Source organism: Podarcis vaucheri, assembly GCF_965113315.1.
Source record: "Podarcis vaucheri genome assembly, chromosome: 4".
Taxonomy (NCBI): domain Eukaryota; kingdom Metazoa; phylum Chordata; class Lepidosauria; order Squamata; family Lacertidae; genus Podarcis; species Podarcis vaucheri.
Window position 1 is genome coordinate 60,989,425 of NC_138762.1, and position 288,358 is coordinate 61,277,782.

At 46.9% G+C, this 288,358-nt stretch overlaps 1 protein-coding gene and 4 long non-coding RNA genes across 16 annotated transcripts; 3 read left to right on the plus strand and 2 right to left on the minus strand.

The window, feature by feature from the left end:
- Window positions 1-42,301: 42,301 nt before the first annotated feature.
- LOC309531520 lies at window positions 42,302-47,911 on the minus strand. The gene is made up of 3 exons (XR_014219350.1): window positions 45,936-47,911; window positions 43,291-43,428; window positions 42,302-42,943 (listed from the first exon to the last, which is right to left on the minus strand). It is a non-coding gene; the product is annotated as an uncharacterized lncRNA (long non-coding RNA).
- Window positions 47,912-75,376: 27,465 nt separating this feature from the next.
- On the plus strand, window positions 75,377-148,821 carry LOC309530831. 3 transcript variants are annotated; one of them, XR_014218923.1, is made up of 3 exons: window positions 75,377-76,506; window positions 145,697-146,175; window positions 148,607-148,821. It is a non-coding gene; the product is annotated as an uncharacterized lncRNA (long non-coding RNA). The 3 variants fall into 3 exon arrangements; XR_014218924.1 differs by lacking the exon at window positions 75,377-76,506 and adding an exon at window positions 98,133-98,423; XR_014218925.1 differs by lacking the exon at window positions 75,377-76,506 and adding an exon at window positions 139,009-144,088.
- Window positions 78,781-136,250, minus strand: LOC309530833. 3 transcript variants are annotated; one of them, XR_014218928.1, is made up of 5 exons: window positions 136,090-136,250; window positions 103,620-103,929; window positions 88,779-88,865; window positions 84,851-84,921; window positions 78,781-79,199 (listed from the first exon to the last, which is right to left on the minus strand). It is a non-coding gene; the product is annotated as an uncharacterized lncRNA (long non-coding RNA). The 3 variants fall into 3 exon arrangements; XR_014218927.1 differs by lacking the exon at window positions 88,779-88,865; XR_014218929.1 differs by lacking the exon at window positions 78,781-79,199 and having other exon boundaries at window positions 81,798-84,921.
- On the plus strand, window positions 106,182-110,473 carry LOC309530846. Its single transcript, XR_014218945.1, has 2 exons — window positions 106,182-108,748; window positions 108,841-110,473. It is a non-coding gene; the product is annotated as an uncharacterized lncRNA (long non-coding RNA).
- A 498-nt stretch (window positions 148,822-149,319) lies between the features above and the next one.
- On the plus strand, window positions 149,320-237,243 carry BCOR (BCL6 corepressor). 8 transcript variants are annotated; one of them, XM_082219935.1, is made up of 15 exons: window positions 149,320-149,393; window positions 189,648-189,778; window positions 191,409-191,487; window positions 193,072-195,876; window positions 196,513-196,566; window positions 196,993-197,176; window positions 210,304-210,582; window positions 210,915-211,268; window positions 213,979-214,307; window positions 214,790-214,927; window positions 225,516-225,682; window positions 233,203-233,348; window positions 235,226-235,303; window positions 235,454-235,604; window positions 236,118-237,243. In XM_082219935.1, exons 2-15 carry the CDS (start codon window positions 189,693-189,695, stop codon window positions 236,401-236,403), a joined length of 5,136 nt encoding a protein of 1,711 aa, XP_082076061.1. In that variant the 5' UTR covers window positions 149,320-149,393; window positions 189,648-189,692; the 3' UTR covers window positions 236,404-237,243. The 8 variants fall into 8 exon arrangements, with proteins under 8 accessions (XP_082076061.1, XP_082076058.1, XP_082076064.1 ...); XM_082219932.1 differs by lacking the exon at window positions 149,320-149,393 and adding an exon at window positions 151,106-151,644; XM_082219938.1 differs by lacking the exon at window positions 149,320-149,393 and adding an exon at window positions 151,106-151,644 and having other exon boundaries at window positions 211,017-211,268.
- The last annotated feature ends 51,115 nt before the right edge of the window (window positions 237,244-288,358 follow it).

A 288,358-nucleotide genomic window follows, 5' to 3' on the forward strand; every position in this document is an offset into this window, starting at 1 on the left:
CCAGCTTGTCCTGCCAACTACACTGTACTTGACAAGATTTATTTCCAGGTTCTATCTATGAATAATGGCTGGCAGCAAATAGTGGGGCATATGGCAAAACACAGCCATTAATAGCAGAAAACAACATTTTCAAGTAATAATTACAAAGCTCTGCCTGAAACAAACTATCACTTGAGTTAGAAACTGCATCTGAACTGCTGCAGTTTAGGTCAGCCACTAGCTAACACTTTATGCTAGCCAAAAGTTCCTCACAAGAACAGTTTTAGAAAAATTAAGAAATTTCACAAGTTTGTAAACTGTTTTCAGTTAGCAACATGAGCCAGCGCAATTGAGTGCGATCTCAAGATGATCCCACAATTTTCCTTTTTAAGTCGTTCACAGCTCATGAGGTTCAGGACAGAGCGGATTAGCAATATATCTTCAGAAGGACTGCTGCCATATCCAAAGTGCAAGAAGCTCACATGAAATCAGCTGCAAAATTGGGATAAAGCAAATTTTACCATCCTATTGTCGGCATCATTCTGTATAATGGGAGTGGCTCAGGGCCCAACTACTGTGGGGTACTGGATTTTTAGAAGTATATTGCATCAACATTGGGTGGCTGATAATTCATGGGATCAGAGCAGGTGTGGAGGGGGGATTCAACCGGCTGGAGTCCTGAGGGAAATTAGACTTCTAAATCTGGTATTTGCTTTGGGGGAAATTCCCCACTGGCACCTGTGTATATTTGGATATGCAAGAGTTGGGTAAATCTGAGCACCTGTAATAGCTTACAAAAAAAGTCAAAACACACAGGCCACACAAATCCAGCACAGAGTTACTCATATTTACAGTTTTTCACGGTGCCTCTGAAGTAAGTCCTATTGTGTTCAGTGAATTTTTCTTGCCAGTAAGGGTCCTTGGGGCTGCAACTTTAACTCCACCAATTTCAGTGAGTCTAAGTATTCTTAACCAAAAAATGGACTGTGGCCACAGTGTATAAACAACTGTATCAGTGGCTTCTCTGAGTAGTTTTTCTTACCCTGTTGTTTAGACTAACATTGAAAATATTGCCATTTGCACAGCAAAGATGCTCAACAAAATATTTGTTAGGACTGCCATTCCCCTATTCTCAGTTATTTTAGGAATATTAACGACATGTGGTTTGGACTTAAGTTCCTAAGACCTGCATCTAATAATGCAATTAAAATGTCATTTGTGAAGGGGAATTTTACAAATGAAGTTAAAAGCACCTTGAAGATATATTATTATTTGACCTGTTACATAAGAGGATTATATCTCTGGCTGTTGCAGATAGGGACTCTTTGCCAATACAAAAATGATTGTTTTCCAATTAGCTTGTCTTGACAGAAGGGAAAAAGGCACATACTGCAGTCCCCCTGTTACCACTGAGACTCCCTGCTTCCTGAGTTAAGCTGAAGGCCCCGTTTTTACACTCCAAGTTCATTATCTTTTTCAATAGCTAAGAAATTGCTAAGTGTTGTTAGCCCACAGTCAATATGTGTGACTAAAAAGCAGAGGAGGCAACAATTATAGGGCTATCTTCTGAAGGTCATTTTACAAAACGGCTCTTATTTGTGGCTAAGAGATACAAAACTATGGGAGATTAAAAACAATTTCTTTCAAGGCTAGGGCCTAGTCTTGAAACATGTGAATCAAAGCTGGCCCTATCATGAGACAAAGTGAGGCAATAGCCTCAGGCAACAAATGTTGAGGTTCAGGGAGGGGACAGATCTGTGAGTGCCATATGGCTTGCCCTGACACCCCTAAGTCTGCCTGCTCCCCTCAAGTGCAGTGTATATATTGTTCTTTCACCAGCATTATTACTATTACTATTATTTATTCTGGAACAATATACAAACCAAAACATAACATCTTTTGAAATTTGCGCTTATCCAAATTTTGCAATCCAGTTCGCCAGTGAAGTAATATGTACCAAAAAAATACACTATGGTAAAGTGTGCATATATTAGTGAAGATAATATCAAAATGTAGAAAATATAGAAATATAGATACTATAGAAAATGAATTATAATAGGGAAATGTGCAAAAATGTGTATACAGTATTAGGCAAAATTGCATATAAACCTGTGTACCATAGAAGAAATCCATACAAAAATGCTGATGAATTTCCACGAGCACTTTAAAAATAAATAAATATATATAGCAATGCTGAGAACTGATTTTATCATTGGAAAAATGAGAAGCTGGGAGAAACAGATGCATTTGCCCATTCTCCCTCCTTGTCAGTCAGTGTTGCATACTCACGAAGCATGCTCAGGCCTCATTGGCCTGCGTGGGGTAGTTTTCCTCTCCATTTCAATTAGTTTGATGAAGTGTAAAGAAAACTCTCACAGAGAACACTCACATCAGCAACTTTTCCAAACAAGAATTCTTAGGGTTCTTTAGGGGAACAGTGACAAAGCAAGCTGATCAAAAATCAGTATACAAGTTTGTAAATAGGGATTTTCTGTGTCACGGACACAAAGTCTGTATGGAGTGGTTGTGCATGAATGGTGGATGATCTGGTTGCTGTGCGTGTGTGTGTGTGCGCGCGCTTGCATGCGCAAGACTTTTCTATTTTTTAAGCAATGGGATAGGCATCTGGATTGATTTGGACATCATGCAGGTTTAGTGTAAAGAAGCACTGGAGGGGGACAGTGTTCTCCAGCAACCAGATATCACACTGTCAGCATATTCCAATGGGCTTATTAGCAATTTTATTGTATTTAATTTGCAGCAAGGTAATTTAGTGTCAGGCAAAAGAGCCATCAGGATGAAAAACTGCATCAGAATTAAAAACCAATAATCAAACTTCCCATCTCAGTGAGCTCTTGCAGTGTAATGATGACGCGCAATTAACAGGAGCCAGTCCTCCTGGCCATCCTACAAGAAAGAGCGCTTTATGGAATTGCATGTGTGTGGGAGCCTGTTGGTAGGCTTCTCCTCTGCTTCGAAGCCTAGGGAAATATGTAATGCTTGCCTTGTTTGTTTTCATTGTCAATCTCTCACCCTTCCTCCCCCATACACTTTGGTTGGAATAACACTGAAATAGTCCCTGCTCAGGGCTTTTCCATGCTATAAAACTCTCTTCTTGCTTTCTAGCCACTGCTTTAATTTTCTTCAGCAGTTTGAGAAAGTAATTGGGGTCTAAAAAAGAGAGGGAGGGAGTTTCTTCTACTTTTGTTTTTATTCCAAGCCCAGGAAAAGCATCAGAGGGCCAGTGAGCCTGACATGATTGGGAGGGTCTGTGCTGGAATAGGACAGCCAGGCTGCCACAATGGGACTCTGAGGGGCTAGCAGGAGACTTTTAAATCCAAAGAATACCTTGTCCTACCTGCAGCCTGTGCTGTGGCTTAAATTTGCACCCTGGCATATTTTCAAGATATGAAAGTCAGGTTGTTTGTAACTTTGCATAGCACAGACTCAAGATGGGAAGAAACTCGGTTCAGTTCTCATTTAAAGGCAGATGTATCAAATTTTCGCTTTCCAAAACAAGATGAGAATGGAAACACAACCATCATTTGAAATTCACAACTATCTGAATGTTGGGATGTGCTTGGGATGCCAACCAAACAAGGCTTGCAAAAATGCATGTATTAGGTAAACGTGTGCATCAGAATGAATGTATTCATGAAAATATACAAAAAGCACTATATTAGGGTAAATTGCTTGCAAAAAGGTGTACATTGGTCAAAATAGCATGCAAAAATGTGTTTATTATTCACACTAAAACGATAAAAGAATTTTCATGCATTTTCATGAGGGTTTAATCCCCCCCAATAAATTGCTGCAGAAGTGTGGAGAGCTGAATTTAATATTAGAAAAATGATAAACTCGGAGAGCAAAAATTGGCAGCTGTATCCATTCCTAAAATGGGATGGGAAATAAGAAAGATGCTGGAACTCAGGTCAGATCTAGGGAGTTTTCTTTCTGACCAAGACTTGTTGCTAATCCCAGAAATCTGGGGAGGGGCTGCAGTTTTGTAGGGTTGAGGGAAGTGCACCCCAAACAGTCACAAAGCCAGTCTTTTTATAATAACTTCATATCTTCAATAATAATAATAATAATAATAATAATAATAATAATAATAATAATTTATTTCTACCGACCCATCTGGCTGGGTTTCCCTTCTTCTAGAAGGTGAACCCTCTCAAATTAAGCTTGGATGTGGCTTTCAACAATAAAAGCAAAAGGCTTTGAGCAGGGGCGGAGGAAGGGGGGCAGGCCACCCCGGGTGTCACCACTGAGGGGGTGACAAAATGCCAGGTGGCACTCACAGCAGGGCCTGCAGTGTGCCTGAGCCACGCATCTCTCCTGGAGAGACGCAGTGGCTCAAATGCACGCAGACTCCCCGCTGCCCAAACGGTCAGCCTGCTCCTCCCCCTCAGCTGTAGGGCGGTTGAGTGGGAGGAGGCAGGCAGACTCCTCGGAAACCCTGCGGAGCATCCTGTCCCGGCTTGCCCCGCCCCTCCAGGCCCCCAATCGGCTTGCTCTGCCGCTGCCTCTCTCTGCCCCATTCAGGTATCCAAAAAGCATTATCAGAGTTCATGGATACATTTAGGTCAGACAAAAACACCCCAAGGAGGATGCAGAGCAAGACTGGTGTGGCCTGAGGTGTGTGTGCATAGCTGGGGAGAGTCCTGAGGGCCTAACAGAAAGGCATAAAGGGCCACAATGGGTCCCCAGACCTGAAGTTTGCCATCCCTGACCAATATGGTTGCCATTCCTTCCTTGAAGTCTGTAGTTGCTTAGTCTCTGTCTTGTACTTAAAATGCACAGGAGCTGTTCATATGGTTCATTTTACCATTGAGATCCTTTGCTGCCTTTTCACTCTTGTGAGTTTATGATCAGGGTGTAGATCCTACAGCCCTTCAGATGTTGTTGGCCTGCAACTCCCCATCATGCCTGACTGCTGGTTGGGAGTTGGAGTCCTCATCCTTGCTCTCTGACAAGCCAATGTGCCTCTTCATGAATCTATTCTAAACAGGCTATATAAAGGGCGATTCAAGACATCTTTGCTCACCCAGGACAAATTCCAACTGCTATTGTTGTTGTTGGGGATTTAGTAATAGCTTCATTGATGCACACTCCCAACTTGTGTCACTACTTCCTTGTTGCTGCAGATTTCTCAATTTCTGCAAATTGAGAAACAATTTGGTGGTGGAAAGGAAAACAATAAAAAGGACATGAACAATATGATTAGTTGGGGAAAAGAAGAAATCACACTTCTCAAGTGTTTTTAGTTTTCTCTCTCGGTACTTTGTATAAATTCTGTCAGTGGTGAACCCAGTGCTTTTTTTTCCTTAAGAAAATGTTTAGGGGTACTTTCATTTTCCTACTCATATTGAAATACTGCCCCTCAATGAGGTCAAACTTAGATTCACAAAATGTTTAGGGGTATGTGTACCTCTGTGTCCCTCCAGGAAAAAAGCACTGGGTGAACCTATAAGATTTACCGCTAACTTTTTTGCTTAGCCATGGAGTCCATTAGATGTCCTCAGTCAAGTCTTCATCCTAAGCTTCCTCATGGTGGCATGGTAAGAAAAAAAGAGCTAAGAATGTTGAAGTCCTTTCAGTAGTCTAAAGTGGTATAAACGCTTAATGGAAATATTTAATTCAGTGGCTTAGCCCAGAATGTGAATATATGTTTTCCAACTTTTCTAATTTGCAAGGGAGCTTTGGCTAGTAAAATTTCATATATGATATACGACTGAAATTCTAAATATGATTGAATTAATTGCAACAATATTATTTTTTATTATTAATTTCATTTGCTAACCACTTTATTCCAAAGGAATGCCAAGGCAACTTACAGCTGAAAAACCACGGTGCATTGCAATATAAAAATTATATAAAATATTAAAACAGAAGAAAACACTAAAAGTGATCATGCACTAATTCCTAAACAATTATTTGAAAAAACTCCTTCCCCACAACATTCGGATGATGACCATTAAAATTAGCCAACTATAAAACAACCATCAAGCAGAAGCAGGAAAAATACAAAGTTAATAGAAAGTATAAAACCGAAAGTTAATAAAAGCAATTTTCTTTGAACAATCATATTGTAAATCAATATGTATTGTACTCGCTCACTGATAACATCATTCCTTTTATAAAAAAAACCCCACTCTGAAATATTTCATGCATGGCTATTGCCATGGAATAATTTTCCTTGAAAAATGAAAATAAAAGTCCCTTCTATTTTTGCATTGCATTAACGAAATTACAGTGGAAAGCTACGTTACTCTGGAAAGCGCAAGTTAACAGACCAAGAAACAGCTTTTTAAAACTAAAAATGATCGGTGTGCACTGAAATAATGTTACCTTGTTATGGCGCAACTACATAGAAATGTCTGGATGTAATTGGCTACTTCAGACATTCATGTCATCGAGGCATGTCTTTAGGTAGTATGTTATGACTTTAAAGACTTAATCCATTTGTCAAATGCTTGTACAAACTGTGGTGGTTAAAAGCACTTACATTCATAGGAACCTTCCTGTTTTTCTCTGTTCTTAAGGCAATAATCCCTGTGTGTTCCAAGGCATGGTCTGAGGGCAGATGATGCAGCCACCTCTCCAAATTTAAAGTCCAAAGCCAGCACTCTGAATTGGAATGGACCTTGAGAAAAACAGGAAGCCCATGTAACTATCACAGAAGAGGCGCAATATGACCTGAATGCCTATCTTTCACTGGCATTCTCACTACGAAATCCTGTACCAATGGCCAAATGAGCACATGGCAAAGAATGAATATTGGGGTTGCTTTGCTATCCGACAAGCCCTACACAGATCCACCTAACCCACATTGTCCGGCATGCCAAATTTGATCATATGACTGGATCGTTGGTAGGCAGAATTTAAAAACACCAGCAGGGCATGGTCTCCAACAGAAAAGCTGTACAGTAGTACCTTGGTTTACAAACTTAATCCTTTCTGGAAGCCTGTTCTTAAACCAAAGTGTTCTTAAACCAAGGTGTGCTTTCCCATAGCAGCGGGGAACTCAATTTACACTCAACAGGAAGCGGAACATGTTCTGCTTCCAAGGCAAAGTTCACAAACCAAAACACCTACTTCTGGGTTTGCAGCGTTCTTAATCCAAGTTGTTTATAAACTAAGCTGTTCTTAAACCAGGGTACCACTGTAATGCCTCAGAGGGCAACACTCTCTCTTTCTGGTGCCTGTGGCAGCTGCTTCCTGGTGAAATAGATACCATGAGCAGCACCTGCTACTTTGCACACCTCTGTTCAGAGCTCTTTGAGAGGGTTGCCATATAAAACGAGCCATTCTTCACCCCAGTGGGAACCAAAGAACAGGCCGTCAACCAACAGGCAACTCCCTGCACTACCCTTTAGCTTCTAAGGTGGCCTAAGTACAAGCCAACTGGCTACCGACTAAACCCACAGCAACTATCTTGAAATGTTCACTCTCTTCTCAGAAACTGTTGTAAACAAACACGCTTGTCCAACATTCCAGGCACCCTCTTCCTCTGATCCTTAGGAAGACAGATTCATACAAGGAGCTGTCGTCGCAAGTTAACGAAATGCTGATCTAGTTTAGAGTCCACAGCGGGCTGCTAAACCCAATTACAATTCGCTTTTTGTTGGGCCAAAGTGAACCGGGGCTCTGGGGAGCATTATGGGGGAGAAACATTTCCTTTGTTGATGAATCTAGCCCTTTGTTCCACTGGAATCTAGACGCTGACAACTCGGCTGCTTCCTGAGATACATCTTTGTTCCAAGCCCAGGTGCAGAAGATAAACAGTGACAGCCAGCTCTTCAAAAGATAACCCTCCACAAGAAGAGATGCTTTATTTCTTACTTGACCAGTTGTTTCTGACTGACCAGAATAGGATGTTTTGCTGATATCAAGCATGCTCCTTTGGTGCATGTATATAAAAATATTATGGCAATTATATTTACATTGCATGGCATAATGAGTTGCGAACAAACCAGATTGGTGTTGGGATTAAACATAAATCTGTTACAGATTATGAAGGTGAAAATAAATAAATAAATCTCAACAGGCTTCATGTTAAAATGATGGTTGATATCACCCCCCTACTGCATCAGACCCCTGTTACATAAATTTTGAGATTAGAGATCTGACTGTCCCTTGAATTGTACACAGGGTCCTGTGTGGGCCTCAGGCAGTGGCGTAGCGTGGGGGGTGCCAGGGGTGCCGGCCGCACCGGGCGCAACATTGGGGGGGGGGCGCGCGTTTGGCCGGCCCTTCGCAAGACGAAAGTCCATAGGGAAATCTCCGGGACAGCGGGGAAGCGCAGCGCGTCTTCCCCACTGTCCTCGGACCTCCTCCGAAGCCTGGCGGTGGGGCGGAGAGACCTTCTCCCCGCGCCAGCCTTCAGATGGCTGTCCTGAAGACTTGTGGTGGGAGCAGTGGCGTAGCGTGGGGGTGCACCTGGCGCAACATCTGGGGGGGCGTGGAAGAGACTCGAGTGCTAAAATCCACGGGTTAGGGGGCGCAAATTACTTGCCTTGCCCCGGGTGCTGAGAACCCACGCTACGCCACTGGCCTCAGGAGTTTAGTACATGTGACTTCCAGGATGGCTGAGCCTTGACCAACCTGAGATGCATTTAAAATTTAATTCTCAAGTGTTTTTTCTTTCCGTACTTGGCAGCAGGAACAATAAATTTGGACGTGGATTTTTTCATCCTGCAGCCTGTCCTGAATAATTGCAGAGCATTCTGGTTATTCTTTTGTTTTTATTTTTGCAGAGAAGAAATGTAGGTATAGTCAGGGTCACACATACAGGGGCGTATTGTAGAGTTGGAGAAGGTGCAGAAAAAGGGTGGCCAAAATGTTTGGGGAGCTAAAGAAAATCCCCTTTAGGGAAAGATTACAATATTTTGGGGGCATTTTAGTGTTTAAAAATATTCAAGAAAGGGGTGGACAGGCTAGCATTTATAATTACCTACAGTGTGGCTAGAGAGCGGCATTTCTCCCGCTGCATTACAAAGGTACCTGCAAAGGTGACGTGAAGGCTGGCAATATTAACCCCGCTGTGTGGAGTCGGTCAGTCAGGTCATGTATGCACAGCAGGGACCAGAGGAAGAATGACCAGTGGGAGGAGCACAGAGAGAAGGAACACCATGGTGCACCTGTAGCAGCAAAACCGGATACCTTCCTCTTCCACAGCTGCAATAAAAGATGTCTCTTCCCAGTCAGCCTCTGCAGCCACAGCAGTCACTGTAAGTCTCCAATGGTTTAACTTCACCCACAAAGGCACACTTTTCCACTGCCTCCCGAGACAGACAGATGCCAACCAAGTATAAGAAGAACCCAATGAACAGTGGGAGATTCAGGACAGACGGAAGGAAGTATATCACACAGCACATAGTTTAAGTATGGAATTGGCTTCCACAAGATGTGCTCACAGTCTGTAACGTACAGGGGTGCTGACTTGGGCCCCAGGTTATGGGTGCCCAGTAGCAGGTGTGATGCAATGTGATGTCATGATGTTATGTTGCAGCAGAGGCACTTCTGAGGCCTCGTGGGGTCTTGGAAATTATGTCCAAGGCCTCACAAAACCTCCGACGCAACTTCCAGTTTCTACCAGAAGTTGTGTTCTGAGACCTGGCAGGGCCTCGGACGTCGCTTCTGAGACCACACAGGGTCTCGGAGGTCACGTCTAAGGCCTCGCGAGACCTCCGACGTGACTTCTGGTTTCTACTGGGAGTTGTGTTTGGAGGCCTGGCAGGGCCTCCGATGTTGTCTGGGAGGTTGCGTCAAGGCTCCAATGCGACTTCCAGTAAAAACCGGAAGTCGCGTCAGAGCCCCGCATTGTAGGTGCCCTGGCACCCAGGGGCCCCTAGACATGGCACCTATAGTAACATAGGTAAAGGTAAAGGTACCCCTGACCATTAGGTCCAATCGCGGACGACTCTGGGGTTGCACGCTCATCTCGCTCTATAGGTCTAAACCACAGAGCCTAGGGCTTGCTGATCAGAAGGTCGGCGGTTCGAATCCCCGTGACAGGGTGAGCTCCCATTGCTCGGTCTCTGCTCCTGCCCACCTAGCTGTTCCAAAGCACATCAAAGTGCAAGTAGATAAGTAGGTACCGCTCCAGCGGGAAGGTAAACAGCGTTTCTGTGCACTGCTCTGGCTTCACCAGAAGAAGTTTAGTCACGCTGGCCACATGACCTGGAAGATGTTTGTGGACAAATGCTGGCTCCATAGATGACTTTAACAGGGGAATAGACAAACTGATGGAGGATAAGACTATCCCAACATTGACTATCCCAAGTCATGACAGATGCAGGCTACCTCCAGGATCAGAGACAGCATGCCTCTGAATACCAATTGCTGAGGAAAGGGCTATTGTATTGAAATCCTGTTTGGTGTACTGGTTAGAATGTTGGACTAGAACCTAGGAGAGCAGAGTTCAAGCCCCCCCCTCAGCCAGAAACCTCACTAGGTGACCTTGGGCTTGTTGTCTCTCAAATTAACCTATTTCACAGGGTCTTGTGATGATAAAACAGAGAGGGGGAGAATAATAGAATTCTAGCTTTTTCAAGATGCACATTGGTGGGTTATGAAAACTAGCCAAACTGTTTTGACTAGTGACCATCATAGGATGCAAACTATGAATATGAGCACCTTTGGCAATGCCCACCATACGGTACAACTGCCAAGACTCTGAAAAGCTGTCATCTACACACAGCCCAAGGCAACCTCCTAGGGAAGAATCCTTCACTGGAATCTCTTTGACTCATAAGTACCAGAGCCTGAGGCGCGTTGGAAGGTGGCAAACTTCACAAAACTTCCGTGCGGCTCTAGTCCTTGGTGCTCTGCTTAGTGGTGAGGGGTTTTCCCCCACCATTCGTGTGTTTAAGAGCTCATTACTCATATGGTGTATTCTGCTTTGACTGATGCATTTCTGTCTAGCTGCAAATTGATTCATTTCCCCCTGAGTCAACTAGGCCTATGTGGTGGTTGTCTCTGGCCTCTCTAATTAAATTTCCTATTAGCATGGCAGGCCCAAGACATTTCTATGCTTAAGGTGAAGGATGAGATAGCACCTCTCCCGAAAGCCTGCTAAACTGCCCATTTTACTTTGATGCTAGCAAGAGGATAGTGGTCTCCACTGCACCTGAGGGGAGCAGTCTGACTTAGGGGGTGCAAGCCAGGGCACATGGCACCCACAGGTCTCTGTCTACTCCCTCTCCCTCAGCATCTGCTGCCTGAGGCAGCTGCCTCACTCTGCTTCATGGTAGGGTCAAGAGGAAACCAATTCCTTTCTTTGCTGATACAGAAGTGGGACACAATCAATGTTTGTGTGTAAGGAGGGAGCATCTGGATTATTTCAAAATTTCCAGAATTCTTCAGTGGAGAGCAAGAGGTTGCATGGGTGTTATCAGCCCATTAATGCCATTCTTGTGGTTTTAAAAATTATTTCTATCCCACCGTCTCACAACCTAGGACAATTTATATCGGCTACAACTCTGTGTATGTTTACATGGGAGTAACCCATAACAATGGATCTTGCTCCTAAGTATACAGAAAGTATATAGAATTCGGCAGATGCATTTAAATTTTGGGGTTTCACTCTAAAATGGACCAAACTGAACCAAACTGTACTTCTATTAATGATCAGCATATGATTCTTCCCTGTTTGAAGTTCATAAAATTACCAGCCTTCCTTCTCATATGATTTTTGGCACATATATTATAAAGGGTCTTCAATTCTATGTTTCCCATGTGCTTTGGCACGGCTTCTGGCAGGGACTTGGCAGAGGATGAATGGTGGAGACCGCCTCCCCATCCTGACCCTTCCAGGGAGGAGGAAGAGGAAGAGAAAGAGAAAGAGAATATAGATTTACAACAGGGGTTTGAGGGAGGTAGCAGTTCAGAGGCAGATGAGGCAGAAAGCTGGGAAATCATGGGAGAGCCAGAACAACACCCAGCTGACATGTTATTATTCCAGACCCTTCATCTCCCAGAACCCGGCGAGCCTTAAAAGTAGAAGAGCAAAGAGCTCAAAGACAGAGGGCACATAGCAGCACCCGTAGAGGAGATGATGAGAATGAGGAAGTGGGAGAGACAGCGGGTGGACAACACCATTATACAAGAGGCTGGGTTCTATAGCCTCTCTGTGTAAAGACTGAAATAAAAAAGCATGGTAAGAAACTTTTCCTTGTCTTTATACTCTCCTGGGCAACTAGCCGGGAGCTTCTGACAGCATCCTGACAGCTTCCTATGTTGTATGCACACTGGTCCCTGCTGCTTTCTCCTCCTACCTGGAGCTATGCTTGATGAAGGAAAGGAGATAGTAGTAAAAGTGAGAAGGAAAGCACAGTCTGCAGTTTCCTTCTCTTGGCCCCCACCCTGATCCTCAGCCCTGGGGATTGAATGTGGCCCTCTGAACCTCTCTATTTATCCTAAAATGTCTCCACAATAGTTGCCTCCTTCTCCTACTTGGGGCACACCCTCTGTCCCAGGCCAAAACCCTCCCAGGCCCTGGTTAGCACCCTCCTCAAGTGCTTTTGCAACTGTGACAATGCCTCTTGCTTTCCTTGTTGAAGGCTGGAGAGGTGTGTGTATGGGGGTTCTGGAATAGAATCAATGGACTGAAATTTGTTTGTTTAGTCATTTGTTACTGCATTTCTATCCCATATAATCCAACTTTTTCCAACCCAAAACCGTGACATGTGCCTTCTGGGGTGCACTCCCAGGTTAGTCATGTGATCCATGTCTTGCTCTCACCCCCAAAAGCACTTTTCTCAGGCAAGAGCCCAGCCCAAGAGCATGAGATCGTGGCACCAAAATGGTCAGCAAGATCCCCCATTTTTCCAGGGCACTTGGAAGGTACGCTATCCTGCCTTTTTCTCCAAGGAGTTCAAGGTGGCATACATAGTTCTACCACTCCTCATTTAGTTAGGCTGAGAGGCAGTGACAGGCCAAAGGTCACCCAGTGAGCTTCATGGCCAAGAAGGGATTTGAACTCTGGTTTTAGTGCAGCACTATAGCCACTACACCACACTGTCTCTACTACTATGCAAAGGTAAAATCCCCATCCTTTGTTTCAGCCTTCACTTATCACTGGTATGTGGCCTCTGGGAGGCTGCCCATGTACTGGAAAAGACTCCCTGCACCTGGTTTAGGGGGGTGGGCCCACCTAGAGGCAGGGCGCTTGACATGGCAGTGACACAGAGAGCACAGAGATGTCCTGATGGGAGGAGAAGAAGCAACCAGTGGCGTAGTGTGGGTTGTCAGCACCCGGGGCAAGGCAAGTAATTTGCGCCCCCTAACCCTAACCCCCAGATGTTGCGCCCAGTGCGGCCGGCCCCCCCCTGCACCCCCCACGCTACGCCACTGGAAGCAACGCTTGCTTCTTATGCGAGGCAGCTCTGCGCTCTGTTCTGCTCACACAGGGAGCAGGGCTGCAACCACATCTCCCTGGTTTTCCTGAACAGAGATCCTATAGAGGCTTCAGTCAGTCCTCAGAATGTGTCACCCATGCTCAGTCTCTTCATATTGTGCGGCTTGAGGAGGCACTAGAATTTTGAGAACCAGCTTGAAAACTGCTATTATTCTCAGCTCATTGGGTGAGCAAATCCTCAGGGGCTCTGTCAGGACAGTAAACACAGCGGTAGCACCGGTTTTTGTAGCAAGTTTGATCCAGCTCGCTCAATATGGCCTGTGGAGACGAAACCTCTCTCTCACTGCATGCCACAGGCTTCAGTAGCTCATTGTCTATGAGTAGAGTGGGTTGTCTTCAACTAAGTCATTGTCCATTAGCTTCAATGGGCCTACTCTGAGCCTGATTTAGTCGGCTACAGCCCAGTCTGTGCAGATGTGTTCCTTACTTGACTTCAGTAATGAAGTTTACAGAACTGTGAAAACAGAAAATGGGACATTTGTGTTTGTATATGACTATGGGTTGTATCCAGGAAGCGGGTGATGCTGTGGGTTAAACCACAGAGCCTAGGACTTGCCGATCAGAAGGTTGGCGGTTCGAATCCCCGTGATGGGGTGAGCTCCCGTTGCTTGGTCGCTGCTCCTGCCAACCTAGCAGTTCGAAAGCACATCAAAGTGCAAGTAGATAAATAGGTACCACTCCCGTGTGAAGGTAAACGGCATTTCCGTGCACTGCTCTGGTTTGCCAGAAGCGGCTTAGTCATGCTGGCCACATGACCCGGAAGCTGTACGCCGGCTCCCTCGGCCAATAAAGCGAGATGAGCACCGCAACCCCAGAGCCGGTCACTACTGGACCTAATGGTCAGGGGTCCCTTAAAAAAAATAATGGGTTGTATCCACCTAAGTTAGACTAAATTAGCCATGTCCATTTCAAGAGGACTTATCTGAATAGGACCAGCGTTGGATTCAACCCATAATTTTTCTTTGATATCCTCATCCCCCGCCCCCCGTTCTCAGGTAGCAGACATGGTTTTATTTCTATGTTGACATTTATACAGCTTGAGAGTAACTCTAATTGCTGCTTGTCAACCGTTAAGAATGCAGCTTTGACACCAATGTAACCCCAAGACTTAAAATGAGAGTACTCTGAGGGACTTTGTATGAGAACAGGAATCTCCTGCTGGCTTTCACTCTCCTCCTGAATTTCTTATATCTGCATGTATAGGGGCAAAAGAGTGAAATGTGGGGTATGTGCCCTGAATTAGGTAATTAATATGTGGTCTGTAGCACAATTTACAAAACAGGTTGCTTTCAATGGAAAACAATGATTCCAGATGCAGCCACAGCCATAGATTATTCCTGACTCACATGCTGGGGGGTTGGAGGTCCTGAGGGGGCGCTTTTCATAAGTGACACTAAAAACACTTCTGAATCTGGAATACATTGTTTGCAAATATTGCTGCTTCTAAATAATAGTAATAGTAATAATAAATATACATTTTATAGCACTTTTAGAGTGTTCAGGGAGCTACTTCAAATATATTATCTTACTGTAATCTTTATAGCAACCCTATAAAAAGAAGCCAGTGCTTTTATTCCCATATTACTGGGGGAAGGGTGAGGTGCAGAGAATCGTGGCTTCCCTAAGGCCACCTAGTTTGCTCATGGCAAAGGCAAGATCTTAACTGGGGGTTCCTCATTTGTAGTTCAGTCTCTTAGCAACCACGCTATGCCGCTGCACAATATTGTTAGCGAATAATAGAAAGCAGATGAATGCCATATTTAAATGCAGTGTACATTGCAGTCAACATAGGTTTGCTTTCACTTTAGAGATGCAGGAAACGCAAACTCTGCTTTTAGTGTCTTTTGCAACAACAAAAAAAGCTCTAAAAGGCGCAATATTGGAACCAATGTTTCATACAGAACACTGGTGCTTCATTGGAAACATACAGCTTGCAATGCCCAACTTTTCCATTAGATGTCCCTAGTCTCCTGGAGTTGGAGAAGGAAGGCAGCAACCATGACAGCTGATGGAATAGTGAATAAAAGTGGAATTGGAAAGTGTTCATTCAGCCTTCTCTCAGGACAAAGTTCCAAAACAATTGGGGGTTTTTTCCTGAATGCGACAAACTGTTCAGAAGTAAACACTTTTAACATTAGAATGTGTTGTCTTTTAAAAAAGAAACACATCTTTTCTACATTACATTCACAATCCATTCCTCGTTTAGGACTTGGAATTTCCATGATTTGAAATGGCATGAAATCAGTGGGACTTGCTAGATCATTGCCCTATATATTGATACACGCCATCCCAATCTCTAAGCTAGAATTGCCATATTTCAAAAAGTAAAAACCCGGGCATCCCGAAAGTTGTTGAGCTTTACTTTTAAGGAAATGACTGAAATTGTTGTTTTTACAAAAACACCCAAAACATGTGATTTTTCAACTGACTTGCCAGGATCCAGGACAAGGTACCACCTTTTGGAAATTCATCGGGAAAATCCAGACGTATGGCAGTCCTTTCTAAGCAGTGAGAGATTCCAGGGGTTCCAGGCATTTATCCCGGGTCTCTGTCTCTTTTTGGACAATGAAGCACAGCAGAGACTGTGGTGTCTTTATGATCTATGGTTTCTTTACACACATATGCAACCTGAGCCTACAATTCAGGGGCTTACAGCATTACACTCCAAGAGATTCATGCTTCTTCCATGGCCACACTCTTGGATGCCAGCAAAAATCAGTCATGGCCCTCTGACAGCAGCTATTTTTCATCCAGCCCACATAATCCCCAAATTGCAATACTAAAAACAACTGTTCTTCTTCCAGCTCTAAAACTCCACTTCAAGGGCTTTTGTCTTTCTAACAAATTTCTAAATTGACTAAATTAATAAAATTATAAATTTCCAGCCAATTCTAAATTGAGGGAAGGGCCCCTCTCATTTGCCCTCTGGCAAAACGCTCTTTGTCACCTAATGATTCATCTTTAGAGGGCCATCACCAGGCTAGCTCCTGGCTTGTATTTTAACATGCTAAATCCAGAGTGTAGAACCCATAAATTAGAAAAGGGGGGCACAGGAATTTCGAAGGGGAGTCCAGGCACCCCACAAACTCATTACAGTATTTTGTTTTGTTTGCAGCTTGACAAAAGATTCTTTTTTAAAAAAAAGATGGCTTAAGTTGTTGAAGAAACTAGTTACCTACTTTGCTTTGAAGTGCTGAGGCACAAGAGATTCAATCACAGCCTTCTAAGTCACAATGGTTCTTACACTACTGAAGGACTTTTCAGATGTTAAGAACAGGTGGAAATAGCGTGGATATTCTGAGAAAGAACCTCCTTAGAAAACTGTCATTCTCCTAGTCCTTCAAAAGATAATCAAGGGCATCTTGTGCCCAAAGTCACATGATGAATTAGCTGCAATACTGGGATGAGACAAAAATAATAATAATCCTGCAATCTTCATACAACATCATGTTCTTATGGCCAGCTATTGGTATTGGTATTCTATGACTCTATTTTCCTGTAGAGCAGGGATAGGGAACCACCAGCCCAGGACCAGGAGAGTGTGAAGAGTAGCAAAGAGTAGCATCTACTATTTGCAGCTGGCTTACTAAAAGTAATTAAGAATGCACGTAAATGTTTCAGTGAATGAAGGTCTCTAAGGCAAAAAGACAAGGCTAGGAAAAACTGTAAAGCACTAATTGCATTAATTGCAATCAATTTGGGAGAGTTTTCTTCCTCCTCTTATATCAATAAGCATCTGAAAGCCATGTGCCAAGAAACATGCCAGCTTTCAGGGCCAATGCTGTGGCTTTTACTGATTTTGTTTCATTGAAGTGAATGGACCAAGAGCAGCAGAAATATGCCACTATTGATCTTTCTTCCCCCATCCTTTAGTATTGCTGTCGGCTAGATTAACTATAACTCAAGGACAGGGAAGCTGAGGCCCTCCAGATATTGTTGGGTGACAGCTCCCATCTTCCTAACCCTATTGCCATGTTGGTTGGTGGGAACTGAAGTCCAACACGCAGGTCAACTCAAAAGGTAGGGGTGTGGAACTGGATCCAGCTGTAGGCCAGACACTTATCTCTGTGAGCCAAATTTGAGAGCCATCTGGGGCTACCCACATGCCAATCACCTGCCATCACAATGACGTCAGGTGGCGTGGTCCTTTGAAGTCTTAACAATCAGCTGGTTGTCTCTGAGGGTCCCTGCAGAAACCCTTTGAAGCCCTGGCAACCAGCTAATTCTGTGCTGATCAGTTTCAGAAGCCTGCACATAATACATATATATGGCACCTGGTGATAGACAGGTGACTGTGGCTTGGCCAAAATGACTTGGTGGACCAAATGGGGAGACCTGGTGGACCTAATTAGGCCCATGAGTTGGCATTTCCTCTCCCCTGCTGTATAGGATTGCAGCTGCATGTACCTCCATGGCCTCTTATATCATATATTTGTAAAATGCCCAGCATCATGATGGATAGGGTGTGTGGAAGGAGGGTTTCTATATTACACTGGTGCTGGTGGGTGGGTGGGTGTACACCCACACCCACCCACACCCACACACCCACACCACACTGTGGAATCGCTGTCAATGAGGGTCTGGTCCCTCGCTGCCAGCGTCAGAGAGTAGGTTTGGCTGCAGCTGCAACAATGTGCTCAAAGTTGATTGCTTGACTTTCCCCCACATTGGGCTGAATGACAATCATTGCTTTATACTGAAGGAAATAAAAGGGTTTACTGAGGGACACAACTGACAAAGAAGTGAAATCTGCTTCCTGCCCTTGGTGACTTCAGCAGTGAAGAAGAAAGGCAGCTGCTCTCTGCCCTGTTATATTCTGAGTTCTGTTTCTTGGTCATACTTGCTGGGAGAGTGGAATAATGTGTTTTGAACTAGCTTATAGATAGATATGATCTTAGGGGTGCCGTGTGATCATTCATTGTTAGGCTGATTGCTCGCTAATAATCGGAGACAAGCTGATTATTAAAAATAATAATAATAATCAAAGACAATCAGTTGATGGTCTCTGAAGGCAAGTTAATGAGTAGAAATCACTTTCCCTAACCCTTTGGAAAATAACATCCTTCAACTAGTGGGAGGAGCAGAGAAATAATTGTGGTTTTGCAGACTGAATTGGAAGGCAAGAGAGAGAACTGTGAGGTTAGTTGGCCTGGGAGTAGCAGGGGGTCCTCACTACTGCACTCTGGGAGTGTGAGGCTAGGTCAGCAGTTTTGGACACTCCTGTAAAAATCTAGAAGAAGAAGAAGAAGAGTTTGGATTTGATATCCCGCCTTTCACTCCCCTTCAGGAGTCTCAAAGCGGCTAACATTCTCCTTTCCCTTCCTCCCCCACAACAAACACTCTGTGAGGTGAGTGGGGCTGAGAGACTTCAGAGAAGTGTGATTGGCCCAAGGTCACCCAGCAGCTGCATGTGGAGGAGCGGAGACGCGAACCCGGTTCCCCAGATTACGAGACTACCGCTCTTAACCACTACACCACACTGGCTCTCAAAATAAAATAAAAATAAAATCTACCTTCACTATGCTCTTCTTATGTGGTGTGTGTGTGTGTGTGTGTGTGTACGTGAGGGGGCAGGGAAAGATCATTTATTAGCAGTATTTCATTCACAGATGGATCTCTGAGCCATTTATATAATTTGCAGATCTTACCCTAGGTCTGCATAGCTCTCCCACCTTAAGAATCTAAGTTCTTTGGGTAGGATTGGTAGGTTGTTGTCTGAGATTTTCAGTCAAACCAAACAACGTAAATCTGTATATCTATGCCAGTTAGTAAATGAAGGGGTTAAGCTGTTAGGGACTACAGAGCTGTAAATTGTTAGAGAAGGCAAGGCTAGGTCACGCCCCTCACCTTCAGGGAGGGAGGGTGTACATGTCCATATCTCCTCTTCGAACCATGTAACTGAGCAGATGTCTGAAGCTGGGGCTGCAGACTCAGACTGTGTGTGTGAAACTGCATTTTTTAACCAAGAATACCTTGCCTGTGTTCAGTGGCGTAGCGTGGGCTGTCAGCACCCGGGGCAAGGCGAGTAATTTGTGCCCCCTAACCCGTGGATTTGCGCCCCCTAACCCCCAGATGTTGTGCCCGGTGCAGCCGGCCCCCCCTGCACCCCCCACGCTACGCCACTGCCTGTGTTGTGTCTGCTGTAGCATTGAACGATGCATGAGTGAAACCTCTGTAAGTAAAGCATTTAAGCTTACTTAAGGTTGTACTCTATTCATTCCAAGAGAAATGGAGGCAGAGGAGCACATTGTAAGCACTTAAGACCTATCTTTCCCATGCTTTGCAAACACTGCATGTATATCTGTTCGAAACTGCTGGGGCTCTTTTGACTAGAGAGTGAATCAAGCCCCACGCTTTTTTGAAATCAGGCAGTCAGCCATTTTTTTCTTTCTTAGTTTCCTGCACAAGTGGGCCTTCAGGATTAATTGGTATTCAGCAGTTATTTCCCAACAGTAACAACCTGGAGGTTCATGCTGTAGTTTTAAAGTGGAAGACAAGGCAGCTATAGCTTCTGCTCCCGTCCATTTCCCCCTCTCAGTCCATTTCTCTGTCTGATTCCTCCCTTGCCTGCTGTAACAAGCAGGAATCCAGGTGTGCTGCACAGCTGACAAAGAAGGGAGGCAACAGGACTAGATGAGAAATGGATGGGGGAAGACACAGCTCTCACTGCATGGGGAGATTTAAAGGCACATCATGGATCTTCAGGTTGCAACCTGCCATCCCTACCCATGAAATATTCGCTAACACTGATAAGCAACTCAGGCAGGACTTGTGTGCCTTCAACAGCTGTGTGGCAAGCAGAAAACCAATCCATGGTGCTTTCCTCAGTAGGTATACTCTCATGCCTGGAGAAACCGCCTTGGGTGAACTTCTGTCTGCCCCAGCAGCCCCAGAGCCCTGCCAAGAAAGAGGTGGTGACCTTGTTCATTTGTTCTGTCCTAAACTGATCTCCCACTCTGGGTCACTGTAGGAAGGCCTGGTCAGCTGCCTAAAACCTTTCTAAAATAGATGTGTACTTGGATTAACACATGAACTATGCACAATGGAAGGGCTATGCAGAGAAAGATTCATTAATGTTTATCTGACTGCTGCCAAACCTCCCATTTAAAAAAGTTAACTGAAGGGCATGAAGAAAACCCTAAGTGTGGGAAATTTATGGCATGCACTGTGACCTTGCTCTGAACTGAAGTCACTGCCACTTCCCTCCTGGGCTGAAAAAACACTGCTGTAGCTCTCCCCAGACTATTTACTTACTATCTGGTTTATAAGATGTGTCTTATCTAAGTTGCTCAGTGTGTATGTAGATTTCCAGTGAAATACAGTACTGCCCATTTCACAGAGGGGCAAAAGGAAGAACATTCTCCCTAAAACAAACAACCCCACACAGCCACCCTAAAGCAGGCTTTGCATTGTGACCCGAAAGATAGCACTGTAACATCCACTAAATTTAGTATAATTATAAATAAGTTAACTGATAAAATTCACCTGACACATCTTTTCGTTTTACCAACTTTGTTATGTGAAATAAATATTTCTTATATGTTCAGCTTCTGCCTGTGTCTCCAAGTATCAAGGTTTTACCTCACACACCCACACACCCCAAAAAGTTTTAGCTCACACAAAAACCATAAGATAACCCATGGTGGTTATACAGTATACAGAAGTGGGATCCGCTTGAATTGATGGCAGTGGTGAGTTCCAGTTCAATTGGTGGGAGAGGTGGGAATCTGCTTCAGACCCCAAAGATGGAAAACAAACAAATATGTATTTATGCCTAGTAAAACTTTATGCAGAAGTAAAACTATGTCTGTTAGTGTCTGAGAGAAGGGAACTCTGTCGCTGAATCAAATGTTCAATGTTCACCTCAAAATATTGGTTTCCTCCCTCCTTCTTATTTTCCTGCAGAGGTAAGAAACCTATTCTGGAGCTGAAAATCACATTATTTGGGTGGAAAGCTGTTGAGAGCTGCAATCCAATAGTGAGCAAGGACCCAAAGTGGGTGAGAATGGCTAGGTCAGACCCTGCCAAAGGACAAAGGCCCAGAGTGGGTGGGAGCAAAAATATAACCTCTCCGTTCTTGCTCAACATGGCTAGGAGCTCACCCACCCACCTGCATGCTCCCCTGGCCCCTCTCCACTGCTCTGGGCAACTAGGCAAGATGGGGAGGTACCAGTGCAGCTCTTTGCCAAGGGTGCAAAGGAGCCCAGATATGCGAGACTGGGCAAGACACAATCATGTACACTTGGCGCGTGCGCGCGCGTGCACACACACACACACACACAGTCTGTCACACAGTGAAGACAGACAGGCTTCTCTCTCACACACATAATCTCTCTCCACTCCCTCCCTCCCTCTCCCCTCCCCACTCCCTTCTCTTTGTGTGTGGTTGTGGCATCAGCGAGGAGAACTAGCAGACCAAGTGGGGTGTTTGAGCCCCTAATCCTCCCCACCGCCTCGGCCCCCTGCTCTTTAGCTTTATAAAGTATCTGAGTGTAGTCTGAGCCATTCTTAAAAGTATCTCTCCCTCCATTGTTCTCTGTTAAGTGCTGGAAAGGCCAAGAACTAATTATCGAGATCATGCTCTTGAAAAAGTGTGTTGCAGACAGCGTTTAATAAATTCAGGTACCTGATGAAGTGGGCCTAGGTCCATGAAAGCTTCTGACTGCCATAATAAAACTTGTTCAGCTTTTTAAGATGCACAGGATTCTTTGTTATGATATCATCATAAACTTTTGAAAAGCTTAAGAGGAGCATTTTAGCTCTGTCCCCTGACCTAATATCCCCCATCCCCTGGGCCAATAAAACTAGGTCAGCCACTCTTAAATTTGGATTCATTCAAATCACATTCCTCAAGGTATGTTAAAAGCAAAAAATGCTTGTCAAAAACACCTACAAAAGCGAGACACTTCATGTTATCACGCTCAAGGCAAGAGAGACGGGATTAAAGCCTGTTTTCCGTCTATTCTGTATGTTAGTTTTGATAGGATCGCAAAGATCTGCTACTTTTGTCACTCAGGCTAATGCTAACTATGGAGCAAATAAGGTAAGTGTGGATTTCAGAGGCCAAAAGGGCAACTATGGGACTGAAAATCCAAAGTGCTCTGGGACAATTTAGCAGCTCAACTCTTGTTGGCTTACTGTAACTGCCTGTCACATTATTTGGAAACTCCCTGGATGGATGGATGGATGGATGGATGGATGGATGGATGGATAAATAAATAAATAAATAAATAAATAAATAAATAAATGCTCTGCTAACACTTTAGAGCAGGGGCAAGTGAACGTTTTTCCAGCCTGAGAGCTGAATTCCCTCAGGAACAGCCTTCTGAGGGTCTGCATGCCAGAGGTGGGTGGGGTCCAGCGGTGGCCCATCCCATTTCATCACCTGAGGCGAAATAAGAAAGTGTTGCCCTGTGCCTCCATAAAGCATCCACCCCTCTTTTCTCATCAGGATTACTAGTTACAAAAGGAAACAGGGCTCCTGCACGTTTAGTAAATCTATACACAAAGGAACGTGAGCAGACACATAGCTTTCTTCCTCTGCCAAAACGCCCACTTCTGCAAAGTGTTTGAAGATACCAAAGCCCTTTCTTCCTTTGCACCTTGCCATCCTACCTCGCAAGCAAGTGAAGCTGACAGAAACCGAAGATTTGTGTCGGAGCCAGGAACTTATAGTCTTCTAAACATTCTTGTTGTTTCTGTTAAAGGAGAAGGTCCCTGTAATATCAGAGGTACGTGGGGGAAAGTGACAGAGATTTGCTAGTGCTTGCAATTGTTTCCTTTAAAACTTTGCTGCGAGTAAGCGCTATGAACACAGTGAGACTTGCTTCTGAGTAAGCAGGCAAAGAGTCAGGCAGCCCTGCAAGTGGGGTGAAGATGAGCACACACCCCCCCCGGCTTGGCTGGTCTGGCAGGGAAGGTTGCCATCTTTTTAATGACCTTGCTCCCCTGCCTTTAGCAGCAGCCTGACACACTGACATTTGGGAGTCAAAGCTTCTCCTGGCAAGGAGATAAGCAACAGAAAAACTTCGGCTGCTAAAATATCTGTGTTGCCAGCTATGGTTAAGGGCACAGAAGTGGGACTGTTAACAAATACAAAAAGGTGGCTAGACTAACGAGGTTTGGCTTTTATCTCTTGGGCCTTATCCAGGCTCCATTGCTATACTAAATGACAAAGAAGCTGGGATGTAATGGTTGCAGGAGTTACCAGTACCCACTGGTCTGGTAGCTCAGTCCCATAGTTGCCCTTTTGGCCTCTGAAATCCCCACTTACCTTGTTTGCCTCCTACTGTTTGGACTGGCAGGAATCAGCAGGGGGATGTGCTGGGGGCAGAGTGCTGAATCAGTGCACCCAGCTCCCCAGAAAATCTCTGTTTGGCACTGGAAGCAGTCATGGTGTGAATGTTCCTTGCTCAACAGTCTCTTTTTTCTTTTTCTTTTCTTTTTAAAGGTAACATTTGCATCCAGCGTTATTGTTGGGCTAAAGATAAATCACTTTTATGTCGGTGCTAAAATGCTCTTTGAAACACCATCCTTAAACAGGTTTCGTTCTCCTTCATTTGTAATTTTTTTTTTTGCTGTTTGTTCCCTTTGTCCCACCAGAGATGTAACAACTTAGCCCAGGTTTAAAATAGCTTTCAAGGACACGAGCTCTGTGCTGTCCTCTTCCGAGCAGCAAATACCTTTTGCTCCACGGAATGCCTTTTATATTTCCCACCCCTGCTTCTATATGTCATAAATACTATCTTCTAAAGGCAATGAGTATTGCCGTCTATTGCCAAGGTAATTCAGACCTTAACTGGGGCTCAAGGGGGCTTGGTCCTAAAACTTGTTTCAACATGATTTTGTTGTTTAGTCGCTTAGTCGTGTCTGACTCTTCGTGACCCCATGGACCAGAGCACGCCAGGCACTCCTGTCTTCCACTGCCTCCCACAGTTTGGTCAGAGTCATGTTGGTAGCTTCGAGAACACTGTCCAACCATCTCGTCCTCTGTCGTCCCCTTCTCCTTGTGCCCTCCTTCTTTCCCAACATCAGGGTCTTTTTCAGGGAGTCTTCTCTTCTCATGAGGTGCCAAAGTATTGGAGCCTCAGCTTCACGACCTGTCCTTCCAGGGCTGATTTCCTTCAGAATGGATAGGTTTGATCTTCTTGCAGTCCATGGGACTCTCAACATGATACCTAAACGCTGTCAGGAGTGGGGAACTTCAGCCCAGGAGCTGAATGCAGCCCTCCAACCCTCTCCATAGGCCCACTGGGACTCTCTCTGCAGGCCACACCTCCTCCCTATCCACAGCCCTCACTCAGCCTCAGCCTCACCCTTCACTGGTCCTGTTTCACTCTTTCCTTGAGTGTTTATGCCAGGCTTGAATCTGTCCTTGAAGTCTGCTGGGGTGGAGGATAAAAGAGGGATATGTGAGCATGTGAGGGAATGAGCCCACTGTGCAAAAGTAAATTTTACGTTTGTTGTTCTGCCCACTTTGACTCTTTCCCAGATGGCTTCCCAGAAGGGAATGCAGCTTTCCTCTACATCGTGTGAAGAACAGAGTTCCTGTGAGCATCTGCAGAGTGCCTGAAATGCTCCTCTGAGTAGCGTCCATAGTATCCTCGTAGAGGACTTCCATATATCAGAGGGTGTAAGATTCAGGCTGCCTTGAGGTGCAGCAGCTCTCCTTTCAGAAACGAAACACTATATTTTTTGTTAGAACATGGGAAATCTTTGATGTTTCCCACTGTGAAGATTAAAAGGAATATTACAGACTGTTTAAACATTAAATCAAAGATTGTCAAACATTGTCACCATGACCCTTCAAGATTTAAGGCTGAAATCTTATGCACACACTTACTCTGGCTGGAGTAAGTGCCACGGAAATTGGCAGACTTACTTCTGCTGTTTTTGCTTTGTATATTATGAGTCCCCTTCAACACAATGCCTGGATCCTAGATGAGTTAAGGAGGTTTACCATGCTGGGATGTTGTTAGATGCGTAGGTCCATAGATACACATTTGTATAAAATTGGTGTGTGTGAATTGCACAAAACTGGGAACTTTTCTCCCTTCCCTAACAGCTCCTTGTGCCCCAGCCCACATTGTTCTGGAGGACAGCTACCCAGAGAGGGAGTTGCATTTGAGGAAAGAGACAAGAAACTTCCCTTCTGTAAACTTCCCTTAATATAAACTTCTGTAAACTTCCCTTAATATAAACCTATTTTAGGATCCAAGCAAATTTATTATGTGGAAACCCATCAACTAGCATAGAAAGCTGCCTTACCAAGTCCTTTCTCAATATTCTGGCAGTGGCTCTTTATCAGTCCTACTTAGAGATGCTGAGGACTGAACCTAGGACTTTCTGCATGCAGAACATCATTTCTACCCTTGATCTACAGCCCTTTAAGCCAAATTTAAAAACTTAATCTAATTCGGAAGACTGGACTGTTTTTTGGGCACTTCCTTGTCATAGGGTTTGATGCTTTGTTTCTCCCAGAGGAAAACAACAGCAGGATGTCTCCTCAGAGAGACAGAACACAGCTTTGATTCCTTGTTCCTGTGAGAAAAAACAAAATGGCACTGGCCTTTGTGCTCAGTAATCACGGCCTTGGAGTGAAAATGAAGTGCATTCAGCCTTGGAGTGAAAATGAAGAATGCTATAGCTGCCGGGGAAGAGGGCTGGCTCTCATCTACTGGTCAATCTTACCCAAAGGCTGGATTGCTGGATACGGCAGATCAGATCCAAAGCTCATTGTAGCCTCAGATTTACAGGATGCTGCTATTTAATATCTGTCTTTGTTCTCTCTTTTATGTGTGACCTAAAATGCAATTTTGCACCAATATGAAATTTGGTGATACTCCAGAATTTGAAGCTTTTCATTTTGAACATTCACTACGTTCTCAGTTCTTTTCTATCTTTCCCAAAACTCACATCTTAAGCCATCAAATTTGAACAATATCCTTAGTTGGGAATGTTGATAAGAGGGGATTTACAAAAATATAAATTCTAGGGTAGAATGTAAGCAAACTCAATAATTTGCTTGAAGATCATTTCCCCCAAACCTTTTAATTCCAAGCAGATGCCTTCTTGCCGCAGAATAAGCAGAATGCGAGCAAAGATTAGGTGAACATTCCTCAGCTAATGTATCGCTCCTAAATTTTCTTCAGCCAGGAGGGAGCAATTCAAAGTCCATCCTAGAGCAGCCTTAGCCTCACACACTGCTCAGGGAAGCGTGGGCTCCACATGCACAGGACCGATGGACTGTTATACATTCACAGAGAACCTCTGAATGGGCCTTTCATCTGATGAACAACATAAGCATAATAATAAAAATAAAAATAAAGCACAGATATATTATTTATGTCAAAGACAGCAATAGTTTCAGTTATGGACACATAGGAGCGAACTCCTAGGGGTCAAGGTCACTTCGCCCCTCCCCAATAAATTATTTGAGGGGGCCAGACCCCCCAAAGTTGTTGGGCTTTGCTATTCAAATGGGGGGGGGGTGCACCGTGTCATGTGATCAATTATGTGGGGTGGGGCTAAACTGCCCCCACCCCGGTATTTTATCCAGTTTGGCACCCCTGTATGAACATCATGAAACTGCACAGAAAATTTCACATTCTGATTCCTATGCGGTGCATGAACACACATTCTAAGTTTCTCAACAAAGTTTTCCCTGATCACTGCAAATGTAGGGCAAGACAGAGAGCTACCAGGAAGTTACTGAGCTGCTATCCTGTTTCATATGCAACTAGACAAAGTGGCTGTATCTTGCAGATCGCAGAGGTCTGGAATTGCAGGATTTCTTCCATGATACTTGAATGAATTTCCTACTTCCTTCTCCTTCCTTCTCACTTTGGGAAAGGAGACGTCTATTTTGGATCTCTCTCCATCCAAGAGGCAAGAGCAAGGTTGTTGCACCTCCTCCTTAGTTACGGTATTTAGAGATAGGACTTTTCTTATCAAGCATGTGTTCCCTGCAATAAAAGAAGCTTTCTTGTTTTCCTAAATTTAGAGTTTCATTGTAATCCAGGGTAAAGTGTGCTTCCTCCACAGTGATTCAGTGTTAGATTCATCTTTTGCTGATACATGTAAACTACAAATGTCATCAGCCTGGGGGGAAGGCATGTGCTGGGAAGAGTCCAGAGGACCAGAGAGAGAGGAATGGAAGGCTGCATTTGACCCCCAAATCTCCATCCCTACCATAAAGAAAAACAATTGAGGTTATCTGTAAGCACACTTAGGCTTATACCCTCATAAATTATAATGTCAATAAATCCAAAGACTAAACATGACTATCTGATACAGAAGCATAGATTAACCACAGCCTTGGATTCCAGAAGAAATCAAACATTGCTGTCAAACATTGCTCTGACTCTCCAGCTAGCTGCTTTGTTTCTAGGTCACATCACTGCTGCTTTGCTCCAAACTCTGCCTTCATCCTCTGAACTAAACATGAGCTGGGGAGAGTCCCCACCCATTTGCCATCTCACACAGAGACCCTTTCCTTTGTTTCCCTTAATGGCCCATCACCCAGGCGATCGCCTCACCACGGAAGCAAACCTGGCTTATATTTTAACACTTGCTGAATGCAGAGGTTAGAAGGCTGTTGCATGCAGCCTAATTCCTCCCCCCTCAAAACTCATAACAGTATTATTTTGGAAGGAGAGTAGCTGTGTGAAGACAAAGGTGGTTTGTTTAAGTTAACCCTTCCAGCCACTGGGTGCCACTATTACCGGTAGTTTGCTAGCTTTCTTGAAGTCTTGCAACTTGACCATCACAGAATATGCAAAGAAGTGATTTGTATGAGTAGACCAACACACGTTCACTCAAGTGTAAGTCTCTTTGCTTTTAGTGGGACTCCAAAATCAGAGTGTTCATAGAAATGCAGGTTTATTTATCTGACAATAACTTCCATAGGGGTAGCACTGTTAATCTGTATCGCAGCAAAAAAAAATGACCAAGACTCTTGTGGCCCCTTAAAAACTGAGGCATTTGTTATTCTGTAAGCTTTTGTGGACTGAAGATTGGAGATCGGGCAGTGAGGTGGGAGCAAGGAGCACTTAGATCAGGTAGTGAAATGTTGGAGGTGACCCTGCTTTGCCCTCCAACATCTATGTAAGATTTTGAGAGAACAAGTTGTGAAGAAGATGTGGCAGAAATATAAGATGCTGTTCACAGAGAGGCCCATTGGATGTCACTGTTATCAGCAATATGTTAGCTTGGCCAACATCCTTGGTTTCTCCAGTTTGGGCTGCAAACCCAAAATCACTAAATTAGACACAGGAACAAGCCCATGCAGAGGTGAGGACCCTTGCCTCTGACCTCAGAGGGCTAAGCTGGCCAGGGGGTCCTGCCAGAGAGCAGCTGCTTTTTTGTTTGTGTTTATCACTTTATTCTAACAAGACTCCCATCCCGGGCCTCAGACAACTCTGAATAGGCTTGCACTGCAGCATTCCCTGAACTGCAGGTCCTCTGCTATCATCATCCCTAACCATTGGTCATGCTGTCTGGGACTGATGGGAATTACAGTACACAACATGTGGAGAACAGCACATTGGCTGCCCCTTGTTCATACTAACTGGCAGTAATTCTCCAGGGGCTGTAGCCCATGTTGGTCCTACTGCAGACCCACTGAAGCCAATTAATATTACTGACTTGAGTTCATTCATTTCATTGGTTCTACTCTGATTTCAAGCAGGGATCCATCCCAGTCCTACCTGCATACATCAGCAACTGAACCTGGAACATTTTGCATGCAAAGCTCTAACTTCTATGGCCCTTCCCCAAGGGTTCTTAAGGATTCCTTATATATGTATCATCTTTGAATTCAAAGATGTTGCCATTGTTCGGCTGGAATATGATAATTGGGACAGTGAAATGAAAACACAGGAAAAGACACAGAGATAGCATTTAAAAATGACCTCTGGATGTTCATTTGGAAGCGCAAATCATACCATGAAAAACAGGAAAACCATGTATACAGAATTACACTGGAAATGGTCTCCATGTGCCAGAACTTGGTCATCGTGAAGGAATATATAACTCTTGAGCCTTGGAATGCATTTCTAGGGATAAGGTTCTGCCTGCTTCCTGCTTTTTTCATAATATGCCAGAAACTGAACCTAAGATCCATTTGTTTCTTTGACAGTATGGAGTGGAACACATTTGTAGGGATGGAATCCTGATAGAACTATGTATAAGTCTGACACTGTCTACTATCATCCAGAACTGCATATGGCGCTGTTGCTCTCTGCATGTATGCTGGTGAACACAGTATGTCTTTGGCTCACTATTCTATGCCCCTTGTAGAACTCTGAAGCAAAGCATCTGTCTCTGTTTACTATCAGAAGATCCATCAGCACCCTCAGCTTCCCTTCATCTTTTCCATCTGGTTTTTAATGGTACTAAATGCTGTACGTTGTCATGAACCTGGAGATGAACACAGCCCCTCCAAGTGTCCCCATTTTTCAGGGATGTCCCTGGTTTAGATAAGCCGTCCCAGTTTCTGACTTGATCCCAGAAGGTCCCACTTTTCCTTAGGCTGTCCCTGTTTTCATTGGAGAAATGTTGGAGGGTATCCAATGTGTGAAGCAGTCTGAAGGTAATCCTGTGTAGGGAAGGTTTTTTTAATGTTTAATGTTTATTATGTTTTTATATATGTTGAGAGCTGCCCAGAGTGGCTAGGGCAACCTAGTAAGATGCGTGAGGTATAAGTACAGTGATACCTCGGGTTACATACGCTTCAGGTTACATACACTTCAGGTTACAGACTCCGCTAACCCAGAAATAGTACCTCAGGTTAAGAACTTTGCTTCAGGATGAGAACAGAAATCGTGCTCTGGTGGTGCGGCAGCAGCAGGAGGCCCCATTAGCTAAAGTGGTGCTTCAGGTTAAGAACAGTTTCAGCTTAAGAACGGACCTCCGGAACGAATTAAGTACTTAACCCGAGGTACCACTGTAGTAAAATTATCATTACGGAATGGGACGTCCCTATTTTCATTGGAGAAATGTTTGACAGTATGTGAACAGTGACCCAGGCCCAGACCTGGAGACTGAGGTGCTGCTTTGTCCTGCTGTGCCCAAAGGCCTCGTCATCAGAACCAGACCAGGGCATGTGTGGATGGATGAGGACAATTGTTCATTTTAAAAGCATGCTAACAGGATGCTGCATAATTTACTGTGGAGATGCAACACACTGTTTATTGATATAAGTGTTTTGATAGATGGTATCTATCAGCAAGGTCTAAGAAATACCTGACAGGTGCCAACCCTCATCTAAGGCGCTAGACAGGTAAGGATAATAAAGAGCTCGCACGATGGGGTTGTTGGTAGCGCATCTTCCACTAAATTTGTACAACAGCACTGAAATGCACTTGGGCAAATGTAATAAAGAAATAAGGGCAGTTTTCAATATGTGAGACTTAAAATTGGTTTGCTTAGATCAGTCTCGGATGCAAATATAAAAGCTACCAAGGGTGGAATGTACCTTTTGGTTCATCTTCTACGTTAACAACATTTAAAGACGATTGCACAAATAGTGTCGGGGACCAGGACCAGCCATATCATTAGGTGGAATGATATGACTGCCTCCTGTGGCAGATTTTGAGCATCATTCCAGAGCAGGCAATTGTCACTTATTATATCCCATTAAATTGTTCTGTTTTTACTTGAAGGGGGAGGGGAGTCATTCGTAGTGTTTGCCTTAAATCTCAAAACTTATTGGGTCAGCACTGAGAGAGGCTATTATATACTGTTACTAATTGTATTTTTTATTGCGATTTGTCTTTTTTTAAACCATTTGTTATTTGTCTTCATTTATTTCAACATCCATTCGCCACTTTCAACAAGAAGGCTCCCCAAAGAGTGGCTGACACCTTGGGAGACCTTGTGGTTGAGAGATGGGGGAAACCAACATAGAAATAAACGTACCTTATAGTGAAAATGAGATTTAGCACCCTGTGTGTGTGTGTTTAGCCAACATTGTCTAAGCTTCATGCTCCTAACTGCTTTGCTGGGCTTTTCATATTAGAGAGGAATCGCTTTGCAAGAAATCACCATTTCATTAAGAAAACATACCTTGGGCTGATAATCCATTCTCAGAAGCTGGACAATCGTTTGGTCTCATTAGACCTCTTATAAGCTGAAGCCGTTAGCAATGTATTTCCAGATTACAGCGTTGTAGGCAAGAAAAACTGTACCAGATATCATTTAATACCCCTGGGGAGATGACAGTAAGGAATTAATCTTCCAGTGCTAATTCACCCAGTGCTGTTGGATCAAAAATGACCATCCACGGGGGGTCTTTTACGGTGGAGCTTGCCATACTGTTCCTAATGTGCACAGCCCTTTCTTCCCATTTGGGAAATGGAGGTTTAGGACAAAATCCTAAAGCAGGCAGGGAGGAACCAAAGGCAATTCATCCACTTTACCCAACACACTGCCAGGCTCTTCAGTGGGGCAGAAGTGAGAGTGGAGCTCTTGCATTCCTCCATCCTTTTCTGGTTGGTTTGTAATGTATTTTGTTTTCCTCCCATTGGGTATAATAACAGTAAGAAATGTGAGAGGATGGCTTCCTGTGTGATCTGATCTGATCTATTCACTTCTACCCCACCTTTCTTCTAAGGAGCTCAAGGTGGCATGCACAGTTTTCCTCCTCCTCATTTTATCCTCACAATAATAACCCTGTGACGTAGGTTAGGCTGAGAGTGAGAGACTGGCCCAAGGTCACCCAACTGAGCTCTGTGGCTGAGCGGGGACCGGAATCCTGGTCTCCCAGATCCTAGTACACGCCACTGACTCCCCATCTCCTGAAAAGTGTGCACAGCATGTACAGTGAAATTTCCTCTTCATTCCCCTAGAACAGAAAGCACTCTAAGGCAATAACAGACAATAGGTGTGGATGTGGGATGTGATACATACCGTAAGTAGCAGTCAAGTACAACATTCCTTGTTTTCCTAGAGTGGACATGTGGGGGAATGTTTGGTCCAGCCAGTCGAAAACTTTCTGTTTCCTCCTGGCTGGTGCATACTTCCTTTTGCATGTGACTAGAGGCGGACATGACCTTACCTGTCCAGGTAACAAAAAGGACAAGGCACGCAGCACACTCTCTCTCTTTGACTTCCTCGTCTCTGGAGCAGCAGCTCTAAGCTAGAACTGCTCTTTTGGCTCTCAGCCAATAGAAGACACTGGAAATATCTCCATATGGGATAGTTCCACATGTATATACTGTACTTTGTAACTAAGTCTGCCTTCAGGGATCCAGCTGTGAACTGATGATGTGAGTAAACTTATTTTATATACTTTACACAAGATTGTGACGTGTTTATTCTTTTAAGAGGGATATAAGGGAACTTACCAGGAATCTAATATAGTGGTACCTTGGGTTACAGACGCTTCAGGTTACAAACTCCGCTAACCCAGAAATAGTACCTCGGGTTAAGAGCTTTGCTTCAGGATGAGAACATTAGCTAAAGTGGTGCTTCAGGTTAAGAGCAGTTTCATGTTAAGAACAGACCTCCAGAACAAATTAAGTTATTGACCCGAGGTACCACTGTATTGAGAGGCTTAAACCAGCCTGCAACCAGCTATCTACTGTCCGTTTAAAAGGAGAATGTAAACTCTACTAAGTTATAGAACTTGATAACGCAAGTTAGGAAGGATATTAATAAACAATATATCCTCTCCTGCCTCCCTGAACATTCCCTGAGTGGGGATTTCCCTACCTCTGATAGATTTCTCCTCCTCTGAATTCTGCTAAAGCATCCCTGATGGGAACAGATATTCTCCCTGGCTTATAACAGGCACACACTTTGGCTTTGCAATGCACTCCATTGCACCAAAAGGTGAAGCTGCCTCTCCCTGCCCCAATCCCCTTAATATGTGTGAATAATCCCAGATCTACAGTCTTCACACTTCCTGCTCTCTCCCTCCTTTCAAATTATTCTGCTTTAGCACCTACTAAAGAATAGCATGTAGTTGCCAATGAAACCTTGGGAACTATGCATAAGTGAATGTTTTGTCTTTAAAGGGGAGAAGGAAAGGATGCGAAGGGACCCAAGGTTAAACCACAGAAAGTGTGGCATTTTATCTTCTATAGTCATTGGTTGACGACTAATGGAAAGGAAAAATAAAGCCAGGTATTATTGGCCTGGGACAGTATGGAAATACATAGCAACATTATCTCTTCTCATTACTAAACTAAACTAAATATCTAAGGAAAACCACTAGTTTTTGAAATGTTAACAATACAGTTATTCTGGCTTGTTGCCATCAAATTCTCAAAAAATAAAAACCAGCACTCTGGCCAAGATCTATGCTTCTAGCAATCCCTGAATTCTACTCCCAAAATTATGTTGGTACTGAAAAATGGCAGCACTTTTCATGAATCTGTCACATGTGTACCGTGGACCAGTTTTTATTGTCTCCCCCATTGGTACTTTCCTCAAGAAGCATGTTGCTCTCTCATAGTATCTACATTCTCACTTTCAGTTCTTCTCAATTTCTCATTTCCCCGATCTTCAGGTCTCCACATTTCCACATCAGTGTGCAATTTTAAAAATAAAAGTCATCATAAAAATACATTGGCTTTTAGTGCAAATTTATCCTACTTTGTACATTTCTGATGCAACTTTCCCTAATATAATGAAATTTTGTATGTTATTTTTACTAATATGTACATTTTAATGCATGCTATACCCTAGTATATGCTCTCCTTTTTTTACATATTACTTGGCTTGAGATATGCATTCAAAATTCAGAAAAGTGTAATTTTTGAAGGATGGCTTTGTTTCAATTCATATATTGTTAGGAATGTTCAGCTTTAACTGCAAAGTGAATCAAATTTCTCCATCAGCTCTAGTCTTAATTAAGACTACAAGCTTTAGGCTGCAAATCTATTTGATCTGAACAGGACTTATTTCTGAGTAGGACTACAATGTTTAGGACTGCATTGTAGCTGTCAGTTTATTTCGTTTTATCTGGTGGTGCAAATTTTAATAAGAATGTTAGGGGCACGCTTCTTTATTTTTTGAGGCTGCATTGAAGTGCTTTGTAATAGGGATTGGGAAAGAAAATATTAACTTTCTAACAATTAGTGTTAGCTTTTGTTTATGAGGCTGTTCATTATCTACAGTACCGTCAATAATTCAAAATAGGTACTTATAATGAGGATTTAATAATATGCAAATATATTACAATTTAATTGATTGATCAGTTGCTTAAAAGGCAGATAGATGATTAATCAACTGAAATTATTGAGCCAGTCGACAGCCCTAATTTTCACCCATATGCACCGCACAACCTGACTTCTCTTTCTCATGAAATCACCTTTCTTTCTGACTTTCAATATAAAATCTGAAGACGGCTTATAGCAGAAGATTGCAGATGATCAAAGCCACATGGACAGAATGCAGGGGCAAATCAAAGCATGAGCAAAACACCACTTTCTACAGAGAACAGCTACACCAAAATAAACATATTAACTTTCTCATGAGCAGCTGAACATGTGTAAGAAACTTGTACACAGGTATGAACACCCCCAATGTCACCTAAAACAACTGGCACTGTTTGGAATCACGAGGACTAGAGTCTTACTTCCTTTTTAGGGGAAAGGCCGTGGCCTGCTTTGCACACAGAATCTCCTAGGTCAGTGTTTCCCAACCTTTTTTGGGCAAAGGCACACTTGTTTCATGAAAAAAATCTCAAGGCACACCACCATTACAGCCCCGTGACGTCAGCGCGCAGCGTCACGCCGGGAGGGACGCACGAAAGTGTAAGTTTCAATTTTTCCCCTCCCCCTTGCCTTCCTTCTGTGCCAACCACCAAAAAGCCAAGAAAAAAGCCAAGACTTTAGGGCAGCAGGTCGACACGGAAGAAGCTCCTACCTAAGGACAGGTGCGACGGCCGTGTCCTCTTCTGCCACACTTGGCAGCCCTGCCTCACGGTCGTGACTCCCACCCTGATTTCTCCCCGCAGGTCGAGCGGCACAGGCAGCCCAATGTGTCCAGCCCAGACACAAGCCCCGCTTCCCCACTCTAGATCCTGAATGCGACCAAGTGCTCTGGACTCCCGAGCAGGGTGGGAAAGAGGACTCGCATCTGGTAGCCTCCGGGCTCCTCGCCTGCTCGAGGGATGGCATTGCAGGCAAGCTGCCGGCCGTCGCCATCGCCGCCCCCTCATGCGAGTGGACCTGCCCAGAGTGGTGGGCCGGGGGAGGCTCGCTCTCTGTGGGGATGTGGCCCGCACGCGCGGCCCCGCTTCCTCCTGCCCAGGGCTGAGCTCCTTACCCGCGATCTCGGTCTCGCGCACGCGGATCCCACTTATTCCGAAGCTTGCGCCACTAGCCGGGGCTCTCACACCGTGCCAGGGCGAGGCGGCGCGGCCCACTGATGTCATCGTGGCTCGCCGCCACCCTCGACTTCCCTGTTCCCTCCCCTCCCTCGGGTCGCTGTGGTTACCGAGGACTGCAAGCTGTGGTTACCGAGGACTGCAAGGACTGCAAACTTCGCGCATGCGCAGGCCCAGTAGCGAGCGGCGATGGGATGGAGCGAGCGGCGATGGGGCTAGCCGGAGAAGAGAGGGCGAGCCCCCTCCGCTCCGGCCCTAAATAGGGCAAGCCATGCCCCCTCCAGCCAGCCGATTGGCTGGCCAGGAGGCGTGGCCGGATGGGATTCCCCTGCTCTCGCGGGGGCTGAGACCAGCCCCTGCTCACGTGGGGAAGGGCGTGATGCCCGCAACCCCACCTCCTGGGGCAGGCCCGGAAGTGGCTATGCGCGAAAACTTCGCGCATGCGCAGGCCCAGTAGCGAGCGGCGATGGAATGTGGGAGGGAGCTCGCTCGCCGCCCCTCGTGTGCTCGCCGCCGCCGCCCCGCCTCTCACCGCCCGACTCGCCCGCCTCCCTCCCACGGAACACAAGGCAACGTTCCACGGCACACTAGTGTGCCGCGGAACACCGGTTGGGAAACACTGGCCTAGGTTCCATCTATTGTGGCCTCCCCAGGTGGGATTGGGAGTTACTGCTTGACTGAAACCCTGGAGAGCGCTGTTCCTGGTCCCCTCTTTTTTGCATATACGGTATTTAGGTTTTGATCTAGCTGTTGATTTTTGCAGTGAAAAAAAACAACAACAATAGCAATTTCTCTGTGGAAGCAGTGGCGGAGCTTCATGCTCCGGCACTGGGGGGGGGGGTTGAGAGCAGGCGGGGGTGGGGCTGGCGCGCATCCTGGGGGTGGCAGCCATGATGGCTCCCCACCGGGATCGCGCTGCCAGGGACGGTGCACTCCCCCCGCACTCCTCTTCCTCCGCCAGTGTGTGCAAGATGGTTTTGGAGGGAAAGGTTTCAGTTTCACCAAGGTGGGAAAACAGACTGTCCCTCTTATCTACATTGTAATACTGGAATATTTATATACCACATGCCCTCTGTGTGAAATCCTGGAGAGCTGCTGAAAGCCAGTGTAAACACTACTGAGCAAGATGGAGCCAATGGCCTGACTTTGTAGAAGGCAGCTTCCTGTGCTGCTCCTGTGCACTTTCACTCCACAGACACACAGGACACACACTCTCTGCTCACAGCAAACTCCCTGTACTTGGTGCCAGCAACTTGATTCTAAAGATCTGTCACATGGAAGATGGAGCAGGCTTGGTATGAGTCCTACTCTGGCAGGTAGGACTCAAACCAATGGATTCAAGTTACAAAAGAAGAGATTTCGACTAAACATCAGGAAGAACTTTCTGACTGCAAAAGCTCTTTGAAAATGGAACAGACTCCCTTGGAAAGTGGTGGAATATTCTTTATTTGAGTTTCTAAAGCAGAGGTTGAATGGCCATCTGTCATGGATGCTCAGTTGAGATTCCTGCATTGCAACGGCATGGACTAGATGACCCTTGGTGTCCCTTCAAATTCTACAATTCTACGATTCTATGAACTAAAATACAGCCACAGTAAAATGACAGTACACAGCCACAACTAAAAGCAGGAGCAAAACCAAAGGAATTATTATTTTCACCATTAAAAGCTGGGGGAAATAAAAATACGTTCACCTATCATCTGAAAGCCATTCAAATTCAATGCGAGGCAAGCAAGCTACAGGGGTAGGAATTCCACAACTGAGGTCTCACTGCTGAAAAAGCCCAGTCCCTCAAGGTGGTTATGCTGGTGTGGCCCAAAAGCCAAATAACATGGCAAAGTGGTCTAAAATTGTTTAGGGCTTTAAAAAACAGTCTGGTAGGCTATAAGGTTCTTTAAGAACATGATTAATGGTCTCCCCTTGGACACATGCTATTTAGGGTCAAGAAAACTGAATGTGGATTTTGCCCATGATGCATACATAATTAAAAATAAATTAATGGAGATTGACTCTATTGAAATCTCTTGAGCATCTTGGGTGTCCTTAACCACACAAAATTACTGCCACTGTTTCCCCGGGACATTTGAAAGCTTTTGTAGGCTCTTAGTTCATCCTCAGCTTTCTAAAGCTGGTCTCCTCCTGTCTCTCTGAAGAGGCCACTGACGGTCTCATTGAAGCTGGTTCTGAGGATTCTAGTTTTTTTCTCTGAACATTCTAGACTTTGATGTTGGATGAAACCATGAATAAACTCTTTTGTCTTCTGTGTTCCAACCACAGGAAGTTACAGTTAAAAGTCATTATATCAAGAAATGCTCTTTTATATCGATACTTCAGGCTTTGATACACTTTATTTTGGGGTTGCAGTCAGGGGTATTGAATTATTAAATCAAAGATTGATTATGCTTCTGTGGAGTATGTCAGTATAATCCACTCTTAATCTGACCAGTATGTTTCCTTTTCTTCAGTATTTCAGCTTCCTGCAACCTCTCTGATCCTTTTCCCCCAGCACCTTGCCAGAGTTCTTGGTCTTTTCAGTGTTGGTCTAAACATCCCCTTTGTTTCATTTCCTGCCATTCCTTGAGTAACGGGAAAATCAGGATAAAAAAATTCCTTCCAGTAGCACCTTAAAGACCAACTGTGTATCTGAAGAAGTGTGCATGCACACGAAAGCTCATATCAAGAACTAACTTAGTTGGTCTTTAAGGTGCTACTGGAAGGAATTTTTTTATTTTGACTATGGCAGACCAACACGGCTACCTATCTGTAACGGGAAAATCAGGGTTACCTTTGCAAGATCAATATTTTGGAAGGAGAACACTGGGCGTTTATGGTGTCTTTGTTTTTGAAAACATATTTCTTTATACATTTATAGGGACGAGGAGTAGGAAGGGTGTAGCTGGGAACCAAAGCAAAACCAGCAACCTAAAATTCCCTTGCCAGCTGACTCTGTGTACACAAAGGCCAAACTGGTCCTCAGTCTCCTTTCTAGCAGGAGATCTGCCAGGTTAAGAGCTGAGATGAGAGTCTAGATGCACTGGACCTTGGGCTTTCCCACCTGAGCCAGGACCTCCCTGGTATAAGTCCTGAACCTGGGCTGAGCCACCTGCTGGTATAAGTTCCTCACTGTAGCTCAGACAGCAGAATTTAAGCCAGCGGAATTTATACTGGCAGAACTCCTGCAAAAGGGGTGTTCCAGGGGTGTGGCTGGGGCAGGGCAAGGAGGTCTACATCTGTTTCAAACCCTTTTCAACTCAGTCACATGACCTCTCAACCTAGTCAAACGTAGCTGGCAAAAAAGGGTGGTGTAAGCCAAATTACTCCTGACTGGGATTTGGAAAAGGGTTAATTTGAAATGGCATAAATTACACTGGCTTTCTATAGTTAAGATTGCTAGGACCGATGATGTTACCCACAATCCACAGGTAGCATGTCATTTTTTTTACTGATGCAGTTTTCCCCAAGCCAGCTGCACTCTGACTTAAGAACCATAGGCTTACTCAATGCTTCATAGATCTCTGTTGGGCATAACTGAAACATCTGCCTGTCTGCTGGGGGTGGTCCTGCATGTCAGCAGAGAGGGATCACAGAGGGACATCCCACTTCCCACCTGCTGCCTTGTCCTAATCCTGTTCTCAGAACTAAGGCTGCAATCCTAACTGTGTTTAATCAGAACTAAGTCCCATTGATTTTGATGGAACTTATTTCCCGCTAAATGGGTTAGGAATGTAATCTTTACTCCCAAATAAATTTGCCTTAAAGCAAGAAGGGGGAGATCTCTGCCCACCCAGAGCATCTGCAAACAGGAAGGGGAAGATCTGTCTCCTCTCACTCACTTTGATTTTCAAAAGTGCCAATACTGGGAAAACTCTCTATAATCAGGAGCCATGGAGGGTAAAGGGAGCAGAGAGTGTGCTGCAAAAAGGCAGAGAATCAAGCAGCACAAAGACAGTCTGAACAATTCAAGCCTAGAATGCACAAGCAGCCCCTTCCCTCCCCCTTCCTCCCCCTTGCCAACAATACCCCGTCCATCTCTGCACAAGAGAGCATCAATTGTGCCACTCGCCATAATAAATGATTGCTGGCTTTTTTAAAAAAGGTGACATGAGGGGAAGCTCTGTGTGTGAGAGAGGGAAGGAGGGGGGAGGGGCTATTAATGCTAGGGAGTTTAAACATTGAATCTGTGATGTGTCCATTTAGATGTTTCCTCTCTTACTTAAGAGTAAATCCCATTGTATCTGGCAATGTATAGCACCATGGCTGCTGATGATTTCCAGGGGGATGAAAGCTTCACCAATAGGAACTGGGAGTGGAAGGAGGGGTAGCGAAATCAACCAAGCAATTTGCATCTGGTGAAGACACCATGCCCCCCTCATTTGGAGGGACAGCAGGACCTGGTGTAGAAACACATCAAAGCATAGTGGTGTGTACAACACTGCACAAATTATAATTTAAATACAGCGGGGGGGGGGGAAACCTCACTGTGTTTTAAGCCAGCAGTGTGTACCCAGCCTAAGACTTAGGTTAGGCAACTCACAAATGTCATTCTTTCCTCAGCCACTTCAATTTCTACATGATAATAGAAGAATTCCATCCCATTGTCTTCTCCTTTCCCCATAATAAAACCCAAATGGATGATCCTTCAGTTTGCAGGATCAACTTCCATGATGACTACCAGACAAGACTGCTGCTTATGTACTGGCAAATGTTGTCCATCCCCTTCCTTACAGTGAAAAACAATTATCCTAAAACACAGTGAGGGAAACAGTGGGTTTCTGGGGGTTTTCCTGTTCTTATTCTGTTTCTCACAGCTACAATAAACCTACCATTAAAATTTTGCACTGGTCATTTCTTTGTCAGAGGGCAAACGGGCAAATTTAGCAGGGGGTCAAATACTTCCCCCCCTCACTGTACATATATTTAAACAAAAAATACTATCAGGGATTGTGACTCTCACAAATCTCAATTTGAAGAAAGCACTTTCTGCTGTTGTGGGTCCCCCCCCCCCGCCCAATGCTTTGTGGTTTCTCATTGCCAGCACAAAATGGAAGGGGCTGCTTACATTTCTTTTTGCTCTCATGACCTAGACTTATATTTGCTGAAATCTATAACAGATACCCAACACACTTCCTCTATACTACCCCTGTTCTTTATGCTACCCCATCAGTGGCGTAGCGTGGGGGGTGCAGGGGGGGCCGGCCGCACCGGGCGCAACATCTGGGGGTTAGGGTTAGGGGGCACAAATCCACGGGTTAGGGGGCGCAAATCCACGGGTTAGGGGGCGCAAATTACTTGCCTTGCCCCGGGTGCTGACAACCCACGCTACGCCACTGTACCCCATTAACTGATCCCACAATTTCCAAGCCAAAAGGCCAGTTTTTCATAACTGTACTTTTGTCCAGAAATCAAAAAAATATAACCCGGGAGTGACAATGAGCATGGGTAGAGTGTATACACACCAGAGCAGAGAACTTTTTCCTTACATTATTCTGCATTTGCAAGGTGCACTGACAATACCATACATAAAGTAAAAGAAGTCATTATGTAAGAAGAAAGTTTAGTGATGTTGGTACAGTACATTAGAAGAGGGCTGGATAGCCATTTTCATTTCCTTTTTAGTAGTCATAATGGTGTTATATATCCTCTGGGGGGAAATACAGTGGTACCTCGGGTTACAGACGCTTCAGGTTACAGACTCCACTAACCCAGAAATAGTACCTCGGGTTAAGAACTTTGCTTCAGGATGAGAACAGAAATCGTGCAGCGGTGGCACAACGGCAGCGGGAGGCCCCATTAGCTAAAGTGGTACCTCAGGTTAAGAACAGTTTCAGGTTAAGGACGGACCTCCAGAACGAATTAAGTTCTTAACCCAAGGTACCACTGTACTGAATTTTAGGCTAAAATCTCCAGTGTGCTTTCTTAGAAACATCATGTATTTATTACATTTTCATCCTACCCTTCCTCCAAGGGGCACAGAGTGATGGATATGGGATTTCCTTCCACTGCACCCTTATGATTATCCTCTGAGGTAGACAGGATGCTGAAGGATAGTGACTTGTACAAGGCAACTGCAGGGATTTCGTGACCAAGCAAGGACATAACCTGAGGTCTCTGGTCCAAATCCAGCACTCTGTTCAGTACATCACACTGACTCTTAATCAAGTAGGATGTGAAGAGTCATGAAGCAAACATAGAGCTGAATCCACAGCCCTGCATATGCTTAACTCTTGAAGTGAAACAACTTAACTTTGCCTGGATCATGTTCATAGTTAGGATGGGATACTAATAATATATACACAGACACCTTTTTTATATATTGTATGTAAGAATTCATACTGAGAGGAATTCATCCTTTAAAGTGAATCTTGGATAAATGTGAAGGAAAAATAATGGGGAGAAACCCATTTGAAAGCCATTGCTTGAGTATAAAGGTAAAGGGACCCCTGACCGACTCTGGGGTTGCGGCGCTCATCTCGCTTTACTGGCCAAGGGAGCTGGCGTACAGCTTCCGGGTCATGTGGCCAGCATGACTAAGCCGGTTCTGGCGAACCAGAGCAATGCACGGAAACGCCATTTACCTTCCTGCCGGAGCGGTACCTATTTATCTACTTGTACTTTGACGTGCTTTCGAACTGCTAGGTTGGCAGGAGCAGGGACCGAGCAATGGGAGCTCACCCTGTCACAAGGATTCGAACCGCCGACCTTCTGATCGGCAAGTCCTAGGCTCTGTGGTTTAACCCACAGAGTTGTTCCAAATGTTTGCTTCCATGAAAGGTTTTCCCTCTTCCTAACTCAGCTGCATGAAATCATCATACGGTATTTATGCCATCACACTGTTGCCTTGGAAATGGATGTGATATAATATGCAACGTTTTGCCATTGAAGGATTGAATGGGAACAGCAGATGGCTGAGTAGATGGAGGGAAAACATTGTTTAAACAACAGAGATATTTTATACATAGCAAAACTAGCAAAGGAAATTGCTACAACTCATCAGTGCAAGTCTTCGCTTGTAAAACTTTCCTTAGGCTCATAGGGCAAGGGTGAGATGTGGAATAATACTTCCAAGGTAGGACCTTAGCATTAAATATTAGATTTTGCCTGCAAACAATAGAAGTGTGAATTTCCCAGAGGAGAGCCTACTGTTTCTTCTCAGTATTAGTTAGACAGTCACAACTTGTCCATCTTAGCTGACTCAGCAGACACTTCTGCAAAACAAACAAGCAGAAAGGCTTGTTGTGTAAAATAACATAAATGCAATCCATCTGAAATCTTTCAGATACAAAAAACATTTTGATACTAGACCACTACCAAATGAAGATAAATTATGAATGTCTGGAGCATCAGACAAAACTTTGGCTTCTGTTATTATTATCTTCTGAACTCCACATTCAACATCAGAAAGTTTCCATGTCTTCTTGAACTAGACTGCACATGTACCCACACATCTCTTTAATATTTAACACTAAACATTAAAAATAGTGAAGGCCTTGAAGTCAGCGAGAAAGGGATCTAGCCAGCAGCGATAAAGGAAATGAAATATCCCTCCTATTACCTGGTAATGAGTCTTCCATTCAGTATTGAGTGAGCATGTGGTAGGTGTTTGGCTGAGCCCACGACATACAATAACAGAGATTATTCTTGCACCTTGCCTGGGCAGATCTCTCTTCATGGGATCAGGACTATAGAAAGACTGGTGGAGACAATCTTAATTATTATGGTTTTTAATAGAAACAATGCTGATGGTTTGTTAATCTTGGAGCTCTTCAGTGGCGTTGCCAGTTTTCCTCTAATCTTTCAGCCAGAGATCTAGTCAAGCAATCTTATTATAAAGCATATTTTAAGTCCTATCTATCAAATACAGGAGCAGCTGGCCCAGGAACAACCAATATCTACATTTTTTTTTAAGGGAGCTTAGACAACAAATGCAGCAAGGGTTCTAAAGCAGTGATTCCCAAACTTTTCCCCAATGGGCCAGTGAAAAATTGCTGACCACTTTTGCTGCAATTGTAGTTCCATACAATTCAAATTGCAATACAATAAAATACAATGTAAGAAATAAAAGAAGCAATAAAATACAATTAAAGTGCAATGCAAATATTCAATGCCATGGATGTGCTGAATCCCATCTTCAACCACAAATCCACAGATATGCTGGGGATCATGCTTAACTTTGGCAGGATCATGACCAGTGTTGTTGAGGATTGGCATTAAAGATACACTAACTGGCAGGCGGTGGCAGAGAGCAGTGCATGGCGAGGTGTGGCCGTGTGCAGTGGCAGCAGTGAGTCGCAGTGGCAGGGGTGGAGGCCAGGCGCCCATAGGAAAAAAAATGTGTGTGCCTGGGCCCCCAGGAGTTAGTGCCAGAGGCAATGCACATCAACTTTGGGGGAGCCCAGTCCCCTCACATATTTCCTAGGAGTTGACTCCTATGCTCCAAGGATACACGGCCTGCTGCTGCCTAAGTGGGGTCCTTGGAGATCAGACTGATCTCTCAGCAAATATGAAGCACAGATTATCTCTCCCCCCCAATGGTGGGTGCTGCCCTTTGGGGGGGGGGTCTCCTGAGCTCTGCTTCCATCTGGAGTGATTCAGACCAGGAGTCGTTCTCTCCACCGTGGACCTTTGGTTCCCACTTCAACCATCTGGTAAGATTGATTTGATTCCTCCCCTTGTTCCCGATGTAGATCTCCACTGTCCACTCTGTCCCCCCCCCCCCTATTTTTTATTGATTTTCACAAAATTATAAACACACTGACAAATAAACCAACAAACAGAAATCAAACCTTATTGAAACTAATCTTATTAACATTCAAAAGTGACTTCCTCGTATCCCCCTGGTTGAATTTCAGTGCACATCATTTTAACGGTTTTCCAAATCAAAATTCTTATAAACTTAACTTAATCACTTAACATCATTCTTTCTTCCCAATTCAGCATTAAACGTGTTAATTCATCACATTACTTATTTAAACCCTAAGCCTAACTGGTAATTGCAAGCTTTTTTCCGATTCCATTGTCCGCTCTAGGGGAGGGGGGGCTCCCTTTTGTGGTTCGCCTCAGATGCCAAAATGTCTTGTGCCCGCCCTGCTCACAAGTAAGCGTGTATCATAGGAGCCAACTCCTGGGGGCCGAGGTGTTTCAAATAAAATATTTGAAGCAGCCAGCCCCCTAAAGTGGATGGGCATTGCCGTTCAAAAGGTGTGCGTGCACCGTGTCACGTGATTGATTATGTGGGGCAGAGCTTACCTGCCCTCCCCCAATATTTTACTTAAGTTGGCACCCCTGGCAGCTGTATACTAATAGGACGGTGGCCTTGAGAGACAGATGAGAAGCCTCCCGGAGACATTTAACTCCCGCTTTCATTATCGACCCTATGCTCTGGTGGTGGTCTCTATTCTTTTCTGCTGCCTATTTAGAGAAGAACAGAGTGGCCCGGCGGACGTTGCGCCCTCCCCCATCTCATCCCATTATAAACCAGTATGGCCGTGTGGTAGATCTCTGCATGTTTCAGCCGAATGTCGGTTGGGAGAAGCGAGCAAGCGAAGGAGAGAATACACAGAAAAGGAGAAGCGCGCTCCTATTCGAGGTTCTCGGGAAGCAAGGAAGGCGCGGAGCCAAAGCCTTTCTCTCCGGAGGACGAGCTTTCACTCTGCCTTCCCCTTCCTCCTTCCCCAGTAATAAGCAGACTCTGATCTGCAGGGCTGAGCGTGCGTTTGGCGGCCGCAGCAGAAGCAGAAGCAGGCAGGCAAGCAAGCAGGGAGGCAGGCCGGGGCCGCCCTCGGGATGGCTTGTTTGCGCTCAGAACCCTGCAGCTGCTTTTGCTGGAGATCCGGGGGCGGGTCACGTGCTCAACAGCCCCGAAGAAGGAGGTTTCAGCTCTCGGCAGCGGTGGCAACTGAGAACGGAGCCGCTGAAGCCCCAGAAAAGAGGCTACGAGGGCGTCGCTCCCCCCAAGTTACATAGAGGCTGGTGGGCAACTAGACCGGTTTAGCAGGATGCAGAGCCTGGGCTGGGTCACCCGCAGTAAGCCTAGGGCTACAGCCCAAGGCGGAGCCAAGAGGGGCAGGAAGGGGCAGCTGCCACCCCTAAATCAATAAAAAAATACATAGCTAGCTGAGGTTCTGTCCCCCCAACACAAAAAACCCGCCCCACAAAAACCCTGGCTACGCCCATGGCTGCAGCTGCATGCACACTTACCTGGAAGTAAATGGCAAGGCACGTATAGGCTTGCGCTGGAACTGGAAGGCATTCCTTCCGACTGCACCATTGGGTGCATCTATCCTGCTTGCTTCAAGCAACAGCAAATTGCACTCATTCTGTGATCAGCTGCATCATATTCCCCCTACAGCCACCCCGAAAAACTGGAAAGAGAGGGGGACAGCTTATCTATTTTTACGACAGCACCATGTACTTCAAGTTCACTAATTCGGAACAGCCACCACGCTCTAGCTCCGTGTTCACAATTTCAGGCTTTAGGCTTGCAAGAATGTGCCCTTCGGAAGTCGCGAAGGAAGTCGCGACTGGCAATTCCAGTACAGTGGTCAGTAAAGGAGGACTTATTCAGTGCGGCTCTTGCATCCCAAGCTTGAATGTGCCACAGAGTTTTCTCAGCTGCCACTCGGAAACATGCAAAAAGAGGGATTCTGCTGAGCTTTGTTAGTCTGCAGCACCAGAAACCCAAAGGCTGGTGGGTTTTAAGATGCCCCTCGTAAATCCAAAGCAGCTTCTCTAATTCTCGCTAGTCTGTAAATCCGGAATCCTAAAAATTGTTTCCCAAGAGCATTTGCTGGTACTAGGGTAATCCCCTCTAAAACGCTCTAGTCCGCCAGGAAAGCGATTCAAGGCCTCTGTCAACCACATTCTGTTCCTCCATATTGCTCGGGAGCAAACTGTAACTGAAATAAGGGAAACTTTTTAGGTTCTACTCTCGGAACTGCGCTCTTTCTTATTCAATAGAACATGCTTTTAACGATGTTGCTTAAGAACAGAGAGTTAAAGGTTATCTTCATCTTTCGGTCCCCAACTTCCGCCAGCTGTAGGGCAACTTCAAACCCCAGACGGATTTGTTCTTCCAACAGAGGTATCACTGAGGTGCCGTCCTACCCTAGGGCTGCGATTCCATGCACATTTACAGTACTTGAAATAAAGTCGCAAGTAAAGATGCATAAAATCGCACCCTTCCCTGACTTTAATCTACAAGCGATTAATTTAGCATCCGGATCCTTAAATATGATAGGTAGAAGTTATAATGAAATTGTTCCTCTGCTGCACCCAGGAATCTGTTTTTAGGATTTTCTGGAATTTATGAACCGACAGAGAATGGAATGTGTTTGAGCAGGTGCAGAGTGCAGAGTGCTTTTTTTCTTCGCCACTGAACAATAATTACAGTGATGCGCCTGACATTCTGGCTAAGAGAGCTTTGTGGAAGCAAGTCCCCGTCAGCCCGGAAAATCTGTTTTCAATGAACGTCTGAAGAAACAATATAACCATGCAGAAATGCTTTTTTCCCCGGTAGTAACCGCAACCTGCCAAACATCTGCGATTAGAAACCAGGATAAACACAAACTTGAGCTCCAGCATCTCTATTTACATAAGAGGATGCCAGGAAATTAATGTGTTTACCACTGGAGCGTAAGGTTGCGAACCTAAGCACATTGGAAAAGAGGCTCCACTGAAACTACCCGAGGTTTTCCTTTCAAGGCGAAGCTGTGCAAGAGGAAGTGCCAGAGTTTTTTGACCCAGTTCGCAGCTGAGAGACTCGGTTACGGTCTGAGGACGAAGCAGCGAGCCGAACCTGCACAGCAGGAGAAGAATTTACAGCTGGAGGCGGGGGGGGGGGGAGGGAGAGAAGCAACGTGAGTGGCAGGAGGAGGAGGGGGGTCACACCGCAGCATCCCTTCCCTTCCACCTCCATGGAAACCCGCCGCGCGATTTGCTTGCTAAAGGGACAGCTCCGTGGAGACGAGCGGGCTGCGCTTGCAAAGCGAGCGCGTAAGCGGGGCTGTCCTCCCTTGACAAGGACAGTTGGCATGTGTGACAGCTGCACAGTGGCGGGGGATTATCTCTCTGGCGCACACACCCGCCTCGGCGTGGCAGGCAGCGGGCGAGCCAAGCGGCGCAGTTCCGGGCGCGGCCAGCAGAGGCCGCCAGAGGGAGCCCGAGCGCCGCCTCGCACAAAGGCTCCTTTCCTCAGCTCCTCACCGACCCCGCCCCCAGTCTCGCAGCCAGGCTCCTCGGAACCACCCCGCTCTCGGGCGGCCTCCGCGAAGGCCTCAGGAGGTGAGCGCGGCGCGCTGCGGCCTCCCCTTCAACCCGCTCCAGGGCCGGCTTGCCCGGGGCCTCCGCCAGCAGCAGGCTCGGCCTGGGCAGCGCGGCAGGCAAGCTTCGGGCGCCCGCCAGACTTTCCCGGCCGGCGCTCTCCCCTTTCAAGCGAGCGAGCGCCTGGGCCCTCGGGGCTTCCGAGCGAAGCCGCCATTTGCATCCCTGGCGGGTGAAGCCGAAGGGAGCCGCCTCCAGGGGGCAGCGGCGGCCGCTGCCAGGCAAGCGAAGGGGCGGGGCTTGGCTGCCGGCGGGGCTCTCTAGGCGCAGACTCGGTTGCCTGCTCCAGGGAGCCGCTGGTAGTTCCCGTCTGGCCCCTTAAGAAGCAGCAGCCTCGTGGCGGGAAGCCTTCCTCCTCCCCCTCCCAGCCGCAAAGGGCTATCTCTCGCGCTCCCTGCGACTGAGGTCCACTTAAAGCTGAGAAGGGGGGGGGGGGTTTGCAGCCCCCTCCGGAAAAAGCGTGGCTTTGGCGGGAGCATAGGGACCAACTCTTAGGAGCCGAGGTCTCTTCTCCGCCCCCAATAACATATTTGAGGGGCCCGCCCCGAAGCTGATGAACATTGACATTCAAATGGTGCACATGCGAGCGTCTTGTGATCGATTATGCCGGACGGGGCTTACCTGTCCCCGTCCCCCCCCCCCCAGTATTTTATTCAAGTTGGCACCCCGGGTGAGAGGGAGGGACGTCCCCGTTGCTCGCGGGACTCGGGATGCGCCGATGTAAGAAGGCACCCGGCCGTGTCCCTGCCACAGCCTCTCGCAGCCGTTTAAGTAAAATGCAGAAATGGATCCGATCTTTCCCGGCAGCCTGTGAGGCCTTAGTTCAAACTCCCAAATGCGATTTCTCCATGCGTGGCTTTTCCTCTCAAGTGAGATGGTCTGATCTCTGTCCTGCGCGTTAAACAAGAGCAGCTCAGTTGGTATGAATTCTCTTGATCTGGTGGAATGGGCACTTGGTGAGTCTCCCGTACGTTCATTGATCTTATGAATGAATGACTCCATTCTCGCCATTAATGCGCTTAGGCATATTTCTGGGAGGGGAACTGCCAGCACGCAAGGTGCGTTATGCAAGGAGGCTTTTCTGAAGAGGCAGCTGAGGCGGGAAAACCCTGGGAGGCGTGTGTGGCCTACGAGGCGTCCTGGCTGGATAAGTGGGGAAGGCGGATCGCTGCTTGAGGCTCTCCCCTTCCCGTGGATTGTTCTGAAGCATCTTGTCTTTCAGTCGGTGCAGATCAGGATACAAGATTGCTTTGTCAAGGAATGCCCTTCACTCGACATATCAGTGGTGAACCGGCAAAAGTTGAGAGTCTTCCCTCTGCAAACCTAATTAGGAATGCCATGTTACTATGCAATACTGCTTTAGAAAGAGCAAAAAAAGTAGTTAAAAGCGGGAACCATCAATCCAGCATTTCCCGGCCTTTTTACGAAACAGTTAGGCTGAATTTTTCTCACACTGGTGGTTTCCATTAAAAAGAAAAAAGAAAACTACCATCCGTGGGCCATTCTTTCCTTTGACAAGAATACGTAGGTGTGCAGGCATTGTATACCATTTGCAGACAGACACCCGAGGTGATAGCCTCCGACTAGACAGTATTTAAGTGACAGGCGAGAGTGCCTTGGGCATTCTTAAACGCAGCCGCGCATTAACATGCAAGAGCGCCAGGCGAGGTGTTTGCTCGCTCTCCAGTGCAGAAATGAATTCAGTCTGCGGATTCCACGGTAGGGCTCTTACTGGTTGTACTCGTGCACGGAATAGCATCTCCGCCGTTGTTTCGACATGCTGGCCTTTTGGGCAGTTCAGAAGATTTGGTTGATTTATTCTGTTGGGCTTTCCAGTAGTTCTCGTGGAGCTCAGTGACCCGGAAGGAGGATTGTGGAGCTTATAGTTTGCTTTCCAGGAGCTCATCGATTTGATTAAAATTCTGGTAAGGAAACTGGAAATGCCACTGACGGTGGCCTCCATGGAAGTGGGATTGCTTCTAAACAAAATTTTAAAGGATTACTGTTAGGAATTGGAGGAAAACATCAGGAACATTTGTTTAGGAGAAAGTAGGTACCACCATTGTTTACCTCCTTCCAGAAAGGCATTGTGGTTGGCTTGGGGTGGTGGTGGTATGAATTCAAAGGATAGGAATGACTTGATCCTACGTTCAAATGCCTTTCCCTTTCAATCACTGTCTCTCACTTTCCCTACCAGTGAAGTACAGTGGTACCTCAGTTTACGAACTTAATCTGTTCTGGAAGTCCGTTCTTAAACCAAAACCGTTCTTAAACCAAGGCACACTTTCCCTTATGAGGCCTCCCGCCACCAGTGCCCTTCCACCGTTTGGATTCCATTCTTAGACCGAGGTAAAGTTTGCAAACCGGGACACTACTTCCGGTTTTGCGGAGTTCGTAAACTGAATCGTTTGTAAACAGGACTGTTCTTAAACCAAGGTACCACTGTATCTTAAAGAGTAGATTTAGGGGCAGCAAACCTTACGTGCTCTTTACTTGCTCTTAGCTTAGTGGTGAAGCAGAACATTTAAAATACCTAAAATACAATAACCATGACTCATTCAGGATTAACTAGCAGGTGTCCGCAAGAAGTAAACAACAAATACTGGTACTTGTTTTCGTTTTTGAGTAATTGTTACTTTTGGCGGAATTATAATTATCTAGAATTCTGGGTTATCCCACTTCACCGTGTACTATTTATTTTTTAACCCTTTCAAATCACATTTTGAGTGTTTTTGTTTTTAAAGAAGAACCATATAAGGCTATTCTCTCACACAAACTCATTTGGGTAAAAGATATTCATAATTAAGGATTAATGTAATCATTTCCCATCTTTTTTTTAAATTTAAAGATATAAGACTATGTAGTATTCACTTTTCTGCTGCCAAACACTAAGGGAAGTGAATGGGGAGTCCATATAAACTAGTAATCCAGAATTTCAGACAAGCCCTTAGGGATCTTTAGATTTGGCCTGTAACAAAATTTGCTTTTGTTAGCCCTTACCTACTTGGTATAGCTGAACCACGGTGACATTAGAGCAAGCATCTGTTCAGCCTATGGAGCTGGTTGCGGAGATGTTTCAGGGCTTACGTAAAAATCTGTCCAAGGGCCCATGGTGCTTTTCAAAAGCCTTATTTGATGGGATCCTATCAAAGACAAGGGAACTAGGTAGCTTGCATGTGGGATCTTCATGTAAACAGATATTTGCTAGCTACTATAGGGGTATGGCAAGCTTTCCAGTTAAGGGCAAAAGGAAAGGCAGCCCTGATCTTAAACCACATTAGGCAAATCTAAAACCTACTGAATTAGTTTTAGGATCTGAGCATACACTGATTATAAAGAGAATACAGTGGTACCTCTGGTTAAGAACTTAATTCGTTCTGGAGGTCCGTTCTTAACCTGAAGACCACTTTAGCTAATGGGGCCTCCCGCTGCTGCTGCGCCGCTGTTGCACGATTTGTCTTCTCATCCTGAAGCAAAGTTCTTAACCCGAGGTACTATTTCTGGGTTAGAGGAGTCTGTAACCTGAAGCATCTGTAACCCGAGGTACCACTGTATAGCTCAGACTTACAGCCTGCTTTTTCTAAGTAGTAGAAGTACTTTTTTCTAAGTACTGGACTAAGGCTGCAAAGCCTAACCTTGCTTACATGGGTGTAAGCCCTCCTGAATTCCATAACTTACTTCTGAGTAGGCATGCTTAAAATTGCACTGCTACAGAAGTTTACTTACTAAATCTTACTTGCAAACTGAGCCATTTTTTTTCTGATGGAGAACTCTGTGCAACTGGAAAGCTTGCACACTCCTTTACCAACTGTAGTCTAATTAAATATTTCCGTCAGCCTGTTTTATACATTTATTGATTTATTAGTTACATTTGTATACCGCCTTTTCCTCCACTGAGCTCAAGGTTCTCTGCATTTCCTCCTCACAACCACCCTGTTAGGCTAAGAAATGGGGACTGGCCCAAGGTCACCCAGTTTGCTTCCTGGCTGAGTGGGGATGCAAACCCTGCACTCCCAGGTCCTAGTTTGACACCATTACGCACAAGAAGTCTAAGGGCTGTCTATGCTGAGCGGTCAGGGTGCTGGACCTAGATTTTCCCATCTGTAAAATGAGGCTAAAAGAAAGAGCGCTGGCGTGGAGGCAGAGTTGTTCTCGCATGGGATAGCAAACACAGTCGCGGAACATTAATAACGGCGGCCTGGGCTCTCTTTTAACAGCTGCTAACGTCAACGCTGAGCGCGAATCAAGGTGTTGAAAAGAGGCGAAGCGTTTGCCAACAACCCCCTCCCCTCCCCCCCCAAAAAAAAGAAAGGGAAAAGGAGGGGGTGGTTTCTCTTTTTCACGTAGGTTTCTCCCCCCCGCCCCCGCCTTCCACCAGGCAAGGCGGAAAGTAACATCTGCTGTTCATTGCATAACGATCTCTCGGCTTGTCGTTTCAATGCAACCTTATTTGCATGGAGGAAGAAAGGAGGATGTTTTTCGGCTCTCCTGCGAGCCCTCCCCCACCCTGCCTCCGGGCCCTGATATGCAGCCTCCTCCGGCGGGAGAGCTCTCCCTAATTACAAGATCTTTTCCAACAGGGGGCGTGTAAACCCAGCAGCAGTTTGACTTCAATTCTGCCTTGGCGACATTTAATAGATTCTGGCAGCGTTTTCACTTACAGCCCTTCGTTAGGAGGGGGAACCGGGAATAATTACCCGGCAATAAAATATCTCTCCAGCACAAAACCTCGCCGCGCGAGGTCTTCGCCAGGAGGCTATTACTCTTGTCAATATTTTTTAGAGAAATACATTCGTATGTGATTTCCACCCCCACCTCCTCCTCCAACTCCGGCACAAACCCAACAATTATAAGATCGGCACCCTCCTCCCCGTTTTCTAAACTCCCGTTGATTTCTGCGGGATGTGCTTCCTTCCCTACGCTTGACAGCGGACGACAAACTCGACGTCGCCTCGAAAACGGATTTTAAGTGGGGTGAGGGGGGGTGGTCCTGAATGTTTTGATGCCTAGAAAACAGCTTCATACTATAGGGAATCGCAACGCTCGAACAGGGCGATTCTGACGAGCGAGAGGTCGGCTTCCGTGTGGCCTGCGGGCTGGCGTGCAAACAATGGTGTGGATGTTCGTTTGGAACAGGCCTATAAAGCGGAGGTTTTCTCAAAGCGTGGATCCAGGTCCCGTCAGAATCAAGGAACGCGAGGGTTGAATTACATTAGGAAGTGTTGCATACCCGGTGTTCAGGTTGGAGAGAAGCTGCGACCGGGTGGTGTTGGTACAGAAGGAGTTGGTCAAGCTGGCCAGGTGGAAATATATTTGTAGGACTGCAGCCAAAGTAGCTACACCCAGCGCAATTTCTAGGAGGTTAAATTAAAAACTGAAGTGGTAGAGGGGCCATTTTCCCGCTGCCATTGGAGTCTGAGAGTTACTGTGTGCCACCTGATCTTTTACGTGTTTACTCGGAAGTAAGAAAGTGTGCCCATGATTTCAGGACATAAGAATCTGAGGAATTGGTCTGTCTAGTTCCACATCCTGTTTCCAGATTTCTGTGGGAATCTTGGAACAAGTAGGACTTTAGCGGGCCGCGTTGTGAACTATTTGAACTGTTGTTTTAGAGGTTCACACCTTAATCCTAAATATACCTAATAGAAAAGGAGATTAACTGAAGTCAGCAACCCTTACTTTCAAATAAAGCTCCATACTATAAGAAGAGGGTATTAGTTGACATCAGTTGTACCCTTCGCTGTGCTAGATCTCGACGGCATTTGCTTCCCAGGAAGGTGTGTTTAGGAAAGCAGAAATGCTAAGGATCTGGTATTAACACTGAAGTGGGAAAGAAGTGTCCGTAAAGCGGCGTTCAGGAAAGGAAACTTCAGCCGCTGGCTCCACTGAAGCCTGAGTCTACCCACCGGCAGATCTCTTGTGTTTCACATTCCACACAAGACCCCAACACACACACCCTCTTGTTTCCAGTCAAGCGGGTAGACTGAACATCACCCTCCTCTGAACTATGAATTTCAGTCAAACGCGGGTGTTGTTGTTGTTTAGTCGTTTAGTCGTGTCCCCCTCTTCGTGACCCCATGGACCAGAGCACGCCAGGCACTCCTGTCTTCCACTGCCTCCCGCAGTTTGGTCAAACTCATGCTGGTAGCTTCGAGAACACTGTCCAACCATCTCGCCCTCTGTCGTCCCCTTCTCCTTGTGCCCTCCATCTTTCTCAACATCATGGTCTTTTCCAGGGAGTCTTCTCATGAGGTGGCCAAAGTATTGGAGCCTCAGCTTCAGGATCTATCCTTCCAATGAGCACGCAGGGCTGATTTCCTTAAGAATGGATAAGTTTGATCTTCTTGCAGTCCACGGGACTCTCAAGAGTCTCCTCCAGCACCATAATTCAAAAGCATCAATTCTTCGGCGATCAGCCTTCTTTATGGTCCAGCTCTCACTTCCATACATCACTACTGGGAAAACCATGGCTTTTACTATACGGACCTTTGTTGGCAAGGTGATGTCTCTACTTTTTAAGATGCTGTCTAGGTTTGTCATTGCGGGTAGGACAGGACTAAATGTGAGGCTGGGGTCGACAGGGAACTTCTTTTCAGTGTCACAAGCCTGTGGAATGTGGGGAGCCATAAGGGCAGGTTCTTGCTTTCGGGCATGTGCAATGCGCTCGCCTCCGCCGCCGCCACCACGGCACTACACGAGGAGCCTCCCTATCCCCGCTCCTAAGGTGCCTTCAGTCAGAAAGTGTAACTTGTCGGTCGGCTCGAGGCCTGGCACTCCTTAAGCCCCGTGGGTGGGAAATGGCTTGGATGCTTCTGGGAGGAGAGAGTCTCAACCGTTTTCCCGATCCTCGTGGGCGACGAGAAGCGCTTTCGGCTCGGTTCCCGGGACCAAGAGGCCCCGTCGCCTGCTTCCGCCTCTCCTCCTCCTCCTCCCTCGCCTGGGGCGACGTCGCTGGCCTTTCGGTGGCGGGATGCAAAGCCGAGCCCAGCCAGGCTTCCCAGGCGGCGAGCACGCCCGAGTCCGAGGCCGGAGAGGGAAAACTCCGTGCGCGGCTTGGCAGGCGGCGCGTGTGAATTGCTCAAGCTTCCCAAAGAGGGGAACCCAGACTCCTTGGTCCGCTGGCTAGTTCGGGCACCCTCTAACTTCGTTAGCCGGTCTCCTCCTGCTCCTCCCCTCTCCCCCGGACTGGGAATCTGATTACCTCACCGCCGCCCCATTGACATGCTGGTAGCGGCTCCACGCCACTGGCAGACCTTGTTCTGTCAGCAGCGGGATCTCGAAGGGCGATATGCAGATTTTGAAGCCTGACACTCTCCCGCTCCCGCTCCCCTCCCCTCTCCTCCCCACCCGCCCGCAAGTCGATCGATCAAACAAATTATATTCAATAAGAGCTGGCAGGAGGCGAAGAGCTGGAGCTGGCAGAGCAGCAGCAGCAGCAGAGGCAGACTGAACGTTTCGGAGAGAGCCTGCCAGACTCGTAAATAAGGGAGGGAGGGAGGGTCGCGAGAGAGAAGGGCTTCCCACAGAGGAACGGATTTGATCCGACGTGGTTTGGACTCCGAAACCTGGCGGAGGGAATGGCGCGGCACCTCTAGAGTCACAACAAGGAGAGTTGCTATACTCGCTCTTCGACCGTGCAGAGGTTCCTTCCGCTCCTCGGCTACTGGCCCCCACGTATCTGGGGTTAGGGGGTCGAGGCTTCCAGCCCGGAGCGTGCGATCTCTATGCAGGGCAAGCTTGAAAGCTCTTCTGGCACGTCTCCTTGGGGTGGGGAATTGTACTTATGCCTAATGAGGCTGTGCGCCCCCCGGACCATTTCTCTGCAAAAGTCGACTTAGCAGTCCTGTTGGAGCGAAGAGGCGGCTCGCTAGTCTTCTGGAGGGCAGTTTGCATACACGCCGCTTGCTTCCTCAGCGCCGGATGTCTGACAGCTTAACGTGTGAACTGACTGCATTAGGAAGCATTGCGTTTGGGGTGGTGTACAAGTGGCTTCTGCGACGGCTGATGTATCACAAGCCCCCAGGAGACGACGCCGTCGTCCAGTGAGGGGCATAACTGTGCGAAGCAGCGCAAAAGTATCAGGGTTTCCCTTAAGACGGACATCGGCTCTTAACACAATTATTTGGGAACAAGTAACATTGCGGGGGCGGAAATGACCATCCATGTAAATGTGTTTGGTTTGGAAGTGGGGCAATTTCCCCAAGATCATAATGCTCCCACTTGAATTAATTGCGGGTTGGGCAGATGCCCAAAGATAGCAATCTGTCGAAAGTGGGGTGTGGAAGAGAGAGAGACCCTTTGATGTGCTGCTGTATCACTTAGATGCACGCACTACAATGTATACTCTGCGCGCCCGGTACGATGAGAGTGACTTGTATTCACTGTAGGTTCTTCTGAGACTGGAAGAATGAGAGTCAGGATTGTAAATTTTAATAGATAACGTAAGGCAGACAGATCTGCTCCTTGAGCTGGAATGTGCCCGGTCCCAGGGAACGGCGTTCCTTCACGATCCTTCTCCTAGAAAGACGATGGCAAAGGCTGACCCTTCTTTGGATCCCTAACTGCTTTGCATTTGCTGTCCGCTGCAGAGGGAGGCTGTAGCCTTAGCCCCTCCTCCTCCTCGTCGTCTTTCCTCCTTGGGAACGCCCTTGATTGGCCCCCAAGGGGAGAAGGTAAGAGGCAGACAGCTGCAGTTCTAGATGACCTGTAAGGGATTTAAGCGGGCTTTTGCTGTGCCCTGGGCCCCAGTGCGCAGCTGCAAAGAGGCGAGGAGGGCAAGGTCACAGTGCTTTTCTGCGCGTGACTGTGTAAGGGAGGGTTGAGTTTGGCCTCTGATTTCCCGTCAATCTCTTTGCCCAGCTCGCCTGGTACTCTACAGCTGACCAGTCATGTGCCTGCTCAATTTCTGTCCTACATAATGTAAAATCGAAGTGGTCTCACACCACAAGGATTGTTTCAAATGAATTAAATGATGAAAAGTTAAAGGATCACCGGACTGGGAAGAGGTTGAGTGTTTTTTCCTCTGTAAAAGTACTGCTGGTTTCCTCTGCTCTAGGGTAACACTATTTTCCAAATATTTAAGAGTAAATATAATAGTGTAGCCCTATGCATGCCTAACTACATGCATACAGTACTGCACTGCAGATCACTTAGACAGCAGTCCTATACCAACTTACCTGGGACTATGCCCCACTGAACTCAATGAGACTTGAGTCATGGTGGAGGAAGCCTACTTCAGTAAGCAGCCATTGTCAAAGCAGTGGTGTGAAGAAATGCCTTTCTGAGTTCACACTGGGTTTATGTTCTTCCAGTCTGGATCCTATAGATTTTATTTAGTATATCCTTTTTATATACCATTTTTCAGACAGTATGTTTAAGTCAACATATAAAATATTTCAGAACAAATTTAAGTGACACAATTAAAACAACCTCACACAATCAATAACATAGCATACAAATTTCAAGCAAGAACATTCAGTCAAAGGCCAGATCTTTAATTGGAGAGTTTTTAATTGGGGTCAAACACTCATGCTACATATATTATGGTGTGGAGGGGAGTTCCATAATGAGAGAGGGGGGCACTGTACCAAAAATGCCTTGTCTTGAGTCATTGCATATTGAATTCCTGGCAAATGCAGCACCAGCAAGTGTCTTTCCCCACCAGATTTGCAGTGCCTGATTTCCTGGGGGGGGGGGGATATTTTGGGTGGGATAGAATTCCCAGAAGAAGGGATTCTCTAGTGTAAATGTCTCCAAACTCCAAACCTTTCTTTTCTGCAGTAACCTGTCTCCATTCATTAACAATAATGATGTAATCCTGAGTCCACTAAAATTAACAATGAACAATGGTATCTGAAGAAGTGTGCATGCACATGAAAGCTTATACCAATAACAAACTTAGTTGGTCTCTCAGGTGCTGCTGGACAATTTTTTAATATATTTTGACTGCATCAGACCAACACGGCTACCTACCCGAATCTATTAACAATGAAGATTCTGTTGACTGTTTCTATTCTAAGGCTGCAAACCTATGCAGTTTCCTAGGAGTAAGGCCCACTGAACTCAGTGAGACTTATCACTTAGTAGGCTGGGATATTATTCCACCATGTAGGGTTTTCTCTCCCTAGAGAGAGAAAAGGAAAACCATCATCTTGTAAGCTAAGCGTTAATGAACAACTGTCCATGAAATGGTTAAATATTAACCTTGTTTTATTGAGCAGAGCTTTGCTTAACATCTTACTTGCAGATTAAGCCCAACTCCTTAAGGCAGTTCTATAAAATTCATGTGCATATGCATATCTCACTCACATTAATGTGACTTAAGATGGAGGTGTACAGAGTTGGGGCCATAATCTATACACTCGCATAACAAAGTCCTCTTATTTCTGCTTCTTCCTTCTGCCCAGATTTTCACAGGCAAGAAACAAAAGACAGAACTTCCAAAACAGAGCTGAATGCCAAATGGGCCCATATGTTAAGACCACTTAATGCATGATTCTTTCCCTTTTAACACACAAAGGGAGGTGTTAAATACAACCCTCTTGCTTAAGGAGTTGTTAAATGGGTGGTTCCCCCCCACTCTTTCAAAACATGCTAACGGGTGATTTAGGGAGTCTTGATATCCCTTTGTGATGCTGTGTGGTGTGATCGTGGTGTGGTGCCAGATATGTCCTTACATCAGGAAATCTTTCTGCCAGAGGTGGGGAGCCTGTGGTCCTCCAGATGTTGTAGCACTACAACTAACCATTGGCCATACTGGTTGGGACCGGATGGGAGACAGAGGCCAACAACTTCTAGAGGTCCACAGGTTTCCCACCTTGCTTTCCTGTTTCTCAGGCTGAGACTTCCATATGGCATGCCCCCATGTGTATTAAGGATGCATTGGAAAACAACATGCAAAGCATAGGAGTATGTATAGAAAGAGCCATACGTGCCGACAGGCTGTATTTAAAGCATCTCTGCTTGCCTGGTGAGAAGGGATATGGAATGTGATCAATATGCTGCGGTCGAGTGTTTAGCATCGATGCCAAGCGCTGAAAGTCTAATTAATAGGAGGGTCCAGAGCATCATATGTTTTGCCTTGGGGACACAGCAGAATGCAGACAGGACGCAGGGTGGTGATGGAATTGGCCTATTCTTAAATAAAGAATTCCTCCTCCCTTCTCGGATTAATCACCGAGCAGCAAGAGTGCTGATTTGCAGGTAGAGGCGAAACGTGCTCGGGGGAAACCTCGTGACATCTTCCTCCGAAGGATTTCAGATAATGCACCAGGACCCCGCGAGGAGACGATCTCCCGGGCAGCTCCTAGGATGCGTGGCGTTGTTGTTAACACGTGTTTCAATTTGGGCTGGAGACTTGTCAATTACCCGCTGAGCTGCGAGTCAGCCCTCGGGCGGACGTGAAAGAGAACGGTGTGCTTATTAACCTCCCAGGCCTGGCAGAGGCTCTTTCGCTCTCTTTTCCTCATCTTCCCAACTATGTACTACCCATCCCCTCCGCCTCTTTCTTCGCATACACCTTCCCCCACCTCCACATCGCAGCTTCCTGCAAACCGCGCCGGCCTCGCCTCTCGCCGACCCAGATGGCTGTCTTTTGCCTCCTCCAGCCACACGTTGCCGCAAGGCTGTCCATGGTCGACCACAGCGGAGGAGCCTTCATCCGTCATGTCACAGGACCTTGATTCATTTAACAGCTGGAAGGCCATTTACCCTTAAGGAGCCAGGCTGGAGTGTGTTGGCAGAGCCGGCTGCGTTTTGGTGCCAGCCAGTCCCGAAAAGCAGAACAAGCGCACGCGTGCAACGCCGCGCTGTGTTTTATTTCATTCAGTAAAAACAAAAGCCACGCGCCCCCCTCCAGGAAGAGAACACCTTTCGCAGGAGTAAGATATGTGGGGCTAGCCTTCCAAGTGTGTCTAGAATCGGGGACGGGGAGCAGGGCTACTTTGAGAGTGCATTGCATGCACGATACGTTTATCAATTGATGTTACTATTCTTATCGTTGCCACATTTTTAAAACGGTGAAAAATCACTCGGCCCTTCCTAGTAGCTGCACTTCCCTTCGCTTGAGGGAAGTGCAGATATGTCATTTTCAAGGATTTGCAGGACTTAAAAGGTTTTCTAGTCCTTCTCTGTCTCTTCTTCTTCCTCCGTCCCACGGGAGTGTACTGTACATTACTTCGAAATGTGGTAGTGAGCTGAGAGCCCCTCTGACCTTGGCTGGGTGGGTGGACTGGATCCTACTTGTACCCCACAAAGCCATGGCAAGAGATTATTCTCCACAAGGACGTGAAACCACACGGGCCTTCATCTCTAGCCGTCAGGGCGAATAATCTGCTGATCTGCAAACATTCAGGGCCACAACGCAGAAAAGCGAATCTCGTGGCCAGTGTCTGGATCGCTACAAAACAACGTAGCGCCATTTTAACGTCTCACTCATTTTTAACACAAGGTCCCAAGCCAGTCTCATAATGAACTGCAGAGACGCCTTGATACCAACTGAACCCACTTCCTCGGAAATCAAAGTGTGAAAAGAATATATAGATGTATAAAGCCTGCAAATTCCACTGACTTCAGTGGGACCCCTAACATTCCGATTCAAATATGTTTTGCATTTGTCAGTAAGCGGGCTTTAAATCAGGAACACTGTCTCGGAAGTGTCACTGTGGATCCGAGTCACAGCCACCTACAACCTGGATCCTAACCGTGTTCCTTGTTTCCCCTTTTTATATTTTAATTTGCACTGTGACGGGGTTTTAAAAGCGGCCTTGGGACGGACTGGATTCTGGGTGGCAAAAACTGGTGCCTTCTCCGACGTTTCCTTATCCCTGTTTGCATTCCGAGGAAAACATTTGCTTTTCGGCTCATAGACGAAGATCGCGATCCCTCGACCTTTATTGCCGGCCTTGCGGCGTTTAGGCGCTGAACTGCGAGTCGCCCGCTCCGCTGCTCGGACGAAGCTTCTGCCTCTTCCTCGCTCTCGGCGGGGCCGCCTCGGGCCTGTCTCCTCGCGAAGAAGGACGCCGCCGCCGCCTCTTTGCCCCCTGGGCTCTTAGACTTGGCGCGGATCCCCTGGGCGGCTCCATCCCTTCTTCACCCGCCCGCCTCGCGCGGCCCTCTCCCTCTAGCTCCTCCTCGGCCGACCACCCCGAGCCTCTCTGACGAGAAACGCGACGTAGGCGGCGGCCTATAAATAATTTCCATTATGTTCAGCTGACAGCGTGAGGCGATTAATTTTAATAGCTGTATATTTGCCTGGCTCTCCTAATGCCCTGTAATGAGATGAGAAGCCACCCAACCCCAGATGGCTCCCTCTCTCTCCACCCAGCCCTTGCGAAGGAAGGAAGGAGAGAGAAAGAAAGGAGTGTGCGCGGGAGGGGGCGGCCTGTTCCGGCTCCCCTCCTGCTCCTGCGTTCTTGCCAGGCTCTCCTGTTGAGTCCTGTGAAAGATCTTCTCCGACGCCGGCCCCGAGTAGCTGACCCCCTGGCCGCCCCTCCACAGCCACCCGCCCACTTCGCCCCCTCGGGTCGTTCCGCGCGTCCCTCCCGCCCTGCGAAGAGGGGCAGGCAGGCCGCGCTTCCTTTCCCCTCCCCTCCTCCTCGGCTCTGCAGTGAATGGGAGAGAGAGGGAGAGAGCCGAGGGAGCCATTATTATGACAGAGCACATTTTCTCTCTCGCGGTCTGTAGGCCTGAACGGAGCCTGGGCTCTTTCTCTTGCTCCTCCAGAAGAAGGCGGCGGCTTCCTCGCGGCTTATGTGAGGCGGGAGCGTGGCCTGCTGCGCTTCTTCTCTGAGGCGACCCGGGCGCGCCGGTGGCTGTCGCTAGGGGCGAGAGGGGACCGCGGATCGAAGGCCGCCCTATTAACCTAAATCTCCCGAGCTCCGGGTCGGGCGAGGAGCCTTCGCCTCCCGCCCTCCGCTCCCCCCGCGCTTCTCCTCAGGAGAGTGTGTGTGTGTGTGAGAGAGAGAGAGAAAGAGAGATGTGATAGGGGGAGGGAGAGCCGTGGGGGAAGAAGGCGAGGGGCCTCCGGCGGAGCCGTGTGTGTGTGTGTTTGGTGAGGGAGTTGGGAGTAAACACGCTGCTGCGGCGGCGGCGGCGCCTACTCCTCGGCAGCAGCCAGATCTAGCGAGTTCCGCCGCGCGCTCTCGCTCTTTCTCTCGCTCCATGGACAAAAGCCGAGCGGGACTGTGCTCGCTTTCCTTCTCAGGCCCGGCGGGCGGGAAAGAGAGCGGTGGAGGGGAGGGAAGCGCGCGGGAACGAGCAGGGCCCCCCCAGGGGTAAGTAGTAGGTCCCGGCGATGGCTGGCTGTGGTAGGTCAGGAAGAGAGCGAAGGCGGGGGGGGGGGGGGGCAGAATAGATCTCCCTCCCTCCCTGGCCTTGAGGCCCAGGCTAGGCTGCGTCTGCCATTCGCCTCTCTCTGCCAGGTGGGACTGCGCGGAGGAGCAGGCACCTGTCTTTCCCCTCCTCATCCCCCCACCCTCCTTTGTGGGGGGGGGTTGCTTTTTTTTTTAATGAAAGAACTGCACACTGCTAATTACCACAGGTAATTGCGTTTCTTTTTGAAGGTCATTTGAAGTCACAGGCTCTGTGTGCGCCAGCGTTTTTTTGTTTTGTTTTGTTTTTAATTCCCTTTTATCCTCGCAGAGGACGTGTGCTGGCGCTTTCTCCCATCCACCCACCCCTCTCTCTCTCTCTGCGCGTTTTAAATGTAAATAGGCGGGGGTGGGGGTGATTTCCGTATAAGCCTATTATCGGCGCAGAAGGGCTACAGTCAGTCAGTCTCCTCTCTCCCTCCTTCCCCCCCTCTCACCCTCCTCCCCTCCCCTGGGTTCACAACAAGCTGTAGGGTCGGGGGGGGGGACCAAAAATAAGCAGCGCCACTCTTCATTCTCGGAAGCTGAAGCTGCTTTTACAGAAGGCGAGGAGGAGATCGGAATCGTGAAGTGGGAGGCGGAACGGGCAGCTAGAGAGAAGAGGGAGTGCTATTTATCAGGAGGGGGGGCGGACAGTTTTTTTTCCTTTTTTTAAAAAAGCCCACCCTGGAGGTTGGCTCCTCTCAGGCCAACCTCTCCGACTCCTCCCGAAGCATTCATAAAGGAGAACGGAACGCCGGGGAGGAGAAGGAAAAGGAAAGCGCTGCATCAGACAGCGATTGAACACACGCGCACGCAAGCACGCCAAGGTTAAAACCGAGAAGCGCCGTACTTGTACCCAGCCAACGTACTGGAAGCAGCTAAGCATTTTTCAACAAAGGGGGTGCGGGTGGGAGCAACGGAGGAAACGGGAGAGAATGGTGCTTCCTTCTCAGCTGTCAGGGTGAATGGGGTCGAGGACATTGCAGGTTCGCCCTCCGCACCCCCCTTGTGTGATCCCTATCGAAACACTGCATCTTTCTGGGTGCCTCGGTGGTGGTGGTGGTGGTGGTGGTACAACTGAGAAACCAGATAGATGAGTCTACATCTCACCAGGAAAGATTTGCAACTTCCTTCTTTGAAAATTAACAAGTGTGACACAAGAAGAAAGCTCACGTGAGAAGAAGCTCATCCTCTTGACTTTTATTCACTATTGGCAACACCACCCCACATCCAGTCTTGTGGGTCCAGTACAGTACATGTAAAATGGCAAAATACACACATGTGATTCACACACTCCACATATCATGCCGGCTTCCATCTGTGCACACATGAAAACAAGAATGATTTCCATTTAGTGGAAGTACAATGTGCTTAGTGGTGCATAAAGGGGGAGGGGAACACCCTCTTGAAGAAGAGTTTGGCTCCAAATATATTTAGCTTTTTTGGTGGGTGTTTTTATGATAGTGGCATGTATAATAGTGGGGGGAAATGGACAGTTGCAGGGTGCTGACATCCATATGCCCCACCCCCACTTACCAGGCCTCTTACCAGATCATCAGAGTGGTGTCAGGAGGGCAAGGAGACACTGAACCAGACCATGCGTGAGATTCCAGTGAGGTTTTGCCAACCAAGCAAAAGAATTGGCCAAACTTCCCTTTGCGAGGCAGGACCTCTTCAGTCACAGAAGACTTTATGAGCTAGCCTGCTCCGGTGCCTTTGAAACATAGCACCCTATTAAAGAGGAACTGGAAACTAGGCCACAGGCTTTTGAAGCCTCCACATGTAATAACATTTGAAACATCTCTCTTTTTCTCTCTGGGCAAGTGTGGACAAGACTGATCTAGCCACCTGCCCACAGCTGGTTAGAAAAAGGAGGAGGGGGATGGTATTTAGTCATCTGATGCTATCATCCAAAACACCCTTATGCTTGCAGATCTCCCTCCAAGTCAAAAGACTTCTACTGTATAACATATAATCAATAGCTCCAAGTGTTCAGAAGTCTCTCTCTGTTTCTCCAAACACCATCAAGCCCTTAAAGATGGCTAAACTATCAGTACCATAGGATGACATAGCCTTTCAATTTTATTGGCTGGATCTTCTAGATCAGTGTTTTTCAACCTTTTTTGGGCAAAGGCACACTTGTTTCATGAAAAAAATCACGAGGCACACCACCACTGTGTGCGGAGAGGGAGATGTCAGAGCCCCACTGCTCTCTATGGGGAATCGGATGAGAGCGGACCGCCTGTCCGCTCTCATCCGATCCCATCCGATCTGATCCCCACCCAGGATGGATGGAAAATAGGGCGGACACAGTCCGGCACCCACCTAGTGGGTGAATTTTTTTTTTAAAAAAAAAATCTTTAGAATTTTTCCCACGGCACACCAGGCAACATCTCGCGGCACACTAGTGTGCCGCGGAACAGTGGTTGAAAAACACTGTTCTAGATATTTACTCCATTGAGAGAAAGGCAGTCACTTTTCTCACAAAGACACATCACATATATGGAAAAGTAGCAACACAGACTATAGCCAGTGCTAGCTCCACTCTTCCTAATAATCCCTCCGCAACAAAGTGGACTTTTATTTAATTGTTTGTTTAAAGCTCTTTTTACCCAAAAAACCTCCCAGAGTAGTTTACCCAAAGCAGACGTAAGACGGTCCCTGCACAATCTAAAATATACTAACATGCTAGGGGAGGAAAGCATGAAGTGTGTGCAGGGGAGCAAGCTTAGTTCTTAAAGTCAGAATTCTTATAAGGACCAGCTCAAATAGAAACTGTTGCAAAACCACCTTGGAAATGTGCTAAAAAGGTCCATCCAATACCATAAATTAGAGAAATTGCAGTATTCCTTAGCTTTCCCCAAGAATATTCTGATTAGGGGTGGGGGGAAGTCTATTTATTTTAGCATAAATTACTGTTTCCTGTCTGAGTTGTTTATGTTGTATTTTGCTTGCAGCAACCTCCCTCCTCCCCTTCAAACAGGCTCCTCTAACTTGTTCAAGGTTTGAAGCCAAAAAAAAGGTTTCCTTCCTCTAACTGGAAATTAGAACTAGATCTTAAGAGGAGTGGAATAAATTTTTACATTCTAGCATTTCAAAAAAGATTGATGGCATGTGTGCAATAAACTCCAAATGTTGTATTTCAACAGGAGAGCAAAGCACATGCTTAACTTCCACTGAAATCCAAGTAATTTTAAAAATTCTTCATTTTGCATGCTTTGCACTTCATTTTTGTACAGGTAGCAGTAACTAAAAATGCATATCTAGCTCAATCTGACGGTGCTTGATGCAAAAATGACATAATATGTGCCTAACTACTTATGTGGTTATTATGCAACCTTATGATACCTCAATTGCCAGTGCACTGGTTAACATGTCAGACTAGGACCTGAGAGAACTGAGTTCAGATCCCCACTTCACCATGAAGCTCACTGGGTGATATTGGACTGGTCACTGCCTCTCAGCCTGACCTACCATATGGGACAGCTGCATATTCTGGCATTGCAGGGGGTTGGACTAGATGACTTACGGGGTCCCTTCCAATTCTAAAATTATATGAATATTTGATGAGTCTAGAGTTCACATGGGGATTAAAAGAGTGAGGTGGGGAAGAGTCACGTAAGCTACCAGGAGCTTCTTGGAGGAAAAGGTGGGATATAAATGCAATAACTAAATAATCCAGGGTGGGGAGCCTCAGGCCCAGGAGCCAAATGCAGCCCCCAAGGCCTCTCTGTTCACTCTCTGTTCACTATAGGAGCCAACTCCTAGGGGGTGAGGTCTTTTCAGCCCTCCCCTCCCTCAATAAAATATTTGAGGGGGCTGCCTCCCCCCCCGTTAATTGGCATTGCCATTAAAATGGTGTGGGTGCACCACACCTTGTGATTGATTATGTGGGGCAGGGCTTACCTGGGCCCCCAATATTTTATTCAAGTTGGCACCCCTGCTCATAACTCTCCTTAGGCCACATCCCTCACTTTGCACCCTGCCTTTTGGCATAGCTAGAATGTGACCTTGAACTGTAATGTCTTTTGCTTGTCTGGATGGAGGTTAGAAAGGACTGGTTGGGTGTAGAAATTAGCCTATAGTACAGTTGGGTGGCGCTGTGGGTTAAACCACAGAGCCTAGGACTTGCCGATCAGAAGGTTGGCAGTTTGAATCCCCTCAACGGGGTGAGCTCCCGTTGCTCAGTCCCTGCTCCTGCCGACCTAGCAGTTTGAAAGCACGTCAAAGGGCAAGTAGATAAATAGGTACGGCTCTGGTGGGAAGGTAAACGGCGTTTCTGTGCGCTGCTCTGGTTCGCCAGAAGCGGCTTAGTCATGCTGGCCACATGACCCGGAAGCTGTACACCGGCTCCCTCGGCCGATAAAGCGAGATGAGCGCCGCAACCCCAGAGTCGGCCACGACTGGACCTAACGGTCAGGGGCCCCTTTACCTTTACCTTACAGTTGCTTCTAAGTAAACACTCACAGAACTTTAAAGGATTTCTATCACACTCCTCTGTTCTCTGGGATGCAGGAGAGTGTTTACCTCTCTTAAAGGTGCATTTAAAAACAATTTGAAAAAGACCATCGACTCTATAGTGTCACACGTCTCCAAAGTCAGCTGCTTCACAAGTCCCGGCTAATGGCTTCAGAAGTGTTTTGTTTAGCTAGAAAGAGTAAATTGCATAAATTGAGGGCAGCACTAATAAGAACTGGATAGGAAAAGGTGGTGGTGAGGAGCTGGAGCAGCAGTTCTAAGCTGTGGTTTGAAGGCCCTTAAGGTCACCACCATGCTGAAGCTAAGCAGGTCTGGGTCTGGTTGTCCCCTGGATTGGGAAGGGTTGGGGAGCTCCTTGAAACCACCTGTATCAAACCTGCATGCCATTAAATTAAGAAGATTCATAAATGCAGTTCTAGACAGTGCTTGATAGACTAAAAATATAGTAGTTACTTTTGAGCATCTGGCAAATATGGGGGCTGAATGTGCGAGCTAGAGTGCTGTTTTCATGAAACAATGCCTGTTACAGGAAAAACAAAATAAAGGAGGTTTCTGTAGAACTTCCACATTTCTCTTTCTCTCTCCTTCACAAGCCCTCTGCTCTGGAGTTCTCAAAGTGAGTATTTCCTTTTTCTCTTGCAAATTCCTCCTGAGAAATCCCCTTGTTGGACCCCCTCCTAAGCTAGTTCATTCCAGCTCCTTTTCTGCCAAGGCCAACTAGCCATCTGGGCCCATTCAGGGTGTGGGTTTAAACAATGGCTTTTCATATGCAGGCTATCTTGCTTAACTGGACAATCAGGAGAGTTTATCAGATAAGAAAGACTTTATTATTCAAGCTGCTATAGAGCTCAGGACAATACAGCCCGAGCCAATGTTAAGCCCATTTAAGTCTCATTGATTTCAATGGGAGAGAGCTGTGCACACTTTTCCACTGAAATAATTTGAACTTTAAATGCCTAACTTTGTCTGGATTCTGCCCAGTATGTTTTGTAAGTATGTGGGGATGAATGGGAACCCCAGGGGACATCAATGGCTGTTACAGTTATGTCATTTGTAATGTTCCCTGGTCACTTATAGCCAGGGGTGCAGAGGTAAAATTTGAAGTGTGGGTACTTTCCATTACAACCCTCATAACCTTGCTCTGCAGCCACCATGTTCCATGCAACAAATATTAAGTTTTGACCAATACAGACATTACTAGTTCAACACCAAACCATTTTTTTTCTTACTCTGCCTCCTGCATTGCTTGACATCCAGTCTGAAGAAGCTTTATTGATAGCAAAATAGTGAAACATTTTGGTTGATCACAATAGTAATACACACACACACACACGTACGTTTCCCCAGCCACTCTATAAAGGGACTCTGGTCCGTCCCCCCAACATAAAAGTGGCAGTCAACCCTTAGCAATGCATGTTAATATAACATTTCCTCTGATGGGTTACTTTCTGAAATAAAGCTTATTCATTTGGCAAGCAGAAGATTTGGCAAATAGTGCTTGGGAGATGATAGCATTGTCCTTGCTGTGAAATAAGTGGTTCCATTTCCTTCCTGCCCATCCCTGCTCCACTATGTTGTTGTTGTTGTTGTTTAGACGTTTAGTCGTGCCCAACTCTTCGTGACCCCGTGGACCAGAGCACGCCAGGCGCTCCTGTCTTCCACTGCCTCCCGCAGTTTGGTGAGGCTCATGTTTGTAGCTTCGCAAACACTATCCAGCCATCTCATCCTCTGTCGTCCCCTTCTCCTATATATACCACCGCTTATTGTCCACTATACCACTGCTTATTGTCCTAGTTGTTTTGTGCTGCAATTATATCTTAAGGGCCAACATTACAAATAAATGCATATCAATATGTGGGTGAGGGTCTTGCTTTTCTATACATTGCTAATCTGCCCAAGATTCCACTTGACATTCAGGGCTTATTTTTCACCCTAGTAATAGCTGATAGTTCAAAGCATATCTAAGATAGCCTAGTACAGTGCTGAATCATTTCAGACCCTCCAATTGTCTTATAACTATGGAACCTTTTTGAGCCATAGCCAAAACTATTAGAAGCTCAAAGATGTCACTAGCTGAAAATGGAAGACAAATTTTGAAAATAGTGGACTCAGAAATCAATATCTTATCAAGAGCTTCACTGTGTCTTGCAAAGTGTATGAGAACCTATGAACTGCATCTCGAGTTTTTGTGGATGCTAATTATTTTCTGCATAAACTGACATGGATAGAAATTTGCCTTTCTGGAAATATCTAAAGACGAAATAAGTACTTCCCAATAAAATCATTCCCACATGGAACCATCTCAATTTACTCTCTGCCAGATGACAACTATTAAAAAAAAAACTTGGACATGACATGAAACAGCTAAGTGGGAAAGAAATGACACGGAGAGCACAATAGCAAACTATACTGGGGAGGGGAGGGATTTGAAGAATCACAGACAATTGATGTGCCCAGAAACTTCAAATGATCCAAAGTAAACTGCACAGTGAATGAAAGGAAAGACAGGTTCTAAAAGAGGAATAGATGGGTTCAGGCAGCAATGGATGCCAAAGCAGCAGCAGCAGAGCATGTCTTCATGGTGCCTGGGGCAGGCATGCAAGTGCACATCAGTCCAGCCCCTGCTGCTGACGTGACGTCAGCCCCGATCCGCTTTGCGAGGCTGGGATCAAAGGGCACATGGCTGTTGCGTCCTCCTCATACCACTCTGCCAATGCCCCCTAGAAAAATGTGTCTGCCCCAACAGCACCCCACATGCCAAGCCCCTGTATTCAAGTAAAATCAGAAAAGCAAAGGCACAAAGTCAGTTGCAACACAAAACATGGGGTAGTTTAATAAGCATGTTATGAGTTAGGGGTAAAAAGGACATGAAATTATAATCTAGGGCAGGGTGGTCAATGGCTTTTTCGGTGGCCCTTGGTAACATTTGATGCCCCCCCAGCCCTTTTGCTGCCTTCCCAAAGCCAGATAAGTGAGGTGCTGGGCTTTAAGAAGGACGTATGAGAGCCCTGACAGTGTCCTATACTCAGAGTCCTCCTGCCTCCTTCACAAAGCCTAGTTCCCAGCTTTGGTAAGAAGGTGTGAGGGCTCTAGGACCCTGTCAGAGCTTCACACTCCTTCCTAAAGCCTGGTGCCTCACTCATCTGGCTTTGGGCAGGCAGCATGAGGGCTGAGGGGGCAGCCGATTTTAGCCTTGCTTCCCACGCCCTGAACAACATGTCAGGTTGCAGCCTGCAGGTTCTGTGTTGTGTCTGCGGACAGCGCTGGCTTTCGGCCTATAGAGTGAGATGAGCGCACAACCCTAGAGTCTGTCAAGACTGGCCCGTACGGGCAGGGATACCTTTACCTTTACTCTGTGGTACATGTATTGCCATTAGCAGGAACACAGAGTTTACCGTTTGCTGGCAAGGTTTTTTCTTGACCAAGACACTGTAGTAGCAGAGATCCAAAGATAAGAAGTGATTCAGTTCTGTGTTGGCTCCAAACACTAGGCCACTTCCTTGCTCATGTGATCCCGTTTCAGCAGTGTCTTTTGTATGGTTGTATTGTGTGTTGCTGATGGGAAGCATACTGTATGTGAGCCCTCATGCTGCCTTAGAGACGTGATCCATGGAGGGAAAAAAGCAAAATTGGACAGCATCACAAAGCAAACAGAGGGGAACCAAGCCCAGTGCATGAGACAAAACAGATAAGGGGAGAGAGAGTGGTAGAGACAGGCCAGACATTGTGCCTTTGGTCATTTCTAAACAGGAAGTGCCGCTTCCTAACCAGTTTAGGCATCTGGAAATAGTAGGTGCAATAGAAAGATCCATCTGGTTTTGACTATATTTATTTCTGCCAACTGTTACTTTTATTTCTAATTTATAGTTTGCTTGTGGATATACCGTAGGAACAAAATACATGGTAGTCTTTGCCAACATGTCTGAGCCCGAGCCACAACTAAGTTAAAGCAAAGTTGTAGGAACCATGGAACACATTGCTTGTGAGCAGGACTGCAGCTGCCAGAACGATGCCAGGTTAAACTCAGTACTTTGGTTCTCAACCCAATGGAAGGATGTCACTGTCTGTTACATTCCAGAATTTGATCATTAATCATGCAAATTCCCTGATCTCTGTGTGTGCCAAGGGCAGAGCCAATACTTGCACTAACGCCTCTGAGTGATTTCTTGAAGAAGCTTGTGAGCACCTTGTGAACTTCCATCTTCAGCATGTTTTCTAATATAACTTTGGTCCTCCTTAAGCCAGGAACATCATCAACCATGCTAAGATGCTGATGTGTGCACTTTCTCTCAAATCTCTGTCATAAAATGAAGAATGCCAAGGATATCACACACACACACACACACACACACACACACACACACGACCTTTGATCCTGGAGTGGTTTTGGTTAAATGCATTCTGCACAAGTTTAGAGGTGAAGTCTGCAGAGGCTGGCTGGTGGGAACTTGTGTGTATGTAAGTTACTGTGAACCTTGGTGCTTGAAAGCATTCCCAGGTTGAGCCCTGATTCAAAATTAAGTCTAATTTTCACTTAAATTATACAACAGCCATTATCCAAATAGGTTTGGGGAAAGAAATCGTGCTGTTAATTAGGAATATTGGCTCTCTGATTCTAATCATGTTACATGAAAGTAAGAATAAGTTCACACAAGCATGTTCATTGCTTGATGACAGTAAGGCAAAATGAGGATTTGCCTCTGTGGAATGAACCATAGTCATTCAAATACTAGAGACCACTTTCGTATCATGTGAGCCACTCAGAGGAAAAAGCTACAGGGTGGCTTATATAAATATGGTAAATTGAACAAAAAACCAAATCGCAATACCTTTCAGCATGTAGGCTAGATTAACCGTGGAGTGATGTACAAACTGGTTTATTTGAACCAGACCCTAGTCTCTTAAAAATGAATACAATTTTTGTTTCCCAGGTGTGCTCCAATCCATAGAGGACTTAAACGTTCTTAGTTTTTGCCCCCCACCACACCCCACCCAGTGGACATTCCGTAGTCATCATTGGGGAGAAGATCCTGGCTCTGAACGCGATGCACGTGGGATTAGCAGCCTGCCCCATCGACAGCCCAATTACTCGGACAAGCTGGGATTTAAGGCTTTCAGTTACGTGACGCATCGCGTGAAGAGCAGTGCGAAGAGCGCGCTTCCGGGGAGAGGGACAGCGTGAGTTATGCTGCGATTTTATGCATTTAGTTCCTTCCACCTCTCTCTCTCTCTCTCTCTCTCTCTCTCTCTCTCTCTCTCTCTCCACCCACCCCAGCCCCAGTCAGATTGAAATATACGAGGGGCTACCCACCACACTAATCTGCTCTTTAGCAAGAGGCAAAGTGGGCGTCGCCTCCTTTGCTCCGTCGCCACCTTTCCCTGCGCTCACTAGTAAGAAGTATTATCCCTGTCGAGGCCCCTTTTATCTCGCATCATAAAATATGTACAGCGATTACCCTAGACATCCTCTGCAAACGGTCCTGGAGTGGGGTTATCTTGGGTCGTGCGGCTTTAGCCGGCAACAACAGGATCCGAAGGTAACTTAGGACTCCCTGGGAGACGGAAGAATGAGTGGGGGACGGGGACCAATTGTTAGTCTGCAGTTCACTCCCTCCTCCCTTATCAAAAGTAAATAAAATGGGGAGGGAAGGAGTCGCAGGAGCGGGGAGAGAAACGACAGGCTGTTTCTTAAGTACGGGAGGCATTAACTGGATTGAGAATAAAATAGAAGGATCTGTTTTCAATGTCCCGGACTGGAACAGTCTCTAAATCAAGAATATTGAATCGGAAAACGTGCAAGATAAGGAGCAAATGAGAAAGGGCACTGAGACAAAGCCTGAGCGCATTTTCGCAGACAGTTCTGTCGGAAGGGCAAGATAGGGCAGTGACTGTGTGGATGCGGGGTGGGAGTGGAGATTTAATGCAGCCAAGATCTCACCAGTCCTGCCTTCCTTTCTTCTTCACCCTCTTTTTCCCCACCTCAAGAGGGGAATGGGAGACGTGGCTGCGTGAAACAAGACTCGTAATAGGTCAAATAAAAAACAACAACAACCGATGATAAAGAGTGCCTCTGAGGGTGTGTAGAGTTGTCACCCTCTAAGTCTCTTGTCGCGGATTCCAGGAAGGGCCCAAACTCAGATGCGTGCACCCGGCGATCCTTCGCCTCTCCGGCCCTGATCCCTCTGTCTCGCCTGCTCAGGGAGCCCCCCGCCCGGGGGAGTCGGAAGAGCCAGCCCGCGGCCCCCAGAGCAGGCAGGGAGGGGAGAAGGCCGAGCTCTTGCAGAGGAAGGAAGCCGGAGGAGCTCGCCCTAGAGGCGGGCTGGCGGCTGAGACTGGTGGAAGGGAAAGAAGGAAGGAAGGAAGGGGTGTGAGGAGGTGTAACAACAGCAGGGGAGCCGAAGCGAGAGAGCCGTGTGGCTTTGCCTCGCTCTTATCTGGGTCAAGAGGGTGACAGCGCCAAGGAGCGCCCGATCCGGAGCGAGAGACAAGGCGAGCGAGCTCTGCGCTCCTCCTGCCACCGCAGCCAGAGGTACTACGGCGCCTCCGAGGAGGAGGAGGAGGAGCCGGCAGTGGTGGAGGCGGTGGCGGCGGCGACGGCTTCGCGATGTGCCTCCTCCTCCTCCAGAGCCGAGCCAAGTCCAGGTGCGCTGTGGTTTCGCTCCCGCTCCGGCAGCCCGCCTCCTCCCACCCCCGAGGCACACAAGCGCCAAGGTGGAGCAGCCGAGCCTGCCCTCGCCTCCCCTAAGCGGACCCCGATCTCCGCGGAGAAGGAAACGCCGGCTGCGGAGAGCAGCCCGGGCGAAGCCGGGCCCGGAGACGCGCAGCGGGTGGCGCTTGGCCGGGTTCCCAGCCGCTTCCTTACTTCCCCACCCCCACCTCCTCCTTTTCTCCGCACCCCCACCTCCTCCAGCCTCGCGGCGCTGCTCTAGCAGACAACAGCCGCGACACTCCCGAGGTTTCAGAGCGCGCCGAAGGTGGCAGCCTCGATCCATCCGTCCTAGCTTCGCAGGGGGATTAGCCGGCGTTTGTAGAGCGCATCGCGCAAAAGCACTTGAGGCGCTTGTTAGCGGGTGGAGGGAGCAGTCACCTCGGAGCAGGGAGCTCGAGGAGGCTTTTAGGGCTTGTGGATTTCACAAGTAGCGGCGGGGAAACTGTGGAGGAGCCGCTTCGCCCCTTTAGCGCAGCGCCAGCCTCGCTACCTTTTTATTTTTTAACCAGAAAGTGCCGCCGTGTCACTCCGGGCTTTAGCACCGGGGCAGCCCCAATCCTTGCAGGGATAAAGATGCTGCCGCCGTGTGCGCGCTTACCTGGGAGCAATCCCCTTTCTACACAGCGGGACTGACTTCCGAATTAACCTATCTGGCGGCTGGGGGAGGGTGTCTTTCTTGAGCCAGCGCGGGCGCATCCTGGCTTCTTAGTCAATGTCCTCTTTATTCCTAACGAGGCGGGGCGGGGGAGGTTGGGGACTCTCCCTGGGGAGACCGCAGCAGAAGGCGGGACGGCCGGAGCGTTGGCTGCGGCCCCAGGAGCACATCGCAGCTCGGTATCTCAGCCAAGGCAGGCAGCCGATGAGCCCGGCTGCAACCACCCTGCCGGTGCTCGTCGTTGCTGCTGCAGCCTTCCGCTCCTCCTTCCTTACCTCCTCCCCCCCCCGCGCCACCCCTCCCCCCAATCTGTGCAGACGCCTCCGCTTCGAGCCCCCCTCGCATTGCAGGGGATGATGGATCGTGCCTGGCGGGGGTGATTTGGTGTTGATCGCACATTATCACTGGCAGGTTGGACTGGTTGCTGATGGACGGCTTCTACTAGCGGCGCCTGCCCGTGCACACCCAAGGAGGGAGGGAGGGAGAGAGGGAAGGAGCGGCTCGCTCGCTAATCTGCCCTTAGCTTTCTCCTTCCTGCCTGCCTTCCTTCCCTCCCCAGCCAGCCAGCCAGCCAGCGCGCGGAGGGCATAGCACTGAGCATCTGTCAGAACATCTCGACGGGTGACACTTGCCTTCCGCCCACCAGCAGCCCCCCACGTTTTCGCCCCTGGCAGCTCCCGCGAAGGCGCCGCCGGAGGCTCGCGTCGCGATGCGCCCCACAAGGCGGGGGGGGAAAGGCTTTAAAAGCGCCGTGGGGCGAAGAGAGAGGCTTTCATCGCGCTTAATCCGTCCGCTGCCCGCCGCGTGCTCCGCAGCTCCGAAAGGGAACACGCGGAATGTTGACTCAGCTCAAATCGGGGAGTCTTCGTGGGGGAGCGGGGAGGAGAAAGGGCTCCACACGCACATCACACGATCTTGGCCCTGGCCTGAAGCCCGCACGCTGCCCGGCTGTCTGACTCGCCCCCTGCAGCGCTGGGTTTCGTAATGCCGAAGCACGAACGCCTTGGCTAACCTTGGCTTCCGCCAGCCGCGGCCCGGGAAGAGGCGCAGTTGAGTGCCTCACCCACGGAACAGGGCCCTAGCCACTGGAAAGGGAAGCCCGTGCCGCTTTCCCAAGGCCGCCCTTCCCCAAACCGGTTCGTCCGGGTCCCGTGTCTGGAAGGAAGCCTGTCTGTCAGGCCTGCTGGCATCGCTGAAATGGGGCAACGTGCTCGTCGAGCGTCAGCCCACAAACCGCAACCACCTCACGGGCAGCCCCACTGAACAATGGGACCGGCTTGGAATACTCCCCCCCCCCCGCACGAAAAAAGGTTGTGGATGATTGAAGCTTGGCGCTCAAGGGCTTAGCGCGTTTAAATGACACATTTCTAATTACAAGGGCGTAGCAAAAGAGCAAAAAATAGAAATCCTCTGGCACATAAGCAAACAAACAAAGGGAGGGAATGTTTACTGTGACCTGAGCTTTTACGGGCAAGGTCCCCCCCCCCTCCATGCTCCTCACGAGGACGCCCAGTTTCCTAGCAGGCGGCAGCGCCTTGTGCTTCGACCGGACCTCAAACACCCAGCTCAGGCAGCCTACGAAAGTCGCTTAGTTAAGTGGAGGCAGAGAAAGACGGGTTCTTGTGCCAGCGGCCGGTGGCCTTAGGCAACCCCCTCCCCATCCGTCCTCAGTACTTTCTGTGCAGTTTGGGGGTGATCACAACAGTGGCCTGTCTTGCAGGGTTGTTGTAAGGTCATGTGAATGGTGGGGGACCTGCGGCCCTCCAGACCTTGATGGGACTCCGGCTCACATCAGTCCCAAACAATGGTCAGGGGTCCTGGGAGCTGTAGCTCAGCAGCCCCCGAAGGGTGGCGGGTTCCTTATCCCTGAGGCATGAGAATCGCTCTGAACCCTAAGGCGCATGGTATGCGCTAAATGTGAGCATTTCGGCCACCAGCGGGACTCGTTTCTCCAACTTCGCGCGGAACTCAGAAAGGCGCAATCGGGGGCACTGTTTCTGGTCCCGACCTGGTGCTATTGGAATACAGTCCTATCAAAACCAGCGGCGCTGAACTTGCAAGTACACGTTCCCTGGACTTCAACTGTGTGTGTGTGTGTGTGTGTGTGTGTGTGTGAGAGAGAGAGAGAGAGAGAGATCGACCCTACTGCGCAAGCGCCATTCATTTCCATGGGAGTTCGCCCTGCAAAGCCCCCTGAAATGAATGGCGGTGGCAAGAGTCGTGCCTGGTGGATCGTTCCCTGAGCCATTGAGCAAGGTTAGTGGCCGCTGGAGACGCAGGGAGGGAGGGAGGCTGTCAGAAGCAGCCGGAGCCCACCCGGGCAGATTAACCCTTGGGCTGCTGAGTACCACCAGCCCATTCACCCGCTGCCTTTCTTCGGCTGCTTTGGAGAGAAGTCAGGCTAGGCGGCGAGGCTGGAGTTGCGGGCTGATGCAAAGGAAGGGGCTTGAGGAGCTGGGGAGGGGGAAGAGATCTCTTAGAGATCTCTGCTGGCTCCAGAGAGGGATGGCTGGTCGGGCAGGCGGCCTCCCCAGCTTTCTGGGGTTAACTCCTCCCCGCAGGTTCAGCTCGCCGAGGATTGTTTTCTGTTTGGAAATCGGAGAAGCGGGGAGGCTATTGACAGGGAAGCGAGCGCTCGCTTTCCCTCTGGAGAGCTCAACAGCTGCTCTCGGGCGGGCAGCGCCTTGAAATCTATTTAAAGAGAGGGAAAGGGGAGGAGAACAAAGCGGGGATGGATGGAGGGAAGGCGGGAGGGAGGGAGGGCGAGGAGGGAGGGAAGGAGGGAGGGAGGGAGGGGAGGAGGACAAGCCGAAGCCTCTGAGGGGGAGAGCGAGAGAGCGAGGAGACAACGGCGGAGCAGCCGCTTTGCAGCCGGCCTCAAGATCTCACATCTGTACACTCTCCGATCGATGGCAAGGAGGGATAATATTTGTCAGCTGCAGACCTCCCCCACCTTTTCCATCTAACCCAAGAAGGAAGGGAGCCGGAGGAGGCCGTCTGTCTAAGAGGCATTTCCTCTCGGTTCCAAAAACAAAACAAGAATTAGCCCGTGATAAAAGAGGAGAAAGGAACCCCGCAAGCGAGTAAAATCCGAGCACTGGGCTGTAAAATGGTCACCTCCTGCCTGATCCATGGTGTAGCTAAATGCAAAACCTTGGATTTAATCAGTATTGTCTGCCATTTTTTAGAGTGCTCCGATCGTCAACACTTGTAAATCCTATTGAGTTCAATGGAGAAGAACGTCCAAGCAGCAAGGGGCCTAAAGATCGTAGTAAGAATTGGGCTTTTACATAGCATATCCTTGACTTTGATCTCTTTCTGTGGGACTTGCTTCCAAGTCAGAGTGCTCAGGATAGAGTCTGAACATATCCCAATCCTAAACACAGTATTTGAGAGTTCGTTCTGTGAGAAACATCATGGAGCTTCTCCAAATATACGTTTAAGTGTGAAAGGCAAATCAGAACATGTCTGTTATTTCGACCTAAGTGATTTGTGGATCGCAAATCATAGTATGCACAATACTACATAAATTGATTAACGGTCTAATAGACCCCCTGCAAAAAACAACAACCAAAAACCTTCAGAGTCCTTTTGGCGAGGAACCTTAATCTGGGGCTGTCAAATGAGACGTGTAGTCTGATCTTGACTAGCACTGCAACCTTACCCTTGAGGCCCAGGGTTTTCCCATTTATTCATTTTTTCCAAGAGGGCACTAAATGCCGATTTAATGTTCTTACGGAGGAAATCTTTGCCAATGTGGGCTCTTTTGCAGAGGGTTTCTAACTGTGGGTTTGTCCTGAGTGTGGAAGCTTCACGGTGGTTTCAATAGGGCTAAGAAAAGCCGTGGCCTCCTAATTTAGGACACACACACACACACACACACACACACACACACACACACACACACACACTGCCCTACCCGCCTCGCTTGATGTCCTTGGACCGAAGCCGAACCGGCTGGATGCTGCGCCCAGAGACACAAACGAGGCGAGGAAATGCGTCTGATTCCAACGGGAATCTAAGTGTGGTTCCCTACTCTACATACGACGGGGCACCAGTAAAAGTCCCTCCAGTTTCCCAGGGACCTCGGCTTCACTGGGCTGTGTGGGTCGGAGCTGTCTTCCTCCCCACCCCCACCCCACCCTTGGCCTCCCAGCCAACGGTTCGCTCACACATGGTCCGCATTTTGCACAGAGGGAGCAGCGTGTTTCCTTTCCCTGCGCCACGATCTGCCGGAGGAAGGGAAGGAAGGAGGCTGCAGATCAGAAGAGGCCGAGGCCGAACTGCAGCCTCGGGGGCGTCGCGCACATGCAGAGCCACTCGACCGCGAGCAGAGGCCGGGGTCTCCCCTCCTCGAGCGCGGCCTTCCCCGGAGGCGCGACGCGCCAATGGGGCCTTGACGTGGCTGCCCCCAGAGCTAATCGGCTCTGGATCCTGCCTTCAAGCGGCCCTTTGTGCGTCGGCCCCTCCGAGGGAGAGGGTGGGAGGAGACCGGAGGCTCTTAGTGCTTCCCCGCCGCCTGCGCTGGGGGAGGGGAAAGCTCGCCCAGGGTCTTGTTTGGCCAAAAGAGAGATTTCCCGGCGGGATGGAAGGGGGAGGGGGCGCGGAGATCTCCAGGGGCTGTGAATGCCTTCCCCAAATCCCGCAGGACCCGGACCCGCAGCAAAGGCTGACATGCCATCTCCCGCAACCTCCAAATAAAAGTCTAACTTATTTGGAATTTACTTTGACATAAAAGAGCCCATACCTGAAGCACCACGATTTGGAAGTCAGTCCTACTGAAATGAACCCGACTCTTATTTTCAAGTCACCGCGCCGAGAAACTCAGTTTCAGGACAGAATATGGATTTAAGGTGTTTATGAGCTGCTGTACAAACAAGTTTCCTGACAGTGTCGATATATAGTCGTTGGCACCGCCTGTATCTTTCCCCATTTAATCCGGATTTACCCTGTCCAAGAAAAAAACCTAGTGAGGTCACATCCAGCACATGGCTTTCCCCAAACAGCCCTGGAAACTGTGATTTATCTCTCACACCATTATACTTGCCAGCACCCTTAAACTACAATTCCCAGGAGTCTTTGCAGAAAACCAGGGTGCTTTAAATGTCCTTTGAATGTATGACGTGGATGAGACTGGAGTTAAAATAACAGGAGAAGTGGCTGGTGTGGGTGGCGGCGGCGCCATGCTTATATACCAAGAGGGTTAGGCAAGGCTGCAGCTGTGGCTGCACAAGAGAAACTGGCACAGCCAACCTGGCACGGCCAACCTGGTGCGCTCACATAACCACAGCCTCACTATTGCTCAGCTCTGCTCCATCCCTGTAGGCAGCAGCAACACTCATTGAGGAGGATGGCAGGGCATTGCCACACCACACTGACCATTCCTGTGGGAATATAGGAAGCTACAAGACCATTGTTCCATGAACTGTCTACACTGGCTGGCAGTGGCTCTCTATGGCTTCAGGCAGGAGACATTCCTAGCCCTACCTGGATATGCCAAAGATTGAACCTAGGACCTTCAATTTGCAAAGCAGATGCTCCACCACTCTGCTGCCCCCCCTTCCCCTCTTGTTAAGGACCTATTTGCTACATCTGAATGGCCTGTTCACAACATTAAGCCCTCATCTGAAATCACCTTTCCCTCCATAGGGCCCCTGGAGCAAGATGGCATTGCTTCACATCAGAAACACTTTTTTTTATATATAAAAAAAGAATTTCTGAGGAAATGAGTGTAGGGATCTAAGCCCACAACAGAGAGTATAAAAGAGAAAAATCTTTGATGCAGATCCACCAACAAATTGCATAGAACGCTTAGTCTGAAAACTAATGAAGGTAACAAATCTAAGGCCTGTGGAAGTTATGGAGACTGGAGGTCTAGTTCACAAAGTAGCAGGTGAGGTTAGGTGATTACACTCTTCCTACAGTCTGTATTAATGCAGTGGGGGAATCCCCTCACTAAATGATCATCACTATCAAAAGCTCCTGGAGACAGAAAAGTAGACATTAGAGAAATGAGTTGTAGCCTAACTTCCATCATAAACTAGTTTCATTTCTACAGAATTGGGGTGGGGGAGAGTCATTCAGCCATGAGATCTTTCACATGCAGGCTGAAGTGCTACAGACCAGGAACCTCATATGCTCTTTGTGGGAATTCTTCCTTACAACAGCAATGCTGTTGCCATATTTTGAAGAGCAAAAAAGAGGGCACATTTGCCAACTTCTACTTTTAATTATAGATCGCCATGATGGCTCTCATTCGGCATACCCATGAAAAAAGAGGATGTGTCCTGGAAAAAGAGATGACAACCCTATAAGGTTCAGAGGGTAAGACTGTGACTGGAAGCATGTCTGCTGCTCCATCCCCAAACTGCTAATTCAGTCTCCACTCAGAACCGAGTCACAATTCCTTTAGAGCAGTGGTTTTCAACCAGTGTGCCATGGCAATCTGGGGTGCCTTGAATGATGGTCAGGCATGCTGTGGGCAACACTGGTCTCTGTCTCTCTTTCCTTCCTCCCTCCTCTGATGCCCTCTTGCATCTCTTGCATAGCTGTTTGTTGCAGCAGCCCTGGCTGCAAACTGCAGGCAAATTGTGCCTCTGGGGCTGGCCAGGGGGTGCTGGTTGCCAGGAGTTGATGCAGCCTCATAGTAAGCAAGCAAGCAAGAGGGTGAGGGAGCCCAGCCAGCCAGTCCACCAGCCCTTGCTGTTGAGAATGGACAGACAAGTCCCAGGCCCCTTTGGGGCAGTGTGAGGAGACACCTCTCTTTGGGCAGGGAGGGCAGCTCAGAGACCAGAGGACTCCCAAGGAGAGGGGAGAGGAGGCTGAGGGAACGAACACTGCACAAGAGAGGGTGTTTGAAAAAGGGTGAGAGGCTGCCAGCTCTGCAGGCAAGGGGTGACATAACTGGGCTCCTGAGCCCCACAGGGGTGCCACAGAAAGAACATACGGTAGTTGGTTAAGGGAGCCACGGGCTCAAAAAGGTTGAAAACATCTACTTTAGAGGATCTCTTAAGTGATGTCCATTAAAATAGCAGCATTTGCTTGAAACCACAGCTGGGTTGAAACACTCCAGGCAGGCTTAATTGGATAGGGCTTAAAACCAGGCATGACCAAACTTGGCACTCCAGCTGTTTTGGGACTACAATTCCCATCATCCTTACTATTGGTCCTCTTAGCTAGGGATGATGGGAGCTGCAGTCCCAAAACAGCTGGAGGGCCAAGTTTGGCCATGCCTGGCTTAAAACAAAGACAAAACTCAGAAGGAAATTCCAAATAAACACAGTCAGCGTTGCAACCTGAGCAAGAGAGGAAGAGGAAGAAATTGAGTGATTTGGTGTGAAAAGGTTAAATATTGCAAGAAAGTAGAGAGTTAAAGTTCGGAATGTCAGTTGGCTCAGTAATTTTATATGCCTTTTCATCGAGTAATTAATTAAAAGGTAATATATTTTCATAATATGAAAATCTCAAGATAAGTACCTCTTTTGAGATACTGAAATAGATACATAAATAAGTTATGGTGATGAAGAGGATAATAATAAAAAGCAAGTGCTTGACGTGTTTGACTTCATATGACGTTAGAAAGTCCCTGATACAGAGCTGGGAGGGCAGGAAGACAGTACACAAGTGGTCTTCCTCCTTCTTTCCCCCGCGTGTGTAGATCATATATTGTGAGCACAGGATACCCTGGGTCCACAGCCTCCCGTGTGTCTGTATTTGTTCTGGGAGCTGGTGCTGCTAGATGACAGTCCCAGCTTCATTTATGCTGCGTCTCCTTAACTAAAGCTTTCAGGGTCTCTTTGCCTGCATTCTCCCAACCCCTCCTTGCATTCCCGACTGGCCTTTTGCTGCGGGCAGGAAGCCTGCTATTTTGTGACCGCTGATTAGGCGGAGAGCAGCCCCGCCCCCACGCCATCCCTGTCCCCCCCTCTCTGCTCCTAGAGCTACGCTTCGAAGAAGAAGCCCCCTTGCACCAGCCGTTTCTCCCCTCTTGGCTCTTTAAAATAGAGAGGTTGTTGTATTCTCCCACACAGAAGCGTCACGAACAATGCTTACATTCAGCCCATACAGCTCCCTTCTGTGGGACCCTGGCAAGAGAAGAGCCATTCTTTAGAGTGCACGACAAAGAAACTGCAGCCCAACGGGGCTAAGGGAAGGCTTTGCAGAACCAGAGGCCGAGTTCTTCAAGCCACTGTCTCGGAAATAGGCCTCGCTGTGCAGACAATGGGCTCTGCCGGGGGAAAGAGGGCTCTTGAAATCACTTAAACCGGCCTGTCTGATGGGAATGTGTCTAACAGTGCGAGCGACGCTGACGACCACCGTTACAGCCCTATATGAAGCACATCCCTTTGGAGTGGCTGCGGTGATTGAGCCCTTGAAGCTCCGTGGGCCTTATTCCCAAGGAAGGTCTGGAGTGGCCAGACCTTCAAAATCTGCTTGTCGCCCATGTCATTGTGCAGTTAGTAAATAAGACTTGGGAGAAGTGGCCCCAAGTCACTTGTAGATCGTTAACATCACTTGGTTTAGTGGTTTGTTGATGGCAACGTCAGCCACTTGGGGCTTACCACGGATCACTCAGGCAGGGAGAAGGGAAGAGCAGAAGCGGGTTGAGATGGAGGGATTTTTCACAGCTGTTAAAGGCACATACACAGCCCACTTACTTCGGACTAGTTGAATCTGTTGCTTTAACACCATTCAGGTTAACAGAACTACGAATTTGGACAGATTCATGGAGGAGAAGGCTATCCATAGCTACTAGCTATCATGGCTGTGCTTCAGGCTCCCTGTCAGGCAGTAACGCTTCTGAATACCAGTTGCTGGAAACCACAGGAAGAGAGAGTGCCTTTGTGTTCTTGTCCTGTTCGCACACGCACTAGGAGAACAGGATGATGAGCTAGATGGACCATTGGCCTGATCCTGAAGACTCTTATTATGTTCTTAAATACTGAACACACTCTGTATATGACTGGGTCCTCAACAAATAGCCGCCTTCTTTCAGCAGACTTTATTAACTTTTTACTGAATGTTAACTCACAATTTAAAACTCAAACGGATATAAATGCGAAAAGAAACAGTTGCGCATCAGTCACGTGAGGTGGAGTGTGTGCCTGTTGGTAGTGGGACTGTACGTTCCAAAATCACCAGGAAATTTCTGTGTGGGCCAATCTTTTCTAGGTATTTCAGGAAACTTTCCACTGAGCTTTAGGTCTCCTGCACCAAATCAGTTTGCAACCAGCTTTTTTCATTTGGCTAGCTGGTCTGCTGTCCAGTATGGGCTGGGTGGAAGAAGAGAGTCTTGCATTTCCTAAGCAGCTGGTTTAGTTAGTAGTTTAAGTATCTTCATCTCAAAAGCAAGGAGCTCATCCATGGTCTCAAGTTGGGGAGGTCACTTGGCCCATCTCACTGTCCCATGTTCTTCGACCAAGGGCTCAGGGCCAAGGAACTGAGGGTCCCAGGGCAGGTCAAAGGTCTGGGCCTTTGGCTCTCTCCATTGAGGCAAAGGTCTGAAGACTTAACTCTTGTGCCACTGAATTGCAGCAGCAGTGCATTCCCTGGGGATGGCTTAAGAAATAAATAAATGGAAATGTCTGCAGGCTAGCAATGAAGCCAAGTTGTCTCTCCTCCACTCCTTGCGGCTATACTTTCCTTTTTTAAGGCTCTTCACTGGCTTGTGGACTTCTGGCCAAATTTACAAGCCAACTGACTCTTTCAGCACTGCCTGCCCCCTCCAGCAAATGTACTTCAGATGTCACTATAAGGGTGTCGTGTTTATAGTTCCAGCTAAACAGCCTGGGACTACCAACCTTGGTTTCCTGCTCCCCGTCATCAATGATGTATATAGGCAAACCACTGGAGGGGGATTACTTACTCCTTATCTCCTTTTAACAACCAGAGGGGTTAAAACAGTCATTTCCTTCCCCCACCCTCCGCCCCACGGAAAGCCTACGAATAAAGTGGAGATTCTCATCTGGGTTTACTGACTACGATTGAGCAACGGGGGCAGGGGGGGGGGTTTGAACGGGAGGGAGGAAGCGCCGTTGTAGATTAGCGCGAAGCATGTAGCTTAATTGGGTTTAAAAACCTCACTTCAATACTAAGTATTCACCTAAGGGTGGGTGTGCATGTGTGCGCGCGCGTGCAGGGCAGTGCAGGATCCACTCTTTGGCCGTCCTGTTTCAGCAAAACAGGGTGTTTAAAAGGTAGCTAATCCGCATGAAGTGGCCTTGAGCATGCGCCCCAAATTGCACGGGCGAGCAGAGCGCACGAAAGATTTCCAGCCAAAGAGGCAGCAGCTGTTAAATTTGTTGCGAGAAAAAACCTTTCGCCAGGCAGAGGTTGTTCTGTTTTGCTCTCCGCCTAAACAGAACCATGCACCGTTGAAGAAGCAATGCCTTCCTCTCCAGCGAGCGAGCGAGTGAGAGAGCCAGCTTTGCATCTCTCCCGCCCCTCCCCCCTTCTTAACCGGCTGGATTTGACCTTGGCGGCCTTGGTTGAGGCTGTTGTTTAGCTGAGGCTGCCGCTCAGGGAATATTTCACAGGGTGAGTCTCTCTCCTCCGCCGCCGCTCCTTTCAGCAACTGGTTTGCTCTTTGTATTGCTTTTACCTTTCGCAAGGAAGAACACCTCCCAGGATCTCCTTTCATCCTTGTTGCTGACATACGCTTCCTCTTCTTATCTGAAAGACCACCAAACCGAATCAACCCTATTGTAGGGGAACCGAAGAGGAAGATTTTGTTTGTTTGTGGACTTGGCACCGTTTATTTCCCTACTCATCCTCCTGATCCCAGGGCCACCTTTTCTCGCAAGGAAACCCCACCGGCCATACGGAAATCGTGGTTTGCATTGGCTTAGACATGCAAGCGTGCTCCACCGAGCCGGGTCGTCGATCGGGCTGCAGGACGGAAGGCGACAGCGCTGTGTGGCAGGAAATCATTTGATAGGCCAGGCCAGGGGAAACAGCAGCAGCTACGAGCCAGTTAAAAAACACAACCACGGGAAAAGCCCCGAACAAAACACAGCCTAGCGTTCTAAATCCAAGAGGCATCAGAAAGAGACCTTTATGAAACAATAGATGGGGGGAGGTGTGGTGTGTGTGTGTGTCCATGACGTGAGCCCTCTCTGCAATAACAGCAGATCGATGCCTGCTTTTTCACAAATGCACCCACGGACAGCATGTTCGATGGTTTTTATATACACAGGCGTCGGTAAAGCCGAGAATGTAAATAGTTGCCTACACGCTGAAATTTTAATGTAAAAGCAGAGCGCCGTATGTTTGGCAGCCTTTGGCTGCCGAGCCAAGAAAACAGACCGCAAAACTCGGGAGCGCGAGCGGATTTGCAGCGAAAGTTGACTCGCTACCAATCGCGATGCAAATCGGGGCTTTCGAGCAAGCAGAGGGGAGGATTTATTTATTTACATGTCCATACAGGCGCATGCATCCGTGCGCGCTGGGGCGCCCGACTGCACCGGGAAGACCACGGGGAATGGGTGGATTTACTGCAGCCCAGTGATCTAAGGTGAATGGCTGCGCACGGGAAGGGGAAAGAGGCTCCCGGGGCTGCGGCCCCAGCCTCGCGGGTGGCAGCTGCCGAGCTGCTGCAGAATTCCCCTCTTGCTTGCCTTGCCTGCTTCCTCCGCGTCGCGCCTGCGCGATGAGCTCCGGAGGAACGCCTGCTCAGGAAGCGTGCCCGGAGCCTTACCCGCCGCTGGAGCGGCCTCTCCGGCCTCTTGCTCCAGCAAGGCATAATGCCACATTAATATGAAACGGCTTGCTACACAGAAAGGCGTCGCTAATTAGGAAATTGATGGGAAGGGGGGCAGGGCGACAGGCTTTGTGAGCTGCCTGTCGGAAAAGCAGAACAGACCGGTCCCTTGTCCCGACGCTTCCCCAGCCCTGGAAACTTCTCCAGGCATCTTGGAGTAGCGGCCATCCGGACGTGCGGGAGAGAGACCAGTGGGCCAGTGTGGGTAGCCGCGCTCTGCCATTTGCCAGCCACACCCTCGATGCGTGGAAGGATTTGAAGCTCTGTAGGGAATGTTGCGCTTAGGTGAAATCCAAGGCCTACTTTTCTCTCTCGTGGTAAACCAGGAGTGGGAAACCTGTGGTCTTCTCAGAAGTTGCTGGACTACAACACCTATTGACTACTGACCTTGCTGGCTGGGGTGGATGGGCGTTGGAGTCCTTTCCATTAACATCTGGAGGGCCACAGGCCTGGGCCCTGCAGAATCCTGGTAGGGCTTAAGAGATTGAATGCTCCCGACATTTTAGGGTGAGCGGAGAGTTCCCAGCTCCTGCATGTAAAGGAAAATGGCTAGGTGAGAACCCTGATCTCTGACTCCGTTTTTCTATGTGGAGTGGACTCTGCAGGGATGTATCAATGGTGGCTGGTGCCCACCGGTAGGGTGGAAGGCAAGGAGGCCATCAGTAGGTGGAGCCAGAGCCAATAATTCTCAAAAGCAAAGATGGATGCATGGATGGGGCCAACTATTTCTTGGCTTGCCCCCATCCTCTTTCTGAGATCTACAAGGGTAAAACTGAGACTAAGGAGGAGGAAGCTGACAGCCAGAGTCAGCCCCTGGGCTAGTTATACACCAGAAGGCTGGCAGGTAGGAACTGGCTGAGAGCAGACTGAGGTTGGTGGGCACTGCCCTCTTCATAACTGGCCAAGCCAGCCTCCACTTAGTATTCTTGTTGCATGATATCTGCTTTGAGTAGGGGTTGGGTCAGATGACCTCCTGTTATTTTATGTGAGCCCCCACCAGACCTCAAGAGATGCAGCTCCGACACAGGTTCAGCACCTCAATGAGAACTGGGCCTAAGCCATTCCTCTTTAATAGGGTTCTGAGACCCTCTGCTCACTTTGATGGAATGTAGACATCTCCTTTGCTGAGTTTGCATCTCACTTCTTAGACCTCTTCAGATTCTTTGAAGCCCTCATTTTCTTGTCTACAGTTGACTCCTCCCTACAACCTCTACTTGAAAAACAAATATAGAAAAAGCGTTGGCATTTGAGAGATGATTTACTATGCAGTTCTCAAACTGTTGGACCAACTGTGCTCCCACTTTTGCTGACTTAATTGGACTGATTTCTGCAACTGTGGACTGGCCTAAGCAAAAATGTATCACATTTATATATTTGTAGATCTGTCGAAAATGAATGTCTACATTATGAATACATTTTGTTTTAATTATCAGAAGCTCCATGTCAATGAGAATGCATTTAGACAGGCAGTTCACTAACTACTTAGGGTGCTTGTGGGTTAGAAGGAAACTTTGAAACACTTCAGAACTAAACTTAAGGCAGCAATATGACCTTTCATAGATCCTTTACTCTGTCTTCATCATTATGAAACAATGGTGTTACCAGTGTGAGCATCTAAGAACTCCAGTTATGTATACTGGCAGCTGCCAGAATGCCTTTGGCTAAACTCTTGAGAAGGAAAGAACAAGAACAACAAAAGCAACTGGCTTAAAAATGTTTAGAAAACGATGACCTATCAAAAAATCTTCAATACAATATCCATCTGTATTAAATGTCCAGTCGTCAGTGGTTCACAGTGTGTCTAGTGAGATCACCTTTCCACATAGTATATTTAAATTTCTTTTCTGTAAAGGTTATATTTTTATTGATGTATGCAAAAATCAATAAATGTTATTTTAAAAAATAAAGATGATCCTGCATCTGTTATAATCTGAAAAAGGTACTCTGCAGCTTCCTGCTTTATTGGCACTAGTATTTCCCATTTGCCAAGTTGTTGTTTTATTCCTGCTGAACATTTGTTTCTGAAACTCAATAGATTCCTACCACATACAAGCCAAGTCCCTAAATGAGTACCAATGAACTTTTGTGGCTGGGCAGACATTTCCATAACTGTGACAACTAGAAGGGGAAATTGTAATCTACTTTGAAACTAATTTGTTCTAAATCTAGCATAGGATATGGGCCTCTACTAATGCTGATCTGGTGCCACTGAACTTCAGGGATGCTGGTCTGTTGATGTGTAAATAAGGGCTTGCATCCCATACATCAGGGGTGGAAAGCCCTTTTCTGTTGAAGACCACATTGGCTTGGGGGCAATCTGTTGAAGTCCACTTGCTTGAGGTGGGCGAGGCTGCAGCCAGTGATGGGCAGGCCCAAAATCAGAACCAAAGTGGAAGAGGCACCCCCTTCTCACCTTTTTTACCACCAACCTCGCTCTGTGCCACCCTCTCTCTGCCTTCCATTTCCCCTTCCTTGGCACCCTCATGAAATTAGTTGGCACTTGGGCTATAGGCTGTCCTCTTCTGCCATGGGTGAAAGTGCTACATGTAGGGGGTCCAACTGAAATGGGTAAAATCCATAAACCAGTGTTGTTGAAATTATCAAAGCACAAGGGTTTAACAATGAACTTAATTTGCATTATTTCAAAGGTCTTAAAAACAAGCTGAACTTTCTCTGAACTGTGGCTCTTTCAGTGGAAGTAAGTTCCATTCATCTATTTCTAAATTAATGTATTTATGATGGGACACCAGATTGTAAAGAAACTACTTACTTCAAAGCAGTTCTGTAGGTTTAAAAATTTAAGAGTAGTCTTGATTATGGATTGCAGACACAGCTATGCTTCCCCTGCTGCAGTGTTCTATTGCAGATGTCCAGAGAGGAGACAGATGCCCAGAAGGATATACATGGACAAGACAAAGATGGGAGAGAAGACAGGTTTTGAATACATGAGTAGTGGAATATTGTCATTTGAATGACAAAAGGAAGTACAGGAAATATGAGACTCTTGTAGCTCAAGAAGGCCTTGTGCAATTGAGTATCAAAGGAGGATATGGCTTCAGATAGTCATGCAGGGTATCAAATGAGATGAAGAGCCAAATTCTTTACCCATAATATTGCACAAAAATGACAAGGTTACCTGAATTTTAAGCCATACCAGCCAACCAGCCAGCCAGCCAGCCAGCCAGCCAGCCAGCCAGCCAACCATAATTACTGCTAGATGGTCCTGTTAGCATCACTGAGAAAAAACAGTAGGCATTATATACTGCCCCCCCCCCCCGGGGAGTGGTATTAATGGTACTTGGTGAGGATGCAGTTTAGATCAGGAAAACAGTGTAGGGGGGCAAAAGAACGTTCGTGCAGTGCTGCTGCTCTGGTCAAAACAGAAGCCCCTGTCAGTTAGGTTGCGATTCACTATCAGTTGAAATCTAAGGCCCCAAACTGAAGGGATCTAAAACATCCAATAATCAAGCCAGATTAAGATTGGTTGGTGCCAATTTTTTTTGGGGGGGTGCACAAGAAAACATGACTGTTTATAGAATAGAGATGCATAAGTCCGGTTGAAGGAACCAACACCTGGTGTCTATGATGCCAGCACTAACGTCCATTTTTCAGCCATTTTATTCATCCTTCTATATCGCCACAATGGCCATGTGAGGTCGGTTAGGCTACCCAAGGCAGGAAGTGTGCAAAAACAGTGATACTGTGTTAAGTGAACATGATTAGAGTACTTTCTTTTTGTATTTTATCCTAATGGTGGCGGCAGCTTGTGAAAGGGCATTCTCTGTGGCAGCCCCTAAATTGTGGAACTCCCTTTCCACCTTCATCATGCAGCTTTCAGCAAATGCCGAAGATGCAGGTTTTTTTTTTACCATGGCTTCTGACATTTGATATGTATGTTTTCCAGACCCACCTTCTTTTTGTAAGTTGCTTTAAAAAAACATAAGTTGTTTAAGTTGTTGTAACCTGTCCTGAGAGCTTTGGGTAACATTGTAATGATATCTAATTATTATTATTGTCATCAAGGTTGGGGGGGGGACCTGTTTTCACCTGGCTGCATTGTTAAATGGCATGTGCTGAGGTGTTGTAATTTTGTTGTTGTTGTAAAACTTACGACATTATAAGCATGTTAGTGTTTAGGATACCACATAGCAGTCCCTATTTTTGGGATTGTATCACCTTAATCCAGCCATGCCTACAAAGGACAGGGAATGAAACCCTGGAAAGCTGTTGCCAGTGAGTGTAGAACAATTCAGTATAAGGAAGCTTCCTACAAATACCATCTTATTTATTTATACAGTCAAGTCAGTCAGTCTGCTGTCCTTCATCCGAATATCTCAGGGTGGTTCACAGCATAAAGATACAAGATAAAAACACAAAATACATAATGAAAACAAGAACAAAGCAAACCAGTAACTCCCCCATCCCACAAACACATTTAAAAAAATATAGGATTTTAATCAGCAAAAGGCCTGGTTGAAGAAGAATGTTTATGCCTGGTGCCTAAAGGTGTACAGTTGTACCTCGGGTTAAGAACTTAATTTGTTCTGGAGGTCCATTCTTAACCTGAAACTGTTCTTAACCTGATCTGTTCTTAAGCTGTTCTTAACACTTTAGCTAATGGGGCCTCCCACTGCCACTGCACCGCCACTGCCCAATTTCTGTTCTCATCCTGAAGCAAAGTTCCTAACCCGAGGTACTATTTCTGAGTTAGCGGAGTCTATAACCTGAAGCGTCTGTAACCTGAGGTACCACTGTATAATGATGGAATAAAAAGGCCCATTCTAGTGCTGCCACTCTCCAAACCTCTCATGGAGGAGACACACAAAGAAGGGCCTCAGATGATCATTGCAGGCCGGGTCTGGGTTGGTTCATATGGGGAGAGGTGGTCCTTGAGGTTTTGTGATCATGAACTGATAGAAGGCACACTCATAATAATTATACTACTGTACACAGCTTTTGTAAGGTGTATCTTTCAGACTGTAGGAGAGAGATACAGGTTTGTGGTAGGGGTTGATCCTTTACACCTGGGTCAAAACTCTAGCCTTCAGCCTACACCCATCAAAGCTCTCCAGCCAGCTGAAACACCTCACCATGCAGCACCTCTTTCAGCACTCTTTTTCTATCTCACATGCCCTTTCTCAGTTTTCTCTCCCTGGTCTCTTCACCGTCTATTCCTGCAGCTCCCAGCTCCCTATCACTAAATCCCTTCCCATGTGCCTTTTCATGCTCTGCAACATCCTCCCACCTAATCATCCCAGACAATTAGCCCTGCCATCTTTCCTTTCTGATTCCAGGCCACAACCATGTCATATCCCGGCAGTAAATGCTGGCAATTTGCAGGCTCTGCAAGGCCACTCTGCTCTTCTTCACTTGACACAGTCCTTGACACTTGGGATGCATAGAGGGAAATGAGAGAGGATGATGGAAGAAGCATTTGCCCAGGCCATGCAGAAGCAGCCTTGGTGAATCAGCTCAGTCTTTTTTATTGACTCATATCAGTTTTGAACAAACTATATTTTGAGGGAATTTCACAGGATACTGTAAAATTGGGTGCAGCAATCTCCCACCAAATTTACTTATTTAATAAAGCATATTTATTTTCTGTCTCTCACTGAAGTCCTGATGAATATTTTTCCCCACTGATGACAATGCAGCCTCACCAGGAAGAATTAAAACTGACCCATAGGCAGCTAATCTTACGGTCATGGGTTCAAGTCCCACACTGGGCAAAAGATTCCCGCATTGCAGGGGGGGTTAGACTTGCTGATCCCTGTGGTCCCTTCCTACGCCACAATGCTATGATCTCATGTGTCAAATGGGATCCAATATGATCCAATGAATGTGCTTAGGATAAGGAAGCAGTCGAACAGATGGTACATTCCAGTGCAGGCAAGTTGCTTGACAATCAAGGCTTCTAAAACCAGTGGACTCCAGTGGTCTATTAGAGAAGCTAACAATCTCATCCACAACTAAGAAAGAACTCCAACAGCCGCAATTCTAAACATATGGAAGGCAACAAGATTTGCAAGAACAAGAGGTTCAAGCCCTATCTGTGTGTTTTACTTTGCAGGTACAACATATGCTAGGATTTGTTTCCTTGTTTATTTGAGCAAGTATTTTTACATTGCCCTTCATTAAAAAATCCGAGGGAGGTTTGCAGTACATAACAATAAAATGGCACATTAAAAGCCAACACATATAGTAAAAGCAGTAACAACTACAGAAGACGGACAAATCTCAATAGTACTGGAATCAGTGACCAGCAAAGGTCTGAGTGAACCAGTAGGTTTTCAGAAGCAGGACTGGGACTGGCCCTGGGATAAATAGCAGCCTGGGTGCGGAGTGCCTTCAATGTCCAACCGCCCCCCCCCCACAGCCATGGTCAGCTTTACAAGGCCACCCAGAGGGTTTATGGGGCCCGGTACTGGTGTGATGTTGGGATCCCTGCTGATGCCCACTGCAAGGCCCATGCATGTGTGCATGAATGTGGGAATCTACATACAAGAATTACTGCACGCACAAGCTGCAAATTCTCACCTGCAGATCTTTCTTGCCCTGGGATCAAGCAGAATGACAGATGTGCTTCATTTTTATTTTTTTATTACATGGGATTAAGGGAATAGGGATTAGGTTATACTTCTCCTGCCTGAGTATCTCCTCCAAATTCTAATCTTGTGGCAGAGATTTTTTCTGCTTCCTGGGGCTCAGTCTCACATGTCTTCTGGTTGTGGGCTGCTGTTTGCCTTCTCCACTACTCACTCAGGAAGGAAGGATTATTCCCTTAAGGCCTGGCCTCACAACACTCCTACAACTTTACTGTGGTAACTGCCGCAGGAGATTACTCTCTGGTAGCACCTTGCCTTGAAATATTAAGTGCATTGACTTACCATTGACGGCCAATGTTATGCACAGGACCTGATGCAGGGGCCCCCTAGCTTTCTGCATGCATGGGGCAATTGCCCCATCCTCTGAGCAATCCTGTGGCTTTGTAGTGCTACCAAGTTGTATGGCTTGTGCAGAATTGCAAAATATACCAGTGTAGCAGGCCTCCTTCCTATTTGCTGTTCTGCTTTCAATGCACTCTTGCTCCAGTTCTAGAAGCCAGGGCTGACCCAAGGCATTTTGCCCATGCCCTGATGTCAGTGTCACCCACCCCAGAGATCTAGGTTCTCACCCAGTCCCCTCCCTGCCCCCACACTGCTGCCACCCTGTCAACACAACTGTATCTTCACCTGCGACTGCCCCCATGACACAGCGGCAGTGGTGATGATGCAGTGGATGTCGGGTCAAGGACAATGATGCCTTGTCGGTGCAGGAAGCCCCAGCAGGGCTGGCAGTGATGCAACAGCAGGGGTTGGATTCCCTGCCTGAAATGGCTTCACCTGACCTCATGTATGAGCTGCCCCTGCTAGGATCCCAATGAAGTCTCTGCCATGTGGTATGGTAGCTCTCAAATATTGAATCTCATGGGTTTTTATGGCAACATCCTTCATTTTGTTCAGCAGGCACACAAAGTAGGGGCTGCTATAAGTTTCCTGCCAGCTCTAAACATTCCCTCCTCAGCTACAAGAAGCAGGCCCTCTTTTGGAATAGTATAACAAGCCTTAAAGCAACAATTTATCATATACTACAGCCTCCTATGCTGTACTTTCTTCTTCAGTCTTCTTCCCTTTTTGTTTTTCAACCTTGGACCTTACCATTGCCCCAAAATATAGAACTGTAGCAACCATGTGGCCAAGCCAGCCTTGTTTTACTGTTAATTTTGTTTGTTTTGTAGCCATTCCTATCTTTTGGTAAGCTTCATTTGTTTTAGAGTATCTGTTTTGACATCTGTAAAAATAATGAAGAAAAGCTATAAACAAAAAAGGTATCCAGCTGAACTCTTACAGTTTATGTCTTGATTTTATTGTCACTTATATAGTGCTTATAGCATTTATAGTATTTGAAGTGCTAAGTGCTTGGTAAGCTTGCCTCAAAGTAAAGCTGTGCTCCACGTCTTTTTGCCTAGCACAAATAACATCAAAGTGGAAATTGAAAAAGAAAAACACATTAAAGCTAACTGAAGGAAGATCATTTTTGTAGTCGGTAGCCAAACAACTTTGAGAAAAAGGCCACTTGCATTTTGCCACCCTGGCTCCAAAAGCTCAAAGGAGTTGGCCCCTGCTTTATTTCAGGGGGGAGAAGGTTCCACGAACTAGGTGCCCTAATAGAAAGGGCGTTTCGGGGACCCATTGCTCCTCTCATGAAACACCCACTTAAAACATGAGGCCCATTAAAAGCCTTGAGCAGCATTGAGCTGAACTGAAGCACTTAGCATGAGAGCATAAACATTTCGTTTGTTTGAAAATGCTACAGTCTTCTTGCAGAACTGCCTGCGTAGGATCAGGACATTTCCTTTTATTTCAGTGGAACTTCATTCCAATTCTGGATTAGCAGTCTCTGCTGGATTTGCCTTCTCTGGAGCAACATGCAGGGATCGGGGCCTACTTGATTCTCTCTTCGTTCGAACATGGAAAAAGGAAACACGGGCCAATTCTTTACCCGCTCAGGCCAAGAGCCCTTTCGACAAAAATCAAAAGCTCTAACGAGGAAACACGCAGCTAGTTCTATGCATTATTCCGAAGAGGACCATCTCTTGGTTCCCCCGCCTTCCATATTGGCCGCCCCTGTCTCCCCCTGCAGTTCCTGTGCCCTTTCTGGTTGCCTGCCTCTCTCTCTCTGTCTCGTGAAACTGACTAAGCTTGGCGCTGCCAGGCTTTGCATGTTCGTCAGTTTCACTTGGTGGCCACCAGCACAGGCGGTGCGGCAGGGAAACACAAAGCGGGGAAGGGAGGAGGGGGAGAGCGAGCGAGCGAGAGAGAGAGGCGGGGAGCGAGCGAGCGAGAGGAAACAACAGCCGGGGGGAGGAGGAGGAGGAGGAAGAAGAAGAAGAAGGGGGGGAGGGAGGAAGTAGGAAGGAAGGAAGGAAGGGGGGGTCATCTGGCATCGCTGAGCAAAGGGGAAGGGCTGGCTGCGAGCCGGGAGGTTTATCACCTCGCCCTTGGTTGCGCTGGAGAGGAGGCTGAGAAAAGTTGAGCCTTCCTGCCCGCCCTTCTCCTTCCCCTAAGCCTCGAGACGCGAGCGAAGGCAGCCTCCTCCAGCTAGCCGCATGTCGGCGGCAACTCTCCGCCACGAAACGACTGGCTGATCCCCCCTCTGCTGAGAATAGCGTTTAACCGTTCATGCATCATGTGTGTCAAATAAATGCCTGATTGAGGCCCTCAGCGGAGGAATTAGCCTGCCTTGCGCTGCAAATGCACAAGAGGAAGGAAAGTGCTGAGGCATCCTCGCCTCGCCGTTTAGCCACGTTCACGCCAGGCTTTCTGATTGCTCCGGTGCTGTCGCGGATTTGCTTTTTCTCACTCCCGCAGACGCATTTTTTTCTCCCCCCACCTCCCCCGCAGAGGAGGGTGGGAGAGGAGAGAGAGAGAGAAAGGGAGGGAGGGAGGGAGGCAGCTGGGTCACAGGAGCGTCAAACGAGGCTGAGAGACAAGCTCCGACGGAGCGCTCAGTTTAATTAAACCAAACAGCATTCGCGAACGCTGCTCTCGGAGTCGGAACATTCAGCGCTCAACCAGCCCCCGGGTTTTTGTTTGCTTGTTTTACCTCCTCATCCTAGGTCCCGTTGATCTGAATGAGAGCGGTTTCCGACTGCATCTGTTTCGGGTTTGGATGCAATCCTTGGCCAAATGCCCCTGGCTGGACCCTATAGGTTTCAGACTCATGACGCAGGCAATCCCTCGCGTTTTAGGTTACGTCTGGTTCAGGTCACGGAGAAGTCGCTGGGACGCAAAGCAGCTTTAATTCTGGACAGGGTTGTGGGTCTCTAGCCGATGGGAAGACACCAAGAAAAAGGAAGAAAGAGGTGGACGTGGACACTTCCTTTCCCCATCTCGACCTGAGCTGTTCCCGAGGGGAACCCGAGGACCAGGACTCGCTGGGGCTCCTCTTGGCTTTCTAGGCCACCGCTATCTGATGCAACAGACTTCAGGCCTCCATCTCTGAAGCCCCAATAAAGGTCAAGGAGGGTGGAGCCACTGAGTTGAAAGAGGCGTTTGTGTAGCCCCCAGCCCCAACAACAGGGACACAGGAAACGGTCTTACACCGAGTGAGACCATTGGCCCGCCTAGATTGTGTACACACTGTGTACCTTTACAGTCGAAGCATATCCTTTCTCTCAAATGATTAGGGGCACTGAAGTGTTTTAAAGGTTGCTGGGAATCGTAAAGCTGTACATGGCAGTGCCCAGAATTCATTGAGGAAAAGGATGTATTTGGGGTGTGCTGCAAAGGAAGAGAGTTTACGCATCCTCAGGATTGTCATCCACCCTCATTGACAGAGCCGCCTTGCCGCGCCACACACCCACCCGGATTTCAGGCAGGTGATTGAACCTGAAACCTTTTGCATGCACACGAGATGCTCCACCATTGAATTAGGGGCGGCGCTTCTCCTAACATAATAACAATAGCAGTGATTATGATGATACCAGGTCACAGACCTTTGAGATGCCGAACACTGAAATTAATGCAAGCGGATGGCGCCCAAAGCCAGAGCTCCTCACCTAGCGAGGTAATTAAGCAAGAAACCTTCCGGCAATGACTGCGCTGTTATCCTCTTTCATCTCTTACGCGAACCTACACATTTTGAGTGGGAGTAGTTTATGGCAGCGGGGCATATTTCCAAGCAATGTGCTTAGAATTGGGGTTTGGGGTCTTTATACAGATTGATTCCCCCTACACACCCCTACACACACACACGCTTAGCATCCTTTCCATCATGTCCCTGTCCCCTGTGGTAAAGGGATGGATTTTCATTTTTGCTTCCCTTCCTATAGCGTTTAGTAGGAGTCTGGACTTGGCGAGTCTCTGAATGGATTAACAGGAGACACAAGGAAGCTCAGTCTGGTGCGGACCTCCTTCAGTCACACGTCTTTGCGATTTGATGGACAAGTGAAAGGCTCAGGAGTAGAAGGAAGCGGTGGAAATTGGAAGGAAGCAGAGTTTGGCCAAACATTAGGAGAACCTATCAACCAATGCTTGTCTGTCTGCCTGCCTGCCCCAGGAGGTGGTGGTTTCTCTCCTTTGCTGGAGAGGCTGGAAAGGACAATGCAATCGCAAGATTTCTGTATTGAGCAGTGTGAGTGGAAATGACTGAAGCTCCAAGGTCCCTTAGGGAAGGACTGCAGCTTAGTGGCTGAACATCTGCTTTGCATGCATCTCCAGGCAGAGGAAGAAAAGACTCCTTGTCTGAAACCCTGGAGAGCCACTACAGTCCCGAAATTGACAATACTAAGCTAGATGGACCAATGGTCAGAGCAGGGCAGATTCCTATGAAAGGGCCCTTTCAGAATCTCTCCTCCTCTACTACCTTTGGCACCCAGGGTTTAACTGGCGCTCGGGTTCCTCCGAGCCCTGAGCTTCCTTCCCCATCTTTTCTTTCTTTCAATGCCAGAGTACAGTCAGGGAATTTGAGACGAATTAGATCAGCCCAACAGTGCTCCCAGGTCAGAGCGGTGGCGGTGCTAGGCTCCCACTTCTCTGCTTCAGAGACTTAAGTGCCTTCATGGGCCGAGGCCCTCTCCTCTGTTTTGGTTCGTTACCTATAAGCAGCAGGTGAGCCCCCTCCCTAACGGCTGCTCCGGCTTCGAGGAGCAGCTCCTGGCCAGCGCACCGAAGGCCCTTCCTTCCCTGGGAGAATTTCCAGTGACAAAATTCACCCGGCTGCAAAATACATCTATTTGATTGTACAAGCATTTTAAGAGGAGAGAGAAGAAAATAAGATAGCGCCAAACTATTTCAAAGTGAACTTAGAAGACAAGATGGAGACATGTGGGGTGCGTGTGCTGGACCAGAAAGAGAGAGCCAGGGGAGGAGAGGAGGAGGAGGAGGCAGGAAATTGCTTCGGGCTCCTATTTGTGTGTCAAGTTTCAGTCCTCGCTGACATTTCTGGCTGAACGCCACAGTCCTGCAAATGGAAAATCAGGTGGTGCTGAGGGAGGCAAGGAAGGCGAAGTGGAGCGGGGTGTGCGTCTGTGTGTGTGTGGGGGGGTGTGGGTGGGGGGTGCGCGTTCCGCTGGCAAATGGGGCAGACCACCGCCTCTCCCCTCCCCTCCCGCGCGCGTCCCTCGGGCAGAGCGGCCGTGGCGATCGTCACTGCGCAGCGGAGGGGATGAATCAAGCAGGCATCTGAGCGGAGCGCGGGCACCTTCCGCAATCCATTCAGGCACTGAAGCGCGTGAAAGGCTGCTGATCGCTGCCATTGTTACACGCGGCCGATGTGGGAACCGGAGCCTCAGCTCTGGCAAGAGATAAATAGCCTCTGACAGCGCCTCCTCGCCAGGGGATCGCCTCCAATTGCACGCGGCGGATGCTCCCAGGTCGGTGTTGCTCTCTTTAATGCACTCAGCAGTCGCTCGTTCCCTTGGCCCCGTCCCTCCCCGCTTACATTTCCCTCCCTCCCCACTCCCCTCTCCTCCTCCTCCTCCCGCACCTCCCCCCGCCCTTCAGTGTTTGGAGTCCGGGATCGCCCTGCTGCTGCATTCGCTTCACCACAGCGAGGTTTTCGGAGCCGCCGCGATTGATGTTGGCCACCTCCGCGTTCAAAGCCTTACTAGTCATGGAGCCCCCGAAAACCCCAAACAGCTCAAATCCACAAACCCCAATAAGCCGAAAGCCTACTTATTCCCAGGAAGGCCCCGTCCGCAAATCCGTTCAGCTAATCCATCAGGTTTGGTGTATATATATACCAAACACAAGCCCCTTATAAGTCGACGTCTTTCCTAACAATCCTGAACTGCGACCCCTGAAGCCATTCACTTCACACACCTCATTTCGTCTTAATGGTGCTGTGGATCGGAGCTGTTCATTTCCTCTCTCGGAATCCTTTTCCTGGGTAGCCTCGGGGGAGCGGGGTAAGGAAAGATCCGAACAGCGCAACCCATTGTTTACATGGAAGTAACTCCCATAGAGTTGAATGGGTCTCACTCGCTGGGCGGTGTGCATAGAATTGCAGGCTCCTGGTGCCCGTTAAAAATGACCCTGGCAGGCGAGGGTTATAACGATTAGGAGTGACCGCAGCCCTCCGTTCGCTCCCTGCTGGAATTAGTGCTGTCCGAGATCGCAGATCCCTATGGATTGGCAACGGAAATCGATCGCCTTCCTGACGGTGCGAGGGGAGGGTAAGCAGGGCTTGTAGAAAGGATAAGAGGTTTCCCAGAGGCATCCTGGACACACAAACTTCTTCTATTTTGCCTGAGCTGACATCTCGATCCGCCTCCCAGTTGAGCTGGAGCCCAACAAGTCAGCCCACCTTTACAATGAATGGAAGGGGCCCCCGAGTTTTTAGACTGAGTCCCTTGGAAGGCAGGAAGCGAGCAGAACTCCAGCCCAGCTCCAGGCTGAAATAGCTGGGGCTTCCTTCCAAACAAGCGCGTTCGGGATGACGTGTTGCCTTAAACCTGCTCGCTTGTGGAAAGAGACGAGCCCTCCCATCAGCGTCCTGTCCAGCCATCTTGGCTATATATAGCAGCTTCCTTCCAAAGCCAGGAGACTGAATGCAACTTTATCGGAGTATCGTGCCCGGCCTCACGTGGAGCAATGCTTTGGGAGTGCGCACAGAACACCCACCCACACGCTCCATATTTTGCCTTCCAATGGGTGCAGCCTTGCAGCCTTTCCTGAGACTTGGGCATTGGCCCACACTGATATTCTGCTAAGTAGTTTGGCCCACAGGAAGCAACAGCTCCTTCTGCATGCAGCAGCCCTTGGACCTAAAGTGGCAAAAGACCCGCAGTCTTACTTGCGAGGTAAGCCTCTTTGAACTCTGTAAGCCTTACTCCCAAGTACTGGAATTGCAGTGCGCAATGAAACCGACTTCCCAGGGTGTTTAATGATCGGCCAGGCAGCCCCCTTGAGCCGGAAGTGAAAAGTCCCATTTAAACTGGAGCAAAACCCACTATAGAGGCTCGAACTGGGAGTAAGGCACAGTAGACGCTCTACTCTCTCTCTCTCTCTCTCTCTCTCTCTCTCTCTGTGGGTGGGTGTGCTCATCCATACTGTCTTTTAGCAAGCTTCCGGTATCTCCATTAATTCTCCGTTGTCCATATCATGCTCCCCTCCAGACCACTCCCTCCCCACACTTTCCCCTCCCTCAATCCGGATTTTCTCATACCAAGAATGCTCCGAACAGAAGGCTATGAGAAAATCCGGACTGAGGGACGGGAAAGTGTGGGAAGGCAGGCTGCTGGGGGGGGGGCATGATACGGACTACGGGAAATTAATGGAGCTACAGGGAGCTTGCTATCCACGTTAAAGGGCATTGTGGACGAGCCCTAGGCTTGCATCTGAGTAAACATCCCTAGGGTTAAGGCGGTTGATAGGAAGAGTTCCAAGTAACTCGTCACGTGTCAGCGGCTCTGTAAGCCTAGGAGAAGGACTCGCCTTTAGGGCAAGAACTCCGGCTGAACTCATTTGCGGATGGCACTCCGGCGCCGTCCTGGTCTCGCTTTCTTCCTGGCTGCAGCGCGCTCGCAGGCAGCCGTTTCATGTCTGGCCACAGACGAGTCAAGCGGGAGGCTCCCGGAGAAAATCCTATCCTCAGGCTTTTCCTGTTGAGGGAACTTGGAGGGGCGCAGCAGAGGCGAGTCTTGCAGCGGACCTGAAGCAGAGCGGTGGGAAGAAGGCTCGGAAGAAAACCGGTTCCCCTTCCCAGCCTGTAGTCCCCGACTCCTCGGCAGGGGAGGAGGAGGGAGGAGGGAGGAGGGATGTAATGACAGGCAGGCCGCCAGCCTCTCCTCCCCCTCCTGTGCATAATCAGGCTGCTAAATGTCACCGTCAGGACTGGCGGTGGGTGCTGGGTCTCGTGCTCGAGGGACCGCCGTCTCTGACCTGGTTCCTTTTTATTACCGCCACCCTTTCCAAACAACAACAACAATAATAATCCTCACAAGACACGGTAGTTTCAGAAGAAATTTATTTCAAGAGAACGAAGCCATATCTTAATACAGGGTTACTTCGAAGTACATACAATACGCGAAGCTCCTTGTCCAGAGCATTCGTTAGTTTAGAATTAACCCTGCCTACTCCGCGGTGACCCTCCAGTCGCTGCTACAGCTCCCATCATCTCTGACCTTTGGTTATGCTGGCTACGGCTGGAGCCCAAAAGCAACTGGAGGGTCACCGGTCCACCATCCTTCCTCTTCTTCGGGAATTAAAGGCAGTCTGGAGGACCTCAAGCAGAGAGGGGTCTTTCCACGGCCCGGAACCAGAGTTCCAGTTAAATGGCAATGTCAGGGATCGAACACGCAAAGAACCCGTAAGCCGCCTTGAGTCCCATCCAGGAAAGAAGTGGGGTATCAGCAACAAGTGTTTTACCGCTTATTATGCCGTCTCCCTTTAGGAAGTCTCCCTGGGCGCAATGGGACTTGCTATTCCTGCTAACTAAGCTTGGGAGATCCTAATACAGTATTCAGAAATGAGGGGTCTGGCTGCTCAGCGCTGAGACGAAAACACTCTGCGCTTGCTCAGAAGCATGGTTTCAAATACAGTATCCTAGGGTTGAGTCCTGGCACCGGAAGCACGTTGTGGGACTTTGACCTTGCCAGACCAGGCTCCCTGTGTGGCCCCTGTGCAAGCCCCACCCCCACCCCTCCTTTCCTCAATATGCTTTGTTCTGTGGCGTCAGGGAGCAGGCTGAGCTACCGGTCTTTATTTTTTAAGCAGGCTAGTAAAAATGTTTATCTTGTTTCAATGTGATCCAAGGCTGTCTGGTGGTTTCTTCCACGATTGTTTCCCGTGTAGAGTCAGGGTAAGAGGATTGCCTTCCCGCTCTTGACTGCAACCCAGTCCTACCGGTGTCTTGTGTCTCCCGGTCTTTGGGGGTGTGTGTGTGTGTGGCTGCGGGGAGAGCTTGGCCCAGGAATGGGCGAGCTGCCCTTGGAAAGGAGACGGAGACTCGCAGCCAGAAAGAAAAAGGGAAGGGAAGGGAGAGCGCCCGCGCCTTGCTTGTTCCCAGTGAGTCATCTTTTGCAGCGGAGCCGCGTTTGCAGGTGCAGCCAAGCTGGGCGCTACCTGCTCAGAGGAGGCAGGAGGCTTTGGCGGGGTGCGGGGAAGCTGTCTCCAGCCAGACCTCCAGCTTCTTCCGCTTGCCGCGGAGGGTTTTTTTTAGGCCAAGTCCCCACCTCCCACCCCTGAACTCGAGAAAGCGGTTTTTGGCAAGGCGTCATCCTCGACACTACGTGCTTCGGGCGCTCTGCGCCCCAGAGAATCCAGGCAGCGTTTTGCCAAGCGCTGCTTTCCAGGCGCGGCTGCTGCGCTTTTAGGGGGATCTGTTCCCCCACCCCCAACTTCCCTTCACTGGTGTGTCTCAGCCTCGTCTCGTAAACTGCTAATGATTTATTACCTAGGCTAAGTGCTTAATTTGTGAATATGAAACAGATTAAAAGGAGATCGGCATATTTTAGCAGGCAGACCACGGCAAGGCCAGCAGCTGTTTCGAATTTGGAGGTATTTCCAGCCTCCTGGAGAACGCGAGCCAACCCCCAGCAGGAAGGGGGCGGCGGCTGTCGCTCCTTCCTGGGATAGGAAAGGCCACCTTCGCCTCCCCCCACTTGGCTGGCTCCATCAGGGCATCCCTAAGTTCCCTAAGCACACACAGAGTTCCTTCTGTTGATTTCTGTAGGGCTGACGACCCCATCTCATCATGTGTGCTTACTTGGAAATAAGTCTACCGGAATTCATTGGATATATTCTACCAAAGGATAGCTGCTTACCCCTTCAGTTGATGTGTCACGGGCTCCCCGCCGCCCACAACAGGCCTATTTTAAGCAGGTTTGTTCCTGCTTCTGTTTTATAGGTTTAACTGAGAGTTACTTTCAGGTAAGCATATACCTAGAACTGCAGCGTAATGGAGTTTTTTAGGTCCAATGTCAATATCATGGCAAATTCTGAATAAGAGTCACCTACAGATCCTACTAGCCGTCGAATGATTCAAGATTGGTGAGAGTGTTTTCTGTCCATTCATGCTTCTACGCGAGGAATTATAACCCCAGATTAGAATCGTGAGCAGAAATGTGGTTAACCCGGATTAGTCAATAACCAGTACAAGGTGGTTCCATCTTTGGGGTTTGGCTCCTGGTTTTGATAACAAGAAGCAGGTGTAACAGAGTTGGAAGTCAATGAATGAGGCTTCCTTGACACTTGATGATCCGGGTTTGTTCCAGGGAGGTAAAGAGAACAATTTCAAATGGAAAGTCAAACCCACCATTAGAGAAGTTTCAATAAGCTGTTAGAAGAAGCTGGCGGCGCAAAAAAACTAGCTGACACCTAAACAGTTAATAAAAGCAGGGTTACCCGCCGCCGCCCCCACCTCCCCCTTCCAGGATTAACTCCAAATCAAGCCAGTGCAACCGCGGGCTGGTGGTCCCAGCAAAAGGCACGTGATGCTAAGAGCAACGTAAACATCCAGTGGAGAACAAAGACGAATCATTACAGTCACTTCTGCCGGCAAAACTTAAGCAGCGAGAGAGGAGGAAAGTTCTTGCCAAAAATAGCCAGGAGATAATCAAAATAAATACCTTTGATGTAGCCGTGCTCCGGCTGGCCGCCACTTTGTGCGGAGTTCCCTGCCGCTCCCTCCCCAAACAAGGAGCCCGCACAATTAAGCGCCTTCCTTTGAAAGGAGGCCGGGCGGAGAGGAGAGCTCGGCTTTTGTCGCTTCCAGGCGGCGTCGCACATCAAAGGGGTGGCGGCTCGGTCCTTGAAGGTTCCTCCGGCTGCGCAGACTTAGTGGAGCAGAGCCAGCGTGCGAACTGCCTCTCCCGCCCCGCTTGGATACTTTTGTTAAGGGGCAATCTCGACCACATGGAAGCCTCTGGGAATCGGGGGCTGGGAAAGGAGGGAGGGAGAGGCAGGCAGAGAAAATTAAACGGTATAGGGCTAGGAAAGCATGTCAATATAGGCCTCAGAGATGGAGTATGGGCTGTGGGCGAAAGGGCCGTCTTCGGTCTTCAGCGCTTTTGGTTGTCCTACGCTATGCAAGCTGGTTTCGGAGGGGGCCACGGAACTCAGAGGCACTTCCGAGTCATCACGTTGTGACAAGGACCAGTAGCCGGGCTAGCAAAGACTAGCAGCGAGTCCGGTTTCACTTGGCTTCAGGCATTGCCTTACAAGTTTTAAGGACTTCGCAGCAAGCTGTGGCTTCGATCCACAAAGAGCGTGCTAAAACCTAAAGCCAGTCAATATGTTTAGGACTGCCGCCTTCTCTTATCGGAGAACGGAACTGAGGTAAGCAGGGTTTGCCAAACAGAAGTCCAGGACTACGACTCTTAAGACCACCGTTCTTCGTAAATACGACCTACTGAAACGAGTTAGCTTCCTTGTAAGAATGGCTGGGATCCTGCTTTCAGGACCCTTTGCGGCAGAGGCGGGGAACCTGTGGGTCTCCATTGCTAAACTACAACTCCTATCAGCCCCAACAAGCATGTCCAGTGGCCAAAGAGGATGGGAGTTGTACTCCAACAGCAGCTGGAGGGCCAAAGGTTTCCCACCATTGCTCCACAGAAGCAAACGATGCAAAGGTGGCCCAACATCTCGTTGTTTAAAGCGAGCCCTCGGGAGCTAGTTTGCGAGCAGAGCGCGCGGTTGATGGGCTCCTTGACGTCTTGTCCAAGGAAACGGGGGGAGGATTCTGCCCGCAGTCTGTAATCTGGGTTGTTGTTATCTGGGTGATGAGGATGACAGCCATTTGTTTGCCTCCCTCCTTTTTGCGTTGGAGAACGAGAGCAGGATTCCGCCCGGAGCCTGAATAACCTTCAGGAATTCCTCTTGGCCCGCTTCCAAGCGACGCCTCGCACTCACCTCCCTCCCGGAGCCCATCCCATCTTGATAAGGGCGTTCGTCGTCTCCCTCTCTTTTCCCTTCAGAATCTGAAGGTGAAAGCTCATGGAAAGAGGAAGAAAGCGCAGCTCGGGCTAATTATATATCGCTTGCAAAAGTGGCTTCCCTTGGCTGCCTCGCGCGTTTGGCTGCCATAGCCAGCGAGCCCGGCCGCTCCTGCCCCTCCCGCCTTCGTCGCCACCGAAAGGCAGCTCGCTGTCCTGTATTTCAAATGACTATGCTCAGGGGGACGGGCGAATAAACGCGCAGAGAACACAGACATAACACCAGGCTTTCCTCTCGCTTATACAAGCATAGGATCGACCTACACCTACAACCTCTAAATGCCCTAGGACGTGCTTCTCTCAGTAAACGTGCTTAGGATCGGATCACACAAACCTGGACTGAGGCGTGTTGACTCGGAAGTAAGCGCACGACCCACTAATTTCTATCACTTTTATAGTAACAGTGCTTGGCATTGACTTCTAGAGTGTTCAGAGAGCTTCCTATGCAACCATAGAACCCAACTCTTAGGGACCGATGTAAAATATTTGAGCCCCTCTCCAAGTTGATGGGCATTGCCATTCAAATGGTGTGCGTGCGCGGTGTCTTGTGATGTGGGGCGGGCATTGCCTCCTCCCCCTAATGTTTTATTCAAGTTGACACCCCTGGATGCAGACTTATGCGGTCGGTCGGTATTCTGAACCTCCCGGCCGCCGGCCTAGTAGACAGTGGGCTTGATGCTAAAAGATGGTGGGCTTAGTAGCCAAGGCGACACTTGAACCCGGGACTCCTCGGTCGGTGCGCTGCCCTCTCAGCCTCTCCATTGCACTAGCGCTTGTTTTCCTTGGCCGTAGGGGTCAAGCAGCTTTCCGGCCCGATCCCACGGTGCTCATTGTACTTCCTCCTAGGGAGGCTCAGGCCTCAGCAGCCTTGGCTGAAAATGGAAGCAGCGAAGGCTCCGGACTTGGATCGGATTTCACAGCGGGAGAAGGCGCCGGGCGGGGCGTGAGTGCAGCTTTCGCGCATTTTCCAGCCCAAGTGCCGGCGGGGATCATTATCTGCGAATGGACAAGCGCTGCCTGCCTCCTGGCGCCCTATCAGTCAGCCCCGCGTGCTGCGCGAGAGAGAGAGCTGAGGGCTGTTGCCTGCCGGCGCGAGACCTTAGGGGAAAAGAGCAGAGACAGCTCGGCTGGCTGTGCACGAGGCGAGGGCGGCGGGTGGGAAGGGGCGAGATGGGTGGGGAGAACCCTTGCGTTGTATGGAGCAAGAGGGGATGTATGGAGGTGTACTGCGGAAGAGGCAGCTGCCGCCGCCGCCGCCGCCTTTCCATACTCCTTTCTGCGCAAAGGGAGAGCGGGTCTCTTACAGCCGCCGCGTTTCTTTGGGCATTGCTTACGAGCGCCGAGAAAGAGCCCTGTGTCATCCTCAGCAGAGCAGAACAGACAGTGCTGGCTAAGAGAAAAATGACTCGCGGTGCCCTTGTTGCGCCCAAAGTTATTGCTCTTGTGAGCCACGGACGCGTCTGGTGCCGGAGCGGTATAAATAGCTGGAGTGGGAGAGGGAGAGGATGCGAAGACCAGGTGTGCAATGTCACTGAACAGATTGCAAGCAACGGTTGATCCCTTGTCAGATGTTGCTGCCAATTACCAGGAGAGAGATGACAGAGAGCCGAGCAGCCTTTGGATAAAGGAGCGAAAGGAAAGGAGGAGAAGGAGAAGGAGAAGGGCGGGAGGGGGACACCCACCAACTTTGGGGTGGGGAGGCTTAAGTCGAAGACTAGATCATCACGGATGACGATGCGTTTGTGAGCAAAGATATCGGAAGGCAAGACTTGCGGGGATGGCTGGTGTTAACACCAAGGCCAAGCAGGCGCAGATGGAAATAAGATTCAATTTAAAATCAATGGGGCTTATTTCCATATATGCTACTTTAGTGCCTGCCTCCTGCGAGATGGAAAAAAGTGGCTTCTTGGCTTCAGTGGGGCTTCACTGGGGGATATTCCGGTCCCATCCAAGTTCAAACACTAAGCCCAGGTTTTCAGCTAGACTTTATCTTTTATCCCAACTTACTTCCCAAGGCTGTTATGAGGCTAAAGTGCTGCTCAGAATTTCCTGGAGGAAGAGCCAGAAGCCTGAGGATGCAGTTGCCAGTATGCTCAGTGGGTTTTTACTTCTGAGTAAGCATGCATAAGATAAGATGGGACCAGAATATCTTATTTGGAATTTTGGGGGAGTACGCCTCATTAAACTAGGTGGGATTTTCTTCTTAGTAAATATACATAGGACCTGGCTATAAATTGAAGTTTAGCTAGTTTAAATGCTGCATACTGCTGCAAAAAGCAGTGATTTTAAAGCACAGTGCAGGAACACTGTTCCAACATGGCAGTAACATTTTGGCAATACAGTACAAACCAGGTTGTTTAGGAAAATGACTAGGGTCTCTTCCTTTGGAATTTTTCATGGCCTCCTAACGAAGAGGAGGGGAGTCCACTTAATCTTTCTGTTGGTAGTAGAAAGATAAATCATCCAGTAGCACCTTACAGATGAGCTGGTTTATCTGGAGGCCTGATTTTGTTAGGCTCAATTCTATCTCTTCAGGCGGCTGGTGGTAAACTGAGAAAAGAGTGTGTTCGTTACATACATAGACTGAAAAATTAAGGTGTGCATGTGTGCTGCTGCTGCTATACCTTTGATTATTCTGGCAAGATGCTGAAACTTTCCACAATACTGAAAAGGAGTTACAATTGCAGATTCTGATGTGTTAAAATGCATACCCAGTAGTAGCCTGTCTCAAGGCTGAATTGCAGATGTATGAATGTAGGTCATATGACACCATATTGTTCAATAAGAATGAACTGTCTCATTGCAATTATTTGGTTTTAAATTCTGTTACGAGTAGTATGAAACCCCTTTCTTGTAGATGTTTGATAATTTGTGCCTATTTCAAATATACAAATTATCACCTGATGTTTTCAGCCATCAAAAGTGATGACCATGTATCTGTGAATTTCCTTTTTCTTGAGGAGGTGAGAAATCCAAGACAACTCATTGATTAGACAATTGCCAAATCTCTCATGCACACAAGACAAGATACTTTTTGAAGTGAGAGAACCACCTGTAATGTTTATTCAGTGCCTAAATAATTTAAGCAAAGTCATACAATTAACTCCAATCTTGAAGTTTCCCATTCTCTTTGTCCTTCAGAATCCTTTGGTTTAATAGGAGAACTCAAAGATTTATTGACCATCCACAGCAGGCTCTGGTATTTTTAACTGAGCAGAGAGGGGCTGGGAAAGCCTTTGTTTGGTATTCAGCAAAAATGCACTCCACAAGGCCTAAGCACATTGTGCTTATCCTAAGCTCACAGGGATGGACCAGAAAGCCTTGATTGTTCAGGCTGAAGTGAAAGCATTCCTGCTTAGGACCCGTCTCCTTTCTCTAATATGGAATCAGAGTAAAACATATAGGAAAAGTAATATCATTCTCATGCCATGTAAGGTTGAAGTATTGCATTGTAATATGTAGTGTGAAAGAGCATACAAAAGGACATACATTTTAACTACATCCATTTCTAGTGATGGCTTTTGAGGTCTTCAGGGCTCTTTGTCTGGTTTATTTGGGGATGAGAGGAGATTCTCAGTTGTATCCAGATTAAGGATGCTTACTAATAAACATACCGTGTTTTTCGCTCTATAACACGCACCCGACCATAACATGCACATAGTTTTTAGAGGAGGAAAACAAGAAAAAAAATATTCTAAACGAAACAGTGGATGTATGATTTTTGTGGTTCATGCTGTGGCCACAGACATGTGATCTGACGGTGAGTTTGGGGTAGCCCAATGCAAAAATCCTGAGGATCCATGTGGATCCATGCTTTGTAACTACGTTTTTGCACCACTGCGGCCCCAGGCAACAGTGGGTGTGTGATTTTTTTGGTGCAAGCTGTAGCCATGGACATGCTATGTGGTCTGATGGTGAATTTGGGGTGACCCAGTGCAAAAATCCTGAGGATCCATGTGGATCCGTGCTTTGTAACCACATTTTAAGTGGGAAGGGAAGGAAAAGCACTCAAGGGACAAGGAGCACATGTGGGGTGTGTGGAGAAGGATGCTGCTAATAATGCAGAAGAGGGGTTTAAGGGGAGAAGGAACACGCGTGGGGTGGGTGGAGAAGGATGCTGCTAATAATGCAGGTGAGGGGTATAAGAGGAGAAGGCTCCTCTCCTCTCCCACTTTGCTCCTTTAAAGCAAGCAGGCTCTCTGTCCCTCTCTCCTCCCCAGTCAGCGGCTCTTCTCCCGCTTCGCTGTTTCAAAGCGAGCAAAGCGAGCCACGGAGGAGGGAAGGAAGGGGAACCATGGATCCTCTGCTCACGACTGCAGCAGATCCCCCCGCCATCCGTAGGCATTCGTTCCATAACACGCGCAGACATTTCCCCTTACTTTCTAGGAGGAAAAAAGAGAGTGTTATGGAGCAAAAAATACAGTATTTAGTATACGATCCTAATTTATATGCCGATTTGGCAGAAAGTGAGCCTTATTTTCAAGGACACTTGCTTTGCATTCACAAAACATTCTCCATATGAAATACAATGTAATAGATTAGCAGAAGGTTAAAAACTATGGCAACAATTTGGGAAATCAAATTTTACTTGAGAGTACTTTTCCGCCAGTAGAAAGTAAACCACCTTGCATGATTCCCTGACCAGGGCAACTGCCTGTATTTACCAGCAATACAGCTACTAATAATATTTACATAAGAAAATGTGACATTTGTAACTATTGTTCTGCATTACTACACTGTTCACCACACAAAGAAAACTCCTTGGTTTCCTGAGCTGTAGCACAGTTGTGGCACACCCTCCATCGCAAAGTACTAGAAAACCAAAGTTGCAGTTCACACGCTCCCTAACCCATGATCCTGTAGTATTGCTGACCATATTAAATCCTCAGTGACCAATGAAACAAATAAACCATACATAAGAGATATACAAGTGGATCATTCACAACTGCAGGAGCTTTCTGCAGATAACTGGGAAATCAACCATGAAGTCATCCTCAAACACCAGCCCCCACCCTGGCGTGTCTCTTTTGAAAATGACTGACTTTTCAAATGCAATCACTAACACAGAATGGGTGGGTCTGGCATTAGGAGTGGTGGTGGTGGTGGGAGTCTTAAATCCTATTGCGTATGTACAAGCCCTTGGGCATACCTAAAGTAGCACTTTGGATCCCAGCCAGAGTGAAAGCATCAAACTCTCTCTAAATACAAAGATGAATATTACATGGTTAGAATCAGAGGAAGAGTTTTCAGGTTTCAAGGGTACAAGGGCTACTTGTTTTGGACCATGTTAGTGGGGAAATCGACAGGCATCTTGTGCAGTGCCAAGGCCCGTCCCTTCAACCATAGCTATATGATCAGTATAATGACATTTGAACTTGTATCCAGTATGCTGAGATGTTTTGCTAGATATGGGGACATTTTTTATAGATGTGAAAAGGAATGAGGGGAGGCCTGATCCTCAGAGAGAGAAATAAATAGCAGATCTGGCATCATGTTGAAGTGTTTTTTATCTCTGAAATATAAATGAGCCATATGTGAATTTGGGTGACCTTACACCAAATGCAAACATTCCAGAGGGTGGTGAGAATATCACCATTATTTTCTACTGGTAAAATGTAAGGCAGGGCAACAGGGATGTGGTCCTCACAGATGCTATAGCCTCTCAGATGCTACAGTCCAGCAGATTACCGTAAATACAACTGCTGGAGCCTTCCCACCAACTCTACATTGTTCCTTCCTTGCCCCTCACCTGCTGAATCAGAGTTGGGGGGCAAATGCTTTCTCTTGTAGCCAACCAGCCAGTTCTTCATATGTAAAACAGACAGTTCACCACATGCTTATCTGCAAACCGTGCTATGTTCCCACCTATACAGTGGTACCTCGGGTTAAGAACTTAATTCATTCTGGAGGTCCATTCTTAACCTGAAACTGTTCTTAACCTGAAGCACCACTTTAGCTAATGGGGCCTCCTGCTGCTGCCACGCCACCAGAGCACAATTTCTGTTCTCATCCTGAAGCAAAGTTCTTAACCCAAGGTATTATTTCTGGGTTAGCAGAGTCTGTAACCTGAAGCGTCTGTAACCTGAAGCGTATGTAACCCGAGGTACCACTGTACTCATTCAGTGGGTGTAAAAAATTGCAATGCCATCATGAAGTCATGGCTTCTGAATATGATGAAAAGAGTGATACATAAACCCCATTCATGCATTACATGGATGTAGGGTGTGAATCTACTGGAGAAGCAGTAGGGCTCTGCTTCTGGCCCCACCCACATGTCACATTCCTGGGCTAGCCCTGGCTTCAATGTCCACATACTGTGTGGAGATGCATGTTGAACACATGAGCACGGCTAGGTCAGGCCCTCAACAGGTTTTGAATATGCACAAATAATAAGCGGGTAGCAACAATCAGAAAATGGCATTGGCCAAATTAAGTTATTTGAAATGAAAAAAACATATTAACGCTACAGTTATGCAAGCCGCTGTCTCTGTACTGTTTGACAGACCTGCTTTCAGCTGTTATGGTCCCATGCATGGAAGACTAGCCCTTCATTTAATGTTTAAAGCAGGACTGCCATGTCCTGTATACTATTTGTACATGGTGTCAACCCAGTACTCAATTTACTGAGGGCAGGGATGATGCCCACCAGAGTTTCTGCCCCCTTTATCTTTTATGATGGCCACTTTAACTACTGTTTTTGGAAGGCTTTGGGGACATTTTTTTTTTTTTTTGCTAAAACTCAGTGGAACCAGGAAGTGGACCTTATTTGTTTCATTAAGGTCTCCTATGTTTCCCCCTGTAATTCAAGCTCCAGGTCCGCCTGCTTATTAGACAGCACTGCACTGGCACTTCTGTTCCGGAGTAAATAATCACCATGAAAAAGGGTCAGAGGCTGATAAATAACACAGAGACATATAATTATTGGGGACAGAAGTTAACCCTTATCTGTTTATGGGTCTGGGAAGTATATCAGTGGGAAGGGTGTTAGTTTTCAGAATACAATACAGTATTGAAATATTTTCTAGCCACCATGAGTGGTGGAAACACTTGCACTCTTTGGGCCACATTGCTCAGAATGCTTCACTTGGATAAAGAACCCCTTTCTCCAGAGCAAGAATGGGGTTTGTGAGAACAAATGGCACTTCTTCTCCTAGGATGCAAAATAGTGTTAATTCTTGGAGCCCCAGTTCCTTCCTCTGTTCTCTTGGGATTGGTGTTCAGATTATTTAGTTTGTCAGGTATGTGTACAAAGTTGCAGAATCCCCAGCCCAGTTTCACTCCTTCTTCCGAGATGAAGGATAAAGATGGCATCCCTCCCAATCCACATGCAGAAGTCAACTAGATTGGCTGTTGAATATTACTACAATGCTGGCAGTGTTGCACCTTACATAGCAGGGTGGCCAGAACAGGCTATTTAACATACACAGCTCTGACCTCCAATAGACTGAACTGCCCAGAGGGCTCTTATGAACAGACAGGGGGCTGCCACTGCTGCCCCAACATCTGCCACCTAAAGCAGTTGCCTCATTTTGGTAGGGCTGCCCCTGCTTACACACCCAATGTTGCCTATCCTCCTGAAAATTACAGTGCACAACATAAAGTATTATTTATCACTTTTTTGTTTTCTAAAAATTATTAAAGCGATAGCTCGGGAATAGTATAGTAGATGGTCACAACCCTGAGTGTTGTTCATGCATGCTGCTGGAACAGGAGTGAAATTTAAGTGAATTGTTGTTGTTTTCTCTCAGCTGAAGAATTACCAGTGTGTCATGCTGCAGGATTTCACTGCTACTGGCACCAATCTCCTGCATTTAAATGTCATGGCTGCTGGATAAATGCTGTGTTTGCCTTTTGTGAACTGTGAATTTCTTTTTAAACATGCCTGAATTTATTTGGCACTTAGTCTGTATTCTAAAGAGGCAATTTGCTTGACTTCAGAAGTCATATATTGGCCTTCATTGCTTATTTCGGGGGTAAGCAAATTAAGGCCTGGTGGCCGGATCCGGCCCAATCGCCTTCTAAATCTGGCCAGCAGATGGTCCGGGAATCAGCGTTTTTTTACATGAGTAGAATGTGTCCTTTTATTTAAAATGCATCTCTGGGTTATTTGTGGGGCATAGGAATTCGTTCACCCCCCCAAAAAAAATATAGTCTGGCCCACCACATGGTCTGAGGGATGGTGGACCAGCCCACGGCTGAAGAAGGTTGCTGACCCTTGGCTTATTTCATTGGATGTTACAGAATTTATCATATTAATGTTCCTAAAATTGGCTGCTTTTCAACTTTTAATTTTAAGGAACACAAGGACTGGTCCTTGCGCCTTAAATTCCCTATGTCCCCCCACTCTGGGCTGAAGTGCAAAACGAATCTCTTTTCCTTCCATAGTGCACTGCAACAAGGAAAATGCCTTGTGCAAAATCCATTCTTCACAACAGCAGGGTCCACCACATGTCATGAGAAATCCTGCGGAGCTTGATAAACCAGCTTTGCAGCAACTAGTGATGAAGGTTTCAGCCCTACCAAACCACGTAACCCAGGCAGTGTCTTGTTTGTTCCATGATCTCATTATGCATACATTTATGATTCATCTGGTTTGAATGTGTACATTAGTGGCCTATAATAATAGATGAGCCATAAAAAAGCAGTATTGAATTGATAACACACCTGCATTTCTAGAATGAATCTTTTTCTAAAGAAGTATCATAGGATGAAAACTGTGAAGTCAAACTATTGATATGACAGAGTCTGGGAATTCTGACAATATAAATGTCAAAAATGTTGAGAAAATAGTTTTCTGTAGATTTAGAAAACCAACAGGTTATTTTGCTGTTAATTCGCTACTGTTCCTGAGCATATGCATCAGATGTTGGCTAAAACCTACTATACTGCTAGAGAAGCTCTATGATCTTGATTACAGGATTTGACCTGGACTTGGGAGAGCCAGGCTCAAACCCTTGCTCAACCATGGATGACATTGGGAGCCAGCTACTATCTCGCTTCCTAACCTAATTTACAGGATAAAATGGGACTTGGAAGACTATGTACGCAGATGAAAACATAATAATAAGTACAGTGGTACCTTGGGTTACATACGCTTCAGGTTACACACTCTGCTAACCCAGAAATAGTGCTTCAGGTTAAGAACTTTGCTTCAGGATGAGAACAGAAATCGTGCTCCGGCGGCGCGGCAGCAGCGGAAGGCCCCATTAGCTAAAGTGGTGCTTCAGGTTAAGAACAGTTTCAGGTTAAGAACGGACCTCCGGAACGAATGAAATACTTAACCCGAGGTACCACTGTACATGCATCTTTCATTTTGCATAATACAGCTCATTTCTGATACGCAGTTAATTACTGATAATGCCCTGTGATCCAGGAATGGAGATTTGCTTACAGAACCAGGTTTCTGCATGCACAGCCAGTACAGATGGAGATGTGAATCTGGATGTGTATCTGCACATGCCATGGTAGAGACACATCTCTATGTGCTGAGGGACAAATGGGGTCAGAACAAACGGGCAGTTGGAGGTGATAAGATGTATCCACAGTTTATTGTTATAGCTGTTTCTTGTTAGTTTCTAGCTCTAAAAAAAGAAAAGCCTGTTTGGTCTCCAGATAAACGACCAGGAGAGCTACACGCAACACATAAGGGCCCTGTTAAAATGGCTGAAAGGATATTTTAATGCAGATAAGGACGCACATCCCTATCCGGACTCATTAGTTGTTGCAAGTGACTGACTGTACATGACTAGAGCTGGATCTCGGTCATTCACAGATGAGCAGAAAGGGAACAGAAATACAAGGCTATGTTCAGGGCAGTTAATATTTTGAGGTAAGAAATATATATCATAAAAAGAATTGAGCATGATTTTAGGGGGAAATATAAACGTATTCAGTTTACATATTATGGTCTGAAATCCGAATCTGCAGATTTATGACAGGCGGAACTTTTGAGAAGGGGGAATAAAGGAGGGAGCAGTTTGTGTTTACCAAATACCATCATATAGAATTGCATGCCAATGGCAGGGAGATGGCGGCAATCTTCCTTCTTCCAGTTAGAGCTCAAAGCCAGAGGAAGTGCCTGCCTATTATAAGAACATGATGTGGCTAGATGACAGAACAGTGGATTATGACTTCCCAGAGACCCACATTTTTTCTTATATGAAGGGAGTGGGGCCTGGGAACAGATGGCCACACAGGCAGACAAGCACCACCCTCCAATACTAGATTGTGGCAATTTTCTGCACTGCACTTCTTCAAGCTATGGGAGTGGAGATTCTTATTTCTAATTTTGAAGCTATTAGCTTCAATACGGAGTTCTACCTAATAGATGCCCAGACAATGGAAAGTCCCGAATAAAGATCTCTAGAAAGTCTGACTGCATCATGAGGAACAAATAACACAAAAATTCCATCAGAAGTTGACCAATTTTATCCTCAAAATGTATAGCCAGTTGGGAAAAGAATGCCCTTGAATGTCCCAAAGATCTCACACCCACGGTGGGAGTCATCCAAAATAACTCCATGGATTGGCTGCTAGAGGATGCAATGGAAGCTGCAAAATGAGCTGCACAATGAGGCTTCTTGCATTGTCCACACTGTCATATGGTAGGCATGATTATATGCCCAAACCAGTGTTTGTTGGGTTTCAGAGTGAGACTTGTGCCAGTTGTACTCTAGACTTTGACCAACTTGCTTCATAGCCTGAAGCTCTCCAGAGCACCAAGGAGCCAATCTGGCTCTACAAGATGGGAGAGTGAGTGATTGTGTCAACCGCCCATTACATCCTTCTATCCCATGGCGGAACCAGAGCTCTAACAGGATCATCAGCTTTATCAGCTGGAAGATCCGTCAAAGGATCTGGGAACCCTTCAGGTTCCATCAGCCTCTGAGGGTGGGCAATGTGAATGGGTCCACTACCCTTAGAGAGGGAGATTGCTGCTACTAGTTCAAACTTCATCAGGTAATGACCCAAAAATGACAAGAGAGTGCAAGAGAGTGCAAGAGAGTAGCATGTACTGCTTTATATTTCTTTTTAATAATACAACTCTCATAATTCTGGGCTTTGCTATCTGTGTCATAAGATGTGTACATTGCATAATTTCTTACATTAATGTTTTAACTCAGTTGATAACCTCCCAATGATCTGATTAGGCACTGGATCTTAATATCTTATAAGCATGCAAGACTAAAGCCATGTCTCTTCCTTCCCTCCCTGGCATGACACCTCTTTAAGCAAGAAAAAATGTGGTGTGCAATAAGCCAATCATAACACAGCTCTAAAGAAAGTACAGTATAAGCTGTAGCCAATCAATGGTCTGCCCATTTAGATTCCACACATTGATGTGCACCAGGAAGCAGCCAACACACAACATTGGGGATTCATGCTGGTGCAAACATTTCTCCAAAAGTACTTTCCCCGTTTCAGGAAACTGGCACAAGATCAACCCAGCACAGGGTATCCCCAAGGCCAATTTCAGATTGTGTAAATTTGGAGGACAAGGTGCCAGATGGCAATTGACTGGTGGCTAATAGTCTGAATCACAAAGGAATGAGTATTTGGATGCATGCCATTTTAATCTTCCACTGTAAGTGGATGGTGAATCATATCCCCAGCTCACCTCAGATTTTTAAGAGGCAAATTTGTTACCCATCTACCACTTGATAGGTCACTGGATTCACAGATCATGCAATAGGTCTCCTAAATCACACTATTGGGACCATCTATTGTCAGTTGCAATAAACAGTTAACTTTTCTATCAGCTGCTCTGTGCTGAGTCTTGCAACATCATGAAAACATTAGTTCTCTAGACATACTGTAGTTTATCAGATCAGATGAGATTTGATATTTGGAAGTGAACCCCCCCCCCCAAATCTTCTTTTTTGCTCTCCACAATCCTTTGTTCAAAAATGTATGTGGGGGAATTTAATATATGAATCTCTGTGGACCCACATGTGTAGGTGAACAACCAAAGAAAATAGCTGGGTTCCTGGATTCAAAACATGGGGCTTTGCACACTCTCCTGCAGGGAGAGAGCCCCGGTAGCAGAGTTTAACTCACAAAGTTTAATGCACAAAAGTTAAGTAGCAGTATAGCATCAGGAATACGGGTTGTTAAACCTTTTTATCCTACTCAGCTGCACATAGCGCCTGACCTCTTTCCACGCCTCTTGCAATGAGCAGACCACACATTGTTAAGTACGTTTAAAAAGCTTTACTTACAGATTCACAGTCCCAGTCTTGCATGATTCCATGCAGCAGCAAAACACTCTTGGGTAGAAAATAACAGAATATAGTTCCAAACATGTGCTGTAAGCTCAGGAGAAAGCTTACACATGTCCTCTTTCACTGGTTAGAATCATAGAATCATAGTTGGAAGAGACCACAAGGGCCATCGAGTCCAACCCCCTGCCAAGCAGGAAACACCATCAGAGCACTCCTGACATATGGTTGTCAAGCCTCTGCTTAAAGACCTCCAAAGTAGGAGACTCCACCACACTCCTTGGCAGCAAATTCCACTGTCGAATAGCTCTTACTGTCAGGAAGTTCTTCCTAATGTTTAGACGGAATCTTCTTTCTTGTAGTTTGAATCCATTGCTCCGTGTCCGCTTCTCTGGAGCAGCAAAAAACAACCTTTCTCCCTCCTCTATGTGACATCCTTTTATATATTTGAACATGGCTATCATATCACCCCTTAACCTCCTCTTCTCCAGGCTAAACATGCCCAGCTCCCGTAGCCGTTCCTCATAAGGCATCGTTTCCAGGCCTTTGACCATTGTGGTTGCCCTCCTCTGGACATGTTCCAGTTTGTCAGTGTCCTTCAGTGTTACATGATGCACAGAGAGAGAGACAGAGAGGAAGTAGAAATGCTTCACTTCCTTCCTTTCCAGAAGAGAGGGGGCATGACCTGAGTCTATCTAGCAATACAATTCTGTGGTCCTTTACCCCTTCATGCACTATGCTTGCTAGCTGTATTTGACTGCGGTCTCCCACAATGTATTCCCACATAGACACAAACAAGCAGTCACATGGTGTCAAGTGTAATGTTCTAGGCAGGCCACCTTAACAATGAGAATCAATCCTACACAGAGTTTAAACAATCTGAAGCTTTTGGGGCAAACAAAGTTCAGGTATTTAAGCTCAGGTACTCATTGCTAAAGCACACCGCTTCTGTCATGACTGGGTAAAAGGGGGAAGTTTTCAATGCATTACAGATGTTTAAGGCAAATTAAATGGGCAAAAAACCCAGCTAGTTCTCAGAACCTTGTAAATCATTCCTACTGCTTCTGATAAATACTCTTAAATGTTTCCAGTCATACCTCTCACTGTAGGAGATATGCAGCAGACAGTAAACTCATGCCAGAGGTGCTAGATTCCTTCTTGTACTACCTTCTTTGCAGCTACTGACCATGTATGTTGTATAAACCTGGAATATACATTTTCCAGGTTCACACAACATATGTGTGGCATAGAAATCATTGATATTTATTTATTTATTTGTTAGTCAATCTGGGTAGTTTTTTGGGGGTTTTTAAAGTGTAAGGATAATATATATGCCTCATACAGATCTATTCTATACCTAAATTATGCAGGACTGGGAAATATAACCACCCACATACAAAGACAACCAATGAACTCATGAAGATGGGAAATGCCTGCAGTACACATACCACACTACAGTGGAACCTTGGGTTACATACCGTCCTCCTTATGAACACTTCGGGTAACGAGCTCCACTAACCCGGACGTAGATACTTCTTGTTGTGAACTTTGCCCCAGGATATGAGCGGAAGTCTTGTGCCGGCAGCACAGCGACAGCGGGAAGCCCCATTAGCGAAAGCACGCCTCATGTTAAGAACGGTTTCAGGTTAAGAACAGACCTCCGGAATGAGTTATGTTCGTAACCGGAGGTACCACTTTATACACAGATGATGCCACAGCACCCTCACTTGATCAGCCCCCACGACACAGCTAGCAATGGGCTTTCTACTGCCAGTCCCCAGGCATTCCCCCAAGTCGGGGGCTTCAGAACCCCTTATGTTCTTTGTTACTACAGTGGAGCATGGCATATCCTAAGAGAAGTCACAAAACACAGCACTCACACAGCTCCCTGGGCAAGGGGCTTGAATGGCACTCACACAGAGAGAGACACATGCAACCCTTGGCATAAGGGTTCAAGATCCACCTGGGAAGGGAAATGTCTTTTTTAACAAACAGGTGAAAGCAGAGACCAGGACATGCAACAAGGGTAGATACACACTGACAGCAACAGCCTGCTGTGGTTCACTGGATGGTACACCAGTTGGGAAGCAGGAGATAGGAGTTCAATACTCCCAATCATATTTCCCATGCTGAGGAGGGGAGAATTGTGTTATGGGCAAAAAAGAGGGAACGCCTCAGACTCAAATTCATGCTGGAAATACCACAGAGCAGCTCCTCACTTTTTTACTTAATGGGGTTTGTATACCAGTTAATCATCTAAGCCTGGAGTGGAGAGCTTTTGGCTCTCCAGATGTTACTGAACTACAACTTCCATCAGCCTCAGCAAGCATGGACAATGGTCAAGATTTATGGGAGCTGTAGTTCAGCCACACCTGGATCCACTAAGATCCCCATACCTGCTCAAATTGGTTTATATAAAATATACATTAAATATACTGATAAAAACCAAAGATTAAGAACAAGCTGAGCATAAAATATATATACCGGTAATATAAATACGATCAGCAGTGTTAAAAATATCTGTGATAAAATACAAATACATATTAAAATGCTTGTCAAGTGTACATGTCTGGGTAGGCTCACCTTAAAAAATTGTTTTTCTGCAGGTGCCAAAAATACACAACAAAGACACTCACCTAATATCAAATGGTCCTTGAGTCCCAGAGTCTAGGTCCTACCACACTGAAAGATTGGCTCCTTGCATGTGTAGAATAAAAATTATGAGGCATTTATAAAAAGATCTGCACTTGTTCTGCAGATCAAGGAAATCAAATGCCCACATATGGAGTACAATAATCTTACCACTCAGTCACAGCAGCAGAAAGCAATCAGGTGCACCATGGGGTATGAGAAAATAAGAAGAGGCCTGCTGGATCAGGCCAAAGGCCCATCTAGTCTAGCATCCTGTTCTCACAAGAATCTGGACAACCAGATTCCTTCCATCAGCTCCCCCCCATCAGCATGTATGGCATAAGGCCAGAGAGGTATATTCCCATGTCACATGCCTAATAGTTGAGTTATGGTCTCACTGTGTGGGGCTTATATACCAATTGTGGTGTCCTGTGATGGGGTGTTGAGTTATACCATATCCTGTGTTCTGTCACTGAGATGTGGGCAGTGTGGTTATCAGTGCAAGGGAAGGTATTTTTACATGCACCGCTCCCATTGAGATCAATGGAAGAGTGAAGTTTTGTCACCAATGGGGGCATGGCCATGGATTGAGAGAATAGGTTCTGGTGCAAGTGTGTTCCTTTCTTGTGCATCTCAGCCAAAGACTGCCCCCGTTTCAGTTATTCTGTTGTTGTATTGCGGAAGCTTCACAAATCCGAAAGCCTCTCAGCCAGTATAACACCACTATAATATTGCACCCCAAATGAATAAAAATAAATAAATAATAAATGTATGAAGATGTCTAGTAAGGTAGTTGTGTTTGTTGCAGCAAAAACATCAAGAGAGACTTGTGGCACCTTAAAGACAAATAGATCATGCCACAATAAGACTAACAATAATAAAACTAACAGCTTAAGCCACAATAAATCTGTTAATCTTTAACATGTCACAAGATTCTTTGTTGAATGAAAAGGGTCTCCGTATGGGTGCTTTCTCAATAATAGTGAGATACTACCATTCTTCATCAGCTTGTTTTTAATATTTCCTTTCCTTAGTTTTCCCCAGAAGTGGTGTCATCCCTGGGAGTGTTTCAGTTTTGTCTCCCACCCAGTAAACGCCAGATTGCTCTGCCTTCCTCTCCCTGGGAAGTAACAGAAACAGCAAGCATGCTCTCTATCTGCAATTCAATATTTATTTAAATTTGTATCTCACCTAGAAGGCTCAAGTAGAAAATGATTTGTCTGAAAACAAACGAAATGTACAATTGCTGTTGGCATCCATAACTTTTACCAACTTTGATTGAGCGTACACCTTTTGGAGACAAGATGATTGGACCGTAGTTAGTTAACTCTAGTAATATACAGGCTAGATTATTGTAATGCTGCCTCTGAAACACATGTAGAAAGTTCTACTGTCACAGCCAACTGCACAGTGCACATGGTATGTTAAAATATATTCACTGTCTCCCAGTTAATTTCCAAGTTCAGTTCAAAGTTCTAGTTTTGGCTCTCAAAGTCCTCAATGGTGTGGGGATGGGGTATAAAAATGGTTTTTCTTCTCACATTTGAACCTGCCAGCCAGCAAAATAATGTGTAGAAATCATTTCCCCACCTTCTGAAGTTGAATAGGAGAATAACAGAGAAGATTTTTATTGGGTGACACTCAAATTATGGAGCCCACATTCAGTGAGCATCAACTCTTACCTTTTAGGCACGAAGTAAAGTCCAGCCCGTTATCTGGGGTGTTTAGTGCTATATGTGATCGCTTAATGACCCTTTATCTACTGGATTTCTGTGTTTGGTTGGTGTAATTGTATTTATGATACTGCATTAGCTTTATTGTACTTTGTTATTATAAGTCACCTTGAGGCCATTTTACAAAAACAGGTAGGGCAGAAATATTATTAAATCCATGCATCCACCCATACAAACATACCCATGCCGAGTTAAAAGAAAACTTTAATGGGCAACAACTGTGGCCAGCAATTGTCAGTTAAAAACAAAAAGTAACACAGTGCTAGCGAGAGGTGGCTTTAAAGCTTTCCAATTGTCATTTAGCCAAAAGGCAAGTCTATATAATGTGCTTTGTGGTTAAAGTATGACGCACATATAGCATTGTTAGGCAGAACAGAAGATGTGTTAGTCCATTGTTACAAAAACAAAGAGCTCTGTGGCACCTTGAAGGCCTACATAGCATTCTGGCATGTTTTCATATCCATGAGCCTATATTTCATAAGATCCTTTCCCTGGTGCCTTCCTCCACCCCCATATCATCTTTACTTCTTTCCTTCCACCTTCCCTGATGCACACACTCCAATTTGGGCTGCTCTTTGAAAAAGCCACATTTTCGCCCTAGCTATTTGCTGGATCCTAGAATAAATATGTGCACTGTGATTTCTAGACAACTTCTGGATAGGCTCCACAGGCATTTCCAAGTTGGCTTGTGGGGGCTTTTGGCACTGTGTCCTATCATCACCTGCTAAATGCAACACAGCAGCCTCCTTTCCTGGATCTAGTAAAATCATCCCAGTAGGCTGAGGCTTGGTTGCAGCAAGCAGTACCACAACTGCAAATGGCACCTAGCAACTGCCTCAACACTCCTTGTAAGTCTAAAGACTAGATAAAGAGGTTGGCTGTATGCCTGAGAAGAAAGTTGGAAGTAAATTTTCTCTACCTGCTTCCTACCTTGTCAATCAGAGAAGGAATAAGAGAATATCAGCAAACCAGTTGAATCAGCATTCAATACATTTTAAAGCTACTGCAGAAACTTGTTAAGATGGCATGCTGGACTTAAGGTGGTCTGGTTCTGTCACATAACTCTTCAGCACATTTAGACAATAGCCCTGCTAAATTTAGTTAAATCATCAGTAGCTTTATTGGATTGGATTACATCTATCAGTGATGCACTTGGAGGGATATGTTGTTGGCATCTGTCTGTCTCAAGAGACAATGGGCTGCACTTCCAAGGGGGAAGTCAAACTACTGCATTAGTAGCACCGAAATGACCTCCCCAGAGTGCAAGTTTAGGCAGTGTGTATGAAGGTCCTATGGGACATGGGTGGCACTGTGGGTTAAACCACAGAGCCTAGGACTTGCCGATCAGAAGGTTGGTGGTTCAAATCCCCGCAATGGAGTGAACTCCCGTTGCTCGTTGCTCGGTCCCTGCTCCTGCCAACATAGCAGTTCAAAAGCATGTCAAAGTGCAAGTAGATAAATAGGTACCGCTTTGGCGGGAAGGTAAACGGCATTTCCGTGTGCTGCTCTGGTTCGTCAGAAGCAGCTTAGTCATGCTGGCCACATGACCCAGAAGCCGTACGCCGGCTCCCTCGGCCAATAAAGCGAGATGAGTGCCGCAACCCCAGAGTCGGTCATGGCTGGACCTAATGGTCAGGGGTCCCTTTACCTTTATGAAGGTCCTGGGCTGCCCAGACAACAAGACCCCACTCTCAGTCTCACTTATGTAGTCCAAAGGAAAGGAGAGCAATACATTTGACACCAGCTTGGCTACAGCAGTTGCCAGAAGGAGGCATACAAGCTTGCGGTAGGCATGGCTGGATGCGTCATGAAAACGTAGCTGACATTTCCTTCAGAGTTATCATGTTCAGGACCAGCACTACCATTAGGAAGAATGGGGCAGTGGCCTCAGGCAGCAGATGCTAGAGGGTGGGCAGGGAGTGGGTGGGAGGTGTTGGGGAATAGATGCAAGTGTTGGTGTTGGGGATTTCCAGGTTGGTTTTCTTCTTTCTATATGTGGAATGGGGAGGGGTGCCATATTGGCCTTTCCTCAGGCACTGGTGGAGGAAGGCAGGTGCAGGGTGTGTGTGTCAGTTGTGAGGGCGGGTTACATGGCTATGCCATCCCTCGCAGTGTGGGTGGCAGGCAGCTAGGGATGCTTGCCACACGGGCAGCTAGCAGCACCCCCCCTACGCTCGCCGTGCGTGCGGCTAGCCCTGCCCCCAAGCCACTCCAGGTGCCAGGGCAGGTAGCTCTGCCCCTGTCCTCAGGCAGCAGAATGCCCTTCTGAGCATGTTAATGAACACATATTTATCTAGAACTATTTTGCCTAGTGTTTAGTCTCAGTGACATCAGTGGAAGGAGGCATACAAGGCACCATCCAACCATTTTAGGGACTCCACTCTAGATTTGTGTAGGGTTTTCTCCTTAGCCTGTTCTTCTCTGAGGATATCCCACAAGACAGCAGAGGTTTAGGATCAGAGTTTTTCTTCTCCTGGATGAGCTACTTTCCCAGGTTGATGAGCCCCATCTGCTCCTCACTTCCCTCTACAGCATGTGCAGAAACCACCTTCTTGACCTTTGGACCCACTATTGTTCTCCTCCTCTCAATCCGTCAGAGCCTGTCTTTCCATGCAGGGAAAGTCCCTAACTTGCCAAGGATTTGACACCCATCGGCTACCTTCACCTGGTTTAGCCAGTCGAAGCCATGTCCCCGGGTGTAGCTGCTGTCACATGCTTACAGCTTCTAGGAGCCACAGGTGAGAGCTGAGTGCTGGGTGGGGACCAAAGGTACTACCCCTCCCTAACACCCTTGGAGGGGTATATCAACTAGATGACCTCACCTGAAAACAAAAGCAGACTGTAAACCTCCTGTACTTTTTGCATATTAGTTGTGACAAAACTGAGGCCTGAAGAAGAGTGGGGAGAAGGACACCTTTTGTAGAAATCCTTTTTATCATTCAACTTTGGGGAACGTGGGAATGCATGGCATGAGAAACTAGTGTGATTCTGTTTTTTTGTGTTTTTTTTTTAAAAAAAGGTTCAAGGGCTCTGCACCTCACTTTACATGGCCAAAATACATTTTCCTGCACCATAATGGAAAGGGATCATTTTGAGAAAGTTTTGATCAAAGGGGACAGCATCACAAATATTTGCATAATTGCAGCATTTCAAAGCTTAAGAAGCCAAGGCTGCTTAAGAAGCTGGGCATAAATCTAGGACTTCTGCCCATCTTAATATCTAGGGTAAGGATGTATATTTACTGACATGCTCCAAGACCTTCTTGGAGGCCAGAGAGGGGGGATTTGGAGATGTGGTAGTTACAAAAATAACCCAGGCCTCCTGTGACAAAAAGAATTAAAAATAGACTCGCTTAGCTAGCGGTTTCCAACTCGGGAGCACACACAGCCTTATGGTAAAAACTCTGGTCATTAGGCAGTGAATGGCCTTGCCTGTAAGTAGAGAATTTTCAAGAAGGGAAAGGGAGGACTTTGCTGTCCTTAGGAACATTGCCTTTCCTGAAAAAGCAGCTCTTTTCCTTGTTAATGAACTGGATGGAAAGTTAAACTATAAACACTGCTGCAGGAGAAGAAAAGCCTCCAGGTCAAATATACAAGCTTTTCTGATGTCAGAAGGTATGGTAGGGGGGAAACCTGCAAGTTGCTGACTCGGGGTCTTCTCTTTTCAACAATACTATATTCCAAAGTAACAGATTTGAGGACTAAGGTGGTGATTTAGGGACAGCACAACTGGTTATCCTCCAGTAGCTGTCTCATACCACACTCACATTACATTGAATGATTAAATTCTTGCAAGTTCAGCTGATAGTTTTATGTTGTAGTTCACCTGGTTTGCAACAGTAATGCTATTTTTTGTAGTTCAAATGGTTTGAGATAAAAGGCCATATTGCATGCTTCTTTTGTTTCCTTTGTTTATAAGCCCCACTATGGTTAAATTCAGTGGCAATTCCTTCGGTTTGGTTACAGTCTTTCCCTATGGAGTAAAGGACATGATGGGACCGCTAATGTTTATTTTATTTAAGGATTCAATCCTAAACACACATATTAGGGGTTTCCCTTGGGGCTTACTCCTTCCTAGTAAGTGTGCTTCAGATTAAATAAGACAAAAAGCAGAATTCCAGCATGCCCTCTACTCTATGGGTAAAATTGTGGTGAAACTGGTGTCGTTAACTGACAATGAACTGAACACAGGCAAGATTTAATCCATGATATTTTAGCACGCATGCACACTGTATTTCCCATCATCCCCTCAACCGAATTATGTAGGATAACAGTCACAAAACCAGCATGCTTAAGTCTAATTAATGCATGAAAGGGTTAAAAGCATAGAGTCCAGGCTCAGCTCACCTTTGGAGGGAGAAGGTATTCAAGTTTTTGTTCCCCTCAGTCTACCTAACAAGCTCAATGTGTGAGGAAGTCTGAGCTAGTTGTCCAAGCTCATATTGGATGGCTTTCACAAGTCACTCTTGAGTTTGTATATAAATCATTTCAGCACTTGGGAATTAAACTAAGTTTTACTGTCTGTGCAACTGTGCATACTGATGTATGGAAAAACACATGAACCTGACCTTTAGAGAGTTTGTAAGGAAACCATTTTTAACTTACTAAACATATGGTATTTTCCTATACTGGCAGAAGAGGAGACTATTTCGGAACTCACTTGGAAAGGCATTTTTAACTGCCTAAATTTCCATGCTTTGCTTTGCTACATATTTTGTGATTTTAAATATCTGCTGGGGTGCTCTCACCAAAGAGTGCATTCCCCAAACTTGGATCTTGGCATCCAATGAATGCTTTTATACACACACACTTTCTTCTGAATCAAAAGGTTGCATATGGAAAGGTGCCATGCAGGATTTAGCCAAAAGCTAAGTAAAGACCATTTTGGTATGTCATATGGCTAGCCTAGACAGAGAACATGCCAGAGGTGCTAGTGGACAGGCAAAATTGGTTCCTTTTCTCCCTCTGTATAGTCCATTAGGGAAGACCTCCGGGGTGGCGCCATCAACAATGGCGGACTCCCTTTGAACTGGAGGGACTAGCTCTGCGTGAAACGGGTCTTTTCCGCTACGGCGAAGCGGGGACCCTGCTAAAAATCACAGGCGGATGAAGCCTGTGACCATGGGACTCAGGGGGCACCCTTAGCGCCCCCCCAACCCGCAAAGGAACCCACTAACGGGCTCCATAGTGAAGAGGGGGAAGTGGCGTGGTGCTGTGAGTCAACTGCTATTTCCGTGGAGCGAAGCCGCATAGCCGTTGCCGGAGAGCACTGCCTTTTTCCTGGGACAATTTGGCTTCTAAAATAAGCACCCGTGAGTACTTAAACTTTGAACAATCGGACTTTAAATAAGGACTTGCGAGCAAAAAGGAATTGGACTTAAAAATTTACTTCAATTTGGTGCTGAAACGGGAAGGTCTAAACAGGAAGTCAGCCATCCGTTTCTTTGTAGACAGAATAAAGCAAAGACAACATAAACTAGAGCTCAGAAAATCGCTTCTAAAGGATTGGCTTTCATCATTTAAAATTGTTGAACCCCCCTTCGGCAGCAGGAGAAGAAGGGGGATCTTTTTTGGACTGTTTAAACCTGCAGAAGTAAGTTTAAAGTAAAGTAACTTTCCACCGTCCTGATCCTGGAGCGGGGTGTCAGGACTGACGTTTGAAGCTCATTGACCAGAGACAAACGTTTTTGACAGATAGTTAAAGGAAGAGAAACATAGTGATTCCACTGTTTCCTTTTGCACTTTAAAGGAACAAATATTGACAAAATATCTCAAAAAGGATACTTTGTTGCAAGAACAAATAGAAGTTCTCCCCCTAGAGGGAGACTGTGAAACTGTAACTAATTCCAGGATTAGTTACAGCTGTCTCAGATTACAATCGTGGGAATGGACTTGTGACCTTGTAGGACAATGTATTCAGAGGTTCTGTTGTGTGCTCTCTGTAAAACAAGTGCCCTATTGGAACAGTTAAGTGAGAAGATGGATTTGATGACCAATGCGGCCAGAATTTTTGAACAGGCAGTGGGAAACTATGTGGAGCCCACCCAGGAATTAGATCAGGAGTGTGTCCTGACAGAGCAGATGAGAGAAGAGGATGTTGCTGAATCTTGGGCGCCAGAGATGGAGGGAGCTGCGGCCTTGCAGGAACATGAGCTTTTGGATTTGACGAATGAACTTGGAAAAAGCCAGATTTGGAAAGATAAAGTTTGGATTTGTTTGGAAATGGGGGGTTGGATAGACCCCCCTATGCAGGGATGTTTGGACTTTCCGAGTCTGGCAATGGGCCGTGAGATGTTTGGAGCTGTGGGGGCTCTCAATTTTGGAGGGATTCTGAAACATGTTTTTAAATACCACATGGAGTTGAGTCTGGACTATGGAAAAGGGGCTGATTTGTTGAAAAGGGTCAAAAACATCACCAAGCTGGAGTTCCCATTAGTGAAAGGAGAATATGAAGAAGAGCTGCGGAAGGGACATGGAAGAGATTTAAGGGCCTCGGATATAAGGTTACCAGGTTAATGCGCTAGATCGATGGGATAAAAAGGACTGACAAACCCCGGGACCAGGAGGAAGGGACGCTGGTTGAAGATTGGATTGTTTTTATTTCTCTTTTTATTACCAGGATTGTTTTATAAAATTGATGAATGTTAGAAAAATGTTGGAACGAAATTACTTGGTTCTAGTAAAAATGTTTAAAGAATTAGGTAAGAATATTATGGTTGTGAGAAGTCGGTAAAAATAAGATTTAAGTTTTAAGTTTTTAAGGTTTTCTATAAGATAAGATGAAAATAGATTAAGGTAATGTAATGACAGAATACTATGAAATATGGAAAGGATTTGCTGCGATAATTATTAACCAGGATACAAAAAAAGGGAGGAGGAGGAGGTCAAAGAAAGAAGGTAATGAGAGTTGAGGATTTGAGAATGATGGATTTATTTTTGTCTGTTTGCGGTGTATTTTTGTTTTTTGAATTTGTATTGTTTGATGTGGTTTCTTTTTTCTTTTTTCTTTTTCTGCTTTGTTTTTTCTCTGTAATTTAAAAATTTTCAATAAATATCATATAAAAAAAATGTATAGTCCATTAGGTACTATTGTACATTGCACATTGCTCTTATTATGTGACATGTGCATACACCATGTTTAGCACACCTATGACTTGCACAGCTTCCTCCCAAGATATTGCAAATAATTTAAAACTTCCTAAACTGGGATATGTGGCATATTCACATATTTGTATGAATCTGTATTATAGATCGTCACTAGGCAGTGTGTGTTCCTTTAAATTAAAGAAACCAACTATGTGGCCAGTCTCTAAACACAGTGTCATTTTAAAAAGAAAAAGAAAAGGGGGAAATAATGCCCTGTCTAGGCACATTGTTTTAATGATGGCAGAATAAACTTTTCAAGACTTGAGGATAAACTGTTAGCTTATTGAGTGTTATGTAGAGTTAAAACTCTCTCTGTTAACATGGCTCTTGCTTAGAAGACCCCATTGCTTTAGCAGTTGTTGTAGAAGGAAAATTAGAAGGTGATTTCACACAGCCTGCTTTTCCTCTATGGTACAAAGTATTCATAACTATGTGGCAGGATTCCCAATGGAAATGGGTTTTTTGAGCAAGACCCAAAATTACTAACATGGCCCTGAGCACAATTGTAGGCTAAAAATAAAAAATATGCAAAGAAATTAATATACATCCATAGGCGCCGACTCCATGGGGCTTGAGGGGGCTCGAGCCCCCTCAAAAAATTTTTTTGGGGGGCTCAGCCCCCCCAATAATCTCGGGCGGGCGCCCTTCCAGCAGAGCGCCGCCACCGTCCCCCGCCTCCTCCTCACCTGCTCCTTCGCCAGCCAGCCAGCCGCGCGCCCTAATCGGAGGCACTGCCGGAAATCCCGCGAGAACAGGGGAATCCCGACTGGCCACACCTCCCAGCCAGCCAATCGGCTGGCTGGGGGGCGTGGCTTGCCCTATTTAGGGCCGGAGCCACTTTATTTGCATATTCATGAGCTTATTTATTATTCATGAGCTTTCCCGGGCCCCCCCAATATTTTTTCTAAGTCCGCGTCCCTGATTGAGTTTGTGAGTTTTATTCCCAACTTGCTTTTTGAAATGATAGGTCTCCTCACCCAAAGCATGTGACAGAGAAAAAGACAATGGGAGCCTATGAATGAAAATGAATTACTGGGGGCCATTCAAAAGGGGCAAGTGATCAGTCAGGGTTTCAAAACTCAAGCCACTCTCTTTTTAAAGGAAAAGCCATAGCCATTACAATGGTACCTCAGGTTAAGTACTTGATTCGTTTTGGAGGTCCATTCTTAACCTGAAACTGTTCTTAACCTGAAGCACCACTTTAGCTAATGGGGCCTCCTGCGCCGCGCCGCCGGAGCACGATTTTTGTTCTCACCCTGAAGCAAAATTCTTAACCCGAGGTACTATTTCTGGGTTAGCGGAGTCTGTAACCTGAAGCATATGTAACCCGAGGCACCACTGTATTGAGTAACTACCACTACCTAGCAGTTTCATACTCCAAGAACACTAAAAAAAAACCTGCAGTCACCACCTAATAAGCACCAGGTACAACCCTGCTCTCCTACCAACCTAGCAGTTCGAAAGCACCTCAGAGTGCAAGTAGATAAATAGGTACTGCTCCGGCGGGAAGGTAAACTGTGTTTCCATGCACTGCTCTGCTTCGCCAGAAGCGGCTTAGTCATGCTGGCCACATGACCTGGAAGCCAGTAAAGCGAGATGAGCGCCGCAACCCCAGAGTCAGCCACAACTGGACCTAATGGTCAGGGGTCCCTTTACCTTCACCTTACAACCCTGCTAGAGGGCTTTTTGAAACTTCCTTTTGGAGGGGGGCAGGACTGGAGGATCTCAGAACTCCAAATATGGAAGCCAAGGCAAAACATACCCTCATATCCTAATCTCTGATAGAGAGTTCATTCTCCAGTTCTCTTTTTGTGTGTTATCCATTTGTGTTTAGTGATAAACACCGGCAGTGAAGGCGTACTGGCTTTCCACGGGGCATGACATCAAGGCTCCTCCCCTAAGGCGAGGACTGAAAACATGTTTCATTTATCTCAGCCTTCCCGCTCCTGTTTTTAAGATCAATACCTTATCCTTCTGTTTGAGTGCAGGCCCTAATTACAAGTTTTTGACACGACTCTGCAGTCCTTTGAGTGAAAACCACAATAATGCCAAGCCTCCATTTTCTATTCCCATCAACCCAACAGCCAGATTGCGGGGCTCGAAAAGTGTTCATTTAGCGCGCCAAGTTCTCGGGTCTGCACAAGGCCAGCCAGGCTCTCTTGGTCAGACGCACGTCCTCCTGCTCATTCCTCACCTTCCTCTAAGCCCACCAAGTGGCGGGGAGATCCTTGGCTCTCATCTTCTGCTGCCTTTACAGGCTCGTAGGGCAGCCTGATCACAGCCTCTGCTGTGTTTGTCTGGCCTTGGAGAATCTAGTCTACGCGTGGAGCCGGAGCTCGCTTTCCTATTTACATTCCGCCTGCCCTGGGCCTAAACGAGAGGCCAAGCAGAGCTCGCTCGCTCGCTCGCTCCTGTAGCATTTGCGCTGCGGTTCCCCACCGGCTCCCTCCCTCCCCCCTCCGTGCGAGACGTGGGAAGAAGGAGCGAGTGGAGAAGATAAAAGGGAGCTGCGTGCGGAACAAATGTGCTCGAGGGTGGCTTTCGGTGGCGGAGCAGAACCTTGTAAATGAGAGATTTCCGTTCACAAGACTCCGCTTCCACGATTCCTGTCCTGCCCTTGAACTGCCAGGCGAAATCTCTGCGTCGTAACCAGAAAGTAAATCAAATCGAGCCTGCCTGCCTGCCTGGCTCCGGGAAAGAGCGGGCGAGCAACGCTTGGCTCGGTTGCTAAGTGCTGAGAAGTGGAAGGTTTCTGCTTCAGCCCCAGCCAAGCCGGTGGTCTGTTTGCCAGGCACTGTTTACTCGGCGCGCCTGCACAAACGCGCTCGCTGTTTACTAGGCAGAGCTGGCCCGGGGGCTCTTATTTTCACCAGCCTGCCCGGGAGCTGGGGGCTCCCCTGCACTTGGCAACCATGCCGACTCGGCGAGGGCGCAGAGGGGATCACGCCCTTTTCGCCCCGGATTAATTAATTCAGAATACTTGCTTCTCTCACCACCCCTCCCCTCCCTTCCTCAAATCGCACAGGCCGTTTGGAGTCACACGCCGCTGCTAAACATATGTTGAAGGGGGAAAATGAGCAGGGAAGCCTCCGTTTGACGTCCTGATCGTGGGGATAACTAGTCCACTAGAACTGCCCTTCTTGTTTACCACGAAGTAAGGTGTTGGGGTTCCGTACTTCTTGAGAGCCGCACCCTCTGTGCCTTTGTGCCCAGTCCCGGGTGTGCTTTGCATAGGGAGTAGGGAGAAGATTTGTGGTTAAAGCAGGACGGAATAAAAGCAGCTTTCTCCATTAGCCTGGAGCTAGGCTATGGTTTTATTTAAAGGAGCCCAAGGTAGCACCAAAGAGCCCACCCCCATCCTTCCCTGGCGAACGCACCATCGTCACCGGTCAAACAGGCTTTGCAGGTTTTTTGACAAAGCCCAGCTAAAACCTGAAAAACCTGTCTGCACTGGCACAACTCTCAGACGGGGTGGGAGAGAAACCAGTGCGCACCCGCGAAGAAAGAAGATTCTATCGCCCTGCTTCCAGACCTCAGAAGACTAAAAGGAAGAAAACATCTGTCTCCAGCTCATACGCACCAGATCTGAGCCCAAATATTGAAAACACGTGCTGGCGTTTTTAAGCACTGCTTCAAATTCAGTCCTGAAGGGATCTCGGGTACGTGCTCTCTACCCCCCCCCCCATCAGTAAGATTAATTGGCCCTGGGAAGGCGCTTCCAAACTTCTACTTTACAGCTCCACTTGGTATTTATTTGACATTGCTCATCTGTTACTGCCTACCAATGATCCACAAGCAATTTAAGTCCGAGAACTTCGACAGATCGCTGCTGGAGTGCAGGAAGAGCCTATGCCGCATTTATTTGGAAGTGTCATTCATTTCAATAAAAAAAAAGTATTTCCCCCTAATCCTTACATTCCACTGAAATGAATAAGAGTTACTTCCACACAAAAGGGTTTGCCACCCGAGGCTTCTGGCGTCTTAGGTTTCAGGACTTTCATCTAGCAGAGTGGTGGATCGGGATTCCCAGTGAATGCGTTTCGGCTGCAAGGGTGCCAGCAAGAACTTGCAATTTAATTAGCACGTGGTGGAAGTCCTTTAACCCTCCTGGGTTAGGAAGTCAAATCAAACGCCGCTGGAGAAAGAAATCAACACCTTCGGACAAACCACGGGCCCGCGTAGGTAGGTGCTGTGGCCTTGGGGACCCCTGCACCCGCTTTCTAAAGAGTCAGAATTGGCTCTCCCGCTCCTCCTCCTCCTCCCCATCGGCCCCACTGTAATCCGATTAGCCCCAGTGCATTTAAAGAGGAAAGTGCCTGGTGCCTGCTTGCCTTTAGAAAAGCAGACAAAGGTCTAGAAGGCAAGGCCTCGGGACCGACCGCAGGAGGCTGATGTCTGTTAATATTCAATCCGGAGCGAGATAACAGGTACAAGAAAGACGCTTCTCCGCATTCCCACTATCAAATCACCATGCAAACCTGAATTCGCTCCTCAAATTTGACCACGATCAAGCAAACATAAAGAGAAAACAAAGAACAAATGAGAATATGAAGGACAAACGTTATTCCTCTCGAGACAAGACGGAATTCCCGCGTCATCCCAAGAGTTTAATGCACAGAACCCCCTTTGCAAACTGCTAGGAATCAGATAACTACTTCAAAACAACAATAGGAAATACGATATTTCCTGGTCCGCCTTTCTTCTTGCCAAACAACGTACTTGAGGACCGCAGCCCCTGAGGCTTCTCGAGATAATTTCTGTTTGGAAATCAGGCTAAAATTACATTTGCATTCTGAGCGGGTGGCGGGATTCGACTAACACGGTTCTCATTACGTGTGTCTGGAGGTGAAAGAGCAACGGCGTTTGCGACCCGGGTGCCTTGGCAGCAAAAATCAATCGTCTCGAAATGAAGAAGCATAGAGCTCCTGAAAGCCCCCTGCCCCATTTCTTCAGCACAAATGGAAGACTTGCTCCACTCACTGCTAAATGTTAACATGCTGGCGGACGTCACTCATGCGCCTCTCGAGCGCATCTGATCAGAGGTCAGAATTTTCCTGACCTTGTCAGTCGCAAACAACCAAATCTGGCCCCTTCCACTTTTGTACGCACAATCACAACGATGGATACTCCATTTAACTGGCAATCAGACCAAGCAGCAAAAACAATTAAGAAATCAGTTTGCCTTTAGAGACGATGGGCACTTGCCTGGAACAAAACTGCACCACCGGCTTGGATCCAAAACACACTACCTAGAAGTACGTAAATCTCACTGAAATCAGTGTATACAAACCGCGCGCCCCACCCCCCAGTTACTATAGACATTCTTGCTACGATTTATCGATTTCTAATTAACTGGGATGTGGTTCTGGGTGGCAGTCTTTTCCTAATTTTGCATTTTCTATCCCAAAAGGAAAATATTTGCTCTTCTTTAAAACAGACTGCTACGAAGCGCTGGCAGACAAGGCAAAGCTCTGGCAACGTTTAATTTACACACACACACCCTCTGTAAACCAGCAGATTTACAATCTCATGTATTATGTTTATTCGACAATTTGGAGGGGGTGGGGAGCGAGTCGGATCTCACCGCTGACTTGTCCGCATATTTTGGGCTGGTAAAGAGAGAGCACGCGAGGCCTTTTCGCCTCTCCAAGCAGCATCCCAGTACCACGACGTGCAGTTATCAGGCCCTTAAAATAGGCGACCGCCACGCTGAATTTCATTTGCAGTCTTCACAAAAACAAAACAAAAAATTTTGTTAGCACTTTAGGGCAAATCTGACTGCCTTGCGAGTACACGGGGGCGGGGGATTTCTGGGGTTTGAGCAGCAGAGCGAGGGGGGAGGTAGTTTGGAACCGATTCAAAGGGCTGCTGGTTCGTTCTCCCTTTTGTGACCGAATTTCCAGGCAGTTAAACTTCTCCGACGGCTGTGACATCTATAGTGCGCCGTTGGCGCATCAACTCTTTTCTTTTCCCTTCCAGCAGCCCAACCCCCTTCCATCCATCAGCAAAGGTGATGGGTGGGGAGGAAGTGAACAACAACATCAAACAACCGAAAGGGGGAAGAGGGGGAGAGAGGAGCACGATAAAGAGAGGGGTGGGGGGGGCGGGAGGCACATACGCATAAAAGCTGGCAGGCAGGGAGAACCAGAGCCACTTGGGCCCACGGCAGCCTCTAGTCCACAACTCCGCTAAGCAGGGAAGAACCCCTGGATTGAAGCCCACACCAAGATCCGCGGGGGGGGGGGGTAGGCTTCGATGCGAAGCTAAAATGCTGCCATGGCCGGAAGAGTGTGTGGTGGCTTTTGCCTCCCCCGTCCCCAGTTAATGGGAAGCGGTAGGGGTGGACCTGATGGAGAGGGCACTTTATCGACGGCCTGTTCCCAGATCCAATCTGACGCATTATTCCCTGCGCTCGCAGCAGCTTGAAGCCCAAATCCGCAAGGCTTTGATTCCTGCTCGGGTCTCTCTCTCTCTCTCTCTCTGTTTGTGTGTGTCTCTGAAACTCAGCCAAAACTCTCTGGCGAGGTTTCCTTCCTGCTCCCGGGGAGTCTCGAGCAGCCCCCACCCCACCCGCTCCGAGCTCTTTGGCCTCCCCGCCCTGGTGGCTGGGGGGGGGGCGCGGAGGGGGAGAGGAAACGGAGGAGGGTGGAGAGCGGAGACGGAGGGAGAGAGGCCGCGGCGGAACTTTTCCTTTCTCGCTTCTCGGGCTTTGTCCACCGGCTCCCCCTGCTCCCCTCCCCCACGCGGCAAGCTGCTTGACATTAAAAGCGGGCTGGGGGAGGGGGAAGAGAAGGAAAGTTAACAAGCCAAATGGAGCGGGGAACAAGGACACTGAGCGAGGGAGAAAAGGCAGAAGAGAGACCCACTAGTGTCCGGGTGCAAAAAATAAAATGAAAAAAATGAGGGAAAGCCTTTTAAAACGGCCCGGCGAGGCGGCTGGGAAGGAAGTGGCAGCCGAAAGGGAAGGAGGCTGCTGGAGGGGGAGGGAAGACGAGGCAGCGCCATCTTTTCGTGTCACGCAGCAGGACCAGAGACTGACTGCCTCACTCGGCGGCGGCGGCTGTGTCTGCCTCGCTCGCTCTGCAAAGCGCGCCCTTAGGCAGGCAGGCCGAGAGGTGGAAGCTCAGGGCCGCGCAAGGCACAGAGCAGGCGGCAGCAGCCACCGCCGCCGCTCCGCCAGCTTCCCGCGCCGGCCTCCCGCTCCCAGCCGTGGCTGGTGCGGAGCTGCGCAGCGAGCCCGCTTCTTCTTCAGCGCAGCTCTCTTCGCCCTCGTCGGCGGGGCCTAGAGGCAGCGCTGTCTCCAGGCGCCGTGGCTGGGTTTCCCCTCTCCCACCCCCGCGCTGCCGAGACTGCCGGCTGGCCCCCTTTCGGTTCTCACCGTGGGCGGCGGAGGCCCCTGGCCTCGGGAGAGGAGCGAGGCGACGCGCCAGGGAGGGCAGCCAAGCGGCAACTTCCCGCTTTGGAGAGGCCTGTCTTCGCGCCCCCCCCCCCCGGCTTAGCCTGGCCGTCCGCAAGGGGTCTCCTCGCTCCCCGCGGCGAAGGCCTCGGAAGCCCTGCCAGGCCCGCGCCCGCCCGGGTGGCGTTTCCCAAGTGCTCCTCCCTAGCCCTCCCCTGCCTCCCTGCCTGCCAGCCAGCCCTGGGGCGGCTGAGGTGGCTGCCGCCGGGCTTTGTTCCTCGCGCCTCTTCCCGCCCTCGGGGCAGGCTTCGCTGTACCGCGAGCTCTGGGGCCTGCGCCAAGGAGGACTCGGCGAGAGCCGCCGCGCTCCCCGCAGGAAAACACCAGTTCGCTCGTCCCGCCGCCCCGGGACGTGGCCAAGCCGCTTCGCGGAGGGTATCGCCACCGCAGCTGGCCTCCCAGCGCTTTCGCTTCGCTCTCTTCCCCGCCCCCAGCCAGCCAGCCAGCCGCTTCAGCTCAGCGCCGTTTAAACCGGGGGAAAGGGTCTCTTTCATTGTGCTCGGCAGAATCACCTGCCTGCTTTGCGAGCGGAGCTTGCCGAATGGCGTTTCGCACAACAGCGGCCGTGTAGCCGCGGCTCGGGCTCTGCCCTCGCTTTGGCACCGACAAGCTCCCCAGGGCCTCCAGCGCGCTGCAGAGCGCGAGGGATAGGCAAGGAGCCCGTTGGCATCCAGAGCAAGCGTAGCTCTCCCGGCGGCGCCCGGGAAAACCTCGCAGCCTCGCTCGCTCAATCTGGCCGCGCTGGCGAACGAGGACAAGCAAATACGTCGCTGCTGCCTCTCAGACCTGCTGATGCGGGGGGAGGGGAGGGGAGGGAGGGAGGAAGGGAGCGGGAGCAGCGCCTGGCGAAGGGGGATTTGATGGGTGGTTGGCTGCGCTTCGGGAGGGGAGGGAGGTTGGCTGCGCCTGGTAATGAGGGATTTGAGGGAGAGAGGGAAGGGCGTGTTAGCTTCGCCTGAGAAGGGGAGGGCCCCCTGCTATTAGGGGTGGGAAAGCGGGGGCGGCTGCGCCCGAGGTTTGGTGTTTTTTGTGGCTTTTTTAATTGGAGGGGGTAAGGCGTGCCTTCTGTTTCTAATAAAGGAAGCGACTTTTCTCGAAGGAAGAACGAAGGTGCTCCGGAGGGGGGGGGCTGGTTAGGATGATGGAGGTGTCGGATGCCGTGCTAGGGAACGGTGTGTGTCTGTATGGTCTTAGAAATGAATAGATTGGTTATACCTATGGGGAGAGAATGGGGGAAGGGAAGAGGATTTGAGTGTGGGGGTTTTGTTTTTGGTTTTTTTGCGGGGGGGGTGGGGAGCGACGGATTTCAAACCTTTGCCCCAGGGAAGCGGGGGATTTGCTACTGGTAGTTTGGCTGCCCCTGGTGAGAAAGGGATTAATAGTTTGCAGATTCGGGCGGGCTGCCTCCCCGGAGGGGAGATTTCAAGGGAGACGTTGGCTGCTCCCCCTCCCTCGCGATCGAGGGTGTGCTGTGGGTTTCTAACTCCCCGCACCAGGGAGGAGAGGCTGGCAGGGGCTCCGTGTGCCTTGCTGCCCGGCCCCGGTGTGGAAGCAGCGTCGGGAGGTGGCTTTGCCAGAGGGGAATCGATGGGGCGAGGAGGGCGGGTAGAGAGGTGTTGGGCTGCGCCTCGCCAGTTGGGATTTGAGCGGGGCGGTAGGAGACGCGCCTCCTGTTTCTAATAAAGGAATCGGCTTTTATTGAAGGATAAACGCAGGCAACTAAAGTCGTGTGGGCTGCAGCCGCCGAACTTCGTTAGTTGCTAATCTGGCTGCCAAGATGAAAACCTTTCGCCGAACGTTTGAAAGACTGCAGGAGCTTTGACACACGCGGCGGCGGCGGCAGAAACGCACACTGCCCCCCCCAGCTCCCCAGCCCCTACCGTGCCCTTCCTAGCAGGGGGGGGGGGTGATGGTGGTGATGATGGGGAAACAGGAGGCGTAGCCCCTCCTAACGGTTCCGGCTTTGGGGGATTGCCAAGTTTTCTTTGACTTAGGGGAACTCTGGGGATGACTAATCGCACGCCAAGCTGGGGTTTACAAGGGTTTTCTTTTCTCGTCACCCGCAGTTGCTGACCCCGCTCGCTCCAAGAAAGGAGCTGCGACAGGCGGCTTCTGAGAAGGCCGAACAGCCAGGAGCCCGAGTCTGGGCCGCGGGGAATTTCCCTCGCCAACCTCGGAGAGAAAGGTGCAGCTCAAGGCCAGAGCCTGGAGATCGGGGGAGGGGAGTGAGCGGCTCTCTTCCGGCGCGGAGCTGCTCAGGCGAAAGCTGCCAGCCTGTTCGGACGCCCTTTGCCCGGGCGCAAAATCTTGCTCGTTGCTCTGCAGTACCCTCTCTCCTGCACACTTTCACTTCGGAAGTTTTTAAGGGCTGCAGCCTAGAGAGGGAGGCTCTGGAATTGCTGCCTCCTCGCAAACTCCTGCTCATTTTAATAGGGTTTACTTTCACCGCCTGCCAGCGGCTTGGCTGTGCCGCAGCAAAAGCCCTCAGGCAGCAGGGCTAACACATGCGGTGCCATCCTACGCCTCTTTACAGGGAAGTCGATTCCCGCTGTACTCCGGGGGGGGGCGGGGCGGGGGAAGGCTTATTCAGGAGCGCGCTTAGGGTTGCAATCCTCGATGCGGGAACACGGTCAAAGAAGATAGCTGAATCGATGTGCGTCCATACTACCTTGCAATCCCTAATCACACTTACTTGGAAGGAAGCCTCGCTGGTCTACCTGCCCATCAGAGGTCTCTGAAACACCAGAGTTATACACTAAGGCTTAGATCTCATGTACACTGATGCGGACTTCATCCTCATTTAGTTTCACAGAGTAGGCATGGCTGGATGTCTCATGAATTACAGTTATGATTTTAGGTTCTGAATGTCAGAGTTTGACACTTCAGGGCCCCTTCACTCCACATTGGAGCTAACGACAAATATTCAATTGACTTTAATGTCTTCAGAGACTACCTGGCCTGCTTTATTAATTGTTATAACTGTAATCCTCCAGATTCTGATCTGGAGTAAGCACTTTGTACCTGATTCCTGCTACCTCAACATTAAGGAATACTGTGGAAATCAGCTTAATTATATGGAATTTATAAAATCTGCTATTATTTTTGCACATGGGGCAGTGCTTTCAAAATAATATTTTTATCACAGCCCTGTCCTTGAGAGGAAGTTTAGTTGCAGTAAAAATGTGTTGCTAAAAACAACTGGAGTGGTGGTTGTGTGAGGTCTGAAGGCTCATTCCATTCACTTAAGGTGTACCTCACTGCCTCCCTTGAAAAGCATTGTTTTTGAGGGGGTGTCGGGAAACCATTTGGAACATAGGAAGTTGCCTTCTGCTGAGCCAGACCTTTGGTCTATCTAGCTCAGTACTGCCTACACTGACTGGCAATTTCATAGCAGGGTCTCCTCCAGTCTTACCTGGAGATCAAGTGATGGATGGAACCAGGGATCTTCTGCATGGAAAAAATATGCTCTACAACTAAGCTATGGCTCTTCCTGTATGCTTGATCTGTGTCTTTGGTTTCACATTGGAAAGTATTGGAATTATGACTCCACAGTCAACAGTGACACCCTCACGTATGACAGTGAGGTCAATGTGAATATTGGTTTCCACCCACCTCATTTCACTTGCAAGTTTGCTTAGGCTACATTTTTTAATGTGTGGAACACGGTGGCCTTTACATCCACTTTTTAAAGCAAGTGACACATACCTGTGCTTTTTTCCTGGTTGCCCATTTGAGTACTATCACTGGAGTTTGAAACAAATGGGCTTTACTTCAAGGTATTGCATCTAGGTTCAGCTTGGTAAGAGGTCTGCGGACAACCTCCAAGCTTGGCTTTTCATGGTCCTGCTTCCTTAGTCCTTTATCCTTCTGAGGAGGGTTTTAGGTAACCACAATGGCAGAGGAATTCTGATTTGCGCTTCTGGCTCTTTGTTGGTACTGGGAAGGAAGCTGCCTTTGCCTTACCTCACAACTCTAGTTCAGATGAAGAGAGCAGAGGGAAAGCTGGATCAGCCAGCCCAATGTTTTGCTACAGAAAATGTGCCCCTAACCTCCTCCTCTGCCACCTCTGCTGCCTCTACCTGAGGTGACCGGAGGCAGCCTGCAGAAGCCCAGTGTGCTGAAGAAGGTGGGGGAGGAAGAAAAAAAAGAGGCCAGAGAAGGGGTGGGGAGAAGGTAGGTGACAATGCACAGGAAGCAGGAAGCAGTACGTTCCTTGGGGGGCTGAATCTGCCACCCCTACCAGCTTTTCCCAGCCTGCTGTCTGCAGTGACTGCCCTGCCAAGCCTCCTGAGTTGGGCTGGCCCTGAGGGAAGAAGCTACTGGGCCTCAGCCTACCTAAGGTCCCAGGTGCCTGAGGAAAGGTGTTTCCTTTATAATGGCTTCTGAGACCTCAGTTCTGCTGTAAGCAGTCCCCACATGCTGACACTCCCACAAGACCCTTGCGGACAAAGAATTACCTACACAGTTTCTACAAAGTGATCAAGCCACCAGCCCCTTCCCCTACTTTCTGCACAGCTGTTCTGGAAATTGGCTATTGTGTCTCTGTGTTTCAGAGATCCAGAGGCTAGATTAACAAATCCTTGTAATTTCATTACTCCCTAATGTGGCCAGTTATGGTCTGGAATAGAGGAAATGGGTACGTTTTGGCTTGGCCAGGATTAATCAGGCAGAAGGAGTTTGAAATTTTAGATCGTGTTTCTTGTGGTTTTAAGGAGTGTGCTTGTAAGCAGATGTTTTTCCATGGCTAGCCAGTGTGCTTGATTCATAGCCAAACTCACAACCTAGTTAAGAAGGGTGCAGCTGAGGTTGTGTCCATGTGGCTCTGTTGAATTTCCATGGGAAATTTGTTAACCTGTCTGTGTATTGGGCTGTTTTTATACTGGGGAAGGAAGCAAAAAAATTTCTCCCTGAAACAAAATATATTTTGGTTTCAGTCCTATGTTGATTTTTCTTTAAGTCCTTCCCTTTGTAGGGAGTTGGACTAGATGACTCTCAGGGTCCCTTCTATCATTGTAGGCCAGATTGTAGCCACTGACTACCTAAACTGTTTCATCTGCATCCCTAGACCTGTAAGGTTCTGAAAAGAATGTCCATGTTTTGAATCTAGAAATAATGGCATTCACACATGACACATTCCTTACTTTAGAAAGTTCCCAAGGACATTTTGCTAATAGGCTATTACACTGGTGTTGCCTCTCTAACTTAAAAACACACACAAAGAAGCCAGGAAGTGTCTTTGTTAGAAGCCTTCAAAATAATCAGTGGTTTTATTTTAACTAGCACACTATTTAAAACACTTTTTTTGTTTTTTTAAAGAAATGAAGGCTTTATCCACTTCACACAATTTCTCCGGCCCCGCTCTAACAATCCGCATTGTCATTTCCTTCGTGCTCAGGCAGGCCAGAAAATTTGCTGTTGCTGCGTGAGCTCCTCAGCATGAACGGAAAATCCAGCTTGGCCACAAGGACTGTTCAGCACTGCGCTCTCTCTCTCTCTCTCTCTCTCTCTCTCTCTCTCTGGTGTTCCGGCCTGCTTGCTGCTGCGGCTGTGGCTGCTGCTGCCGCCACCTTTAGTTCTCAATAAAAAGGAGCCCAGATACAACCACCATGGTGGCTCCAGAGAACCAGCTGCACGCAAGGGCAGCCCAGGAAAAGAAATGGCTTCCTCCTCCCCTCCTTTTCAATCAGAAGGTGGCAGAGAATGATTCATCGCCTGCATCCAATAATTAAAACAAAAGCCAGTGTCGGCAGAAAGAAACCCTCTCTGGAAACTAACAGCATTTCCCTTTCCCGGGAGTTGAGAACGCAATTTGGTAGAGGGATCACGATGGCTGGTTTCCGGGCCTAATTTTCACAGTGAGGTGATAAACCTGTGCCTGGCTGTGTCACCTCAGAAAGCAGATAGCGGTCGAATGCTCCTTCACAGAACACACACGCATGCACACAAATCCTGCACCCAGAAGACTAGCATGCCATAGAGAAGGATTCTAGCCTATGTTTCTACGTAGCGTGCTAGTTTTCTAGGTGCACAGATACGCTTCCATGGCGGAGCATTTTGTATTTTCCAGAGTGAAGTGGCACAGCCCAGAAAGACATTTTACCATCACAGTGAGAACTAGGCTCTGGTCTTGAGGGGGCGAGGGATGTCTCTCTCTCTCCACCCCCCCTCCCAGCCGACTGCACATTTATGAGTTTGGCTGTAGCCTCTTCCCAATTTCTATGGGTATTTATGATTGAAGGTTTTTGTACTCCAGCCTGTGCTTAAAGTAGTGCTAACTTCGGTCACTCTTGGATAATGCTAAAAATACACTTGGCACAGGTTCAGGGTCACCCCATAAGTTATTGTGGTGAAGGGCTGCAGCAGACATTGAGAGCAGGGTAAAAGTGACCACTAGTTCAAAATTAGTCCCGTCCATTGTGCTGGCAAATGCTCCTACTTCCTTGAGATCCCTCGCATGTCAGTGAAGGTTCAGATACTAAATATGTGATTCAAATAAATTTCCTATACTTTCCATAGCCCCGCTTCATAAAGTTCACACAATAAGGCATTTAGAAAGTAATCACTTTGAAGTTGGAAGCATTGTAAAAACCAACCAACCAAATAAATAAATAAATAAAGCAAGCTAATGGATCATGGGCTGCCTTGCACATGTGGAAATATATTTCTCGAAGGAGCCCTGTCTGTGCACAAGTTGAGGGATATGTATAGAATCGTAGAGTTGGAAGGGACCACAGACTCATCTGGTCCAGCCCCCTGCAATGCAGGAATCTTTTGCCCAACATGGAGCTTAACCCATGACCCTGAGATTAAGAGTCTTCTGCTCTACGGACTGAGATGTAAATCTCATGGAACTCCCCAGGGCTTATTTTCCAACTCAACATGCACAGAATTGATTGGGCTGGTCTGAGTAGGAGTTGCTTCCAAGTAATGACTGTTAGGATGGTTCGGCAGTCTAACGCTGGAGGGGAAGCCGAAAGTGATTTCAGCTGGACGTTGTGAGTCAGAGGTTACTTGATGTGGAGATAAAGGCTGCAGTCCTACTCATTAGGGCTGAAGAACTTCCCATCCTCCAGATCTAGTGACACTCCCAGCTCCCATCAAACCTAGCCAGCATGGCCAGTGGTCAGGGAGGATGGAAGCTGTAGTCCAACAACAAGTGGAAGAGGAGGTTCCTCAGCCCTGCCATACACACTTCCCTGAGAGCAGGACCCATCCAGCTTAACAGGACTTCTACTTAATACTTATGAACCCAAGGAAAGCTAATCTAGTCAACTATCCTGTTCTCACAGTGACAGTGGTGGTTGTGGGACCTATGACGTTTCACGTGTTTTGCACTATAGCTTCCATCATCCCTGACTATTGGCTGTGCTGGTTGGAACTGGTGAAGTCCAGTAGTAATAGCTGGGGGGCACAGATCAGCCATCCTACATGTTCAGCATCTTGGCCTCTTGCTTTTGTTTTAAGGGGGGGAGATGTTTTTGTTGTTTGTTTCTGCAGGAACTGAGCCTTTTGCTGAGAGGCAAAGGTCGAGATGTGTGAGGAGGTGATCCTTTTGCGCTCTCCTTGTTTATCTTCTCTGCCTCCTCCACTCCACCCCACCCCACCCCACGGCACAGCAGGGCCCTGCGTCGCAGCTGCATCTGACTGCGAGGAGAACTGGACAGGGTTGAAGACAGTAGCCCTTTCACAGACTGTCACCAGCACTCCGTGATTGGCTGTCAGAGCAGCGCGAGGCTTGTCCTACACTCGCCCCCCTGCAAGGCATGTCACTGCCTTCCCTTTCCCGGCTGCACCCCAGAAGTGACAGACAGGCGGAGGCCGAGGTGTGCGCTCTGCTGGGAAGAGCTGCTCTTGGCGAGTCCCCTTGGAAACACTCCCAGGATTTCCAGCCCCAGCATGCAAGACAATCAAAATGGCCGAGGTAGTAAACAGCCACAAGTGGCTGCCGTTCAGCCCTCGATCAACGGTGTGCTGTTGTTGCTGTTGTTGTTATGGTGGTGCTGCTGTTGGTGTTTCAAAAGCGGGCTTAAATCGAGCCTCCTTCCTACAGGACGGCCATCTAAAGCCTTCCCAGTTAACAAAAGTGTTTCCTGTGTCGCTACCTCAAGAGTAGGAAACCTAAGATCCCCGATAGTTCTTCTGGCACACCGGGCAGGATGGGCTGCACTGCCTGAGGCGGAGAACCAGTTTCTGCAATGCAAGGAAATCTTCCTCAGGTAGATCTGCCTGAAGAAAAATCCCGTGTAGTTGAAAGGCCCTGCTCTTTCAATAAAATATATGCCTCGAAGCATCCGATACTGTATCTTTGTGGGAGAGCCACCTTATCGGAGGGAAGGATGAGGGTGAGCTGTTTGGAAATGGCTCTTTCCTTTGCTTTGGCCTCCTGGCACGACCAATTTCTGTCTCCAATAGGGCTAAAGGGGCGGTTTCACTCCACTGTTTCCAATGCAGGTTTATGGCCATGTCCATAGAAACCCCTATATTCCGATTTCAACAACAAAAATACCCAATTGATAATATGCTTTAAGACATTTTCTTACAAATGGCAGATGAGGTGCTAAACCGACACCTGAATTGCCCTACCAAGCACTGCAGGTCTGGTACCCAGCTTGACTGAATGCCCTCTCCTTGAAAATAAAAACAATCCGATACAGCGCAACCAGATGTCAGGGAGAGCGGTTCTGTGTAGCCTTCTCCTTAAGTGCTACCCTGCAGCGGCTCTGTACACAATACATTTAAAGCACATTTAAAGTGCATGATTATCCACAGAGATTCCTGGGAACTGCAGTCTGTCGGGGTAAACTACAGTTCCCAAGACTATGTGGGGGAAGCTATGTACTTTAAATACATGGTATAGAAATAGGTGGGCTTTAAAAAAATTATTATTAGCAGGGTGATGGTGTCTCGAAGCATTCCATCAAACGAGCCCTCAGGTACTGTCTGAAATCAAGACAAATGATTGCCAGCGACACAATCTGCTGTTTGTGAGAAGTAGGCCTGGGGGAGACTGGAAAATGTAGGTGAGACAGGAATACTCCCCTCCCACACACTCCGGAACCCTTTGTTCATTGACACTTTTACCCATTATGAGGTTGCTTCTGTCTCCTGCAGACAGAATGGCTGCTTTCTCCCTAGGAAGCACGAGTGGATTGTGGGACAGCCTCACAACAACCTGCGGAACAGGATCCGTCCACCACAGGCGCAAAAAGCAAGCAACAGACCCGTAGATCTGTAACGCGCTGGCTTAGGTGGAACAACAGTTGTTCCTCAGCTATCCAAGGTTGGAGCCTTGGTTCGCTCCAGTCTATCTGGTTGTGGTGCTGAACCAGAGAGAAGACGTTAGCTTGAATGAATGGATCTGGCTCTTTTTTAGGCCTCATAAAAGAAGAAGACTAAAAAGAATACTGGCAATTGTATAGGTATACTTTTAGGGTTGAGAGAGTTTTACATGCATACTAAGCTAGAGGAGGCAGAACTTTATCTGTGACTCGTCTGCCTTTCATAGCTGCTTCTTTTTTTAACGTTTCAGGGTTAGAAGTCGAGGCCTTGTGGCTTCTCTCTCAGTTGCCGGTGCGCTGCATCTGTGTCACATGCCTCACAAAATCTGAAACATGTTCTTTCCTGTCTGCCGAGCGCGCACCGGCGCTCTGTGTACGCCAGGGCCAACGCCGGCCGACGTTTCCACTCGAACTGCAACCACTGAGAGTTGAAAACATGGTCGTCCCTCCACGCCTACTTATGTTTACGCAGAAGTAAGCCCCATTGATTTCAGTGGAACTTGCTCCCCAGTCCGTTTGTTTAGGATTGCAGCCCAAGTGTGTGACTTTCCAGGACGGAACACAATCCCTGTTAGAAACTTGGCAGCGGCAGCCGGAGAGGTTTTTCGCCTGCGAGCACACATTTCGATCACTTTGGGGCCAGCAGAAAGCCACGCATTGCTCCGCCACCCATTGGCCCAGAAAAACAGCACGGACTTCCAGCCCCGGCCCCCCTCTGCTGCGGCGCCAGGTGTGTGTGTGTGTGTGTGTTTTAAGTGGGGGGAGGGAAAAAAATCTTAATTTCAATGTCTTTTGTTTTCCTGATGGTGAAATCAGGCGTGCAAGAGTGGTCAGAGCCTCTGTCTCAGGCCAAGCCAAGGTGGCCTTGTTTTGTTATTCAGATTTCTACACTCCCATTAAAGCAGGCTCCCAGGAAGCGGCGGCAACGGCTTGATTTAACGCACACTCAAGCAGGGCCATTCAGAGCTCGGGAGAGCGCCGGGTTATTTATAGGCTTTTTCCTCGGCGCTGTGCGCCGCCGTAGCCGAGCAGACCGCTAATGAATTTAATCCTGGCGACACCCTTAGGAAGGAGAAAAGGACTGAGTCACGGGCCGAGGTTGATCAGGCCCGGGGCCTCCAGCGCGGCGCGGCTCCGGTGATTGATTACGTGCCTTGCCAAGAGACCGGCCTGCTGCTTCGGGATGCAGCGCTGCCTGGAAAAGGGGCCAGCGGGGAGCCACGTGGAGTTCAGAAAAGAAGGGCCGGTGCCGTGTGAATCCATTGTCGCGCCAAACAGCCAGAGCGAGGCGAAAGGCTGCAGCTACGCGGTTCCCCTCGCCTCCCAGCTCCGCAGAGAGGCGCTTCTGGCCCGTCCTCCACAGCAGCGCTGCCTTCAGGAGGTCTTTAAGCGCTCGGCGTGCCCGCAGCGGCTGTTTTTTTGGCGTGGATTTCCCTCTCCGATGCTTTCGGTCCCGAGGAGCGCCAGCGTCTACGGCTCGCTGACTCCGCTCGCTCTCCAGTGCTCCTCTTCTCTCCCCCCACCCCAGCGCAACGCACAACGGCCTGACCCGAGGGTCAGCTCTCCGAGGAGGCGAGGGAGGAAGGGAGGGAGGGAGGGAAAGAGGCCTGGCGATTTGCGGCCTCAGTTCCTTCGGCGAAGGCTCCCTCGGCGATTCTGCTTAGCAAAACACAGGCGGGGCGAACGCGGGGCGGGGGGTAGACTTAGCGACCGAGACGACCCCCCCCCTCACACACACACAATGCCTCGGGAGGCGTTGCGTTTGCAACCTCTGGGAATCCTCACCGGGTGGGGGTGGGGAAGACAGGCACTCAAGGAGCATAAAATAAAATCTGAAAACAAAAACAACCCGTGTGATCGCTAAGAACTTGCTTGGAAAGACCCTGCGCGAGCAAATGTTCCGGGTCCTTGAGACGCGGAACGTCTGGGCAGCTCAGTCCATCATAAACTGGTTAAACAATGGCGTTAATGAAACCAGTCTTACAATCCGAGGACTTCGACTCAGTTGTGTTGCTCGGCAAGCAGGTTCAGGACTTCCACTGTATTTTTTATTTTATTTTTAAAGAATTTGTCCTTTCTTTTTCTGAAGGCTCGACCATACACACTCAGAGACTCAGAATGGTTTTTTTGGGCTAGAGTCGCCGCACATACTGTCGTGACCATATTCAAAGGTTCCTCAGAAAATTAAACGGATATGATTTTAAAACCGTTTTAAATACAGTATCAACCCACTTTGCAAGCATACATCTACACTTGCTTGACCAGAAAAAGAAGTGAAAGTAAAAGCAGGACATTTCGACAAGGACTTCCTTCTCCCAGTTTTCCCCTTTTTATCTCTGGATACGAGGGAAATGCATATGTATCTAACAGAGGCCTTCCACCCCCACCGCCATCCAGCTGCATGTCTGTACCTCACGTGTGCTCCGTCTAATAACTTTTAATGTCTAGCCCTAAAACGTCTTTATAAAAAATAGCTTTACAATGTAATGGGCCAGGTGTCCTTGCACTCGTTGCCGGAGATTGAAAAAACGTGTAGGATGGTTTTCAGATGCAAAGCTCATAAACTGGGAACAATATGCAACCCACCCCCTCCATTTCGGATTTTAAACTCCACTTCCAGGCACCTCTGGAGGAAAACCTTCCCGACGCATTTGCAGTGCACACACTTCATTGGCAACTTGTTTCTTTACTCTCCCCTCCCCTCCCCCTTAAGAGTATTTACCCTCCAGCTTGGGAAAGCGATGCCTTTTTGCCATTTCTATCAGCTGGTTTTAAGAAGCTGAAAAGCTTGTGTGCCCAGCGTTTCGGGTTACAAACGGTAGATATCTTTCACTTCTGCTTTGAAAGCGAAGAGGAGGCTTTCCACCCCTCCCTCCCTCTTGTATAGATGCAAGCTAAAAATAAAATCCAACAGAATATTAGCTTTCTGGCTAGAAATAGGTATCAAAACAATCAAGCGATTATTCATGAGATAAGAACTTGGGATTTAGGTTTCCAAATCCTTCTAGCAGACTCTACTTTTAAGAATCTCCTGCTTTCCATTAAAACGTAAGAGATTCGCATAATTAAAGAAGGAAACTGCATACTGAGTAAGCAACTTTTTTAATCAAGGCAAATGTTGCTAGGGACCGGGTTTAAACATTTCCCCTTCTTTCCCACAGATTCCTGGACTTCGGGATGAACAGGCTGGAGCGCTCGTCGGCGTTGAAATAGCTAATCGCTCGGGATGCCGCAGCTCCTAGCATACTTACCTAGGTATAAACAGCTTATGCAGGCAACATAAGAGTGTTTTAAGGACGCTGGAGCGAAAATTAAGAGCGAGGGCTTGGTATAATCACCTCTGTAGTCAGTGACAATAAAATTCCATTCAATTCCACCCGGCTGGTTTGTGCTCCCCTCACCCACGCCCTTCTCTTATAGCTAAAAACCTAGACACGTCTAATCCGTATCAGATAAATCCCGGACCCCAAACTTTCCTGACAAGCATGTTTAGGGTTGCAGCCCTGTCGGATTACCAGTGGAAGCTGCTCTCTCGCGAGTAGGGACCCGATACCTCTACAGCGCAATCCTGTGGCACGTTTCCTCAGAAGCAAGTTCCACTGTGTACAGTGAGGCTTACTACAAAGTAAACGTGCAGAGAGGAGGACTGCAGTGGGAGCCAGTGATTCCCCCCCCCCCATGCTGCACACACCATCCTGGTTAAAGAAGTGTCCCTGAATGAGCGGGGGCGCGCGCAAGCGCGCGCGCCCCCAACACACACCACCACTTCCCGAAGTCTATAGGGTTAAATCTTGTAGCCGGCGCCTTGCTGTTAATTCCAGCAATCGCTAGGAAAGCCATAAAGAATCACGCGCTGTGCGAGGGAGAACCGAACAAGCGAGGATCAGTCAAGATGGGCGTCCTGAACCCGACATTTACTAGCTGACCTGCCGAGTCAGCGCTACCAAAGTAAGTAGATACGCAAGATAACGACCATCCCGGCGAGCGAGAGATCAAAAGGCCGGCAGAGAAATCTCCAGCCGGTACTAGAATTACAGGGAAGGAGCGGGGGGGGGACCCCTCTCGCTCCACCTTCCCAAGCGATTCACACGCCGTGACAAAAAAACGTGTTTGGGAGTTTCAGAGGTGGGAACCACGCGGTACCTTGTTTAGACACCAAGGGGAGGGAATCGGTTTTGGGGGCACTCCGGAAAGCTGCTTGAGAACTGAATGGTTCTCCTCACCCAGAAAGGCTCGAGGGCAAAGGGGCAAGAAAGAAAGCCCACGTCGGAGTATGAAAACAGCGACTAGTGGTAAAATGAAGGATGTTGAAGAGTCGTGGGTGCAGGGGGTACACTGGAGGGGAACGGTGGCTTGCGTGCTTCTGGAAAGGAGAGATAAAGGGAAATTGCTCGTTTGGAGGGAGTCTTTAAATACAGGTTGGGATGAAAGCGGGACACCACACAGTTATCTAAAAAAAGGAAAGAAAAGAGAGGGCTGGAGAGGCATTTTCCCTCCGGGGGAAGAGTGGTGGCCAGATAAGACGGGGAGAGAGAGAGAGAGAGAAGGCGAAGAAGACGTTCCACTTTGGGCAGGCTGTGCGCGACAATGGAACGCGCGCGGGTGGGGGGAAGGGGAGGGAGGGGGAGGGGAACAAAGAAACAGCCCATTTGGGGTTCTCAGGGAAATGCAAAGAGAGGCAGATGAACGTGGGGGGAAGGAGGAAGAGCTCGGTTTTCCACACCTGAGGATATATATATATATTAGGCGCGTGAGGGGAGGGGGAATGAATAGGCAGCGCCGTCCTCCTTCCGCCTCATACAAGGTTATGAGGATGCCGTTTACGAGGTGGAGGGCTTCTCCTTCTCTCTCACCCCCCTGTTTGAAAAGACTCTTAATGAAGGGCTGAGGAAAAGGGAGAAAAGGGGTCGCGAACAACACACACGCGACACGCGGGAAGGTGCTCTTGGGAGAAGCAGATATTGAGGCGGAGAGGAGCCCGCGCTCGCTCGGCTTGGCGAGGAGGTCGCGGAAGGGGGAGAGCGAAGCCTTCTGCCTCGGGCGAAAAAAGGAGAGGAAGCCGGGCGGGCGGGCTGGCGGGGGTCTGGCTGCGCCTGCTACTGCCGTTGCCGCTGCTGCCGGGGCTTTGACAGCTTGGCGAAGCGGAGGGAGAGGAGCTTTATGGTAATTGCGGCTCTCTCTCCACTGGCCTTCTGGGTAGCGAGCCGAGCCGAGCAGGGAGTCTGGCGAGGGGGCGGGAAGAGACTTTCCCCCTTTTTTTCCACCTCGCCTGGTCAAAAAGGAGAGCGGAGTCTCCTCAGGGCGCCCTCAGGCAGGGCAGGGCAAGGCAAGCAGAGCGAGGAGGAGAGAGAGGGGAAGGGGGGGGGAGCAGCCAGGAAACGCCGCGGAGTGGCGGGGAATCAATTAAGGAGAGAAAGCGAAAAGCCTTGGAGAAAGGGGGAAAAAGGAAAGAAAAGAGGCAGCTCCGGGAGAGCGCGGGGGGAAGAGAAGCCTCGCTGCTGCTGCTGTTTGGGAGAGCGGAGTGGAGGTGGCTTTGCTGCCGCTGCCTCTACTGGCGGCGGCTCCCTGAGTGCTGAGCCCGCCGGGGGGAGGGGAGGGGAAAGAGGAGAGGGCGGGGAAGGGAAGGAGGAGGCGGTGGAGGAGGAGGAGGCGAAGGGGGGCAGCGTGCAGCAGACGGAGCCTGCTCTCCCAGCGGCAAGGTGAGGAAGAGCGGCTTTCCCGGTGGATTAAATCCCCAGAGCCAGCCCAGCCACACACACGCACACGCCGCCGCCGCCGCCGCCAGGACGCGGGGCTCTAGCCAGGGAAGAAAGAGCATGTAGGCGCCGTCGCCAGGAGCCGTCGAGCCCAGCCCGGAGCAGCCACACCAGCAACATGGCGCTGCCAGAGCCGAGCCGTCGGGCAGCCGGAGGGAGCCTGCTGCTGGCGGGGTGCTGAGCCCGAGCGATAGTCAAGCGGGGTGACCGTAGGTCTCGCTCCCCCCCCCTTCCAACCCGCGCAGCCCCAGCTGCCCTGCCGAGGTCCGCCGGTGGCCGGATTGTCCGACGTGGGGGCAGCCCGGGTCTCTCCCCCCCCTTGGGCTCGGAGGTTGGCAAACTTTTCTCGCCCACCCAGACTGAGAGTGGCTCGCTTTGGAGAGGACACGCTAGAAGCGACGCCGGAGCGACACCACGGCGGCATCTCCGGAGCCGAGGCTAAGGTCAGCGCTCTCCCCTTTGAACTCCTCTCTCTCTCTCTCTCGTCTCTCTTTCTCTCTCTGCGGAAACGCCGCGACGGCCAAGTACCAAAAAGGGCGACGATCGCATGCGGTACGCTTGAGTCTTGGTACACTTCTCCCGTGTGTGGGGAGGGGGGACCTCGACGCGGCGACCTTTTTCCTCAACACCCCCCCCCGCCCCCAGACCTGGCTGGGGTGCGCCTCTGTGTGTGTGTGTGTGTGTGTGTGTGTGTGTGTCTGTGTGTGCGCGCGCGTAGGAGAGAGAGAGAGCGCGCGCGTTGGTCCCAGCCTGCCTCTCCTCGGTTGGGATCGCTGCCAGAATGTCTCTCAACCTGAAACGATCCGGGCTCCGAGGAGGAGGGCGGCGTGGAGGCGAGGGAGATGTTCGCGAGCACAGCGGTCACCGCCTGAATGCGCCTTGGCCGGGGAGAGGCGGGACGCGGAGGCGTCGGGTGGGGGGAGTGCTCCGAGGGGCGGGTGTGTTGCGCGGGTTTGTTGAAGTTTGCAGGGTTGTGAAGAGAGGCGCGAGGTGGGGGGGGGGGAGCGAGCGAGCGAGCGACGAGGAAAGGGGAAGCTGCCGGTCGCGCTCTGTCTGCTCCAGCAGGAAGGAGGTGGCGGCGGGCGGAGGAGGATCGAGAGAAGAGGCTTCGCGGCGTCTCGCTCCTCTTTTATCTTTCGGATTTGGAAAGGGCTATAAAAGCCCCACCTCTGGCAGCCGCCACTTCTGGGCTCCCAGGGGGAAAGGGGAGAGTGGGTGGAGGGGAAAGGAGCGTTTTCGGAGAGCTGCTTGGCTCTCCTTTTGGCCCACCGGCAGCGAAGTTCAAAGATGAGTACCGGGAAGAGACAGCCAACGTGATTGAGGTAAAAAGAGGCTCTCGCTTTCGGTGCGTGCGTGGGGCGTATTTGTTGCTTTTCTGAACGCTCTTGGAAAGAGACTGCGGAGGCTGTGGGAGGTTTTCTTCCCGGTTGTTTTCGAGGCCACTTTTTGAGGGGGGTGTCGGAGTCGGTTGGGCGGGTTGTGGGGGGGGGATAAACGAGAAGGTTCGGGGGCGGCGGAGAGGCGATGTTCTAGAGCTGGTGGTTCCAGTTCAAAGACTTTGTGTTGCTAGTCTGGGGTGGGGGTGGGAAGAGGTCCAGCGCCGCCGTTAGGAATTTCGGGCGTCCTTTGCACCTTTCATTTCTGGCTCCGGGGAGGTTGAGAACTTGCCTCCCAGGAGCGGATGGCGGAGGCTGTTGGCTGGAAAACCCTAGCCAACTCCGGGGTTGCTTGTGCTCGGCATCTGAGGCACGTAGCTTGTTTGTTGCGAAGCCAGTCCGGGGGCGATCTCTAGCTTTGCGAAGCCTTCGCCTTTCGTTTCTGCCTCGCCGGCTGCGTCTCAGATTCAGAAAAGCGAGGTATGTGGGTGGAAGGAAGCGGTGGGGGGGGGAGGAGGAGAGAGAGTGGAGGGAAGCGTAGATCGGAAAACCCCAAAACCCCTTGAATCAGAAGCTGCGAGGGAAATACGTGCTGGTGTTTTAATGGCAATCGCCTCGGAGCTTGTTTCCGTATTTAATTCTCCCGAGCAATTCCCTTCTCGGCTCTCCATCTGCTCGGTGGAAGCCCCGCAGCTTCGCGTTCGCCTCCCTTGGCAAAAGGGCGGTCTGCGCTCGTTCTGGTCGCGCGGGCTGGATCTGTCAAGCTTTTGTAAACTTTTCCATGAGGCCTAGGCCAAAGGGCTCCTTAGACGGGCCCCACGAAGACTATCTGCCAGCAGAGATAAGGAGAGCGAGACTTCTCCCCTCCCGCATTGTAAGGGGAGTAAAGCGAAGCGCCCTTGCAAGATCGCCCTGGGACCTTGGAGACAGATCCCCGAGGCCAAACTAAGTTGTCCCCGGGGAGTGGGGGTGTTGTGTACATTCAGCATTGCCGAAGTGGATCGGCTCCCACTCCCCCCCCACGCCATATTTGCATGCTGTTAATCTTGGGAGTCCCGCTCCTGGAGGCGGCTGCTTCCAGCTTTGCGCTCTCTTTCTCTCTTACACACACACACAGTTCCGTCTGGGCAATGTTGGCGCTGGCAGAGATGCCTGCGGGATGCGGTGCCCTCGCGATAGGGCCTGGTGGTTATAAAAGCTCCCGTCCCTTGCCTTGTGCTCCCTTAGTTGAGGCCAGTGGGACTGCTCTGGAGTAAAGCAGGCCAGGAGGACTGGGCTCAATTAAGGTTTTGTCTTTTTGTTTGTTTCCTCTTTACCAGCCTTGTGGGGATGTTATGTAGGTATTTTAAGTGGCAGCTGGTGGGTTTTGTCTTTTTGCGAACAAGACAACCTTAATGGCTTTTCGGCGGACCGTAAAAAGCAGGACTTGGAATTTCCTCCCCGGCCTCCATCCCGCAAGGTTTGACACAGGAGACGAGATCTCTGAATTGGTGACTGGGAGTTAATTAGGAAGTATCCTCTGGATCAATGAGTCGCACATCCCATTAGCTATTTCCCAGCTCTTTGCGGAATCGGCCTTTCCATCTACTAAGCCGGAAACTGCTTCGTTTTCGAGCTGGGGTCAGATAGAGTCAAGGAGTTTTTGGACAAGCAAAGAAGAGTGAAATCTGGGAACCAGCCCTTCCGTCGCAATGATTAAGTTCTCCACTCTCTGGAAGGCCTGGAATCTCGCCTCTCCCCCTCTTTCCCCACACTTTCTCCGAGGGGAGCCCAGGCCCTTCGCCCAGGGCAACTGCGGGACACGAAACGTGCCGCGCGCATTTAGCGTGCGCTAAACAGGGACAGACAAAACCCCGTTTGTCAGCCATGAGGGTGGGCTGTTTCAGGGGTCTCTGCATACCCACCAGCTGTTGGTACTGCGGGTGATGGTTCTTTATTACCCCATTTCATCTCGAAGGTGAGGTGCGGTGCTGGAGGAGGAGGAGAGAAAAGGGAAGGCGGCTTTTCTCTCCCCCCCCCCACCGGTATTGTTTCGCTCGCCTGTGATAGATCGGTCTAGACAGCCGTCCAAGCTCCCTGCGAGCGGAAGAACCGGAGCCTGAAAGGGAGAGTGGGGGAGTCGCAAAGGAAAAGGTCACCGCGAGATTCGGTGCGTGTGGATGTGTGTGTTAACCCTTCAGGAGTCAGAAATCGAGGTAGATTTTTTCTGCGTGAAGGGTTGAGGCTGGCAGTTGCAGAAATCTTCTGTCTCCAGGGGGAGGGGAAGTTGGGAGAGACCGAGGCGCGATCCCTCGGGCTGCTCTCGATGCTCCGTGAAGATCAGTTTCCCACCACCAGGAACCTCCTTTTCTAGCCGAGTGCCAGATTCTTCCGTTCCCAGAAGTTTCGTCGTTTGGGAACTCCGCTGAGCGCGCTTAACCCCGTGTCCTGTTGGGGCAGAGCCAGGCAAGCACAGAGAAGCACAAGGCGAGCCAGGCGTGGTGGAGGAGGAGGAGGAGGAAGAAGGGGTGGGGGTCGAGCTGGAGCAGGAGATCCACTCAGCGCTCTCTTCTCCATTCTGGGGAAGGGGGGGAGGAGGAGGAGGGAGGCATAGCTCACAAGGACAAAGCCAGAGCGGAGAATTCGGAGCCACTCCGGCCAAAGACCTCCAGGCGAACAACCTTAGGAGCAGAATCCAGCTCTCCCTTTCTTAGAAATGGGGAGTGGGCGGTGTGGGTACTTTGATTTTTGAGTGCCCAGTAGGGACTGACTTTGTTCCATACGACGGGGCTAGGCGAGCCTCACCTGTGTTTGGTCAATACATAAGCGGAGAGAGCCGGGGCAAAACTTACCTGCGGCTGCCTTGAGACACATTAGACTTGACAGAAGCAAACGGGGGCTCTGGCTCTCTGTGCGCGCTTCTGTTTGGGGTCTCCTTTCTGTGAGAAGGGCTGATGGGTGGGAGGGGAAGAGCAAAGCCCTTCTCTGCGGAATATAAGCGCGCCTGCCTTCGGAGCTCCCCTCCCCCCCTTCCCACAGACACCGGCTGCCCCCGAATGAGGTTCTCTGGCCCTTTATCACCCCGGAGGAAAGCTGCTTTGCGTTGGATTTGCCCGCGACGCGGCTCAGTTCTTTCCCTCTTTGTCTGGAGCCCTGGCTCGCAGCGCTCCAGCCCTCGCTGGAAAGCTTCCCGACGAGGAGTCCGCGCAGAGCCAAGCAGGCAGCTCGACAGTTCTTTGCACGTCACATCTAAATACATCGGTAATTAGATGGAAGCACCGCCGGAAATGATAGATTGGCTGCATAGCTAATAGGGACGAGGACAAATAAAGCCTACAGCGTCTCTCCCCCCCCTCTCCCCTCTTCTCACTTGCTCCCTCCCTCCCTCGGATAAGTGGGCCCCTGGAAATCAAGCCCACGATCTGGAGCGAGAACTGAAATTACACGTCGTCCGTTTTAGGGCTGTAATCAACCACGCAGATGAGAGTCTCGGTTGCTCCCCTGCTGCCTGCAAGCAGTTCTTCTTGAACGTGTTTGCTGCATGATTGTGGGAGGAGGGAACTCGGAGTCTTTTTAAACCCCTCTGGGTGTCTGCTAGCTAAATATATACACCTAGGAGAGCGAGCGAGCGAGGGATGGGAAGGAGCGGGTGTGTGTGTGAGGGGGGTGAGAATCCGATCATCTAATCAAGCCTCAGTCCCTGCGGCTGCATTTCCCACACCCTTGCGCTTAAGCCGGTTAAGCTCCCTTTGCGACGTTAATGGGCCTCGCTGCACAGACGTAATTTAAGCGCCTCCTGGATCGCAGGCACAGGAAGCCCTTCCAGGGAGTCGTAAACGGCGGAGCAGCTAGCGCCTGGATTCTAAAGATAGTAGATGGAAGCAAACCCCGTCCATTTCAGGGCCTCGGGTTCTGCCTGTGGAAGTTTTCTCTCCTGGAAATCTGATGGCTTCCTCACTTCTCTTTCTGTTTGGGATCTAAGGGCTAACCTGCTGTGGGCAGTCCAACGTGGCGCTGCTTCGAAGTACTTGCTGTGGGAGCCTCTCGCTCCCCCTTTCCCAGCATAGCCTTTTCCCTCTAATGGGATTTCCCGCCCCCCCCCTTTATTTCAGTGTTTTCCACAGCGCTTCGCATGCCCTTGGCTCTAAATAACTGTAGCAGCTGCAGAAATACTGAAGGAGCAGCGAGCAATCTCTGGCTTTACTGTAGGTGTTTAGGGGCTCAGGGCATGGGGCTTAGAGTCCCGCTACATCTCTCTCCTCCCCCCACCTTCATCCGGCCAGTTTGCACTTCTAATTTAAAAGTCCCTGTTGCAATCGCCACAGGCTTCCTACAGCGTTCTGTAAGCAGGAGGGTTGAAAAGGGAGCTCCCCACAGACGCTATGATGTAGGGCGTATTTTTTTGGGTGGCTTGCCAAACTTCAGGCAGAAGAGAGCAAGGCCCATTTTCAAGGCCAGCCAACGCCTGTTTTCTGTTGTGGCTAGTCAAAAGACCCCCGGCTTCAAAACACATTTGGTTTAGCGGCTGGAGTGTCCCGTGTAAATTTGGAAAATTCATTTCTCCAGTTTAGTCTTGACGGGGCGGCCTCCGCCTCTGTATACGGTTATTTGCCTGAGGAGAAGGTGATATCAGCATACAGTGGTACCTCGGGTTACATGCGCTTCAGGTTACAGACTCCGCTAACCCAGAAATATTACCCCAGATTAAGAACTTTGCTTCAGGATGAGAACAGAAATCGAGCAGCAGCGGCGGCAGGAGGTCCCATTAGTTAAACTTGTGCTTCAGGTTAAGAACAGTTTCAGGTTAGGAAAAGACCTCCAGAACGAATTAAGTTCTTAACCTGAGGTACCACTGTAGTAGTTTAGGTATTCGCTCCCTGGAGGGAGGATGAGGAACCCAAAAGACCTTATATCGCAAGACCTCGTTCCTAAAGCATTTTATCAGAGGCAACTTACGCAGCCATTTTGAACCATCAGGAGTGCTTTAAGCACATCCTCAGTATTCCTTAATAACACCTCTGTAATGTAGGCTAGTGTTGTGTTTGGCTTGCCCAAGGTCATCTAGGCTGCCTACACAACATACATTTAAGGCACGCACCTCCCAGAACCCTGGGAACTGTGGTTTGTTAAAACTGCTGAGAATTGTAGCTCTGAGAGGGTAAACTACAGTTCCCAGGATACCTGGGAGTGGGTGCTTCATATGTGCTTTTAAGGCATGATTTGTGTAGTAGTGAGTTCCTACTAGATGAGCTGAGATTTGAGCAGAAGATTTCCAATCTGACACTCCTTTCTACACAACACCAGCTCTCCACCAGAAGTTACGTCTGGGATAAAGGCTTTAATGGTCAGCTGGGGCAAAGGCATTTAGTTATAGCTGAGTTGGGGACTAGGCTGGAGACAACCCTCCTTCTTAAAATAAGCCCTCTGATTTATTTATTTTTAATTGTCCGGCTTTTGCTGTGGGTTGGAAGGTGTTAACCGAATGTAGAAATGAACTGAAGCATTTTAGAAGCCCCCTTGGATCAGGCCCCTATCTATCTATCTATCTATCTATCTATCTATCTATCCATTCATCCTGCACAGCAGGCTTGTCCCGGCTTCTGTTCAGCGGCTGCTTGCTTGGTTTACATACCAGGCGTCGCGGCGCAACGCACCATCTCGCGTTTAGCCCTCCATTTCCAGGGAGGCCTCACAAACAGCCATGCAACACGATCGGCACCGCAGCCTCCGGTGCTTTCGCCTGCTGGGCTTGCTTGTTAAAAATAAATGCTAGTGGTAGCGAGGGTGGGAGAGAGAAGGTGGGGAGGAGGGGAGGCGGTGGGTGGGTGCGTATGTTCCTCCTCTTCCTTCCTCTCCGCGCAATGTTGCACTAGCCAGTTAAATAGATCAAGCAGATTCTTTCCAGAGAGCCAGACTAACGTCGTTCTCGTGTGTGTGTGTGTGTGTGTGTGTGTGTGTGTGTGTGTGTGTGTACTACATCCGAAGGAGGTGGGGTGGGAGGGAGGAAGAACGCTAGAGCCCTCCCTGACTCGAGCGTGGAGCGGAGGCCTCGTTTGCAGACAGGGGGAGTTCCCATTTCCGCGAGCAGCGCCGGCTGCGTTTAATCCTTGTGTGTCCTTTCCCCCAAGCCGTGCTGATAAACGAGAATTACGCTGAAGCGACCTCCCTTTTCCTCGGCCCTGTTCAACTGTCGGTCCCTGAATCGCGAGCAAGCAGCCGGGGCGTGCTTTCCTGGCAAAAGTTAACGAATGTTTCACAAGGGCTCCTCTGGCGCGCGCGGTGACTCTTCCTGAATGGATGAGCTGACTTTCGGGCAGAAAGCAAGGAGGCCACCAAGTCGAAGGAGCGAGCAGCACCCCCCCCTCCACACCGCGTAGAAAATCAGTTTGTCCTCTTGAAGCGTATTCATTTTCCTTATTTGCTAGGGAACCAAAGTACTTTGCAGCTTAGGCTTCCTGAAAACACAGACGGCTAAACTAAAATTCCTCATCACTTGAGAAACCTATGCACGCGGTTCTTGCCTCGTGGTTACCTGTCAAAGATTAGAAAGCCAGGGCAGAAAAGCGGTGATAGCTGCGGCGGCAGCTCATTTCCTGGCCCTTCCGCTTGCATTTAAATTATGCACACACACCTGGCCCATTTCATCCGCTGCGGTGCTGTGAGGAGGGCAGGTAGGAGGAAGCCCGCGTGGAAGACGATCCTTTGGCTGCATGAAATATAATTTCGTGATCTGCAAGACACTTTCCAGTATAATCTCATTATGCACCACAGGCTCCCGGTGTTATTTTGTAGGAGGCGGACAATGATCAATTTACATTGACCTGGGGCTGGGCAAGCTTTTAGATGGTAATTGCCATATTGATTTGCATGAGAGGGAGAGAAGGGGGCGGGGAAGGGGAAGACTGGCTAAAATTAAACACCGGAAGCTAAATTAAACTAAATTTAATGTCTAGGCACAAACGTAAAAGACCTGCTAAACTCCTGGGTTCTTAGCTAGGCGTCTATTTTTAGAACCGTGGAACTTGGAGGAAGAGGGAGGTGGCTTGGGTCGCTTTGAACGTTATCCGGCTCTGTTCCAGAGAGCGAGAGTGGGAATCCTGAGCGATCCCACCGTGGAAATCCGCGCGAGTCCCTTGGAAGACTTCCGATCCTTTATGGAATTTCGGCCGTGTCCTCTCATACGTTATTAAGTAAAAAGAATATATTGGATCGCGAGTGAGTCTTGTCTTCCAGAAGGCAAGGACAAGGTTTTAATTTTATCATAAGGCAATTAGAGGAGAAAAATACAGAATCCGGCAGCAGTCGCTTCCCTGGAAACTGGCTGTGCGGAGAGTTGAGTGTAGTCAGCGAACCGTTAGGAAAGGGGGTGGGTGACTGTTCCGCTCTGCGGCACATCTCCTTAGAGGAAAGCATTCCGTGCACTTTGTATCGCCTTAATTTAGTAGCAGCAGGAGAGCTGGGCGGGGGAGGGGAGGCACCCCACTTCCTCCCAAAGTGCGCCGCAGCCGCTCTCTGGAACACGCGTGCAAAAGAAGCCACGAAACAGCGCTGACCATTTTTGGTATATTGGGGACACTTCTCTTCGCAAATGTTCTCTGTGCAGTTGGATCCTATGCAAGCTTGTTCATTGGGGTGTGTGTGTGTGTTCATTCAAATAAGTATGGATAGGATTGCAGCTTTGACCTGCTTTACTTAGTGTCTAAGGCTACAGTCCCGCGCACATTTTTCTGGGAGTAAGCTTTAATTAAGGCGATGGGGCTAGCTTCTCAGTACAGTTACCTTGCAATTTAAACACATTTAACCTGTGGGCATTCAGATTAGCAAAAAAATTTGAGGTGGGTGTGTGGGAATTAAAAGGGGGTAGAAAGAGTGTCTGTGTCTGGACAGAAAGACTTTGGCAATCCCTTGCACCCTATATGTTTTGACTATATGCGATTTTAGCTTTAGGTGGGATCCTTGAGCGTAATGCCTGCCTACGGTAAACTGAGACAAACAAAAACAGAACAAAAAACCTGGTCACTCCTCTAACACCTAAATCCTAAACAAATTAGTTGGAAGGAAGGCCCGCTAAAATGACTGGGGCTTCCATCCAGGTCTGGAGGCCTGATGTCTTAAACCTCAGTGCTTTCATTTGTGTGCTGTTGTTGTTTAACTTGAAAGCATTCTGCTATTAGTCAGTCGAGGGGGCTGCAGCAGCACGGAAAGATCCTGTTTTACTCAGAAGCTAGGCCCACTTTGCTCAGTTAAGCCTTCTCCTTAAAGAAGTGTGCAAAGGACTGCAACTTCAGATTCCAAAAAATGCACAAACTGGGATACTTGTCATACTTCAGGAACAGAATACTCTGCTGCTTTTTGTTTTTGTTTAAGAAGGGAGAGCATGCTGACTTAATGTTTCTATCAAAAGGTACAGCTCTAGTGATCAGGAATAAAATCAGTTTCCCACATCTGAACAAAATTGCAGTTGTGGCTGCCCTTAGGATGGGAGGCTCTTGAAAAGTGAAGGAAAGTGAATTGGTAGAGTTCAGGCTATATTTACTTTGTGCTTGTTTTGGTGGGGGGGGGGTAAGAAGTAAGCGGATGTTGTCTATTTTTGCACTGCAAGGTTGTGCTTTCCATCAAGGAAGTGAATTGTAGGCTTAGATGAAGACAATCTTGCTTAGGCTTTTCAGAAGACTTCAGTGGTGTTATTAAATGCAGGAGGGGGTGCAGGCTTAGAGAAGCAAACTTGCTTGCTTGGAAGTAGGTCATATCCGCCATCCTATGCACACTTCCTTGGAAGTAGTTTCCATTAAAATCCTTGGGGCTTTCTTCAGAGTAAATATTTAGGATGGATTGAAACTACCCAAGCATTAAACAAAGAAACAAACAAACAAAAACAGGGTAGCTTATAATAATTCCCTGCATAAATTCAACCAGGGATATCTAAGCCACATTAAACCCACATTCATAGAAAGTGAGATTTGGAGCCCAGATTATTGACAGGGATTGACAGGTTCCTGGGGGCTTGTAATGGCCCTATTTGATGGGGCACTATATTTGGGGCTGTGCTGGTTTTATTTCTGATGTCTGTATATATAGATCTGAGCATGCACAGCCTATAATAAGACCTTAAGAAGTGCAGTGCTGGACCAGACTGGGGGTGGGGGGAGATGCGTTTAGTCCGGCATTCTCTTTCAACAGTAGCCAGACTGATGCCTCTGGGAAATCTACAAGCAGGGCAGGAAGGCAACACAGCTGTCCCCAGACTCTGGTATTTATGTAATAATAATAATAATATTTTAATATATGTGGCCTGCTCGTCATTGACAAACAAACCCAGTGTGAGATACAATTAATAATATATAAAAATTGAAGTATTCCATAAGACAAAAAGGGGAGCAGACAATAAATCAACACAACAAACAGCACTGCACAAATGATAACATAGAAGGATTCTTACTGGCACTAATACCCACAAATGCCTGGGTGAAAAAGTAGGTCTCCAGCTGGCAGCAGAAAATATTCTGGTACATTGGCCTTTGAAAAGGGGGTTCCATTTAGCTATCATGTGAAGGAGCTGCGATATCCTCTATATGCATTTGTTTAGCCCATTAAAAGCCATCCTATTTAGTGGCATTACCACATCCTGTGACAGCGAGTTCCATAAATTTACTTTTGTACAGTATTTACTTTTGTCAGGTCTGAATTGACTTCTGATTCATTTCATTGGGCAATCTTAAACTCTAGTATTTTGAGAAGTGGAGAAACTTTTTTTAAAAATCATACACCCTCTTCAAACTATTCACAACTTTAAAAGTCTTTATCCTGGTAAGGAATCTGTCCCCCTTCTGTGTACCTTTTCCAGTTCTATAGTTTCCTTATTTAGATGGGGCAATAGAACTGCATGCAGTGCTCCAAAGGTGGCCCAACCACAAATATCTAGAAAGGCTGTAAGGCTTATACTTCTAGCCCTGTTTGTTCGGCACGCTTGCATGTAAACAGTGATGTAGAGGCTGGTGTGTCACCTCACCCTATTCACAGCCCTCCACAAACTTGAAGGCAAAAGTCTGAAGCAGGGAACCTCACCTATCTACTCATGGAGGCTTTATGTACAGCTCAGAACCCTGCCGTTTCTATATCAGCTGGGAGCCTTCTTGCATGGAGGAAGGTTCCCTGCTTTAGAATTTTCCCCTCAAGTCCATGGAGGGTTGCAAAATGGATAAAGGTGATGTTCTGGAGAAGGCAAAGACATGCAAGCCTGTCTCTGTTCCTTCTTGCATGATTGTCCACATATGACTGCAGTGAATACCCAGAGTGGCAAGTTGACTTTGCCTCTTTCAATACAGTGGTACCTCGGGTTACAGACGCTTCAGGTTCCAGACTCCCCTAACCCAGAAATAGAAACTGCGCGGTGGTGGTGCAGTGGCAGCGGGCGGCCCCATTAGCTAAAGTGGTACCTCAGGTTAAGATGAGTTTCAGGTTAAGAACAGACGTCCAGAACAAATTAAGTTCTTAACCTGAAGTACCACTGTACTTCTGCACACTGAAGTGGGGTCCGTCCCTCCCTCCCTCCACATTGATTTGTCTGCCATGATTCCTGGATCTTTCCTGGTTGGTCACTGCTAGGTCAGCTCCCATCATACGAAGTTAGGCTTTTGTGCCCCAGTGTGCATCACTTTGCACTTAGATAGAATTCTGTTGGCCATCTTGTCGGCCAATTGCCCATCTTGGAGTTCTTCATAGTCTACTTGGGATTTTACCAATCTGAAGGATTTGGATGTTATCCATAAACCTGGCTACCTCATTACTTGTCCTGGATTTCAGATTGCCTATGGGGGGTGGGGGACAGGTCTCAAGTCTGATCCTACCCCACTGCTTATTTCTCTCTATTGTAGGAAATTGTTTCTTTATTTGTACCCTCTGCTACTCATACTTTAATCAGTTACCAATCATTAAGAAGACTTGTCTGGATGGTAATAATAATAATAATAATAATAATAATAATAATAATAATAATAAATAATAATAATAATAATACCACTTCTACCATCTGGCTGGGTTTCCTCAGCCACTCTGGGCGGTTTACAACATATCTAAAAACATAATAACAACATCCTTAAAAACTTCCCTAAACAGGGCTGCCTTCAGATGTATTCTAAAAGTCAGATAGTTGTTTGTTTCACTGACATCTGAAGGGAAGGTGTTCCATAGGGAGGGAACCACTACTGAGGGCCCCATTACTGAGAAGGCCCTCTGCCTGGTTCCCTGTAATTTCGCTACTTGCAGTGAGGGAACCAGCAGAAGACCCTCAGAGGAGGACTTCAGTGTCCGGGCTGAGCGATGGAGGCAGAGATGCTCCTTCAGGTATACCGGGCCAAGGCCATTTAGGGCTTTAAAGGTCTGCACCAACACTTTGAATTGTGCTCAGAAACATACTGGGAGCCAGTAAAGATCCTTTAGGACCGGGTGTCCATTCCCAGTCACCAGTCTAGCTGCCACATTCTGGATTAGTTGTAGTTTCTGGGTCACCACGTAGAGTGCATTGCAATAGTCCAAGCAGGAGATAACTAGAGCATGCACCACTCTAGTGAGACAGTCTGCAGGCAGGTAGGGTCTCAGCCTGCGTACCAGATGGAGCTGATAAACAGCTGCCCTGGGCACAGAATTGACCTGTGCCTCCATGGACAGCTGTGAGTCCAAAATGACTCCCAGGCTGCACACCTGTTCTTTCAGAGGCACAGTTACTCTGTTCAGGACCAGGGAGTCCCCCACACCCACCCGCCCCCTGTGCCCCAATAACTTCTTGTCTTGTCAGGATTCAGCCTCAATCTGTTAGCCGCCATCCACCAGCCAGCCGCCTCCAGACACTCACACAAGACCTTCACTGCCCTCACTGGTTCTGATTTGAAGGAGAGGTATAGCTGGGTATCATCTGCATACTGGTGGACACCCAGCCCAAAGCCTTATAAAGCCGTATATTATTTTACTAAATGTTAGTTGTTATATGCACTTAGAATTTTGCTTCTCAATTGCTGTGCTGGCTTCTTTTACCCAGCACATTGGTTTTGCCATAACTTGTGTGTTTTTAATTCCCACCACCTAATTAGGACAAGACTTTCATTTTGGAATAGGGGAACCTTCTTAGCTTTTTATACCTTTGTTTACACTGCTCTTTAACCATGCTGGCATCTTCCATAATGTGAACTTTAACCTGTAGATCAGGATTCAGTTATCAGGGTGTGCACTGTGGCAACAGAGCTTAACGCATGTACTTCTAGGTACACTGAGTTCAAAGCAATCAGTCAATGAATCAAGTGATTCTGGATTTACTGTGGCTTGGGCAACATGGTAATGGCTGCAATACAATGAATACTATACTTACTTTGGAGTAAGTGCCAGTGAACTCATTGAGGCTCACTTATGAATACACATGCAGTTTCAGGTTACCCATTTGCACATTATAATTGGCATAGGCAAATTCTTATCAGGAGGATGACTGGCTTCCTTGAAGGAAACCCCAAACCCAAAATAAGATGTGTGGTTGCAATCCATGAGCTATGTTTGCTCAGTAGTTCTATGCCACCTCTGCAAGGCCTTTCCTGACATAGTGATAGATTGTAGAGTGTGCATAATTTTGAGTGCCTACAGCATTTTCAAAAGGAGCAAGTTGCTGGGGGAGGCCAAAAGACAGCAATTAAGCGAATTCCAGGTTTGCTAAATAAGTGCAACATTAAAGAGAAGGGGAGCACTTGGAAAAAAATATATATGGGGGTGGTGAAAAAGGAGTATTTGGCAATAATCCTATTCACTTTGTGGAGAGTAAGTATTTTGCTTACTTTCTAGTAGACATGCATAAGGACTCTACTCTGGTTTAAGAAAAAATAAGCAAAGGGTTTGGTGGTGCTTTCAGGCTGATATGTTTGTTGTGGTATCTGCTATCTCGGGTAGGCCAGGGGAGAGTTCTTTTGTCCCCTGTACTCTGAACAAGCTGAGATGTTACTTGAACCATGGGTTGTTAGTTTCAGGAACACTTTACAAGCAGAAGCCAAGCAGAGTTGTAAAAAAGAGAGAGAGGAGTGGCTGAAACGCCCCCCTCCCCCCAGTTAAGGAACCTCAGAGCAGGAAGTGACTGGTGCGCCTTCCTCCCCACTGAGTCTCGGTTCCTGTCATCTCCCTTTCCTCCTGGCTGCTTCTTGGCCGGGCGGGTTGGGTAAACCACGCTCGCAGTTGGTCTTGCAAAAGAAGCTGCAGTTCCCCATCAATAATCCTTTCTGATCATTGATTGGAGAGGAGGAGGAGATGGGGTGGCCCGGATGGACAGTGGCCTTCCTGAGAGCATTGTTTCTCGCCACAAGGTTGCTGTTTGGGCGCGTTCCACCTGGCCCATGCCTGGGCTCCCATTCTAGACAGCGCTTAAACTATTACGCCGATCAGGTTGCATTGTTTTAGTGGAACCAACCGGATCCGTGAAACCAAGTGGTTCGGCTAATCTGGTCTCGGGGAATGGGTCGAAACGGAGCGAACCGTAAATGTTTCCAGTGGCTTCGTATATCTGACCAAAGAGCCCCGTCCTACAAACAGTTGAGCGCGCCTAAATCCTGCAGCGGGTCCTCGGGCTGTGATGCAGCCCTCCTAATAATGGCCAGGAAGCCGGTACCACCGGCTGAGCATCCTTGCTTACTGCTGAGTAACGATGATCTGGGTGCGGAAGCAAACATCCAAAGGTCCGCTCTCAGGCACATTTCCTTAGAGGTAAGCCCCACTAAGTTCAGTGGGACTTCTTCTCAAGGAAGTCTACCCAAGAGGGCTGCAGCCTTAAGCGCCGGAGATTCCTTGTACGTGTAATCAAGAGCATAAAGAATACGGGTGGGAGGAGGAGACGGCTGGCGAGCTTGGAACAACGGCTTCGCCCCAGTGGATGCGACGCGAGGCTGGCCTGCGTGGATGTTTCGAGGCTGTTTTGCTTTTGGCAAGAACGGAGAGTCCCCGACCTGATTTCCCCGCCCTCCCGCCTCATCTCCTTTTCAATCAGGAATATTGGATCTCTTCTCTATATACAAATTGCTGGTATGAAAGGGAAGGCGGATGGGGGCGTGGGGGGAGCCCAGCCCGTGTAGATGGAGGCAGGCATAAACTTGTGAGATCAGGTTTCCTGCTGAGTTCCCGAAGGAGAAGTCAGCATTTGATTGAAGCTACACTTGGTTCTTGGTTCCCAGGGGGACAACAGCCCTGAAATACGAGAGCGCTCTCGCTCCCTCCCCCGCCCCCTCCCGTCTTCCTCTCTAAAAGCCTTTGTGCTGAAAGAGCCTCGGTAGGCACGAAGCGCTGCTCTCTCGCAAGAATGTGTTGCAGCCTTTGCTGACATTATTTTGTTAGCAATGGTTTTCTCTTTCTCCCTCCTCTCTCCACCCGCCCCCCCCCCCCCACTTTGTACAGCGGCAAGCAAATAAATTGCCAGCTCGGCTGAGGCACCGGTTGTAACTGACCACAGCAGGGCTACAAAGACGCGGATGCTTGGAATCGCTCGCCCGGGAGAATTTGGCTCGGAAGTTGGGTGCTGCGGAGGCAGCGGCTCGTCTGTCGGAGACACAGGAGCTGCGCTAGCGAAACCTTTTAACCTTTAGTAGCTAGAGCTGGAGTCTGCGCCTCCCGCTGTCTCGAGCACAGGCAGAGCCCCAGATCCAAAGACCCGCGCAGGCCGATCCTATGTCTTCTCCCTCGGAAGTAAGTTCCCTCGAGCTTACTGGTTTGCCTTGGTTGGGGTGAGATGCCGCCTGGGGTTTCGGCTTGCAGTGGAGCAAGTTCCCTGCTTTCCTGTGGCAGCGAAGAAGGCACAAACAATCCTTTGCCGCGCCGGCAGCCCAATCCAATGCGTGGTTACTCGGAAGTAAGTTAAATGGGACTTATTTCCAGAGAAGTCTTGCGGTCTACCCCATGCGCAGTTAACGTGGGGGAAAAGCCCATTTAAGGACTCTTGTGCGTTTTGCTTCCGGCGAGTAATCTTGCATCGGGTTAGGCTGTTACAGTTTCTAAGGTGAAGCAAGACGCTTAGGCTGCCATCTCTGACACACTTTAGGAGTAAGCCCCAATGGTTTAATAAAATTTAGGAGTTGGCAAGTAAGGAAATGCACCGCCAATTTCCTCCCTTCCCAACCGCTTTAGTTTCCCCGCGCCTCTTTCGTATCCTAGTTTTTCGGCTGTATTTTCGAGAGTTTTTTTTAGAAAATTATTTTTATAAAAACAGTAGTAATAAAAGAGGGGCGAAATGGAAAACAAAAAGAAACGGTCTTGAGAGGTTGCTTATGACACAGGCCTGTTTGTCAGTTGCCAGGGGTCTACGGAGGTACAACCACGAGATTTACTCCCTTTGCAGAGTTAACTGCATTCGCACACTGGAGCCAGCCAGCCTTCTTGACTTGAGCAGGGCCGGCTGCCATGTAAATGTGTTTAGGGTCAAGAGTTAATTTTCGCGGCTGTTGGTGCCTCCCAAAGCTGCACTCTTGGAGACCGCAGCTGAGACTCGGCCTGCACAGCTCCAGCCACCTGGTCTCCCCGTCATAATCGAGATGAATTGCGCTGAACCTAAAGGCCAGCTACTCGAGAGGAGGAAAGCCGCAGGCTGGACCGGGGTCTCTTTCCCAAGTAAAAGGCTGTGTGTTTGTTCCGCGGTGAGGGTCGCCTGGGCTTTGAACAAGTAGTTGGTGGCAAATTGCCCGCTGGCCCAGAGAGACCAAAGCAGCTACAGTATTTGCCCAAAAGATCAGGACACCTAAGCAGCTGTTCCTCCGGTTCCTGAGGACTTTGGCATACAAGAGTTGTATTTTACGCAGCAGGGTTTTTTATTTTTAAGGATAGGCAAATAGTTCAATTGCTCAATGAGTACATATAGGGTGCCTAGGAGGACACGTGTGTGTGTGTGTGTGTGTGTGAGAGAGAGAGAGAGAGAGGGGGGGGGCACTCGCCGGCATCACCTTCGGCAGGGACTACAGCTCCCATAATCCCTAGCCACTGGATACAATGACTAGGGTTGATGGGAATTGTAGTCCAATAAAATATGGCAGGCCTCACTGAGGCTGCTCCTGTCACACGGCATAAGATCTTCCACTTCCGTTATTTTGCTCGGGCATGGCCAAAACCATAGCGGAGTAGCAGCAGCAGCAGCAGCAGCAGCAAGTATGTCCGGGAGCAATATCCAGTGGGTCTAGGTCGCTCTAACAGGGGGAATATTATATGCACTTGCCTTGAGAGTAAATCCTAACTGAACACAGGGATTTAGGACCGAGTCAACTTGGATATTGTCGAGCGGTTAGTGGGCGTGGGACGTGAGAATAAGAGATGAGCGAGGCCTCCTTTCATTTGAACTGGGACAAGCCAGAAGGTGGTACCTAGGCAAGGTCATGGGTAGCCATGAGCTGCGCCTACGCTAATGCGGATGCCCTACCTTCATATGGGAGAGCTACATAGTCCTGCATTGGGGGTTGGACTAGATGACCCTCAGGGTCCCTTCCAACTCTACACTTCTATGGTTCTACCCCTTTCTTCGCCCCCACAATCACCGACCCAGTAACCCCTATCTCTTCTACTGGGTGGAAGTTTCCCAGGCTGGGAATCCCAGCATCAGAATAACCCCCCGGGCGCCCTTTCTGACAGCTCGTTTTTTCTCCAGACAGCTACGACTCGAGTATTTGGGCCTCAGCTGGTGCAGGGAGCAGAAAACCGGTCTGCAAGTGCTCGCTTCAGGTAGCGGGCGCCGGGTGCGGCAGGCGCTGGAAGAAAGAGGATTTCAAACCACCACCCCCTCCCTCCGCGTCCCTCTCGCTTGAGTGACACGGCGTCTCTTCGTGTCACTCAGTGCAAATAATCGGGTCCACGTCACTGTCCGGAGCCTGTAGCGTCTGGGGAGCTGATGAGGAGCGCTGGGGGCGGGGGGGGGGGCAGCGGCGACGGGGGGCGTCTCTTAAGGACCACGAGGGAAAGAAACTGTTAAAAGCAGGACGGCAAGAAAGCAACAGTCTCTGCTCGGCGCCCCCCCCCACCGACGCCCGCGCTTGCAAATGCAGCCAGCTGAGGAATTTCTCCTGCGGAACGAGAGGCATTAAAGCTTCTAAGAGCCACAATGAGCGAGACCCGGGCAAAGGCACGGGCGGGCGGGGGGCGCGCTAAGCTACTGCAGCTGGACTCGAGGCGAGCAGAAGAGGACTCCAGCTCTGACCTGGCCCTTCGGGGAGAGGGCGACTTGGGGAGGAAATGAGAGAGAGAGACGCGTCAAAAAAGAGCAAAAAGAGGACGGGGGTGGCGCGCGGGGAGGCGGAGAAAAGCTTACTTTTTAAAAGACCCCATTTATTGCCCAAGGAGAGTTCGCGAGAGTGAGGGACTGGCTGATACAAATAGTTCCCTGGCCTGGGGGGAGGCGGGGGGCTCGGGAGGGGAGAGGGGGGCTCCTTGTTTCGAGTAAACCAGCTGCAGGAGTGATGCTAGAGCAAGGAAGGGCAGACACAATGCTGCTGTTGTTGGTTTGATCTCTAACTGTGGATTGTTAGTCTGGATTTAACTATGTGGTGTGGGGAGGGAGGGAGAAAGGCGGAGGGGGGGGGCGAAGGCTGTTTACAGCTAGTGCAAATAATGTGACAGCTGTTGGAGCGCGAGCAGCCAGCGCCTCTTCGGCTTTTACACAAAGCTCTCTCTATGGCGAGGGAGAGAGAACTAAAGGGGGCGGCGCGGCGACAGGGGACAACGGTTTCGCCCCGGGCCCTAGAAAAGAAAGTAGCGAGCATGCTCGAGGGAAAAACAAAACAAATATTAAACACAAGAAATCCACCCCAGCATCATCTTCCTCATCGATTTCCTGGGATGGGGGTTTGAGGCCCGCCTCTCTTTCTCCCCTCCCCCCTTTGAATATCTCGCGGCGCAGTCCCCAACCAGCCCGTTTGGAAATTCAAGTCTTGCGGGGTGCAATGGCCCTTACTCCTTTGTAAGTGTGTCTGGTGGTTTTGCAGGAACCACAAAGCTGAGCTGAAAGAACAACACCTCCCAGTGCTACTGGGAGGAATGAGCTTTTTTGGGCCAGTTAGAGGAGGGGGACGACGACCCTCACCTGCAACATTTATTTAGCACGCGTGTCCCCAACTGCATAATATTCCTCTGAAAGTAGGGAAAGGATGTATGCGCCCGGGGAGGATGTTACAGAATGTAAGCAGCTTAGCTGAGGGTTGATTCACACATGCACACACACTTCTGCCTATCTCATGCCTCAGCTGAAATGTGTGAGCCTGCACCTTTGAAAAGCATCCACCCTGGAGCCCCAAGGAAGTGCTGTGTGTCCTCTTCCTGCATTGGAGGGGGTTGGACTACACGACCCTTGGGGTACCTTCCAGTTCTAAAATTCTGTGATTCTAATTGTGATGGCTGTCAACACTTGATACTGAGGTCATGTAGTTGAGAACACGCACCTGTGAATTCACTCTTTTGAAAGGCTTATTCACCTAAAAACAAACAACTGGCCTGCTCTTACGCTAGACTAGATATTTGGTTCCCAAATCCCACCTGGACCATGGACCTCTTGAAAATTGTTAATGGTCTTTACAGACCATTTAATGATATTCTGCCTTTTGTAGCTGTTGTGTTGTGCCATGTTAGGAGCTGTATGATGTTTAATTGCCTTTTAATTGCTTCTTTTATTTCTTATACTCTATTTTATTATATTACAACTCACATTCCATAGAACTCAGACTGTAATACAATAAATTACAACATAAGAAATAAAAGAAGCAATAAAAAATATCAGTAAAAATCATTATGAATATTTAATGTGGGCATGCTGCAGCTCACCTGAATGAAACCTGCAGACCACACTTTGGGAACCCCTGGGCTAGATAATCATGCATGGAGTACACAGTGTCCTGGAACACCTACCTGAAGCCAGGGAGGAACACTGTTCTTTAGGAAGTAAGGATTGCAGTCTCTTCCAGATGTGGATGGCACAAGCACATAGGAAGCTACCTTATACTGAATATGACCATTGAGTAAATCTAGATCTGCACTGGCTACAGAGATTTGCAGCTGCTCTCTTTCAGTCAGGGATCTCCCAGTCCTACCTGGGCATACCTGGGTATGCAAAGCATACATCTCATCACTAAACTATGGCCCTTCCCCAACCACATCCTTGGGAGTTGCTAGGATCCAAGTACCTGGCAGGGTCCTCTGCTGATGCCTGCCCCTTGCACGCACATACCCACACCCGGCCTTGCATTCAAAGCAGTGCCAGGGAGCTGGATCTAGCTATTCTTTTATGATAATAGGTCCTACCTAGCATTGTTACAGGCAATTGTGGAAAATTAAGACAGAGCTAGACACAGTGCTTCTCCTTGGTGCCTTGCCCACCACAGCCAGATAAACCCACATGGGCCCACTGACAGAAGAGGGGGCCTACCAAAGGACACATTCCACTTGCATCTAAGAAAAAAATTTGAAGATGTAAAATCTTGCAGGTGTTTTCAGGACCACAGCTTCAGTTACTTTTGTACATACAATCTCCAGTCTACAAATGGCTTAGTTCAGGAATCTCTCCTTGAAGCCCATTGGGCTATTCTCCAGGATAATTGTCCTGAGGATACAGTTGATCCCTGTTTGTTTCACTACGTTTAAAAATGGCACATAATCTTTCATATTTGTGGGAATGTTAAGGAAGGTAGGAGAGGATATATTGTTTGACTATTATCCCTCCTCACTCACGCTAGCGAGTAAACAGCAGAGCACATTTCCTTTGCAACTTATTGGAAGCAGGTTGATGATTCGTTATAATCCTTTAATTAAGCAGTCCAGCCTGGCTTGTCCAGTTTGGATTGTTCCTGGTAAGTTTCCCCTTGATTTCCCTCTTAAAATAAGAATAACACAACACAGTCTTCTTTAAAAGTAAGAATAAAGTTTTACTCACATTCAGTTCACAGCAGTAATCTGAAGGCAGGTTTTATCTTGTGGCTGCAGTGAAAAGAAGTCTGAGCTACATCTCAGACTTTCTGCTTTTGGGCTCCATCCTATTTGACGGTTGAGCTGTGTGCTGGATAAGAGCCAGGACAGCGAGGGTCCAAGAGAGCAAGAGAGAGATGGTTGCGTGGCTTGCCCTTTTATCTGGTCAGCTAGGGTCACACACAGGGGGAAGAAGCTCCAGAGAAGGTATGACAGGAAGTCCTCCCTGTCTGGAGTCACATTCCGCTGTGTGTCCATTCTAGGCAACAAGAAAATGTTGTACTTGACTGCTCTAGTAATAACGCATCCCACAATATTTTCTCTCTCTCTCCCCCCCATCTGTTATATTTTTTACCCTGTCCTCCTTCCAATAGGAGCCCATGGACACACACACATTGTAAAGGAAGTGTTTTTGCTTTCTGCTCGGCACCCTCCCCCCACCTCCATATATTTTCTATATAAAAATACTCAAAACAGTTTAGGTTCACAACACAGCAGGCAAGGAATAACAGACTGCCAACCCTTGTCACCCAGCCCCGAAGGGTATATTTTTAACTGTCAGCAAAATGATGCCAACATGGGAGACATATGCAACTTTACAGGGAGGGAGTGTTCCATAATCTGGGAGCTACCACAGAGAAGGCCCCTGTCCTTCAAGGATACTGGAAAGTTGTTCAAGACAGTCTAAATAGTTCAGTATTAAGTGCTTTTGTTAAACTTGTATGATTTATTACAAGTACTTCCCAAAGCACCTTCACTAACACCTGCCAACTTGTGCCTTCAGATCTCTGGGGGAGGCTCTGCTTGTCCTCCTGCCAGTGAGCATGGCATGTTTGGCACTTAGGCAGGATTCATTCTGTTGTGGAAATAGTTGTGCGCCACCTTCTAACTCACAAATTGTGACTATTGCAGTCTAGGTGTCTCAAACTGAATTCAGAGAGGGACATATTAGCAGGACTGGATGATCACCGATTTCTTGATATTTTTGCTGCAATACTCAAGCCATAGATTTTAGAGTATGTTCATTTATACATGCATGATAGATAACCATATTGGTTCATTAGGAAGAAATCCAGGTGTTAACAGTCTGTGGATCTTAAGTTATATAGTGCCTTGGACACTCTATAATGGAAAAGCAGGATAGAAATGTTCTTTAAAATTCTAGAGGAAATGGTTTGAAGGCAGAACTGTAGGTAGTGACTTGTGTACTAATACCCCAGTGCTTTCAGCTTTCACATGCCTCCAGTGCATAGTCTGCCAATGCTCAGGAATTGTAGTAGCCAAACTCTCTGATCCAAAAGCCTCACTTTTCATTCCAGGTGCACTCTGTGTATGCTAACTGTAGTCCCTAGCCAGCTTGCAGGTGCAAAGAAAAATGACTCTCGCCAGATTCTGGCTCCAGATGTCAATGCAACTAGGTTTCTGCCCTGGAGAGTCCTATCTGAATTTAAGCACTGAAGCTGTTTTTGTCCCACCCTGGGTAGGAACCAACCTATTCCAGTATCTCCTTCTGGAATAAGAAATGGCATGTCTGGGACCTTCTCCTTTAGCAGCAGATACCAAGGCACAATTTGCAATGTCAGGCACAATTAGCAATGTCAATGCAATTTATATATGCAGGCACTGAAAGGGAAATTCCTGGTTCAAATGAAACCCTTTTCATAATTCGGGACTAAAACCAAGTATAAACGGCACAATTTTAGGCAGATCTCACATTTGATCTTTCCAAATGGGTTTATTAAGGGGAGAATTAAATTGTGGGAGGCAAGTGGGAAGTAAATTTTCACATTCTTTCAGGATTAAAGAGTATTTCACCTCGCACAATACCAGCTCCAGTATGCAGTCACACCCCTTGCTAAATGAGTATGGCTTTGTTTGAAACCAGAACATAAAAAATAGCAACGAAAGCTCGTCCAAGATGGGTGAGGTCTAGGGCTGTGATCCTAAGCTTACAAGTGAAATCCATGAATATACTGCGTTCTAATCACTCTGAAATAATCAAATTTGTATTTAAAAAGTGATAGAGGAGTTCAAGATAGGCATACCTTTTGCACATAGTGGGAGAAAACTGCTTTTTACTGAGGACTGAGTCAAAACTGCCTGGCTTTCCTAGGAGAAGAAAGATAAGGTTTGGCGTGCATGTATGTGTGTGTGAGTGAGAGAAATAGAAGATCAGGGCTACACACAGTGTGTTTTGTGTGTTCTGGTTTGCATGGTAATTCAAAACAGAGTTAGATTAGTTTGTAATGTGAGGAAATTTCCATTGTATTTATTGAACAAATCTGTTAACCTTCCATTGTTTTTAAATATTGTACGATCAAGTTCCGAAATAAACTGAATCTATTCTGAGAAAACTAGGCTGCTATTCTCACAATGTCTAAGTGTTAAAACGTGGAGCAAAACTACTTTTGCAGCAAAAGGAATTTATCTCATGATGCTTTGTTTACAGGTTTTCTCCCTGCTTTTACATAAACAATAATGTCAATGACTGAGGTACACCAATTTTGTTAGGGGCAACAACAGTGGCGTAGCGTGGGTTGTCAGCACCCGGGGCAAGGCAAGTAATTTGCGCCCCCTAACCCGTGGATTTGCGCCCCCTAACCCGTGGATTTGCGCCCCCTAACCCGTGGATTTGCCCTAACCCCAGATGTTGCGCCCGGTGCGGCCGGCCCCCCCTGCACCCCCCAGGCTACGCCACTGGGCAACAACATCCTGTTTGTGTGATCCTGCTCCTGATTCTCTTGATTGAGAGTCAGGCTTAATAAGCAAATGAGTGCTGAATCAGGGGCATGTGGCACAGCATCCTTTTCTCAGACTGGTCCACCAGATATCTATGGGAAGCATGAAAGCAGGCTATACGTTTAATAGCAGAAACTCATATACTGAGGCATACTGACCTCAAAAATGGTGGTTAAACAATGCTTATTTCAATGTGACCAACATTTGCATAACAGTAAACAGAACAAAACCCTGAGGGATAGCTCAGTTGTATAGCATGAGAATCTTAATTTCAGGGTTGTGGGTTCAAGTCCCAGGTTGGGCAAAGGATTCCTGTCTTGCAGGGGGTTGGACTAGATGATCCTCATGGTCCCTTCCAACTCTACAGTTCTATGAAATTTAGCAATGTGCAATTCTAACCTTGTCTACTCTGCAGTAAATCCTATTGAATTTAATGGGGCTTACTTACAGGTAAATGTAGTTAGGGACTGTGGCCTGGACCTATTGCTTTACTTGCATCACATTGACATGGCTCCTAGACTTTGCTTTGGCTCAGCGGGAGTGAAACCTGTTATCCAGAGTGGCTCTTTGATCACACATGCGCAAGAAACACTCTGCTTTGCCACAGCCTTCCTGTCCCCCTAGCAGAGTGCGGTAGCTTCACTCCTCTTCATAAACTTTTCAGATTAGGTGGGAATCATTCTGCTACAGAAATTTGACGCTTCCTTACGTAGATAATGGAACGAGCACTTCTTTGTATATCAACTATATTAATATAGCCAATTAGTAGCTTATACAGCTTTCCCACCTTGGAAACTGCATCAGGGCCTTATTGCTAATGACCCAGAATGGCTAGAGACATGATGGCAAAGTGGGCTTTTAATGCTTTGGTGTAATATGTGAAGAATACACCCAATTTCTCCTTGCATGGAATGCATGAAACCCCCCCAACCATACGTTTCCTGTGCATCTCACTCGTGCAATTTCCTGTTTCACACATTAATCTGGAAGCACAAAAGTGTGTCTGAATTCCCACACATCATAAAGCGAAGCTAAAGCAGCTTTCAATATGTTTTTTCCATCTCACTTGTGCCATTTGAGTGCATCTGGGAAAGACCTATAAGGGCACATGCACACAACATGAAATATAATTCTGAGTATTCTCTTGCACTACTGATACACTATGGCTGCAAAAACACTTAAAGTGTGACAAAGAGAGAGAAAGATCCATGTTTAAAATGAACAGGCATTGTAGCCTGTTTAGGTCTTATATTTGGATTAAAGATGTGGGAAAAAGAAAAAAGAAAAGAAAACTTGTAAAATATTGTGTGGAAATGTCCTAGTGTTTTCAAATTGATTGCGAGTATACGGGAAAGTAGATTTACACTTGGCAGTTAAATCTTTCAATGCTTTTTGAGGAACCTGTGATCCCAGTACGATTCACATCAATTGATTTCAATGGGATCTGTTTAATAAACTGGTTTAGTACCGAGATGATTAGCCTCGCTAAAGTGAGGGGTCAGCCTGTCTGAAATGGGTCCCCCCCCCCTTAACAGCTTAGAAATATGTCATTTTGATTTCAACGGAAAGCCATTAGTCATACAGTTCTAACCCTGCTTGGAAGCGAATGAGCTCCATTCAGCACTGTGGGACTTGCTTCGGAATTAACATGCATGCAGCGGGGAGGCAAGTCATATAAAACCTGGGAATAAGGATAATTCTATTTTGTTTTGGATTGTGGCGCCGATCGTCTTCAATCCGAGCACTTCTGGTTTGTGAATAGAATTTCTGTTTTGGGCAAAGCCGGCTTGTTTCAGGGCAACTGGCAACTGTACATCGAATTTCATTCCTCGTCACTCTCATGCGGCATATCTGTCACTCTCCAGTTTCTGTGCACGAGGCGCTCTGGGTGGAAGATACCCCCAGCAGTCATTCATTAAGCGCCAGAGCAATAAATCGAGCTCTAACGTGACGTCTGCCATTTTCTGCAGGAATGTTGCTTGCGAAACTACTTTTGCCCTGGAGCAAAGGCGGAAAGATAAACACGGCTGCCTTGCCAAAACACTGGCAAATCTTTTCCTGCTTCCACAAATTTCTAAAAGTCACCCAGCATCTTTCTCTCCCGCCCCCCGCCTCCCCCCCCCCAGGATTAGACTGCTGCCTCTGAGCGGGGCGCGCGAGTGGTGGTGCTGTTGTTGGCTTTTTATTTTGGTCTTAAGGGGGGGGGGAGAGAGCTAATGCAAATGAGAGGAAAATAATTTTCTTTCAGCGATATGCAATGTATTAGTCACTTGTTATCGTGCTTGGAGGCAGACCTCATTTGCGCGTCTGCCAACTCGCTCACATCTGCTCAGAGCTGTTCCGGGCATTTTAACCTTGGCGGTGTCGTGTCGTAGTCCCACGGATCAAGAGCCAGTAATTAAGGCTCGAAGCAGCAGCAAAAATTCATAGCCGCCCATCTGCAGAGCAGTTGCTTCCGCGCTCAGCCCCCCTCGCCTCCCTCCCGTTTCGGAGCCGACGACTTCAAGATGGCAAGGCAGGCTGCGCCGGGGTCCTTAAGTCTTCCGAGGAAGGCCGAGGGGGCGCGCAGCTTCGCAGCCAGAGGAGGAATCCCAGCTGCGCCGTGAAACTTTGTCCGCGAGGCCCTGCTCTGTGCTCCCTCGGCCGGTTCTTGCCCTGCGCATTGCTGGGATATTAAAACCGGAGGATTCGTCTAGATCGCTGCTTGCTGCTTGAGGACACGTACGATGCTTTTAGTAAAGGCGGAATAGATTCTGCTGAAGATGCCTCTGGGAGACTGGAGGGTTTTTCCTTAGGGTGCTAGGCGATGTACAGTTAGAATTGAGGAGCGCTTCCTATCCCCACCAGCGGCCCTGTTTGGACTTGGGGAGTCCCTGGCTGAGTGGTAGAGCATCTGCCTTGCATTCAGAAAGCCCCTGCTTCAATCCCTGGCGTCTCCAGGTAGGCCTTCCTGAAACCCTGGAGAGCTGCTGCCGGTCAGTGCAGACAATATGAGCAAGATAGGCCCATGGTCTGGTTCATGATAAGCCTTTGTTCCTATGAGTGATGCCCAAGCCCTAGTCGTCTTCGCATAAATTGTCTTTCGGCTCCAGCCTATGTCTGTTTACCTGGAAGCAGGTGTCGCTGTGTATTCTGTGTCTTCCTCTAGGTGAGCCTTGGACCGCTGGCAATCCTGTGCTCATTTGCTTTACGATGGAACCCACCCCGGGGGTGCAGGAATGAACGTTAGGGGGGGCTAAAAAAAGTTAAAGGAGCGGAAAGCACTTGGGATGGGACAGTTAGCTAGAAATGCTAATGTAGGGAAATCTGGACTGGAGAACATGATTAGTGGAAGAAACCCTCCTGCAACTGATAGGCAGGTTTAGGGACTCGCCCCAGATTTCACATTTAAGGCGGCAATCCTATGCGCGCTCACCTGTGAGTAAGCCCCATTCAGCTCAACGAGGTTTACTTCTGAGTAGATATAAAAAGGGTCGCAGGGCAACTGTGAAGTCATCCTGGATCAAGCGGCTTGCAGATGGTTGCCACACAGCTCCTTTTCTGACATTTAAGTCTGCTGCGCTCATCTTTATTTTAAAAGGCACGTTTAATGCACATTTTCCAGAAAGCGCTGGCACCAAAACTCCTTACTGGTAGGAGTTGTACAGACGAAGTGTGATGGTGCTGGTGGTTTGGATTTTCGCTGCTTCTCCGCAGGAAGATGGCTAAGGGCGCAAGCCAACGGGAAGGTCTCCTGCGCAAGCCCGGCTGACGAAGCTGCGCAGGGAGCGGCTGCTGTTCTTTAGCAATTAATTTCAACCGGGCCTTGTGAGCGCTGGATTGCGCCTTAAGCTGCTTTGCTATGGCGTCATTTCATTGAAAGGAGAGCGAGGTTGCTCCTGAGTTAAGTTTGCGGGGGACGAGCTCGCCACCTCGGCGTGGGGACTTCGACTGAGCGAGCGCTTAGGCGACGAGGATTGCAACCCCCCGCCCTGTTAAAAGCTCTCCATTCGCGAGCGCTTAACTCGCGGACCAATCTGCTGGCGGGCGAAGAGGAGGAGGAGGCGGCGGTGGAGGAGAAGGGGCCGACGACGCAGGCAAAAGCAGGCAGACGGTCCTGCGGGGGGAGCGGGAGGATTTAAGGCTACTTAAGCTCGCCCGAGCGCTCGACAGCGAACCAACCAAGGCTGCATCTCTAGCTGCCGGCGCGCCGGCCATTTGCTGAATAATGAGAAGCTGCTCCTTCCCCTCCCGAGGGACTCGCCTTCACACAGGCTCCTCTCGGAGGTGGCTGCTCGCTCCGCCCGCCCCCCCCCCGCGTGTGTGTGTGTGTCTGCCGGGAGGGAGAGCGGGGAGTGGGAGGCGCTGCGCTCCCAATCAATCAGACCCTCGATGCTGTTGCTCCGTAAATGAGGAAACCACAGGCACTGTCAGCCACAATTAAGCAAAATCAACTCGCCCGTGATCAATATCTGCTCGTTTCCCCGCTGAATACGGGGGCCGACGCCGACCTCCTTTGGGCTCTCGCAGCGCGGCCGCCGGGCCGAAAAAGCCACAAAGGGCAGCGCCGGCCCAAGCGGGGCAGGCGAGGGGAAAGAGAGAGGGCGGGGAGCGCATTCATCACGGAGGGGGGGGGAGGAACTCGGCTGTGGGTGTGCGCCCCCCCCCCGTGCACGCGCGCTGCTGTAGACCGTGGGGCTTAAAAAGCAAGAGGGTGTGGACCAAGCGGGTTTACCATTTCATCCTGGTCTTCACAGCCACCGAGTTTGGGTCTGGGCTGGTTTGTTTATGTGTACTAGTCACGCACATAGCTGGATACTTGTGTTGGTTTTCCTTCTTAAACTTTCCTATTAACAAATACGGGGTTTTTTTTTTTAATAATTTATTTCAGCTTACTCCCTCCCTAACCTGGATTCTTAGCACACCCTTGTGAGACTAAAACTGGGCTGGGAGGAACCTCTTCCTTCTGTCTTTGCAAGCCAGCCAGCTTGCCTGCTGTCCGGGCTGGGGGGCGTGCGAGGGGTTAATGGGCCGCAGGCGCCGACGGGGCCTTGCCTGCGTTTTCCCCCGCTCTCGCTTGGCTGATACCCAGGGAGGCGGCGTCCGCTTAGGTACCTGAAAGACCCATTGAGTGCCAAGCGGAGGCCCTTCTCCTTTCCTGTGGCCCGTTGCTGCCGCCGCCGCCGCCGCCCCTCCTCCGCCTCTGTCACCGCCTGCTTGTTGTCTCTCCAAGCAGCAGCAGCAGCGGAAACCGAGCCCGTGTCTGTGCGCGCGCCTAAAATGGCGCGGCCGGTCGGGGATCTCAAAGACGAAACGGGCTGGGATGACTCATTCGGCCTGGCTGAAAGAGCGAAGGAGAGTCGCAAGGAGGCGGCAGCGCGAGGAGGTGCCTGCGCTCCGTACAGGCCAGGCGAGCGCCCTTCGCCTCGGTGCTGCCGAGCCTCTAATCCTCTCCGAAGGGGGGAGGAGGGGACCCCACGGGACGGGCTGAGACCCCCACATCGGCGCCCGAGGCGAAGGTGCTTTTCGCCGTGTACGTAGTGCGGGAACTGGGCCTTAATGGCACAAGTCAATTCGGGGAATTTCTCGGATCAAACGGCGGGGGGCGGGGGAGAGACGCGAGGTCGCGAGAGAAATACTTCTCTCGCCTTCATTCTGTTTTGTTGCCTTCGTTTCTGCTTCCTGCAACGTCCCGCGTGCCTGGGCTATTTCACGAGGGACCAGATTATTAAGCCGCACGACGACACCCCAATATCCCCCCCCCCCGCGTGGCCGCTCCACCTCCCCCACCTCCGAGTTCATTTGGGTGGAACAAACGGGCCCCACAGCTTCCCCCGGGTCTCGTACTAGGAGAAGCGGGGGCGCTATTTCTCCACCGCGCAGAAAACGTTGGCAAGAGACGACGTGTGTGTGAGAGAGAGAGTGAGAGAGAGAGACAGAGACGGCGGGCAGGGTTATTTGAAGGCTCGCCAGCCATTTTACCTTTCCCTTATTGACGGCCTTCCGCCGTCCTCCTCTCCCCGCCCCTCCCCGTCCCCAAACATCACTTATTCACAAGTTTTCCTGGCAAATGGCGGTAAAGAGTCGAAGTCACTGCGCTTTGCTTCGCGGTTGATGTGCAAAGGAGGCTGCTGCGGTCCGAAGCCTTGCGCACGGCGGTGGAGGAAACGACCCGCTGCTGCCAGAGGTTTTTGGATGCGCTGCCGGTCTGTGCACCGCCCCCTTTGAACCCCGATCTTCCAGGGAAACGAAGGCAAAGGCTGTCTGAAGCCACTCTCTCCCTTCGAAGCAGGGTCTCCCTGGCAAACGGCAGGAAAGTCCTTTCCTTTCCTGCGGCTACACAGCAGTTGGCTGGGGTTGTGGAGTCCTCGCTTCCCCTCTTCCTCCTGCTCTCCACCCCTCACTTTTGCAATGCACACGGCTCCTTTCCCCGAGGCTTGGAGCTCCTGTTCCTTACAAAAGCCAAGGGAAAACAGGAGATAGGGAAAGATCGTTCTCTCTCTCTCTCTCTCCCTCCTTCCCGTCCCGTTTTATCTGAGTCTCGAGTCCGGAATCCCCCATTCCGGATGTCGTTGCCTGTGCCCAATCGATCGCGGCCGCCCCGTAATGCCTACACAGCGCTTTGTTTACATGAGAAGAAAGTCCGGATCGCGAAGGCGCACGTGACGGCGCAGGAAGCCTCCCGAGGAACGTGCGCAGACATAAGAAAGGGGAACTTTAAAAGCCCCTGAAATAGCCACCCGACCGGTTCTTCTCTTTTTCCGCGCGCTGCTTGGGCAAACTTGGGCATCGTTCTGCGCGCCTCCGTTACGCACATGAGAAAATCGGGTTGGAGACGTCGCAGGCACATTGTGCTTAGCTTTGTGGCCAGACAAAATGCCACACGTCCCGGCTAAAGGTCAGCCGCCTTCCTCCCAGCCGTGGATACTTAGTTTGCTCTTTACTACTTTGCTTAACAATCGTGTTTCAAGCTCTCTAATACAACGTAGCTTCCCGCCACCTCTGCGCAACGGCGTGTTCAAATTTATGCCACCGTATTTTGCACGACCCCGTGCATGCTTATTCATAAATTCTTCTGTGTTCAAGGGGGCTTACTCCGAGGCAAGTGTGCACACAAGTGTGCAGCCTTGTTTAAAATAGCAAACTGCACTAATATCTTAAGGTTACAGTTGTAATACCGTGGGGCGAGGCCCGTTTAACACAGCGGGGCTTGGTTCAGACATAAGATAGGAAGGGCTGGGCCAATTCGAAATTGTAAATGGAAGAAAAGGTGGTTTGACTTAAAGGGAAGCCAGGACAGTGTAGTGCTTGGTGCAGCCCAAGATGCTCTCTGAGTGACCTTGACGCGCTCTGCCCTTTCCTTTGATCTTACCTCGCGCGATTGATGTGCGGCTAAAATTGGGGAACGTTTGCCACCTTGACCTCCTTGGAAGAGATATATAAATGCAATAAATACATTTCCAGTAATGTAGAGCCAGAAAGCGTGTAGTTGCCCCCGAGTTCAGGCTTTGAGTACGTGTGCAGGCTCATGAATAGGCTAAGTGTACGTCGTGTCGTTATTGAAATATAGGAGAAAAGGCTGCCTCCCCATCAGATGCTCTGCAGCTTGTTTAGGGGAGACCTGAAACGGGCAGGGAGCTAGAGATGGGCAAACTATGTATGGTCTTGTTTTGATTATAGAGGAGGGCCTTCTCTGATTAACGCGAAAGCCCCGCTGGGTTAGCGCCATTCCCCCCTGACATTCGCCATCCACGTCCGCTTGCTCTACGGCTCCGACCCGCCTGCCGTGCAGCTGACGGCGGGCCTGTGGTTTATGCAGTGGAAAGTGGCCGGCTGCCAAAAGGAGCAGGAGGTGGAAAGAGGAAAGGCGCCAACAGGGAACTCGTGTGCGCTCGCGGCATTCGCTCTCCTTCCTGGCTCGCTGGAGTCCGGCTGGGGCTTACTCTCATGGCTATTTTTCCTCCTTGCACCCTTTTTCGTGCCCTGGTTGGCAAGAAAGGCTACTTCGCCACCTTGAATGGCGGGAAAGAGGGCGGGAAAGAGAGGCCATCAACGCTCTCGGCATGGTTTCTCCGGACCCTCCTTCCCGGGGAGGCGAAGCGCAAAGCGCTGCGGCTGCTTCCCCTGGCCGCGGGCACCAGGTTTGTTGAGTTTGCGAAGGCAGGAGCGTGCGAGCAAAAGTTTGCTCCTGCGCCCGCCTCCAGTGGCTGCCAAGAGTCTGTTGCCGTTGCGAGGGCGATGCAAGCGGTTCCCTTTTTGAAGAGAGAGAGAGAGAGAACGAGAACGGGGAGGGCAGAGGAGGATCCAACAGCCAAGCAGGGCGCTGCGTGAATGCATTTGCCTCCCACCCAATGATGTGGAGTTGCGGCGGCTGCCAGTGGTGCCCGGAGAACTGGGTGTTCAGCCAGACACGCCGAGCGCCGGGGCCGCTTTTTTCTTTTCCTTTCGAGTCTGCTCTGTAACGTGAGCGCAGCAGCTTGAGGGGGAGAGAGAGAGAGAGAGAGAGAGAGAGAGAGAGAGAGAGGAGGCTCCTCTCGGCTGCGGACACCGAGCAGGTTTTGCAGCGAAACCCCCGCCGTGCAGCTCCCCCCTTTTCCTCCCAGGCGAGCTTGACGGATTTGTCAGCCGGACACCTCCGGGGAGGAAATTCCGCGTGGCCTCTTTGGCGCTCGGAGCCTGCCTGCTGCTGCTGCTGCTGCTGCTGCTGCTGCTGCCTTAGGTCACATTCTCGCGCAGCCAGCGAGCTCGCCTAGCTCGGCAGGAGGCGCGGCGCGATCCCCACCCCGGGGAGGAGGTTTTGCTTTCCGTCGCGGGCTGGTACGGTCGGAAGCTGCAGCTATGGCAGCCTCTAGCAACTCTGGCCGAGGTGCTGGCGCCCAGCTAGCAGCATATAAACGAGGTGGAGGGGGGGTGCTCTCCAAAGTAGCATGCGGGAGGGGGAGGAACCGAGGAGAGAGCTTTTTAATCAAGTTTTTTTTTTTTTGCGAGGGGGGGAATCGTGAGATATGTGAAGTTCTGTTATTTTCTGTTGTCTTCTTCCTTACGTCCCCCCCTTCTATGTATAAAGCAAAAGAGGGTTACATAACGAGGAGATTCCCGAAGGTAGAAGGAGACTTGCGGGGACTCGGAAAAGCAAAGTGCCAAGCCCTGAATCGCTCTACGGAGGCGGAGAAACAGCCAGGGAGGTGGTTTATTTAATTTTCAGGACGAATTAGATAAAACTGCGGTCTTTAGTCCAACTCCAACTCTCTAGTGTAGCCGGAATCTCAGCTAAAGCATACACACTAATTCAATGTACTGATTTTTTGGGGGGTGGGGTGGGAAATAATCGCAATAAACACGAACAAACTTTAACAGCCACGGCCTACCCGCCCTCGTTATGCCCAAACCCCACTTCTTTGACAATGTCTCTCAGCGTGACTTTCTCAGACGCTTGTGCATTTTAATTTACACTATGCATTATATATGTCGCCTTTTATTAGCATGGTCAAGGCAGGCGATTAATACCTAGAGCTAACACCCAGTCCTGAACAGCCCCGATTCTGCGCGCACTTTCTGGGGACTAGGCCTTGCTAAAGACAAGCGGGACTTGGGTCTGTCTTGATTTCGATGCGGGGGGGGCACTCCTTTTCAGCCTGAGGGTCCCACCTGAAGGAGCCTTTCGGGGCCGGCGGTGGGCGAGGCCAGAGGCAAAAGGTGGCGGCGGCGGCTCCATGGATGTTACGGTAGCCTACATTCTAACCGCGCAAGAGTCAAAAGGTTTCTGTGTTCTATTTCTCTATAAAGTGCGTCAAGGCAAGCGAAGAGGCATTATCTTCTGTCAAGGACACATTAAAACCAGACAAAAGCGCTCCGAAGGGTTTGTGGGGGCAGTGCCAGTGGGGTGCGGCCTAAGGAGAGTGGGCTTCCGGTCCTCTATCCTTTATTTTAGTGGACCTCTTGGGATTTACCTTAAGGTAAGAGGGTAAAGGAAGGTTTGGGTCGTTACAGGGTAAACCAGTGCATGTCTACTCTAGTCCCAATGCGTTACTGGGGATTACTCCCGGGTAAACGAGTAGTGGGTAGGACTGCAGCCTTGAGCACATTTCTTTGATTTCACTGGGACTTGCGGGTGAAGCCTGCTCTGGACCGTAGATCCAAATGCTCGGGTTTAACTGAGCTGTGGATCCATTGCTCCGTAAGCGGAGTGGTTGCTTATATGTAACCTTCCAGGCTCACAGCCACAAAGCAGAGAGGGCTGCTGCTTTGCCAGCAACGTCTCCTCCTGGAGCCCGAAGGGTTAAAAGTCTGTTGCTTGTTGCAATGAAATTATGGCTGGCAGTGGCGCCGCTGTTTGTTCAACAGACCTCCACTTTTAAACAGTTCACAAAAAGTTCATCAGGGCGGCGGTGATTATAAACAACGTATGTATGCGCTGGGAAGCGCGACCCTGAAAACGAGCAGAAACGAGCAAACATCTCGCCTCGCCCACCTCCGGGGAAGGGATCGCGCGCTCGGTTGTACTTTTTGCACAGAACCGGCTCAGGCGCTGCGCGCTCCCGGCTGCTGCAACTCTTCTTCGGGCCTCCGAAAAGGCCTTTCTCTCCCAGCCCGCGGATCCCGTCTCCCTTTCGCCTCGTGTCGCTGGGATGCAGCGGCGACGCTCCAAAGGGGAATTTGGCAACTTCTTCTGTTGCAAAAGCTCCGCGGCAGACCTTAAGCAATCCCAGCCTCGCTCTGAGCCCCTTCTGTGCAAACACCTTTGCCCGGGGCGAGTTTCGCGGCGTGGACTAGCAAAGAGAGATGGTTGTCTTGCAGCAGAAGGCAACATAGTTTTCTTTTTCTCCTTGTTTTGTTGTTTTATTTTTAAATATGCACTGTAGCGCTTGGGGAGCTATCATAATCTGGGCCGATTATTTGGCAATTTGCCTTTGACCTTCCTCTCTTCCCAGTTTAGGAAACCTTTGCATTCAGGGCGTAGCTTCGTTTGCATATCTGCCTTTGGAAGCCATCGGCTCCCCTTCCCCACACAGCGCCCCAAGTACCTGGGGTCGACTCAGATCGCGCTTTTGGGGTCGACTTTTGCAGATCTCAGGAGCACCAGCCGATGGCAACCAACGCTACATTTCCCCGCGAGGAAACCCAGAGCCTTAGCTCAGTTCCAGCCTATAAAAAGCAAGATTAGGCTCCCGGGCATGTCTCCTGCTTTTCAGAAAAGGGGTGGGGGAAAGGGGAGAGGGAGCGGCGTCCCCTCCCTCCGTGCAGACAGCCCTATCTCTTTGGACTTTGTGTCCCCTCCATTCCTTACAGATGAGGCAGCGCTCTGGGCGGCTACTAACCGTATGTAAAACTCTCAATCACTCTCCAGGCTGCGGCTGCTCCATTCGAAAACATTACGAGCCGTGCATCTGGAAAACACTAAATCTGGTCAGCAAAACCCGTCTTTCCCCTGGAACAACAACTTTTGAATGATAGGGCGATATTTCGTCCTAGCCTTTACTGGGGCGGTGGGGGGGGGGTGCGAGGAGAAGGAAGGAGAGGAGAAGGGGCCAGTTCCTCTTCCTTGACAGCAATTGGGGTCAGCTCTTGCAAGCTAGCTGCTGCGGAGGGAGGGAGGGAGGGAGGGGACGGTGCCATTTCCGTAAAATATGTTCCGTGAGTGGGGATCTGCACAAAAGGCTTCTTCAAGGAGCTGGGAGGGGGAACAAGAAGGGCTCGTGAAATGCTTGAGGAGAACACAGGGCTTTCCTTGGCGCTTATACGGAGGTCCTCTGATCGTGGGTGGAGCATTTGTGCGCAAACGCAACCTAGGTTTTGCCTCCGCTCCGGTTTTAAGGGTTAATTCGTCTCTTTTGGAGCACGGGGGCTTTTAAACTGCGAGGCGTGCGTGCGTGCGTGGCGCTCTCCACTGGCCTCTGCGTGGATAGGTCCTACCAGACCCCGGGGCTCCTCCACCGCTTACTCTCGGGTAATCCCACTGGGCTTGGTTGAGCCACAGGGGTTGAAGGGCTGCAGCAGTAGAGCCCGATCCTAATCGCATACGTACTTATATTGGATAGTGAATTAGTTTCAGTGGTGCTGTATCCCCAAGTTATTAACCGTGTGTAGGATGGCCCCTTATTAGGAATACACAGGTTAACGTCTCCATCCGTTCCGCGCGATCCTAAACGCGTTTAGCTTAGAAATGGGTCCCGATTTGTGCAGGGCGACTTCCTCGGTGGCAGCTACGTTAAGGATTGCACCCTAGTACGTCTCCGTTTAAAAAACCGAAAAAGCCCGGGAAGCCTCGCTTCTCTGCAGAAAAGCAATTTAGCGCAGCGCGTCCCGCGTTCGCCGTTCCTCCCCTTGGCGAGGCATTTTGTGCCTGCGCGCACTTTCCCCTCCCCTCCCTCCTTTTTGGTGAGAGGAAGAGCTGAAGGGGTATCCTGTGCATTAAAGGCTCCCCCTACTTATTAACCCAGCATTTAACAGCGGGATGCAGGCTGAAGCTCAGTCAAAAGAAACGACTGAACCTCCAAAGAGCAATTAAAATCCGGCACTGGAATAAATCACGCGCCGCGATAATCGTGTTAATAAAACGCAGCTTGTCCTGACACTTCACTCATGCAGCAAACTAGAATTTAATGCGGGCGGAGATGGCGCGTTCGGGAGGGAAGAAAGGCAGGCGAGGCCCTTCTGTTGCTGGACGCGAAAATCCGGTTGCCTTTCACCTGCCTTCCCTGCTGCACGCAGCGCCGATCCTTTCGGACTGCTAATGCTTCTCCAGTGAGCCCGCTAATGATTTCTTTCCCTGGAGTGAGCAGGCGTCATTGAATTACTGAAAGCACTCAAAGCAGCGGCGGCGCAACAACAGCAGCAGCTCCAATGGTGGAAGCCACCAGGGTTGGGTTACTTAATCAAATCAAGGGCTGGGGATCTCACCAACCTACTTAATGTTTTCTCTCTCCCCCCTTAACCCTTTTCTGGGCTGGGAGAGGAACTTCTAGGAAAATGGTTGCCCTGTTAAAAATAGGAGCTCTTGTTTGTCTCTGGCATTCTACTTCAGCTTGTTTTCAGAGATAGAAACTTCATTTGAAGTGGAAACTGACATTTGACACCTTGCTTTTTTGCTTTTTTAAAAAAGTGAATGTTAGGATATCACTCTGTGCCTTCAGTCTGGCCTGTTCCCACTCCCAGGCTGTGTTTTCATATTTGGATTTCCTCCTTGCTAAAGTTATCTCTTCAAACACAACCCAGTTCTTTTGTGCACTGGGTAAGATCCCGCCAATGTTGAGCCCTGCTTTGTGAATAAATGAAAACCTGTGGGAATTTGTCCTGCTTAATTTTGGTTGGATCTCCCCCATTATTTGGATTTAAAGTTTCATTGAAAGTTACTTCAACATAATGGGGACAATCAGGCTTAGGAAGTACATTTAGTGACACTAGGTACCATTGATTTCAGAGGGATGGGGGTGTCGCAATTGCCACTGGATCACACACACTGGTTGAGCTACACGTGGAAAAGAAAATCCACTGGTGTCTGTATCAATGCAAATGATATATTGCTGTTTACGAAGGGTTAAACACACACAGACAGAATTATGCCGCCAAAGTCGAGTACTCTTACATCCTGTAGAAGTTACGCAGATGCACAACACTCCCAGTGAATTTATTTATTTATTGCATTTATTTCCTACCTTTCCCCCCAAGGAGCTCAAGGTGGTATATGCATGGTTCTCTCTCTCCTCATTTAACAACAACCCTGTGAGATAGGTTAGGGTGAGATAAGAAAGTGAGTGCCCAAGGTCACTCAGTGAGCTTCATGGCCAAGTGGGGATTGGAACCCAGGTTTCCCACTCAGACAATCTCACCACAACAATGCACTAGACTCTATGTTAAATCAATAGGATGCCAAAAGCATTTTCTTTGGGGTGGGTTTTTGCTGGTCCTGTTTCCTTACTAAGTTTTATGGGTATATTGTTGTGTGTGTGTGTTTTTGTTTTTGCAAAAGTCCCTACTTTTTTTGTATGCCACCTTAAGCAATTTTAATCAGTAGTGTGGTAACTAAACGCTATAATGTCCCAGTTGGTTTTCATTTGCTTGTCTGTGTGCACCATGAATTCCTGAGATGTAATTTGCTTGAGTATCAAGCAAATATCTCTGGCTTCATTACAAGTAAGGTCTGCTTTGCTGATGGGTGTGTAATTGTTTTTATTTCGAATTAAACTCAATGGGAGTAGCATTCTTCTCCCGTCCCGCACAACGTTCGATTTATAGCGTTTCTGACCAGTGTATTCCCTCAACTTCCTACTTTTTGTTACATGTGTTTTAACTCTGGCTGCTCACGACCTTGTACCAAGCCTATATTCCTTGTTAATTATCTTGAGGGAGACGGGTGATTCCACTATGATGTCTGCCCTTCCTCCCCGGTCAATCTTCTCAACTTCTTTTTTTTCTTTCCCACCAATTAGATTATACACACGTGCGAAGAAAAGCCTCTGTTTTAAGGTGAAGTCATGCTTTCTGCAACTCCCCTGTATGGCAACGTTCATAGCTGGATGAGCAATGAGAGAGTCCGCATGTGTGGGATTAACGAAGAGAGGTAAATATTTTAAGTTTCGGGAAAGTGAAACCACGCGGTGTTTCTGGAGAAGGGGGTTTCAGCGTTAATTTGTCTTAGCGTATAGCTTTTTTTTAATAGCTTGCATGGAGATAACTCATGGAGAGCTCTTTTATGAGACAAGAGTTGGAGAAGAGAGATGTTATAGGCACAGACTCTCCCTTCGTGTACTGTTTTAACAATCAGTGTTGCTCAGGAAACCAGAAGGGGGCTTATAAAAGATTAGCTCCCAAAGTCACCTCTTCCTCACATATATTACATACATTCTCTCCCAATCTTCAGTGTATTTACTGGAAAGCAAACGTCTGTGATTTTTAATGAAACTTATTTCATGGCATGCGTGCTTAAGGTTGTCCCTGTAAGTTTATATTTGTGAAAAAGACAAGAACAACATGGATTCAGGTTTTTAATTTTAATTGGTCCACATTACGTGGCCTGCAACTTAAGATAATTTGCCCAGCAATTAGATATTTCTATAACTTTCCACAAACTAGCACAAAGGTCAGAGTTTGGCCCCAGTACAGAAACCATTCGTCATTCTTCATTGAAATGAATGGGGCAAGTTAGTCATGATTAATCTAAGCCACATTCGCTGCAATGAGACAAAGCAAGGTTAACTTTCTCTGGATTGGGGCCTTGTAAAAGCACACAAATACAGTTTTTTAAAGAGACTTTACAAAATAGTGGACAATGTTATAATTTTTTACTTCTAATTATTAAAATGAAGCAAGCACACTGCTTGTGTTTGCAAGTACTTTTGGTCAGAGTTGTGCCCTATAGAAAATAAAATCAGGACACCATCGGGTCATTTAATAACTTTCTCAGATAGTTTGAAAACAGCACATGAAAATTATGAGTTCCGAGACACTGAGGGGGAATGCCATGGCTGTGTATATTGTTATCAAATGTCAAAGGAAGGAGGTGCACATGAGCAAAATGCTGTTGTTCTGTTTCTATCCAATTGCATCCTGTGGCTATTCTAGTAGGTGTGGGTTGTAACAATAATAGCTGGAAACAGGGCAAAAATGTGGGTGTTGCTTTTACTTTAAAAATTGATAGTGCCACCACTTTAAATATCCTTCTGGGTAATGATGAAACTTCCCTTCTGCTGTATGTCAGCAATTGTGTCCCTGGGATTTGAAAGTTGGCACCGAGGTGCATTCTTTTATCTGTGTTTTCTGTGATAACAAGTCCCTGAGCTGCTACGCTGCTAACACACAGATGTATGGTTCCTTCTTCAGCATTGAACAGCTGACATTTGTATGATATTAGAAGTGTGTGGGTTTTTCCTGTCTCTGTATATGTGTGGGTGTGTATATATATGTATATAAATGATACTATACAGGGTTGTTTGTTTCTAAATAAAGAGTATTTACCACCACGTATTGCTTTAGCAAAACTCCTTAACTGGAAATAAAGTCCAAAAACATTTTTTCATCCCTGAACTCTATAGAGAGAGAAAAAGCCCAATTAGAGGGCAAATCTGTTAATTTTCTTCTGCACTGATGTATTGATAAAGGTAATTTAATAGAAACACTGCAGTCAGATCAAAATGTCAAACCATTAACGTTGTGTCTGTAAGTCACGTTTAAAAAATATCTCTTGAAAATAGGAAAATCCCAGTTAATGATGGAGATGCTTCGAAAAGCAGGTTGGAATTAAGGGAAGAAAATCACCTGAACCACAGTGTGGTAAGAAACTGATAGTTCCGTTTGATGACAAAAGGTTTTTCACTGGATTTTTGTGCTATGGCTTCCGTTTCATATAACTATTTGGGACTAATGAAAGTTGCTGATAACCAGAGGTGGCATTCAAATATCAGGTTACAGTTGCATCCTTTTGTATATATTTCTGGTATCTGAGTCTTAAGCATTTTTTACTTCGTCATATGCTTAATAGCACATCATGAACACACTAAGTCATGATTGCTCTAAATAACATCGCTTGGCATATTTCAATTAACTTTCTGAAAATTTCAGTGACTGACAGGTGGTAGCCTTGGGTGGACAGAATGGGGTGTGTGAGCCTTTGCTATAGTTTCAGTGTCTAGAGAGGAACCACCTAAAGATGATCCTAAGGATGTCACAGGCTCCTTGAAAGAATGGTGGGATATAAATACAATAAAATTGGAAGAACTAGAACTAGTATAATCTGCAGTTTGGGGCTGGCTGAGTGCTTAGGAATGAGATTTGAGAGACAGTGCCCCAGGGCCAATGCTTTTATTCTAGAAAAAAAGGTGTTGGGGCTGCGTACCCCTGAGTACCCCCGGGAAAAAGCACTGCCCAGGACTGTTGTTTTTTCTTGGGGCTTAGAAGGACTGTGGAGCCTACACCTTTGCCTGTTTTCACTGTAGTGTGTTTTGCTTCCTAGAATTGGGTAGCCTACTTTCTCTCATCTTGTGTAGGAGCAAACATTTGGAACAAAGGAGAGACCAATGTTTCTGTTTCTCCTCCTCCTCCTCCTCCTCCTCCTTCCAACTTATACACCACCCTATACGCAGAGGTCTCATGTAATACAGCTACATGACGTGATCTTGCTTTCTCCTTTCCCGCAAGCTCCTCTTTGTTCATATGAGGATGCTGGGAAAGGCAGCAGTTTAGCTCCTCTGCTGGCCTGTGAAAGTTATTAACAGTACAATGCTATATGTGTCTACTTGGAAGTCAGCCCCATTGAGTTCAATGGGACTTTCTCCCAGGTAAGTATATATGGGATTGCAGCCTAAATATCACTTAATTTGGCTATCAATAAGCAGAGGAACAGCAGTAAAAAAAGACTCAGTGTCATTATGTGATTTAAATGATTTTTGGAATATAAATAACTTTGCATCTGAGGGACCCCCCCCATAAGCATACCTTATGAAATGTCCCTAGTTGGAAGCGAGTACACACGTGATTCTGGAAATCAGTATTTTTTTAATGGGACAGTTGGTTGAGTAGCAAAGATTTTAGGATATTATCCTAAAATCCATGTAGATGTTTTGCTAAGTATGAAAGGATCTAGAGACCTATTAAACTAATCTTACTGAAAAAATAATAATCAAACTTGGCAGGTCTCAGACTCCACAGACAGAAGAATGAAGCAGGCTAAAATTTTAAAATTTGGTTTACTTTATTCCTTTGCATTCATCAGTTTAATCAGCCCACGTTAGCTTTTCACAATGAACACAATGTATTTGCTTCCTTTTGTTTCCTGCAATGTTTTTTTTTTTAAAGTACCTGTAGCCTTGAATAGTACTTGACTAAATGCCAAAGTCACCTCTCTCTTATTTCACAAAGGTGGATGCCACGGCAGTGCATCGCATTGACAGCCTTGCAGCTCTGAGCATGGACCGGTCTGGACTTATGCGGGAAGGGCTTAGAGTCCCCAGCAGTATTGTCTATTCCAGTTTATGTGGACTTGGCTCAGACAAGCCCCGGGACGCTACAAGTGCTATTGCTGGCCTTGGATTTGCTCCTGAAAGAAATCCAGAGATGCAGTTCAAGTCTAATCCCACTGAAGCAATTGAAAATGCAGCTGGAAAACCCCCAAATGGCTTCAGTGCTATGTACAAAACGCCACCTGGAATACAAAAAAGTTCGCTTCCAACTGGGGAGGCCTTAGGCTTGGACAGAAGCTCAAGCGACAAACCGAGTCCTCTCAATGTCAATGGTGCTAGTTACCTAAGGCTACCCTGGGTAAATCCTTACATGGAGGGTGCTATTTATCCTTTTCTCGAATCACCAAATAAGTATTCGTTGAACATGTATAAGGCCTTGCTACCTCAGCAGTCCAATTACAGCTTGCCACAGCATCTGACCTACTCGCCCGTATGTACAAATGGTGAACGTTTTTTATACTTGCCACCTTCTCATTACGTTGCTCCCCACATTCCGTCATCGTTAGCTTCACCAATGAGGATCTCTGCGGCAACCACAGCTCCAGCTATTCCCCCTCTAGGACACTGTCCAGAAAAGAGCTTGTCTTGGAAGATGGGGGTTGGACCCGGAACTCCTGTAGACTCTCATGCCTATCCACATATCCAGAACAGCAAGCCTCCCAGAGTCCCATCTGCAAAGCCAGCGGCTAGTAATATGCCCACAGACCCCAGTGTTCTCTTGTCTCATTCACCGAGACCATCACCTAGAGTTCACCTCCCGACGCAGGTTGGGGACGCTTACTCGGAGTTTCAGAAACACTTTTCCAGGATTTCGACGTCTCCTTCTTCAGTTACACTCCCAAAGCCATACGTGAATGTAAGCAATGAGTTTCCTTCAAGAGTCTCCGGGGGGAAAGCTCCTAAAACACATGACACAGGCGAAATCTCTCAGCAGCCTACAGTGCATGCAAGGAAAACAGGTCACGACAGGAAGGACAGCAGATCCCCTCCCCTGTTAGAAAAACAACAAACTGTTACCAAAGAGATTATAGACAAACCATTGGATTTGTCATCAAAAGTTGTTGACATGGAGACAACCAAATCTGATCATGTTAAGAAAATGGCGCCAACTGTGCTGGTTCATAGCAGGGCCGGAAGTGGCTTGGTTTTACCTGGAGGTGATCTTCCAAAAGAAACCATTTCTCCTGGAAGCGGTTGCCCTGTCTATAGACCTGAAATAATCAGCACGGCGCCTTCCTCCTGGGTTGTTCCTGGTCCAGGTCCCAATGAAGAGAACGGTGGTAAAAACATGCAGTTGAAAAACAAAGCATTGGACTGGGTGACGCCACAACAGCGGAGTTCTTCTTGCCCTAGGATGGGGGGTACAGAAGCAGTTGTCAGTAATATTTCAGGGTCTGTGTCAAGCGGAGGTCGCCCAGCATCTGCTTCTCCTGCTCCAAATGCCAATGTCGATTGCCCTAAGACAACTAGCTCCGTAGAGACCACTGCATCTGTCATACAGCACATAGGACAACCTTTAGCAGCAGCATCTTCAAAGCATAGTAATAAGGCAGCTAAATGCAATAATCCAGAACCTATCTTCAAAGCAAACGAGAACACCCTTGCACCAACTTCCATATTTTTCCCTCCCAATGATGCGTTCCGATCTCCACCATTGCCCTATCCGAGAAGCTATCTCCCCTATCCAGTTCCAGAAGGCTTAGCTATAGGCCCTTTGTCTCTACATGGGAAAGGACCTGTATATCCTCACCCTGTTCTGTTACCCAATGGGAGTCTTTTCCCTGGACATCTAGCTCCCAAACCTACCATTCCATACAGCCTGCCAGCCAGCCGAGGTGAGTTCATGACCTACCAGGATGCTTTGGGCATGGGCATGGTACACCCAATGCTGTTACCCCATACAGCTTTGGAGCTGAAAGATGAGAAATCGGAAAGGAGGTCTAGATCGCATGAACGGCTCCGTTATGAAGACCCTGCCTTGAGAAACCGATTGCCTGAGATGCTGGAAACCAGCACAAAACTACATTTTGAAGTACCTGCAGACAGAAACGTGAAATTGCACCAAAGTTCAAGTCATGGTAAAAATACTACCAAAAGTGACAAGCACCTGTTTGCAGAACCGAGAGAGGAGCAAGATGTGAAAGGTGAAACGAACCTGACGAAACCTAGCTTTCCTGTTGAAAGCAGTAATCAAGCAAGCGACCCCACAAAGCACAAGGTAGAACAAGGCTTCCCCCACAGAGATTTCATTGTGATGAGAGAAGACTGTGGGAGAAGCAATTTCCATGAAGTTTATAACTTCAAGCAAGCCCAGAGCCCACACCCATCGATGTTCAACTTAAGGAAAGAGGACCTTTCCTTGAGCCAGAATAGGGAGAGGTTAACGGTTCCCACTTCCTCTGTGTTCTTGGAGGCTGCTCACGGAAACGATGGCCTAGCTATGTCCTTTTGCAAAATGCCAGATGATGCTAAACAGCTTTGTATGGGAAACACGCAGTCAAGTATGGAAGTCAGTCAGGCATACGCCAAAGAGGGAACTGAGGGCGCGGAACCTAATGATGGCAAATTCCTGAAACCTAAGCCATCTAACCTGGCAAAGAGAATCGCAAACTCTGCTGGTTACGTAGGTGATCGATTCAAGTGTGTTACGACAGAACTGTATGCAGATTCTAGCCAACTTAGTCGAGAACAGCGAGCTCTGCAGGTGAGTTCTGAGGCTTAACTACCAAAGCAGTTTTTTTTAAAAAAACAGTTCACAGTTGAGAATGAAATATGTACAACTCTATAAGTCTATCTTGAACTTAACTAGCAGTGGTAATCTTGTGTATATCGGGTTCTGCTATGAAGCCAGGGGTATTGGAGCGTTAATAGATAAGAATTATATGTAGTTAATTGGTGTAACAAATAATTGAATCTCATAAGCATAACATGTAGTAGTGAAAGGAAGCTGAAGAATGCATGACATGTTTGTTTTTAAAGGTAGTTTGCTATAGCTTGCCTGTGTTTGGCTAGCACTATTAAATACCAAAGGAAAGGCAGAAGTTCTGATGATTATTTCATACAGGACATTTGATTAAAAAGGAGTAGCAGCCATATGTTAGCCGGTTTAATGCAACTTCTTTACCAAGCAGAAATGTAGCTTAAAGGAATAGAAGATGTAGTGAATTTGACGTTGAATGATGGCAAGCATTGTAGGTTATTTTTTAGATTTGTGAAAGAATGAGTTAAGCCAAATTGTTTTGCGTTGTTAAAAAAAGAAAGAATTAGTTGATGCTTATAAAAATGGATGAAATTATCTAAAATTTAAATGATCCATTGAGTGCCCATTTTAATTACATAGATGGAAGGATTACAAGAGGACAGTATTTTATGTCTACCTGCTGCTTACTGTGAGGTCAGTTCTTCAAATTTTTATTACTAGAATCTTGCATAAACCTTTGAGTTAAAATTTCATTTCCAAGTACACAAAGGGAAGTTGTGGGCCATGGTCGTCTTTATTCATTGTACAGTTTATGTTTTGTTTCTTTGTTATACCTCTCAAAAGACAATGCTTTTTAATACACATATATAAATAAATAAATATATATAATGTTATTTACTTTTATATATGGAAGAACTGTATATCATTTGTGCATAGATACTACATGCCTTGCATATTGAACACATGGCATTTTAAAACTTTATATAGAATTGTGTGTATCTCAAAACTTTGGGTTTGAGCAGATATTTTCTTTTGGAAATACTTTTCATAGAAGGTAAGGTAAATGAAGTAGCTCTTATTGTGAGGTGTCTTTCTTCCCCATATCAATTCTCTTTCTAGCGTGCAATGATGCGCTTCTCAGAGTTGGAGATGAAAGAGAGAGAAGGCCACGTAGCAACCAAAGACCCGGAGGTCTGCAGATTCAACCAAGCAGACTGGGAAAACTTGAAAGGAAATAATGAAAAGAAACCTAAGTCTGTCACTTTGGAAGATGCCATTGCTGGGCAAAATGACAATGACAGATGTAAGCAAAGTTTTTATATGCCTTTTTGAAATTTCTGTGTGCCTCCTGTAGTCATTTAGAGCAAAACATGGCGATGCCATTAGAGTGGTACCTCGGGTTACATACGCTTCAGGTTACAGGCTCCGCTAACCCAGAAATATTACCTCGGGTTAAGAACTTTGCTTCAGGATGAGAACAGAACACTGCGGCGGCGGTGTGGCAGCAGCAGGAGGCCCCATTAGCTAAAGTGGTGCTTCAGGTTAGGAACAGTTTCAGGTTAAGAACGGACCTCCGGAACGAATTAAGTACTTAATCCGAGGTACCACTGTACGTAGATGTTAAAGCATTCAGCTCCAAAAAGCTGCTGCACAGTCATAGCAATACCTACTGGGTGATATACAACATTAGTCATAGAGTAGACCATTTGATAACAGTAGATGTCAGTGGGTCTTCTCTGAATATGACTAATGTTGCATATCGCCCACTAAGTTTCCCTTGACAGGAAGTGAAAACAAGTTTCTTTCATGTAAACATTTGTCAACTGCAGCTCGTCGTTTGTGTAGCTTAAAAGTTGCGTCGGTCTTAGTGTGGCTTCTCTGTTGTCTTAAGCAGGGAGAAAGGAAGACAGGTAATAGGAGGGTTGAGCTAAGTCATATAATCAGAAAACCTTCCATTTAGTTATTTGAAGAGTGTGAACGTTAACATTGTGTGTGTTGTTGTTGCTTTTTTTGCAGAAAGCCACTGCAATGTGGTGATCTGTATTGTGTAGTAGAAGCCTGCCCTCTCCCTCCATATCAGCAAACTGTTCTGTGCCCAAATTTTCCATTCATAGGCTTGTCAACTTCTATCAGACCAGTAAAGAATAAAACTATGCCATGAATCAACAGGGCCAGCTGGTGTGGCAGCGCCGTAGTTCTGAACTCCTGCCAGCACTGCTGCTTGCTGCTTACCAGGGTGATGTGGGAGCTGGGCAGTGGTGACGCCAACGCAGCCTGGCCATACTGGTGGAGCCAATCTAGTGCCCCAACAGCTGCCCATTACCTTTTAAAATTGGGGGTGATTTGTTCTTGATTTTGGCTGTATTCTTCCCACCATTAGAATGGAAGAAGTACCTGCTAATTTCTAGTGATTTCAGCAGCAGTAAGTGTGCAATGAACAAAAAGATTGGAGGGTTTGCCGCCTCAGTGTATCCAAACCTCTTCAGATGTGATAACCTATTACTTCTCCCTTCCCACAAACTTGCTAATAGAAAAATGGGTGTTCTTTAGAGTGTGTGTAACTTTGTGGGGGCTGGTCTGCCATGGCTGGTAAACTGAGTCAATAAGAGATGTTAGTTACAAGTTGCTAAGTTGCCATCTCATAATGGGTTGGCCACAAATTCATATATTCATCTATAAAATCCAGATCTACAGGCAACGATTTGTGCGCTTCCAATTGACGCGCAACTGCGCATGCGTGCCTGGGAAAAGGGGGCAGGGTGGGGGCATAGCAGAGTGGAGCAGGCTTATGTGCGCTTCAGCAATGTGTGTGTGTGGGGGCAGGCAGGAACGTAGCCCCTGTTGTTGCCTGTATTTGATAAACACTGTTAATCCAGCATAGAACAAGGTTGGGGAGCGTTTGGCTAGGCTAAGACTCTTGAAGAAGGTCTTCTCTTCTCAGCTATGCTCAGCATCCTAGGCTTCCTTCTGAACCTGGAGACCTGATGCCCCATTCTGCTTGCTCCTCCTCCTCCTCCTCCTCCTTTTTGTGGCTTCCTTCAGTTTCAGTAACTGCTTGTGTTTCAGTGCACTCCCCATGAGCCCTGAAAACTCAAAAGTGCTGTTCAGTTAAAAGGAAAGCAGTTGCAGTCTGCGTCTATTCCCCCAGCTGATACGGTGGGTGGAGGGGCGAGTCATACACAACCACATCAAGCAATAGGGTGAAGGGAAGAGCTGTCTTTTTCAGAGGCAGCTGGAGCCCAAGGAACTAATGGTGTGAGGAAGGAAGGGAAGGACAAATCAGGGTTTGAATAAAAGAAGGAAGGAGACAAAAAGGTCTCTCAACATGGAGGTTGATTGGGCGCATAGCATGCTGCAGGGAGGCAAACATAAGTTTTGTGAAGGGAGCACCATGTTGCTGTGATCCTGCGGGTGCGGATGTGAGGACGAATTCTGTTGGAATGGGTTATCTAGGGACACGATTCAGGTTATTTACTCCACTGCAACTGTTCTTCTACGCATGCGCAAGTGTCAAGCTTTATGTAAGATTGACCATAACTTGACACTTTACGTTATCCAGCAGCGGCATTTTTTTCTTCCAAGTTGACATTTACTCCTTGCTATGATGCCTCATTCTTCAAGGCTCCATTGTTTCAAAGGCACTGAAATCTTTGGGATGTTGTTGTTACTAAATTATTTATTATTATTGACAACAACATCTCAAAGATTTCAGTTGTTGCTGTTACTATTCTTATTTATTATTGGGTGGTTTGTTTGTTTTTTAAAAAATGGAGCGGCCAAAACAAAATCAGAGTGGAATTCAAACCCAATGAACACCAGGCAGTATAAACCGTTTTTACAGCCTGCCTAAATCTAGGGAGCGAGTGCCACAAATAGGACGCACCAATCTCTCTTGGGGATGGAACATACAACAGGGTCCCTGAAAATGAAAATGGGCATTGTATGTTTTCTGTTATTTTCATTTGCTTTTGCAAAAGGTGAGAGGGGTGGAGTATCTGCACTTTTAGGTTTGCTGTGAACTAAGAGGATTTTATCAGTTCTTTAAAATCTGCAGTATTTAGAACACCTGTGTGCAAGAAGCAAATAGTTGATAAAATGGATTACACTACGTCTTGGAGCCAGATTACACATTGCTGTTGCCAGGGGATTGGCATCCTGTGGCAAGGTTTTCATTTCCTGTGGCTATTAGATTCAGCTGTACTCACTGCATCAATCAGGGCCATCAGGAGAATCTTCCTGCTTCTGCTCCACGTAATTGGTGGCCATTGAAGGGGGAGGGGCAGGATAGCTCACTACCTGATTATCTTGATGCACATAGTAAATACTATCAAATGTTATCCTTGCAGGGAGGCAAAGGTGCCAATGGGTTGCTGATCCCCACAGTGACTGTCCTATATAGCTCGGTTCTTAACTTCCATGTAATGTGATTAACTTCAAGTTACTTTGTGTGTTTTTTATATAATAATATTTAATACTTTTCCAACAATTTAAACACTACAAAAAAGTACAACACAATACAAAAACACTACATAAACTAACAAAACAAAACAAAAAACCACATCAATCAACATCAGTTTCAATATCTTATCTTTCATTCACTTATTTCAACGACCTCCTCACACCTCCCTTTTTGTATTCCACTTCTATTAATTGTTTCAGCAATTCCTTTCCAGCTTCCTCTGTTTTCTATCCTATAATTATCTTAACACATTCTAACCTTATTTTTCCCTTTAATACTCTATTAATCTATTTATACTTAATTCCTTATAACATTTCTACTAAAGCCATATAACTTCATTCCAATATTTTTCTAACATTCATTAATTTTACAGTATTTCTGTAAATAGTCTCTAAACTTTTTCCAGTCTTCTTCCACCAACTCTTCTCCCTGGTCTCGGATTCTGCCAGTCATTTCCGCCAGTTCCACATAGTCCATCAACTTCATCTGCCATTCTTCCTGGGTGGGTAAATCTTGTGTCTTCCAATACTTCGCGATAAGTATTCTTGCTGCTGTTGTTGCATACATAAAAAAAAATCTGTCCTTCTTTGGCACCATTTGGCCAACCATGCCCAGGAGAAAGGCCTCTGGTTTCTTCAGGAAAGTATATTTAAATATCTTTTTCATTTCGTTATAAATCATCTCCCAGAATGTCTTAATCCTTGGGCATGTCCACCAAAGGTGAAAGAATGTGCCTTCAGTCTCGTTACATTTCCAACATTTATTGTCGGGCAAATGATAATTTTTTGCAAGCTTGACTGGTGTCATGTACCACCTGTAAATCATTTTCATTAAATTTTCTCTTAGGGCAAAGCACGGAAAGTTTTCAGAGCATCACTACAAAAGTTTGCCACGTCTATTCACCTTTTGCTACTTGCAACAGCAGCTAGTAAAGACAGCTGAGCAGCAGCAAGCCTTTAGTGTTAGGTTTTTGGTACTTCAGGACATTTTGAACCCAAGCACCTGACATTCATCATGCCAATTGGCATAAGTACCTGATATAGTTGGAAAGTTTTCCGGTTCAGCTTTTCCCATGGAGAGTTGCTGTTATTCAGTTGATCAGTGTCTTACATCTAATGTTACCATGTTTATAGTCAGTCTTGAGAGCCTTAAATCTGGATAACATTTTGATCTTTAGTAGCATAGCTGGGAGCTTAACAAAACATTGCAGTGTGGAGTATTCCTATTCAGGATTCCAGCCAGCCATGTCTCTCCCAAAGGTCTCCATTCTGCCTGTTCCCCAATTTTTTGACCCTCGCCAGACATTAATTATTTTGTGGCCATTGAGCAAGCTCTGTCCTTGTTGGGATGTTTTGGGTGGTTTTTCATTCCCTTCCTCCCTCGCCCCCTAAATATTTTTGTTGTATGTCCACAAACCTTGGGGCTTCCACAAGCCTTTTGATATCTCCCTCTTGTGTCTGGATGGTGGTTCTTTTGGCTACATAAAGATAGGTCCTGAGAGTTCACTATTCTTATGTACAATGTGACTTGGAAAAGGGGTTTAACACATACAACAGAATGGATTGTACACAAACTACAGTGAGGTGAGGTTTCTTTTTTGAAGGTTTTTCTATGTGTAAAAAGACCCTCAAATACAACGGTCTACAATTAGAAAACTATAGAGGCCAGTGAAATCCTTTCTCTCTACTATGTTAGTTTTTTTCCCCTGTGAGGTAGGGGCATTTACAAATGGTAACCTCACTTGCCATCTGAAGTGCTATATTACAGTCCACTTTACCACTTAATTCTGCTGCCTGTTACGTTCTGGACTGGTAGATTTCTTTGCTTTGCTTTTTTCGTTTATAGATCTGAGATTGGACAGAATGTTCTCAGGCCCTTACGGGAACTGTTAGCTGCCTCCTTTGGGGCTCTTACATACCTATGGCAAACTTTTATTATTATTATTTTAAAAAAACCCAAGTTAAAAATAAAAAATCCTGGTAAGAAGCATTCTTTTCTCCACCTTTCCCCCCCAAATACCAGCAAAACAAAGTTAGATGTGATAGTAAAAGACAGTACTGGTGATTTTCCTTATCTCTGACCGAAGTGGAATTAGCTGAGGCTTTGGCATGTCTTAAGTTCTCCAAGCGAAGATTCTTGCCAAAGCAGGAAGTCTGTGGAGAAGTAAGATGCCCCATTGGTTCTCAGTGCTGCTAATTACCTGAACACAGGTGGTCCTTTTTCCTCCATTTGTGGGCCCACTCCATACATGCAGCCACATGAGTGATTAGTGAGCGGGGCGTGAAACCTATGAGGTCCAGGTGGTTTTTTAAAAACTCCATAGGAACCCTTTTTTCAGTGCAGAGTTGTGCTGGCTGAGTAAACCCTTTGGGGAGCCACTTGCTCAAGCATCTTCCAACTAGGATTAGGTGGTGCTAGAGGCCAGCCACTTGGCTCACGGCAGCAGACCTGAAATGGTGAGAGGGAAAGTCTAGGCTAGGAAGCGATTGCATGTCTGCAGGTAACTGTCTGCACTTCCCTTCCTTACAGCAAGAGTAGTTGGGCTACTGTGAACTTATATGAGTGGAGTCTTTTGTGGTGTGCATGTGGAACTGCCACACTCAGGCAGAGTCTCATTCAAGCAAGCAAAATGCTGGGGAGGTCGAAGCATCTGCCTGCTCAAGGGCAGCCTAGAACATGCCTAATATAGTGGAAGAAAGGCTGTAACACTTGCCGGCAGTTTGAGTCAAGTTTCTGCAACGCCCAACTCCTAGGTCTGGTTGCTAAGTTTAAATGGTCTGAATAAAAGCAGTGGCTCTCATAGGATTGGTCAAAGTATTAATTTCTGTTTTCTAGATTCATCCTTAATAATCAGTTAATTATTTTCATTCTCATAAGTGCACTCTGAATGTTTTTTTCTGGTGCAGTGGTGCAAAACAAATTACAGCAATGTTCATTGTTCTGCCTGCAGACGGATTGGTGCAAATTTATTTCATTTTAAATAATATTTATCCATGCATCCAGCATGTACTGAAGTGGACTTAGAACTGAGGCACAGAGAGAAAGTTTCCTAAAACAATTGATTCATCTGACCTCCAGGATATTTCCACTGCATTTGAAAATGCGTAGCAATTCTCTACCGGTGAATTGCATAATTTTTTTTGGGGGGGGGGAGGGTAGAGGGCCAAATGGTGCCAGGTACATCCAACCTGAAAATGCGAAAGCCGAAATGAGAGGCAAGCCTCTGTATTCTTTTTTGCAGGGAGTTTAAAAATCAGGAGGAACGGGGAGAGCCATAGCAAAAACTGCTTTGTTGCCAAGGAGACTTGTAAACGTTGCTATGGAGAGCTTCTTTGCCACAAATGTGATAAATTATGGGATGTGTTCAGCAGAGGAATGATTTAAGCAGCCTAGGATATGGATCCATTTGAAATGGGCATGGCGGCTTAATAGTGCTAAAAGGAAGTGTAATTCGTTCTTTGAGAAATACTGTAATTTTTAGGCATCCTGACCCTTTTTAAGGCTTTAGCTGCTGCAGCATGACCACTGTTCTGCACCAAAGAAGCCTAAAGTGGGACAACTAGTGGAACAACGAATCTTCCCCGCAGGCCATGTAGCAAAAGCAGTGAGATCCATAACCCTTTTCCTATTTGTTTTGGAAAGCAGAGTGCTGAAGTATAGGATGATTCCTAAACTACCTGTCTGCTGCAAGAAATAAATTAACCAATTAAAAAGCTCTTGCAAGTACCAAGTACTCATTTGCAGAGGGAGCTCTGGCTGGGTCTCTGCATGATTCACTGCTGTGGACTTGCCTCCTTCCAATCAGCCTCTGCTGATTGGCAAGTGATCCTCTTGCATCTCTGCCTCAGATGTCATTGGATCTTTCAATCATTCCTCATGCAGAAATTCAGCAGCATCACTCAAGCTCAAGAGAAGGCTACCAATTGCATCTTGGCAAGAGTTGCTGCTCTAAGCTGGCCCTTCTGGTCAAGAAGCACCCCTGGCTTCATGACCCTGTTGAGACAGAGGCATAGTTTCCAGTGAGGGGGATAATTGTTACTCCTACCTTCAACCTCTAAAAAAGTAAACATTTTTCAGGTGTAAGGGTGATGTATATCAACTTTAATTCAGGAGATAAGTGTTGTTCAACTACCAGAATGTAAGAAAACATTGGATTAGATGATTTTAAAATGCACTTGTTGTTTAAAATGAATTTACGAAGAGTGGGTATAATGTATGACAAGCAGAAGAGAAATGCTTATATCTGTCAGGCTGTTAGGAATTATATTGAGAATGAATCCCTAGCATGTTGGAGATATCTGGGTTCCTCAAACCAAACTTCTTTATTTTTAACTCAAGAATTTAGGAGATTTGGGTGAGTGGGTGGGGACTAAATTATGATCTCTACATTTGACATTGTGCCTCTGATATTTTCCATTCATTCTGCAATAAGTTCAACCTGTCTAGGAATATTTTTCCAGGGCTGTCATTCTCTTTCTGCTGCTTTATAAGGTTTATGAGGAAGAGACATACACAGAAGTTGTTAATTCTTTTGGGAGGAACAAACTAATTCAGTGCTTCTCTATTCCTCTGACAGATATTTTCATTTGTCTCATTTTGGGAAGATCAAGGCCATTTTGGGGAGATTGCTCAGAATGAACAAGACTGTTAAGCACAATGAAAATGCAAAGTGACAAACATTTATTTGTCTTGCATGTTTGCCAGTGATAAAAAAGCCAAATCCATGATTTGTTGTGGAGGAAGAAATAAACAAAGGTGGAAACATCCTGCATGTGGCAGAAGTATAGGATAGCTGATAGTTTGTATTCCTTCATATAGGGCTCGGAATAGGGATGTATTACTCTGTCAATTTCGATTTCGTATTTTTCCAATCTTAAATTCTGTTTGGCCAATTTCTGTTGTCATTCATGTGTGGGTTTTTTTAATTTGCAAGAAATAAGTTATCTTACTATACATATTTTTTGCAAGCACTTTCCCCATAGGTAATACATTTTTAATGTTATCTTCACTAACGTAAGCATTTTTGTTTGTGCTTTTCTCAATACACATTTTTGTATGCATATTTTGGTTGGAGAGCTGCACTGTAAAATTCAGAAAAGCATGAAATTTCATGAGTAGTTGTGCTTTGGTTTTCATATGGATTCAGGAAGTGAAAATTAGTTTCAAACCAAACAAATTTCTCACCTATCCCTAGACCTGGGTAATATATTTATTATACCTAATCGATAGATAAGACGTGACTTTCAGTGCATACTCTGAAGTAAACCCTATTGAGTTCAATGGGGCTTACTTCTAGGTAAGTGTCATAGGATTGCAGTTTGGGTCCCGTTTATTTCCAGTGCAGGTACGAGTGCATGTGAATGGTGTATAGTCCTAGGGTAATTACTCTGGTGTAAGTTTCCCTGAGAACTAACTTCCATTAAATTCAGACCCATAGGAATGTAGTCGACGTTGGGCTTAGCTGTGACTAACATAGGCTGGCTTTTGCCAATTGTTATATACTTTTGGATGAGGACACTGGATAATTTTAGAGTCTGGGTGGTCTAATAACATTTCCTAAAGAAGTTCCCCGGGTCAGAACTAAACTGAAGAAAGGAAACATGTCTGCTACCATGTTTGAAGAAGATAAAGGACATTTTTAATAATGAAGTGAACTTGCTTGTTTTCTGTTCACATATACTTTAAAGGTAAAGGTACCCCTGACCATTAGGTCCAGTTGTGAACGACTCTGGGGTTGCGGTGCTTATTTCGCTCTATAAGCCGAGGGAGCCGGCGTTTGTCCGCAGACAGCTTCCAGGTCATGTGGCCAGCATGACTTAAGCTGCTTCTGGCGAAACTAGAGCAGTGCACAGAAACACTGTTTATCTTCCTGCTGGAGTGGTACCTATTATCTACTTGCACTTTGACGCGCTTTCAAACTGCTAGGTGGGCAGGAGCTGGGACTGAACAATGGGAGCTCACCTTGTCGTGGGGATTCAAACCGCCAACCTTCTGATTGGCAAGTCCTAGGCTCTGTGGTTTAGACCACAGCACCACCCGCGTCCCCTTCACGTATACTTAAGGCAAAGTTAAAAATTATTTGTTGCTCCAAGTATGATAAGTGTACTCTGGGCAACAAACAGTCCTTGAAGTAGACTATTTTCATTCTTGCTGTGGAATGCAAGGTCGTATTTTAGTTTCTGTGTTATCATGGTTGGACTGAAGCTGGAAAATGCATGCAATTTGTGGTGGTAGATTTGGAATGCAAGAAAGACCTGAAATGGCCTTATCCTGAGGAGTTGTAAGGAAAGCTTGCATGAAACACACACATGCAGCAGATGGTTACTTGACTTCACCATCTCTGTAAATTCAGGGTCTCCTTTTTGCCTGGTTTTTAGATGTAGGGAATTCCCAGATTGTTAAAGGAGGGAAATGACCTTGTTTTAGGCTGATATTCCTGTGTGCTTTCTTATCTGTAAGAAGAACTGTCTTTGATTTAAAGCTCCCCTCCTCCCCAAACAGATTCTCAGTAGGTAGCAAACTGGTACGGAATGCTAATAAAAAAGTTTAGTGAAGTCATCTTCTATCAGGCTCTTGCGGTAGAACAGAAACTTTCCCCCTATATTTGACTTCTTAGTTGCTGGACTTATCAGTCAGTTGGGTTTTGTTTTGTTTTTAGCCCTATTTCAATTTCACATAGAGACTGGTTTGTTGACCAAATCCCTGTGTGTATTCCTGCCCCCCCTCCCTCTGGGCCCTTCTGTTACTGCTGATTCTGAACTGCAAGTGTAGCACACATGTGGGCATAATGTGTTTTCTAAAAATCCACTCTTGATAGAATGGGTTGGTCCAAACACCTGAACTTGTTTTAGAAACTGGACTTAGGCTGATTCACATCTCTAACCCAAATCCTAAGTGAGAAGGTGGTGGCATCAGAGGAAATGGTAGAGAACCTATTCAGCAGATTTTTGTTATGGTTCAGATCAAAAACAGGTTAACAGCCTGGAGTGTAATCCATCTGAGGTCCACTGGAGCTCTTGTTATTCAAGACCCATTGGGACTAATGATAGTTATATGGGAGCTGTGCTTGATGGTTGTATGCCTTAGTGTTTCGTTTAAATGGTTGGTCTATTGGTTTAAGCTTGGTTTGCAAAATTCTTATGTAACTATGAATTAATACTCCAGAGTATGGGTATGCAAACTAAGGCCTGGGGGCTGGATCCAGCCCAATCGCCTTCTAAATCCAGCCCACGGACGGTCTGGGAATCAGTGTGTTTTTACCTGAGTAGAATGTGTCCTTTTATTTAAAATGCATCTCTAGGTTATTTGTGGAGCATAGGAATTTGTTCATCCCACCCCCAAATATAGTCCGGCCCCCCACAAGGTCTGAGAGACAGTGGACCCAGCCTCCTGCTGAAAAGGTTTGCTGACCCCTGCTCTAGAGTCATATTTCAGGTTTACTTATAATCTTCAAATCATGAACTTTTCTCTGGGCTAGCAACATCCCAATCCTCTAAATATTTGCAAGAAGCTTGCTTGTATTCACTAATGAAGCTTTATACAAAATTAGAGCGAATGCTTTCTTCCAGCATCCATCAATAGAACATCGAATAATAAAAGACTATGAATTACCACCAGTCAAGTCTTTATACCAGAGGAAAAATAAGTCTTAGTATTTTCCTTCTTTCCAAGTTTGCAGATCCAAACTTTTTGTAGATTTGATCCGGTGTTGTGTGTCTTGCTCATCATTTTTTAATGCAAACAAAATTTTATACCTCATTTTCTTCATTATCTGTAAAAGATCATATATTTCAGCAAAGTCACACATGCTAAAAAAAGGAAGTTTCATTTTGTGTGTCATCTTGAGATATACACCCCCTTTAAAAAAAAAATCTCACACTAAGAACCGCCTAGAACTGTGTTAAGGGAAACACCTGTTTAGATTGCTGGTCATCATGAGTTCATCAAAGCTAATGTTTGGAGCATGATGTTGTTCTCTTCACCCTATAATCTCAATACATGTTGAACCCTTCCTATAAACCAGTCCCAGGCAAACCTTGTTTCAATGTAACCAAAAATATTATGATAGGAGGGTAACCTAGTCCTATTAATCTACTGTCAGTTTTATCTGCATGTAAATCTAACTCATAATAATAGCAACAACACTAAATATTGTGTAGATGCTTGTGCTTTGACGTCATCAAGTTTCAATGTAAACGAGCTGCTCCTGTAAATTGGCTCAGTTTAACCCTCACTGTTTTATAATCTTCCTTTGCTGGGTTTCAAAACTCATTTCAGTCTGCTTTTTGAAGTAGCAGGTGTCAGGCAAACTTTTAAGAAGGGGGCTGATGGAAGGAGAAGATAAGGCAGGCAGCAAAATGGAAGAGGAGGAAGTTAAGCGGGTGATAAGATTGATGGGATAAATTAGAGCAGTGTTTCCCAAACGTTTTTGGGCAACGGCACACCTGTTTACCGGGAAAAAATCTCGCGGCACACCACCATTAAAGCCCCGCCCCGTGACGTCAGCGCGCAGCGTCACGCCGGGAGGGACGCACAAAAGTGAACGTTTTTTCCCTTCCCCTTGCCGGGGTGGGAGGAGGCAGCAGAGCGAGGGACTGAGGGACGGCGGCAGCTGAGGCGGCGGCGGCTGTTGTGGTGGTGGCGGCGATAGCGGGCGGAGGAGGAGCCGTCGCCGGGAGTTGCTGCTGCTGCTGTTGCTGCTGCTGCCCGGACATGCCGGCCTCCTCCTCCTCCGCTGTCTCGCGCTCCTCCCTTTTGCGCGCGCTGCCCCGCCGCTCGGCACCACCACCGCGGAGCCGCCCCCGGCTCGACGCGGATCCTCGCCGCCGCCGCCTCTTGCCGCCCGACTCGCCCGCCTCCCTCCCACGGCACACCAGCCGGTGTCTCACGGCACACTAGTGTGCCGCGGAACACCGGTTGGGAAACACTGAATTAGAGGAGGAATGTGCAGGAGGGTGGGAACAAAGGAGACCAGAGGCAGATACATGAGAAGAGGGCTCTGGCTGCATCCTTTAAAAAACCCTTATCTACAGAGAAAGATAATGTGGGAAGGGCAAAGAAGCTTTAACAGGATTGCACAGGGAGAAAAAAAAGTTTTTAAAATTTAAAAATTCAAGGTTCAAGGCGTGGGATCCTTCTTATGCATTGTTGATATACAACTTTGATTTTTTTAGGTCTAGTTCAGAAATGTTTGTCTGTTGGTTGAAGACTGTGGTTTTTGTTATATTGTATATATCCTTGACTAAGGTTAAGCATAATCTTGAGGATACAAAATGTCAGCCAAGTTTTCAAGGCCTGCTGCACAAAAGGAAGAGAGTTGTAGACTTTTTGAAGACGAGTGGCATTGCAATATGTTAACTGCACTACTAAATCCCCAAATACGTGGATACTGGTGGTGTCATAGGTCAGAGAGGGCCACCTTCAGCGTCAGCCTAATTTCATGCAGGTTGCAGGGGCGGGAAGCAGAGAGAGTGAGCAAATCGGATTGGCCCTTCTCCCTTTTCACTCTGGCCCTCAGTATGTGGCCCCTGATTAATTACTCTCCAGGGAACGTGACTCTCAACAGAAAAGGGTTTCCCATCCCTGCAATAAGTGTTTCCAGCAGTTCAGGTTATGGTGTGTCGTCACACTCTGTAGTCTTTCATTCCCTGGGTTTGAATTAATTCATGACAACTGGTTATTTTGCATCATGAGGGAAAAAAAAATATTTTGCATCATACCTTCTTTTCCTAGTGAAATACCAGCAATATTACTGTATGTCTAGTTTTCCTATTGGTCCTTGATGTAATAATATTCATCCTTACCAAAATCCATAGTTGTGTCTAAACTTTTTCATCTACTTCGTAAATTCTCTTTACAAGCACGCACTTGGTGCTACAATTGCTCCGAAGAGATGGAAGCAATTGCGCAAGATGCTCGTTGAGTTAGTGATGTGGTAACCCTTTTTGTTTTTTGTTTTGTTTTAAATGAAGGTGATTTTCATAATACAGAGAGCACGCAGGACCACGGTTTTGAAGTTCCTGAGGAGAAAGGTCCTCCAGCAGACAGTTGTGTGGAGAGACTCACTGTATATGAAAAGGCCAGCGACCAGTCCGCAGAAGATGTCAACCAGGCCCTGTGCCCCCACCAGGACAGGAAGCGTAAACATTCTGGTGAGAAAATGCAGAACGATGGAAGCCTTAAAGAAAACTTTGTAGAGGAGCAGGAAGATGAATTTGCATCAAAAGCAAAAAAGAGGAAGAACTCCAAAGGTAACCCGGCCAAGTTGGTCACTCTTTAAGGCATGGCTTGTGAAGTGAACACTCTTTGGATTAACCTATGTCCATTTATGACCTGTGTTGTGCCAATCCCAAATCCTCGCCTGAATTATGTTTGGGTACCTACAAGGTACAAGAATAGTCATTGGACAACGTAATCTTTGGCCAATGCAAATTGCTGTAGTGCATGCAAACCCCTCCTGAGCTAATCTTTTAAAAATGCATAGTGTGGTGGTGAAGCTGAAACAATCTGCCCCACAAGTGAACTATAGCTTTTGTTTCAAGTTGAGGGCCTTTTGATTAATTTTTAGTTATTTTTCCATTAGATGACTGGCCTGAGAGGGAAATGACAAACAATTCCTCTAACCACTTAGAAGAGCCCAATTGTAATGAGGTGACCAACCTGAAGGTGTGCATTGAATTAACAGGGCTCCATCCCAAAAAGCAGCGTCACCTGCAGCATCTTAGGGAACTGTGGGAGCAGCAGGTGTCACCAGAGAGATCCCCACCCGGCAAGTTGGGCCGGCAAAGCAGGAAAGATTTAGCTGAGGCTGTTCAGCCAGAGGCCACTGCAAAGGTCAAAGACTGCACAGAAGAAAGGCACACCAAGAAAAGGTCAGAGGTCAAAAGCAATAGAAGTTGGTCTGAAGAGTCCCTCAAAACAAGTGACAATGAACAAGGTATGCAGAGATTACTAGGGAAATCTAGCATTACTTAGTGACGCATGCTGCCACCAGTGCTAAGAAGCTGTCAGTAGTTTTTTGGGTAGAAGTTTTATATTATATTATATATAATATAAAATTTTACTATGATCATATAAAGGACTTAAAGTGCCACTATTAAACCACTTATGCTTGTTTTGCCAAATCTGTAGTGTGTGGTGCTAATTGTGTTTTAATGCCACATCCTAGATGTGTGTGCTGTCTGTGTCGTGTGATTCCCTCCCCGCTTCAAATTGGGGGGGGGAGAGAATACCAAAAACCTAAAATATTTTTGTCTGTAGGTTCTTTTTGGTCATTTTTGCTTTTAGATATTCTTAACAGTTTTTGACTTCATAACAGTCCCCCCTTCATCTTTACCAGTCAGGAATGATTTTGATTTCATAACAATTTTTGACACATATGAATGAGAGTAGATTAAGGAAGATAGTATGAAGAGTACTGCGTCTTTTAACCACTTGTGGGAATTCACTGCTCCATTAGGTTTGAACTTCTGAGTTAATTTTTTCCTGCTCTGGAAAGCTGCAGGGAAGAAAGAGGCCTCCTTGTGTTCCAGTCTCTTTATGACAGGAAAGGTGCACAGGTGTCTTTTCCCAAATCTTTTCCGCTTTGTGGTTAAATGCAGACTAGCTGAGTTCTTCTACCTAGCCTGCTTTACCACTTCTTTCTTCTCTTTCCTAATTAGTCGTCGTCAGTTTTGTATATGCTGCATCTTCTACACATAGATTGTACTGAAAACCAGTTCACAGGAAATAAAATGACAATTTAAATATAATGACAAGCAATGTAGCTGTCATACACAATAAAAATCTGTAGAAACCTACTATAACATTGAAATGTAAGATTTCATCTCCAACTGGGAGCAGGTCTTTGGGAAAGAGCTTCTGAGGGTCAAATTATATGTTATGTTAAATTCTTGTTTAACCCTTTCTCCTTGCACTGTTGTTCTGACTAATATCGCTCCTCAGAGCTGCTATAGGTACCAACAGCAGGTTCCCTGTAAGAGCAAATAGCAGCTGGAGAAGGGAGGGATTTTAATCAGGACCGTGGTGCAGGGGGAAAGGGTCAATGCCCTTCCCATGTGCTGTACTCCAGATCGCAGCTGCTGTGTCTTAAAATAAAAACAAAACCTGAAACATATTAAATCAAATCATGCATTTAATGTAACACATAGTTTGGCCTCTACCATTTCAGACCGTGATAGGCAGAGTTTTGGTTTTTTGTTTTTATATGGGAGAAAATTCTGTTATTGAGAGCAGAGATCTGAATCGTTGAATGTTCTCCCATACAAAAAGACTCCCTGCGCCCGGAAAGCAATCATATGGAAAACGAGCCTTCTTTGCAACATGCTAGTTTTCCAGGTATGGGGAGATTTATTTATTTTTGGAACAGAGGAACATTGAAGTGCAAGCCCCTACTTCCTGCTTGAAAAGTAAAGCCACAAGTTTCACCCTGGTGAAAACTAGGCCTAAGTCTACAACAGCTGGAGGATTCACCACTTTCTTATGCGTTTTTTAAAAGTTTTTTTAAGACAAGAGAATCCTTCATTAGATAGACAGATCAGACTCATGAGTCAAGCCCTTGGTTTCTATTCCATCCATACATTGCTTGATCTTACAGAAACAGAATTTAAGAAACCTTGATCTGATGCACTGTGAATTCAGATACTGTTCTAACTCTAAAACCACAGCGAGTCATTCATTTTTATTCATTCCAGTTGTTCTGTTGGTCCCTTTTGGGTTCTGTAGAAGTTTAGTTCTGATTCCTCTTACCTGAAAATTGTCATGTAAACAAACTCATCATGAACCTCTTTGCTTTCTTTACATTTCCTTCATGTCTTGGGGAATCCTTTTCTCTCTTCAGGCATGGTCAGTAGAATGTTACAAAAGTGGAATGAACATTGAAACTACGAGAAATGCATTGTTGGTATTTTAGAGAAGCTGAAAAGGTCACTATATCCTGTTTCTGTACACGACATCCTTGCAAAAGGCAACTCTTGAAAGTTAGGTCCTTGCAATGCAGCAAACAGGAGAGACAGCTGCTTAATGGTTAAGAGCCATACAACACTGAGAAATTGCTGTTTGGATCTATGAATCCCTTTTCAGAATGCTGCAAGAAACAGACCCAATGCTTTCCTCATTTTTGGTGCACAAAGGGAGACTTTTTCAAAGGCAGAAATGGGAATTGGGCACTCAACCAGCGTTTCTGATTATGGAAACCGTTTCTGTGTCCTTTGAATTTTACACTCCACTCTGCTCTACAAAAAGCAAAAATGGGTTTCCTGAGGTGGAAAGGTTTCAGCAGTTCTATACCTGAAAGAGCAGTATATTCCCACTTTGCTAGCATGTCATTACAGGTAAGGAAGCCTCTTCTCTCATCTGCATCCATATAAACAAGTACACTGAGAAGGAGGCCTGATTCATATCTACTTTGCCACGATGCTTAGATGGTGCAGTGCTAGACTGTGTGGTTGTTTACTGTGCTTAGATCTCAGAACAGCTAACTTTGTTTAGCAGATGTACCCGCCCATTACAATTACTTTTTATTGCTTATAGTCCAAATGTGGAATTGCTTAATGTGAATGTAAAAGTTTTAAAATAATGTTAGGTGTGTGTGTTCTCTTTCCTTTCAACACACTATGCAATGTACAATGCCTTTCCTCCCCATTTAGGTATCCCTCCATTCCCAGCATCTCCGCACATGAAGACACTTTCATCTACCAATATAAACAGCAAAAGGCAAGCCCAGCCAAGCTGTACTCCAGTTTCAAGGTTGGCTGCCAAGCAGCAGAAAATTAAAGAAAACTGGAAGACAGATGTGCTGTGCACAGACGAGGAAGAAGATTTCCAAGCTGCATCCCTGCTGCAGAAACATGGCGACTGTGAGAAGCCACCAGGGAAACGTCAGTGTAAAACAAAACATTTGGCACTGCAGGAGAGGAGAAGGAGGTCATCCCTGACAGGAGATGATGTCACTGATCTCGAAAGTGCTGAGGAGAAGGTATCTTTATTTCAACCCAGTTGTCCCACTAATATTTCAGGTTTGGCTAATATCAGCCACTTTAAATGCTTAGCTTGTTGTCTTATGTAGTGGTACTTCCAAGCCCTTTCTGTTTACTTTAAAACACATTGTATTGTTCTGCAGAGCTCAATCCACTTTACTCCAGGACAAATCTGTGAGGGCTCCTCCGATTCTTTCAGGATTTTGATCTTAAACTTTTAGATGGTATAAATCTAGAAGCCGACACTACTACACTTTTTAAAAGAGAGAGAAGGGGAAATGGATTTTCAATGAATTATTAAGGATGGATGGGTGGGGTGTGGAATCCAGTAATGATTTTGACAGGTCATAGTTAATGAGGAGAATCTGGAAGCGACCAGAGACTCCTTCAGACTGTGACTCTTCGCCAGTCAAATCACATGAGCAGGCATTGTACAATCGCCTGCAGCAGCAGAGTCCCTCATTATTGCCTGTCTCTTCAGCCCTCACAGCTGCAGATTGCAAGTGCCCCTCAGGAGACTCCCCCAAGTCGTCCCATGCCGCCAGAAGCCCGAAGGCTTATTGTCAATAAGAACGCTGGAGAAACTCTTCTGCAAAGGGCAGCCCGACTGGGATACGAGGCAAGCATTGTTTCTGAAGTTCACTACTCTGAATTACAATGTGGAAGATGCTTGGTGTCACACATAATTCTGACTGTGCACGTGGTTGGAGTCTCTCTTTGTGCTCCTTCTCAACATGTCGAAATATCTCCAGGCTCTCTGTTCTGTTTCTTTATTCAAGCGTGCAATTAGTATATTTTGTGAGCAGGGCTAGGAAAGAAACAATATAAACCCCTGTAAGTTAATAACCTTGAGCCTGAATAGGCGCCAGTCATTTTCTTTTCTTTTTTTTTTTTCAAATTCTTTTTATTATTCTTTCCATAAAGAAAATAAAAACAGACATGCGCATAGATAAAGCAAAACATAGTAAAGAAAAGAAAAAGGAGAGAAAAAAAAAATTACAAACGGATTAAATAGAAAAAATACACAAGTTTTCTTATTTTCATAGTTCTCCTATAACTAAGTTGAAGGAAGTCCTCAAAGAAACAGGCGCCAGTCATTTTCAATAAGAAGTCAGTTCTTGATGTGCTTTGCAGGATGGGGATCGTGAGTAAGTAGTGGGGGTGGGGATAGATACCCTGATACACAGCCAAAGTTAACATATATGCTGCATTTCTGGAAGGTTAATTACCGGCACAGCTTTGGCAGTGTGAGAGTGTGGACACGCTTCATTTCAGGGCTGCTTTTGAACTTCGCATTTTAATGTTATGAATATATATTTTGTGATGCATTCCCATATTTGAAAAACAAACTGGCATTTAGAGCTGGTAAATCACTGGGACTTACAGACTTCAGGTGAAAATAGTCATATGTACAAATAGTTTGGAGATCAGACTTATTAACAAAGCAGCTCTATAGGTGCCTATGTCTATGGGTTTATTTTCCTTTCTACATTTTTAGACATTGCTTGTAAGAATGCTGCCATCCTTAAAATGCTATATATATAGAGGGGGGGGGATGGGTCCTGACGAATCCTTCTGTTAATTTTGTTTTATGGAAAGGTTTTGTTTACTTCTACCTGCAGCAATAAAATGTGAGATCTTCAAAAGCAGGGGTGTGGACTGGGGAACCGGTGGCCCTCTATATGTTGCTGGACTCCAGCTCCCATAAACCCCAGGGATGATGGGAGTTGCTTGCTTCCAGTGGTGGTTCTAGAGCTTAGTGAAGAACAGGTCAATCAGAACTTTACCTGTTCTGATCCTTAATCAAGAAGCAGTCAACTTGCTGTACCCCTTTTCCTTGATGAAAAAGAGAAGAGAATCAGTTCAGTATGTTGAAGCCTGTGTTGAGGGGCTAGATAGCAATGTGGCATACTGAAATATGGGTAGTGGTTATATATGGTGCATTTAACTTATTGTGTAGTAGGGCAATGTGGCATCTTGTATATGGGAAAAGTCCAGTGATTAAAGTCACAATCAGACAATTTCATTCTCCACCGCATCATGGAGCACTTTCTAGTCTTGTTGTGTTGGATGAGTTTCGGTTAGCAAGACTTATGGACAAGGTGGTTGACTTGGTTTGGGCAACTACTTCTGCTCTTCTCCCTTGATGCTCATGGTTTTTTACAACAGCAGGGTTGACCACATCAGAGAGGTGATTAAAGCCTCCTTGCAAGAGGGGGTGGGCCCCCCCACCTGTCAAAAGGAGATAGTGTTAAGACCACTCCTTAAGAAACACTCTATGGATTCAGAAAATCTCCATAGAAATTGGTCAGTCACTAATGTTTCCTTCTTGGGCAAGGTTCTTGTGGGGTTGCAGGACAGATCTTGGGTATCCTGGGTGAAACCAATCTTTTAGTTCCATTTCCGTTGGGATGTAGGCTTCCTTTGGATTACCCTGTTAGGAGAGAGACAGAAAAGTGTGTTCCTGTTGCCGCTAATTTATTTCTTAAGGGCTTTTGACACCATTGGTCATTCTGTGCTTCTGGAATGACTGTCTGAGCTGGGGTTAGGTAGCACCACTACCAATCTAACTTGGGTGGTTGTTTTCAGAGGGTGGCGTGTGCTGGTTTTGACCTATGTGGCTCAGCACCCCAATTCCTCAAGGGCCTCTTCTCCCCACATGAAGCAACCCAGACCCTACTCTGTGTGACCTGCTGTGGGAGGTGTGGAGGGTGGCAACAGGAGAAGGAGCCTTTTCCATGGTGGCCCCTCTCCCCTGTTAATGGGGTGTGCTCTCCAGGAAGGCACACCAGTGCCTGTTTCTAGGTACCAGGCAGAGCCATTCTTATTCACCTAGGCCTTGGGATCTTAATTTTAGCAGGGTGTGGTGGATCTGGAGCTGTTTTTATGTATGTTAGTTGTGTCTGCTGAGTGCCAATGGGGTGTGTAGGAACAGAATAGAAAAGGAATGGTTGGCTGACTAGGAGCACTCCCATGCTGCAGCATTTTGTTGCAGGACCCACTTGTCTGTGTAGGATCTATAGGTGTTAGTAGTGGAGACAGTTCTGAACCTCTGTTCTTCAGCCACATTGGACTTCTGAGGATGGACATTGAGCATGAACAACAAGAGTTCAGCGCCACCTTATTTGTATATGTAACAACATTTTACATGAGACGCCCTTGGAAACGTTCTGCTTTTATAGCTACCACATGCCACTGGGAATCTTTCCTCTGACTTTGACGAGGTGTCCCATAGCTTAATTAATTCGAACTGTATTCCACGAGGCTTCAAGGAAAACAAATAAGGACAGTGCTGAAGACCCTTTCCAGAGTAAACAGCGGCAAATACCAGATTAAAACTCCTCCTGAAACAGCTGTACTGAATGCACAGTTTGACGGGGAAAGGGAGAGGCATTCCTAGGTGGTACTCTCTGTGTTTTGACTTAGAGATATCAGTTACATGTCTCCTTTTCCTTAATCATGTCTGCTCAGGGCCAAACGAGATGTGATTGTTTCAGCTCAGTTTTGTGTATTGAAACACTCTGTTAGGAGGAGGATTTTAATAGCAATGTGAGTGTAGTAGGTTGGGTGCCGACTCCACTGTGTACCTATTGCTTACCTCTTCATGGACCTTCTCTCCAGAAGCTTTTTGCTTGGTTGTGTTTCAGAGCTTGGCTGTGAAGATATGGGTGCCTGTGGGGCTGGGGCGGGCAAGAGATGCACCGTAATGCCCAGATCACCAACTTTTATGGCACTTTTAGAACCCAAAATGTGCAGCCCGATTGTGGAAACTCTAGAGAAGAAACACCTTTGCTTGCTTTTCACTTTTCCACCTTTTATTCTGGTCTTCCCTGGTGGAGAAGGGGTTGCTGCCCTATAGAAAACAATGCATTTATCCAGGATTCGAGTGTAGCTGTGATTGGGGAATAGTGTATCAAGTCAAAAGCAGCAGCAAAGCCAGGAGTTCATTGTCTTTTGAACTTGGGAAAACTCTTACTTAAATTAAAACAATTTTAAAAGCAGTTTGCCCAATACCAAGCAGATAAAAGTCCTTCCTTGTTATACCCATGTTGCAGGACTATGGCTGTAGCCGAGAGAGCAATAAGCTACACCAGCTGCGCAAAGTGTTGTTGCACCTATTTTGGAGGGATTTTGTGTAGTGCATGTCAACCCTCAAATGTTGTCCAGTGCTATCCTGGTGTGTGCGGTTTATTTTTTTAGAGAGAGATGCAGCTGGCAGGGAGGGTTGTGAAATTGATTATAGCAGCAGTGCCATTCATTAAGGGCTGGAGGTGTGTGGAAGGAGCAGGGAAAGAATTGCAGGTTTCAGCAGTGAGTGGAAAGATGTTGCCTAGAAGAAAGTCGGATGTATAAATTGAAAAACAACAGAGAAATAGACCTGGACCCCAATTTTTCCAGAGGCCATATCTACCCAGGTCTCTTTGCCACTACTCAGTCAACAGATCTAGTTTGATGCTAACTATGTTTTATTTATTTCTTTGGAGTAATAAATTAACACTCTCTCCCCCGCCTCCCTCCCATCACCTTGCAGATGTGTAGGCAGAAGTTAATGGCAGATAAGCCATAGGTGAGGGAAAGTCTGTACTCAACACCTGTACATTGCTTTAAAGTCAGGCATGCACACTCTTTTCTCTCTCTGTGATTTGGACAGTTTACGTGTTTACAACATGCACAACTGTTGTCAGGACTAGATTGGCCCTGCACTGGTGTGCAGCTGGCAACCTTTCAAATGACCTCTCTGATGTGACAGGCAAATCAGCTGAAATGCTATAGTCCATAAGACTGCCAGAAAAGTGTCTCAGACCCACAATACAACAAAGTTTTGAGATTTGTTGACAAACTTGTTTTCTTCATCTTTTAAATAGAAATTGACAGGGAATATATTATCTAGAGGGATGTTAAAATAACTTGGTTTTTGTGTGGTGTTTTTTGTATGACCTTTCTAGTTTTGTTGTTGTTGTTTTTTAAATAAAATTTCTCACCCAAGTGTGTGCTCTCAACTTTTTCCCTGTTATTGTACAGGAACATGCTAGAAAAGTCAGTGAATTTGTGAGCGGTGGTGAGGGGTGTGTGTGCATTGTGGATAGGGTTGTAGACAGGAAATCCGAGGTTTTCTTCATGGTTTCCCCAGAGGAATGGGGTTTTGCTGGTAGAATGCATTGCAGGCCTCAGCCTAGGAAAGTCTGTTGGCTGCCATGATACTTTGGCTGCGAGGGATATTTGCTCATAGGCGTTGCGTTTCCAAATGCCCTTCTTATCTGACTGCTTTATAGAAGGACTCCCCCTGGAACATTCCTCTTCTCTTCCCCCTCCCCAATTGAAACACTTCCCAGATGAATTGTGCCCCTCCCTCCTGTTTTCTTTAAGTGATAACCTCTGGTGTTAAAGATATCTCCATAGCAACAAACAGTTTCTTTTCTCCACCCTTCCTGCCTTTCTCCAGGAAGTGGTTCTGCATTGTTTGGAAAACAAGGTCTGTGATGTAAATCACTATGACAGGGCTGGCTGTTGCATTGTAAAGAGACTTTAGGCACATTATTCTTTCAGTGAGTTCCTTTGCTGACTTGGACGGAGGATGATGCACAGAATGCTCTGTGGATCCGTACACATGGAACATGGATCTAGAGAGGCAGCCTGCCACACGTACTAAAGCAGCAAATGAGACATGCACACACCCCTCTCACACGCAGACACACACATTAAATAGGATTCCCGTTTCTACTAGGCTAGAATGCATCACTTTCTAGCTGTCACGGAAGCATTGAAAATAATTCTGTGCTTTGGTTGGTGGAAACTGAGATGACTTTATAAATAACTATGCATCTTATAAATAACAACACAAGGTTGCATGAAAATGGCATATGGGCTAGAACTGGCCAGTAGGTGTCATGGTGAATGCAGTTTTAAACTCTCTATATTGGGGTTTCCAACCCTTTTGGAAGCTAAGGGGCACATTTGGAAAATCTTAGAAACTGTCATGTGATGGCAAAATACACGTGTTGCAGAAGAAAAGCTGGTGATACACCAAAATCCGACAAATAACCCACATACTTCCTAAAACAAATAAAACACAAAAAGTTGGGCTCTCCTTCTCCCAAACAAAATTCTCACAATCCAACGACAAAACCAGGCAAGGCAATCTGCATCCAAACAAAAGAAAAATCCGTTCTCTCTTTCTCTTTCTCTTTGGCGATCACTCGTAGCTGAGTAAGATTGTCTTCCATAAACACGGTTTTAACAATGAGTCCGTATCACAAACACACAGAGCCCCCTCCAAAAAGCAGGTAACCTCAACATACAAACACAAAAATCAGGTGAAAGACACACCAAGAAACAAAACAAACAAACAAAAAAATGCTGGCAAAGTGCCATCATTTGGGACCCAGAGGCTTTCCTAGTGGAAAGGAAGGTAAAAGAGCCAGGATAGGGTGCCTTTCCAGTCAATTTAGCATCACCAGTAGTAATGAAGAAGCCTTTTTTTTAAATAGAAAAATTAGAGTCAGGGGGCTATGGTGGTCACCAAGTGGGCATCATGATGCCTGAGGGCATCACAATGGGGAATCGGGGAATTAATGGGCATAGCCAAGGGGGGCAGGAGGGCAGCTGCCCCCCTAAACCAGGACCAGGTAAATAAATAGAAATACTTAACTAGCCGTCCAATTGCATCACAGAAAATTCTGTTCTGTCCCCCCCAACATAAAGCCTGCCCCTCTAAAATAAATCCTGGCTACACCCTTGTCTATATTCATCAATCTTTTTTTTTTTAGAATGATATTTATTGAAAAAAGAATTTTTTAAAAAAATTACAAAGAATATATATATATATATATATATATATATATATATATATATATATGCAGGTTTTGGTGTCTTCGGGTGTCTTCCCGTGTAAGAGTCGGGGTGTCTGTGCGACGTTTCGACGAGGTCTCACTCGTCATCTTCAGGCTGGTGCTTTCGGCTTCTTGTTACTGGAACAGAGCAGAGTCTGGTGTTTGAGTTCCTATAAATACTGTTGAGGGGTGTGGTGTATAGCCTCCAACGTTCTGGGCAGAGAGGAAGTTCCTAGATTAGTGTGCCTTTTCTTCTTTTGTTCCTTAATTACTTGAGGGATATCTTGGGTGATTTCATGAGTGATATTCTGAATACCACTGGGTGGGTCATTAAGTGTAGATTAGTTGCTAAAGCTTTCGTGTCTTGACCTCTTGAGCTTGTGAAGAGTTTTTCTGAGAAGATGGCTGTGCTGCATTTAGTTGTGCTCTGGCTTGGCTTCGTGTATAGGGGCGAGCTGTGGTTTTGTGCCTTGTGCCAGCCAGATCTGTGTAGGGATTGCAGGGGGGTGCAGCATCCGGAGGTGCCACTATAGTTTGGCTACTGGATGGAGTCTGTAATATGTCTGTGGAGAGGGTCTGGGTTTGGGTCTGGTGTGGTTGATTGGTGACGGCGTTCTGTGTGCCTCCATCCAGTAGCCAAACTATAGTGGCTAATCTACACTTAATGACCCACCCAGTGGTATTCAGAATATCACTCATGAAATCACCCAAGATATCCCTCAAGTAATTAAGGAACAAAAGAAGAAAAGGCACACTAATCTAGGAACTTCCTCTCTGCCCAGAACGTTGGAGGCTATACACCACACCCCTCAACAGTATTTATAGGAACTCAAACACCAGACTCTGCTCTGTTCCAGTAACAAGAAGCCGAAAGCACCAGCCTGAAGATGACGAGTGAGACCTCGTCGAAACGTCGCACAGACACCCCGACTCTTACACGGGAAGACACCCGAAGACACCAAAACCTGCATATATATATATATATATATATATATATATATATATATATATATATATATATATTCATCAATCTTAATTGTTCTTCACAAGCTTCTGCAATGTGTTTTTTTTCCAGGATTCCCAATTTCAGATCCAAACTAGTTATGTGCTATCAGCCACATGTTGTGAAATTCGACAGAGAAGGCTGAGATTTCTATGAATTGAATAAATCATGTTTAAAGAGTTAATGAGGCATTTAATTAATTAACCATAAAACTCTACATTGTTACATCTCGTGGTTAATGACACTGGATGAAATCCACTGGGAACTTCTCTAGTTCTGTGGCAAGAGGCTGAGTGTACGCAGAATGGGTGCCCTCCTTCAGGGACCTTTGTGCAGATTGAATGAATGGGAGTTAAGCAAAGGCATGTGCTGGGGGTTTATGGGGTGGGGTTGGGGGAATGACAACTACCCCTGACAATTTCTGACGTACGTGTCACTTAAATATAGGCATATGCTTATTACCTGTTGATTTAAAATTGAACAATTAGTCCCAAGTTTTCTGTGCTAATGTTTTTTGTTTGAAAGCCAGAACTCTGGATGGCCCACAGCTCAGTGTGGCACAGTGCACAGATTGGGCACAGAAAGAGGCCCAGGGTGCATCTAGATAAGGTCTTGCAATCTCAAATGGATCATTTAGACACTACAAATGGTTCATTTGCAACCTTAATGAATTTTCTGCAGAAGGGATAAATCCAGCTTAAATGGAGAAAAGTAAGGGCTGAGCAATTAGATGACATTGTGTGGCCGGTGTGAAATGCTTGCATGCATGAGCTCCGTTGATCCCACAACACTGTCAGTCCCTGGGATTTCCAGGCAATGGATTTTGGGTTGCAAGGCTGAGAAAGAGTTAGTTGTCGAGCCTAGCTCTGTTGCAGAGTCTCTGCCAGGCAGAGTAGATGATGCAAGCTAGCTGGACCGATGGCCTGATTCATTACAAGGCAGTTTCATATGTTTAAAAGCACCCTTTTTAAAGTTCAGTTTAAAATTAAACAAGTGGCAGTTGTTTGTACTAACAAACTGCCCACTCACAGATGATTTGGTACTGTTTCTGCAAGCCAGAAATGGAAGGAAATGTATGAAATAACTTTTCCCAGATTTTTATTTTTTAATTGAATTATGTTGCTCATGTCGGTGCTGTTAGTCCCAGCCTGCTGTTTGGACCAGCAGAGAATAGCCTGGGTACCAGACTCTCAGATTCCATAATGGCTGGCATTGGGGTGGGGTGGAGTGGGCAGGGAACACTATCTGGGAGAGCCTTATAAGTCTTCCCCATTTTGACAAGACAGACCTTGTTCATGGTATGTGGCTGAAGCACTTAAACCTACCTAAAAGTCATATGACTGGACTTCTTTCTTTAGCTTGGACAGCCAGTTCATTAGATTCCTGTGATCCACTTTAACCTGGTTAGCAAAGGCCTGCTACACGAACAGCTTCATGCTGTATCCTAGCTACCAACTCCTCAGGTCAGGTATGTGAAGAGTGCAGATTACTGTGGGCTTTCCGGCAGATTTGGAACTGCAAGGATAAGTCTGCGGCGCTGGGGAAATGGGCTCCCTGCATTTCACAAAGTGGACTCTAGTCCGCAGAAGCTTATGCCGTAACAAAATAGGCATCACAATGCTCTTTATTCTCTTTTCTTCTCTCTGCCTTTACTTGAGAACGAAATGGTTAACTGAACTTGTGAAGGGTCCTGCTAAATTGACAGCATTTGTATCGGGTTCCTTTCACAGCACTCTTTGTCACCTACTGAGGGCCAATAGAACAGGATCTGCTATTCCAGGCCTTTGTTCCAGGTGACTGAAGGATCACAGTCTCATTTTTGCAAAACCGCTTCGGTTCCCCCTGCCCCTTACAGTCATGTGGTATACACGTTTTATGAAATAAAAGAACTAATGAAATGTTTCCGTGACTGTCAAGAGCTTGGAAAATTTGCCTGTGAGCTTGATTGTGTTAAGCACTACCTTGGGTTCCATGGTGCAAGAAAGGAAAGATATAAATCCTGGGGTTGGGCTAGATGACCCTTGGGATCCCTCCCCACCCTACAATCCTGTGAAATGTAAGGAGTGTGTATGTGTGAGACACACACACTCCCAATCAATTATCTTGGTGGTTCTTGTTTCCATAAAGGCATCTCAAATCAGTGATAAAAATGTGGACAAAGGACACAGCAGTTAGACTAGTCTACTCCTTACCTTACCTTGGTGGCACTGTGGTCTAAACCACAGAGCCTAGGGCTTGCTGATCAGAAGGTCAGCGGTTCGAATCCCCGCGACAGGGTGAGCCCCCCCTTGCTTGGTGGTCCCTGCTCCTGCCAACCTAGCAGTTTGAAAGCACGTCAAAGTGCAAGTAGACAAATAGGTACTGCTCCGGTGGGAAGGTAAACGGTGTTTCTGTGCGCTGCTCTGGTTTGCCAGAAGCGGCTTAGTCATGCTGGCCACATGACCCAGAAGCTATCTGCAGACAAACGCCGGCTCCCTTGGACAGTAAAGCGAGATGAGCGCCGCAACCCCAGAGTCATCCACAACTGGACCTAACGGTCAGGGGTCCCTTTATCTTTACTCCTTACCTTACCTTACCTCATGGCCAATTTCCATCTTGCACTTCAATGTGCACAGACCACACACTGTGTAGTCCAGCATCATGATGTTGTGTTTCTTTGTCCACGCCAGTGGCTGCCATTGGCATGGAGCAAAGGCAGGGAAACTCACAACATGATGGCTCCATGTCTTCATGGTGTTTGTACACATTGTGGTGCTGGTGTGAAACCTGTGACCCCAGGGAGTAGTTGAGGCATGGATAAGTTAAAGTATAGATCAGCTCTAACATTATTTGGAAGGAATTAAGATTTCTGCAAAGAGGTTTAGTCGAACAAAAGCAGAAGCTGACCTGTTTTCTTCAGAATCTAAAAGAAGAGGAAGGCTTATGATTATACTTTCAGCGGCTACCAACGTTCCATTCTGCCATAGAGGAAATATTCAGAGTTACAATGGCAGCTGTAAAATGTTGGCATCGCCAAGGCATCCTTCTGTTAGTTTTGAAAGTTACTTGTTGGATGTGAACACCCTACATCACAGTCTTAAGTATGTTATTTGCATATTCATTCTGCTCCTGAGAGTTGCTTATAAATAAATGGGTTGAGATTCGGAGCTGGTTGGGTTCTCCGAATCTTCCTTTGGGGGCTAGTGGCTTGTTTTGTTTTTCTAAGTTTTGACTTCTTCAACGGAGAGAAGAGCTGTGTGGTTTCTTCCCTTCTTCCTTTTGTTACTCCTTAATAGCCCAATGAGAAGGGTATTCCCAGCATGTTAAAGTAAAGGTATGCATGTCTCCACAGCAACAAACAACATGGTCTGTTTTCTCTTGCTTCTCTTTTCCAGGAAGTGGTTCTGTATTGTTTGGAAAACAAAGTCTGTGATGTAAATCATCGTGACAATGCTGGTTATTGTGCCCTGCATGAGGCCTGTGCCAGAGGCTGGCTGAGCATTGTGCGACATCTCCTAGAATATGGAGCCGATGTGAACTGCAGCGCTCAGGATGGAACTAGGTTAGCAACACTTCAGTTACTAAGAGTAAACGGCCACTGCTTTTGTCCCGCATTAATACACAGCTGGGTTGATGTCACCAATGGCTTTGAAATTATGTTTAAAAGAAATGTCGCTTTTCTCCAACAGTTGAGAGCTGGAGTCTCTCAAACTTCCGGAACTTGCTAATTGCATTCTAATGCATAAAATTTGGTTCCTCAAAAAATGTTGTGTCCTTTTGCAAATTTAGGCTGCATATCTAGCCACATTTAAATCCTGCTGGAATCAATACAGCCTAGTTTTGTGGGAGGTCCAGGTGGCTAGCCACTCACACTTCTTGTTCTGATATTTGAGAAACTATACTGGACAATAACATTCTGCTAAGAATTTCTAATATATTCCTCCCCTCACCCTACCTTGTACGCTTTAATTTTCTGTGTTAATTCTCTTTGTTATGTGCCTAACTCTTTTTCCATTAGGAAACTGTTTGTGGCTATAATTGTTATAGGAATAGGATCTCTTGCAGTTTTACTGAACTGTTGAAATATATTACTTTTTTGTCCTGTTTATATCTTACTTATACTTCTAAATATCTTTTTAAATATCAAACTGGTCAAAAGTGCAAGTAATTTGTACACCTTATAATTTAGTGTACAACATTGCTTAATTTTACTAATTCTTATCTTTTTCTAATTATTAAGTCCTTCCTCTTTTTCTTTTTGATTCACCAAACATTTCTGTGCATAATGTTGATAATTGTTGCTTTTAAATTACTGTACTAAGATACAAGATGGAGGGCGCCTTTTGGAGTTCTTCCATTTGAATGTTTTATCAATTACCACCAAGCCTGACAGCCCAAGGACATTAAATTAGCATATCTGTGAGCCAAGAGCTCTTAAGTTATTGGTCTTTGCCTATCAACTTGCAATAGTCAAAAGATTTCAAGAAAACACACACAAAAGATTTAATCTTGGTTAAGGCGGCCTATTACTCTTGAGCACTCTGTCATTATCACCTTATCAGGTCTATAGGAACATGCTTCCTGAAAGGAAGAACAGTGAAAGAGGCTTGGACAAGGGGGTCAGCCTCTTTTCTTTTGGCCTTCGGCCCACCCCCTGGCAGGCTGTCCATTGCCCTCCCTGGCCGAGGGTGGGTCAAAGGCCTGCCCAGGTAGGTGGATGGCACCCGCCCAGGTGAACCCCACTCAGTGCCGCAAACCCCGCCCACCTGTGGGGAAGGGAGGGTGGAAATTGTCCCTTCTCCCCATCTAACTAAATAAGAGTCTATGAGGCTGGGCAGGCCCCCCCTGTGTGGGTTTTTTTATTGAGCAGGTCAAGCCATTCAGACCTCCTTAGCACCATAAAAAGAAGGTTCTTGTATCTCCTTGAAAACTGGAGATTCCACAGCCACTTCTTTTCTATAATGTGCCAAGCTCCAGCGGTAGACAGCACCTGTTTTGCATGCAGAAAGTCTCTGGTTCAACCCCCAGGTAAGACTGGGAATGTCCTCCTGTCTCAGACCCCAGAGAGCTTCTGCTGGTCATCACATAGACCATACAGAACTAGATAGGCCCAATGGCCTGACTTTGGGTAAGGCAGCGGGTTCTTATGCTTCTATGTTTTACATTAGCACTGTTTCTTAACACCAGCTTCCTGAGCATTTCTTACATGGCTAAAGGTTGACATACCCTTTCACCTACCAAGCACCAGAATCTCTCATTGCTTTGTGCTAGGGTGCCCTCTACCTGCCCTCCCACGATGTAGTGGCAGCAACCACTGGATTAAGTACACACCCACCACCCTCCTTGCATGGGCCTTCCATTTCCATCCTTTGCTGCCGCATGATGTGCTATGAAGTGGAGCTCGGCAGATGCATTTGTATCCCTTTCCTGCTGGACCGGAGAGTCAAATCTGCAGTGTTCTGCCTCTACATTTCCCTCTTCCATGTATTTGAACGTGACTTCCATGGCTCCCCATTCCATCACTAAAGCGACACTGGTGACAGCAGGGAGGAAGTGTGCGTGTATGTCTGGGTTTAACGGTGCTCTTGTCAAGGTAGCAGGCGCAGATTCAGAGCCCCCAAGCAGCATGCAATGGTATTCTGCATTACTGGGTTTTTTTTTTTTTACCACGAATCACTGCTTTGCTATGGAAAACCAATGTATGAACAACCATCCTATGGCAAAGTGAATATGGCATCTGCAGTGCTAGCATTGCATAGAACAAGGTTGTGGAAACTCTGTAATTTGATGTTGACAAGGAAAGGAGATGCAAATTATCAGTGGGCATGTTTGGATTGGGGATCCCAGCAACCACAGAATTTAAAACAGGGGGAGAGGGTACTTTGAGATCTCAGCACAACTCTGTAGAACAGGCTTCCTCAAACTCTGCCCTCCATATGTTTTTGGCCTACAACTCCCATGATCCCTAGCTAGCAGGACCAGTGGTCAGGGATGATGGGAATCGTAGTGTCAAAACATCTGGAGGGCTGAGGTTGAGGAAGCCTGCTGTAGAATCCATGCAATGGGACCACTTGGTGCAAACCACATTGCAAGGTTTTGTACGTCCACCAGCTGTGGTATAGAAATCCTGTGTCCATGCGCTGTTTTCAGTGGTGAGAGTTTGTCTTCCATGATTCACATGCCATCCCCACAACAGCTAGTCTCCTAGAACTATAGTATTCTGGAAGCTGCCATCTCCTGAGAATGAGCCTAGCAAGCATACTATGGTCTCCAGGCTGGCACCTCTCCTCATATTTGTGACTTAAGTGTGTAGCAGTGATGTCTTGCACAGAAAGGCATCAGTATTAGCTTTCAAAGAGCTGCTAGTAGTCAGTTTACCTTGACCAATTAAGTCCTCTTTGTCTTGGGCCCACCAGGCTGATAAAACACTTCTCTCTCTTTCAAGATTTGCCAAAGAGGCCCTACCCTACTAAAAAGCTAATATCATTTCAAGGGGGAATGTCTGTGAAGGAGCAGATCAAGGCTGTCTTCTTTCTTTAGAGACAGGTCTTCCAAGTATGGCTTTTGTTGCACTTCGATTGTTTTTAGATAGTACAAATTCACTCATTCAACAGAGATTATGTATATAAAATGCAATCAGATTCACTCGTTCAGCAGAGATTATGTATATAAAATACAATCAGAATCTTATCAGGTCCTTGACTGTTCTGAATTTTAAGGAAACAGGAAATAAATTCAGGCTCCTCGCAACAATTTGTCACTGCCCCTAGGATTTGCTGAAGCAGAAACACCCTCCCATGCTCCATGGTTGGTGTGTTGGACAGTGTGTGTAGGATTGCATCCCAAAATCATCCACATATAGGAGCTGGGAGAAAATCCAGGAGGGTTTTCTGCCCTGTTCCATCTGATGTGCAACTTGATCTGTCCTCTGTAAGTGTCCTTGAGAGTTCTCATCGGATTTTTATTTATTTATCTGTAATCTTGAACCTTTCATGCACTTATCAGGCTGGGAAGTGGAAGGACCCCCAGCTTCTCGCTCCCTACTTTCACAATCCACTCCCCTTCCGTGCCGTTTTAAAATTTGCTGTCGAGATGCATTTGTTGTTATGAAATTCCTAATTCACTTCACAATAACAAATGCATGTGCTTGGAATGAGCTTACCATCTCACTCAGATTCACATTGATGTGGCTACACATGCTGAAAAGCCACAACTCACCACGCCAGACTACTTGTGCCTTTCATTTCCCCCCAACCTGGTGCCTCCAGATGTTTTGAATTAAAACTCATTAGCCCCAGCCAGGAGTTGTAGTCCAAAACACATTTGTGGCTGGCAGGACAGGGCTGTGTTGCTCCCAGACACTGCACTTCACTGCCAGTTACTGAGAAGAGGAGCAGTAAGGCGTGTGTGTGCGTGTGGTGTGGGTTGCAGCATCAGGAACATCTGCATCCACACTGAGCTCCCCTGCCGCCTTGTCCCTCCCTCTTGCAGCTGCAACTGCCAAACACATCTGGAGGGGAGCAGGTTTGGCTGCATTTGACCCACTGGCTTCTCCTCCTCCCCTTTCCCATTTCCTCAGTGAAATAACCTGTTGTTATCAATTCATATATTTGCAAACTGCTTAATAGTAAATCAGTTTCTAAGCAGTTTACAAAATAACAAATGACAGCATGTATATATATATAACAAACAACGAACCTGGAAAAACTAGTATTGTACAATACAAAACGACAACACAGTGCCATATAAAACAAAATCTACCCAAAGCAAAAACCCAGCAGCGCGTTTTGGAAAAAAATCTTAAGAGTCAGGGACTGCTTCTCTCTTCAGCCTCCCTCTTGCCATTTTCACTTTGTGATTGGCAGCTGTGTGTGTTAAGGGTTAGGAAGATGAATGTGATTTTTTTAAAATGGGAAGTTTTCAAGCAGCTTGTGGGGGGCAGGTCTCACCTTAAAAGTTGGGCATCATAAAAGTGTCTTCAATTCACCCCACCCCACGCCACCCCAAGGAACTAGACTTTTTCACAGGAAAGTATACATACTCTGCTTACTTACAACTATGTATGACTCGTTTTATATATTGGTATATATTTTTTCTAGGCAATACTTTTCCATTTATTATGCCTCTAATAATAATAATAATAATAATAATAATAATAATAATAATAATAATAAATGATCCTGTTGCCCTGACCTTCCATGTTAATATCTCTGCACAGCAATCATGATGGCAGATAGATTTAGCCCATTTTCCTTTAAGAGAGGAACATGGCAAAACGCCTTCACATTCTTTTCTTACTGTAGGTCTGCTGGCTCATGAGCCAACATCCTGTAACAGCTAATTTTTAAGAGAGGAGCGGGGTGGGACATTGCCACTAGGTTACACCTAACCTAATGTTCTTCAGGGGAAACCTTGCACTGAGATATTAAAAACCACCAACTGAATCAAGAGGTCACTCATGTCATGTGAAATATCTTGCCCGGTAAATGGACCAGGGCAATTCAACTACTGGTGTGTGTAGAGCTTCATGGGAAGAACTTAGCTTGAGAAACTTGTTTTGGATGCCAGGGGCATGGGAAGTTGTAAATAAAGGTATGGCATCTGAGCATATGCAGAGTGCCTTTCCCTTAGCACTCAGTGACTTCCCTCTCCCACTATATATATTTGGATTCTAGATCAAAAGGTTCAGCTTCCCCACAGCTTAAACTATGGTGAACTTCATCTCACTCGCACAACCATTGCTCAATTTCTGGTTCTGTATGGATATTTAACTTCTCTGCAGCCTGATACTGAAGCTGCCCTGTCCTGTTTGATGCCCCCAAAGACCACTGTGCTTCTTTGGTGCTTGGTAGCTGTTGTAGATTAAATGAATCAAAAGATGGTGTTGTGCATGTAATCTCAACCATTAAGAAACTTAAAATGAGTTTACCTAGCTATGTGGTCCAATTTTAACTAGTCTTATATTTACTTTATTGTGGCTTTATTATTACTTGCTGGATATATAAAATGTTTACTAGTATAATCTCTCCCTTGCCCCCTTGCTCCTGTTGTCACTTTCCATTACTTCTAAGTTTGCTCCCCATTCTGTTTTTCGTAGCCTCTTTCCTGTCCTCTGGCTCTCATACACTAAGATGGAGTCTGTCAATGGGGTCAGGAAACCCAGACAACTTGGTTAGCCACGTGTGTGTGTGTGTGTGTGTGTGTTTGTGTGTGTGTGTGTGTGTGTGTGTGTGTGTGTGTGTGTGTGTGAAGAGAGATTGGGTTATGAGGCCTGAAGAGCAGCTGCTTCCTGTGCTGGCTGCCTGCAACAGCTGAGATAGGAAGCAGTTCTTGCAGGTCGTGAGGCTGGTGGGAGGATGAATGAAGCTACAGCCTAGGAAAGGCAGCTGCTGTTGAGAGTGATGTGATCTCTATAGGCAGGGAGCCGGGGAGCGACTGCAGTAGAACCGACTCTGTGTGCCGCAGCCGTAATGGGAACTCAGGCCAAGTCTTCCCCCAGAGGAATTGACATGAGCACAGCAGGGTCTTTCAGTATCTCCCCCTCTCTTAAGCCTGAGCAGGTGTGCATGCCTTGTGGTCTTGAGGTACTCCTGATTTCTGTACCAGAAAAAAACCTGCTCTCTTGTTTAAAACTGGGAGCAAGCACTCGCTAGATCAGAGTTGCACAGATTTGCTGGATAAATTTTGCCCTTTCTAGAAGTGGCAAGGACTGGGATTTCTAAAGCGTTCCTCCAGTTCATAGGGGCATCCAGTTTTTGCTATCCTCCACCCTGTTTTGCTGGTCACCAATCTAAATGGTTGCAGGCATCTCTCTCTCTCTGAATGGCATGATGCCCATATGCACTTCTGGGGGGAATTTGTGCAAAATACGTGTGTTGCTGCTTCATTGCACTGGTGTAGATGCTTTGCCAGGCCATTAAGGTTGTCTGCTTAGCTCCCTGTGCTGCTGTGTTTGCCTCCTATACAGCAAATGTGTGGAAGACAGTTGTATATTCAGTGCACAGCAGCCCTGAACAATTTGCCATTCCCAAACAAACGCAGCCCCCCAGCTCTGCATGCTGCCTGCCATTTTCTTCACAATCCCGTTTTTACTATCCTAGGCAAACAGCGAGAGCAGGAATTTTACTGTCTCCCTAGTTGGTGGCTTTCAAAACCTGTGCTGCTCTGCTTATAGCAAATCTGTATATAGCTCATAACTTCCTACTTTTGTGCATTTGAAGCTTAAGACCTCTGCCCTAAATAAAAGTGTGTGCGTGTGAAAATCTTAGGAATTATTGTGCATTTAGAGTTGGCATGTTATGTTCTCAAATAGCTCAGCTGGAAAGCATGAGACTCTTAGTTTCAGGGTCATGGGTTCGAGCTCCGTGTTGGGCAAAAGATTCCAGCATTGCAAGGGGTTTGACTAGATGACTCTTGTGGTCCCTTCCAACTCTTATGTTTCTATGAATTCAGGAATGTTGCTCTCCTAAGCTAGCTCCAGGTTTTTATGTGCAGGAAGGAGGCTGGCAGTAGAGTCTTCCAGTCCTATTTTGTTATCAGACATATGGGGAAAACTAAGAAAAAAATTTTTGAGTGTTGAAAGTGTTTCCCCTTGCAATTGTATCATCATAGCCAGCTTCATTTCCAAGTCTAACACTGATGATTATGGCCACACACACACACACCACCACCACCACCACCACCATACATAGCCCAGTACAACAATTTTATTAAGTGACCTCAAAGTACCAAACATGGAAGCTGAATAGAATTCAATGGTTGTTAAAAATGGGAATTTGTTTAAAAGATGAGATTGAAGTTACTTGGTCAAAGTGATCACAGTAGTGATTAATCACTGATGCCTATCTTTAAGGGAGCATGCCATTTAATATTGTATGTGTATTCATTTGCCATGTAAGCTTTGTTTACTTCCTGAAGTTAACTTTTGATTTTAAAACGTTGAGAAAAGCAATTAGTAGATGGTCACCCACCATACCTTATGATAAAGATAATGGTGTTTTTGCTTCAAATGGAAACAAAACGTGTCTCAGTACAGTATGTGAATTTGAAATGAAGGTGTCCTTTCCCCCTCTCTGCCCCCAGGCCTGTTCATGATGCTGTGGAAAACGATCACCTGGAAATTGTCCGATTACTACTTTCGTATGGTGCTGATCCAACGCTTGCAACGTACTCTGGTCGAACGATTGTGAAAATGACACACAGCGAACTAATGGAAACGTTTCTAACAGGTGTGCAACATTATTACTTTGTTTCTTTGTTTATGGAAGTCATCGGTCAGACTGCTGACCAGGGCAAGACAGTTGAATCCCAGAAAAGCCAATTCTGGTATAACTGCAGTGGCTACCAATTAGTTTCTGGGTTCAGTTCAAAGTGCTTGTTTTTACTCAAGATCCCAGTACCCAAATTGCTGCTTCTCTGTGGAGGAACTTACCTGGGCCTGTGTTTGACATTTGAGGCAAACCTCTGAGGGAGCTGTGGAGGGTGTCTGCATGGGAACAGGCCTTTTCATTGGTGGCTCCCGGCTTGTGGAATGCTATCATAAGGGAGGCCTGCCTGATGCTGTCAATATCCATTTTGAGATGCCAGGCAAAAACATTTCTATTCACTCAAGCTTTTGCCTCTTAATATGGAGGGTATTAGGTATATCTCTCTTTTTTGCTCATCTTAGTGGATTGAGTTCATCTGCCACATACATGGTGTGCTCTTTAGGTTTTTATTTCTGCTTTGTTTTAATGTTTGCTTTGCGATGTGAGTCTCTTTGGGTCATTTTTTTGGTGAAAAACACAACTAATAAATGCAACAGGTAAATAAATAATTTTCTACCAAAGTCGATGACTCATCTTAGGGAACAGCAATACGAACTCAGGCTGTAAAATTTAGTCCGTTAATTGGCTAGTTTAGAACAGAAATACAGGTCTTTTAGGACTTCAGAAGCACTGTTATGAAAACATAACCACTATGTTATATAATAATATGCCATTGGATTTAGGCTGCAACCATCAATACATTTATGAGAGAGCAAGACCCAGGATTGTGCTGTTAGTTGCATTAAAAGATGCAATATCAACAGCTTGGTCTTGCTAGTAGGTCAAAGGGTCTTTCCCACCCATCTGGCAAAAGTGGTGAGGGTAAAATTACAATCCTTTGGGGCTCTGGTGGGATGAAATGCAAAACTCAGGGGAGTTTACAGCAAGAAGGCAGAGATTTACTATGGTCCATATGCGTCTTTTCCTTCCTGCCTATCAAAGCTTCATGCAGCTGGGAGTATTTGAACCATTTTCTACAGAGCATCCCAGCTCACTGTAATAGGCTTTGTTTCCTTTCCTTTTTTAAAAAATAAAATAAAATCCTGCCTATTTCAAAATGTTACTTCCAAGGGTTACTTTTGAGGCAGTTAAGAATTAAAACAAAACAAAATAATAAAACCTAATCAAAACCAGCAATAATAAATAAATAAATAACAAGCAGTATAAAATCAAAGAAAAGCAGGCCTGGAGCAATAAAACAAGGTACAAGCAGAAGGAATTGATACTCTGAAAGGTCAAATCAGATGCTGTTCAAAAGCCTAAGGAACATGACTTGATATTGCCTGGTACCTAAAAGATAATAAGGAAGGTGTTAAGCACATGTGCTGGGGAGTGACTTGCAAAGTTTGGGCACAGCCACTGAAAAGGTCCCCTCTCTGGTAGCTACTCCTCTAACCTCAGAATAATGTAGGGATGTCTGGAAAAGTGTCTCTGAGTTCATATAGAGCACATGTAATCTATAGCAAGATTAATCTAAGGTCATTGTAGCCTCTGTGTTCAGAGTCTGTTTTAGGAGTGTGCCAAATGAGAATGCCGAGGACAGGAATGGAAAAGGACAGAAGAGATAAGTAGGTGGAAACAGGAGAAGGGTTTTAGAAAGGAAGTAAGATGAGAGATAGTGTCTCATTTGGGCATCTGTAGTGGTCTGATCAATAAAACAGATTACATTGTATTCGAGAGCTTTGCAAAAGCAAAACTTCTTGGAATATGAATATTGTGATGCTTTATGACAAGATTGTCTGCAAAACTTGCCGACATTTTGTTTTGACTAAATTTGTTGTTATTGTTGCTGCCCCTAGAGTACTTAACTGACCTGCAAGGTCGAAGTGTCGATGACCCTGGCTTGTCCTGGGACTTCTATGGCAGCTCTGTGTGCGGTGAGCAAACATTCCTTTTTTGTATTATGCATGGGTTTTTTCGTGCGGGTGGGTGTATAGGAGGTGCAGGTGGAAAGCCACGCAAGATGCACATTTTACTGTATGTTTCACGCTGGTTCTCATTTCTTTTTTTCTTTTTCTTTTAAATAGAGCCAAAGGGGGAAACAGGTTTTGACATCCTATCTAATCCACCTGGCTCAAGTGATGAGGATGAAGATGGTCTTAGTGACATCTTTGAGTTTGAATTTTCAGATGTACCTCTGTTGCCATGCTATAACATCCAAGTGTCTCTTTCTCAAGGGTAAGGAAATGGAGATAGTATAAATATTTGAGGTAGTTGTGAAGTCTTGTGATTTTCATGTAGCCTCTCCAAATGGGCTTTGTGATTCTTTTGTCATTGGTTTTGGTGGAAAGGGGATTTGGCTTGCACTTTTTATTTATATTCAGCTTCTGAACGGGTACAATCCACCCACATTGCATTGTGCATCGCTCCTGATGATTTTGTATGTCTGTATCTGCATGGATTGTGTGCTGATTTAGAGCTACATGCAGAACAAAATCCACTCCTGTATTTCAAACTGTTATTAAATGTCCCCATTCCTGTCAACTGGCTACTTAAGAGTTTTCACGTTTTTGCAAGGTCCAAGTAAAGTATACAGCATTGACTGCCTGACGAAGAGCTCTTTCTCATCAATATTACAAAAAAAGGGAATGTGGCCAGTTACGCAAATAATTACTGACATAATTGAAATGTCTGAAGCCTTTGTGCCATCTTACTGGTAATTTGAACTTCTTTCTTTACTTTGTTCTACAGACCACGGAATTGGTTGCTGCTTTCCGACGCAGCAAAGAGGCTGAAAATGTCGCCCCGGATATTTCGTAGCAGTTTCCCAAGCGTGGAAGTTGTCAGCATCATGGAGGCGGAATTTTTCAAACAGGTATCTTTGAGTCAGCTGTTCTCTTGCCAAAAGGATCTAGAAGCTTTCAACCCGGAAGGCAAGGAAATGCTGGACTTAGTGGAATATACAAGTGAGATACAGACTTTGCTGGGAGCTTCACTCGAGTGGTTGCATCCAGATGAGGATATGGATCATTGGTGAACTTCCAGGCCGCTTTAATGTACAGTTCTCTGTAAAGTTATGTCTTTATGTATATGTGTTAATGCCACCATTTCTGTAAATAAAGGACACTGTTAAATAAGATACCTTTCCTTTATATACATATTATAAATATATAAATAAATTCCAGATGGGTGGACTTTTGGAAGATTTCTTTGTCTTTTTTTTTTTTAGAGATGTCATTCAGTTTTTACAAATTGTTATATAATATTCCTTTAAATGCACACAAACTTTGGTATAATTTTTTTTTTACTTGGGACTTTTTTTTAAATAAAGGAAGTGGTTTTGCTTCACACAAGGCTTTGGTTTCACAGGAGATGCCTGTGACAGGCAGTGTGATCAAAGTCATATGGTTGTCTTGGGAGACTGTATTGGGTAAGGCACTTCATAAAATTTTCATTTTTGTTTACAAAGTTGCCTGCTTTGGCCAGGTAAACCCTATTGAATATAATTCAATGGACTGTAATATAAATTTAAAACATATCCATGCGCATCAGCTAGTTGTGTGAACTTTTATATCTTAATTTAAAAGATGTGAAATTTAGTTTTCACAAGGCAAACTGGATTGTTTATATATATATATGTATGTTTAAACATTTGATGCTCTTTATTTAAAAGAAGACTTTGAACTATTTTTTCTGTATCTTGTAAAATATTGAAAACTAACATATGTTGAGGTTAAAACTGTACAGAAGCTAAATCTTTTCTGAATTGTGTGTTTATGTTTGAGATCCGTGTTTTAACTTTGTAAGTAAATTCTTCTGCCTTTGTATTTATATTTTACAAAAAAACCCTTAAAGGCAATAAAACTGTTGAAAACTATATTGATGTAACTTGGTTTTGTGCATGACCCTCTAGTGAACTAGGGGCCCTATCCAACCCCAGCTGGCACCCATGCCTTCATAGGAGTAGAGCTGCACCAGAAATTTCCCCTATCTCCCTAGCTGCTCCTTATGGTACAGGTTTGTCTTCTAAAAACACCTTGCCATCATTTTAAATAGAGCAGAACTGGGCAGTGTTGCAGTTTCAAAACTGCTGGTGGTCACAGTGCAGTGACAGAAGGAGAGGTACCTTTTAGCCTTTGTTGTCAGAAGGCAACAGCGGAGACAGGAAGTGCTGACCCCAGTGCCACGCTGCCAGGGCTGGAGTCAGATGCAGGTCAGCAATAAAGGAAGCAGATCTCTGTTGTCAGTGAAGTTTTTTAACTATTCAAGGAAATGAACATACACTCAGCCTAGTGGCCTCAGCAGCACTTCCCAACAGGCCTTGCCCCTACAGAGCAGTTGCCAGGACTGAAGGTCCTCGTCTTCCACACCTCTCTAAGCCTCCTCCTCTCCTGGATGTTTCCCAAGCAGCCTCAAAACTGTCTGCACACCTCTGGCTTCCGTTCAGCTCTTTGCATTGCTCTGGGAGTTCTTGGAGGCCAAGGGGGAGGGGAGCTTTTGGCAGCAGAAGCCTCTGAGCGGCAGCCCTTCCCCAGCTAGTTGCTTGCAGGGTTGCCTTCCTAAATGGTACAGGTTATTGAGGATGGAAACATGTGCTTCTCTGTTTTACAATGTACTAATTCAGGATAAACTTAACGGGAAACCTTACCTGGATTATTGGGTATTTCTATTGAAGCAGGGCTTGAGTTAAGAAAACCACGCAATTGGCTGTAGACTAGTCCCAGTGACTTTGCTGTATTTATTTCAGATTACTGTATGGCTTGGTTGCTGCTGTGTTAGAGCAGAGGTAGCCATTGTGTTGCTCTCCAGATCATAGAATTGTAGCATAGGAGCCAACCCCTAGGGGCTTTGGAGGGCTTTGCCCCCCACAAAATATTTGAGGGGCACAGCCCCCCAAAATTGATGGGCATTGTCATTCAAATGGTGAGCATGCACTGTGTCATATGATTCTGTGAGGTAGGGCTTACTTAGGCCTCCCCCAATATTTTATTTAAGTTGGCACCCCTGAATTGTAGAGCTGGAAGGAACCCCAAGGGTCATTTAGTTCCAACACCATGCGGTGCAGAAATAAATGTGAACTACAACCCCCATAACCCCCAGCCCGGCTGGTCAGTGGTAGGGGGCTATGTGTGAGTTCACACCATTGGGAGGGCACCACATTGACTATCTGACCTAGAGTATTATTTTTCTACAACTTAGTATGCAATTACAGAAGCAGCGGTTCGAATCCGCTCTACAGGGTGAGCTCCCGTTGCTCTGTCCCAGCTCCTGCCAACCTAGGAATTTGAAAGCACACTGGTGCAAGTAGATAAGTAGGTGGTTCTTCTTTGGCAATCATTCATAGCCGAGTAAGATTGTCTTCCATAAACACTGTCTTAACAATGAGTCTGCAAGTGACTGTGGAGGCCAATTCTGGATCCACACGTCCTTCCACAGTGGGGACTGCATTTTCTGGGCGGGAGTTGATTACGGTGTGGATTTGCCAAGCGTGCCTTCCTCTTAGCATGTTTCTCCCTTGCATCCTGAGTTTGAGTGCCTTCAAAGCCCATGACACCTTTGGTAAAAGCTGTTCTCCAATTGGAGCACTCGCAAGCCAGTGTTTTCCAGTTGTCAGTGTTTATACTACTTTTTTTTAGATTTACCACTGCAGTGGGAAGGTAAATAGCGTTTCTGTGCGCTTTGGCTTCCATCACGGTATCCCGTTGCGCCAGAAGCAGTTTAGTCTTGTTGGCCATATGACCCGGAAAGCTGTCTGTGGAGAAACACTGGCTCCCTTGGCCTAAAGCGAGATGAGCGCTGCACCCCATAGTCACCTTTGACTGGACTTAACCATCCAGACCTTTACCCTTTACCTTTTTTAACCTACGCAATTGTAGGAGCATTGTAGAAGATTAGCTACGGAGAATGTCGAGCAGCAGTAATGAGAAAGGAAGAAATTGCAGAATGCCCAGGTATTTCCTATGGCAAGAACCACCCACAATCACTGCATTAGGTATGAACCACAGTTCTGCCACTAAATAGATTTTCCTTTTGTTGTCACATTAATTTGCAACTCATTAATTGTGAGAGAACTGAGGTGCTGTGCTGATGCAAATTTGCATATTCATGAGTAACTTATTAAACAAACAAGATCTCCCTGGCCTTAGGAAGTGCCCAAAGTAATGCTTCACAGTACATCACACAGCCTTGGATGGTTCATTCTCTCTTTATTATGTTAATAGATGCATCTGGTTTAAAGAAAAAAAGTAAATAACCTGTGATTTAAAAATTCAGAATCATTTAAACAATCCAGTTGACATGACTGACCATAGCTTCCCAAAATGTGTACACATTCCTAGTCATCCTCAGAATTAATTTGAAGGTGGGATATAAATACCTACATTAAATAATTAAGTGAATGAATGAATAAATAATGCACATAGTAAAATAGTTGTGTGTGCGTTCTTCATGCATGGCATACATGCATTGCTCATCTTATTTCATATACGCAGCTGATCTCCACGTAGAAAAACTATAGGATATCCATACAGAAGAAAGGATCATTATGTGAGGCGGTCCTTCAGGGAATAAGCATATCTGCTTTTCTTTTTCTTTAAAGGCACACAGAAAAATGGTCTTTCATTAAGGTTTGTACTGATCTTGTACAAATCAGGGAAACAAGGTAAGAAGGGGAAAAGGCAGAAGGGAAGTACAATAGCAGCACATGGAGACAGAGAATATACATCTCTTGCCATGTGCACAGGAAGGTGCTGAGGTGTCCCTTGAGTCTAGCCCAGGGTTCAGCAACCTTTTTCTGTCCACTGTCCCTCAGACCATGTGGTGGGCCAGACTATATTTTTTTGGGGGGAAGGGAACGAATTCCTATGCCCCACAAATAACCCAGAGATGCATTTTAAATAAAAGGACACATTCTACTCATGTAAAAACACGCTGATTCCCAGACTGAGAAGGAGATTAGGCCATATCCGTCCCTGGGCCTTAGCTTGCCTGTTCTAGCTGATGCTTTCCTTGGCAAAAGCATTGAGCATACCACTAACACAGAGTACCGCCAAAGGGGAAAATGGGACTTCCAGGATTGCAAAATAATCATTTTGGCCACCAAAACAGCTCTTTGAATCTGATGCTCTAAACAGAAAGATATCCCAGGTTTACAAAGAGAAGGCTCACTGAAGAACATAGTACTACTTTAGGACCAAAATTGTACTACTTTAGGATGCCCCCCACAAAAAACAAGTGAACCAAATGGCCATTATTAATCTTCACAGCAACTCTAATAATCTTTATTGCTCAGCTGGTTTAATTTAATAGGCCCCAATGTATTTGGAATGCCATTTTGGGGTGGATAAACTTTGAAATTCAAATCTAGGGTCGTTAATTTTATAGATTCAGTGGGAAAATGTTCTGCAGTCTTCTGAACTGGAGTAGTTAATTGCAAAGTCCAGTGGTTGTGTAGATAGTAAGTTGTACATACCAGTAGTTTGTTTTCTAATAAATTCTACATTAATATTGTAGGATCTGAAAGCATTTCAAGAGAGAAGGAGAGAGAAAAAGAGTGCAGTATTCTGAAGCCCCACAAATTTCAGGGGCGTATTTATCAGCCCACCAGACCCTGACAGAAAATTGAATTCAGGTTGCAAGAGTTCAGATTTAAAATTGTCCCCGTGTCTGATTAATTGAGATAAAGTTATATGGTCACAAAGTCTTTCCAATAGTTACAACTACTGCTTTTTAAATTGTGGGACTCGAGTGTCTAGTCCAGGCATGTCCAACAGGTAGATTGTGATCTACCAGTAGATCAATGGACGTCTATGGTAGATCACTGGTAGATCACTGGCTCCCCCCAAAGAACCTGAACAACTGTGGCTCCCCTTAAAAAAGCTCAACATTTTACCTCCTCCCTGAAAAAACTCAACAACTTTGACCTGAACCCCAAAAAAGGAGGTAGATCACTGCCAGTTTTTAACTCTATGAGTAGATTGCAGTCTCTTGGGAGTTGGCCACCTCTGGTCTAGTTCATAAGTAGTTGTTGTTTAGTCGTTTAGTCGTGTCTGACTCTTCATGACCCCATGGGCCAGAGCACGCCAGGCACTCCTGTCTTCCACTGCCTCCCGCAGCTGGGTCAAACTCATGTTCGTAGCTTTGAGAACACTGTCCAACCATCTAGTCCTCTGTCGTCCCCTTTTCCTTGTGCCCTCCATCTTTCCCAGGGAGTCTTCTCTTCTCATGAGGTGGCCAAAGTATTGGAGCCTCAGCTTCAGGATCTGTCCTTCCAGAGAGCACTCAGGGCTGATTTCCTTAAGAATGGATAGGTTTGATCTTCTTGCAGTCCATGGGACTCTCAAGAGTCTCCTCCAGCACCATAACTCAAAAGCATCAATTCTTCGGCGATCAGCCTTCTTTATGGTCCAGCTCTCACTTCCATACATCACTACTGGGAAAACCATGGCTTTAACTATACGGATCTTTGTTGACAAGGTGATGTCTCTGCTTTTTAAGATGCTTTCTATAAGTATATAAGTATATACGGTAAGTCCATAAGTATATAAGGATTAAAACCCTAATGAACTACCCACTGCACATTCCGTTTTAGGACCTGGAGTTTGACGCTAAGGGTCAGGGCAAGATACAGTGCAGGAGATCCAATATCATAAGTCCTGGGGCCCCGAAACTGGACCAAGTGCCCATTTCTGAGCAGAGAGAGGGTTATCCTTTCCCCTGCACCAATTTGAAAAACTTAAAAGCTAATTATTAGCCACAGAGTGGAGAAAAGGATTCCCTCTTCTACGGCAAAGCTTCAAGGGAGCTTTATTTTATTTTAAAAGGTATACACCACCCTTTGTCAGAACTGAGAAAATGCTGCAGCAGGAAAAGCACCACAGCCCTGGTTGAAATATCTCTGGTCCCCCTACCTCAATCCCTGGCTGGAGCTGTTTTTAAGTGTTGGGATACTAGGTTATCCAAGCATGGATCTCCCCCAACATGCCAGCTAAGGCCCACAGTTATTCAAGAGGGCCCAGTCCCAAGTCATAATCTGTTTGGCGTCTCTTCAAATTATCTTGTAGCTATTTCTCTTTGAACCTGGACCCAAGCAGGAACAGGGCTGCTAAGCATTCTTTTCATCCTTCCCAGCCCACAGAAGGCACCTTGCAAAACTCCTCTCACTGATCCTTTCCTTTTTGGCCGGGCTGTCAAATGATACAGGATCACCTCTTCGAAGAGAGTTTCCAAACGACCTCACCTCATAAAGGCCTTTCGTTTTTATCAGCGCCTATTTTTAGACTCCCCCTGACAAACGTGCGTGCTCTTTTCTATTTTAGATTGCCGGAGCCTGCAGCCTTTGAAGTAGCCGTGTGTGGATCAGCACTCCTAGGCTGCTGACGACAGCTGAACAAGCGCAGCCACCAGAACCGAGAGCGGAGGGCTCAGGGTGATAAAAAGAGAGCTTCGGGATGGGTTCTGCAACATCTGGCCGTGAGGTGGCACGGCAAGAGCAAGAGCGGAGGGTAGAGTCAGAGCAAGGAGTTGAAACAAAGGCAGGAATAAAATGCTGCTCTTTCATAGGGAACTCTGTTGCAAGCTGCCGGAGCATACAAACAACAATACAGTGGTACCTCAGGTTACAGACGATTCAGGTTACAGACTCCGTTAACCCAGAAATAGTACCTCAGGTTAAGAACTTTGCTTCAGGATGAGAACAGAAATTGCGCAGCGGCAGCGGGAGGCCCCATTAGCTAAAGTGGTACCTCAGGTTAAGAACAGTTTCAGGTTAAGAATGGACCTCCGGAACAAATTAAGTTCTTAACCTGAGGTACCACTGTACTGCTGTGTGCCTTTGTGGATAGCTCAGATGGATAGTGTGGTGCTGATAGTGCCAAGGTTGCAGGTTCGATCCCCGTATGGGACAGCTGCATAGCCCTGCATTGCAGGGGTTCGGCTAGATGATCCTCAGGGTCCCTTCCAACTCTACAATTCTGTGATTCGATGTGGCTTTTGAACGTTCAAAATGATCCACTTATATACAAGAAATATGCAAAATAACTAAGTTTTAGATGTCACCCCCGAACTGGCCCTGCTAAACATCTTCCAAGACAATAATGCCCACTCACATCACAAAGAGCTCATAACGCACCTACTCTCAGCAGCCAGAAACATCATAGGCAGACACTGAAGAGACCTATCAGGAGCAAGCATAGACCAATGGTATCAAATAATGCAGTCATACCTTGGGTTACAGACGCTTCAGGTTGCGTTTTTTGGGGTTACAGACCCGCCAAAACCCGGAAGCACTAGAACAGGCTACTTCTGGGTTTCGGCGGTCACGCATGCGCAGAAGCACTGAATCGCAACCTGCGCATGCGCAGACATGGCACTGCGAGTTGTGAACGCTGCAGGTTGTGAACATGGCTCCCACACGGATCACATTCACAACCCAAGCGCCCACTGTATGGGAAACAGCCTTATTAGAAAAACTAACCAACAAACTGAAACTGACATGGGGACAAATAGAAGAAGACGCCTTCACCCCGGTATGGCTCCCTTTTATCACATACAAAGCCCAACAAGACAACAACAACAGCATTCAAATCAGTATGGCTAACCTGATCCAAACACACACACATACATCTCAATTATATATATATATAAACCCTATAACACGCACCCGACCATAACACGCACATAGTTTTTAGAGGAGGAAAATCCGTAGGCATGCCACCCGTAGGCATTCCCTCCATAACACGCACAGACATTTCCCCTTACTTTCTAGGAGGAAAAAAGTGAGTGTTATGGTGCAAAAAATACGGTATATGATTCACTTACATTATCTCAGTCTTGCTTGCAACAGCCCAGTAAGGAGGCCAGCCCAGGATTACTGTCTCCATTAGCTGATAGGGGTGGGACTGAAAAATAGCCACTTGCTGAAGGCTAGCCAGCTGAGGAAACAGCCCAGATGAGATTCAAACCAGCACTATGCCATTGTTGTGCTTCATTCCCAGGATATTCTCGCCTCCTCCACATCCTTTCCACAGACCGTCCCAATGAATCCTATGGAACCCTAGCCAGTGACTCACCGACTACAGTTTGAAAACTTCTGGTGTATACAAGATAGAAATGGACTGTTTGGGCAGTATCCTATGAGATTTTTTTTAGAAGCCTGTTTTCCTTCCTTCCTCCCAAGAGCCAAAAGAAAAGCATATCATCATTGTTTTGAAAGAGAGAGTTAAATCACAGTTTCAGAAACAGCTGGACACCTCCCTCTCTTCGTGTCCAATTACACATATACTGGGCTGAAAATGGGGAAAGAAATTTACCCAGCAGCTAATTTGTTTGCAGTTTGCAGTGAGAATTTTTTTTTAAAAAAAAGCTCATTTAATCGCTTTTATTGCTCGCTTCAAAATCCTATCTCTTCTCTGTATGGGAGATATTGAAAGGATATTGAAAGGAGACTGGACACCTACCAAAGGATTTGCATGGACAAATTCACAGCTGAAAAAACACAGTTTTGGAATTTATACCTGGAATATCACAACAGCCCTAGTTTTAATCTAGAAACAATGGTAACTCAGGCCAGCCACACAAAATTGTTTATCTGCCGCTATGGTTTGTCAAGAAAAATAAACAAATTACGCTGGAATGAAAAAAATATATATCCATCTGGGCCTTGGGCTGTTAAAATATGTGTGCTTCTGTGCTAATTTACAGCCTCTGTTGCAGTTGCAGTTGCAGCAGGGATTAAAAAACATTGGCAAGATTAGGAGGTGACTAGAAAACTTTATTACCAAGATAGGGCTGTGTAAGCAAGGGTCCTGGAAGCTACCCTTTCTTAGAAAAGAGCTATAAGCCCAGCAGCATGGAGAACTTGGTTGGATTATAACACTGCAAAGCTGGTCTTGCAGCAAAAATAAAAAATAAAATCAAGTATAATATTGAAAATGTTTGTACAGAGAGTACAATTACTATTATTTATTTTTATTTTTTGAATTTATCTACCTCCCTATACCCACAGATTTCAGGGCAGTTCACAGAATAAAATCACTTCCAGCTTCTCCTGCTAAATATTACTAAGCAGAGCAGTTGGGTAAATCTTTGCTGGGCCATGTTCCCCAGATCTGGACCCAACCAAATCCCATAAAGTTTTCTAAATATGCATTTTCCCTCTGAGTCTGTGGTTTATTGAAAAAGCAGTGGGGCCAGAGCTATGTAAAAGAATCACTTCAAGACCAGCTGATACAAGTGAAGGCAAAGGTGTTATCTATCGCGTTACTTTATAGACCTAGCCCTGTCTGCAGTAACCATTTAAAGCAGCATAATAAAATTTTAAGCAGTCATGGCTTCCTGCAAATAATCCTGGGTACTGTATTTTGTTAAAGGTGTTAAAGGGAGTTGTTAGGAAGCCCCCACAATTTTCAGAGTGGTTCAACAATCAATCCAGTTGCTTGGGAATTGTAGTTCTCTGAGGGGAATAGGGGTCTGCAAACAACTCTCAGCTCCTTAACAAACTACAGTGCCCAGGATTCTTTGGGGGAAAGCCTTGAAAAAAGAAGTGGTATGATACTGTTATAAATTTATAATACAGATGGGCATTTAAAAACAAACAAACATGGGAGGCCACAAACTGTGTAGGGAACATGGGATTAAGTATGCCCACTCCATTCCTAATCTTTGCATGCTGAGTGCAAAGAGTTGTAGGGAAAGTCTACATCCTTTGCAATCCTGACCATGGTAGATTTTAAGTGAGTCAGCGGACAGTACTTAGAATACCCCTATAGACCCTCACACTCAATGCACAATGATTGGGAGTGTAAGCCACCCCTCCACACAACCCCACACACTGCACACAATTTGTGCCTCACATGTTCTTTCATATTCCCGAATACAGGGATCTAGTCATGTGGAAATCATGTCAATAGCTCTCCTAATTAATATTGCTCCCCTCCAACTATTGAGTAGTTGAAACGAAGTCTCTCAAGCCATTTGGACGAAAGAAGTTTCACTGGCGATTTGTGGCCAGTTCTCGTACTAAACTTCTTGTCCCTGTCACAAGCGTCCCAAAGTGATATAGAGTGTTTCATGTGAACAAATCTGTAAGAGATTCTTTTCAATGCACACCATAGACCTCTCCAATGCCCAGGGCCTCTGTAAAATAAAATTTATTTGACAGGTTTATTTCTTTATCAGGTATTTGTTTAACCCCACAATACCAGGAGGGCTAACTTCCAGGAGCTGAGCTAGAAGCCTAGATTCCTCTACCTGCTAATACTACAGACCAGAAGTTGTTGACCTCAGGGTTTTAGGCTTATATATGCCTTCCCGTTAGAAATACCTGCAGAGTTGCAGCATCCTAAGCTACTTTTCATGTAGAGTTGGAGTAGGAAACCTTTTTTCCTTCCACGGACCACATTCAATTCTAGGCAACCTTCCAGGGGCCACATGCCAGGGGTGGGGAGGGACATAGGCAAATGTGGGCAAAGGAAAGGATGGAGATTCTACTGTTGCACAGGAGACTAGTTTCTACACACACACACACACACACACACACACACACACACACACACCCTTCCTCTATCCAGCCGTTCAAGAGGCATTGTCAGAACTGAAAAACACTCTCCAGCCAGCTAAAAACACTCTGAGTCAGAAGTGGGGCCACTGACTGGCTGGGAAGAGTTCTAAGAGCCAGATAACAAGGCCTGGAGGGTCACCTTTCCCACCTGTGTTGTAGTGGAACTGGAAGTGGAATTTGACTGGAGAGACTTGGTTCAAAATTTTCACCTGGTCATAAAGCTGGTGGCCTTGGGCATCTCTCTCTCAACCTAACCCACCCCACAGGGTTGTGAGGAGAATTAAAAAGAAAAGACCCACATATGCAGGCAGCCTGCCTAGATGATAATATCACTGGACAATACATTTTATCAATTGTTATCAATTAAATTGGGTGAAATCCAGAGCTTTCTTTTTCTTTTGCATGGAATGACTTATGGAGCTAAACAACTACTTTTTATTATTTATTTACCGAGGGCCCTTTTGAATTCATTTACCTATCTACTTTCCCCCTCATTCCAAGGGACTCTGAACAGAATAGGGTTAAAGAAACTGCTTCCAATAGGATGCCCGGGTCCAGTGGGGACAGGGAACACAAACGCCTTAGTTAAACAGCATTTCTTATTCCACATGCCTTGAGGTTTGCAGTGCTGCTGGCTCATCAAATGCAAATTAATATTTAAATCATAAATCACTGTAATTAAAATTAGATGTATTTACAAACTAGGGATGGGCACTTAATGATTTGGTGTATGATAATAGTAACAGCAGTGTGATAAAACTCAAGCATGGTAACCATATTCCACTGAAAGAGAGGTTGGCTCCTTTATTGTTATTCATCATTTCTGTGTCACTTTATCTCAGCCCAAGGTGCTTTATCATTCTAATCTCGTTTATCCACTTAACAGCCTGTGAGGAAGGTGGGGCTAAGGCAGCCTGGATAACCCAAGGTCAACCAGTTAGTACTGGGAGGGAGGAGGCACCTGAATTCCATTCCCCTTGGCCAAATGGAACACTCTTGTCCTCTTACCACTTGGGATCACTTGCTAGACTTGTTTTATTTCCCTTTAAAAAATTAAGAGAAATGTATTTCACTTAAGTAGGTCAATAATATTTTTGCTGTCATTGTCCATCCTAAAGTTGACTTCAGACTTATGAATCCCTTTTATCTTAAGGATAGCTTGTGCACAATTGGAAAGCCATTTAATCCATGGCCATTGCCACAACCCGAATCCTATAAAAACCAATGACATTTCCAAGCATGCTAAGAGAGTAAGTAGGACTGCAGTCCACAAAGCGGTGATGGGAAATCTGTGACCCTCTGGATGTTGTTGGACTACAACTCCCATCTTCCAGACTATTGGCCATAATGGTTGTGGCAGATGGGAGTGGGAATCTGACAACTTCTGGAGAGCCAAAAGTCCCTCACCCCGCCGGCTTAAAACTGTGAATGCTTTTAAAAAAGCAACAATTAACTGCCATTCCTTCTTGATTTTCACAAAGGTATTGAGTACTGGCTCAATATGTTTCGCTGCTTAAATCAGAGCCCTGTGTGCTATAGGCAACAACTTAGAGAATCTCACTACACCAGTCAGACACTGGTTCCTGTCACTATCATCTCCCCCTAAACTTCCTGCTGCCAAAGCAACGTGCTTCACCTTGCTGCATGGTAGGGACTGACTAAGGCTGAAGAGATTCCCAGAGCCACTGATGAATGGATGGATACTGAGTGTGATTTTCAGGCTCTACAGTTTGAACAGGAGGCTGGCAGATGCATGCTACTTCTAGGAAATTCTTCTGGCACAGTGGCCCACTGCCAAGAACATGCTCTGGCATAATATCTGTCCCTATGTATTAACATACCCCTTTAAAAAGGCTGGTGCTTGGGGCAGTGCCACCACATTTCCTGCCCCAAAGAGGCCCCAAATGGCCCTGGGATGCATGTATGAAATGCTGATGAATATCAACTCAATAAGCCTTCTGAATGATCATCTCATGGCACATCCTTGACAGAGAGTAAACTGAAACACATTTTTCGACCATTAGAATAGTAGAGTTGGAAGGCACCACAAGGGTCTAACCTCCTGCAATGCAGGAATCTTTTGCCCAACTTGGGACCCGTGACCCTGAGATTAAGAGTCTCATGCTCTACCAACTGAGCCATCCACAGGGCTTGTGAGCACCTCTGTAGGAGAGATCACTGGAGACATGCAGGCCATAATTCTGTTAGTTGCATTTCTTAGTGCAGAAAGCATTGATCTGATGTGTAGAGAACTACTTAATTTAAGAGGGTTCTGGAAGCTTCTCTGTGTGAAAAAAGCAGAAGGTTCATGATGTTTGGGTTATATACCTTCAGAGAAGCTGAGTACAGCTGGTTTAAAGTGGTTCTGTTATCTCCTCTGTCAAGGTCATGTTGACTATAAAAGTAAGGTCAGAAGGAGCCTGGGTTTCACTTTCTCTATCTCTTTTCCTTCTGGTGTGGTGTTCTGTACATAGTATTCTTAGTGCTAAGGCTTAGACTTATTATAAGTTATTGTAAGTTTAAGTTAAGTCTACTGTAACTGGATTTCTTATGGACAGTGCCAATCCTGAATGCATTGGATTTGTGACCATTATGCTCATTTGCCTTCAATATCAGTAAAGCTCTGCTGGATGAAATACAATTGTCTCTGATCTTTTTTTTTTCAGTGGCGGGGGGATATCCTGCAATGTGTTTAAGTTTTTACTCTGCTAACTATACATTGGAGTCTCCTCTGGATCAATACTGAGTAAAATTTCGTGACAAATTCCACATAGAGCTAGACCCACTTAAACTTAGTGGCTTGGACCCAAAAGTTGCATTCTACTCAAGTGGCTTGCAGTCATGGAAGGGACCCTTCTGCCCATTGAGGAACCCTTTCAGTTCACAGAAGTATTCTTCCATACATGGAAGCTTCTTCTGTGAGAAGGATGGATCCAGCTCAATGAAATAAATGGGCTTCTGTGCATTTAACTCTGTACTGGATTGTGGCCATAGTGTCCAGTCTTTGTATTCTTTTGTTGAACAAGTTTGGGCAGATCCACACCCTACAGTTAAAGTACATCCAATGTACATTTAAAGAATCCTGGAAACTGGAGTTTGCTAAGGGTGCTGGAAATTGTAGCTCTATGAGGGTGAAACTGCAGTTCCTAGCATTCTTTACGGGGAAGTAATGTGCTGTAAATGTGCCTTGGAAGTACGGTACTTTAAATGTATGGTGTGGATTTGGCCCAAGTTAAACAGGCATTAGAAGGTGCAGAACTGGATTCATAACAACTTCAAACTATTCCCCCAAATGCTGAAACACAGCTGCAGACTCCTCAAGTGTCCCAATTTAATTGGGACGTCCGAAATTTACAGAAGATGCCCCAGCTTCTGATCCCAATCTGGGATGCCCTGATTTTCCCAGAGGCCTCTCTAGGCATTGTGGTGTCTCCAGGTGCTGCAGGGCATAGGGCAACCTTCCCAAGGCCACTCTAGGCTGTTGAGCAGGAGGCCAAAGACAGCAAAGGGAAGAGAGGGGAGGGAAGGAGGGAGCGATTGGGTGGGGTCAGCGGCAGGGAGGGAGCAAGCAACAGAGATGGGGCATGGGGGGTGTGCCCCGATTTTTCCTTACAAAATGTTGGAGGTTATGCAGCTTCCTAACCAAATTTGAAGTTGCTGCTATTCTACCCTTGATCTCCACTTTCAGTTTCTTCCCACCATGCAGACAAGTGAGACTCAAGGTATTTTCCTGATGGCTGGTACAGAAAAAAAGTGAACAATGCTCAGTTAAGCTTAATATGATGATCAGTAGACCAGAATCGAAGCATTACAGATTCAGTTAAGGTTTCTACATAAGACAACAAAGTACAGGTAAGACAGAAAATAAACTGACATCAGCACCCCATAAAACCCCCCACAGGGGCAATTTCCAGGGTGATAAAATCAGTTGCATCATTTGATCAGTTGCTTCATGCAATGCATGTGATCTGAACACTAAAGCTCTATATAAAGGCACAACAATAGTACTAGTAATAGCAATAATGATGAAGCAACAGTTATCCTGCGCCAATCTGCAAATTAACACCAGAGGCACAGTTTTGTGACCTTTGCTGACCTCTTCTTCAAGCCTGCACAAAGATCTAAGGCGGTTCCTCTTGTGGGACTATTTTAGGGAACATACAACAGTTGAATGGGGGAAGTAAAGAGACTGTAAGCGTGGTTGTGCAACAGTAGCCAGAGAGACAGAGAGCTTCAGGAAACTCAAGAGCATTTGGCAGTAATTCAATGAGGATTAAAAACAAAACAAGAAACCAGAAGAAGAATAAGAGGGTGGTTCAGTGAGGGAGTACAGGTATTCCTCTGACTTTAGTTAAATGTTCGCTGAAAACTTCTGAGTGCTTGAGAAGTTGTGCTAGAAGCTGGCAGAGTTAAACAAAAGAAAAATTTAACACAGAGCCCTTGGTTTATTTTGTTGTAGGACATTGTATAAATCTTTTTTAAAAATAAAATATTTGGGATACCTTCCTTAGTATAAAAATATGAATCTGTGTCAAGAGACATCCGCAGCTATTTTCTGCACCAGTTGCAGGCCACATGTCTGCTGAAATGACTTCTTTTTTGGTATGGGATTCAAAAGCCATAAAATGTTTGACTTTGGGGCATAAAAAATGTATTTGTTTCAGATGGTGTTTAGGTGTAGAAGAGGCTTAGCAGGTCTCTGGTTTAGTGCCGGGTAGCAGCTGCATAAAATCTGAAAAATGGTTAGAATGACAAGCATTTTGCCATCTGGACTGGGTTGCTGTGGGGCAAAGTGTGTCGCTGCAATTGAGGATGGGGCAAAGGGAGCTCAGATGAACAGGGATTTAACCTTTCCCCCTTTCCGTCTTTGATCAGCATTAACCACAGAATGTCAAAACAGTGATATAGTGAGTCTGAAGGTGATTCAGCCCAACCATCTGAAAGGAGTATACACGACTGTAGTGCCTTTCAGTTGTGGGCTGAACTAGCCTCACCTGCTTTAGCAAAAGCTGCCACCTGCCCTGTGCACCTGCTCGCCATGGTGGCTGCTACCAGCCCAGTCCCAGCCAGCATAGTCGCTTTGATCACTGGCGGAGGAAGAGGAGTGTGGGGTGAGCACACCACCCCTGGCAGCGTGATCCCACTGGGCTGCCATCGTGGCTGCCCCCCTGCCCGCACTGGGCACCATGCCCCCAGGACGCGTGCCAGTCCTGCCCGTCTGATCTCCGCCCCCCCCCCAGTGCCGGAGCACGAAGCTCCGCCACTGGCTTTGATACCATACATAGAGAGACAGTGTGGTGTACTGCAAGGACCGTCAGACTAGGACCTGGGAAATCAGGGTTCAAATCCCCACTCAGCCATGAAGCTCATTGGGTGACCTTGGGCCAGTCACTGCTTCTCAGTCTAACCCACCTCATAGGGTTATTGTGGGGATTTAATGAGGAGGGGGAGAACCATGTACACCCCCCTGAGCTCCTTGGAGAAACAGGTGAGGTATAAAGGCAGTAAGTAAATAAATCAATTATTTGCATTAGTGAAATATGCGAGGGATGCGAAAGTTGGTAGGACGGGGACCAGCTGTGGGGGCTATGGGAGCTGGGAGGGAAAGAGGTGTAAACTCAGGGGGTTAGTTGGAGAGGGATAGTGGCACTGATGTGGCTCACACAGCACCTATTGATAAAGGGTACACACATGAGCACACAAACATACGCACACACTCCTAAGAGATTGAGCCCACCTAATAGAACACAGCCTAGTTTGGCTCATTCTGATCACAGAGTGCTGCAAAGAGAGCAAAGGGAAATGAAATACCTGTAAAACGAGATACAGTATAGGAATAGTAAAATCAATCCAGATGGCTCAAGCAAATGTGTTATGCCACATGCTGAAGGAAGGAGGGAGGGAGGGAGGGAGGGAGGAAGGAAGGAAGGAAGGAAGGAAGGAAGGAAGGAAGGAAGGAAGGAAGGAAGGTAGGTAGGTGAGAAACACACAGACTCACAGGCCACAGTGGCCAATGTGATCCGCTGAAGAAACTTTCCTCTCCATTTCAGATAAGAAGTTCAGTGAGTGACAAGAACCTTGGCATGCAAGCCTGATCTCTCTAGCTGACAAGTCACTTTGTATCCGCTTCACCTCTAATACCTTCCCTGCAAATAGATATCACGTTAGTGTGGCATGATCTATTTTTATCATGCTGATTCTATGCTGCACCATTTTCCCTTTGTGGTCTATGCATTTTTAAAAGTTTAAAACGTTAAATCATTAATCATACCTTGGTAATGATAGCACACGAAGACGCCACTGTACATTTGTCTGCAGAATATCAACATTATAAAGTTAATAAAAAGTATCCAGATTTTGTTACCTTTTAAAGGGCTCCATCTTTCGCTTTTCAGGTAAAAGTTTGTCCAAGAGCCTGCCATTTTCAAGTATATGCACCTGGCGCCATTGATGCAGGTAATCTCAGCTGCAGTATTGGAACCCCCAAGACTTACTGTTGCAGGAGATGCCAGCATTCGTGGAAATGCCCCACTAGTCTGGTGTTATTCAGTATTTCAAGGCTCCCATGACAGCCATGACCCTTCGCCAACAGATACCTAATTTCAAATATATGGCAGGTCCTACCCTTGATTGATTTGTGTGCTTGTTTGTTTTTTGTATGGGGCAGGAAGGATGAGAATTATCTGGTTGTCCAAACAATTGTAATCAATCAAACATGTTGGTAGGATTGCAAGAAACTTTGTAAGGAAAGGTATAAAAATCACTGCAGAGAAAAATAAGAAAATATGATGCTTTGATGCTGTTGATTTGAAAGCAATGGTTAAGTAGTGAAAATGCAGAAATGTGAAATGAAAGATAGAAAATCACAAGGAAGGTTTGAAGGAAGTCATGGCCCTAAAAAGCCAAATTGTATAATATAAGAGGAGAGATTGCAATGGAAAGCATTATTGTAAAATTAATGAAAATGATATGGCAGGGGGGAAAAAGAGAAAGAGAATTATCTGGTTGTCTGGACTGTTAGTTTGATTCCCTTGATGTGATCACTGCAGCTTTCGTTGATGAGCCCCCTCTGCCAGTGGTGAGAAACCAGTTAGAACTGTCGACTCCCAGAAACTGATAGAATCAAATAGCTTCTTAATGGTGCTAAGAGCAGAGGTGGGTTTAGTGTAGTAGTGTAGTATAGTAGTGTAGTACAACTGGTACTTGCTGCAGGGGGTCCCACAACAATGCTGTAGAATGGAGCGTGAGAGGCCGGGGAAGGGGGACCGAATTCTAGTGTTACACAAGTTGCCACTGAAATTCGTGAGCCCAAAGTCCGCCACTGCTAAGAGAATTTCCTACCACCATGACCGACTCTTCTGTTGATGATCTCATTAGTCTCTGGAAGGCACAGAAGGCTTGGACAGCCAACACCATATCTCCTAAATATCTCTCATTTTTAGTAGAGTTCAAACAAATGGCTCTTTGGTTTACTATGGAGCTAGAAGTGTTGTAGAAGAGAGCCAAGGGTTAGAGTGGCATTGGACAAATGACAGTGGAGGACCAAACACAGACTAGAACGTCTTTGCAATGAAATGGCAGCAAACAGTTTCCTCCAACCATCCCATTTGCTCAGTGTCACCCAGCAGAGCTATTCTAAGCAGGGAGAAACCTGTTTTAGAGCTGGGCCTCCACAGGAGAGGATGGAATTCCCGGAAGCTAGCTTCAACCAATTTTCAAAACACTTTACAGATAAAATTGCTGACATGGACTTAAGTTGTCTACAACTTCCTTTTATCATGGCTCAGCTAGCATTTTTAAGCATTAATAATGCTTCGTTTGGGTACAAGAATGCTCTAGTAAGATACTCAGAAAGCAACCAAGATAAGCTTATTTCTCAGAAGATAAACGTTGTATTGGAAGAGTATAACAAACAGAAATTAAATGGTTAATTATGTAACTTCCCAGAAAAAGAGAAAGAGGCAGCTGCACAGTGCTGCTTTTGAGTTCAGAGGTGGTAGAGGGAGTTGGGCAGATTACAGCAGAACTTAAGAAAAGGGGGGAACGACACATTTTTGGACCGTTCTGAATTGGTGAATTACTACCAAATTGTTAATATTCAATTCTTAGGCAATATGCTTAAGCATATAATGGTGGCACACCTCCTGTCAGCTTTCAGGCCCAGTTTTGGAACAGAAACCGCCTTGGCTGCCCTAGTCGATAACTCATTCTATGAGATGAACAGGGAGTGTGTGACCACGTTGATTCTCCTAGCTCTCTCAGTGGCATCAGCCATGGTATCCTTCTGGACCATATGATGAGGATGGGATTTAGGTCACTATGTTGACATGGCTCTAGTTCTTCTGTGACCATAGGGCCTGAAAGTCGTGTTGAGGGACTACAACTCTGCCTTTTGGCCAATGGGGTACCACAGATGTCTCTCCAGACAGCTTTTGATTGAAATAATCAGGCAGTTTGGTCTGAAGAGTCATTGGTATGCAGATAACACCCAGCAATATCTCTCATTTTCAGCTGAATTTAGGGAGGTAGTGGAAGCCTGAATAGTTGTGAGATGGCGTTGAGGGACCAGATGGGGAGCAACAAAAAGATAACATGGAAGTACTGATCTTTGTGGGAGTTTCTGATTCCAGAATGTGGCATCAAACTGAATGGGGCTGCATTCTTCCTGAATAACCAGTTTTACAGCCTGCGGGTTCTCCTTAATATGGCACTGCTTCTAGTATGGGGGTGGGGATGCTTAGGCCCTCCCGATGCTGTTGGACTACAACTCCCATCATCCCTATTGGGCCATGCTAGCTGGGGCTGATGGGAGTTGGAGCCTAACAACTTCTGGAGGTCTACAGATTCTCCACTCTTCCTCTACAAACTCAGGTGGCAGCAGTGACTAGGAGTGTCTTTCACCAGCTTAAACTGGTGTGAAAAACTGGTAGGTTCTCCGGGGTAGAATATCTCTTTAATATTCAACTGCTGCCACCACTCTGAGCTCTCCCTGGCTTTGAAGCCCAAAGCTATTCAGATCTATGGGACTTTCTGAATATAGGGAAATAACACTTTTCAAGACTGTTGGTGCTGTCAGCCATACTCAGCCTTGTTATTCCCATTTATTGCTTCTTACAAATCTATAGCACAAATACAAGCTGGTTAGCTGCATGGGTGAGACCAATCCTAAGCTAGCACCAAGCCAGTCAACTTTATTAAATGGTTCAACATAAAGCAAGCGAGAGAAATAAGCTTTTACAGCTACCAGTATATTCTAATTAGCTTTTACATTTGATGATATACATACTAAAACCCATTTCAGTAACTTACATATAAAGAGCATAGCATTATTCTACATGCCAATGGAGCAGGTTCCATTCTGGAAAGTAACAGGCAGAGTTTACCCAGGCAAAAGCATGTCTCAAACTGTCCATTTTTATGTTGCGTTCTGGGGTAGTAATGACAGAGTAGAAAGCATGTGAGCAACCAGCCAGCTCTCTCTCTCTCTCTCTCTCTCTCTCTCTCTCTCTCTGTGTGTGTGTGTGTTTTGGGTTTCCTTGTGTTTCATGCATGCACAGCATATGATACTTAACACATTGTTTCCCCTGTGGAAGTAACTTTCAAAGGTGTAAACTTCAGGAGATGTTTGTTATCCTGCCAGACAGGATCAGCCCAAGGAAAGCACTATCTAAAGGATTTATATAAAGCTCAGGCCACATGACTTGGACGCCTTGTTGTTATGGAAGGACAGATATAGTGAAAAGCGGGTTCATGCTTTGGATTCCATTGCAGTTGGCATGCCAGCTGCATCCTTCTTGGAGAGGTCAGATCTGTTCGCACTTATCCATGTCTTAGTAGCTTCCTGGCTTGAGTAGTGCAATGCACTCTTCATGCGGCTACCCTATAATAATAATAATAATAATTTATTATTTGTACCCCGCCCATCTGGCTGGGTTTCCCCAGCCACTCTGGGCGGCTTCCACAGAAACCAAAAAACACTAAAATATCATACATTAAAAGCTTCCCTGAATAGGGCCGCCTTAAGATGTTTTCTGAATGTCAGGTAGTTGTCCATCACCTTGACATCCGATGGGAGGGCATTCCACAGGGCGGGCGCCACCACCGAAAAGGCCCTCTGCCTGGTTCCCTGTAGCTTCGCTTCTCGCAATGAGGGAACCGCCAGAAGGCCCTCGGCGCTGGACCTCAGTGTCCGGGCAGAACGATGGGGGTGGAGACGCTCCTTCAGGTATACTGGGCCGAAGCCGTTTAGGGCTTTAAAGGTCAACACCAACACTTTGAATTGTGCTCGGAAACGTACTGGGAGCCAATGTAGGTCTTTCAAGACCGGTGTTATGTGGTCTCGGCGGCCGCCCCCAGTCACCAGTCTAGCTGCCGCATTCTGGATTAGTTGTAGTTTCCGAGTCACCTTCAAAGGTAGCCCCACGTAGAGCGCATTGCAGTAGTCCAAGCGGGAGATAACTAGAGCATGCACCACTCTGGCCAGACAGTCTGCGGGCAGGTTGGGTCTCAGCCTGCGTACCAGGTGGAGTTGGTAGACAGCTGCCCTGGATACAGAATTGACCTGAGCCTCCATGGACAGCTGTGAGTCCAAAATGACTCCCAGGCTACGCACCTGGTCCTTCAGGGGCACAGTTACCCCATTCAGGACCAGGGAGTCCTCCACACCAGCCCGCACCCTGTCCCCCAAAAACAGTACTTCTGTCTTGTCAGGATTCAACTTCAATCCATTAGCCGCCATCCATCCTCCAACCGCCTCCAGGCACTCACACAGGACCTTCACCGCCTTCACTGGTTCTGATTTGAAAGAAAGGTAGAGCTGGGTATCATCTGCATATTGATGGACACCCAGTCCAAACCCCCTGATGATCTCTCCCAGCGGCTTCATATAGATGTTAAAAAGCATGGGGGAGAGGACGGAACCCTGAGGCACCCCACAAGTGAGGGCCCAAGGGTCTGAACACTCATCCCCCACCACCACTTTCTGAACACGGCCCAGGAGAAAGGAGCGAAACCACTGTATAACAGTGCCCCCAGCTCCCAACCCCTCTAGACGGTCCAGAAGGATGTTATGGTCGATTGTATCAAAGGCCGCTGAGAGATCCAGCAGAACTAGGAAACAACTCTCACCTTTGTCCCTAGCTCGCCGGAGATCATCAACCAGTGCGACCAAGGCAGTTTCAGTCCCATGATGAGGCCTGAACCCTGATTGGAAGGGATCCAAATGGTCCGCATCCTCCAGGCGTGCCTGGAGTTGTTCAGCAACCACACGCTCAATCACCTTGCCCAAGAATGGAAGATTTGAGACTGGGCGATAGTTGGCCATACTGGCCGGGTCTAAAGATGGTTTTTTAAGAAGCGGTTTAATGACCGCCTCTTTCAGCGGATCTGGGAATGTTCCCTCACAGAGGGAAGCATTCACCACCCCGCAGAGCCCATCGCCCAGCCCTTCCCGGCTAGCTTTTATAAGCCAGGATGGGCAAGGATCAAGGAGACAGGTGGTTGGTTTCACTCGTCCAAGCAGCCTGTCCACATCCTCGGGGGTAACGGATTGAAATTGATTCCATGCAACTTGACCAGACAGGGCTCTAGCACTCTCCCGCCCCAGCCCTGCTCCCACGGTGGCGTCTAGCTCCTTCCGAATATGAGTGATTTTATCTGCAAAAAACTTTGCAAAATCGTTGCAGGAGATCTTGGGGTCTTTACAAGGCCCCGATGGTAAAGGTGGTTCCGTTAAATTGCGGACCACCTGAAAGAGTCTCCTGCTACTATTTTCTGCAGATGCAATAGAGGCGGTGAAGAAAGTCTTCTTCGCCGTCGCTATCGCCACTTGGTAGGCTCGACGTTGAGCTCTAACCTGTGTCCGGTCAGATTCGGAGTGAGTTTTCTGCCACCGACGCTCTAGCCGTCTCAGCGATTGTTTCATAGCCCTCAGCTCCGAAGAAAACCACGGGGCTGTCCGGGCTCCATGCAATCGGAGAGGGCGCTTCGGAGCCAGACAGTCGATAGCCCTGGTTAACTCCGCATTCCAGCGGGCCACCAGGGAATCAGCTGAAAGGCCATCAACATGGGATAAAGCATCCCCTACCACTCTCTGGAAACCATTTGGATCCATTAAGTGGCGGGGGCGGACCATCCGAATTGGTCCCACCTCCCTGCAGAGGGGAAGGGTCGCGGAGAAGTCCAGTTGCACCAGGAAGTGATCTGACCATGGCACTTCTTTGGTTTCATTTTTACTTAGTGTCAGATCACCCACGTCGCTAGAGGTGAATACCAGGTCTAAGGCATGTCCATGACTATGAGTTGGGCCCAACTTATTCAGGGACAGCCCCATGGAGGCCATGCTTTCCACGAAGTCCCGAGCGGCCCCTTGTAAGGTCGTGTTGGCGTGGATGTTAAAATCCCCTAGGACAACCAAACTAGGTGTCTCCAGGAGAACATCCGCCACGACCTGAAGCAGCTCGGACAGGGAATCCTTGGTGCAGCGGGGAGGTCGGTACACCAAAAGGAATCCTGTACTGCCCCTATTGCCCAACTTCCAGAACATGCACTCAGAAAACTGGGTCTTCCCAGTAGGACGCCTGGTGCAGACTAATGACTTCCTAAAAATCACTGCAACCCCCCCTCCCCGCCCACATAACCTGGGTTGCTGTGCGTAAGAGAAACCTGGTGGGCAAGCGGCAGCAAGGACGGGCCCATCTGTCTCATTCAACCAGGTCTCTGTCACACAAGCCAGGTCAAATCCTCCATCCACAATCAGGTCGTGGATGGCAGTGGTTTTATTCACCATTGACCTGGCATTACACAGCAACACCTTCAGGTTATGTGGGTTTCCCCTGTTGATTCCAGTATCCATCTGGTCAAGGCCAGACCCGGAGGCAGGGATAGTCTTCAAACAACGACTAAACCTGCCTCCTCGGTAATGACATGGTCTGGTCTTAGCGTAACTCCGCCTCCTGCCCATGATCACCGAGATCGGATGTCCCAGTGCTTCCCCCCCTGTGGAACTTGTCCCAGCCATCGTGTTGGCTGGGGCCTCACTCCCAGGCAGCCCTGATCCCGCCCCTTAAAAACAAAACACACACTATACAGAACCAATAAAACAACAGAAAATAAAAACAGAGCAATTATACTAAAATTAATCCCCAACGAAATATCCATTACACCCACCCACCCCCAGCAAGAGAAAAAAGGAAAAAAAGAAATACAAATTTAAATTGCCACCGACTGCTTGAGGACATTTTAAAACACATTGGAACAGGGAAGCAATTGCAGAACACTTCCCAGCTTCCCCAAAAGTTTGTTCCAAATAAGGGCCTGGGCCACGCCCCCTGGGCCAGTTGGAGAAGGCCCTGGAAGGGAGCAGGCCCTGCAGTCCTCACCCAGCCGATGGTCCGAGGCTTCCCTGCAGCAGGAGTCCCTTTATAGCCGGGAGAAAGGGCCTGGGCCACGCCCCCTGGGCCAGTTGGAGAAGGCCCTGGAAGGGAGCAGGCCCTGCAGTCCTCACCCAGCCGATGGTCCGAGGCTTCCCTGCAGCAGGAGTCCCTTTATAGCCGGGAGAAAGGGCCTGGGCCACGCCCCCTGGGCCAGTTGGAGAAGGCCCTGGAAGGGAGCAGGCCCTGGAAGGGAGCAGGCCCTGCAGTCCTCACCCAGCCGATGGTCCGAGGCTTCCCTGCAGCCGGGAGACACACCCAGGAACCTCAGCTGTTCCAAAATACTTGTCCCGGTTATCTATTAGTTTTCAGGCTCAGTTCAGGATGGTGGCTTTTACCTATAAAGTCCTGGTCAGCTTTGGGCCTAGGTACTTGGAAGAGCTGTCTCTCCCTGTCCGTATCCATCCCCTTGCTGACAGCCCAAGCTGACAGGGACGCGGGTGGCGCTGTGGGTTAAAGCCTCAGCGCCTAGGGCTTGCTGATCGAAAGGTCGGCGGTTCGAATCCCCGCGGCGGGGTGCGCTCCCGCTGCTCGGTCCCAGCGCCTGCCAACCTAGCAGTTCGAAAGCACCCCCGGGTGCAAGTAGATAAATAGGTACCGCTTAACAGCGGGAAGGTAAACGGCGTTCCGTGTGCGGCTCTGGCTCGCCAGAGCAGCGTTGTCACGCTGGCCACGTGACCCGGAAGTGTCTCCGGACAGCGCTGGCCCCCGGCCTATAGATGTGAGATGGGCGCACAAACCCCAGAGTCTGTCAAGACTGGCCCATTCGGGCAGGGGTACCTTTACCTTTACCTTTACTTGGAAGAACTGTCTCTCCCTGTCCGTATCCATCCCCTTGAGTGCCCAATTAACACCTGAAGTCCTCCTGTTCCCAGGAGAGCTGTTTTCTCAATGGTGGCACTGCCTACTCTCAGCACTCCATGTCTTCCAGCACCAGGGGGAAACTTGTATTTTGTGGGGTAAACTTGTATTTTGTGGGTACAGTGGTACCTCGGGTTACATACGCTTCAGGTTACAGACTCCGCTAACCCAGAAATTGCTTCAGGATGAGAACAGAAATCGTGCTCTGGCGGCGTGGCAGCAGCGGGAGGCCCCATTAGCTAAAGTGGTGCTTCAGGTTAAGAACAGTTTCAGGTTAAGAACGGACCTCCGGAACGAATTAAGTACTTAACCCGAGGTACCACTGTATTGCTATTTCCCCTGCTTCTTCCCACTATTATATGTTTTGTTTCATTATTTGCTAATCTGTTTAACTTGTTGCATGTCTTATTAGTATTTTTATTTTATTTTAAAAATATTATCTGCCCTTCACCAGCAGGTCTCAGGGCAGGTTGCAACATTTTAAAATTAAGAATAAAAAACAGTTAAAACACATTTATAAAGAAAGGTAGACTATATCACCACCACCACCACCACAACACCATCTTTATCTCATTTCCTCAACACAACATTGTTTTTTTTTTTACATTGCCACATGTTCTCACATTTTGTCTCAGCATCCCTTTGTTTGCATTTTTGTTTGCTTTTGGTATCTAGTGGTGGGCAGAGCCAGAGACAAAAGGAGGTGGGGCAGCAAATGTAATATTTATATTTGCACAGTAGGCTAGCTTCAACACACATTTTCATCCCATATATTTAAAGCACCCTGACCATGAATCCTGGGAACTGAGATTTGTTAAGGGTGCTGGGGATTGTAGTTCTCTGAGGGACAAACTACAGCACCCAGATTTTTTGATTTTTTTTGGGGGGGGGGTGTTTTTAAAAAAATGTGTGATGTGTATGCAGCTTCTGTCATCCGTCCTAGCAAACAAAGGCATTATAGGTGTTCAATGACACATTTTAGCCAGACAAAAACACTCAAGGCAGATGTGATGCATCACGAACTAGAAGTGTGGCTTAAGGCAGTGTGTGGCCTGAGGAAAGATTTCAGAGCCAGATAGAGAAGCCTGGTAGGCCCAATTTGTCCCCTAGATCTGAGATTCCCTACCTCTGATCTAGTGCATTCAACTCTAGCCCCAGTAACCATGCATATATAGTTTTGCATATTGCTTAGGTACACTATCAGCAATATACTTCAAAGGAAAAAGCATGATTACACTTTGAAACCAGCTTTTAATCTCCTATTTGTGTGCCTGCCAGAGGGAGCAACTAGACTGGCAGACATGAGTGGCAGAGCCTTTTCAGGTGTGGCCCCACAACTGTGGGATGTACCCTGACTCCAATATGTATAATCAATTCAGGCCTTCAACACACTCTAAAGACCCATTCATTTCAAGCTGTTTCCTCTTAGAGAGATATTGGGAGCTGCTATTTTTATTTTATTTTTTTTAGCTGGAAATTTTCTACTCTGTGAAATTTAAACTTGCCCGTATATCCCACTTGAAAACAGTGACAGCCTGGAAGTGCCCTCAGACAGTGGACATAGTATTTGAAGCAAAAGCATATATGTGAAAACTATTTGCTTATAGAATCAGATGTGTCAGACAAACAGTTGACTTTCCCAGGTTACAGATTTTCTTGACATCTTAGTCGAGGAAGCCACTTATGCAAATATAGGCACTAGTAAATCTTAGATACGTAGATATTTCTGCCAATGTTAACTTTTCAATGGCTTCCTACGAAAAGTAAATGGAGCCTGGGCTCCTTTTAAAATCTTAAGATTCCCCCCTCCCTGTCAAAATATTGAATCAGGCTTGAACTTTTCTCAGTCACTCCAGGTGAAAAATGAAGGACCGCAGGACTTTAGGAGAGAGGAATCTCAGAGAGTCAATGCACATTATCAAAACTGGGAGTAGGGGTGGGAAAATCAGCAGTATAGTAGTTGCCCATGGAATGTTTGAGCAGAAAACAACCCTTATCACAGCAAAAGCAAAGCAGCCTCTTCCTGGGAAGGCAGGATCATGCTGAGCAAGATTCAAGGAGGGCCTAGAGGAGATTGGGGGAGGGAAAGGGCAGTGGCGTAGCATGGGGAGGGGGCCCGGCCGCACCGGGCGCAACATCGGGGAGGCACGCTTGCACTCGCAGCTCTCTGCCCCTTCCTGGCTCACTCTCTCTCTCTCACTGCAGTGCTGGCTGTGCGAATCCGATCCGAGCCGCCGGGTCGCCGCCCACTGTGGAGGGGGGGGGGTGCCAAGCGTGCGGTGCGGTGCGGAGAAACTTGAGTGCTAAAATCCACGGGTTAGGGGGCGCAAATTACTTGCCTTGCCCCGGGTGCTGACAACCCACGCTACGCCACTGGGAAAGGGAGAGGGGGAGGCAGCTCCTCAAAAGAATTGGCACTCACCAAATGAAGAAGCCTTAAATGATTAAAAGGCTCCATTTGCACAGAGCAGCGTAAAAGCGGGAATTTCAGTAGGCACAGCTATTCTGAGGCTTGCATTATAATTCGAAAATACTGGCCAGCTGAACATACCTCTTGTTTCAAGCATGGGAGTCCTGTGCCCCCGCGAAGGGCAATATTTAAAATATTTATAGCTCAATCTTCATTGGAGCACAAGTGTTGTGAGGAAGCACTGGCCTAACTGAGCTCATCTTGAACTAAGTTAGAACTGAAAAGGAAAGAAAAGAAAAGAAAAAAAGAAAAGAAAAGCAGCTACAACTCAGCCTATTGCTGTCCGTAGTTCATTTTAATACAACTGAATGTGGAGTGTCAATAATTTTGGGGGGTGAAGAATGATGATGTTACTGTGAAAACTTCTAACTTCCATAAAACAAAGATCCTCTAATTGTTTTTGCCTTCTTAATTATGAGTGTCTTCTTTATTACCATATTTAAAATTTTGATCAGGCGTTCGCTTTCAGAAATTCACAACTTGATCTCGGGAGACCTGCTGTGAATTCTTTTTTTTTTTTATTTTTTTTTATTTTTTTATGAATAATTTTTATTCAATTTTCTTTTTGCTTATATTGATTACAACCATGATTACATATTTACAGTTTTTGAACCTCCACCAACACTTCCCGCAGCCATCCATTTTTCTTATTCTTCCGCATTTTCTATATAATATTGCTATTCTGTCATTATCTTACGTCTCTCTGGTTCTGTTATGCAATATACCTTACAATATTACAAAGTCTCTTTAAACCCCACTAGCGTTGTTTGTTGATCACATGTAGTTTCCAGATATGCCGCAAACTTTCCCCAGTCCTCACTAAATTTTTGATCTTTTTGGTATCTTATTCTCCCGGTCATTTTGTCCAATTCTGCGTATTCTATGAGTTTCATCCTCCATTCACTCAAGGTCGGCAATTCCTCCTGTCTCCACCTCTGGGCCATCAGTATTCTCGCCGCTGTGACAGCGTATTGGAACAATTTATAATCCTGTCTTTTTATCTCTCTTCCTGTTATACCTAATAGGAAGGATTCTGGCTTCTTTACGAATGAATATTTAAACATCTTTTTCAGCTCACAATAAATCAATTCCCAGAATCCCCTCACCTTCCCACAGTCCCACCACATATGAAATAGAGATCCCTCTTTTTCTTTGCACTTCCAGCACCTGTTACATGTCTTGTACATCTTTGCTAATTTCACCGGTGTAATATACCACCTATACACCATCTTCATTGTGTTTTCCTTTAGTGCCGTACATGCGGTAAATTTCATATTATCGTTCCATACCTTTTCCCATTCCTCTAATTGTATACTGTAACCAAAGTCTCTGGCCCATTTAATCATGACCGACTTGATCTCCTCGTCCATTGTTTGCCATTCTAAAAGTAATTTATACATTTTTGAGATTATCTTAACATCACTATCAATTATCTCTGATTGGAATTTGGACACTTTTTCTGCATAACCTTTTTCCTTAAGATCTTTGTTAAATAATGCATTTGCCTGGAAGTATTGCATCCAATCATAGACCTGGTCCTTAACCTGTTCGTATGGCTTCATTTTCCATTTCTCCCCCTCTCTCACTACCAATTCACCATATGTTGTCCAATTTGGTCTCATATTGATCTTTTTTACTGACATCATCTCTAGTGGTGACAACCAGTGCGGGGTTTTAAATTCCAAAATATTTTTGTACCTTTCCCAGACCTCTATTAAAGAACCTCTTATAATATGGTTGCTGAAACCTTTGTGGGCTTTCTTTTTCTCCAACCACAAATAGGCGTGCCATCCGAACCTATTATCATGGCCCTCTAGATCTAATAATTTGTTGTTCTTTAGTTTTATCCACTCCTTTAGCCAACATAGGGAAGCCGCCTCATAGTATAACTTTAAATCTGGCAGGGCAAAACCACCTCTTTCCTTGGCATCTGTCAGCAGTTTAAGTTGTATTCTGGGTTTCTTGCCCTGCCAGATATATCTTGAGAGCGTTCTTTGCCACTCTTTAAACACGCTTATTCCCCTAATTATAGGGATCATTTGAAACAAAAATATCATCTTAGGGAGCACGCACATTTTGATAGTTGATATTCTGCCCCAAAAGGACAGTTTCATTCTGCCCCAGGTTTCCAAATCCTTCTTAATTCCCTTCCACACTTGAATATAGTTGTTCTCATATAAATCAATATTTTTTGAGGTCAACCAAATTCCCAGGTATTTTACTTTTTTTGTCACATCAATCCCGGATTCACGTTTCAGTTCTTCCACTAGACTCTGATCCATATTCTTGACCAATATTTTTGTTTTCTTTTTGTTTAGTGAGAATCCGGCCACTTTACCAAACTGGTCTATTTCCTCCAATACTTCATTTAAACTACTTATGGGTTCTTCAATCGTTATTACTATGTCGTCGGCAAAGGCTTTAATCTTATACTCATTTTTGCCAACTGTCACCCCCTTTATTTTATCATTGTTCCTTACCGAGCCTAAAAGGACTTCCAGGACTGTTAGAAATAATAACGGCGAAAGGGGGCACCCCTGTCTGGTACCTTTTGATATCTTAAATTCTTCGGTATGTACATTATTCACAATTAGTTTGGCTCTCTGTTCCGAATAAATTGCCCTTATCCCGTTATAAAATTCATTCCCCACATCCATCATTTCTAAGTTCTTTAACATAAATTCCCATGAGATGTTATCGAAGGCCTTCTCGGCGTCTACAAACATCAGTAAGGCTTGCTTCTCATTCCTTACAGACAGAAATTCCAAAATATTTATTATGTTCCTAACATTGTCTTTCATCTGTCTGTTCGGAAGGAAGCCTGCCTGGTCTGTATGTATTACCTCCTGCAGTATCTTCTTTAGTCTTTTTGCTAGTATTCCAGCAAAAATCTTATAATCTATGTTCAACAGAGATATTGGCCTGTAATTCTTTACTTGTGTCAAATCAGAATCTTGCTTGGGAATAAGTGTAATAAAGGCTTCTTTCCACGTTCCTGGTATATCCTGTTGTTGCAATATGTTGTTCATAACTTCCTTTAACGGTAGTATTAGAACATGTCTTAATTCTTTATAATAACTGGATGTTAAACCATCTGGCCCTGGTGCCTTCCCTTTTTTCAGTTCTTTTATTATTTCGCTTATTTCCTCATTCACAATTGGGGCATTAAGTCGATCTTTCTTATCTGTCGGGATCTTTTGCACTCTTTTTTCCTTTAGAAATCTTTCTATTTTCCTCATATTGTTCTTTTCTCTATTGTTATATAAATGTTTGTAAAAGTCCAGAAATCCTTTCCTAATAGCTGTGAATTCAAATGCTTTTGCTTGTTGTGTGTACAGTTTTTCATCTTGAAGATGTTCACAGTGACAAAATTTCTTCTCCAGATACTCCCTCTCTCTGTTTCCTCGCTTGGTTTTAGATTAGACTTTTTTGCTTTAGCTCTCACTCCATCCTCTGACATAACATTTTGCATGCAACTTTGTATTATTCATGCCCATTTAAGAAGATAACAACAACAACAACAACAACCCCCCTCCTGAAATCAGGCTGGAGGCAGACAACAGGGGTCTGGAAACAGGTATAAGAGAAGCATTGCTGGCTAAGGCACACTCGGGGCCAAAGGAGAGAGGACAGGGGTCAGCAAGGCAGCCATCGACATTTCTGCCCTCTCTGCATATAAAGCAGGGGTGGGTTTATTTGTTACAAATGAAGAAGTGCTCAGGGGAGTGTACAGCACCAGGTTCCCTTCCCTCAATTTAATTCATGCTGCTCCTTTGCTTTAACCATTTTTATCCTAGCCCAGCTGGAATAGCAGAAATTTCTGAAAGCTTCATAAGTGAATTCATGCAGCTGCCCTATCAAGCTCTACCTACTGAGCAATCTCAGCCTGGTTGCTCCCTCTCTCTTTCAGCTTGCTTGCTTGCTTGCTCCCGTGCTCCTCTGCTAGACACCGCAGATTTCTCAGCTCCCGGCAGCTCTTCCGTGACAGTTTTACGATAGGTGATTTAGGTTACCCATAACCTGTGCAATTTGTTTGATCTGGCGCGACCCCCGCTAATTGATTTACGATCCTCAATTAGCTCTTTACTGCCCGGCACACTTCTCCTGCCGCACGCTCTGCTCCGATCTCTCAGTCACGCCGTAGCAGAGATTACACAGCGGTGTAAAACTGTCATGTAGCTTGGCTTCCAGACAAACACACACAGTCCAGGTTTGTCTATTTACAGCTTTTATTCCAACATTTCTCAGGAATTTCCAGGACTATTTGCAGCCATGACAAAACTGCATCCTTCCCCCACAAAGTACCGAGTGGGACTGGCATACTCTTCCCAAGCTCCTCCCAAGCTTCCAAAATTGACGTCAGAATGGTGTGGCATCATGGGAAGAACTTAACCCGTTAAGTTCCAACCTCAACACCCCCCCTTGCTGCACCTTCTGACAAGACCTTTTTGAGCTCAACACCTTACCCTTTGCCTTGTGCTCCTTCCCAGCATCTTTCCCAGGCACCTGTTGAACCCTTTCAACACTCCCAGAATCACACTGTGCGAATCTCGCCCACGCACATGTTGCCTGGTATCTTTCAGGTGGAATGCCCTTTGTTGTGCGACTAGACCTTCTGGGCATAAACTCAGATGTTACCTCTGACTCACTGCCACCAGGAAATGTGTCCTCAGCATCACGGGATTCCCCCTCTGACTTAAAACGTTTTCGAATCCTCTCCATTACACTCACAGGAGAACTAGGCTCGCTTTTGGCCTCCCTTTTTACAACTTGTGGAGAAACTACCGATACCTCCTCCTGTTCCTGACTTTGGTCAGTTACCTGATCGTCATCATCAGACTCAGCTTCTTCTTCCTCCCCCTCATAATCTTCCTGTTCTGAATCAGAGAGACACTCTGAAAGAACATCACGCTTGACAGCAGCTTGTGTCTTTTTATCCTGCTCATAGAACTCAGCGTGTTTACTGATCAGTAACTTACTCTGATCACCTGATGGAAATGCAAACCTCCATGCACTCGCTGTTGGCTCATACCCACAGAAGATCATTTTTCGGAACTTGGATCCGTCTGGCCCCTGCAAAGCAGCAGGTACCGGCACAGACGCACGTGACCCGAACATACGCAAAAAATGAATCTGGGGTTTCCTGCCATGCAACAACCCAAACGGTGTGTCCCCTACCATGGAATTGTAGGTGCGATTCCAGGTGAAGCTTACATACTTGATTGCCTCCAGCCAAAATCTTGGAGGTAACCCAGAGTCTTCCAGCAACACCTGTGCAGTTTTAACCAGAGCCTGACACTTCCGCTCTGCCACCCCCCCCTGATTGGGTGAAGTCACTGTGTGACGTATCCCTTTCTTGTGAAAGTACTTCTGCAAAGCAGAACCTGTAAACTCAGCTCCTCTGTCACTTGTGACAGCTTGCACTTTGGTGGAAAACCTTTGTTCCACCCCCTCAATCCACCCTTTGATCAGCTGTGCTGCATCATCCTTGGATTTGAGGCCATGTATCCAGGAATTCTGAGTAAAATCCTCCTGCATCGAGAGCAGAAACCTTGACCCTCCCAGACTTGGTTCCTTCACAGGACCCCACAAATCTATGTGAACCAGTTCAAAAGGCCTTGTTGTTATCCTTTCAACCTTTGGATAACTGCATCCTTTTACCTTTGCCAGTTTGCAAGTTTCACAACTTACAGCATGTCCACATTCTGAGATCTTACAACCATTGGAAACTTCCGGCAGCACCTGTAGTTCTTCAAGAGAACTATGAGCTGTTCGTGTATGCCAAGCATGTACGCATGAATCATGATTGGGAATTGTAGCACGCAGTGCTTGTGCTTTCTCAACCTTCCCACCACCCTCCAGAGACGTTTTAAGAATGAAGAGATCATTCTGCCCTTTTTTAACCTTGGCAAGCATCCTCCCTCCTTTGGAGATTGTGCACACATCACCCTGAAAACAAACCGTAAATCCCTTTTTCAGTAAATAAGGCACAGATAAAAGACAGTGTTGCATCCCAGGAACAGTACAACACTCCAACGTTTCCTGTAAAATACAAAAATGCAAATTTACAGCATTAGTCATATTTCTTTTCTGTCCATTTGCAAACAGTACAGTTTTCCCGGCAGGAATTGCCGTGCAGTTCCACCTCTCGACAGCAGGTGTCTCTGGAATCAAATTGCGATTAGCTGCAGAGTCAATAACAAAACTTAGCTCTTGGCTTGTCCCACGGCTGTCTTCAGCCAACGCCAGACTAGCCGTGATCTGATAAGTCTCCTGACGTTGTTTTCCACGTCCTTCTCTTGCGTTCCCACGCTGACCTCCCCTTCCAGACTGGTTCCCATGGAAGGTGTCCTTGAAGCCTTCCTGTGCAGCTGCTCTCTGTGGGCAGTCTCTTTTGAAATGACCGTGAGATCCACACACGTAGCACCAACGAAACCCAGTGGAAAAACACTGCTTGGTGCGCCTCCCAGCTGGCCTGGCCCTCCTTCTCCTTCTTCCGGAAAAGCACTCCTTGCCAGATCCGCCCCCCCTGAACTGCCGCTCCATTCCAGCAGATTCAGTGGAAAACTTTTCAAACTTGCCTTTGGAACTTTCCGCCCCCCCGACTTGCTCACTAGCACTCCTTGAGGCTAAATCATCAGGAACAGGGGCTCCAGCCATCTCTAGGCTTTCAGCTTCCATCTGCCCTAGGCCTCCTGCTGAGCCTTCACACAGACGTTTCAGCACACTCCAGGCCTCACATGCAGATTTAACGCCATCCAGGTGATGTTGCAAATTTGCATGAACACCTGCTCTCAACATGCAGACCTCAGCTCTCATAGCTTTCTCCCTCTGCATTTTCTCCTCCAGAGAAACAGACTTCAGCCTTCCTGCATCTCTGTCCACCAGTTGCACTGGTTCCCTCTGGGAAATGTCCCAAACCTCCGTGGCTATAAACCACGCTCTCACCCATCTTGCCCAGGTATTCCACGCTTGGGCGGTGAGTTCCTCAAGCTGTTCAAACGGAGCTTGAATCACCTCCTGGCCATCTGCCATGTTCTCACGCTCTCCCAAATGGGCCCCAAGCTGTACTTACAAAAGCACTAGCTCTTCTGGCGTGGAGAAACGTTTCCTTGCTGCTCTCAGCTCACAGCTCCACAGCATTCAGCAACAGCGTCTTTCAGCTTGCTTGCTTGCTTGCTCCCGTGCTCCTCTGCTAGACACCGCAGATTTCTCAGCTCCCGGCAGCTCTTCCGTGACAGTTTTACGATAGGTGATTTAGGTTACCCATAACCTGTGCAATTTGTTTGATCTGGCGCGACCCCCGCTAATTGATTTACGATCCTCAATTAGCTCTTTACTGCCCGGCACACTTCTCCTGCCGCACGCTCTGCTCCGATCTCTCAGTCACGCCGTAGCAGAGATTACACAGCGGTGTAAAACTGTCATGTAGCTTGGCTTCCAGACAAACACACACAGTCCAGGTTTGTCTATTTACAGCTTTTATTCCAACATTTCTCAGGAATTTCCAGGACTATTTGCAGCCATGACAAAACTGCATCCTTCCCCCACAAAGTACCGAGTGGGACTGGCATACTCTTCCCAAGCTCCTCCCAAGCTTCCAAAATTGACGTCAGAATGGTGTGGCATCATGGGAAGAACTTAACCCGTTAAGTTCCAACCTCAACACCCCCCCTTGCTGCACCTTCTGACAAGACCTTTTTGAGCTCAACACCTTACCCTTTGCCTTGTGCTCCTTCCCAGCATCTTTCCCAGGCACCTGTTGAACCCTTTCAACACTCCCAGAATCACACTGTGCGAATCTCGCCCACGCACATGTTGCCTGGTATCTTTCAGGTGGAATGCCCTTTGTTGTGCGACTAGACCTTCTGGGCATAAACTCAGATGTTACCTCTGACTCACTGCCACCAGGAAATGTGTCCTCAGCATCACGGGATTCCCCCTCTGACTTAAAACGTTTTCGAATCCTCTCCATTACACTCACAGGAGAACTAGGCTCGCTTTTGGCCTCCCTTTTTACAACTTGTGGAGAAACTACCGATACCTCCTCCTGTTCCTGACTTTGGTCAGTTACCTGATCGTCATCATCAGACTCAGCTTCTTCTTCCTCCCCCTCATAATCTTCCTGTTCTGAATCAGAGAGACACTCTGAAAGAACATCACGCTTGACAGCAGCTTGTGTCTTTTTATCCTGCTCATAGAACTCAGCGTGTTTACTGATCAGTAACTTACTCTGATCACCTGATGGAAATGCAAACCTCCATGCACTCGCTGTTGGCTCATACCCACAGAAGATCATTTTTCGGAACTTGGATCCGTCTGGCCCCTGCAAAGCAGCAGGTACCGGCACAGACGCACGTGACCCGAACATACGCAAAAAATGAATCTGGGGTTTCCTGCCATGCAACAACCCAAACGGTGTGTCCCCTACCATGGAATTGTAGGTGCGATTCCAGGTGAAGCTTACATACTTGATTGCCTCCAGCCAAAATCTTGGAGGTAACCCAGAGTCTTCCAGCAACACCTGTGCAGTTTTAACCAGAGCCTGACACTTCCGCTCTGCCACCCCCCCCTGATTGGGTGAAGTCACTGTGTGACGTATCCCTTTCTTGTGAAAGTACTTCTGCAAAGCAGAACCTGTAAACTCAGCTCCTCTGTCACTTGTGACAGCTTGCACTTTGGTGGAAAACCTTTGTTCCACCCCCTCAATCCACCCTTTGATCAGCTGTGCTGCATCATCCTTGGATTTGAGGCCATGTATCCAGGAATTCTGAGTAAAATCCTCCTGCATCGAGAGCAGAAACCTTGACCCTCCCAGACTTGGTTCCTTCACAGGACCCCACAAATCTATGTGAACCAGTTCAAAAGGCCTTGTTGTTATCCTTTCAACCTTTGGATAACTGCATCCTTTTACCTTTGCCAGTTTGCAAGTTTCACAACTTACAGCATGTCCACATTCTGAGATCTTACAACCATTGGAAACTTCCGGCAGCACCTGTAGTTCTTCAAGAGAACTATGAGCTGTTCGTGTATGCCAAGCATGTACGCATGAATCATGATTGGGAATTGTAGCACGCAGTGCTTGTGCTTTCTCAACCTTCCCACCACCCTCCAGAGACGTTTTAAGAATGAAGAGATCATTCTGCCCTTTTTTAACCTTGGCAAGCATCCTCCCTCCTTTGGAGATTGTGCACACATCACCCTGAAAACAAACCGTAAATCCCTTTTTCAGTAAATAAGGCACAGATAAAAGACAGTGTTGCATCCCAGGAACAGTACAACACTCCAACGTTTCCTGTAAAATACAAAAATGCAAATTTACAGCATTAGTCATATTTCTTTTCTGTCCATTTGCAAACAGTACAGTTTTCCCGGCAGGAATTGCCGTGCAGTTCCACCTCTCGACAGCAGGTGTCTCTGGAATCAAATTGCGATTAGCTGCAGAGTCAATAACAAAACTTAGCTCTTGGCTTGTCCCACGGCTGTCTTCAGCCAACGCCAGACTAGCCGTGATCTGATAAGTCTCCTGACGTTGTTTTCCACGTCCTTCTCTTGCGTTCCCACGCTGACCTCCCCTTCCAGACTGGTTCCCATGGAAGGTGTCCTTGAAGCCTTCCTGTGCAGCTGCTCTCTGTGGGCAGTCTCTTTTGAAATGACCGTGAGATCCACACACGTAGCACCGACGAAACCCAGTGGAAAAACACTGCTTGGTGCGCCTCCCAGCTGGCCTGGCCCTCCTTCTCCTTCTTCCGGAAAAGCACTCCTTGCCAGATCCGCCCCCCCTGAACTGCCGCTCCATTCCAGCAGATTCAGTGGAAAACTTTTCAAACTTGCCTTTGGAACTTTCCGCCCCCCCGACTTGCTCACTAGCACTCCTTGAGGCTAAATCATCAGGAACAGGGGCTCCAGCCATCTCTAGGCTTTCAGCTTCCATCTGCCCTAGGCCTCCTGCTGAGCCTTCACACAGACGTTTCAGCACACTCCAGGCCTCACATGCAGATTTAACGCCATCCAGGTGATGTTGCAAATTTGCATGAACACCTGCTCTCAACATGCAGACCTCAGCTCTCATAGCTTTCTCCCTCTGCATTTTCTCCTCCAGAGAAACAGACTTCAGCCTTCCTGCATCTCTGTCCACCAGTTGCACTGGTTCCCTCTGGGAAATGTCCCAAACCTCCGTGGCTATAAACCACGCTCTCACCCATCTTGCCCAGGTATTCCACGCTTGGGCAGTGAGTTCCTCAAGCTGTTCAAACGGAGCTTGAATCACCTCCTGGCCATCTGCCATGTTCTCACGCTCTCCCAAATGGGCCCCAAGCTGTACTTACAAAAGCACTAGCTCTTCTGGCGTGGAGAAACATTTCCTTGCTGCTCTCAGCTCACAGCTCCACAGCATTCAGCAACAGCGTCTTTCAGCTTGCTTGCTTGCTTGCTCCCGTGCTCCTCTGCTAGACACCGCAGATTTCTCAGCTCCCGGCAGCTCTTCCGTGACAGTTTTACGATAGGTGATTTAGGTTACCCATAACCTGTGCAATTTGTTTGATCTGGCGCGACCCCCGCTAATTGATTTACGATCCTCAATTAGCTCTTTACTGCCCGGCACACTTCTCCTGCCGCACGCTCTGCTCCGATCTCTCAGTCACGCCGTAGCAGAGATTACACAGCGGTGTAAAACTGTCATGTAGCTTGGCTTCCAGACAAACACACACAGTCCAGGTTTGTCTATTTACAGCTTTTATTCCAACATTTCTCAGGAATTTCCAGGACTATTTGCAGCCATGACAAAACTGCATCCTTCCCCCACAAAGTACCGAGTGGGACTGGCATACTCTTCCCAAGCTCCTCCCAAGCTTCCAAAATTGACGTCAGAATGGTGTGGCATCATGGGAAGAACTTAACCCGTTAAGTTCCAACCTCAACACCCCCCCTTGCTGCACCTTCTGACAAGACCTTTTTGAGCTCAACACCTTACCCTTTGCCTTGTGCTCCTTCCCAGCATCTTTCCCAGGCACCTGTTGAACCCTTTCAACACTCCCAGAATCACACTGTGCGAATCTCGCCCACGCACATGTTGCCTGGTATCTTTCAGGTGGAATGCCCTTTGTTGTGCGACTAGACCTTCTGGGCATAAACTCAGATGTTACCTCTGACTCACTGCCACCAGGAAATGTGTCCTCAGCATCACGGGATTCCCCCTCTGACTTAAAACGTTTTTGAATCCTCTCCATTACACTCACAGGAGAACTAGGCTCGCTTTTGGCCTCCCTTTTTACAACTTGTGGAGAAACTACCGATACCTCCTCCTGTTCCTGACTTTGGTCAGTTACCTGATCGTCATCATCAGACTCAGCTTCTTCTTCCTCCCCCTCATAATCTTCCTGTTCTGAATCAGAGAGACACTCTGAAAGAACATCACGCTTGACAGCAGCTTGTGTCTTTTTATCCTGCTCATAGAACTCAGCGTGTTTACTGATCAGTAACTTACTCTGATCACCTGATGGAAATGCAAACCTCCATGCACTCGCTGTTGGCTCATACCCACAGAAGATCATTTTTCGGAACTTGGATCCGTCTGGCCCCTGCAAAGCAGCAGGTACCGGCACAGACGCACGTGACCCGAACATACGCAAAAAATGAATCTGGGGTTTCCTGCCATGCAACAACCCAAACGGTGTGTCCCCTACCATGGAATTGTAGGTGCGATTCCAGGTGAAGCTTACATACTTGATTGCCTCCAGCCAAAATCTTGGAGGTAACCCAGAGTCTTCCAGCAACACCTGTGCAGTTTTAACCAGAGCCTGACACTTCCGCTCTGCCACCCCCCCCTGATTGGGTGAAGTCACTGTGTGACGTATCCCTTTCTTGTGAAAGTACTTCTGCAAAGCAGAACCTGTAAACTCAGCTCCTCTGTCACTTGTGACAGCTTGCACTTTGGTGGAAAACCTTTGTTCCACCCCCTCAATCCACCCTTTGATCAGCTGTGCTGCATCATCCTTGGATTTGAGGCCATGTATCCAGGAATTCTGAGTAAAATCCTCCTGCATCGAGAGCAGAAACCTTGACCCTCCCAGACTTGGTTCCTTCACAGGACCCCACAAATCTATGTGAACCAGTTCAAAAGGCCTTGTTGTTATCCTTTCAACCTTTGGATAACTGCATCCTTTTACCTTTGCCAGTTTGCAAGTTTCACAACTTACAGCATGTCCACATTCTGAGATCTTACAACCATTGGAAACTTCCGGCAGCACCTGTAGTTCTTCAAGAGAACTATGAGCTGTTCGTGTATGCCAAGCATGTACGCATGAATCATGATTGGGAATTGTAGCACGCAGTGCTTGTGCTTTCTCAACCTTTCCACCACCCTCCAGAGACGTTTTAAGAATGAAGAGATCATTCTGCCCTTTTTTAACCTTGGCAAGCATCCTCCCTCCATCCGAGCCTGCAAAGATGCAGACCCAGACCTGGGAGGCCAGGGGAGCCCATTTGGGCCGCAGGTTATAGGTGCCCAGTGCACATGACGTCACATTGCGACGTGACATCATGACGTTACATGCACCCCCTGGCCTCGGAACTTGACTTCTGATGCCACCGGAAATCAGGTTCCTGGACCTTGGAAAGCATCTCTGAGGTCTCTTGAGGCCCAGGAGAAGCTGCCCAAGGCCTTGCGAGACCTTGGAAGTTCTGTGGGGCCTTGCGACCTGGGTGGTGAGCACTCAACAATTTTTTTGTGGGTGCTTGGGCACCCAGAGCTCACTATAGTTGGCGCCCCTGCAGGAGGCAGTGCCAGCTTTCTGCACAATCTGAGTAAGCTACAATTCAGGGCCTCCGATTATGAAGGGCCTAAAAATACAAGAAAATAAATAAATAAATTTCGAGCTTTACATAATTGGTTAAAAAATAAAAGGGAAACAGACTCTAAAACAGATGTTATCATTCTGATATGACAAAAATACACCCAATGGCGGCACAATTATCCGTCATGTTGTTTATAAATCTGTGCAGAGATAACTATAATATAGTTTTCATTTATGCTAAGTGAGAATTCATAGGGTATTTTCATTTGAAAAATATTTCATATGCAAATAGGTGCATTGCAAGTTGTATGTTAACTTGTTAGATTCTTACGTTCTTAGTTGCATCCTTGCCTATCTATCAGCATACGTGCAAATATAAAAGTTCGTTATTTCCATTTTTCTTTGTACTTTCCATTAAATCTGACGTAGTTCAGGGTCTTAGCACATCTCACTCCAGTCCTGCTTGGAGGAAAGGGAGGAAGAATGCATGGGGAGAAGCTACCTGGTTGGTCCCTGCTACTTGTTAAGTTGTGGGTGAACATATCAGACGACACAGCAATTCTTCAAACAGCTCTTGTTTATTCACAGGCCAGAACAGAACTGGGCTGAAGGGTTCAACCAACCTGCTTATATAGCGTTCAACTACAAAGCAACAGTAACAACTTTCTGTAACTATCCAATCACTGAATGTCACTTTCAATTCTTTATTTGCATACGCGGACCTGAGTGAAAACTATCTACAGTATCCTCTTGCTGGCCCAGGATGAGAAGATCAGTACATAACACTACTCACTTGCTTTCTTCTTCCACTGACACCCCACTTCCTGCACATAGACAGCCCTTGCTGTGCCTTCCTCTGCAGGGCCCTTCCTTGTTGCCCTCCCACCCACCTGCTAGCCAGCTCCACAAGTGCCAGAAAACCCAGCATGCCCAGCAGCAATGCAGCCATTTTAAGACTGTAAAACTGCCAGGGAATTTAGCACAAGCTTCACCCTCTTTCCCCCCCAGCATAAGTTATTTGCACTATCCCACCATCACCCTATTTCCACTTTTAACGTCCAGGCTGTGCTTGCTGCACTGCACTTTTGCTCATTTCTACAAAAAGATAAAATATGTGTGAGTGACTACATCACAAAGAAGCCAAATTAATTTGTTGCATTGCCAGGGAATCCTAGCGCTATAGGAATTTCAGCAGGAATATATAGTATAGCTACAGGAATTTCAGCAGGAAGCTATGCAGCGATTGCCAATGGTGCCATGTGGCTGTCCTTAAAGTTTTGAGTACGCCAGTTTTCTTGGATGAGGGAGCGTGTATGATTCTCCTGATTTTGTCAAGAGCACAAATCATCCTGAATGAACATGAAAAGACCCGCCAGGAGGTGCCCTTCAGAGCAAGGAGGAATTTGAGCCTAGGTCTCCCTGGTCAAAGTTCTTTACAGTGGTACCTCGGGTTAAGAACTTAATTTGTTCTGGAGGTCCGTTCTTAACCTGAAACTGTTCTTAACCTGAAGCACCACTTTAGCTAATGGGGCCTCCCGCTGCCGTTGCGCCACCGCCGTGCGATTTCCATTCTCATCCTGAAGCAAAGTTCTTAACCCAAGGTACTATTTCTGGGTTAGCGGAGTCTGTAACCTGAAGTGTCTGTAACCTGAGGTACCACTGTACACCATATCATCTCTCAGGCTATAAGCCAAATATTATTTTGTTTTCTATATAAGATACAAACCCTACACAAATAGCTCATTGTTAGGTACACTCCACTTAATGTTTTCCTGTGTGAAATGTTGGTGGCAGAGCATATTCCAGTGCAGAAGATTGATATTCTTGCCAAGAGATGGCAATTATCTCTGTGCATTCTTTTATTCCGTTAGTTGGTCTCTAATGACCAATACAAGTTACTGTATTTTCCATGTATAAGACAATTTATTATTATTATTTAAAAATGTTAAAATTTGGGGGTTGTCTTATACACAGATAGTGCAGGGGGGGCAAGCGATTGGTGGCAGTCGTGAGCATGGAATGGTCAGTGGCGAATGGGCGGGTGATTGGTGGCTGCGGCAAGGCCTGCTGGCCATTGGCTGCTGCTGTGGCAATTGGGCGGGCAATTGCTGGCTGCTGGCCGTGAATGGGCAGACGATTGTTAGCTTCAGTGAGGCATGCGATTGGCTGTGGCGACCAGGCGGGTGAGCGATTGTTGGCAATGCCTCTACCCCCCAAAAGCTCAACAACTCTGGGCAATCTCCCCCATTTCCTTAATTTGGGGTCCCAAAAAATAGGAGTTGTCTTATACTCAGAAAAAAAAATTATCTCACATGCAAAGCGTTTTGTTGAAAAAAATCATTCTAGATCATACGAGAATGAACAGCATGTGAAGCTGCACTGTCGTTGCATCTTCCCTTTCATTGACACCATTTTCTGGCTCAACCTCTAACATGATGGGATAAAGCAAGTGGGATATATTTGTGTGTAAAACTCATGGGCCTTACAGGATTTGCTTTGTTAGCTAAAATAAAATTTAAAAAAATCTCAAAATCTTCAGTATGGTGCACGTGCTTTTATTTTTATCATTAATCTCATTAATCTTTGAGTGCTTGTGTAAGGCTTCCCTTTGCCAGAGTTGCATGAGTGGGAATAGATTCTGTGCAATTCCACTTCTCTGGAGAGGCTTTTGCGATCAACCAGCACAATGGACTGTGAGGAAGACAATTAATACGGCACAGAGTTGTGGTGCTTAACCTCCCTGCAGCCTCCGAAAACACCACCCAGCTCCCTGGAATGTTCTTCTCTGATTCTCTTCTTTATCCCATCTCCTCATAAGATCACTGGTAGTGTAGCTAGAAAGTTCTGGCACATGCCTAAAGCTAAGAAGGTATTTATACACTCAATATCTAAAAACAAGAGATGGTGACTGGAAATTGTACCCTGAAATTCCTCTAGGAAGGGACTCCTCCCCTTTACAATGCAACCCTCTGCATATTTACTAGAAGTAAGCCCACAGTGTTCAATGGGACTTAATCTCTGGTGAGTACAGTGGAACCTCGGTTTTCGAACTTAATCTGTTCCAGAAGACCGTTTGGCTTCTGAAACATTCGAAAAGGGAGAATCAGTGAGCTGGCTGCGAAGTCAATGGTGAGAAAAGAAGGAAAAACTCACTGGAAGCCATTTGACTTCCGAAAAACGTTCAAAAACGGAAACAGTTGCTTCTGGTTTTTCGGAGTTCGGGAACCGAATTGTTCGGCTTCCGAAACCCTTGAAAACAAAGGTTCCACTGTAGCAATAGTTCCCCACCTTTTGCGGGCTACTGCCCCCCTGGTTCCATAAACTCATTCCCAGTGGCTCCTACCTTACTCGATACAAAGAATTATTCAGAACAGTGGTTTGCACACTAAGGAAGATAACACATTAAAATTCAAAGTATTAACAATTAATCGCCCATTTATTCAAAATTCAGTTAGAACTATTTAGTTCGATGAATTCAAGAAAATAGAATCATAGAATTGTAGAATTAGAAGGGACTCCAAGGGTCATGTAGTCCAACTCCCTGCAATGCAGGGAACTTTAGCCCAGCATGTGGCTTGAACCCACAACCCTAAGATTAAGAGTCTCATGCTTTACCAACTGAGCTATTGAGAACTGTTACCTGCTTTTCAAAATCTGATAGTCATTTACACCTTCAGCACCCCCGTACTACCCCCTTGCCCCTTAGTGTCCCCCCGGTAATCCCACTGCCCCCAGATGGCGGTAACACCCACTTATGGAAACCACTGGTCTATAGGTTTGCATCCTTAATCTCCTATGAAGCATTGCAGTACAGTGGTACCTCGGGTTACATACGCTTCAGGTTACATACGCTTCAGGTTACAGACTCCGCTAACCCAGAAATAGTACCTCGGGTTAAGAACTTTGCTTCAGGATGAGAACAGAAATCATGCAGCGGCGGTGCCGCAGCGGCAGGAGGCCCCATTAGCTAAAGTGGTGCTTCAGGCTAAGAACAGTTTCAGGTTAAGAACGGACCTCCGGAACGAATTAAGTACATAACCTGAGGTACCACTGTACACTATGGGGTCTTTGAAAGCACAGAAAAACCCATGTTAAACATTAATGTTTAACATTACATTAAACATAACTTACATTAAACATTTGAGCCATTAATAAGAAACAGAATATATTTCAAATGTTCTTTCAAAACCCCTTTATTTTATTTTAAGGGAGAAACATTGAACAATACAATATTTTATTTTCCTCCACTTGCTATAAATTAATGACACTGTCTAATTTTGAAGAAGACTCACCAGATGTTGTTTCTCGAGAGCGGATGTCCAGTGATGTTTAGCAATTCCCCCCCACTGTTCCATGCACTGCAGTCCAGCCATTCTGCATGGCAGTAATCAAAACGTGTTCCCTCTCAGCAAATCCAATTCATGTCTCCCCCTTTCCCTCCCCCCCCGGCAAGAGCAGGCTTTTGGGCCATCGATCTGTACAAGACAGAGTGGTCTTTGGGTACTGTTTATTTCCAAGGGGGCTATAAAAGGCAGATGGTCTCATTAGAAACAATTTATGCATATCTATTTCTAAGAGAAGAACGCTGCCAGATTAGGCTGAGCTGTTTTCACCGTGCAGGAGGAAAATATCAGTGCTTGCAAATGTTTCCAGTTTGCAAAATAACAACCCACCTGAACCAGCTAAGCAACCAATTCCTCAAGTTGCTGAAGGCTAGATGCCACCGTTATCACGTTGCTGGTCTCCGGGGCAAACAGCAGCCACATTCCTCATAGTGCCATGACATTTTGCAGGGAAGCCCCCTACTCAGTGCCACAGTCACCCCTGTGCTAAGGCCATTGTTTCTACTATTATTTCCACTCTCCAGGTCAAATGGGCTCATTAATTAGAAAGATGAGCCTAGCAGATCCAGTTGCTCACCAGCAATTCCCCCCACTCTCAGGTGTCATTTCCCACCTTCAGCTAAGCCTAGATATCCCCTGGTGCTGCGAAGAATTGGGGTTTCTCTTCCTCCTTAAATCACGTAACTGGCTGCCAGGTATCTATGCTGTCACACTGGGGAGGAGGGAGAAACATTTTTCACTTCCTGCCATTTGCTTCCCTCTCTACTTGACATGGTCCTCTACCTTCAGAATTTCCTTCCCACATTTGCCCTCTCCTACCCATCATGTCCTTCTGCTGACAGCTCCAGGCAGAGTTCTCTTTCCCTGTCACTGCAACACCATAAGTCCAGCGCATCATGCCTGTCTGGTTTCTGCTGCTTCTGCGGTTTGGGGTCAGAAATGCCCAGGGAGGTGGGTCTTCTTTGAGTGACAACCACCAAGACACTTTTCCTGTTCTCCTGCATGGCTGTGCTTAAAGCAGAGCATGTTCTCCAAAGCTGATAGATGAGAAGTCTTTTTTGTTTGTTTTCAAGTGGCTGAGGGAGCCTTCACAGGTGACACTGAAGCTGTTTTTAAAATGTAAGGTGCCTCCATGATGATGTAAAAAGGCTGGTGTTCACAATCAACTCCCTACTATTAGTCCCCTCCTTACCTGTGTGTTTCAGATTGGAAGACACCACACCCTAAAGCATAGAGCCAGATGTTTCATTTTTAGCAGGTGGGGAAATTTTGCTTCTCCTGATGTTGCTGAACTGCAACTCCCACCACCCCTGGCTATTGGCCATGCTTGCTGGGGCTGATGGGAGTTGTAGTTCGGCAACATCTGATATATAGAAATAGGGTTTGTGTGCCAGCCTAAGACTGTGTGGGTTCACAGGTGGCAGAAACAGTACATCACGGTTATTGTTCATAGCCAAGTTATCAGGCCAGTTTATAACAGATTTAAAATAACATTGTATTAAAATTATTTAAAATACACTTTCCCCAACAACCATTAGCAGAAAAATTATACAACAGGAAAGACTGATCATCAGCTGAACTGAATATTTGCTGGCAGATTGGTTGTTCAGAGTTTCCTCTCCCTCATCACTGTCTCTGAACTCATTATTTGCTATTATCTGCAAGAATCCGAGGCTCCACCTGTACTATACATTGAAAGCAGTGTCATACCACTTTTAAAAGTCACAGCTTCCTCCAAATAATCCTGGGAACTGCAATTTGTTAAGGATGCTGAGAGCTGTTAGGAGACCCCTATCCCTTTCACAGAGCAATGCTTCTCAGAATTATTTAGCAATAAACCCTTCTTCCCAGGGAACTCTGGGAATGGTAGTTCTGTGAGGGGAACAGGGCTTTCCTTACAATGCTCAGCACCCTTAACGGACTACAGTTCCCAGGATTCTTTGGAGGCAGTTGTGACTACCCAAAGTGGCATGCTGCTGCTTTATATGTTTAAGTGCAGGTGGGGCCTGTGTGTTGGAAGTTCTCCTCATTCTTGCCGCTCATGTTGCTAAGAGAAGTCCCGCAAGCAGCACATCCTCTTCAGTTATATTTGCGTGGACAAAGAAGGGCAAACTAGATTCTCAGGGGCCATATGGAGAGGAAAGGTTAATAAACATGCATATACACTGCCATATATGCAAGTCTGTGCCCTTCACTAGTCTGTATTCAGCCTGGAACAACTTCAGCCTTTGGAGATTTGGATGCTTCCAGGTGATCTGTTTATTGAACATTCATCCTGATTTGTTTGCAGGGAGATTAGACAATGTTGGGCATTGACTTAACATTCATTCTGATTTGTTTGTGGGCAGGTGAGGTCAAAGGCAGATCTAGGGGAGTGTGGCTGGTTCGGTTGCGCCGAGCGCAGAGCTTCTGGGGTGCTGCAGCAGGGGCGGCAGCAATGGCATCAAACAAAAGGCGAGAGGTGTCACAAAAGGCACTGCTGAAATTTGAGATGCCAAGGTCCATCACTGGTTAGGTGGGTTTCCTTATGGTAAAAAGTCTGATATTTCGGGGAAGCAGCTTTGCTGTGCAGGACCTCCCAATCAACTATAATTGCACAGGCTGAACTTGCCAGTACAGTATGTGATTAAATCCCACTTGAAAATAGTGACAGTCTGGAAGTACCCTTTGTGTTTTCTCCCGATAAACATCTGAGTCCAGAAGGACTGTACTGTAGCTCAGTAGCAGAGCATGACCCTATTCAATCCCTGGCTTCTTCAGGTAGTGCTTGTGGGGGTGAGGACCCTCTCTGAAAAAATCTGCTTTTCAGTGGCCTGCCTCCAGTCAGTATATTCAGAAGTTATATGAACCTTTGGTCTGTTTCGGGATAATTGGCAAGTCGTTACAGATTTGAGTCAGGAAACCATTCCACAATTGTGGGGCCACAGCTAAAAAGGCTCTGCCCCACATGCCTTTCAATCTAATTGCTCTCTCTGGCACACAAGTAGAAGCTCTGAGGCTGGATTCAAAGAGTGGTCAGGTTTATACCTTTTATTCCCTTTAAAGTGTGCATATGTGTGTGTGTAATTTGTTTTATTGAAAGATTTTCATGGATAACAAAGGTACTTACAAGACAGTTACATGCGGTGTGAGACGCTGCTTTTTTTTGGAAAGGCAAGGTTGTTGAGCTTTTTCCAGGGTGGGGTGGGGGGGGGAAAAGATCATTGAGGGGCCAGAGATTTACCGGGAACACTCTGCGATCTACCAGTAGATCGTGGTCTACCTGTTGGATATGCCTGACATAATGTGCCATTTGTGCCATCATCATGAGAATTGGCTCTTTATTTGACTGTTTTTGTTGGCAGTGCAAGAGCTTGGAGAGCCGCTTTAAAGTATGTTGATGGCAGCAAACCCTATGCATGATGGAAAACTGATTTTGCATATATGGGTACGATGGCTAGAGTTGTATGTTAACGGAGAAATCTGAGGGCTCCCTTGGACAAAAAAAACAAGGACACCAGCCAGGAATACCAGAGCAAAACAGCAGCCAGTAGGCTTGGTCTTTATTGAAGACTGTTGCGACAGGACTCCCACCTGCCACCAGGTGAAACAAGATGGAAACCCAGAACAAACGAAGACCCCAACTTTTATTAGCTACTAATCCCCCAAGCTACACCCCTAGACCTACATCACAACTACATCATGACTACATTATTGATACATCACAAAAAGGAGGGGTTGCGGGAGGGGTTTGTGGAGGTAACCTGAGTATCTTGTCACCTGGCTGGTCCCTCCTTTCCCCCTCCCCATGAGTATTTTCCAGAGGACAAAGGGCAGCTGGCAGTTTCCTGCCCCCAGAGGGAAGAGCTGATCACTGTCCTTTGTTTCAGTCCGTGTTGAATCCACTCCCATATGCAAGTTCTTTCTGTCCTTGATGGTTTTCTGTCTAGGACCATCAAGGTTGGCATGCCAACTGGGTAGGGTTCCTACCTACTTTGTCAGTATGCTCAAGGGATTATGGCCGTCCTGTATCAAACTATCCCCTTTTGATAGTCCTTCCTTCATGGAGCAAAATAAAAGTGGACCGGTGTAGATCCGATGTACGGTTGATTTTATATGAATTTATAACAGAAACATTGTGTATGTCATGTGCGAGTGTGTGTGTGTGTGGGGGGGTGGGTTTCCTGCAACAGTCTGCAGACATTCAGAGCTGGGGAATCTCAGGTCCAGGAGCCCAATGTGGCCCTCCAGTCCCCTTTGTCTTGCCCTTGGACTGATGATAAGGCAGCCTCCAAGGCAAGCTACCAATAACCCGAAGCAAAGCAAGGTAATCTTAAACCACAGCTGCAGCAGGGGAGACAGACCCTGGGATCTCAGTTTGGGATATTATTACCTTGCTGGCAACTGAGACGTTTCTGTTCCTTGCTGCTTCCAGCTCATCTGTGCTTCCTTCTCCCGCCTTTTCCTCGCGCAGACTGTGCCAAGCATCCGATGAGGAAGTGGCTTGGCCCCTTTTCTCAAACGCCCTTTCTGCACAAATCCACGCAGCGCCTGGAGGAAGCTGTTGCAACTGGCTGGAACACAGGCAGAATGTTCCAAATCATTTATCTGCAAAGGGGCTAGAAAGAACGAGCTCATAAACTATTTAATATATTCTGCCAGAGTCCTAAGTTCCAGCCAGCCACCGCCAAGGCAAGCAGCATGGCTGGGAATCTGTCTTTGCCATGGATTTCTGCCAGCTAAGGAGGGCAAAGGATGGGCAAAGCAGGTTTCCAGAAGGGAATTAGCCTTCACTCGCCACCCAATGGCATTGCATACAATCCCTGAGTTTATTCTAAGTCTAAGAGGACTGGTGCTGTCACTCCTCTTGTCTCTACTGCTTTTGCTCTCCCCCCAACCTTCTTATTTGTCTGATGAAGGGCAAATCGCTCCATTTCTAATGTTCATTTTTCATGCTGCTCCAAAGAACAGCATGAAGTTTCGCCAAAAACATCATACAGGTTCAATGGTTCTGGGCCCTGCATTAACGATTAGATAATCTACACAAAAATATACCACAAGTTAATCCTTCTGAATTTGCAGTCTGCATTTTCAGGTATATGACCTTTGGACTTGGGGAATTCTACATTTCCTGAATAGGCTCTTGGAAAATGAATAAATTTAATAATGGCGGTGGTGAGAATAGTTTCCAAAACATTAAGCAGCCGTATGTGATGCAGCTGTGCTACAGTCTGCAGTGCAGCTTCCAAGCTGCTGTGCACCCTCCAACATTTCTCCAATGAAAATGAGGACATCCTAAGGAAAAGTGGGGCATTCTGGAATCAAATCAGAAACTGGGACGGCTTCATTAAAGGGACACTTGGAGGGACACTTGGAGGGTCTGCTGTTGCACATACACACATAGGTCTTTAGGTGGCATCTGACAATTAATAGTTTTGCAGCTTGGACTACCTCACAGGGTTGTTGTGGAGATAAAATGGGATAATGTCAGTTTTGACCCACAGAGTTCCTTGGATTAAAGTTGGGTATAAGAATGTGGTGAAAGAACTTAATCTTACATTCAAGTGATACATTAAAGTGAATGAAGAAATTAAACAATTTAGGCATTGTCCATTACTTGTCTATTTAGTTCCCATCTTCATTCTATATTTGAAATTATCCAGCTGAATGCTGCCTTTCAAGAAAACCCAGAACTAAGCAGAATAAAAAGCTTGCTAGTTACCATAGTCTCCATTTTAGTACCGTCAGTAAAATTCATGGGTAATTTAAACCAACCAGAAATGTTTATATTTGTGTAAGGTGCTGTGCAAAATACAAAGGAACAAGTTAAAAAAAAATGCTGTTGAATGTGAAAACCCACCTCCGGCTAAATTAAAAGCAGCATTCTTTTTGCAAGACAAGGCACCATCGAAGGTGAAAACAGGTAGAGGAAACCAGCACCTGTCATGTGCGCTGATCTTTACAACTCGTGAGTTCAACGCTAATGAGTTATGGGCAGGCCCACGAAAACATAATGTGTAAATTAGGAATTTAATGATGTGTAAGATTAAAAGCTGTGTGGGGCTGCATGTATTTAAGGCTGCCATCTTGTGTTCAGATAGGAATTACTTGATCACACCACGTCCTTTTCTCTCAGCTTAAAATAATTTGATTATGTCCAATAGACAAGGCAACCAGAGTTCTGGCGGCTGCCAGCTGACAACACTTGTGACTTTCTCTCCAGATCTGTGAGGAAGATTTATTAGGGATTCACCCCAGTGTAAAAGAGCAAACTGACCTTGGTAAGACCCCCACCCCTTACACAAATAAGGTAAGTGCAAATCTAGGACTGATTCGAAACATGATTTGACATCTCTCTGCACCCCCTCTCCCCTTAACTGTGGCTGCATTCACATTAATAGAGCTGAACTTTGCGAAACACTTCTGTTAGCAGCCTTTAGGAAGAAGCACCTTCCCTCCTTACTAAGAAATTTCCAAGAATCTCAGTTCCCACATGCTGTCAGTACTCCAAAGCACATCTGCGAAACAGGAGGAGGATTCTCAGCCCAGCCGGTTTCGACTAGAAAGCACAGCCAGGACCTTCCAGTGCTATGGTTCCATGTGCACCTCAAAGGTACCTGAGTTCATTCCCCAGTTTACTACCACTGTTTTATGTAGCAGAGCTACAGCAAATGGAAGGCCTTCAATCTACTGAGCAGCAGTTTTGTGTCTGTAATTTGCAAAGCACTGCTCCTCTGCTACGTCCTCCATACTCTACAAAGAGACAGATCCAGCAATAAGAAACCACTGGAAGGAAATAGCTCTGAAGACTAGATTTTTCTTATTTGGGCAAGCAGGCAATGGGGATGGGTGAGCTTAGTTTGTCATTTGCACTTTTAACCTATAGTTTAACATCTGTTTTAAAATATGCTCTTGGCCCTGAGCATTCAGAATGTGTGGCACTGTGGTCGGAGTGGCAGACTAGGACCTGGGAGAGCAGGGTTCAAATCCCCACTTGGCCATGAAGCTAGATGGGTGTCCTTGGACCACCCAAGGTAAAAGAAAGAAAAAATACATTTTCAAATAGTTTTTTTTTTAAAAAGGGAAGGGACCTCTTTGCATGACTAGGGAGATGCCTGGGAGCACTTTGGCACCCATGGGCACCATGTTGGGGACCACAGGGTTAAAACACCTGCAGAGAAAGGATTACAGAGCTGGTAAAGACAGCTGTCACCCAGGTAATTTTGGACTCCACACTTAATAGTCTTATTGGGTGGGTGGATGTGTTCTTCCTTAGCTTCCTTAGACTTCCTTAGCTTCCTTAGACTTCTTATTTCAAAATGTGCTATGTCTGCCCCACTAGTTCGACAGACCCGCCAAGTGTCCCTATTTTCCACGGATATCCATGATTTAGAGAAGCTGTATGGGTTGCTGATTTCACCCCAGAATGTCCTGCTTTTGTTTAGGATGTCCCTATTTTCATTGGAGAACTGTTGGAGGGTATGGAGTTAACTAACCCCTGAGCCATCTGGAGGGAATCCTGTATAGCACAGCTTTCCAAACTGTTTTGTCACGACA

Coding starts and splice junctions, on each gene's coding strand:
- BCOR (XM_082219935.1), top strand. CDS start 189,693: ATGCTTTCTGCAACTCCCCTGTATGGCAACGTTCATAGCTGGATGAGC. Junction 191,488..193,071: donor ATCACCTGAACCACAGTGTG/GTAAGAAACTGA, acceptor TATTTCACAAAG/GTGGATGCCACGGCAGTGCA. Junction 195,877..196,512: donor GAGAACAGCGAGCTCTGCAG/GTGAGTTCTGAG, acceptor TTAATTACATAG/ATGGAAGGATTACAAGAGGA.